Below are 286,239 nucleotides of genomic sequence, written 5' to 3'. Positions count from 1 at the left end.
TTTTTTTTTTCATCTAAGGTTGGATATTGCACTGCCTTCTATTTCAGAACAACCTCAAGATGAACACATAGCCCTAGAAAAGATCATTAACAGTAACGGCCTGCAGAGTCCAGGTGAAGGGTGCAGGACAGCTAGCCACTTACCTTGAACTGCCTGGCACACGTGGGCAATAATCTGGCACGAAGCTTTCTGGCAGTGAAAGCAAAAGCTAAACACATTAGCTTGCAGAGTTCCCATCTCCTGACAGTAAGAAGAATAAAATTCCACTGCAGACAACTCAAGTAGGAATTAATGTATGAGCCTTTAAATAAAAGGGATTAAATAACAACATGGAAAATAGCTAACCCTGGTTTTATGAGACACAGAAGATTCATTCAGAGTTGGTTGTCATATTGTTCTTAAGTCAGAGCAGATGCCCTCCCATACTAACCTGCTGCTTGTTAAAGCATCTCCACAGGCTGAGAAAAAAGTGATGCTGCGCTTCCCTCAGGGCTGGAATGACATGACTGGAACTCGGAGGCTCTCGGATGGGTGATTTAGATGCTTTGACTCCAGTACCAGACGCCTGAACAATTTCTGGGCGTGTGCTAAATAGCTACAAATAATGACCAAGTCCTCTAAACAATATAGATTTTTCTGAACTGTTCATTAAAATGAAGGCTATAAACATTCGATACAAGATGGGAAAGAAAGAAGGGTGTGATTCTCTATTAGGACGCTGAGAGCTGGGCAGGCTTCTCAGACAGGCTGCCCACTTCAGGAGAGGCGTGACTGTCCAAGGTGGGGCAGGGGGAGGGCGAGGCACAGTAGGCAGTTGAATGATGTGCCAGGCACTGTTCTAGATAACTCTAGGAGGGTGATATTATTATTATCTATGTCCTTCAGTTGAGGAAACTAAACTTCAGAGAAATCAAAGGTCATATATAAGCCTCTCTGACCCAAGACGCAAGTAGTCTGGGGCATATTGCCTAGGAATACAAGACCTTAGCTTGACAAGTGATCAGGCTGGATGTTACCATCTGTCTACACTTTCTCAAAGCAAAGTTCTCTATTATTATGTACTTTTTTCCTGAAGAAGTTGTCCATTGGCTGCCACGGATAATAAACAGTGTAAACAAGCAACTTAAATGGCAGGATGGTTCAACTTGACCAGGTAGAGAAGATTGTATAAAATTGCTCTTCTAAATTTTGATGAATGCTTACATTTATTTCTATGATCTAATGGTGATGTAATTAATATTAATGAATGTCTTTTTTCTGGCAATGATGAATGTACAAATTCAACCACTGCTGAAGATTTCTTTAGTGTCAAAGACAATAAAATAATGCCGCTGGTTCTGAGAAGAAACAGGAGAAGCATCTAACTCAGCCTTAGTGAGTCGGAGAAACCTGCCTGGAAGAGATGACATCCAAGTATAGACTAGGAAAAAAAAAAAAAACAAAAAACAGGGAGGAGAGAGCCAGGTGAGGAGGTGAGGTAGGGAGCTTCCAGGCAGAGCTGTGAGCAGGTCAACATGGTTGGAGCATAAAGGGTAAGATGAGGGGTGGTGGGAGTTGAGAAGGGAGAAGTGCATGGCTAGATCATGAGGCTCCTTGTGAATCTTATTCAAGAGTTTGGGCTGGATTCTAAGAGTAGTGAGATGCTATTACAAAGGGTTAGAGCGATCTCTTGGCCTGAAGTGGGAAGGATAGAGTGGGCTTGACGTAGAGCTTCCAAGAGTACTTTGTTGTCTTCCAATCACCGGTGAGGTGAGAGCCGAGAGCAGCAAGCCCTTCAGTTCCTGCCTCGGTGGGAACATCCTGGGAAATCAGGATTGAGGGTGGCAAGAGCTTCCGCCCCGGCACCGTTCCACACTCCGCTGTCTGATGTTCTCTACTTCCTGCTACCGCTTGAGTGGTGCTTAGCAAGGAATAATAAGGTCTATATTTTATATGCACTCTCTTTGAACCAGTCATGATGCGAGATCTTCACAGCTTCCTCCTAACAACCCAATCAGGTAGGGATCATTTTTATCTCCATTTTCCTGAAGAGGAAACTGAAGCTCAAAAATCTGAGTACCTTGCCCCAGATGGCAAAGGTAGTGACAGAGGCGGGATTTGAACGCAAGCACACTGACTCTAAATCCCACACTCATGACTGCAGAGGATATGAAAATGCTAGCAACATTCTCTTCTTTAATTTGGAGAGTCTGAGAGATTGAACTGCACTGTTTTGTTGGAAAATTATTAATATAGCATAAAATATGACATCGTAACCAGTTTTAAACATACAATTCAAATCAATTACATTCATACTGTTGTGCAACCATCACCACATTCTGTTTCCAAAAACATTTCTATCATTCCAAGTAGAAACTCGGTACCCATTAAGCACTAACTTCCCCTTCTCCCTTCCCCAGCCCATGGTAATCTCTACTTTCTGTCTCTATGAAATTTCCTATTCCATATATTTCATATAAATGGAATCTTAGAATATTTGTCCTTTTGTCTCTAGCTTATTTCACCTGCATAAAGTCATCAAGCTCCAACTATTTTGTAGTGTGTAGCAAACTTTATTCCTTTTCATGGCTGAAGAATAGTCCGTGGTATATACGTACCATGTGTTGTCAGTCCACCCATTTGCTGATGGACACCAGGTTCTTTCCACCTTTTGGCTACTGTAAGTAACACCATCATGAACATTGGTGTACTAGCATTTGTTTAAATCCCCACTTTCAATTCTCTTGAGTAATGTATACCTAGCAGTGGAATTGCTGAGTTGTATGATGATTCTACAGTTAGCTTTTTGAGTAACCGCCAAACTATTTTCCACAGCAACTTCACCATTTTACAGTAACACCAATAATGTACAAGGGTAGAACCACAAGACTGGAAGGGCGAAAAGGACCCTACAGGAGATGTTAGTAAAGATTAATAAGCATATTTGATCATTGACTGTATGCTAGCCATTGTATGTACATTATTCCACTTGGTCCTCTCCAAAACCCTATAAAGTGTTTATTATTTCAGTTGTATAGAGGCTAATTAATATTCTCAGCATCCCACAAATAATATACGGGAGAACTGAGCTTTGAGCTCAAGCCTGTACCTAATCTTAAATTAACTCAAGATCCTAAACATGGATCTTCTCTGTGGCATAGGGTTACCTGATCTTACTTCCTGGAATTGGTTCTCCATTTATCCTCTCTCTAGAACGAGTACAAAATTCTGTAGGCTTGCGAAAGCTTTTATGACTTTTGTAAATGTATCTGGCATTTACGTTTTTCATATTACCTGGGTTCGCATTTTAAAAACGCGGCTTCATTGTCAATGAACAATGGACACAGGCAGGAAACAGAACATGTTGCTGTAGTTGTTGGGTAAATATAGCATTGGTGCTGGTTTTCCTTTCCTAAAGTTTCTCCAAAGTATTTTATAGCCAGGGTCATCCGACCCTTAATAATCATTCTGCTAATTTGGAGACGGTGAGTAGTTGGAGAACTCATCCGTTTTTCACATCTGTCTTTTTGTTTTTCTTGAGTGTGCTTAGCACCCATCTCCTCCGATTTTCTTTGCCATGGATTGAATTTCCATATGCTGCTACCCAGGGCTTGCATAGCTTTGCTCTCCAACAATCTCTTTCCTGTGTGCACTTCACTCACCATTGTTAAGCACAGGCATGTTCTGTCTTTAACCCATGATAACATCTCCTCCAAGGAATTTCCTCCCGCTTCCCCTCTGCTTTATAGGTGTTCGGTTGCACTCATTTGTTCTGCTTAATGTCCTGTACATAAATATCCTGAGGCTTCCTTTTCTTCTTTGGCTCCCTAAGCAATTTAGTTGGCCCTTGTGGGGGTCCTATTACTTTTTTTTCCCACCTAGGATTTAAAATCTGGTTATTGGTGATTCTGAGAATTAGTCTGGCATGTTTCTCGGTCTGCTCTTCTGACTTGTGAATAAAAGCACACTCAAGAAGAGAAATAGCCCTCTCAGCTCCTTGCCAGAGCCTTCTCCAAAGGGCTCTTCCTGTTAATTTTCTCTTCTCTTTTAGGATTCTAGATTTTCAGGCTGAGACTTTCACCACTGGCTCATCTGGCTACCCCAGGTACCCTGCTGGTTGTTCTGGCTTCATAAAAATAGTAGCTTACATTTGTATACAGGATATTTTATAAAGCACACTGGAATACCTTATGTGACTTGAGTCTGACTTAAATGTGGTAAGTAAATATTATAATCCTTGTTTTATAGATGAGAAACTAAGACGTAGGAAGGTTAAGAAGTTTTCCCAAAGCCACACCAACTGAGTGGCAGAAGCAGAATGCAGACTTTATATTTTTCTTATATTTTATCAGCACTTAGGAATAATCAAATTCTTTTTGGTTCTCGGTGATCAGATTGTGACTTTAAAAAAACTATAAATAAGCTAATGGAAAACAAAAAGGAAATAAAGGTGGGAAGAACGAAAGGAAATAAGATGAAGATTGGCATCTTTCTGAGTCCTAAGTCTGGACCACATATTTCTTCATTGATCTGTATCAGTTTTCTATTGCTGCACAGAACTCATCACAGACTTAGTGGCTTAACACAACACCCACATTATCTCACAGTTCAGGCTTTGAAAGAAGTATGGAGTGGCTGGGTTCCCATTTAGGACATTACAAACCTCAAGTCAAGGTGTTGATGAGAGCCTGGGCTCCCATCTGGAGATGCAGGTGGGTATACTGGACTTGTGAGTGTTCTCACAGTGAGACAGGAGGGAAGCGGGCAGAGCACAACCAGTGAAGGCATGACGCAGCCATTGAGGACAGGGCAAACTGGTTAGAACCAAGATGGCAGAAGGTTCGACTTCCAGTAGACCTTGAGCCTCAGGCACACCCACAGGTGCCATGACAGTTCCTAGGCTGATCATGAAAGGTCAAAAAGTAGGCGAGCGGGGGCAATTCCTGGAAATCCTCACCCTTTCCCCAAAGTAGTAGGACTAATCCTCCTACCTGTTAGCTTATGAAATTACTGAGCCCAAAGAAACAGTCACCTCGTGGTCACTCTAGCTCTTGCCTTCTGAGGTGGCCCGCACTCTGTCTAGGGAGTGTGTGGCTACTTTTACTTTAAACTCAACACCCCCACACCTCGTCTTCATGGCCCCTCTCCTCTTGCCTCTTGAGATGGCCCACATTCTGTCTATGGAGCATGTATCTTTCTAAATACACTTACTTTCACTTTACTAAGCCTCGCCCTTGAATTCTTTCCTGTAAGAGACAAGAACCTGTATTCTCCAGTGACAAGAACCTGTATTCTCTGGTAATAAAGGGTCTAATGGACCTTTGCTGACTCTAGCCCCAAGAATTCCTAAATATCTTTCATCACTCCCCTAAAGGTCCTTTGGCTCCCAGATCCTGAGAATCCCACTGCCCCTGCCGACCCACGTCTCAGCACTGGGCGGCTTGCCTCAGCACCATTCACTGACTGACAACAGTGGCCTCTGCTCCCTGCTGAACCTGAGCCTCTTCCCCAAGGTCCCGGCCAGGATCGAGCCTGGGTTCTGCTTCCCGCTTCCCACGCAGCATCAAACTGCAGTCCCCTCATGGCCTCAAATGATGAATTACACCTGGGTTCAGCTCTGGACGCTACTGTGACTTCCTATCCGTTTCCTGGTCAGATTCACATAAACAAAAGTGCCTCCTTCCCAGTATTCCACCACCCACTTGGCACCTTCCAGCCATTTCTCATTTCTGATCTGATGACCAAACTGAATTCCAAGCTCATTTGTTGAGCTGGCTGACAGACATCACCGGACCCAGTCAATACCACGATCTGGAACTTCAGACTATGATTTCCTCAAAATAATTCACTTGCCCCAGTGAAGGGGTCTTTCAGAATCACAGCTTTAAAATGTTTCAATATTATGTGCTTAACATTTTCTCAGGTGCCTTACCATATGTAAAGATCCTGGCAATCCTACAAGCAGAGTATCATTAGACATATTTTACCAATGAAAACACTGAGGCTCAGAAAGTTCAAACAAATTGCCTAAGGATACAGAACTAACAAGTGACAGGAACACCTCCGTCTGCACCTCTTCCACGCTAGAGACTCCTTGCTCCTAAGGAAAGAATAACACACAGACTATCAGACTGCCACACACACAGTGGAGGCAGTGTCGCCCTCTCACACATGGGCTCCTAGTTGCTTAAATCCCATCTGCGTTTTTAAAGCTTGGATTCAGGAAACACTCTGCTGCCGTCACTTCTGCTCCCATTCCATCAGTGCCGCTGCTGCTCCCATATCCCAACGCACTGCTGTGTTGCGAAGGGGTTCACAGACGACCGAAGCAACAAAACAACTCTGACAACAGTTGCCACTAAGCGCCATATGGAAAAGTCATGTGTGGTTGTGCGTACTGGAAAACAGCAGTGTGTCTGCTTCCTGTGTGGATGCATGGGTGGGTGCATCTGGGGTGGAGATGTTTTTTTTGAGCAGTATGACTGGGTGTTTGGGGGCAGATCTAGGCATCTGGGCAAGGCATTCTGGCCGGACATCTCTTCCTCTTGAGTGTATAACAGATCAATGGCAGAGAGCGATTGCAGTAGGAGCGGATTCCTTTGCTCTGACCCCGGTTGGCTCACACTGTCATTTCATTGTTCCCCGTGAAGGCTGTGCTGGCAAGTCAGTCCCAGTACCTGCCAATAGCATTGTTTCCTTCTAAGGGAACCTTCCCAGCCCACGGCCTTGGCCTCAGGCTGGGTGGGGCTGGCCATGTTCTGCATCCATCCTCCTTTCCATGGCTGATGAGATAAGGGGTGGGATTCTAATTCAAGGACAGCCACAGACTGACCAGTGGCCCATGGGGTGGCCTGGCATGGAAAGCTCTTCCCTATCAGAAGCAATGGTAGTTAAGTAGGCCAACTGGGGCCTCATTCTTGGAAATTTGAACTGAAAATCATGGACAGTCCCAGCCAGATCGTAGAAAGGGAAAGCAGACACTAAAAGGGGCCAACAGCCGAAAAGTAACAGAGCTCCACGAGTAGGGGCACTGGTCACCCCCAAGACAGAGGTGGAAGACAAGACAATCCAATGCTTAGAGCTGCCAGAAGTCCTGAATGTCCTCCTGATAACGCCCTTTGACGTCCTATTGGACTTTTTTTCCTTCTTGTATATTCCAGTAAGATTCTAATCACATTAACAGTATCAGGATGATTTGGGTAGCAAGTAACAGAATACCCAACTAAAAATGGTCTGAATAAAAAACAAATTCATCTAATTTAATGAGAATATCTCAAGGCTTCTCCCCCGACACTCCACCCCTCCACCCCTGCCAACACCCAAAGTCAACTAATTTAGTGGCTCAACATGAAGATCCCAGGTGCCTCCTGACTTTCTCCCCCGTCACCTCAATACGCTGCTGTCCTTCTAGGCTAATTTCTTTCCTTGTCTAGGAAGACTATGGCAGTTCCAGGTAATGACGTCCACATACAAAAAAAGGGAATGTACTTTTCTTGTGTCCCTTTTAAGAAGGGAGGAAAATTCTTCATCAACTCCCTAGCAAGCTCTCTCCATATCTCATTGGCCAGAATCATACCTGGTGCCATTCCTAAGTCAATCACTGGGGCCAGCAGGGAGGAATGCAGCCTCCCCTGAAACCCCAGCTGGCTCTATACTCCTACCCAGCCAGCGCCACCTTTCTGCTAGCCAAGGGGAAGGGCACAGCAATGTCTGCTCCACTTACTACCTCATGCACCTAACAATGATGTTCCATTTCATGAAATGACCTGGTTGCACCTGTTTCAACTCTTAGAGTCAGCTAACATCCAGCTCATTCTTAACCAGTTCAGGGACTGGTCCAGAGCAGGTACACTTAGAGAGTGATTGGGAGTTGAGTGGGTTTGTAAATGCAATTTTGTACAATTTTGTACCTAAAAGTCTCCTTTCTTTCCAATATTTTATAGGGCTTCAAAGGTTTACACACACTCACACACTCACACACACACACACACACACAAACACAGAGTTAACAGAGATTCTGGGGAATGGAGCTATCACACTGCCACTTGACTTCCCAGTTCACTTCTTGCCTTCTTGGGCCTCCAGGCAGCGCGCCTTTTGGATGCAGGGTCTGCATCTAGCCGACACACAGGCTTCTCTAGAACAGTGGTTCTCCAAACTCCAGTGGGCATCACAGAATCGACTGGAGGGCTCCTTAAAGCCAAAACTGCTGACCTCCACCTCCAGAGCGTCTGAGTCAGTAGGTCCAGGATAATGTGCTTTTCTAACAAGCTCCCAGGCGATGTTCCTGCTGCTAGTCTGGGGACAAGACTTTCAGGATCGCTGCTCTAAGGCACAGATTACTGAACTTCCTTCCAGCTGGAGGCCACACGCAGAACTTCTTCTGCAATAAGGAGAACCTGCTTCCTTGTCACTTGCTGTCACCACCTCTCCAGGTGGCAGTGACTCTACGGCTTAATTCTCTGAGAAGTAGAGTTATCCCTGCATAGAAATGTTGGAGGTTGGAAATTTGGCCCCTATGCCAAGGGAGAAAAAGGAGAGGGGATTTCGACCTCTGTTAAGAGCCTAGCTGGGCAAACATGCACAGAACCTCGGCCTTTCCCACGCCGGTGCTTTCTTACCTGTGAGACGGATAGGTGCCAGTGCCCTGTCCGCTTCACAAGGTTGCTGCAAGGATAAAGAGGGATAAAGAGGAAATGCAAAAGCTCCTTGTGATTTGCAGTCTTACTAATCACAGTAAGGGGAAATAAGTCAGGGCTGTGGAAGGCACCCGGGGGTCGGGGGCGGGAGAGCTCAGCACAGGTGAGTTTCTGGGTTCCTCGAGTTTGTCATCCTCCTAAAGCAGGTGCTCACTTTCTGGAACTTTGTCCCCTCCTCCCCGTTGCGCACTCAGCCCTCGGTGGTTCTCCAAGGGCGCCTGACCTGCGTGTGCGCGGGTGGACTGCACAAGAGAATGAAGAACAGGGCCGCGTTTTCGTTCGTTCCACAGTCAACTCAGGGAGCCCCGAGGTGATGAGGCCGGGGAGGAAGCCCGTGTCTGCCGCCCTGCGGTGTCGCGGGGTCGCGGCGCAGGCCGCCCGGGGAGGGCCGGTCCAGCGCGGCTCCGCGGAGCCCCGGGGGCTGCGCCGGCTCGTCCCCACGTTACCCAGCTCCCCGCGGCAGCCTTGGCCGCAGCCCCGGGCGCGGGCCGCCGCGCTCTGGCCGCCTCGGCCCCGCCTGAACCCTGCGGGCCGCGCGCCAGGCCCCTCTCCCGGCGCTTCCCGGCCACCCCGGGCGGCTTCGCGGGGCCTCCTCCCCAGCCCGGCCCCGGCGCCGACCGTCCACGCGGGCAGAAGCGAGGGCTCGGCTTCAACGGTTTGCAGACGTGTGCGCGCCCGGGGGGTCCCTGCAAGCCTCGGTTGGAAGGGCCGGCTCCCCAAAGGGACACGCGCAAGAAGCTGCCCCACCGAGACCGTGCCAGGCCCCGGTCAGGGGTCCTCTGTGACCGCCGGCTCAGTGTTCCTCTGCGCCCCGGGCGGGAGCCGGGGGAGAGGGGGCAGCGGCAGGACGGAGGCGATGCTGGAGGCCGCTCTGGCATTTCCCAGGCGGCGCAGAGGTTTCGGGGCTCCAGCCGAGTGGGGTCCAGATGTGTGCAGCTGTGTGGCGCGCGGCTTCCTGCGGTTTCTGGGACGGGGCTGCGCTCATATGCAGCCCCTGGTTTTCTCTGGGTGAGCCCGGTGAGGAAGCTTTGCCTTGGATGGCCGGCGCCTGGCCGCAAAAGGTTCTGGGAAGTGACGGGCCTTTGGATAAGAAACTGAAGACTTGGGCTGAGGATGGGGTCTTGGGTCCACCATTTATTTACCAGCTGTCCAACCTTGAGAAATCCACTCCCTCTCTCTGTCTTCTTGACTATAAATAATATAGTTATCTTTGAGTGCTTTTTCTATTTCCAGGTATTTTACACATATTATTTTTATCTTCCCAAAGATATGCAGGGTAGGTGTTATCTATGTTCTGCAGATGACGTGGGATGGCATCCAGGTAAGATGACTTGCCAAGGTCACACCACTGGTAAGTGGGGACCTCTGACTTGAGACTGTCTCTAATGCCAGAGGCTGTGCTGCTTCTAAATGTGAATGTTGATGGGATACAGGGAACCTTTTAAATGGAAAACAGTCATAAATACCATTCTCTTCTGACCTGTCCTCAGGCCAGTTCCTCAAGTCCAGACTGGAAGCATGACCATTCCTACCCCTACCTCCACAGCAACACTTCCTTAGGACAGTGTCAGGGGAAGTGTCAGGGGCTCAGCGTGGGGACTGCTGACAGGCAGCCTTGCCTGCCTCCTGTGCCCGCAGCCAGAACCAGAGGGCGACTTTCCGTCCGCATCCTCCAAGTCTCTGAGTAGCAGGATGGCTTCATCTGCTGTGGAACTTCTTTCTCCACCACCAGTTGGGCAAAAGGATTTTCTCCTGTGTTTAAAGGAAAGAAAAAGCCCAAGGTGGTCCACAGAGTAGAGCTGGCCTCCCCCAGAGCCCAGTCTCAGGACCCCTGGCAGGCCGGGTGGGTCTCAGTCTTCTCATTTGTGGCCTAGCCTTCACTTTGCAGATAAAATGGATGGGATACTGGGGAGAGCAGGGCCTGGGTGTCAGAGAAATTTGGGTGCGAATCTTTAGGAAAACGAAAAATACTACCGGTCTTGCCTGACACCGCGAGAGTTGTGGTAAGACTCATAATGGATAATGGCCACACCAGGGCTTTTGGCAAGTGTGAAATGCCTCACAAATTCATACAAGGCACTGGATACAATGGGACCGTAAAGATGAATACCATCTGGGAAACTTCCAGGCTAGCAGGGGAAATAAAAATGGCTGTACAAACAGTTAAAACGTAAGTCAGTGCCTGCGAGTGCTGCACAAACGTATCTTCGCGGTACCAGCTTACGCTCTTTTTGGAATCACACAGAATCCACGTACATCTGGGTGGCCCCGCACATTCCTCCTTCAACTGCAGGAGCCTCTCTCCTCGAGTCTCCTGTTGTCTCCTGTTTCTAATTAATCCCCCTCTTTCCATTAAGGTGGGTCCACGGTGGGTATTTTTTTCCCTTGGGGGAGGTGGCATTAGTTTCCTTTTGCTGCTGTAATAAATTACCACAAATTTAGTGGCTTAAAATAACACAAACTTTTCTTAATGGTTCTGAAGGCCAGAAGTCCAAAATTGGTCTCATTGGGCTAAATTCAAGGTTTTAAAATCAAGCATTAGGTTCTTTCCGGAGACTCTAAGGGAGACTCCGTTTTCTCACCTTTCTCTACCTTTTGGAGGCCACCTGAATTCCGTGCCTATGTTCTGGTCCTCCATCTTCAAAGCCATCCGTGTGCAGCTGGGTCTTTCCTGCACTGCATTCACACCCACCCTCTGCTTCCACCAACACATCTCCTTCCCTGACTCTGACACTTCAACTGCCTACTTGTAAGTGACGCAGGAAAAGTGGGGCGTGCGAGGATGGCTGTGTCCCAGGTCTCCGGCGAGCCCCTGGGACGTGCCCCTCCAGCTGAGGGGCAAGAGTGAGCCATAGTAGAGTGAAGGTAGATTTATTCAGAGATGGTATTCCATAGACAGGGTGCAGACTGTCTCAGGAAGCCAGAGTGGCCATGGGGCAGGGGGGTTGTTAGTTTTTACGGGCTTAGTAACTTCATACGCTAACAAGTGGGAAGATTATTCCAACTGCCTTGGGGAAGGGGCTGGGATTCCCAGGAACTGGGCCATCACCCACTTTTTGACCTTTTATGGTCAGCCTCAGAACTGTCGTGGCGCCTCTGGGCGTGCCATTTGGTGGCTATTGTATTACAATGAGCGCATATTGAAGCTCAAAGTCGATGGGAGTTGAACCTTCCTTCATCTTGGTGCTAACTGCTGTGTTTAATGAAGCTGTGTTCTTTTAATGGTTTTGCTCTGCCCTCTTCCCTCCTGTCTCATAAGGACCCTTCTGATTACACTGGGCTCACATGGATAATCCAGGATAATCTGGTTAAGATTCTTAACATAATCGCACCAGTAAAGTTCCTCTAGCCCTGCAAGGTAGCTTATTCACAGGTTCCAGGGACAAGGACCTGAACATCTTTGGAGCCCGGCTACTTGCAGAAGAAAAAGAAAAAGTAGATAGGGCCCCAAACAACAATTTTTTAAAAAAGAGAAATATAAAATATTCAACTCTCTTCTGCAATGAAGAAGCAACATAACCTTTTTCAATAAATGTAACAAATTTTGAGAAAAGTACCTCTCATTTCCTTACTGTATCCATTAAGCATCAGGTTCCCTGCTATTAGGGAAGAAGAAATAATGACGAATAACAGGCAGACACCACATAAAAGGAAAGAAGACAGGCTCAGTAGGTTGGCAACTTGTCACATGCGCTTCACTGGGAAGTAGGCTCCAGTCCTTTGAAATGCTCAGCTGTTAACAATTGTTCACAGCTCCTCAGCTGCTCTACTCTGCAATCCTCTGGCGCTGAAGACTTCTAAACATTCTTAAAGCATTAATAGAAGCCTTGGCTCCTTTTCTTTTCCACAAGAAATACCTGAAAAGGGGGAAAAAAAAAAAGCGGCGCTGCTCCAATTGAAGAGGGCTCATGGGGCCCCTTGGGCACTCAGATTTCTCAAAACATGGTTTGAAGTCTGTCTTGTGAGGTCACTTTTCTGAGTGAAATCACAAGGATAGCAAGTCAGAAGTGGCCCCTCAGAGTACAGGGACAGGGAAAACACCAGTTGGAAATTACTCCCGTGGCTGCAGAAGTAAGGAACGTAACGTTCTTTGAAGAACTGGCTCTCATTCTGAGGCTTGGTTCCCCTACCTTTGCCGTATGGCACAGGCCCTTTCACGCCGTAAGTCTGATTTTAGTTACAAGAGTAAAAGGGCCAGTGGGCAATATGGTGAAAGGTACTGGGGCCTAGATGGCTGGCTCTGACCCATTCATCAATACGTCACATGTGTATGGAGTCCCTGTCCTGGGCCCAGGACTGGCTTAGATGCTGGTGGGAACTTTCATGGACTAGGGGGGAAAGGGGACTCCGGGGTGAACAAGCAGGGAGATTCTGCACGCGGTGCCTGGAACACTGTTGCATAGGGGTTCCGCGTGAGGAGTGCAGGTAAAACTGGAAAGGTTTCTAGAGAAAATGATGTGTGGACTAAGAACTGTAAGATGAGTTAGTCTGCAGAGACGGGCTGCGGGAGGCTGAGCTCATGGAGGTGAACAGGCAAAGGCAAGAGATGGAGAGGGGAGGGGATATGTGGGGGGAGTAAGCAGGGGCAGATGATGCTGTAGGGCCTTATGGCCTTTTTAAGGAGCACCGACTTTCTCCCAAGGTCTAGGGGAGCGATTACAGGGTCCCAAGTAGGGGACTGACATGGTTTGATGTGTTCCTCACTAGCAAACTTCGTGGCCTTGGACAATGTACTTCCCGTTTTCTCATTCACGCCTGGCTGACCCCTGAAGGCGTTTCCAGCTCTGGCCTTGAATCTCTTTAAGCTGTAAGAGCATTCGGCCCACAGGCCTGTCCCTGGGGCTCTTCCCCACGCCCCGGGCCTCCAGGACGGAGTGACTTCTGAAAATAAGAGATGGAAGCGATCTTTGCTCCGAGTGGAGGCAGACGGACGGCGGCGGGGCTGCCAGAGGCCGGCCGGGGAGGCGGCAGCGGCGGCCGGCGGTACCCGCCAGGGATTCGCGGCGCGGCGGTGGCGCTGCCTCCCAGCCGGCAGGCAGTTCTCCCCAGACCCCCGACGCGAAAGCAGCGCTCTGCCTCTCATCGCGTCTCCGGGGCCTCGGAGGAAGGCTGTCCGGCTCGGAGGGCTGAAACCCACCTACTGTTTCCTCCCGGGACAGCAGAACCACCGCTCCCGGCGGGCGGGCGGGCGGGCGGCCCACAGCAGCCCCCACCTCTGAGGCCGCCGGAAGCGCGGGCGGGGCGCGGGGCCCGCAGCGGCCTCGGGTCTGCGCAGGCGCACGCCGGGCCCACCCCGGGAAGACGGGTGCGGTCGGAGGTTCTGCGGCTCGCGGCTGCCCTCTCGTGGAACTTGGGCGCCATGGCATGGCCCCTTCCATCCAGCGGAGGCCGGCGCTGGCCGGGAGAGGACCGGCAAACCCGAGTCCGGGAGCCCAGCCAAGCGCTGTGTTTTTCCAGGTCCGCGCAGGGCCAGGGGAACCTGCGTTGTTTGTTTGGTGGAAATGGATTACTGGAAAACTAGACGGAAGGTACCTTGCAAATCGGCATGTATTGTATTGTTTGGGAGTCAACAGCCTGTAAAGTAAATGTCAGGTGACAGCAGTGCCGGGAACCGCCGCCCCCTCCTCCTGGCCTTGGCTGCGCCCTGACCTTGAGCAAGGCACCGCTGGCAAATCAGCGCTGCTGCTCAGGGGAGGAGGCGGCGGCAGGGAGGTAAAGGCTTAGAAGTAAGAAGTAACCCTGCCAACCCGCAAATTCCACCTCCTGGTTCTGTAAACTGGAGGATCCCACCCACCTCTTTGGCCACACCACAAAGACATATATACATAATATATATGGACCAGTAACAATTCCAGAGAGGCAGATTTTCTGCAAGGGGTGGGTGAGGACGGAGGGGTCGCTGGGGACTCACTCAGTCGTAGCAATGTCTGAAGGGCACCCAACAGCAGAGAGTTTAGCTGGAGAGAGCGAACCCTCACAGAGACTGAGAACTGTGTGCCCTCGTCCACCTAGGGAACCACACTGCATACAGTTCTCTTTAAATTCACCGTTGCTAGCTGGGCATGCGGAGTCCTTCCCTAATCCCTGATTCTGAGTTGTGCTGGATCTTCTGTGGTCCCACCCTGTTTTTGTCTCCCGCAGTCACTTTGGAATGTGTTTTCTCTCCTTGGAGATTTAAAGATTAGTCATAAAAAGCGTCACTGGCCTCTCCCCCTGCTCAATTCCACCTGTATTTCTAGGGCTACAGGCTGGCAAATGGCTTCTTTAGGGATTCCCTTGTGTTTTCCGCTGTCCCAGCTTCTAACTTTATCTCCTTGGTGGACACCATCCAGTGCCACCGGAGGGGCTTTTAGTGCCTGAATTTTGATGGGAGGAGAGTAACTTCCGGAATGAAAATATGAAGTCACAAAGGTTTTGCCATTTTTGCGGAAGTCAGGCATCCCATTCTTGAGCATTTTCTTTCTCTGGTCTCTGAACATTCATCCTGGCTGCAGATGCCTGTGTTTTACTGTATCACCCCATCACGCCTGCTTCTCCATAGGTTATCAGAGCACCTGGTGATGAGGTGTCCTGTAAAGATTTCCTGTGGAGGATGCTGCCAGGGACAGAATATGGGTCACAGCGTGACTCTGGTGACATCGATGTTCTGTGTTCTTCAAGGAGTGTCTAGCCTGGGTGACCTCCCGAGGGATCTAGCACAAAGCCCTCGTCACGCAGAGGAGCAAATTGAGACCCAGAGAGGGGAGGTGACTGGCAAGCTGGCGGCCGAGCTGGAATTAGTTCCCAGGTCTCCTGACCCCCAGTTCATTCATTTATTGCACACACTGGTTGAGGACCTACTATGTGTTGGGGATACAGCTGTAAACGAAAGGAAATGCCTGCATAGATCTTATAGCCTTGGGTGTGTAAGCATAGAGACTGTGGGTAAGCAAAGAAATTTATCCCCTAATGCCGTGTGGTTAGAAGTGCTCTTTGCTTCTTTTCTGTCTTTGGAGGAAATGGGTTTGAGATTTGGGAGGAACTCACTCATGCATTCACTTGTTGAGTAAACACCAGTGATGCCTCACTGTGTGCTGGCTGCTCTGGGGAACACACACCTAAGAGCAGGGCCTGCCTTCAAAAGCTGCCCAGGCAGCTGGGCAGATGAGATATGCCTCTTAGCATCTTTAACTGCACTTCTGTCATCCTTATGCTAATTTTAACCTCTCCCACTCTCTTCCCAAGAGGAAGCTTATCCAGTTTTTTTCAGAAGTAAAAAATATATAAAGACCCCCCCAACCCCACGTCCCATCATGGTGGTTCAGGAACCTCAATAATTATATCAGCTCATGGTCGGCCCCTTAATATCCCATCCAGTCTGTGTTCATGCTTAACCCAAGTGTCCTACACAGATTTGCACAGCTTACATCTGGATCCAAACAAGATCCATTGCGGTTGGTGAATGTTTCTTATTTCTTAAAAAGCAGAGAAAATGCTGGTTCTGAAATGGTGCAAACCCCTTCCCCAAAAGGCATCTCAAAGCCAGTCTCTGCTACTGATTTATTGATGGACATGACATGATCCAGTGGCCTTGGAGAGGCGGTGGGCAGCCCAGCCTGGCCTGTAATGAGGAGAGGCAACCCAGCATCCACTCTGCAGTGAATAATAGAACAAAAGGCTGCCGGTGTCGGCAAGATCAAAGCACAGGAGCGACAGTGTCCTGGGTTAAGCAGGTCAGCAGAGGGGGCGGGGCAGGTGGTGGGCACCTTGGACTTTCTGGGTGGGAAGTCTGGGCTGTGGAGACTTCATCATCCGGAGATGGGATTTCTCTGTTTCACGAGATTCTTTCCTGTGGTCCTTTTCTGTATCTTCCCTGGATGAGGGATCCTTCCCTCCACCCTCCCTCGCCAGCACCCCCATCCCCAAAGCCCAGTGAGATGGAGTCGGGGAGGCAGGAGGTGACGGGAAGAATTCTAGGAGGCAGAAGACAGTGGATCCCTGAGCTTAGGCAGTGCCGAATTCCTTCCCAGGCCTCAGCCTTCCTTAAAATGAAGAGGTTGGAGCGTGGTCTCGAACTTTCTTCTCACTTTCATAAACTGCATTTCTCTGAAAAGAGGCAGAGGGACTCTGTTGCCTCGGCCCCCTGCCCAGTTACTTCTAGACCAGGTGGAGTGGCTGCCGCAGCTTCCTACTGAACCCCCATTTCAAGGGGGGAGGCAGGCGGGAGAACTGGATAATTTCCTCCCTCACCCCATCTGTTCTCACTTGCCAGTGGAGAAGCCAGCAGAAGCCTTAGAGTAACTTGATGGGGGGATGAATTATTATTGGTATTTTTATCTTTAAAGGATATTTAAAGATATTAATGTTAGTGTTTGTGTCTGAAAACATTTATGCAGGTCTAGAATAGAAGACCATGATGGTGTGAGGCGGGTGAGGTGCTCCAGGGAATCTGCAGATGTTTATCTCAGTTGGGAAGAACCCCAGCGTCCCCACCACACTGTGAGAACCACACCTCATCCGCTCCCTGTGTGTATGTGTGCGCGCGCACGCACCCTGAGTCTCCCTGTGTCCCGGCCCTTTTGTCTTCCCTCCTCAGTAAGCTGATGGAGGAGATCAGTGTCTAATTAGAGGAGGAAATCTGCGAGTCAGGAAGTAACTCATTTTACGAGTGGAAAGTCACTAAAAACCCTTCCTTTTGTTTGTGAGCACAGGGGCCTGTGGGCAGGTGAGGAGTCCCAGGACAGAGTTGGGGAGAAAACCAGACTGTTATTAGAGACAGAGGCTCCCATGTTTGATATAAACCGAAGACTTGAACATGGAGCCCAATGCGTGGGTCCACTCAGCCAGGGCATGTAGGTGTGCACGCACACGCACGCACTCACACACGGCTACAATGGCCCTGCACAGACCTGTGTGATGATATGCCTGGCACGTGTGTGCACTGAACACACTAGCACCATAGATTAATTTGCCTGCTCTCCAACTTCATAGACATGGAAATAAAGACTATGTGCTTTTTTATGTATCTCTGATTCCTTTTACTCAGCAGAATGTTTCTGAGATTCATGCAGGTGGTTATATATGCCAGTAGTTCATTCTTTTCTTTTTCATTGCTGAGTAGTATTCCATTGTATGGAGGGACAACAATTTGCTTATCCATTCAACTGTTGATAGACATTTAGGTTGTTTACAGTCTCAGGCTATTACAAATAAAGTTGCTGTAAACATTTGTATGTAAGCTTTTGTGTGAACACGTGTTTTCATTTCCCTTGGGTAGATGCCTAACAGTTGAATGGCTGTTGTATGTTTAACTTTTTAAGAAACTGCAAAACTCTTTTCCAAGGAGGTTGTGCTATCTTGCACCCCCATTAGCCGTGTGTGAGAGTTCTGTCTGCTCCACATCATCACTGGTACTTGACATTGTTCTTCTTTTTAATATTTTAATTGTTCTATTGGGTATGAAGTGGTATTCATCATGGCTTTAATTTGTATTTTCTGAACAGCTATGGATGTTGGCCATCTTTTAATGTGCTTATTGGATATTTCTATACCTTCTTGAGTGAATTGTTTGTCTTTTTGGTTAAAAAAGATTTTTTTTTGGTGGTGTTGGTAATTAGGTTTATTTATTTTTTATTTATTTTTAATGGAGGTACTAGGGATTGAACCCAGGACCTTGTGCATGCTAGGCACACATTCTACCACTGAGCTGTACCTTCCCCACCTCTTTTTTACATTATTGAGTTGTAAAAATCCTTAAAAATTCTGGATATGGGTCTTATGTGAGACATACAAGTTGTGAATGTTCTTTCCCAGTCTGTGGCTTGTCTTTTCATTTTTAAAGGTAATTATTTTGAATTTCTTTGTCAGTCCGTTTGTGTGTGTCCATTTCTTTAGGGCCGGTTGCTGCAGCTTTATTTTGTTTCTTTGGTGGTGTCATGTTTCCCTGATCCTTCACGGTCCTCATAGCCTTGCATTCGTGCCTGCACATTTGAAGAAGCAGTCACCTCTTCCAGTCTTTACAGGTCGCCTTCAGTGGGAAAAGCCCTACGCTTATCAGCTTAGCCAGAGATTCTGGGCAGGCCAGATGGAGATGACCACAGTTGGCAGAGTGAGCCTACTCTTGGGGTCCTCGAGTGGGCCTGGTGCCAGAGAAGGACACACAATTAAGGAAGTGAACACCACATTTATGTCATCCTTGTCTGTATCTCAGCAACCATGGTTGGAAGTTCCCTTGGTCTTCTTTTGGTAGAAGATGGGATCTGAACAAGCCAGCTCAAGTTGCTGAGCAGAATCTCTCAGACTCTGCAAACTCAAGGAGTCCTCCTTTCTAAGATGTTTTTTCCCTCTCTTCCTCCAGTCTGCAGCATCCATGCATTTTGGTAGTCCCTCCAACTTCATTCTTACATATCCCCAAGACCACACTCATACACACACAAACACGTAGATACCCTCACACCTCCAGACTCCATAACAGGCACTTGAGAATCTTGGACCAGAAATTGATGGAGACAAGGAAGGAGCAGTTGATCTCCCTATCCCTAGGGAGTTTGTGATTATTGATGGGGACAAAGGTCATTAGGAAGAGTGTAGGAGAAGCTTTATAAACCAAAAGGAGGTCACCTGTCAGCACAGGTCAGCACAGGAATAATACTAGGGAAGTGTTGGTGGAGGGGTGGCCTGTAATAGAAGAGGAGCATCTGGGAACTGGAAGAGTCCCACAAAGTGGTACAACCTGACTCCGGCTGAGATGCAGGAGATCACCCCAGCTCCCAATCCTTCCTTTACAAACGCCTTAACTTTGTGCGATAAAGCTTGAGAAATGGGGAGGAGGTGCTAATTATAGCCTGTGTTAATGAGGTCTTGTATGACAGTAACACAACTCATACTGTCCAGCAAAAAGGGAATATTCTGACCCATGAAAAGTCTAGAGGGTATGTCTGCTTAGGCAAGGCTGGGTTCACGATTTCTGCAATGTCATCAGGGCTTTGCCTCTCCCAGGTGCTGTCCTCTTGGGGAGCATGGTGCCCACCAATAGCTGAAGGCTAGCATCCCGCCAGATTAGCAACTCGGGAAGAATAAAACGTCTTCTTCCCCAACAGCTTTGACAGAGAAGTCCTGTGGAAGGATCTGACTGCCTGGGTTTGGGTCAAGTGACCACCTGTGATTCAAGCTCTTTGGCCAAGAGCAAGAATTATTCTGATTGGCCAGGACAGGGTCTTGTGCACATCCCCGACGAAGGGCAGCGACAGTCCTATCCAAACCACTAAGGATGAGAGTTCTTTTACCGGAAGAAGTGGGGAGGTGGGTTCTGGACAGGCAACGCCCTAGAAGCCCCCTCTGTCCTCCAGATCCTAACTCCATGCATCACTAGATGCAGCGAACTACTTAACCTAATAATACATCCGTTTCTGAAAGTGGAATGAATTCTTGGTGTCTGTAGTGCTTTCACATGCGTGACATGGAGGCCGACGGTCAAGAACGCACTTTGAGATGTAAGGGGGTGCGTATCCCACCCAGCTGTGGCCCATGGCTCAACACCATTTTTATGGGAAGCCACAGGGACTCCGCTCCCAGAACTTCTTTATCTTGGTAACCAACTAAACTAACAGAAAGCTGTCCTTGGGAAGACAAAAGGCACAGAGATGGCCAGAAAGAGCAGGCAGTAAGGATTCCAGTCCCTCCTCTCCCCTCCCCTGGCCTGGGCACCCAGGGAATCACATGCTAGGACCCCAGAACACAAGACGGTGTCAGGTAGATGGGCCTTGAGGACACACACCATGTGGCCTTCCTTCCCCCACCCACTCCCTTCACCTCAGCACAAGCAGCAAATAAGATTACTGAAGCCACGGACGGCAGCACTTGGAAATTCAAAGGATAAACGTGCACTGGGTAATTGAATAGCATTCTGCTGAGAAATGAGCTCTCGGAGTACATAACCAAGACTGTGCTTCACCCGAGGGGCTCTGCCCAGCCTTGCTGTGAATGCAGGGGCTCTAGCCCTCCCGGAGGGCTTCCCGGGAGAGGCAGCCCTTGGCTGTAGGTGAGAATGAAGGTCTGAGCCACGCAGCGTGGGCAGGGAGCTGTGTGTTCCCGGCAGGGTTCAAGCAGGGGACTGGGCGGGGCGAGAGGTGAATCCTGAGATTGCTGAAGCCCTTATTAGCGCCGAGATTCTGATTCTACTGTGATGATTCTCCAGACCCAACCGTCCGGTATCTATTGAGAGTGTTCTATACCATCAGGACCGCGGGATACAAACACAAAGAAATAATAAAAATGCAAATAGTTCATACAGCACTTAGCATGCACCAAGCACTGTTTTAAAGTGCTTTCCAAATAAAATCTAATTTGATCCTGGCAACAACCATGGGAGGCAAGTGTTACTACTGTCTCGATTTTACCATTGAAGAAACTGAGGCACAGAGTTAAAATGAACTTACCCAAGCCCACATGTTAGTAAAGAGAGCCCGGGATTCAGAGCCAGGCGACAGGAGAAAGAATATAAGATACTTATTGATAACACAGTCTCCACTCAAGTGAATTCACTGTCGTGTTGTGGAGAGCAGGGAGTCTGAGTGCTTAAAAAGCAGGGTTGGGGTGGAGGATGAGACCAGGAGTTGAAGGCTATTCAGGTCCTTTTGTCAGTCCCCCTCTAAGGTGGCCTTTCTCCAGCCCCCCTCGGAGGGGCTGAGGATGGATGCTGACCTCCAGAACCATAAGTCACAGATGCATTGGCAGCCCCCCACCCCTGCCAACTCGCCTCCCTCTCTTCTTTTTCCCCCTTTCTCTGGTTATCGTAATTATTTGGGAATTTACAGAATAATCCGTCACCAAGTCCTCCAGAACAAATTGAATGTCAGGTTTATAAAACAACCTAATAAAGCAGATGGCATTACCCACTGGTAAATCTCTTCCCCACTTCCTGCCCACCCCCTCCCCACTTCAGTGTCTCGGAAAGCTGACAGATTATCCATTTATAGGCAGATTAATCCTGAACAGTATAAACATGGGGAGAAAATTACACTTTCTTGTCTCCATAATTGATAAGAAGGACGCATTAATCTGTAAAGCCCAGAGGAAGGGCCCATCTGTCTGCCCAGGCAGACGTGGGGGTGTCTGGGAAGGAAGGAGACCCGTCCATCTCTGTCTGTCTGTCTGCCTTTTCATCAGAAACCGCTTTCCCAGGGGCTGCTCACCCTCTCCCTGGCCCTGGCAGCTGGACACCTGCAACCTTAGCCCATGCCCACTCCCGTCCACGAGGCAGGCAGGGTTCAAGGTCAGACATTTCAAGACTCCAGGCCAGGGACTGGAGTCTCTGCCACCAGCTTTCGTCTTCTTTCTAGAAATTCCAACAGTGAGAAGTCTGTTGGCCTCTCTCTGTGGTAATTCCTTAGGTTTGCCTCAGATGCCCACTCTTGGCCCTTGAAGGGATTCCAAGAGGCATGTGTTCAATCAGGTTTCAATTCAATTCCCTCCCTGTTGTTTACTGTTGCTTTAAAACTTTTTGCAAATTTACACACTCCCCCCCCACCATTTCCTCCTCTTCCGGCACCTTTCCTGGTAGAGGCAGCTGTGAGGCATTAATTGTCTCCTTGAGGCCTGTCAGAGCTGTCAGGAAATGTCACGCTGGCCAGATCCTCTCTCTGTGGCGGGAGAGGGGTGGAGACAGGTACTCGGAGGAGACTCTGCTCCAGAAACAACTGTCCCCCTCCCCACTCAGAGGCAGACAGGGACATGGACAACAGACACCCCACCCCACCCCATCTGAAGCATTCAGGGCAGGATCCCCCTGTCACTGTGCCAGGGATTAAGGCTTTAGGTGGGTTTGGAGGGGTCGTGGCAGGTGGGGTGGATTTATCCAGAGTGGGAGACAGGGTCCCAGGAAGTCCTGGCAGATCCTCATCTGACCAGGATGACCCTGTTGGCCAGTAGGACTGCAAAAGAGAGAAGAAGGAGCTAAAAATCAGGATGGGAAGGGAGGCAGGCAGGCAGAGGAGACAGCCAGAAAACACCGCAGGACCAGGAGAAAGGGAAAATGGAATAGAGATGGAATCAAGAAGGAGTTTAGGGCAAGAGCTCACGATGTCTGCTCTCAGGATGGGCGGTCATCTCTCATGATTTGAGAATCTCTGTTCCCTTGGCCTCTGCTGCCCTGCTCCCCCTGGGCACAGCAAGGATGCTGGCCTCCAGGTAGGTGAGTACGTCCCTAGCTCATCCCCCAGCTTAGTGTGGAGGTGCGCCAGGTGCCCAGGGTCCGAACAGAGAACAGAAACTTCTCACATGTGTACTGGGCTTCACAAAACACTTCATAGCCCCCTAGACTGCAGACTAGCAGACTAGAGGGGGCTGTGGGAGAGGGACTGGTGGGAGGCTGAGGTGTGGTCACCAGGGCCACTTCTCTTGGCTGGGAACTGGTGGATGCTGAAGGACTCTCCACAAGCATTCTAAGTCTCGAGTCTAAACTCTTTGCACAAATGACACACACTACTCCTGGAGCGAGTTTGAAGATGGTTATAACCAGGGTTTCCTAGACTGTGTCCTTGGGAGCATTCACGGGGCTGGGGCTGCCCTTTGGCTTCCACAGGTAAATAAATTTGGAAGGTTCTGGGCTAACAAAGTTAAACAATGTCATTTCCTCTGCTTTGCTTTTTTTTTTTTTTTTTTTTTTTTGGCTTGCTTTCTCTTCTCTACTCTGGCTGGATTTTTCTCCATCCTTTGGTTTTTTTCTTCTCACCCTCTATATTACAAAGCATTGACTGTGGGTTTGATTCAACCCCAGTGAAATTATAAATACTAACTCATTTCAGTTTCATGCTTTTCTTTTTAAAATAAATGATTAAGTTCTACATATATATTTTTTAAATTGACAATTATACTTTTAAAGGAAAAAAATTTAGTGACTCTGACCCTAGGGTCCTGAAAGCTTGGAGGTAATATCATTCCATTTTCATTGACTAGTTTCAATAAAAACCACTGCAACATAAATTATAAAGTAATGATATGTAAATTATCTAGAGGAGCTAACAAAGCACTTAATTTTAGCCCCTTAAATGTCATAATTAATGCTGGATGAACATCTAAGGTTTGGAGGGTTAGTTTTAATAGGTACAAGTTTGGGTGATAAAATGAAATTCTTCACTTACTCTGTCTCTAAGAGTCTCAAACTGCTTCAACCAATTAACTTGTTACTGTCTAAAGAGGCAGATTTTGTGCCTTTTTGATCGGGAAAACTGTCCTTTCATTCTGGCACTGTATCTTCATAAACTGACAAACCAGGACAGTTCCCCACGTACTGTCCGAAGATCAGGATTCAATTCTTTTTTTCTTTAAGTTTTCAAAGCCCCACGTTAGCTATCTTCAGGAGGTGCCGGGAAAGAGGGGAATGTCACTCACCCTTGAAAAGACAGGACAGTATGAGAAGACATGTCCCTCCTAGACACGGCATTAAGAACTTTACAAAGTCAGCTGATTTTTTTTAGAGGCGATGAGAAGTGAAAGAGTGCTGGGAAACGAAGAGCTGGGTCTGGGTGTGTCGTGTCTCTCACAGTTTGCTCGCGGTGCCCCCTGTACCCAGACTGCCTCTCCCACACTCTGTACACCTGCGCAAGTCCCTTCCTGGTGTCTCCTTCCCTTCACCAGCTTGGTAGATTGACTCCTCTTCGGGGCCTTTCCTGTGTGTGCTCCATACTTCTACAAACACCTTAATTGAATTTTAATTTCATTTCCTGTTGGTGGATTCAAGAGTCAAGAAGCTTAACAAACCCTAAGCAGGATAAACTCAAAAGAAAACCACACCCAGACTCATCATAATAAAAATGGTGAAAATGAAAGCAAAGGAAAAACAAAACCTTTGAAAGCATTTAGAAGAAGAAATACACTCTGCCTATAGGGGAGGAAAAGTTCTAATGAGCTTTTGTCACTACCAACAGTACTGTTAGAAAAAGTTCAGTGTTATCTGTGTAGGTTTAATTGCCGTATCTCTTCTTCTGATCATCTTTTTAGTGTGTTCTCTCTCGTTCTCATTTTTTCTGTGTGTGTACGTGTGTGTGTTTTCATTAGTCTCTGGCTTCTTCCTTTTTATTTTTATGAGCTGTTTACCTACTAGGGTTATCAGCCCTTTACCTGTGATATGCACTCCAAGTATTTTTCTCAGTATAATATGTGCCTTTTGACTTTATGTTGATTATTTTAGCCATGCAAGATTTTTTTATATATAATTGAATTATCTTTTTTGATTTTGAGTTTAGAATTATAATGAGAAAGCCTTTTCCCAACCCCAAATTATAAGGTAAATCACTTGTTTTCCTCTAAACTTGTGTGGTTTCACTGATCTGCCATAAATTTCTAATATACTTCTGTTTATTTATTCTTGGGTAGGGTGTGGGGTATGAGTCCAATTATATCTTTTTCCAAATGGATATCCAGTTGTCTCAACACCATTTATTTAAAATTCTATCTTTTCTTCAGTGATCTGAGATGTCAGCTTTATCATATAATAAATTTCTTTGCGTACATGGGCCTATTTCTGTACCTACTAATTTATTTTAATTATCTGCCTACCTGTGCAGTAACACCACACTGTTCTAATTTTAGAGTGATCCTCAGTGTTTTAATCGGTGAGCTAAATTCCCTTATGTGTTGTAATGCAACCAAATAAGGAGTTATTTCCATATTACTTCATATTTTCCATTCACTCTACATTCCTTTTATTTTTTATTTTTTCTTATTTTATGCTTTCCATTGCATAGATAAACTTTCTTAAACTTATTTAAAAGTTATGTCTCCTATTTTTGTTGTGATGATGGTTGCTTTTAATTTAAGACCTAATCTTATGTTTATGTGTTTGACAGTGTCCAAAATCCTGGTTTTGAGGGTTATAAATATGTTTTTTCTTCTTAAATCTTTAGTTTGAGCCTTGCTTTTTTAGACAACATCAAGATTTGCTAAGGTATTTGATCACTCTTCCATCGAATGTCTTATGCAGTACTTTCCTGGATTTATTTCTCTTTTTCTTTGTGTGCTCTTCCAAGAGTTATCAAAATGGGATTTTGTGTTGTAAACCTCATATGCCTGAAAATCCCTTAATGACACTCTTGTACATAAATGATGATTTGGCTATATAAAACATCCTAGGTTCAGTGTTCTTTTCCCTTAATGCTTTGAAAATATTTCTCTGTGTTTTCCTATATCCAATGTACTGTTAAGAAATCTGACAAAGTCAGAGTCTTTACTTTTTAGATGATTTGCTTTTCTGTGAGAAAACTTTTAGAATTTTTTGTATCTTTGATTTCTAGATGTGAGTTTTTCTTTATTATCCTACTTGGCACTCTATAAATCCTTTCAATCTGAGGTCTCTCATCTTTTAAATTCTTCAAATATTTCCTACCCTCCGTTTTTTCCTTTCTTTCTTGGAATTCCATTATTTGAATTTTAGTACCTCTGTTTACTTACAACGTGTCTTCGTCTTTCTTTAAAATTTTCTTATTCATCTTCTGCCATCTCCCAGGAGAATCCCTCAATGTGATCTTCCTTCTTACGTATTCTGCCTTCAGGGTTACCCATCCAGCCACTTATCTCTTTTATTTATTTCAATTACTATTCATATACAGTATTTCTATTTGTTTATTTTTATGACTTTTCCTATTTCATATTTCAATTCTGTCTCTTTCGTTGAGGACATTTATTATGCTTATTTAAAAATCTTGATCCGTCTGCCCCAGTTATCCTGCTTCATGGGACACATGATGTTCAGTTTATTATCTTTCTTTTAAAGTGGTTTTTAGTTCTTGAGGTCAAAATATTTTGACCTGTAAATTTATGTTCCTTTGGGAATACAGTCGTTCTGCCTGTAACATGTAGTGGGGAGCGTCTAAAACCCGAGTTTGTTACCTCCTGGTGAATTTAAAAAAGGAGGGAGAAGATGAGCTCCAAGGCAGAGAAACTTTGTTTCTGCAGAAACCCTCTTGATTTGTTCCAGTAACCTGTGGCCCCTTCCCAATTTAGGGTCCCTTTTAGATGCTGTTCCCTTACTGGGCAGCTCCTCTGTCCGGCATTCGCCTTTGAAAGAAGCTGAACTTGAGAGGTAGCCATGTCCTTAGTGGATACACCAGCCTTGACCGCTGGGGGATGCGGAGGAAGCAGTGTTGGATGGATGAGTGAACACCAAGGGCAGCTGGAAGCACACTTCTGGTCCCACGAGCTCTTATCCCAGTAGAGGTTTAGGATTTCTCGAATACTCTTGGAGCCCTGGAGTCCTGGGTCGTGGTGCCGCTTGCTCTATGCAGACAGCGGTCATCTCAGGGTGGCTCTGTGGGTGGGGGGTTGGCGGCTGTTAGGGGACAGAAGGGCAGTACAAAACCAAAGCTTTAGAACCAACCTAATCTCCCACCAGGGCTTCTCCCCCTCAGTTCCCATTCACCCACCCACCCACCCTCTTCACACACACAACTGTTCTCAGCTTTCGGGAGCCTTCTGTCTCCCAGGGATTTCTCACAGTTTTATGTTTAGATCCTCAGATCCATGACTTTTTTCTTTGCTGTAGTTTCTCCAAAATTAATTTTGGGGGAAGGAGCCAGCAGCTTATGCTCATTTGCCATCTCGTCAGGATCCAGTGACTCATTCTTTTGGGGGAAATGCTCAATCCTGGGGACACCTTCTCCCCCTCTCTGGTCTCCTCCATCATGCTAGAGGGTCTACAAGACCTTGGGTGAAGGAGAAGGATGTCTTGGACTCACATAACACCATTTCAGATTGTCTGCTTTCTCCTACAGAGTGGCGGGTACATGGCCTGGAGGCCCCTGAGGTCCTGTCTGGCTGTGTGGGGGCAGCGTGTTAGCTCCCACCTTTAGTGTCTATGGTCCATTTCTGTGGCTCTGGGTGGGAAGCCCCTGCAGGCTTTTCATCAGATCTCAAGCCTCTTCTGGTCCCCAGGCCCACCAGACAGCGCTGAGTTTCTTCCCCAGGGCACGTGGAGGTCCTATGTCATCCCTGCAGGCCATCAGCAGACCCAGCAGGGACCCAAGGGCATGGCCTGGGGCTCATTGATGTAGCCGGCACCCTCCCCAATGGCTACTCGTATGTTCTCTGCCATGTTGGCTGCCTGTGTGCTGAGTACCCCTTAGATGGAAGCTTCCAGCCTTCCTGAACCTACTCTCTGGAGACGGTACTGCTGTCCTAATTTTCTTGATCTGCCCTCACCTATCTGGATGTTTCCATAGTGCTTCTCTTAACCATGGTATAGAATTTGTATAAACTTCTCTTACGACCTCTTTCCCTTTGCATCATCAGCATTTCCCCAGCGGGAGTGAGAGCTCCCTGAGGGCAGGGACTGTCTAGTATTTTTCCTTGCACTGTTTCGTGTCTGGTTTAGGGCCTGGCAGAAGATAAGCACTGGGTAAACGTGTGTTGAATCTAATTGAATAATACAAGTTAAAAAGAGATGTGTGCTTTAAAAGAGGTGCTTAGGGGAGAAAGACATTGTTTATGGTTGGGGGGTATGGAAAGTTTTCTTAAGAAGCTGACATCTGGGGGTTTTGATGATGGAAGAATAATCCGGGTACAGGAGGAAAGACACAAAGATGGAAAAGCTCAGGGTGTTTGTTCCTTTCCTTGAACATAAGTGGTGCTGAGAATAAACTGTGTTGAGTGGGAAAAAATCCCTGTCACCTCCTGCCCTCCTAGGAGGGTGAGCCAGGAGCTGGGGATGCCCAGTGGTCATAGAAGACGTCAGGTCAGAAAGAATAGGACTTACTTTGGTGCCAGCACATGCAAGATTACAGCATTTCACAGCCTGCGTCCATCAGTCAAGGTCCCGGCAGGAACTGAACGGCATGACTGAGGAGGACGGACAGGAGGAGCTGTTCACAAAGATGCGGGCTGTTAAAGGTGACCAACAAGGGGGGGAGGTCCAGCACCCCGGGGACAACAAAGACCATTCCGAGGGCTGAGGGACAACGGGAAGGGGACGTGCCCTGTGTAGGGTGCTGTCCAACAGCAGCTCTGCCTCCTCTAGAGGCACTGCCCAGCTCTGGGTGTGTACACGTGTGTACATGTCAGAGGGTGACAAGCCCTCCAACCTCTTTTTCCTCCTGCCCTCTGGCACCTCCCACCAGCGCCTTCCATTGGCCAAACCGAACTGGACGGCTCCAGGGCCACAGAGCAGGGTAGGGGAAGGTGAGAACGGGTCTGCAGATGGGGAATAGCTAATATCACCCATTGTCTCATTTAATCCTCACGACAGCCCCATTCAGATAATTTTAACTATTAACGTCTTAACGTCTGTGTTGAGGAAGACTTGGGTCTTTACTGTTTCTAGGAGCCGTTGTTCTGTGTGTGTGTGTGTGTGTGTGTGTGTGTGTGTGTGTGTTTGCGCGCGCGCACAGGGGTAGGTACTGAGGACACGGATCACATAGCAGGCTGGAGCCCTCACAGGCCATTCTCATGGAATTCCTGGAAGGGTCCGAGTTGTATTATGGATCTGGGGCCAACATGAATTAGGAACCACATCCTAGGGCTTGGCTGAAGAAGGGGCACCAGAACCTCAGGTCCGAGGAGAGGTGATGGGGACAGTGAGCCAGACAGGGATTCTCAAAATTTTGGTCTCAAGAATCCTTTACATTCATAGAAATGATTGAGGACTCCAAAGAGTATTTGTTTATGTGGGTTGGATTTCTAATACAAGATTCCTAGTGTTAGAAATTAAAATGGAAACTCAAAAATACTTACTTTCAATGTATTTGGAAATAATGGTAAGAAAATAAAAACAATAATAGAGCTCTTTCATGTTAATACAAATAATACATTTTTATAGAAAATATTTTCCCAAACAAACAAAATTGTGAGAAAAGTGGTTATGTTTTACATTAAAAAAAAAAAAAATCTCTGATGTCTGACTGGATCCCGTTTGCCTCTGCGATCAGTCTGTTGGGATATGTTGTTTTGGTTGAAATATGTGAAGAAAATCTCATCTAAATGTATAGTTAGAAAAGGTAGGAGTTTTAAATAGCTCCGTTAGATAATCATGGTTGTTCACCTTTGATCTTACACTAAAACTCAAAGCATGACAGTTTCTGAAAGTTTATTTGCAGTTTAGAATTTGAAACCATATCCATGAACCATTTATGCTCAATTGTATGTATTGTATGAAAATATGGCTGATTCTTTTACTTCCAGTGGCTCTGTTATCCATGCACGGTCTTGGAGAATCGTGCATAGGACATTTGGAAAATATTATTTCAGTGAGTTATGTAGACCTTCCAAATGTTGACACATTTCAGCACGGATGATTAAAAGAAAAAAATCCCCCAACCAGAAAACAGACTGGTTACTATCATCACTGACCTCATCAGGAAAGATTTTTAAGGATTGGGAAGCTATCAAGTTCATGTTAGTGAGCACAAATTTTCCAAAATTTCCACGTGAAAGTCAAATTTTATCCCTGGCCCCATATCTGGCAGTGGTTTTCCTTAAAGTGACAGGCTCACTTTGCCCATTTTTGAGAACGTTCTACCCAAAATGCAAGTGTAAACAGCCATAGCTTGTCAGTTGTTCTTTCAAATAAGGATGGCATTCCAGGAAAGGAGTCACTTGTTGTGTTCACAGGTCAGTCGCACGGCGGCTTTTTCCTGGGACTGAGGACTGGGTGTCAGTGTGCTGCACGAGGGCTCTGTGTGCACTTCTCATTCAAATAGATGTGTACTCAGGGGGGAGGGTGTAGCTCAAGTGGTAGAGCACATGCTTAGCATGCACGAGGTCCTGGGTTCAATCCCCAGTACCTCCATTAAAAAAAGTAATTAAATAAATAAACCTAATTACCGCCCCCACCCCCCCAAAAAACCCAAACAAAAAGCTGTGCACTCAGGGGTTCAGAGTTAATGAGATTAAGGATTTCTACTGCTTCACAAAGAACATTCAGAAGTAGAAGTGGCTTTTGAAACACTGTGAGTATGCGACGAGGAAAACACAAACGATTCAGTTCAGTTTGGCCCTGTTACTGTGGTTCGTGTGGGTGTCAGCCACTTTCCCACCACTGCCTTTGCGACCAGCGTGCAAATGTCAACACAGTGAAAAAAAGAAATAATGTCAATATTATTATAAAAATATTTGGACCTTGCGGATCCCTGAAAGTCTCTCCCGGAACCCCAGGGGTCTGTGGCCACACAGACTACAGCAGCCAGGGGCAGGAGAGGATGTCTGAGACGGGGGAGGTGTATGTGCCAGGGTTTGGGCCACTCCAATCTGAAGCTTCAGTTGCTTATCCGGGTTAGACTATGCAGGCTTCAGAGAGTGGGGACTGAAAATTAAGCAGAGGCTGCATGGGCTGCAGTTGCTAGAACAGGAAGACCCAGAAGAGCCATTGGCTGGGTCTTCTTTTTAGGAGATGCTCCAAGGGGACAGCTGGCTAGAAGTGCTGGGCTGGCTCTGGGCTCCTGCGCTGGTCCCTGCCCTCCCGGTCCCTCACCCCACATCCTCTGGGAGCCTTTTAGGCTCAATGTTCTTCTTCCTTTTGGTGCATAGAAGGGGAGCGTCTACAAATGGAGGGAAAAAAATATCTCCCAATCTGGGCTTATAGATCTGAAGAGGAATGAAGAATTTGTTTTAAGGATCTGGATTGAGTTCTATTTTCATTTAAAATCCTACACACATCTTACTTGTATAGAAGCAGAATCCTCATGTATGCAGCCCGAACCGGTTCTCGAGTCTGATGACTCACAGTTCCCACCTCCAAACCTATGTTTGGTCCATTCCTTTCCGCCTCCCACCAGAAATTCCTGACGCCCTCCCCCTCCACCCCTGTCCTCAGCCGACTCTTCCCCCAGTTTAAACTTGGCTCGAAATTCACCTCCTCCAAAAATCTCTCTTCATTGCTCCTGTCCTCCTCTGCAGAAACTTCACTTGAATTCATTTCTAATTCCTGCAGTGCTCAGAACACGTAAAGCTATAATCTTTGACCATCAGTATGTGCTGGGCACGATGCAACAAGATGGATATCTTGCTGTTTCTAATTCTTGTCACAAGAGTCACTCTCTTGTCCTCTTTCTTTCTTCTGGTTCTAACATCTGATCTACCAGCCAGTGCTGTGGATTTTACCCCTAGCACATAACTTGCATCCATTCCCCTGTCTCCAGCTCCACGCCACCGCCCTAACCCAAGGCACTGCTGTCTCCTGCCCGCGCTGCAGCACCGCCTCATTCTGGTCTCCATCCCAGACCCCACCCCACCAGGACAGAAGCTCCCTGAGCACAGAGCTTGCATGTCACATTGAGCACTTAATCTCCAGTACCGAGCACATTGCCTAACTTGGTCCAACTGTTTGATATTTACTTTCGAATAAATGAATGAATGGGAGGAGTGAATACATGAAGAAATGATAGCCGTTGACTGATGAAGATATTGAGGCTTATGAAGTAACGTGCCCCTGATTTCACTCAGGGAAGGGGCCACAGTGAGATTCCAGCCACGCGTGTGTGTCCCTAAGGCTTGTGCCCCCACCTGCCTCTATGAACTCATTTCACATTAGTGTTAGGTAGGCGCTGTCCCTTTTACCTATGTGCATTTTCAGTCAGCTTAAATTGCTTGTAAATTCCTTGGGGGAAGGGAATGATGGCAAACGTTCTCCTACGTCCCTGCACCGGAGAGTTTAGCCCTGATTTTGAGTTGAGACTCAGGTTCCTGAATAGGTTCCATCCAGGTGAATTTTGCCGTCCTTGTAACAAGTAATTCCACCATATGGAACCTCACTTCCTAATTGATTGGGGACAATAATACTTCTGTCACTTAGCGAAGCCGCAGGAACGCAGAGGGCCAGGCTTTGGACTGGGGTGGCAACAAAGGAGTTGGGAAGAAGCGAATGGGACCTGGACTTGTCCTGGAGGAGGAATCGGCAAGGCTCGCAGCACGAGGGATGTGTATCGCCGTTCCTGAGTTGGGGACAGTGGGCGGCACCGCAAGCCAGGCTGGGGGACGGAGGGCGGCACAGCAGGCCAGCTGAAAGGCCCCCTCTGTCATTGTTTCCTTCCTACCCGGCCATGCTCCTCTGCTGCGGGGGTTTGTGTCCCTGATACTGACACACTCCTGCTTTTCCATCACTAAAGCCCAAGCCCGCTTTCATCCTCACGGCTGTTCTCTCCTGCAGTGTATTCCCGAGAGCAGGGACTTCTGCCTGCGGGAGGCCCCGTCTCCTCTCATCCTCTGGTTCTCCCTATGTTTCCGTCCACCTGCACCTCCATCTGTCTTTTCAAGCCCCAGGGTCCCCACGCTACTCCCTGCTCAGTCCTACCAAGGGCCCCCATTTTCTCTAGCCATTCAAACTCCTCAGCTTGGCCTCAGGCGCCCCTGTCCTAGCCTCCTATCTCATCTTCATAGCTTCTTTCCTCCTGAGGCCCCTGCACTTCAGCCAGACTCATCAACCCGCCTGCATCTTCAGCAGGGGGTTTTTTGTCCTTGGAAATCTGAAAATCTTCACTCTGGAATCCAGAGAACTGAATGACACCTAATCCAACCTATTGCTCAATGCAAGCATCCTTTCTAGAACCATCTCTCATAAAACGGTTTCCTCTGCATTGAAGTGGCCTCCACAGGTCCCCTCCCCCAAGGGGACACCAATTTCTCGTGTGTATTTTGCCAGTTCTCACACCCTACCTCCTGCCATTAGAGTCCTCCTCCCCTTTCAGGGCCCCATCCACATCTCATTCCTCCATGCTGCTTGCTCTGGCCCCCAGCCCACAGTGATCTTTCTTCCTTCTCTGCTCCCTTGGTGTGGTGGTTAACACCACCAGTTGGTTTTGTTTTGTTTTTTTAAATTGTGGTAAAATGCACATAACATAAAACTTACCATCCTAACCATTTTTAAGTTCAGTGGCATTAAGTACGTTCACCCTGTTGTGCAACCATCACCACCATCCACTTCCAGAACTTTCTCATCTTCCTCAACTGAAATTCTGTATCCATTAAACACGGACTCTTCATTCTCCCCTCCCCCTGCCCCTGGAAACCACCATTCTATTTTTTGTCTGTATAAATTTTACTATTGTAAGTAACTCATATAAGAGTCATACAACACTTGTCCTTCTGTGACTGACTTATTTCACTCGGCACAATGTCCTCAAGATTGATCCATGTTGTAACATGTGTCATAGATCCCTTCCTTTTTAAGGCTGAATAGTATTCCATCGTATATATGTACATATACATACACACACAGTCCACATTTATCTGTTCATCGGTGGACCCACACTTGGATTGCTTATGCTTATGTCTTTTGCCTACTGCAAAGAGATCACATGAGCTGGACATCAGACAGAAGAATTTAAATCTCAGTTTTGTTAACCTTCTAACTGGGAAAGACACCTAACCTCCAGGAGTCTCAGAGTTCTTATATGTACAATGCAAGTGTGCTGTGTGACTTTTACGATTTTTATAGGCAGTGAATGAGATAAGGGATGCGAAGTGGCTGGTGAGTGTACCTGACAACTGGCACGTGCTCCGAGCATGCTAGGAAGCTCCTGGTATTTCGCGACTGTCACTTCCCAGTGACTGCTTTGTAGGGTTACTTCCGTTTTTCTGTTGCTTTTTTAAAATCTCCACTTGTTTTGTCTCCAAAGCTCCTGCTAGGATCTCAGGGAGAGGGCACTGGGACGTAACAGTCACTGGCTCTTTGCTGATCATTTGACTTGGGAATGTTGTGTGTGTGAGTGTGTGTGTGTGCACGTGGGCTCGCTGGGGGAGCACCGGAGAGGGTGTGAGGGTGTGTGTGTTGTGGTGGGCAGGTTTCAGCATATAAATATCGCCCCTGCCCAGGTGGGTATCAAAGTAGGAGAACAGCTCAGGAGTAGGTACCATGGCAGATTCTTTGTTCTGTCCAGTGAGCCCCCTACCCCCGCCCCATACGTACCCCAAAGAGCTGTTCTCAGTGCCAGCCTGGCCTGCCCATTCCCTCAGCCCAACAGAAGGACAGTCCCCGCTTGGCTTTTGCACACTCTGGCCTGGTGACAATGCGGTCGCCTTCCCAGCGCCTCCCCCTCCCCTGGCCACTTTGCTTTGGCAGGTGTGAAATATTAATTGCCTCACTGGGGACTGGGCTCTTTCTGTCTGTCGTGTCTGACCAGAATATCATTCCCTCCTGCAAATACAATTACCGGGGTGGGGGAGGGGCGGCGAGGCGGGGGAGGGGGGTGGTGCGTGTGGGAGGGGTGTTGAGAGGGGCTGCGGCTTTTTTTTCTTAATCGCCTCTCGCCTGTCTGTTAATTAGGAGCCGTGCTTGGCTACATGCTGAGATATTTTGGTTAATTATGAAAGAGAAAAGGACACATTTGTCACGTCTTTTGTTTTCGTTCCACCACGTCTGGTGGTGACAGCGGTGTGAAGGCTGATGGACTGCTCAGGAGGCAGCGCCAGATGCTACCCCCCGCCACCCCTCCACCTTCCTCTAGAGGTGGGGAGGGGTCCTCAGGGCCGGGAGGGAGGCGGGCAGGGGGCGACCGGGCAGACCTGGGCATGAGGGCTGCCGGGGTGGGTCCACGGGGGTCAAATGGAGAGAGTCACGGGCTTGGATGAGAACGTGAAGCCGATGCCTGGGAGGGGCGGGTGTTTCTGCAGGAGCCCAGCCCTCCTGGAAGAGGGGGAGGGGACGCACTCATTCCTGAGCCGTCCAGTCTGGGTTGTTGGCCTTAAGTGGAAACCCCGCGGACCGAGGCTGAACGCGCCGTTCGCAGTCAGAGCGACAGAAGGCCCGCAGCCCCTCTTAGGGTCTTGAGGAAGTGGGGGGCACGTGCACAGTGGAGAGTGGGGGTGTGCAGAGTACAGCGTAATACTCTATGGGCCTGTCATCGAGTAGACCACCCAGGGGCTGTGGAAGGATGTGCTGGTTCCCTCTGCCAAATGCTTGCCTGGCTAAGGCCTATTTCAGGTCTCAGCTTGTACCGTACTCTGCTAGACTCCGGCAGGAGCCCCACTTTTGGGCTCTACGGCTCACTGAGCTTTTACTGTGCTTTATGGTTAATTTTATGTGTCAACTCAGCTAGGCTATGGTGGCCAGTGGTTGGCTCAAACACCAGTCTAGACATTGCTGCAAAGATATATTTTAGATGTCATGAACCTTTACAACCAGTGGAGTTTTGAGTCGACTGCAGACTGCCTCCCATTATGTGGGAGGGCCTCATCCAGTCAGCTGACGGCCTTAAGAGCAGAGACGGGTTTCTTGAATAAGAAGAAATGCTGCCTCAAGACTGCAACAAAGAAATCTCCCTTGAGTTTCCTGCCTTCTAACTGCCCTACAAATTTCAGACTCAAGTCTGCATCAACTTATACCTGAATTTCTGGCCTGCCAGTGTGCCCTGCGGATTTCAGACTTGCCAGCCCCCACGATTACATAGCCAATTCCTTAAATCTTTCTTTTATCTTTCTCTCTTTAAATTATATATATATATATATTTATATATATGAAAAATCTATTGGCTCTGTTTGTCTGGTGAACCCTAAGTTACACATAATCTGTTGTTGCCTGTGTTACCACGTGGCCTTGGACTTGCCTGCTTCCCTGTCTGTCTCCTTCAGTGAGGGCAGAAACTAAACCAGGTCCTGTAGCATCCCCTGGACCTGGCATGGGGCTTGCCTGTCATAGGCCTTAATATGTATTTGTTGCACATTGAATGAGTTCATTTGGGAGACAAGAAAGACCTACACACTGCCCCCCCACCCCAAAACCAATCAAATAACCATCCTAGGAAGTCCAGGCCGTTCCCGACTTATAAATGGGTTGAGTTCCAAAAATTCATTTGAGTTAGTTGTCTGAAGCTTTTCCCATAACAAAAAGGATATCAGTGCTGGCAAGGCTCCTGGGCTGGCTGCCAAAAACCTATTTAAACCGTGGTATAGATTAAGTACTGTGCATTTGCCATGAAAAATAGTAGAAAACAAAACTCTTGCAAAGACAGTAATTAAAAAAGAAATATGATAGCATTGAATAAAAACAGGTAAAAAATGGTTTTCAATATTGGAGTTTGAGGAAAAATGATTAGAAAAGGAGGAGCCAGTAGAGAGAGACTGATGGAAAATTTAAATAGAATTTTGGGGTATTTTCAAGGGTTTTAGAAGTTGATGGGACTGTGAGTATTTGATCTAATTTCTGTGCAAAACTCAGGGTTATTCCTCCTCCTAACTGATTGTTAAATCATGAGGCCAGCTCTTATTGGTCTCAGTTAAGGTCATTAGTTTGTTCACAAATGTGATGGAATGAAGGAAGAAAGGAATCCTGGGGTGTTCCGGCAAGAATTGAGGAGGGAAAGAAAAAAACAGTATAGATTTGGGAAAGGGTGAATGCCTCCGTGGGAACGAGATTGCTTGTGCTGAAATTCCCCGATCCTTGATGGGTGATGAAAGAGAAAGAAGGCAGGCTGGAACAGTGGGGGCCCAGGCTCTGAAGGGTATGTTGGGATGTGGAGAAGAGGTGCCGAGTCAGCAGTTCCTCATGCCCGTCACCAGGAGGCACTGTTGCCCTGCTCTCTAGAGGGCTGGGGTACCAGCCTTAGGGAGTTAGTTGGTAGGGAAAGCAGGAGGGGAGGAATGCAGTGGACTTCTCCAAGGTGAGTGTTACTCTTACAAAGGCACTCTCAACTTATAAAGATGGAAACGAGTGATGTGGACCACAAATGCCCTAAGGTCCAAAGGCGGGAGGGTGGTGGTGGGAGAGCCGCAGAGAAGGTGACCCTGGGACTGGCTCGTCCAGGCTGGCAGGATGGGACCAGCAGGAAGAGAGAAGGAAGGCCAGCGTGCGGCGGGCTTATGAGGCAAAAGGGAGCCTGGTGGTTTCAGGGAAGGGTCATAACTCCAAGGTTATGACTTTGTGACATAAAGCAACACAAATGGGGATGTTAGGATAGAGAGGTTTTGGGGGGATGAGGAGGGAGCAAAATAATAAGTTTCTTTTTTCTTAAAGATTTTTTTCTAATTAATTATTTTTTTATTGGAGGTACTGGGGATTGAACCCAGGACCTCATACATGCTAAGCATGCACTTTACCACTGAGCTATACCCTCCCCGCTAAAGAGATGAGTTCTTTTTTAAAAAACAAAACCCTTTGGTTTTGAAATACTGTCAGATGTACAGAAGAGTGGCAGAGTCCTAAGTACCATGTCCCCGCTGCTCAGCGCCCCCTAATGTTAACATCTTACATAATTATCATATGTTTATCAAAACTAAGACATAATTAACATCAGTACAAGACTAATAAGTAAACCATAGACTTTATTCTAACTTCACCAATTTTCCCACTTAGGCTCTTTTTCTGTTCCAGGATCCCATCCCAGATACCATGTTACATTTAGTCATTCTTCACTCCAACCTGTGACAGTTTTTCAGCTTTCCCTTTACCTTTCACGACCATGGCAGCGCTGATGAGTACCAGGCAGGCATTTTTGCAGATTGTCCCCCTATTTGAGTTTTTCTGATACACTGATCCATTCTTCCGATTTGAGTGAGGCTATGGGCTTTTAGGAAGAATACCACTGAGGTGGAGTATCCATCTCATCGAATGATATCACACAACTCATGATCTCAGCGTGACTTCAACTGAGGCTGTAAGCACTTCTAAGTGCTCTCCAGGTGGGCGTCAGCCTAATTTTCCAGAATAGTCTGGCAATCCTGCCTACATGTACCTTATTATCCAGCTGAAGTAGAAAAGGATTCCAGAAGCTGCACACTTCACCCTCTCTGGGTAGATTACTCATCAGGATTCTCTACTGAAAAGTCTCTGTTTTCCCTTCCCGCACGCTCTTTGTTACAAGGGGCTCACTGAGTCCAGCCCACAGTCAAGGGGATGGAAACCATAAGCTCCACTTTCTGGAGGAAAGTGGCAAAGAATTGATGGAGATGTGCACAAACCACCAGGGAGTCAGTACACGTTTTGGGGGAGATGCTTGGGAGCTATGCAGATCCCCTCCTTCCATGAGTTCATTATCGGGTTAGTTGATTTTGCCATGACTATAGTGCAGAAGACGTAGGAGGGAGAGAGACACAGGATGGGATGGGGGGGGAGGGGGGTCTCAAGGACTAGGGATTTGGACGTGAGAGCCAGAGAGGTTCATTCTTTTGCCTGTGGTCAGTCACCCAGCAGCTTGTTGCCAGAGCTGGGACTAGTTGTGTGCTGAGAACCTGGCCAGGGCCTCTGCAGACGTGATCCCGGTGGTGGTGGAAGTGGTGGGGATGCAGATGTGGGAAGAGAAAGGTGCAGTTCGGGTGGGTTCCTAGCAATGAATTCTTGACCATCTTTTGCTAGGGAAAGCTCAGGGACTCAGCCAGCTGTAAGAATTTGGTCTGTCCTGTCCGCTGGCCCTCCCCGCTTGGCCCTGGGACTGAGAGAGTGGCAGAGATGCCCTCCTGCTTCTTTGAGGGTCTTACTTCTGGGCTGTGCCGGGAGGCTGCTTCCCAGCCTTCAGGAACTGGGGGCCGCCTCCTCCGTAGGGCTGCAGCCTGACACAGCCCAGCTCACAGTTTGGTGATCTGTTCTTCATCAACATCCTCGACCCCCTCCTTCTCCTCAGACTCGGGGAGTCAGTCTACAGCTGGGGCTCCTTTAGCTCTGCGGGGGTGCACGTGGCGGCAGTAACACACCGTTTAGGAGCCGATGTCCCAGCATCCAGGCCCTTGAGGTCTTGCCTCTTCTGTTTTCCCTCCACCTCTCAGCTTTAAAGACTGCTGTCTGAATTTGGGAGCTGTCTGTTTCTGCAGAGCTGGGGTCTGGTTGACTGCAGGGCTGCTCAGGACCTCCTGCCTCTACTCAGTCATCTCTGCCACCGTCCATCTTTTGAGAAACAGACCGACTTGATGGGAGTCAAAGGGCATTATCCCAAGTATCTCCTAGGATTGACCATGCCTGGCTCCTGACGTCCTGGCTTGAATCACTTGTTGCCTTAGATACCGAGCTGGTGCTTACTCTGTGTGCGTGTGTGTGTGTGCATGTGTGCGTGTGTGCGCGCATGTGTGTGACACAAATGAAATGAACTGTGCGTTTTCTCTTTTAGCATCTTCAGCCTGTCTTTGACTTATTTGATTCCATTGATCTAGAACCTGGCTCCATCTCACTTCTTGCAAAAAGCCTTCCTGGATTAACTTAATATCAACTGAATTTTACTGCAGCTCATTTCTCCTCAGCTCTGTGCTGTCTGTGATAATTGAGTAGTTTCAAATGTGAACATTCAGGCTTGTACTCCAGAGTGTAAACTCCTTGCAGGGATCTCTTGCCTCCGTAAGTCTGTATTACTGACAGGCAGACTGAAGGATGGAAATGAAAGGATTTAAAAAAAATCTTACATGGTCCCTAGTGACTTGTAACTCAATTTGTCCTTTGGACCGGTTGACGATCTGGATCAAAATTCCAAGAATCTAGGGATATCCTGCCTGTGTGTGTGTGTGAGACTGGCAGGCAGGTCAGGAAAAGTGCCTCTTATCTGAACTCTATGGTCAGACCTCTGTACTGCAGCTTCTCCATTTATCAAAAAAAAAAAAAAAAAAAAAAAAAAATAGCAGGAGGCAGAATTACTCTTCTTCAAAGAGGTTCAAAGACTCCTCCCTTCCCGGAGGCAACAGTCCCTCCTCCCCAGTCCCTGCAGGGAGAAAGCCTGGGGTCTAGGATAATGGTACTGCGGACCAACGTCTCCCATCTGTCAGGAAGGAAAGAAGTGCACTGGTTCTAGCCAGGCCTCTGATTTTTTTTCCCCTTGCCTCCTTATTTGCATTCAGTAAGGAGGTGACACATTCTAGAACATAACCTCCCTTTTCCATTCCAGGAATCTAATTGTTATTTCTGTGTTTGTGAAAGATAAAGGATTAGCAAGAATGCTTTGCATTAAGGCTCCATTTGTAAATGCTTTATAATTATTTATGAAATTATCCTGCATTTTATAGCATGGGAGATAATAACTTAAATTGATGTATTAAACATGCATAATCATTATTCTAACAGTATTAAAGGCACCTCGGTAGAATAATCATTTCATAAAGATGAAGAAAGCATTCAGAAGTGGCACCTGAATTTAAGACATGGCAGGATTCGTGACACCCAAATCCACGACCCTTTTTCTTGAAGACAGATGGAGTTTCTTATCTGGCTGCAGTGTTCCTCTTTCTTGAAGTGAAAATGAATACCTAAATTAAATATATATATATATTTTCGAGGTAATTTTGGCCATGTGATGAAGCAGTGGGAGGGGAGATAAGAAGCAGACTCTCCAGGGACCAGAGCAAATTGGACAAACCTTATCTTTGCTCACCTCGGTCCTCCCCATGCCCAGGGTACTGGGAGAGTCATCTGGTCTCCCGCAGGGCTCCAGGGAGGAGCTAAGAACTGGCTGATGGTGGAGGTGGAGGTGGGTACATTATTTCCCTCTAAAGCCAGGGCTTTGGGGCTGTTCGGAACAAGGGAAACTCCAAAACAGAGGATGCATTTTGCACAGCAGTAGGTCTCTTCAATGTCAGGGGAGAATCCGGGGGAAACGTGATATTTGGCAGAGGTGGGGAGAAAGAGGTTGGGGGAAAAACATAAATCCCAGTCTATTATTTATGTGAAGCTAGTTAATTTTGTTTATTTTTCCGCCGGGTTAGTGGATCCAAGGCAGAAAATGCCAGTCTCCCTAGCGGTGCAGCGCCGACATCCCCCTTCTTGTGGTGCCCTCTGCTGGTCACTGTCAGAAGTCCAGCACGGTTCCGAGTGCTCAGCACCTCCACCTGTAATGAAGCGCTTTCCAGGGACTCGACCATGTGTTATGCATTTTATTTAGCATCATTCTCACAGCAATCATTGGATGAGAAAACTGAGCCTCAGTTTAAGTGCAGACCCACCCTCTTAAGTGCTGGACTATGCTAAGTCAGTCAGCGGGCTAGAGAGCTGACCTCCGGTGGGTGGCCCTGTTATCCAGCCCTAGATCCAGAGATGAATGTAAATCTATTCTGCATTTAAAGGCCATACTCCAGAGTCTTAATGATTCTATTTGGAAGTGCATCTTAGTCTCTAACTTAAATCCAGCAATATCCCAAGTGCATTTTTTTTTGGGTAGAATGAGTCTTTGAAACATGTATTACCTGTTCTGAGATCTCCTACTGGCCCCTGTGAGTTCAAATATTGGAAGTCATGCTGATTCTTCTTTTGCTGTAATATCTCGTCAGGCAATCTATCCCCATCAGGAAAATCTATCAAAGTCATATCCAGAATCCAGCTTCTTTTGTCCGCATCCGCTATTACCATCTTGGCCTAAGGCACAGTCATTGCTTATTTGTGTTATGGGACAGCCTCTTAACTGGTCTTCTGTGGTCTTCCACAGCAGTCAGAGCAAGTCCATTAGAAGATAAATCAGATCATGTCCTTTCTCCATCTCCTCCAGGTAAAAGCCAAATGGTCTCACCATGATCTATAGAACCCTACAAAATCTGGCCTCTTGACCACCTTTGCCACACCTGTCTCCTTCCCTTACCCTTCACTCACTCTGCTCCGGCCCCAAGGGCCTCCATGGACTTCCTTGAATATGTAAGTCAAGCTCTGCCTCTGAACCTTTGCACTGGCCGTTCTCTCTGTCTGGAATGCCCTTCCCTGACATATCCTCATAACTTGCTCCCTCACCTCCCTCGAACTTTGGCTCAAATGCCACCTTCTTAATGAGTCCTGTCATCCTGTTTAAATGACAAGCCTCCACCCGTCATTGTCAATCTCCCTTCCCTGTGTTGTATTTCTCCATGGCAGGTACCATTTTCTGGTGCATCACATCATGTACTTACTGAGCGCGTTTACTGCTCCTCTCCTCCACTAGAATGTAAGCTCCCAGAACGTGCGTTCTTACTGGCTTTGTACAAGTGCTTGCTTCGCAGCAATCTGGAAAAGTGCCTGGCACCTGGTAGGGACTTAAAAATACTTGTTAAATGCATAATGCTGCTCCCTTGTCGCCAGATGATGGCATCTGGGCCTGACTGATCTGGTTTTGTCTCTAAAAGCCCAGCCTCTTGAAAAACCCCTTAGTCCTGGCAAATTGGGATAGATGGGCACTTGGGTGATGGACAAGAAGAACATCAAGGAGAGAGGACAGCCGTCCTTAGGAGCTACTCAGGCCTTTCCCCCGGCCTTCGAGTCTGGAGCGGCATCTGTCTTTACATCACTGGAGGAGGGAGAATGACTCCATCTCAGAAAAAGCCTTTTGAGTTATTGAAATTGCGGCTTATGATGAAGAAGGAAGTGAGTTTCTATTTCCCTATAAGTGGCACCAGAGTAGAAAAATGATAGTGTAATGATGTTCCAGTGGAACAATTATTTTCCTGAGATGGAGCAACATAAAGCAGCACTTTGATTACAGTCTGCCTGCTTATTCCACCCTCTCTGGCCGAGTTTAGTGGCTGATAAATCTTCCTCGAGCCTCCCTGACCTACGGTTACTACTTCCGCAGGGACACACTGGCAAGCCTGGTCCTCCCCTGCCCGGCTGACCCCTCTTCTCCTAACTGTGTTTCTGGATGATGCATCTGGACCAGAGCTGGGGGCAAAGGTGAAAGGAGATGGAAGCAGAGGGAGAGAGGGCATCTTGGCAGCTCAGGGGATGACCTTGAACCAGAAATGAAGGCCTGCATTGGGGCTGGGCAGGGGCTGTGATGGAGGAGCAGAGACAGGAGGAGGGATCAGAAAGAGATTTTAAAGGCCGTTCAGTAGGGTCGGTTGGGCGTGAAGGCAAAGGAGAAGGTGAGTTAGAAGGCGGGGATGGGTCTGAACGAGCAGAAGACTACAGATGGGGTACATGGAGATCTTTTTCTCTCTCTCTGATTAAATCTCCGTAAAGTTGTCTGCTTCCTGGGTCTGCCCATCTTAATCTGCTTGGGCTGTCATGACAAAACGCCGCAGGCTGGGCGGCTTAACCAATGAAATATATTTCTCACAGTTCTGGAGGCTGGAAGTCCAGATCAAGGTGCTGGCGCACACGGGCTCTGGGAAGGGCTCTCTTCCTGGCTTCCAGACGGCCTTCTTGCTGTGTGCTCCCAGGGAGGAGCGAGAGAGAGAGCTCTGGGGTCTCTTCCTCTTCCTACCAGGGCATCAGCTCTCTGGGATTTCAGGCCCCACTTCATGCCATCATTTCACCTTTATCGGGTTCTCACAGGCTGTATCTCCAAATACTTTGGGCTCCGACATATGGATTTGGGAGCGGGGAGCACAAACATTCATTCCGTAACATTGGCTAGTTGAAACTGGTGCTTCCTCTTGGCTCCTGGGATTCCCCCCCCCCTCCAGATGTCATCTGGGAAAACTACCTGGGGGATTATATCTTGTCCCCAGATACTTAAATCAGTGGTTCTCAAAGTGTGGTTCCTAGGTTGGCATCACCTAGCACCGAGTCACCCACCCCAGCCCCTGAGTCAGGGACTCCGGCCACCTGTGTTTCAGCGAGCCCTCCCAGCAACTCTGATGCAGGGAGAGTTAGAGAACGATTATGAATAAATAAAAATCTACCCCGAGAACTTTGCTTTGAGATTCTCATCCTTTAGAATCAGCATCACCAAAGAGCTTATCAAGACACAGATTGCCCAGCCCCACCTGTAGAGTTTTTGGTGCAGGGGCCTGAGGTGAGGCTTGAGAACTTGCATTTCTAACAAGTTCCCGTGGCGGTGGGTGGGGCACTGCTGGTGGTTCAGGAACCACTGCCTTCAGCGAGCTCTTCTGGGCGCTCTTCCAGAAAGCTGCTCACCATGGACTGAGGTCTGAAGTGTTCTCCGTCCCTGTCACCCTGGACCTGACTGGTCCTTGCTTTCCGAGGTTACGTTGTCTTGGATGGCTGCTCAGCGCCCCCGTGGTCTGGTGTTGGGGGCTGGGTGCCTGCCACTCCCAGGCCAGAGGTCCGCCGAAGCCCTGCTGCCTCTTACTTCAGGATCAAACCGGAGGTGGGGGATAGGTCCACCTAACAGATGTCAGCGAGCTGGTTCTCTGTCCCAGGCCTCTTTTGCCACCTCTATTTCAGGACCTAAGTGGGACCCTGATCAGGGCACCCGAGCCCAGCATCTGATCTCAGTCCTGTTCCCTTCACTGTTGGTGGAGTCTTGCCTGAACTGTGCTTTGATCTCTTTCCCTAACACCCAGCTCTGGTGCATCACTGGATCCTTGTTTTAATTTCTGCTCCTGAACCTGGATGCTGGAGCCAGAGCCCTCCTACTGACTGCCAGATTTTACCAGTCCCTTCCTCCTGCCTCCCCAGTTTTCTGAGTTTGGTCTGCTGGGAGGTGATTCCCAGCCACTGGGTTGTTCACTTGTGAAAACCCAGACCACCAACCGCTGCCATTTCCTCCACACACCCCTGTGTCCACACCAGCACTGGCATCAGCATCAGTCCTCACAAGGCTGGTCCACCCCCGTGGGCAGTCCTGGCCCCGAGTCCTCCCCCCTCTTAGCCTGTCCACCAGCTACAGTCCTTCTTCCAGGCTGGACCATATCCGAGGATATGACAGGCCCCCATTGTCATACTCCAGAACCTGGTCCAGCCTGGAAGAAGCAATGCTTGGAGATGCAGCATCTCTAAACTCCACTTTGCCGTGGCCTTCATGGGATGGGCCGTGCTGTTGGCTGGGCTCCCAAGTCCTTAAGATTAAGGACAGGTGGTGGGTTTTTATTGCATTGTTATCAATTACAGGGGTTTTGCAGCAATTGCTGGCTGGGAATGAGAGGAATGAAGAAGGCTGTGGTTTTTGTCCTAATTTGTTTGGTTTGGGGCTGGACCCCAAGCTCAGGAACCACAGTAATTAGCCCAGCTGCAGAACTGGGCAAACGTAGCACATGGCTGTCATTGCTCCAAGGGGCTGAGCTGGCTCCAGAGCCATTGGCTCTAACGAGGGCTTTTGTCAGCTGGAGGGGGGTGGTGGGTGGAATGTGACTGAAGCAGCAGATGTGGGGGGAGCCGGGGCTTTCAGTTCCCAGCCTCTCCTCCCTTCCCCACTCCCTTTCCCTCCCCTTTTGGCTTCAGGAGCTGCCCTGTTGCTGAGTCTGGGGACAGGGTGTGGGGAGGTTAGGGAGGGAGGGAGGAAGCCCTGGGATTAGGAGGGCAGAGGAGAGGGAGTGGCATGGAGGCTGAACTGACGGAGAGGCTGGGATCTGGTGCTCACCGAGCAGGGCAGAGCAGAGAGGAGCACTGCAGCCACGTGCAGATGGAAGTCGTACATCGGCCCGGAGCTCTCGGGACAGAGCATCTGCAATTTGCTAAGCCAACCAGAAAATTAAAAAGATGGCTCAACATGCACACTGGAGCTCTGGATGGGAGGACAAGAGTCAGAGAAGTGAGGGGCGCTGGGCTACTGAGAGGGGCTGTGTCAGCCGCTGACAGGGACGGGGCTTGGGGCATCGTCCCGTAGGGGGCGGGTCCGTTTCATCTGAAAGTGCTTCCCAAGGCCTGTCACTTGAGCTACAAGCTGTGTGAGAGGTGGGTGCTGGTCACAGCTTTTGGGGGGCTCTGTGGCCTCTGGGGGAGACTGCCCCCCTCCCCGGCTTTCCTTCTGTCCTCCAGCCCCTACATGAGATGCCCCGTCCTCGGCTCCCCTGTGTCAACAGCTAAAACCTTCGTGGACTTGACTTCTGTGTGCGGCCAAGGGTGCGGCCTAGGTGGCATTTTGCCGATTCCAGTTCTTTGCTTTGAATTGTAGAAGGAATTAACAGCAAGGGAGATTTAGGGCAGACATCAGGAAGAAACTCATAAAAGTAGGTGAGGAGTGGGAAAAAATGACTGAGGGTTGTCTCAACCTCAACATTTCAGAACTCTGACTAGAAAGTCAAAAGGGGTCAAGTTGACAGCCAGCCCCTGGAGGCCGGGGAGGAATCTACTGACTGCCGACATTCAGGGTTCTCTGAGCGGACTGAGGCCGGATGCACTCCTTGGGGCTAAGGCCTCACCAGCTCCGTTTCCTTCCTTAGCGGAACTGACTTCCGTGTGGTGTGCCCGCTTAGCACCACAAGGGGGCGCAGTGCCGTCCGAGCTGCGCAGGGTGAGAGGGATTCTGGGTCTGCCTCTTTTAGGCCAAGTGCCCCTTGACCTCTCCCATGTGGAGTCTGTGGACCTACTTCCTTCCTCCTCCTGTCAGCAAGACGGGAAGATGTGCCTGCATCCAAGCCCACGGCAAGCGGTGGCCGTTGGCTCTTTCCTCTTGCCTTGGCCAGTCCCAGTGAGCCCGAGGACAGATGCTGGGAGAGTCAGGGCAGGCGTCAGGCCAGTGCCATGGGAGGCCAAGAGAGCAGCGGCTGAGACAGTTGAACACTGGACTCCTGGGCTGGGGCTCAAAGCCAGGGCTGAGGTGTGGGAAGAGGAAAGTTTGGAGGGTCATTTCCCTCAGGCTGGGCGCAAACCAGGAGGACAGAGTCCGCTCTGCTGGCGGGGGGGGGGGGGGGTGGTGGCTTCAGTGTCTGTGTTCATCCAGGTTCATCTTCATAACCCGCCACTTCCCTTGTGAGCCTCACTGCTCTGCTTCATTTCTGTCCCCCTGTTTATAGGGAGCTGTAGGACTGAACGGCAGTAATGTCTGTTTTGTTCATCCTGTGTCCTCTGGGATTAGAACTTAGTAGGAACTCACTGAAGCTGGTTAAATGGATTTACTCAGCAGGGCGGTATCGCAGCTGGGCCTGGAGCCGGGCATGGGCGCTTCCCGCCCCTTCTACCGTGGGCTCTTCCATCTCCTTTCTTCCTCTTCTTGGATCCCCTCCTTTCTTCATATTCTGCAGCTGCCTTTTGTTCTTTCCTCATTTTCCCTATTTCCTCTCCATAGCCCTGGCCTGGTCCCTGGTTGTTCTCAACCACACAGGCACATACGTTTGTAGCATGTTTTCTCAGTGGGGACCTCCCCAAAGGTCCAATCCCTCTATGAAAATGTGCAGCCAGGGTCCCACTGTGCACTCCCTTTGCGGACCTTCCCAGACTCCACCTGCTCACAGCTCTCTCTGGACCAAAAGGACCGAGGCAGCCGGCATCCAGGCAGGCGGAGCTGGCCCAGAGTGCGACTTGGTCGTGTCACTCTGACCACACATCACCCCGTGCTCTCACTCCACCTGCTGATACTTGACATTCCTTTAAAAAAGTAGAGGCCTCTCAAACACCGTCACAAGAAAGAAGCCTTATTTTCCTCATGGGATTGACTAGATCTTGGATCTCTGCTCCCAGAAGATTTATCAATCGAGGTACCATTGTGAGAAAGTGCAGACAGTTAGAGTTTGGGTGCCTTTCATTTAAGAGACTAATTTGTAACACATTCAATAATTGTAGAGGAATTTCTGAGAGGGAGGGATCAGTGGAATGGAGGGAACAAGCGTCAGGATGTCACCAGTGATTTGGTCAAAAATTAGCTTCTAGAAAATATCTGAAAATCAATATATAGTTACCTGAGCCGTCTATGCCTTCTATTTCTACACCAGCTGCCATGGAAAATAATAACCAGTGAGCCAGAAATTCTGCAAGATTCTCATCCTTCAAAGAAATTTCTTTCCCACATACTGGTTTCTAGCTGTCAGGGCCCTTTAAATGAACCTGGCTTGCCCACACATGCAGTACCGCCTTTGGAACTAAAGAAACAACTCTAGTGTGGTAGGTAGCCTTAAGATGGCTTCCAGTGATTCCTACCCCTTGGTATCCACTCACCTGTGTAGTCCCTTCCCCTTTAGTGTGGGCTGGACTTACTGACTTGCTTCCAATGAACGGGATATCATAGAAGTGATGACATGTCACTTCCAAGATTGGGTTATAAAAAGACTGTGGCTTCCATCTTGGGTGCAGCGCTCTCAATTTCTCCCTCTCTTTCTATTCTCATCTCTCTGTCTTTCTCCATTTACCAGCTACCATGTTGTGAGGACCTTTAGACAGCCTACGGAGAGTCCCATGAGATGCCAGCAACCACGTGAGTAAACTTAGAAGTGGATCTTTCTTTCTGTCCTATCTCTGAGTGAAGCCTTAAGAGGCAGGCACAGCTCTGGCCTTCAGCTTGACTTTGACCTCATGAGAGACTGAACCAGAGGCATCCAGCTAAGACATGCTCCAATTCTTGATCCACAGACACTGTGAGATAGTAAATGTTTGTTGTTTTAGGCCATTAAGTTTTGAGATAATTTGTTACACAGCAACAGATAACTAATACACCCAGATATCACCAATTCTTGATTTCTGTGACTCCTTCCATTCACCACTGTCCCTGCTTACTGCTCTCTAGCTTCCTGATTCTATCTCCCAGCCCCTAATGCCTTGCTTTGACTCCATCTTTAGCTCCTTCTCCAGCTGCTTGGGTTGACAGTCAGGTCTTGGCCTTATCATGTGGCTTTGACCAGGGTACGTCTCCAGACACAATGTTGGGGGCCTGCCTTCTGACCTCACAGTATGTAAACTTGTATAAGAAACTGCTCCCTCCTGAATTCTCCCCTGGCAAGGCTTGCCTCCCACCTGCCCCAGGTCTACCCAGAAGCAGGATCTGAAAATCAGTTGACTTATTAGAGCAGGAAAGCTTAACCAGACCCTCTAGAAGGATATTCAATGGAAGCTGAAACAACCTCCTTATCTTGAGAAAACCCATTGCATCGAGGCCCTCACTATTCTCTAGCATTCCTATCAATCCGGACTTCCCTGCATTTGTCAGCTGACAGATGGAAAGTGGCTGGCCCATTACTTTGTAAAAACAAGATGTTGTTTTCAAACATTTTTCTTCCCTCCCTCTTGTCCCCACTCCCACCTCACTTAACAGCTTCCATTCTTTAAGTCTAGTCAGTATTTCATTTATTATTATCATTATTTTTGGAATCTAGACATTAAAACGATCGGGTCTGGGCTCCATCATGGGGCTCTGGTGACTTAGGATAAATATTCTCTGAGACTGAGACAGTATTTGGCCATTTTTTTTTCGGTTGCCCTGGTCTCATGATACTCCGGCCTCAGAGTAATCAGAGGCCAACTTAAGGTGGGGCAGAGAACTGGAATTTGGTTCCTGTTCACTGGATTGCCAACAGACTCTGATGACTCAAATGAAATCCAGTGTTCCTGTGTGGGTCTGGGGGAAATGGGACTTGGCATTCCTCATCTCTTGTCACCCAGGAAATAATATCCTAGTAGAAGAGATGCCTGGTGACGAGAGATGAGTGCTCTGCCTGTAGGAGACGTATGCTAAGGTTTTGGGGCAATAATGGGAACAAAATGGTGGAGGCCCACTGAGGACCTCCCTGGCCCCCAGCTGCTCCCCCTGGGTGAGCTCATCTGTGATCGTACCGCAGTCATCACTCACGACCCGGTAATTTCCAAAGCAGCATCTCTAGGCCATTCTCTCTCTTGAGCTCCAGACCCATGTGTCTAGCAGCTCCCTAGACGACTGCCCTTGAACTGAAAGCTCTTCAGGCCCCAAATGGAACTTCTTCTCTTTCACTTAAAGCTTCCCCTCATCCGTCCTCTCTTTCCCATCTTCTGGAATCCCTTCATTTTGCTCAAGCTAAAGACCTACGGTTAGATGTGACAGCTGATTCTCCCGCACACCGTGCTTGCGGCCAGTCACTGAGTTGGGTCGAGTCTATGTCTTGCACATCCCTTGAATGGGGCCACGTCTCTCCACCTCCACTGTCACCCTCTCGTCTCTCCTCCATTACTCCTAACTGGCCCCTTGCCCACAGGTGGCCTGTGGCCAGTTCACCCCCACATTTCTGCCAGAGAGACGAGCATAGCTTGCGGTTCTGTCCATGGCAGTCCTGTTTAAAACCCTTCGAAGACTCGTTCTCACCCTTGGGTAAGCTGCCCAAGCTATGAGCATAAGTGGCAGGGCCCTACCCCGATCTGGCTCTGCTGCCGTCTGTAGCCCTCTCATTTTTTCATAATGCAATTATGGAATTTTGTGTCTCAGGCATAGTGGACACTGTACAGCTGCTTGGGCCTTTACACACAGGATCTCCTTGCCTGGGAACCTCCTCCCCACCATTTTGGTTCACCTCTGGGCTTGGGTCTCTTCTCTTGGTCCTTCCAAACTCAGCTTAGCTGCCACCTCCCGGGAAAACCCTTCTCCACCCCCAGGCCTGGGTTGGCTATTTCCTGGTGTGCTCCGAGGGTGCCCTGTGCCTGTTCTGCTGTTATAAACACCTGCTCGCCCCTTGAAAGCAGGACCAGCCTGTGTCCGGTGCCTCAGCCAGTGCCTGCCCACTGGAGGGAATTCGTAAATAAGTCACCGGGGAGCAAAGGAGTGTGTCAAATCCACTGATGGGAGGAGTTTCCCACTTTCTAGGGACCCATACATAGGAAGCCCTCCCCCACCCCATCCCACCCATCCAGCAAGGAAGGTTTAGCAGGTATAATGTGATGAGTCTACACTTAGGGTCCCGAGGCTGCAGGTTTAAATCCCACTTTGCCTCTTGTTAGGGGAAATTCCTGGACGCGGAAGCCTCAGCTTGCTCCGCGGCGTAGCAGGAACACATGCCAGACGTGGCTGGCGTGAGGAACAGGCAAGGCGGGTGGACTAGGATGTCCATCTCCGTAAACGGCTGGCCAGGAGGGAGTCGTCCCCTCTGCTCCCACAGAAGCCTGGACCCAGGGCAATGAACTTGTGCTTTCAAGAGCAAGGCTGACAGAGCCGACTTGATAAGGGCCCTGGTTGTCGGATATGATAATAATAGTCTCATTTATTAATATAAAGGCCCACTAATAGAGGCGGCACTTTTAATTAGCCAACACGGCCACGATATTAATTTTTAGCCAGAGTTATTTAAGTCCGAGAGCCTTCCTCCCCTGTTGGGTTAGCACTTTGCTGGAGGGCGATGGAGAACATTTGTAATTGGATTTCTGTGCAGGACTTAATTATAAGGAGACAATAAAGCCCCTGAAATGCAACAGATTTTACCCTGCTCTCTATTATTTTCCAGAGACACGCTCAGGCCAATGAAGGCACAGATTTATCTAAATTATCATTTTTAGACTTAACAAAGCTTCCCCACCCTCGACCCCCAGGACTGAGAGGAATCTGCCCGGAGTGCACATTTGCAGGGAGGGGCACAGGCAGGCGGAGGCGACATTCCTGTAATCAAGTCTTGTCGCTCCACGGGCCACCGGGCAGCTTCCCCAGGCCCCTCGGGATCTCGGAAGAGTATATTCTTCCCTCGGCCAAATGGCTTATTAATAGAATCGGCTTATTTATATCTCACCCAGAAAATCCCAAAGTGATACAGCAGCAGGGAGGTATCGAGCCAATTAGTTGTTGGGCTTGTTGGCGTGGGGGGAAATCTAGTTATTAATTTACTGCCCTTCATCAGTGGCAGAATCGATCCAGAGGAAACCAAAAGGAAAAGAAGAAGGAGAGGAAGAAAGCCACGGGTTTCAGATCGTCTGGGAAAACTCAAAGAGACAAGGCTGAATCGTTTATACCTTCAGCGGAGCTGTCTAACTGTAGGGGGGCAGGGAGGCGAAGGCCACGGCGGTGGTCAGCTGGGTGTGGTGTCTAGGATGGGCCCGTTGGCATCCACTACTGCACGTGGTTCTCACAACCACTGAGTGGGCTTATTTCACCCACTTCGCAAAAGAAACGTTACCCATTCATTTATTCAATATTTGTTGAATCCCCTTTGGAAAGACGACGGTGGGTGAGATACAGCCTGCCCTCCTGCAGCGTATTTTTGGCTCAGATGGGGATCTGCCCCGGGTCACCAGCCAGCATCCAAACTTAGCCCAGCAGGATTAAGATAGGAACCCAGGTTGGCTGTGCCAAAGCCAAAGCCGGGGAAATCACTTTTCCTTCTCCTGGGCACAAGGTCCTGCGGGGGTGTGGCCACCACAATGTGTACCATGTGAGGGCCCACCTCCTTCCCAGCTGGGCAACCTCAGAGGAGTAAAGGACGCCACCAATGAAGACAGTTTAGTTTAGGACTGGGACGAAGAGGGGCTGATGACACAAAAGCATGGGAGAGTTCTTTGGCTACATCGCAGGAGTGATGATGAAAGACAGGTTCAGGAGTACAAGCATCTTTTTAAAAAGTATCATCATTATTACCTTGTAGAAATTGGGGGGTGGAGTGGGAAACAGAACCAGGAAGAAATAAAATAAAATTCACTCATGATCCCACTGTCTAGTTCAGAGCCCACTGTAGCATGTTATGAATATTTTTCCGAATCAATGAACATTCTAGTAAATCAACTATACTTCAATTTTAAAAAAAAATTTTAAAAAGAGTCTACGTGGGCATAATTTTAAATGATAGTATAAAATCCCATCTTGTGAATATACTATAATTTACTTAACTTTCCAAAACTCAGTGGATGTTGAAGTTATATCTACTTACCATTAAAAAGAAAAGAGGTGAATGTATGTGTTTGTCCTCAGTTTTACTTGCTCGAATTCAAAATGGAATTATTGCAACAAGGAGAATGAATATCTTAAGGACCCTTGAGGCGTATTGCCATGTTGCATTCTAGAAATACTGCACACATTTCTATCATGCCAGCAGCGTGTGAGAAGGCCCGTCACTGCGTTACACCTTCATCAATACTCTGCATTGACTTTTACAAGTATTTGCTAATTCAATAGGGGAAAAAATATATTTCCTTACTGTGTTGTCTTCACATATATTGATTGCCAGCATGGTTTAATAGTCTTTTGTATATTTAAACCATTATTTGTGTTTCTTCTGCAAATAGCCTATTCTTGTTCTTTGCACATTTTTCTTTTGCGTTAGTGGTTTCTGTTATGTGTAAACGCTATTTCATATTTTAAGAACATTAATTTTTTGATGTTTTTGTTGCAGACATTTTTCTCAGGTTGATTTTGCTGTTTATTTTTACTTTCTGTGATGTTTTTTATTGAGAGATGGTTCGAATTTTTATGCAGCTAAATATATCTATTTTTTTCCTTTGTGACTTCTCTGATTGCTTTTATGCTTAGAAATTCCAGCTCCACACTGAGATAGAAATAGCAATCTGTATTTTATTCTAAGTATTTTATGGTTTCTTTTTGTTTTTTACATTTAACTCTTTAATGCATCTGAAATTTATGTTATTCTATGTTGTATGACAAGGATTTAAATAGGTTTTCCCACTAAATAGTTAACATTCATCCCAGCATCATGTATTAAAGAATGTTTTTTTCTCCCATTGGCTTGGATGCCACCTTTATCACATGCTAAATTTTCTTTTAATATACAGTAGACTATTCTGAGCTTTCTTATTCTGTTCAGTTAGTTCTTCTATTATAATCACACTGTTTTAATTATTGTATCTTTATACATTCACATATTTTAAAATATGACATATTTTTATATGAAATGTAGCATTTTATTATCTAGTAGAACAAATCTCCCACAATGACTCTTTTTTTTTTTTTTTACATTGGCTATTCCTGCTCATTTTCCAGATGAATTTCAGAAGCATGCTGTTTAGCTTCAGAAAAAAAAAAAAAGTCCCATTTGGGACTTTGAAAGGGATTGGGTTCAACATATATCTTAATTCATGAGCCATTAGCATCTTTATACTATTCAGTCTTACCATTTGGGAAAAATGACATGTTCTAGTTTTTTTCCCCTTCCCTTTGTTTTTACAGGTTTAACCGTTTGATCTAAGTGAAGTTTTAGTCTATACCATGAGATGAAGATCAAAATTGATTCCTTTTAAAATGGCCGATTTTCCCCAATTGCAGCTTTTGCATAACTCACACGTTCTCTAATAATTTAGGATGGTCCTGTTATCATTTATTATGTCTTTAAATATATGTTAGGGTCTGTTTCTAGGCTGTCTAGTCCCCCTAATCCGTCTATACTTGTGTTAATCGCCCCACTGCTTGGATCATTGTCTGGCTTTTCCGAGTACTAGTTGGAGACGCCACCTCGTCCAGATGGCTCTTAGTCACTGCCTGCTTTCTCCCAAACTGGGACTCATTTCCTGAACGGAGTCAACCCCTTGGCCAGAGCCTCTGGTCAGAGCTTTGCAGCTTGATACCAGGTTTCAGTTTTCAGTTGAGAAAACATCATGCTCGGTGGAGCCCGAGACCTGATCCAGGCCCTTGCATCTCAGCACAGCCAGACTCCAGATGCCCCCAGGGAAGAGTGGGGAAGAAGAGGGGCCAGAACATTTCAGGGAGGTGGTGCAAGATAATAACACTAGACTAGACAGCTCCCCGCGTCTCGAGTGTCTGCTACATGCATGCCTCGCCTGTGCCAAGGGCTCCACAGACATTGGTCTGACTTTCACCAGAGACACCTGCACTGATACCACATTTTACACATCAGAAGGCCCACGCAGAGGAAGTAAGAAACACCTCATGTCACCCAGCTGCTAAGCGGCGGGACTGGTTCTTCTCCCCAGCTGTGTCTGATTCCAACTCCCATGATTATCACTTCTGTGCTGTGTTGGCTCAGCCAGAACGGGAGGAACTGCAGCCCCCAAGGATTCTCTGGACAGGGGAGTCTGTCATCTGCGGGAAGTGTTTTTGTCTCCTTGAGCTTTGAGGGGTCTCTAACTCCAGCTCTCATGGTAATAGAATGTTGTCGATGTGAGGTCCAGGGGTTTGAAACTGATCGCCTGAGCCAAGGCTGAGTGGTCCCCTCTGTGCCCAGGCTGGTGGGGTCACCTTAGGGTCCACACCATCCTCAGCCATGGTTGAGGCAGAGCTCTGCCAGCAGGTTCTGCCCCAACTCCCTCCCTCTCCCCAGCCTGCTGCTGCTCTGTCTTCCCAGCCAGCCAGGCAAGTTGGCCTTTTAGCTGCTGACTTCCAAGGTGGGGTGTGTGTGTGTGTGTGTGTGTGTCGCGGAGGCTGTGTGCCCAGTGAGGGTGGGAGCAAAGGTGTGGGGCTTGAAGGGAGAAGGAGGAGGGGGGAACCTACTGCTTGAAAAATGATTCTAGGGGGAGAGGAGGGTATACCTCAGTGCAAGAGCACATACTTCACATCACGAGGTCCTGGGTTCAGTCCCCAGTACCGCCAATAAAAATAAATAAATAAATAAGAACCAAATCCCCTCCCCTCCAAAAACAGAGAATTCTGTGGACCTGGTCATCTTGGTCACATTTTGTCCAAAACAGTGGCCCAGATGCCAAAGACAGCCAGAATTTTAAAATAATAAGAGTTCATTTATTTTATCTTTACTAATAGAAGAATACAACCTAAATTTGCCTCTCATCTTGGTCAGTAAACAATGAGCACGCGGTCACTTCCCACCCATGGGATCAGCGTGTCTTGTCCCCAAGGGGCCTCCTCCTTTCCAGGTGAAGTTAGTCTGCATTCACATATTCCGGTAGTGACCCAGTTCCCACGTTTAGTTTTTCATGGTCTATAGCATTCCATCTTGTCAATAATCCATAATTTAAGAAAATATATTTCAAATGCTGTCTAGAAGGAGCAAGGCGCGAGCAGACTGAAAACAAAGGATCGGGTCATGGGAGGACAAATACGCATCAGCTTTGTAGTGGGGATTTTACTTTTGGTGGGGCATAAAAAATGTAATAGTGCAAATTGTTATTCTGAAGATCTTCCTTTGATGAAGTAGAGCCTTGGGCTAGGAATCTTGGTACCTGGGTGCTGAGCTTGGCTTTCTCTTTTATTTGCTTTGTGCATCTCTGTAGAGGATACTTTCTTCCCCTGGTTGTCAGATTCTACTTGGTTCATTCTCACAGTCATAGAAATCATAAAGCCACAGAGATGGAGGGACATTAGGGTTGACTTCATCGAACCCTCTTATTTTATAGCTGAGAAAGAAATGAGTCCCATAGGTCAAATGACCTTCTGAAGGTCAAAGTCAGGCTTTGCCTATGCGGATGCCAAGTTCACCAGCCTCCTAGTTCTGGGAATTAAATCAGAGACGGAGAGCTTGGCATTCCCTTGAAGAAAGATGTGGTGAGACCTTCATTACTATGCGTGCCCAGCCCATCTAAGCTGCCGGCGTGCGCCTCCTGGACTTCCCGGCCTCTCGTGCTGGATGCCTAGTAGGGCTGACTTAACCTGCCTTTGCAGAAAGGAGGAGGAAGGGGCCACAAGGTTTCCACCTGAGCCCTGAGGCCATCTTGTTTTTTCCAGGACCCCTGCTGCACGTTTCTTGTCTTTTCCATCTGTATGAGCCATCTTTCAAGTTGCTCTTGGAACAGGCTAAGGCAGCCACAGGGCTGCTATTCTGCGTTGGCAGAGGCTGTGTGCTGTTTGGCTTGTCATAATCATCTTACCATCTTGCTAGATTTCTGTCTCGTTTCGCAGAAAGCTCCCAGTGAACAAAGACATAGGCGTGGGGGCTGGGATAACAGGGCAGGGTGGGGTTTTGAGCCCCCAGAGATCTGGTTTGACCAGAGAATCTACAGCTAGGAAGTCCTAGGTTCCAGTGGAACCTCCTATAAGGAAGTTGTCTTGCTGTGTGTTAGGAACTGGAACGAAACCTCGAGAGCAGGTTTTGTCCATTTAATGTTATCACAGAAAGAGAACAAGCCAGCGATGTTGCTGATACGGACATGGAGGAGATTCAGAAAGGAATGAGACCAGCTCAAAGGTCAGGAGGAGGGACACATGGCTGTCTGCAGTACATGCATCTGTGTCCTTCCCCCTCCCCTACAGGGACCAGGAGAAGGGGCCCTGAAAGGAGAGGTCAGCAGCCTGGGGGGAGTGGGGTGGAGCACAGAGTGAAGTGAGAGTCAGATCACAGTTCTCCAACCTCTGAATTTTCTAAAGGCAAAGATCAGAGAGACTCAGAGGAAGGTTCCTCAAAGCTGATGTTTTGGACCAGAGCTCTCTGAGCTGTGTGCTTTGCCCAGTGTCCCCCAGGCCCTTTCTTGTGTCTTTGATAAAATACAATTTTAATTCAGTGCAGAGACAACCAGAAGGAGGAATAGAATGATAATGGGAGTGCAGGCATAGGGAAGGGGCAGTGGCGGAAGGGCAGGCCGGCCTGGTGGGAGGACCTGTCCCCTCCAACCTCTCTAACATCTGGAGCCCGGGGCCCTGTTCTGAGTCACTCCTGTCCAGGGCTTTTTGTGACAGTGAAATGGAGTCATTGCCCCTGAAGGTTTCTCCATGACCGGGATGGACAGAGAGGAGGAAGGGGTAAAAAGAATAGGAAATGTGCGAAGTTCAGCCTCCCATGTCCACTGTCATCCCCCACAGGTCCTGTGTGTCTCTTTCCCTTTTCTTTCCCTCTTTGCTTTAGAGCAGGGGGCCGGTCTCCTCATCTCTCTCCTCATCAGCTGCCCTGGGTTCCTCCTCCGAGGTACTAACTTGGTTCTTGAGTCAGCACAATCCTTTTCCATTGTTAAGGCCTTCTCAACTTTTCATCACGTAAAAACAGATTTTGCAATATAACCAACCCTGGGGCAGGGCAAGGTAAGTACATCTCAAAACCATATGCAGTGGGTAATCCTGGTCTTTGTTCAAGTATAAAAAGGATGGGGTCCACCAGTCTCATATTGTAATTCTTTCCTTCTTCCTCCATAAGCGGTGCCTCGGAGTCTCTCCTGCTTCACTCTACCATCTTTCATCTGGGGGTGGGGCTTCCCCAGCCCCCCACCTCCCTCCACACCCAGAACCACTTCCAGGCCTCTCTCTCGTTCTGTCTCCTAGTCTAGCAGAAATCCTGTTGGCTCTGTAGGTAGGAAAGCCAAGACCTCAAGACTCAGGTGACTTTTGTTCTGTTCCTCAGGAACGCGTATGAAACTCTCTGCCCTCGTGCTCTAGAGATCACTTCCTGCTCCGAGAACACTAGTGGAGAACTTAGAGAAAAGGACTAAGGCTGGATCTTGGGGAATGGATGTTTTCCCATGGTGGCTCCTTAAAGGAACTCAGAATGGCCCTCGCGCAGGGCTGGACCTCTACAAAAAGCAGCTCATCTTCACTTTCAACTCTGGAAGTGCTCAGGCCCCTCATACTTTTGCCTCTTTGCCGGTCCCACTTCCCCCTTTTTGATTTCATTATCCTCATGTGGGATTGGACTCTGCTTTCTCCATAATTCCTTGTATCGGAAGCTGAGTTTTGAACTTGGATTTCAGCGTGACCTTTGGCACTTCTCTCCACCTGGTCTACACTGCGTCTGTGGGTTGGAGGAACCTGTCTGATAGGGACGTAGCTTCTAGGAGGGACCTTAGGGGACCATGGGTATTCCGTGGAGCCCCTAGTGGTGCTCAGAGGCACTTTAGGGTGCAGCACAGAAGAGTGGTGGGGGGAGAACTGGAGGGGAAAGAGAGGCCAGGTGGGTTGGGGCTTGGTTTCCTGTCTCTGTCTCCACTGGGGCAGCTTCACTTTGAAGTGGATTCTGCATGAGCCCTTCTTTGATAAGCTGAAAACGACTTATCTTTTCCAAGCCCCTTCAACTCATAAAGGATAAGCTGAAACTGACACAGAGAAAAGGTTTGTCGAGACCACCTAAGTGGTTTAGTGGCACGTTAGGGCTTTAGGAAGAGACAGTCCCAGTGGCTGCGACAGGTTCCTGAGGACACTGACCCAGCTGCACAGCCCACATCTCCAAGAGTCTTGTGGATTTCTGCGTCTCGCCCAAGCTCTGACTAGGAGGGGCCCGAGGGTCTGAAGCTTTAGTGCTGCTGTCGCAGGCTGGCTCTAGCCTCACTAGGCCCATCTACTCCTTCCACTTTGAGCACTGTGTCCTGAAACAGGAGAGGCTCCTTCCTTGAGCCCCAAAGAGCAATGGGTCACTGATGTCATAGCTTGTGACCCTGTGCAATATTGGATTTGTTATATAATAAGCCTGAGCCCCAGTTTCCTCCTTTCTAAAATGAGAGTGAATTATATTTGCTTCCTCAGGCTTTTATAGAAGCCAATGAGATCACCTATGTGTAGCCCCAATGACAGTAAGTGCACGATAGACACACAAAAATCATTGCTACCAGATAAACGTAACAGCCAGGGAAACTCGCAAGGTTAGGATGTCAGCTGCCAGGTCCTGGGCCTTTCCTGGTGCTTAGCACAGAGCAGAGCATAGAGATGGCTCCTAACAGATACTTGGTTAAGTAGACAAATGAACAGGGGTGGGCTGTCCTAGAAAGGAACCCCCGCACAGTCCCAGGTCTGCAGACTTTCCCTACACCCTAACCTCCTCCTGAAGGTTGAAAATAATTTGGGACTCTAGCATTTTGGGGGAAGTGGTCAAGAGTACTGACCACGCATGTTCCTGTTTCTCTCAGCATCCTCACTCTTCTAAGGAGGAAATGGAGTTGAAATGAAAACTAAGGGCTGCTTCTAATGCGGAGAGAGGAGGCGGGCTCCTGCAGTTCCCTAAGCTCAAGGTCCACGGCGGTCATCCAGGACTAGCTCTGAAGGTGGACTCGTGGACGTTAAATTCACCAAGGGCTGTCCAGGTGGAGGTGGAGTGAGGCTCTGTGAGGTTGGGGAGCTCCCTTCACGCCCTCCCGGGTCGGACATTTTGGGCTCTTCTCCTGAGTGGCTGGGGGCACTTTGGGACGCTGCATCAGAATTTCAGGCTGAGATTTTCCAAAATGCGTCATCAGAGTTAGAAATGGAGCCAAATGAAGATGGGAGAATAAAGGACAGATAAAACTGGGAAGATGGATTGGGAAGGTTGGCGTCCTGCGTGATTCTTGGGGATGAGGCAGCTCAACGTGTCTTGTTTGTTTTGATCAGTTTCGGGTGTATCTCCTTGGGTGCGGCTCCCATCAATGCGCTAGGACGGTACAGACATTCACAAGTTCAGGAGGAAAAACAAGAAGGAGACGGTCTCCAGTTTTTCCTACTCCCTATTATTCACGGCAAGTCTGAGAGTTGGCCCCTCTTCCCTGATCTGGAGCTGGAACCTTCCCCACCCCTCCCTCATTCCCAGCTTCAAGGGCTCCATATTTTGTTTTTTTCGCCTTTTTTCTGAGTGGGGGGCAGGGAATTAGGTTTGTTTGTTTGTGTGTTTGTTTACTTTTAGAGGATGTAATGGAGATTGAACCCAGGTTCTTGTACATACTAGGCATGCACTCTACCACTTGAGCTGTACCCACCCCCCTTAATTTTTATTTTATTTATTTTTATTTGTTTTGGGGGGGGGAGAGTAATTAGGTATTTATTTATTTATTTATTTATAATGGAGGCACTGGGAACTGAACCCAGGACCTTGTGCATGCTAAGCACGTGCTCTACCACTGAGCTATACCCTGCCCCCTACTCCATACCTTGTTAATGTCTGTCTCTTTTCTTCTTCGGTTAAATAGCAAAGGTTGAGATTTTTCAGAAGCATTTTCTACTGGGAAACTAAGGGTTTCTTGGTGGTTGCCAGGGGCTGGAGGGCGGAGAGAAAAGAGAGTTACTGTTTAATGGGTAGACAGTTTCAGTTTTATAAGATGGAAAGAGTTATGGAGATGGGTGATGGTGATGGTTGCACAGTAATGTGAATATATTGAATTCTGCTAAACTGCACCCTTAAAAATGGTTAAGATGGTAAATTTTATGTTATGTGTATTTTTACCACAATAAAAAAAGCATCAAAATGGATGGATTTACAAATCATATGTGCTGAATTTAGTTTCAGTGTTTGATAGCAGAGGACTTGTCTTTTTCTCTCTGTGATGCTTAATTTTCTGTGTCAACATAGCTAAGCGGTGGTGCCTAGTTGTTTGGTCAAACACCAGTCTAGATGTATTTTAGTTGCGGCTAACATTTACAATCGTAGATTCTGAGAAAGCAGGTTACCCTCCATGGTATTGGGTGGGCCCACCTAACAGCTGAAGGACCTAAGAGCAACACGGAGGTCTCCCAAAGAAGAAGAAATTCTGCCTCCAGATGCCTTCGGACCAAGACTGCACAACAGCTCTTGCTGGACTTGCGAGCCTGCCAGCCTGCCCTGCAGACTTCAGACTTGGCAGCCTCTGGAACTGAGTGAGATTTTCTTTAAACTCTGTCACTGTTTCTACCTCCCTATACACACACAGACACACACACACACACACCCATGCACACACACACACCCTATTGGTCTATGGTTCTGTTTCTCTGGAAAACCCTGACTAATGCACTCACCTGAACCCAGCTGGGGATGGAGGTGCCCAGACTTCTCCCAGAGAGGAGACAGGAGAGGCCCCTTCCAGGTCTGGTAAGCACTCTGTTCCCTCTGCTTCTCCGGCTTCTCTCTGGGACTTGGGCCCCTGGGGTCTGTGTCCTCTGCCTCCAGCCTACCTGTCCTTCTCTGTTGCTCCTGCCCTGGGCCTGAGGCCCTACCCTGTCCCCAGCTCTCTGGGTGAAGGGATATCTTTCCTATTAGGTGCCTGACACCTTTTGGGTCCTGATCCTGGTCAGGCTTTCAGGAATCATCTACTGACTGTGTGGCCAACCGGGCTCCATCCGTGGTTCTAGCACATGCAGATTTGGCTTCGCCTACTCCCCTCTGCTACTTACCATTTACCTGGAGCACATTTACTGGCTGGTTCATAGCTGATTCTGCCTTTGGGGAAAGCCTTGATTCGTCTCCTGTTTCCCTTGGTCAGCATCCCTGCCTCGTCTCCTAAGGGCTTAACTTTCAGGCACCAGCTTTTATTGCTGAAATCTACAAGGTTTAATTCGGCTTCAGACCCTCATCTGCTCCTGCCTATAGGTCCTACTGGACAGCCCGTAGGAGGGTGCCTGGTTAACTCTCTTTCTCACTTACCTATTGCAATATTTACGGAGGCCATGCTATACATTATCTTATTTAACCTGTACAAAACCCTTTATTGAATATATAGTATCCCCATTTTATAGATTTGAAAATTGGTATCCAGTGAGGTTATCTAACCTGCCCCAGACCATATAGCTTGGGAATGGAATTCAACCCCAGGCAATCTGAATCCAAAACCTGTGCCCTTAGCCAGGACCTACATGAAACCTCGCAATTAGAAAGGAGTGGGGAGTGAGGAATAAAGATAAAAAAAGCAGAGGCATAAAGTGAAGCCAGGTAGTGGTGGTGGGGCTACGGAATAGCTCAATGGTAGAGCGCATGCTTAACATGCACAAGGTCCTGGGTTCAATCCCCAATACCTCTATTAGAAAAATATAGAAAAAATAAAATAAGATAAAGCCAGGAGTCAGGTGAATATTCTAATAATATGCTGCATAGAAAACAAACTGTGGTTACCAGGGGGGAAGAGGGGAGGGATAGATTAGGAGTTTAGGATTAACAGATACATATTACTGTATATAAAATAGATAAACAGCAAGGACCTACTATATAGCACAGAGAACTATATTCAATTTCTTGTAATGAGCTGCAATGGAAAAGAATCTGAAAAAAAAGTATGTATATGTATAACTGAATTGCTTCACGGTACATCTGAAACTAACATTGTAAATTGACTACACTTCAATAAAAATTAAGAATTCAAAAAATAATATGCTGCAGACAGTCCTACACATGGGCTTCTGGTGGGCCACAGGTTTGGCTCCCAGCTTCGGCAGTCGTCACACACCTAGGTGGGAGTCAGCTCTGCCTTCGGCTCACCTGCTGAGCAGCGAGGTCTGACAGCTCCTGCCGTCACTGTGACCCAGCACAGATTTCCAGCTGCACCCACTTCCCTAAATTCTCTTGAGTGGATTATCATGCAAGTTTTCCCTTCAAACTGAGGAACCTAGTTCTCTGAGAATCCTATGGCTCCAGGTTGGCAAAATTATTTTGCTCTCGTAGTAAAAATGATTTATAATTCCCACGAAGAAAAGGGATGAGTCTTTCTCTCTTCGAATAATGATTTGGTGTTGATATTAGATTGTAAAATCGAGAAAGCTGCAACTTTATGCCTTAGCTTTTTTTTTCCCTTTCTGTGTCTAACTGTGCCGAGGCTAGTATCATTTCGCACTGCAAGTGATGGCCAGACCGTGATTGTGTTGAGCAAATTTGAATATTAATGGATGCTGAAGAGCGCTCTCATAGCCTGTGCTTGTTACAAGAGGAAAGATCGATTCCTGGGAAGACTTTGGAGTATTAAATGGTCCTAGGGCTCATAAAAGGCAGAGTCATGCTGTAGAAAGAGCATGAAATCTGAACTCTAGAGTAGCTGTGTGAACTTAAGCGAATCTCTTACCCTCTCTGAGCCTCAGACTAGAAAAATGGGACATGCCTATGGCAGCAGGCTTAAAAGAGATGTTCTAGTGTCTGCACTATGGAAGTGATTCACAACATCCATTCATTCGATCACTTATCCATTCAGAACTTTCTTATTGGGCATCTGCTATAGACTCACCCAGGGCTCAGTGCTCTGTCCTGGGACCACAACAGACAGTGGGACAGACAGATGCCTGGTAGACTCCCTCCTCCTCAATTTCTTCCTTCCCTTGAGGATGCTAGTTCCTGCAGCAGACATTTAATAATAGAGGTACCCCATTTAAAATGTTGAGGGGAGAGCTGTGTTGGAAAGAAGATTGGGGAAATTCTGGGGTGCAAATACCCTAGGCAGAGAAATGACCTCCTTCATCTAGTCCGTGTGGCCCTGTGTCCCATCCCAGCTCACCCCCGGGGCCCCAGCGGGCACTGGCAGAGGTTGGTCTCATCTAACTGCTCCTGCTCCACACTCCTGACAGTCCAGAAGCCCACCAGGGTCATGTGAGTGCTTTTGCTGAGAAATAATTATATCTTTGTCACTGTGGTGGAACACAGTGCCTCCAGTGCTCTGGGTCTGCATTTATAAGAGAAGCGGAAGATGGTTTAATGTTAGCATAACAGCCCGGTGCACTCACAACAAAACCCTCCTTGCAATTGAAAATGATGCACTAATTACACACAGGCTTCAGCGACATGCTCTTCTCTCGGCTCTTTGGGGTGTTGTGTTTGCATTTTTCTCACCCTCAGGACCAGCATTTGCATCTCTCCAGTCTCTCAGGGAACAAGCATGCGCGCGTGCGTGCGTGCGTGTGTGTGTGTGTGTAGGCACCAACACCAAGCTGCAGAGTAGGCACTGAAATATCTTCACAGGAAATATCTCTCTGAATCCACGGTAATTCTACAACTCTAGCACACACGAGATTTATCAACATGTACTCGTTTGTATGATTTTGCTTTTTGAGTCCCAGGCCCCCTTCTTACACGTGCCGGCTGTCCATGTAAGTCTGGGCCGACCTTGACAGCAGGGTCTCCTCAGACTGGAGGCACGCTGAAGGCAGAGGCTGTCCCTGCTGTGAGACTGGAGGCTGTCTGAGGGCGAGAGCGGCACCCCATCCTTCAGGAGCCTCTAGTCTCAGTGCTGGGTATGAGGCTGTGGGCCCAGAACACAGTTCTGACCTCATTATCCTGAAGGGAGACGGCTGGTTTTCTGGTGCACTCCACTGAGATGTCAGATCGACAGCTTATCCACACTGGCTCCTTTTAGCAGCTGAGAGTAGATGTGTCTCCCACACACTTTTGGGAAAAATAGACAAATGGAGGCACGGTGAGAGGAGGGGGCATGGCACCCTCAGGCCAAACCTCAATTCCCTGCCTCTAGGCCTCGTTGCCTCTGGATGCCAGGTCAGCCCCAAATTGCTTTTATTTTATTTTATCCAGGCCAGAGCCCACCCACCCCCTCCCCGGAGCTGGATCTAAAGGCGCACAGTATCTGGCATCTTCCCCTTGACTCACCCTTAACCCCTCAACTGAAAATAAAAGAAAAACAACCACAAAACCCTTCCATGGCATGTCTGAGACATTCCTTTTTCAGAATCCTTGTGATCTTCACAGCCTGAAAGGCTGAGAGCACCCTGCCTTTCTTATTTATTATTTCCTCCCCCAGCACTTAGGACAATGCCACGCCATGGTAGGTGCTTACAGTTTTTAATACAAATCAATGAATGTAATTTTGGGGAAAGTCTGGTGGTGGATCTCCTCCGTCTGAGACCTCAGTCACCCCTAAGAAAGCACCTCAACCCAAGGTTTTTGCACCATCAGCTTCTTGTTGGAGAAAAGCGATATTCTGGGTCTTGGGACTAGGGGGCAGTGTTCATCTATTGGTACAAGCCGGAGCGTGTGTGTGTGTGTGTGTGTGTGTGTGTGTGTGTGTGGTGCTGACTGGACATTATTAAGCTCTGGCTCCAGAGAGAATTTTAGAAGTCCCTCGGAACAACTTAGCTCAACTTCCTGTGAGTCCTCTGCTTCTTAAATACACCTGTGAAATGTTATTCTGCAGATATGCAACTGAACAATCAGGTTTATTTGAAGATTTATGTTTTTTTTAATCCAGTAAACTTTATTTATATATAACAACAGTACAAATTGTGTCCTTGGCTTGCAAAATAGGAGTGTTTCATATTTACAATAGGTACACAATAATATATTAGAATAACCAAAAAAACCCCATTTTATTGGAATATCTTAAATACGTAATTTTCTTACAGCTTTTAATCCACAACACCTGTAAAAACAACAAAACCAGACAACTATCATTCTATTTCCTTAAAAATAGATATAATACAGATTCCAGTGTGTCAAGAAGAGTGGGTTTGGGTAGGAGAAATTGAGGGGAGAGGCAGGTGGGCTCAGGCCCCTGGTCCCCTGGTACAGAGAGCTCGTCCCTCACTCCCTGACACATGCAGGAACATCGGCTCTGTGTGGGGCAGACTGTGTTCCGTTATGTTCTCCACCTGTGACGCCAACACGGAGAGCAAATGAAGCCAGAGTCAGAGCCTCGACTGGAGCTCAGACGATGCCTCCCGTCCCCCTTGAGGTGAGGACAGGAGGAGTGGGCCGCACGCGGCCAGGATAGAAGGTGGAACCCTGTGAGGTGAGGGGAACGAGACAGGGGTGTCCACGAAAGGCGGAGACTCTCCAGTTTGCTCATGGGACTGAGGCCCTGTCTCCCAGGACCTCCCGGCTACCAGGGGTGAAACCTGATCTGTCCGCCCTGGCGTCCCCGAGCCCCAGATGGTTAAATGTCGCTCTTAAGGAAACCAGATGAAAGGAAAGATGGAAGAGAGACTGGAGTGATGAAGAGGTTGCTGCCATCTTCTCCCAGCTTGTTCCTGAGACAAGGCACCAGAAGGCCCTCAGCGTCATCTCCCGAGTCTCTCCGTGGGATCTGCTTCCACAGTCCTGCGTCCACGGTGCCCCTTTGCATTTTCTCACCCACAGAGTCTGAGTTCTCTCCTGCTCCTGGCCAGGCCTCAGGAACCTCAGGCATGACACAGCGTGGCTGGGGACAGCGGCCTCCCCCGGAGCAGCCGCCGGCTCAGGACTGACTGGCTGCGGGTTACCGGGCGCAGCTGTGGCTGGAGGGATGCACGTGGAGACTGAGCAGCCAGAGGCTGTCAGACATCCTCTGTTTGTTCTGCTCAGACCCTTCCAGTCCGGCTCCCCATCCACTGCTTCTGCTTCATGCTCAGCAGAGCCAGGGACCTCGACAGCTATTTCTTGACCTCTTTTGGTGGAAATAAAGGAAGATCAGGAGCTCGGGCGGCAGGGATGTGCCACCAGAGGAGATGGTGGCAGTGGGAGCGAGAGAGGCTCTCATGGCTAGAGGACTGTCCCCAGAATGAGGTAAGGCAGCTGGGTTGTTCGGCTTTCTTCTTCTGGCTCCCTTTGCTACAGAACTTGGTGCCCTCTGCAGGTCCAGGAGGAGGGTTGTTGGGCTAAGTTGGTGGCAGGAACCAGCAGCCCGAAGGATGAGAATTTGCTGGAAGAAGGCCCTTCCTGGTCTGGTTCATTGCAGTTTCTCAGCACCTGGAGCAAGGCCTAGCAAATAGCGTTAGCTCACGAAGGTTCCCGGAAAGGATGGAGATAAGAAATCGCTTCCTCGCAAGAGAGAAGTTTATAGCTGATCTGTGCTCTTAATGACCGAACTTGTCATGGCAGGAGGGGAGCTCTCGGCCGGGAGGTGGATCAGGAGTGGTGCTGGGAGATGCGCCGTGGGGAGCGGCAGAGCCCAAGCACAGAAGCACCTGGCCCCGTGCCGAGGGTCGGAAGCAGCAGCAGCAGGCCAGCCGGAGGGACTCGCTCCACCACAGCGGACACGGCCATCTCCATCTTGTCCATGAATGCTCTGTCTGGCCGAGCACATCTCTGGGGTGATTTTCCTTGACCTTTTCCAGAGAACGGTCTCTTGTGCAGATCAGTGCAACAAAACAAAGTCAGATCAGCTTCGAGAGAGAATTCCCTCCCTGCCTCCTTCCAAGATGGATGACTTCACGTGGGGATGGGTTGCCAATTTACTGCCTTCCTTACACAGGGTCCAAATATCCTCAAATTGGATAATGGGGAGGAGAGAGGCCAGCTAACTCCCTCTCCTCTCAGCACAGGGCGCGGATTCTTGGTGACCCCCAGCCAAGAGTTGGTGGAGGAGGAACAGGTGAGAAGTCAGAGTTGAGTCCAGTCAAGTTTTCCTTTATCTAAATCCCCTCCTCAGGGAGGCCCCTGTGCCACGTCCTTTTCCAGCCCACACTTCCCAACTCTTTCATGGAATCTGGGAAATGTGGCCAAGCCTCTTACGCCTGCTGCCTCTCCCCTCCACTCTGCAAGCGGCCGTCCTCCCATCATTCTCCCACTCCCTAAAAAGCTTCGGGGAAGCATCCCCTGCTTCAAGGAGGCAGTGAATGGCCATTAAAAGTCTTTGCTGGAGACACCTAGGTAGATGTCTAGCGGTACGGGTTGGGAAGATGCAGCTGAGATGTCTAACTTGCTTTTGCTTCTTGGTGGAGCAAAACCCAGGTGCCAGTCTGAGCAGTGGTGTAATCAGAAAACCTTCATTCAGAGCTCAGAAGGAAAATGAGGGGGCTGCCCTCTTCTGTGGCTAGCACAAGTCCCCTGCTCACATTCCTTTTGTCTGTGTCTCCTCTCCTTTCATTGTCATACATCGTAGGCTCTGAGCTGATGAGCTTTGGGTGCTACGAAGGGCAAACACTTTGGCTTAGTGCAGAAGGCCAGTCATTAGCATTTCTTTCAGGCTATAAATAGGGCTGAGAGAAACTTTAACAGAAGTGGATTATCAGAAGAAAGTGGCGTTGGCATGGCTGGTTGTGAATTACAATGAAAACAGCGCATTTCCTGAGTATTTTGCTGAATGCTTTTCTCTTCCCATTTGTCAGCTGCATTCAGGCAAGAAACTGGAGCTGAGGCGACTGGGCGATGTCTGCTGTGTGGTGAGCACAGTGATCCAAAGCCACACGCCAGCGACAGAAGCCAGCCCTCAGAGCTCCCCTTCCCCTGGCCCTTTCCTGGGACTCCAATGTGGTCAGCAGAGGCTTTGGAAATAGGAATTGTTTGGAGGTAAATCAGGGCACAGAGAAGCTGCAGCCCCAAGTTAATTGCAGAGGAAATGACCCTGGTCTGGTCTCTCTGGGGTAGCTGGTCCAGTTTCCCAGCACGTTAGGCAGCCCCTTGTACAGCAGAAGGTGGGGATGGGAGGCTGGCCCTCCCCTGCTGCCCCGCCTCCCATCCCTTTGCCTTTCTCTTGTTCTCCTTCCCACTCACTCCGATGCTGCCTGCAGAGAGGTTGGGGCTGGCTGCTTGGATCCTGGCCAGCATGGGAGGCCTGGAATCTCTGGTGGCTGTCTGGTCACCAGGGTCCTGCACCAACGGAGGCTCCTCCCCCTGGTTGCCTCCCACGGGCTTCCATGGGGCCTCAGGACCAGGACGTGGAGCTTTGGTCTCTTGGTTTGGAAACTACGCTCAGGAGGGTTGGTCATCCATGGATTTAGATGTCAGCAGGAGAGAGAGACGCCCAGTGAGAAGCCGCCCACTTGTCCTTTAAATTCACAAGGACACGTGAGAGGCGGAAAGAGAGGCAGAAGAAGAGTCACGTGGGGATGCCACGGCCACTCCTACTGAGGCCAGTGCTCGGGTGATCAGGAGCTTCCACAGAGGAAAGAGCGAAGGGTGGTCCCTCCCCTCTAGGCACGAGAGAACAAAAGCACAACAACAAATACTGCAGCTTCTTGAACCTATGCTCTTCAAGTATTGCTGGCTGTAAACAGTGTTTGATTTTTGTTTCCTTTTTAATTGCAAGAAACCACTGGCGGATCGGATTGCAGTGGAAACCCAAGCCAGACACTCAGGTCTCCACATCAGCTCCTGGATGGAACCTCCTGGAGGCCTGGAGGCCCTTTCCCCAGGGTGCCTGCTGTCTGACAGTGATGGATGTGAGGCCTTGCTGCCCAGGGTCCTCAGGGAGGCCAGGCATCCAGCTTGGGAGAGGCCCCCCTCTTCCCCCACGTCCGGTAGTCACTTGAGGGAAACCAGAAGGAAAAGTACCAAAATCAATTCCTCATTCGTTGAGGTTTGGGATTAAATGAAACAAAAACAAACAAACAAAAAACAGTAGCAAAAAGTATTGGTACTCTGCAGACACATATTTTCCCTGGAGACGAGAATATACAGGTGTGTGTGTGTGTAAAGCTCGGTTTCCAGTCAGCCAGGTGGGGCGCTCGAGGACTTGGCCGTGTGTGCAAGCATCCGTCCTTCCCCAGCTCTTCTGGTTGCCAGCATCGTTCTGGGTCTCGCTGGCCTCTCTTCTGGTGAAATGTTTGGTGTCAACTTGTGCTCATTCTTCTCTCCTCACTTTTTTTTTTTTTTAAATTTCAAGGGAAAAGAAACAATCCGTTTCTCTCCAGTTTCTCTCAGCATCACTTTGCAGCTTTTTTCCATCACTGGGAAACAGGAGTTATAGGAGGAAGGAGGGATGATGGGAGGGGGTGGGGGGTGGAGAAGGAAGGGGGACAGAAACCAGAATTAAACAAAAGGTGGACGGGATGAACAGGGAGGCTTTTTGTTTTGTTTTATTTCCGGTTTTCCTTTTTCTTAAAAAAAATTAAATAAAGTTCTCATTATTTCCCCAATATACATCAAGTGAGTTTTCATGCAAAGCAGCAGTCACAGAGGCAGAACCATGCCAAGTCCGTGCCTCTCAGCTTGAAGAACCACCTTCTTCGCGCCCCTGCTTCCCTCTCGCTCTCGCCATCGGTGGGTGACGCCCGTGGTCTCTCCTGGCGGAACTGGCTGTGATGAAACTTGGCTGGCGTGGGGAGAGGGGCCCTACCCTCTCCCCAGGATGGGGTCTCAGGGGACAGCAAGCTTTGGGGCCTGGCCCCCTTCACTTGTCCTTCCGAGACGCCCGGTGTGACAGCATTCACGGGTCCCTCTTCCCAGGAACGGGAGGCTCCATCTCTCAGCTCTCAATGGACATGGCATTTATGAGCTGTTCCACCTTGTACGCCAGCCGCTGTCTCCGGGCCTGCTCGTCCTGCTCTAGTGCCCCGATGAGCTAAGGAACAAAAGCAAAGGAGGGGCCGGGTCAGGGCTCGGCAGAGAAGAGGCTGTTTTCCAGAATCCTATCTGCCTTTCCATTCTGCCCTAATGAACGTAACCTTAAATGATGTAAATGGTTAACTGAATATATGTACCTATGTATGTATGTTTGCATGCATGCTTGTAAGTGTACCTCTAAAGTCTTTAAAACATTTGGCAGATAGGAAGTGCTATGTAAGCATTTGATATTATTGTTACTGCTACTATTTTCAGGTACGATGCTAGTGCATGACTTGTGAATTCTTTCAAATTGTCCTCTTCAGGCTGTATTCATGTGAAGGTCCACCTGTCCATCTGAAATGTAACTGAGGCATCTGCCCAAGTGCAAAGAACAGTCTGATTCCTTGTTTAAGAAGGAATGAAATTAATCGTACACTTTGAACTGAAAAATACTATCATTAAAAGTGCAATTGATTGCACTAGCAAAGAGGGCAAGACAGCAGAAGGTGTAAGAAAGAACAGGATGAATCAGGAGAGGTTAGGCTGCCTCCTAAAGGAATGGTGATGATTTTTTGACTCCACAAATGCGTTTTCTGAATTACCCTACGTTGCTTTTATTTAAGGGTGGAGCTCCGCTTTCTGTGTAACCTCCTTGCTCCCTGCTTGCAGGTTTCTGTCCCTTCAGGGCCCTGTCTCACCTCTTCGCTGTACTTGCTGACGTAGGAGTAGATCTCATTGAGGGCACTCAGCATGTTGAACTCCACGGCGTGCAGGCGGGACTGCTCGGCGAGGTAGGCATTCATGTCTTGGTCACTGATGGCGGGGAGCTTGGCGATGTCTGCGTAGTATCTGCCACAGAGAGGACAGGCTCCCTTGGTGGGGACTCAGCAAATATTTGCCTGCACCTACCCTGGCCCCAAGCCCCTTGAGAGCATGAGTGTCCTCAGTTGCTCCTGTCTTTCTATTGTCTTCTGATGTGGTTTCCTCTGGCTTCTTGCCTCAGGCTGAGCTTGGAGTCTGGAGACTGGTTCTTCCTAAGGCCAGAGTTTCTTCAGGAGATTTCATCTAACTTTGAGCTCCCATCTGCAGTGATCCCCCAGTGTGGTTAAAAAAGCCCAGATTCTGACCAGACTCCTTGTATTCAAATTCCAGTTCTGCTATCTGCTAGCTGTGTCACCTTGGGTAAGTTACTTTGCCTCTCTGTGCTTCAGTTTCCTCATCAGTAAAATGGGGATGGTAATAATACCTACTTCACTACTCTGTTGGATATTTTAATGAGATGCTACATACATCATCTTTATCACAGTGCTGGGTACTTAGCCTGTGTTCCATAAATGGTCTAAATGGTAATTAGTTGGGAGAGGGTATAGCTCAGTGGCAGAGTGCATGCTTAGCAGGCACGAGGTCCTGGGTTCAATCCCCAGTACCTCCAGTAAAATAGATAAATAAAAACTGAATTACCTTCCCTCCTCCCAAAAAATTGAAAGAAAAATGGTAATTAGAATAAGGATCTGACTTCAAGGATATAAAACTCCCCTCCTTTCCCCAAGCAGGAACTTTGGATAAGGGAGAAAAAGTCAAGCAGGAGGTCCCGAAGGTACCGCAAACAAGGTTTTGAATCCTTGGTCAGTAAAGCCCAGAGGAGGGGAGGGAACAGGGCCACGGGCCTGTCCTGACGGTGCGACTGACCTCTCCACCCAGCTCTTGTAGCTGGGGATGTCCTTGGCATAGAGCAGCTTGTTGGAAGGGGAGTCCTTGCCCAGCCGGTGCTCAGAGGTTGAGCACGAGTCCATGAAGGTCTGGGCCACCACGGAGAGGCAGGCGTCCGTGATGCTGCCCTTGTGGATGTCAAACACGAACTGCGGGTTCTTGATCACGTTCACCCAGAAGCGCAGCGGGAGGCTGTGGGAAAGGCAGAGCAGACTCTGAGGATGGGCCTGGCTGTGCCCTGATGCTGTCCACTTGAATCCCCCCGACAAATGCGAAATTCTCCCTCCGAAGGGTGAGAGAGTGAAAGCACAGAGGAATGGTCCAGCCAGGGCTGCTGACCTAGCCTCAGCCGTTACCGACCCTGGGAGAAAAGGAGAGGTCCTGTTGCAGCCTATCGGGGTGCTGACCCCATTTCCTGACAACTGAGAGGTGGGCGTGGGGGCCTCGGGTCCCTCCTGGCGGTCTTTTCCCAAGGCCTCTGTGCCCCCAGGAAAGCCCAAGTACAGAAGGCTGCACAATTTTCTCAGGGCTTCCAACAAAGCCCCCAGAGCCCCTTGCCAGTGCCCAGGGCCGTTGTCCGGAAGGATGCAGTGGCCGCCCCAGCAGGCCTGAGAGCCGCACAAAGGCCGCCACCTGTGCTCCCCGCCCAGTCCGGCCGCCCCGCCGCTTCCCAGCGCTGGCCCGGCCCGGCTGGGCTGAGGCGCGGGCTCCCCTGGGGACAGAGCTTTCACGACTCTCCCCAGGGCTTTCTCGGCTCTGGGCAGGGGCAGAGGGAGAAGAGGGGGCCATTGTTGGCATACAGGAATGGCTCAGAGCTTTTCCCACCCCAAGAAGGACAGATCAGTCGTTAGGAGAGTTCTTTCTGCGACCCAGGAATTTATAATCAGAGCAGAATGCGTTTTCTCTGCTCCTTAGGCCGGGAGGATAAGCCCATTTGCTCCCCTTCAAAACCAGACCAGCTGCAGAATTCTGTTGCCTTTTCCAACTCAGCCTTCCCCTCCAGCTGCCTTCGGGGACTTAACTGTTTTGGTTCCTCTGCGGAGTGAGCTCTGTCCCCTGGCTTGTCCTTGGGGCTTGAGGTGTTAACCTCTCCTCTCCATTTCCTCATCTTCTCTTGACTCTCCTGGACCCCAAACTTTCCCAAATGTCTCAGTTCGTGCCAAGTCTTGGGAAAGGCCAGCTTTGCCCACTCCAAGCTTTTCCATTATGATTTCTGCTTGTCTTCCCAAGTGCAGTGGGACCTACTCACTTTCCTTAACCTGAGGGGAGCGGCCTGGGCTGAGAGGTAACCTTTCTCTTCCACCCTCCCCTTCCTCCTGCAGCTTTGGAAGTTTCTAATATTCTTTCATTGGACATGAGGTATTTGAGGTCTGGCTAAGGGGACTCTCCCCACAAATCCAAGGCAGGGCATTTCATGACTTGGGCCTGATCAGCAACAGAATGAACAGAGATGGGGACAGTCCAGAACTTTCTCGATTTCTTTGAAGTTGCCGCTCCCAGCGCTAGGTGGGGGATCCTCTGAAGTGAAGGGAACAGCCTCGGCCCTGGGAATGCAGACGAAGGGCCTGTGTCCCAGTGACGTGCACTGGGGGCTCCTCACCCCATGACCACCGGAGTCCCTCCATTTCCCTCCACTGTGATCAAAGCAGCAGGCTTTGGAGGGCTTGGCAACCACAACACCCCGGAAAGACAGGGCTATATGGGGTTTGGAGTTGGGTTTTTCTTAAGTGTTTTGCTGGTTGCTAGGATTTTTGATTCCCAAATAACAGCCGGGGCCCATCTGTGCCGGCACTGTTTTCTGAGGAGATCGCTGACTCCAGACAGCTGTGTGGGCTGCCTGCCCAACCCACATGCCTGGACCGCCTCTCTCCCCTCTCTGTGCTCTTTCCTGAAGGAAGGTTTTTGACTCCTGCTCCCGGCCAGGCCCTGTCTGATCTGAAAGCCAGTCTTTAGCTGGGTCTGTGGTCCAGGTTCAAAACCCAGGAGAGAGAAGCCTTGTGCGAGGAGCCTGCGGGAGCTGTTCCCCCCCTGCTGGGTCTGGCTGCCTTAGGGGAGGGAGCTGCGCCTGCAGGACATCCCGCCTGCTGCTTCCTGAAAGCCAAGGCGCCGGGGGTAATGACGTGGCCTTAAGGGATCAGGTTTGCAATGACATCCTTGTAGTTGGTGGGCTCAAGTCTATAGCAGGTGCAAGCTCTCTCCCAGCGCTGGCCCACCTCCCCAGGGGTCTAAGTTTAAGTCAGGGCTTCCCTGCGTCAGGAAGTGCCTTGGATTCTGCCCTGCTCAGATTGCCCCACGCTGCCTTGCTTTGAGGCTCTGCTGCTCGGTCTCAGAAGTGGCTCTTTGTGGAGGTTCCCCCAGCATCCTTTCCTGAGAACCAGAAGTCACAGTCAGGGAGGAGGCGCTTCTTGGGGAATGGCCTCAGCCTGAAAGTGTGTGTGCTTCCTGATGCCGGTCCTATGCCAGGCAGGCCCCACTTGGCGCTGGCAGCCTGGGGACCACGTTGGCTCCGTGGAGCATATGTGCGCTATTTATCTTAGGAGCCTTGGGTTACCCAGCCACAGCCGAGAAAGGGCTGCCCCCATCTCCCTGGTCCTTACTGGTCCCCACCCCCCACAGCTTGCGACCTCCCCAGGCTGCAGCTCCCCCTGGGCTCCCCGAGGGGGTTTACCAGTTGCTTTTCCAGGTGTGCCGCACATCTGTGTCATGAATGCTGTGTCTGTCTGCCTGCTCATCCAGGAAATCGAACATGTACTTGATGGCCAGGGGGAGAGCGCTGCCCCGGTGCACAGTGCTGAACAAGGTCTCAAACAAGTCGTCCACGAACTTCTGCAGGGTGCCCTGGGGGAGGGGAGAGTATGAGGTGGGGGCGGGGGGGGCAGGCAGCAGACGGGTGGACCAGATGGTGCCTTGGACCGATCCTGCCTTGGAAACGTGTCTGAGACGCCAGGCTGTACAGACGGCACGGTAGGGGTGGGGAGGGGACTGCCGGGGTGTTGGGGAGGTGGCAGGGACCAAATGGGATGCAGATTCCCCCAACCTGCAGCCATGGGCCACATTTCTGCCTGTGTCTGTGCCAGGTGTTTGACAGGAAGACAGCAAGTGCTCTGAGCCCAGGTCTCCTGAAGGGCTCAGGCTGGAAGCGAGGGTATCTGCAGAACAGCATGGAGGATGGAGACCCTCCTGGCAGAAGCAGGGCAGGACCTCGGAGGCTCAGACAGGAGGGTGTGAAAGGGCTTACCACATGAGTGTCCTGGGATCAGCTGTTTGGAGTGGGGACTGTGGGTGAAGGGTCCAGACCCAAGAATGTTCAGGTACTGCCTGACCACAGGGCCTTGGAGGCTACCTGGGGCAGGGACAAGGCTGGGCCTGGGGCCCACAGTTTGCAGGTTCAAGGAATACCTCTGAAGGTCAGGAAAATATCCAACCTTTTTGGTGTCTCTTTGTTGGACTCTTATTAGCATATTACTCAAAGCAAAATTGGAGACGTAATCTGATGGTGTATTTCTGTGGCACATCTGAGAGCTGAGCCTGAGATGTCACTGTCTTAGAATTTCAGTGGCATTTTTGTGGGGTCAGTGGGGGAGAGTCCTGGCAAATAAGGGCCGTAGGACTGTCACACTTACAGGTATATCTGTTCTCTGCTAGGGAAGCTAGAAGTTGGATTTAGATCACAGCTTCCAGCATTTGGGGGTAGATGACACAGGACAGGGAAGGGGAAGCCATCTCTGGGGTTACTGGAAGGACCAGGCCTTCATGCTTTTCCCATCGTGGCCAGAAAGTGGGTAGAAAAGGCAATGATGGGGAAGCTGGCATATCTGTCCATCTAAAACCAATTAAAACATCCCAGTATGTTCCTAAGGGGTATGAGACCCAGAGGCAAGAAAGCCAGTCCTCTGAGGAGCCATGGTGGTCCCGAGAAGTGGACGAGGGGGAAAGATATCACTGTGATTTTCGCCAAAGGGTAAGGCACAGCAGTGGTCTGGGCTAGGACCTAGACCTGCTTGTCCAAAAGGGTCTCCTTGAAGGACAGACTCCATGATGTCTTTCCTGTGGCGGGGGTTCAAGGGCCAGGACATACCCCTCCAAGGGGCCCTCCCTGGCTGGGCAGAGCAGGAATTACCTTGGTGGCCAGTAGCCGTGTCAGGTAGATCTCTGACACCATCTTACTGCCCCGGTCCCCCTCCTTCTGGTCGCCATGGTCGTGGTTCTTCACCAGATGCCACACCTTGACCCCGCTCTCTAGGTCCGGGGTGATCATGGGGGCCCGAGACCGCAGGCTGTCGGGACTGCCCGTGTACCTGAAGGAGGAGTCTGAGGAGAAGGGGGCGGTGGAGGCGTGTGAGCGACAAATGTCATCATCCTGGCTTGTAGAATCCTTCTAGAGTCCCTGCTGGCCTGGCCAGCTGCACTCACTGAATAAACCAGTCTCACTTGGAAGGGGACCCTTGGGGCTTCATATCTGGTGGGTTATTTTAGAGATCCTTGGTTGGCACCAGGACAGCCTGAAAATTTTTTGTAAAAAGAGGATTTAGAAATTCTGCGAACTGGAGTGGCCCTTGGGAATCTGGGAGTCCCTCATTCCCTGATGCTTCCAGCAAGAAACGGTCAGTAGGTTAAAATGCCAACCGGATATTCTCATCGGGGCTTTGATAAAAATCTGGACACTAAGGAGACGTGGGGGGTCATGTTCTTCTCGGGAGTTAATGGGTTCCTTCTTACTTGGGGCTTAGTATATGGAATTGCTCGAGCCCTTTTTAGAGATGCTGGCTTCAGTCCCAAGGGGTCCTTTAGCTGGACAGCCCAAAGCCTTAGTGCCTACACAGGACCAGAAAAAAACAAGTAAGAGAGAGTGAAGCACCACGACCTCATTGCCCAGAGGGCACTGGTGGCCCGAGCACTCCCAGGGGTGGAAAGGCCAGGATGGCCAGTTTATTGCCCAAGTTGGGACACTCCTGAGAGTAAACGGGGGCACTGTTAATAACTCAGCCAGGACTATAGGCATGAACTGGGACTGAGATATGCGAGCCCCCCATCCAGGAGCCTCCTTGGTTCTGGGCTCTTGAAACTCCCACATCAGACTTGAACTATCAAAGGGAGGGTTCATGGTGCCACCTGCTGCCACGGCCCTGAGTTGACAGGATGCTCCAGGGATGACTGGACTAGGGAGAAAGGGAAACGAATGAGCAAAGGCCCTTGACTGGAGGCTGGCAGCAGCGTGGGCCTCCGGCTGTGGGAAGGGACAGTGAGCAGTCCTCAGTAGTCACAGAGGATTCCACTCCAAGCCGCCCAGGCTGCCTTCCGGGTCCTCACCGTATCTGCTGATGGACGTCCGGGAGATGCTGGCGGAGGCAGGGATGTTGTAGGAGGAGGTCTGTTTGGGGACCAGAGCCACCACCGATCTGTCTGACACCTGAGAAGGGTACAAAAGGTCCAGTGTGGGTGAATGTAGTATCTTGGGAAATTAAGCAGTCAAGTACTTCTAGAAGGTTATTGAATAGGGGTGGGAAGAGCGTAAGGAGTTCAGGAATACTAGAAATAACAATTCCTGCTGTTCAACATGGTAGCAACTCACCACCGGTTGCTAATGTTGCAATGTGGTTAGTCCAGAGTGAGATCCACGCTAAGTGTCTGAACTCAGGTGTGGTGTAAATGTACAGTATACACTGGGTTTCAATGACTTAGTGTGCATAAACGTATACAAACTATCTCATTGATAGTTTTTATATTGATCACATGACTAAATAACAATTATTTTAGATCAGTTGTGTTAAAACGTTGTTAATATTACTCTCACCTGTTTATTTTTAACTTTTAAATGTGACTAGTGAAAAATCTCAAGTTATACGTATGGCTTGCGTTATATTTCTATTAGAGATGGGGTAGACTGGCCTGTCTTCAACCCTGTGAGTTACATACAATTATCCCCATTTTACAGATGAGCAAAGTGAAGCATCGACAGGCTAAGCGACATCTTCAAGGTCACCCACTAAACACACAGTAGAGCCGAAATTTGTCACCAGGTCTGTCAGGCTCCAGAGTGATGATGTCCTCAGTGCCTTTTAATCTGGGATTTTATTTCAAGACACACTGGTCTGAAGCCCATTTCCCCTCTTGGCTCTGATTTCTCTCTGGCCTAGGTCCTTGTAATGGCCGGGCCACCTAGAGGAGTTTCCCCACAGGGCAGCTGTTCTTGGGGAGTCAGAGAGGAAGATGGTATCTTGCTGATCCTCTGTGAGGGTGGCCGGGCTCAGGACCCAGACTGCAGGGAAAGGGCTGATAAATGAGGAGCCATACTGAAGACATTTGGGGCCATTTTGATTTAAGATTACCCTCCATCCAATAAAAACGGAGAATCCCCAGAATTGTGGCGATCCAATTAAACCCCTAACGCAGAGGGAATAAAACAGCTATAATAATGTTATGGGCCATAAAACATTCCTATTAAACCATTTTTTATTTTAACAATTTTTATGAACTTTATAAGTTTGATTTATAGCTGCACCAGTCGTAAAACCATCTTTCTGGGTCTTAAATTGTCAGTCCCTCTCTCCCACCAAAAAAGAATTAAATGTTGGGAAGTCCAACTATAAATGAACATTAGTGCTAACGAGATTCCCTGATAGCCAGTTTTTAGTAGTGGTGTTTAATTTCACCCTCCCCATAAATCTGTGGGAGCCCGGGAAGTTTTTAAAAATCTCTTTGTTAATTAAGACTATGCAGATTTTCTCCTGTCGGAGCTCCAGGGACCTTTGACTCCAGGGAGGGTAACAAGAGGGTGATGTTTTGACTTGATGGCATAAAGCTGCAGGGTCTGGTGCTCTTCACAATGTCTGGAATGTGCCAATGCACCGTGACTTTCCAGCTGGGGCAGCTCCCCGGCATGCAGGCCGTGTGCACCACCAGCACCAGGTCTGGAACGGAGCGGGGGCTCTCCTTGCAACTGACAGCCTAAAAATGATACCTGAAAGGCTGGCAGGGGCAGGGGTCTATTCTCCCGGGGAGAACAGATTGCATTATCATTTATGGTTTAGTGTCACTTCCAGGGAGATTCACAAGGTGACTGGAATGACCACAGTTCGGCTGAATTCCAGCTCTCGTCACTAAATCTCTCTTGTCCTCAGTCCCCAGTCTTTCTCTTGACCAAATCTGTGGTCAAGATGCCTGGCTGGGTCTGACCTTGCCTCTGCCACTTACTAGCTGTGTGACTTCGGGGAAGTCACTCAACCTCTCTGTGCCTCAGCTATCTCACTTGTCAGAGGGGATGATAATCACATCTAGGTCTGCTGTGAGGATTAAAGGAGTTAGGGCGCGTAACGGCTGGGCGCAGTGCCTGGTGCCGGGCGTCACGCAGTTAAGTGCCGTTATTACTGTTATGATCATCATCGTCATCATCACCGTCTCCCAAATGGAAGAATAATCCCTGCTGTCCCCTGTCACTCAGGGCTAGCGTGCGGGAAGCGCCTTGTACTCGGTGAAGCTCAGTAAATATTTGAAGAATGAGTGAATACATGAATGATAAATGACATGAGGGAATTGAAAGTGCTTTGTAGGATGAGCACTGTAAGAACAGAAGATTCCATTCTTCTGATTGGGAGTCATAGGACGGACAGCCCAGTAGCAAGCTTTTGGGCACCAAAGACAGAGGAGGGAGGCCCTATTCCTGCCCTGGAGATACTTCCGATTTGGGGGCGTAAGGCTATTCGCTTTTGCACTTTCTTCTTTGGTTCGAATTGGTTCATTACAACTATTCTACAGGATGCATTAAGCAAGGTGTGAAGAGGGGGTGGGGGTGGAATCAGCAGAGCATGATTACAGCTACTGTGGAGTGGAGGTGGTCTACATCCTGGGTGTCTCACCTGTGGGTCCTAATCCTTCCAACTACCTTCCAAAGTCCGGGTTATATCTCCATTTACTGATGAGGACCCCAAGGTTCAGGGTTCCAGTGACATCACCAGTGAGTAGGGAAGCAGGGGTTTACACACAGCTTGCAAAGCCTTTTCTCTTCCCACTATACCACACTCATTCCATTCAGGGTGGGGGTCCAGACAGGGTGTCAGCAGGGGAATGCAGGCCAGTAAGGGGGTGGAGCCTACAGAAGAGCGATCAGGGTTTCCTCAGTGCCCCTAACTTCCTCTGTGCCCCTGCTGGCAGTTAGGACCCCCAGCGTTCTGGTTGTTAGCAACTTGGTGCTTGAGAACCCAGCCTGCCAGCCCGTCTGCACCCTTCCCGCGTGACACAGGGACAGAGGGCGGCGTTATTAATCAGCCAATACCACAGAGTCCCGCAGCCCGAGGCGCTTCCTCTGGTTCGTTTAATTTCCCTCGGTGTCTCTCATTTGCAGCTTCTGTTTTAGTATTTTTCCTGAATTCCAACCAACCTACCTGTGCTTAATCTTACAGAGACCCCCAGCTATGAGTGGCTACATGGGAGGTGAGGGTGGGTGGGAACAGATTCCTCTTGGATCTTTTGTTCTTTTTCTGGTATTTTTTTCTGGACTGTTCATTCAATGTGTCTGCCAGTGTGCTAAATGCTCTACCTACTATATTCAATCTATTCCACACAACTTTATGGGACAGGGATTATTATTAACCCCATTTTACAGATGAGAAGAATGAGAACGTAAGTAACTTCCCCAAGGATACCAGCTAGTAAGTAACAGAACGCAAGACCCAATTCCCTGCTTCGTTGCAGGTGAGAAGTGTAAGCCAAAGCTGTGTTAGTAGGAAGTCGGAGAGAAAGAACAGACACCTATGCAGCTGTCCTTGAAAGATGCAATTTTTCTGCAGGTGTAGAGCTACACTCTGTACAGGGTAGGGATGTCTAGCCTTACCCCAGTTTCTCCGGGTGAGTCTGGACTGTTTTTGACAACATCCCCCAGTAATTCTAATTAGTAGCTGGGTCTGAGAATCACTGTCACTGAGCATCACTCAGGGAGGAGGAGGAGAGGGGAGATAAGGGCGCCCTTTTGGGGCTTTGAGGGCCTGAGAGTACACCTTGCGGGGAGGGACATTCTGCGGGGGCACAGGTCACCAGCACAAAGCCCTGCCCCACCTGGTAGTGCATCAGCGTGTTGAGCCTCTTCCAGTCGCCCTCGATCTTGGTGGTGATGTCCTCGTCCTGCAGCACGACCCGGGCAATCCGGCCTTGGCGCCACTCTGGGTGGACAGGGTGGTGCAGTAGCAGTGTGAGGGGTGGCGGCCACAAGCCAGGACCGCCCAGTAGTGCCTCCTCTAGGGGCCTGGTAACCCTGGCCCCCTCAAGTCTATCAGTGCAACCACAGTGCTTAAGACGTCCAGGGCTCCGTGGGGTCAAGCCAACTGCGAGAAGCACGGGCCTCCCTAGGAGCGGCCACATCTGAGCAGGCGGTGCCCTGGGAGAAGGATTTCACGTGGCCCCACCCCCAGGAGGGGCCGTCTGTGGGCGGGGCTTCACGACTTCCCATCCCACCCCGTCCCGTGGCGCAGACGCCCTCCTAGAGGGGCCGCTCCCACTCCAAGGCCAGGCCTCCTACCCAAGTCCATGTCCACAGCCCTCGGCCGCTGGGAGTAGGGCACGTTCTTGTAGACGGCGTCGAGGATCTTCTCCTTGACCTGAGTGATGGTGTCACAGTTTAACACCTTCACTGGGATCTCTGGACTGTTCTCGTTGTCGGGGTTGACGCAGTTCAGGATCTACAAGTGGCGACAGAGAGGGAGCCCTCAGACTGGCTTTGGGGTCAGAGGACGGAGCGCGGATCAGAGGCAGGAGACTGGTGTTGCCCCCGGGCTTCCGGCCCCTCACCAGCGTCTTGTACTCGATCTGCTGCCGGATGAGCTTGTCCTCGCTCAGGGAGTAGCGGGCCTCGCCCGTGATGGCATCGATGGGGCCCTTCTCCATCTGCTGCTTGATGGCGCAGTACAGCATGAAGAGCGGCTCCCCGGCGCACTCCTGCGGGCACAGGCAGGGCGTGGGCGGCGGGGCACCAGCCTCCTTCTCGCCCTCTCCTGACCCTGCTCCCAGGCCCGCTTGGCTTTGGAGCAGCTGGCCAGGTAGGTCCTTTTCCTGAGGAGGTCCCCATGCAGCCCTGATGGCCTGCCCCGCAACTGGCTCTCAGCTCCCGGCCCCCATCTCACTCCAATTCTCACCTTCAGAAACTTATGCAGGAGGAAGGCAAACCAATTGGTCAGCATCTTCTCAGCCACAGACTCTGTCCTGGGGAGGGGCAGAGGGATGAGGGGCAGTCCTTTATGGAGGAATCTCAGAGGCGGTGACTAGCTTGTGGCATGGGCTATGGCCCAAGAGAACGAGGGCAGGAAAGAATACACAGGGTTGGGAGCCAGGACACTGTGTCCTGGCCCAACTCTTATCAATCACCTGAAGTGAGACCTTGGACCAGAGGAGTATTCTTTCTGGGCCTCAGTTTCCTGTGAAAATGGAGTGGTACTATAGGTCTGCAGTTACAGGTGCCAAGTACCCCATCCCCCAGAACTATAAAGGATGGGTTCTCCCTACTCTCTGCTGGCTTCAGGCTGATACATAGCATTTCTCTGTCCCTCCGGGATTTCCTGCATGTCTGAACATGTCTGAATACTTTATGTAGCATATCCAGAAGGTCCCTGGTACCTGCCCTCCAAATACTCAGAGTCAGACTGCCTGGGTTCAAATCCTGGCTCTGCTGCATACTGGCTGTGTGATCTTGAGTGAGTCATTTCCCCTCTCTGGGTTCAGTTTCTCCATCTCTAAATGGGGATAATAGTAACAATCATCACCATCATCATCTACCCCACAGGGTAGTTGTCAGGGTTGAATGGGTTAATATACGTAAAGTGCTAAGAATAGCCCCTGATACGTGATAGCCAGTCACTATTGCTGTCCTGTGGGGTTGCGTATCCCAGTCCCTCAGGTGCAGAGTGGTGTGTGGAAGTGTTTGGCTGCTAGGGGATACGCTTCTGAAAGCACTGCCCCTTCCCCCAGCACCCCTCCACCCCGCGCCATCCCAGGCTGTAGATCTAGGGACTTGGAAAGGAACAAAGCGGCTGTGACAGACCCTCAGGGATGGGAATGCTGGGGGGGTATTTTAACTCCCTGCACGTGGTGCAAATTATACCCTCTGGTTGCAGTAAATTCCAGGCACTTGCCAGGGCTGCTCTGAGTCCGGGTTTGGGAGAGAGTGACAAAGGCAGAAGAAATTGTAGCTTTCTCCCCTGGCCCCTCCCAGCACCCTCTCCCTGCATTGTGCCTGCGATTAGCTCTAATTTAAATACAACAGCTCTTAATGAGAGTTTCTAATGCTCAGATTGGCAGAATTGGGGCTCAGTACTCATAAAACAAAGCCATTCTTCCTCCCATCTCACCCCACGTGGGGTCTGGAAGCCTGAGACCTTGCCAGGAGGAGGCTACGGAGAAGGCAATGGAATGGAGGTTGTGGGTTCCACTCCCCGAGGCCTCCGGAGAGGGAGGTCTGGGGGGTTGGATGCCAAGGTCTCTGACCCTCTTCCCTGCCAGGACAGTGGCAACTGGGGAGGGGGCATGTGGTAGATACTGGTGATTCAGATCCAGGAAGCTGGGCGCTGAAGGGAGAGGCTGTACCATATCTCTAGCCTGGCGCTGCCCAACGGAACCCCCACGATGGTGCAATGGTTTCTACCTGTGCTTCCAATATGGTGGCCACCACGAGGCAACTGAACACGTGGAGTGTCTAGTGCGATGGAGGAAATGAATTTTACACTTTATTTCATTGAATGAATAGCCAGAGGTGCTACCGTGTTGGACAGCACAGCTCTAAACGCAGCTCTAGACTGTGAGACAGGTGTTCCTGGTGTCATTCTTGTTCACGAGAAAACTAAACAGCAGAGAGGCCACACCACTGACCCAAGGTCACACGATCAGCTGGTGGCAGAGCTGGGGTTCCAGCTGAATTAGGTGCCGAGGGCTGTGCTCCTGCACCGCGCTCAGCACCTGCAGGCACTGCATGGCCGCCCGGGCTGAAGGAAGATGAGACTGTGGGAAGTGCGGGGATACAGGCCTCTCTGGCAAGGGATGCTCTCTCACGCTGCTCAGGGGACCCGCTCTAACTGGCTCCGTGTCCCTGTGCAGATGCCAGCCGCCTCCCCACCCCACCCCCGGTGTGGGACAGACCTCCGGAGAAGCAGCTTGGGGTGGTTCTTGTTCTCCAGGTTCTTGTCGATGAGGTCGGAGAGCAGCTGCTTGAGGACGTCGGTGGCGTACTCCAGGCGGCCCTGCAGGCCGGTCATGATGAGAGAGGCCACATTGCCGCGGTCGCGCATGGAGAAGCTGCGCTGCAGCTCCAGCGTGCGGATGAAGGTCAGCAGGAACACCTTGTTGTTGATGAGCTGGGCGAAGAGCTTCAGGGCCTTCTCCACGTGCTGCTGCCCGTTGCCCTGCACCTAGGGTGGGGGTGATGGGCGCAGCCTTAGAGGACAGGCCTCCAGCTCTCCCTGAGGGTCTTGGCTGGTGGCGATACCAGCTAGAGGACTCTCTCCAGGACACCTGTAACTGCCCCACCCCATCTCCCCAACCCACGGCGATGTAGCAATGGCTGGTCTCTGAGGTCTGCAGCCTGCTCTGACCTCCCATTCGGTAGAGAGTTTTGGGCTCCAGGTAGAGTCCTCAGAGAGGATGCGGGCCATCCATCTGATTTTCCCAAGGACACAGCACAATAGAAGATACCCCATCAGACTAGCTTGGTTTACAAGTTTCTTCTTAATCTCCTCTGCCTTGATTTATTATCTTTAGTAAAACAAACTGGGAAATGAACAAACAAACCTCACATAATCATACGTCTTTCCTTAAGCCACATTAAATCCATTTGGAAATGGGGCAGAATCTTAGTTAATTAATTCAATCATTAATTAAAAAATGACAAACAATCAGCTTTCCCCTGGAATCATCCCAAAAAGTCTAGGTGCGTCCCCCACCCCCGCCTTGGCTGTGGTCTTCCTGGTCAGAAATATCCCTGTTGCGGTGAGGTTGTTACAAGCTATTTCTCCTCCTCACTCTTGACCTTCCTCTGAGCTGCTGGGCCCCCCTGGCATTTACTAGGAAACCCAGGCCCTGAGTCTCCCCGGGGCAGCTGGGCAAAAAGAGGCAGGCGTTACCTCCAGCTCACGCAGGACGGGATGGTCCTCGATGCCAGGGAATAGGACACGCATGGCATAGGTCCGATAGTCAAGGTAGGGGATTCCTGAACGGTCCAGGTCGCTGGTCAGCTCATTGATGTCTGTCTGGAGCTCAGCAAAAGCTGTGAAAGTGCAGTGGAGCCAGGGAGGCTCAGAGGGGAACCCAGGCAGGGGAGGAGAAAGGCAAGAGGAGACCTAACCTCCAGACCCTGGGCCAGCAGGGCCTCCCCTTAGTGGCAGGCATTCCCACTCCTGATGCCCTCCCAGCTCGTCCCCAGCCCTGGCACAGGGAGGGGCTGTTGCCCACTTTTCCCCAGCCTGGCTCTTCCTTTCGTCCAGCAGAGGGCTTGTTCTGATCTCGAGGTTTGCAGCAAAAAGGAGCAATGTTTGGATTCCTAATTGAGATGTTTACTCAGAGAGTCCTCCGGGTCCTCAGCCCGAGGGGACACCAGGTACACTGGTCACCTGGCAGCGGTGGTTGCTTGGGAGATGGAAGGAAACAATCTCACTCCCTCTCATGCCCACAGCCCCGGATGCCAGCAAGTGGCCTTCAGAGCCTCAGCCTGCAGCGCTGGCGGAACACACCCTGGGGGGGGGGGGGGTTGGAGGGAGGGGAGGTGTTCTCCTGCCCTTCCTGCTGCTTCGAAGGCAGCCAGGTGACAGAAGCCAAACCTCCCACATGGGGATCTAGAATCTGAGGCAACAGGGCCAGGGAGGCTCGGACTGTGGGGAGTCTGAGGCCCCGAGAGGGAGAGGAGGCTGCCAGATTGTGGGATGAGTTAGGGCACAGGGGGACAGAATAATGGGATCAGGCCTGGGGATTCTTGTTAGGACTTCTCTGGCCCTGAGTGCAAAGGAAGCTTCCAGGAAAACAGAAGTCAAAGTGGAGCATAAGTGCTTGGAGTGGAAGAGATGGAGTAAAGGTGAGACCTGTTTAGGGAGGCGGGTAATACGGCTGGTGAGGAAGGGGGTGCCTGGAAGCCAGGGCGTGCCCCCGCTTACCTTCCTTACACTCCAGAGCCACCCGGGACTCCAGGTTGTCCATCTGCATTTGGAGCCGCTTGAGGGTGAGGTCGTTCTCGCGAGACTTGCGCTTGTAGGCGATGAGGACGATGATGACGATGATGAGCAGGAGGCTGCCGCCCGCCGCGATGCTGACGATGGCGGGCAGGGTCAGCAAGCTGTCTGAGATGACGCTCACCGAGCCGGGCGAGAACACCATCCCGCCCACGTGGACCTGTGCACGGCACACACACACACTGGAGAGCCCCGGCGTGCCGTCCCATCATGATCATTTCAGAACGGACGCGAGAGGCTACAACCGCACAGTGCAGCTTGGATTCAATACAACTTCCTGCTTACTACCCGCCTTTCTTGCCTGGAGTTCTTAACTTCTACCCATTTTACTATAGGACATGGGGAGGGGGAGATGTGGAGGAGGTGGAAGAGCCTTTCTTTACGACAGATCACACAGGTGTGGTAAGGAGGGAGGGAAGTAATGAGAAGAGGGTTCACTCACCATGACTTTGTGCTGCCCGGTGAGGTTAGGAGGCTCGCACAGGAGCTGTGTCTCGGACACGGTGACGGCGCACGGGGTCTCTCCAATCAGCACCGTGTAGTTGAGTTTGGCACCTCCAGAGGCAGGAGGGCAGAGGTTTTTGCCCTGTAGATAACAGCAATCTTAATAGAGCTAATTGACACATGGACACAGAAATTAACTGCCTATTTAAAGAGAGATTAAAGAGATGGCGTAAGGGCGGCAACGCAAAACCCGAGGCATGACTCCACGGTAGGTGTTTGGAGAGGAATTCTAACAGCCACAATGTAGAGGGAAAAAGAGAAAACATAAAAGAGGAGAGAATAAAAGGGAGGGAAAGAGTGGGAAAGAGAGGAAGGGGATATAAAACAGTAAACAAGCAACAGTTTGGGGGAGGACACAGGGGATATGAGCGATAGTGGAGTAGCACACACTTGGACAGATGGTACCTGGGGACCACGACCCCTTGACATTTGAGTACAATTTACTGTGGCTACGGATAGGTCAATAAAGGACACAAACCACTGCTGGACTTTTGGGTCCCAAAGCTCACAAGAACACATGGAAATACTCTACAGTGTTTCTTGAGAATCCCAAGATATGTCACTCGATGGGTCAATATCTATAACCAAGCCCCCTTCACAGGGAGATGACAGCTACTTGAGTCCACGTGAGTTGAAGGCAGGAGAGACCAGGCTGGGAGAGGGGTGCTCTCACCAGCCCCGTGCGTGGGACGCACTCTGTCCTGCGCTCCTACCTTTAGAATGATGGGGGATCCTGGCTTTTGATCCAAGACTCCGGTGGGGCTGAGCAGTTCAAAGGTTGGGTTGGGGTAGTAGATGAACTTAGTGTCGTTGTAAATCAGCAAGGACTGGACGTTGTTGAAGACAAATCCAAACTCATCCGGCCGTTCCACGGTGTCCAGGCCGGGCCGGTAGTCCGTGGTCAGGGAGGGTGCCAGGCAGGTCAGGGTGGTGGTGTTGACAACTTTACACACCTAAGAGGCCCAAAGCGCAGCAATCAAACCCTGAGCAGGTGATGCCCGGGGTCAGGCTGCTGCCCTCCCCGCCCTCCGCCTGCTTTGGCCGGTCCCCACTGGGCCACTTGCTGTCTCCGTTAGATATAAGCCCTCGAGGAAAAGGGCTGTGAAATTTGTTTTCATTATTGTTGTTGTTGTTGGGAAGGGGATGCATTTGAACTTCATTCATTCACCAACATTGAGTGAGCATCTACTCTGTGCCAGGCACTGTGCTAGGAATGGGGCCATCAGTGAAAGAGTTCCAGTCTAGGGGAGAGACAAACGATTCAGCAGGCATGACCGTGCAGTCCGGGCAGGGGGCCGGGAGCACAGTAGGGGCACTGGCGCTGGGAAACGCACCGGCGGGGGTGAGAAGCACCTGAGGGGAAAAGAGCCAGGGGCGGTGAGGGTGTCTGTGAGTGTGCACGAGTGTGTGTGTGAGCCTGCGTGGCCTGAAGCAGGGGGAGGGGGACTTGTGGGAGCCTTCCCTTGGAAGAGATGGATGAAGTTTAATCTGAAGAATGTGTGGGGCTTAACCTAGATGAGGGGGATGGTAGGGGATCAAGTCCCAGGCCAAGGAAACAGCAGCAAAGGCCTGGGCGTGAGGGAGCATGGATGTCTGAGCAAAAGGGACAGAAGCAGTGTCCTCTGTGTGTTTGTGTGTGTGTGTGTGTGGTGGGAAGAAGGAAGTTGTGCACGATGAGCACTTTGCCAGCACATAGTAGGTGTTTAGTTAATGTTTATTGAATACAGTGATGGATGAAAAGGGTCCTTCTCCTCCTTAAATGTTCTAGTCAGGACCTCCCTCTTCTCCAGCCAAGTGCCCCCTAACTCTACATGGGGTTATAACCTTGGTATTGACACTGAGTTCATGATGTCTTTTCTTCCTTGGTGGACCCTGGTCTCGTAACAAAAATCCTAGTTGAGCTGGCCCTGCTTGGCACACATTGTGCTATTCTCTCCTCCGGTGGTTTAGTTTTGGGGCTGCCCAAGGCAGCAGCCAGGCTGCAGAAACCGCTCCAGGACCGTGTATGGTCTGGGAAGAAAGCCTGGATGCCTGCCCCTCTCCTCCTGTCTCACTCTGCCCAGCTCAGCTTTGGTTTGGGAACCACCGTGTCCCAGCAACAGCCAAGGGCATCTGTGAGAACCCTGCTCAAGTACATGCTGTCCTGGCGGGTCCACAGATGTTGTGAGTCTGGCCAACACACACATGCTTGGGCTTCAGGATTGGAAAACAAGACCGCGTGTGAAATTGCAAAAAAAAGCTGACATCTGCGTAGAGATTATGTTGGAGCTCCAAGTCTTAACCCTCCCTTTTCAGAGGGAGTTTAAGAGTTTAAACCAAACAGCTCACTGAGGGGTTCATGCAGTGTCAGAGGTCAGAACCCATCCCCATCCTTTTCAGCTCCCCCTTCAGCAGCCCCTTATGAACCTAATGTCCCTTTCACATTCCATCTGGGGACACTTAGGCATAAGGAAAAAGGGGGTGTGGTCAGACTGGTAGAGCTGAGCCAGGGAGTCCCACCTTGAGCTCCACAGGGCAGACTCCCAGGCTGAGTGCCTCTTCCCCGCCCGCTCCACCTTCCTCCCTGCTCACTCCAGCGCCCTTGGACGAGACTCCTCTGGGAATGAGCAAATCGCCCCCAGACAAGCAGCCTCTGTTTGCTCCCTGCCTCGAGCTGCATCGGCACTTTGTCTGCCAAACATTCCTTTGGGTTTTGCGGCTTTCACTTTGGCCCTTCTCACTGGGGCTACTTCCAAACCCAAAGGCAGCGGGTAGCCCTGGGGCAGGGGGCTGAGGATGAGGTGGGGCCCTGAGCTGCAGGGCTGCGGGGGCAACAGGGTTCTTTCCCACCATTCCTGAAAGAGAAGGCATGGGGCAGAGTTTACAAACCGGACTTGATGGAAATCTGCACACCCAGGCTGCCAGCCTGCAGACTCCAGGCAGGTCACTGGGGGAGCTGAGGGCCCCCAACTCTCTAGAGAGAGGAGCTGCTTCTTAACTCCTTGAAGCACGGATGGAGGTGGTGGGAACCTGAGCTGCTGGGAACATTGAGCTTCAGTCTGGGAGTGGAGGGGGATTTAGGCTCTTTTATGCATGGATCAAAGTCTACATTTGGGTTAAGGAGGCACATGTTCTTTTAGTCCAAAGAACTGTGATGATGGTGGGCACTGAAGGTGTGATCCAGGTGTCCCCACGTCCTTGGCATGATGGAATGTCAAGCCCGCCAGCATCTCACGTGGTCTAGTGATGAAGAGTCCAGACGTTTGGCTTCTAGCTTGGCTCTGCCACCAGCCACCTTCATAACTGGGGGCAAGTCATTAATCCTTTCTAGCCTTAGTTTTCTAAGCTATACAATGAGAAGGTTGGACCAGATGATCCCTGAGACATCTCCAGATCTAGCCTTAAGCAGCCTGTCATTTCCTGGGGGAGCCTAAAGCATGCTGGGAAGGTGTCAGAAATAAGAGGGCAGAGGCAGTACCATCTTCCCCATCTCCATCTCAGCCTGCTCCATCCCCATAAGGTCTAAGCAGTAATAATAGTAATTCATATGAAAAATCATGGCCATAATAGCATCTCCTGGACTATAATTATGAATACACTCATGTTTCAGAAAATGTTGGCTGAAAAGAGTGAGATGGAGCTAGTAGAACAAACTGAAAAATTTATAACAACACAGCAGACATTCTGCTCTTACCCTAGAGAACTTTTTTTTTTAACATCACAAAAATCCATAGTGGAAAAAACTAAATTACATGGCTCTGCACAGAGGAGTCAAGTAAAATGTTCAACTTGATCATCTTAGCAACGGGGATGGAGTTATCCGCACGCATTGACTAACGTTTATCAGGTGCCCACCTAGGGCCAGCCAACGGCTACAAGTTACAAATCCACGAGGCGAGTCTTATCACCACCATTTACAGCCGGGGAATGGAGGATCAGAGAGGTTAAATGAAATGATCGTGGTTGTACAGCTAATAGATGGCAGTGTCCTGCCTCCGATTTGGAAATGTCTGAATCCTCAGCCAGAATTTCTTCATCTTCTCACATTGCCTCTTATCAGACCTCAAGGTAAACATATGGCATTAAACAGGAGCCCTTTGCACCATATCTTAAGCTCAGAGGCCAGTACGTTTATACACTCATTATGTTGTCTTCTGACAAGAAATGATTATACTGCAATTATAAAAATCATTGTAAGGCTCAGGTGTTTGGGGCTGCGATTCCGGACTCAGTGTCCTGAGCTAACACTTTTCTCTAGCAGTGCCGGACACAGACCTCATCACATCTCAAAACACAGACACTGCCGTGTTTCCTGGGGACCAGGTGGACCCATGGTTACTCACATTGACAGATTCTTTGCCATTAAACTTGACTCGGATCCTTGGCTCCTGAATGACATCCAGGTTGAAGCCTGTGATGGTCAGGGGTGTGTGGCCACTGGGAACAAGCAGAGGCTGGGTTAGATAGAAACCCTCTCAAGCTGCTGCCTCTTCTCGCCCTGGGATCTGCACCGAGGTGCACTTGGGCGTGGCAGCGGAGTGCGTTCCTGCCCGCCCCCCTCACCTGGCAATGCTCCACTCGGGCTCTATGCGCTGCACCCGGGGGTCATCTATGTACTCGAACTGCAGGTTGTTGTCCACGCGGGCTCGGTCGACACTCACGGAAACTGGGACAGGCCCCAGCCCGTTGGATGACGGGGGTGAGACACACACGATCTCATTCATCGACCGCCTACAGGGAGACAGCGGGAGGGCTGTGAGGGAAGGTGTAGGCAAGAGGGGTGCCCTCCGGCCTGAGAATGCGTTTTCCCAGTCTGAGGGTTCGGCCCAGGAATGTTCTTGTCCTTTTATTCTCTAGACTGCGGAACGTCCCTTAGCAGTTTCAGTGCCTCTTTCTACCTGAGCTCCAACTCCGGGTGGATTAGAGAGGGAGCCAACTGGAGAAGAGGATTAGAGAATGCGGGGCAGGGGCAGGGCTCCAGGGGCTTTGGGGGAACTCCTGTTTTCTGGATCTTTCTAGAATGACGGTTTAGCCAGTGCCTCAAGTCTGGTCAGTCAGTTAATAAACTGAACACCTGCTATGCAGGGAAGTGAACATACAGTCCTTGCCTTCTGGGAGCTTGTGGTCCGAGGAGGAGATGATCAGATAGTACTGAGCAAGTCAAGTTCTCATCCATGGACCCTTTCAGAATTCTCTCTGGATGCTCTCCTTCTCCAGGGCTTCATCAGAACATCTGACAAATAGTAGGTGTGTTCGTACTTTCATGCATGAGAGATGCTCTGAGGATAAGGCTGTGTGCTTGTGGAGGACTGAGGCCATGCAATCTCCATGTTTCTCTGGTCCGCATTTGCCACTCACTAGTGATGGGCTCAGAAGCAAGTTTCTGGATCACTCCGGGGTCTTGTGTCACCATGGTGGGTACACAATGAATGCTGGATGCTGACAGTGACTGAAAACCCCTGGGAGCCTTCTTCATCAGCAGTTCTCACGGTTCTCACTTCTGATCATTTTTACAAGTACTTAGACCCTACGATACTCATGATACAGATTGACTAGTGGTATGTATTTCTCACAGTGACCGGAATGGTATTCGGGCCCGGGATGGGACACATAACATGGAGGTGATGGGGCAGCATATAAGTGAACACGCACAGGAACACGAGGGCCCAGGCCTCACACGTACAGCCTCCTAGCGCTCCTTCGAGCCCTTCTCACCCATAGAACTCGCAGGTCTGGTTGCCCAGGTAAACAGCCACACTGCTCCCAGCCCCGAGGTAATGGCCCGTGATGGTCACCATGGTGCCTCCAGACTCCGGCCCTCGGATGGGGTTGAGTGACAGCACAGAAGGGTTCTTTGGGAGGAAACAGAGAAGTGATCACAGCTCAGGTTTTGCCCGAAGGGAGAAACCCAGACTAGACTTAGAGGCAGAAGGAGGCACTGCATCTGAGCTCAGAGTGGAGGCGCTTCTCCTGCCCTTTCTAATCCCGCACACTCTCTCTGCCTACCCCAGAGTTGAGACCTTTTCAAAGAAGAGGCTCTGGGCATATCCAGGGAAGGCAGAAGGGCCCAGCTTTGGAATTAATTAACTCCCCTGGGAGTCTCATGCTCATAATACTGAAGGGAAGGCAGAGATGACACTGACTAATCTATCAATTAGTTTACAAATTGAGAACAATTTGAAAATGCTTCTCTATCTGGAGTGTGTACTGATTTTTTTGGCACAAAATCAATAGAGCTGAATAGAGCATCCCTGCCTGGATTGGGCCACCGAGAGGCTCCATTAATGGCCAGACACACGTCCTTCCGTCCCTCCCTAAGCACATGAAGGGCACGGCAGCGTGCCTGGTGCAGAGAGCTGCCAATAAATGTTAGACGTGGCTTTCCTGACCTTCATCCGAAGGATAGCCATCATTGACTGGGATTTTCTAGTAAGCTCACTAAATTGTAAAATTATGCTTAAGCTTAAAAGCTAAGCATAATTAGCCTAAATGCATCAGGCAGTCAACCTAAATAAGAAAGGAATGGCTTCTGCCTAGCGGGAGTGGAAGTACATTTAACTGAGCAACTACATATGCATGAACTCTAGTCTGCATTTGCCACTCACTAGTGATGGAGTCAGAAGCAAGTTTCTGGATCACTCCGGGCTTTTGCTTGCTCCTCTGCCAAGAGAGGAAGGTGAGCTGCAAGATCTTTAAAGCCCTCCCAGCTCTGACACTCTACAGCTCTCTCTCCATCTAGTCTTCCTGGGTTTGCTTCTCACACAAGACCCTGTCTGTCCTGCATAGGAGATGGGGTAGGTGAGCAGCAGATATAGGCCCTGGTACCCTCCAATCTGAGAGGAGACCAATACCAGATAAGGCAGAGTCAGGGAAACCTAAAATAAGCAGTAAAATACTTCAGAGAGAATAAGATTTGGTGGTCTAATAATTTTTCGTTCCTCTTAGCAAGGGCTGGTTTGATCCCCTCTGCTGGTGTTAATACTTTTCAATGCCAAGTTTAATGGCACATCAACCCAACTTGGCAGTGTAGGTTAAGTGTCAGAAAAGGGCCTTTGGGGCCCCAGAAGTGAGTTCTTCAGTAGGAATAAAGAAAGCCTTTGGGGCCCTACCACCTGCTGTCTGAGTGTGCAGAAGCGTTTTCAGGTACGAGTGTGTGCACGTGCGTGTAACTGCACAGGCACACGGAGCAACTTGCTTGTACAGCTCACTCCTGTGGTCCTGAACACAGACACACATCCCTGCAGGATTTCAAATGACTCCTCTGAACTCCCACTTAGAATATCCTTGGTAGAAAACAAAGCATGTGGATAAATATAGACCTTTTTAATTAGGTCCCTCCGGTGATCTGCCCTCATTAGGCTGGAGTTAGACTAAGATATCACATTGGTGGGACAAAGGCAGCCCCTCCCCACTCTGTGTCTAGGATCCACTTTCTAAGAAAAACCTGATTTTGCTCATTTAGAACTCTGACCTGTGGCTCTCTGTGCCTCCCAAGTCTCCAAAGCATTAGTTGGTCATGCACTCAGCCCACCCGGGGAAGACAGGCTTTCCCACTTCTGGTCTCCTGCTCCATCCTTGAGAAGCCTGGAGATGCCGGCTTGGGAGGGGGAGCGTGGGGCTTTCCTGGGCAAAGTCTGGAGCAGAAGTGTGCCCTTGCAGGGAGCACGTAGCCCAGCACCAGACCCAGGACTCACCACAAAGGTGTACTGTTGATGGGATTTGGTCATGAACTCTGGCTTACACTCGCCAATGCACAGGCGCACGGGCCCAGAGGTGGTTCCCACAACGGCGTGGCCCATCTCACAGACGATCCTGAGGAGAGAGCAAACCTTCCCATGAGAGGCTTGGCGAGAGCTGGCATCCCTGCCCCTGCTGGCTCACCCCGACACAGTGAATGATTCATCGCTGTCTTGTAATAGTGCTGGCCCAAGACTCAGCTTGCTTGCTTCTGTGGCTGTGTGACCTTGGGTAAAGTACTTGCCCTCTCTGGGCCTCAGTTGCTCATTGGTGCAGTGAGAGGTTGGATGAGATCATCTCTAAAGCCCCGCGTGCCTCAGCAAGGCTATGCTGCCCATTTCTATGAGCAAGCCTGTCGTCCCCAGTGCCTAGTGCAGTGCCTAGCACTGGTAGCTACCCAATATTGGAATATTGGAATGAACCTAGCGTCCAACAGAGAGATCTAGGGGCAGTCATTTAGCATTCTTTCCTGTGCCACAAGCCAACACTGCAACTCTCCCAGAAAGAGGGATTGAGGGCTGATTGGCAAAGCTGATTCAATTGTGGTTTGTTTCCTGCGGTGAGTTTAAAAAAAGGTAGCAGATAATCTGGCAAGATAGTAGGTACCTAAAACAGGAGCTTCCTGCTACATGACAGGAGGGGAGTCTTGAGGCCAGGGGTGAGGGCGAAGGGCTGGGAGGTGAATGAGTTCATTAGGATGGCAGTCGACCCTGGATTCCCACTTCATCAAGGGCTGAGCGCACTAAACTGGTGGGCGGGGCTCTGAGCCAGCCCCAGGGTTGGAAGGCATGTCTCCCCTTACCAGGAGGCCTGGAGGGGAGGTGGGGTGTGGTGCTCTCTCTCACTGAAGTGCAGATCAACACCCCCGGGGTTGGCTTCCCTGGAGCCTGAGATAAGTTACAACAAGCACATTTACAGACTGGTTGCTTTAGTCACAGCCGCCTTCTAGAAAGAGTGGGCAGCCGGAGGACGCGGGAGGAACAGAAGCAATCGGATTCTTGGTGGGGGGACCTCTTGCCTGGAATTCTAAGGCACGGGGTGGGTGGGAAGGGCCCTCACCAGGTTCAGCAAAAAGGAACCAGGGCACAGATGGAAGGATTTCCCTTTCCTTCTGACACCATTTAACAGTTCAGAGCAGTCTGGTGCCCTTGGTAGGCTGGCTTAGTGGGGAGTCAGAAAAACAGACCCCTCTCCACTAATCCCCAGTGGTATCCTGGCACGGTGGGGGAGGTCCGTGTTTAACCGAGCGATGCTTATCTCCACGGCTTATCTAGGAAGGAAGGTAACTAAACAGAGATTTCATTTCGATGTAATAAAACTTGCATTAAACAAATACACCGCGTGCTCACACACCCGGCGTGCCACGGACCTCCATCTCCTTCATAACAGTTAATCCCAAATAAGTACTTTCACTCCTGGCGAATATTTACTTAACATGCAATAACTGTCTTATTACGTTTAGCATATTAGGTTCAACAAGAAAGTACCGAGGGCGCTTGGAAGGATGTTCTCCCTTCCCTTGCTCTGTGAACAAATAAATTAATTATGAACCCACAGTGAAGATGATAGTGATGCATCAATTAGTATTTTACACGTAACTGTCTCCTTCAACCTCATTAGCGGAGCATTCGAGAAGCTTAATTGAAGGTATTGCGTGGGGTTATTTCCGTGCTGCGACCTGCCTGGAGTAGCGACTCACCCCTCCTGCTTCCTGGGCACCTGCTCCCGCTCCTGTTTGGGGTCCCTGCCATCCTGTAAACTCTCAAGGAGCTTCAGAGGATTATCTGCTGTCTACTTGGGGAGCATGGGGAGAGGGGAGGGCCAAGAGGAAGAGGGAGCAGATAAGTCTTTTCCCCTCTCTTCTCATCAGGGCTTTCTTGTCCATTGCTCACCCCACCTTGGCCACTGTGCTGGAGCCCTCCTCGAGGAGAAAAGGAGGAAGAAATCAGGGCAGGCTTGGAGTCTCGGAAAGAAGAACACAGTAGGGTCACGGGCATATTTGTTCCTCTTGGGGCCTATCTAGGAGAGAAGGCCTAGAATGGCTGTTCAGCTGTCCCTGCAAGGAGTTAACAATGAGCTGGGGCCTCGAGGCACATTGTCTTTTCTAGAACATTCTCCTGCTCAGGGTTCATGTCCCAAAAGATGAGATTTGCTGTCAAGCACCTGGGAGAAGAGGGATGGCTGGGAGATGGGCACTGCCCAGGTGTCCAAGGCTGAGTGCCTGCAGTTGGCTCTGAATGTCCTGCCTGGAAAGGCATGATGCGAGAGACCAGGGGCTGGGCTGCAGGGAGGGTCCGGAGCTGGACCACAGGTTCCCTTCCATGGCACTGCAGCTGACTCCTCTCCCTGCTGCTGGAACGGGTTTCTAGTTCATCAAATGAGTGGGGAGAGGGGCAGCAGTCAGCAGGGGGCTGCAGAAGGTCTGGCTTCTAGTCCTAGATGGATCTAAGAACAGGGTGAGACCCCTAAGGACCCAGGCAGCACTGTAGGACTCCAATGACCTCTAATCCTTCTTCCTTTTTATTCCTGGGACCCAGTGCTTACAGTGAAGGATGCAGAGGCATCCCTGAGTGTATTTCTTATAGACATTTGAGCTCGGGGAGAGACGGAGTTAAAGGAAGAAGCAAGGGCCCCTGCAGGGAGTGGAGAGAGTTATAACTGAGGAATGAGGGTCAGGCTAAAGCAGTTTGTGAACCTTAATAATAATAAAAAAAAAAGAGCTACAATTTACCGAGCTTTGGTGGCAGGCACTGAACCAGACAGGACCTTGTGCCATCCTCAGGTTCTGCTACAGGGCAGGTCTTACTGTCTCCATTTTTAGAGACAAGGAAACCAAGGCCCAGAGACACCAAGTGACTCATCTACAGCCATAGTTCTGGTACGTGGCAGAGACACGATTCAAGTCCAAGTCAGCCTGGCTCCAAAGCTCATGCCTTTGGCGACCCCCCTCTACTGCCCCGGAATTAACGGCATGCTCTCTCTGTCTTTTTCGGAAGGGACAGGATGGACGTGGTAGCAATGCTGGGGTGGAGTTGAGGTTGTTGTTGGTGTGTGGAGGGGGTGGGGGTGGGGGCAGGGATAGGGAAGGAGGAGAGGGGAGGGAGGCAGGGAAGACCCGGCTGGGTTCCTAAGGCTCTGAGAGGTAACCACCTGAGCCCCTGCGCCCCCTCCCTTCCTGGCTGGAGATGCCCACAGGCAGAGGTGTGTGCACAATTTCTTCCTCCAGGCATTACAGGTCAGTAAAATTCCTATGATTTGACTTCTGGGGCCTCCTGCCTCCCTGCCTCCCTGCCTCCCTGGGTGACCCCGGTAGCCCCAGGCTCCCTGTGCCTTTTCAGGAGACGGCAGCTGGGGATGCCTAGAGTTCCTTTTTGGAAAATAAGGAGTTGTACTAAACAACTGTCTAACAGTTACTTAGCTTCACCATTGGAAGGCTTGACTCCTCCTGGTAGACAGGGGGCTTCTGGATTCACATTAGTGCCACTGATACACTTCCTGTTGGTGGGAGCTGCAGATTCTATGGGGCATAGAGGTCATTGCCCCTGACACCCTAAGGACCTTAGACGTGACTGTAGAGATCTACTTCTCCGTACCCATTCTCCAGATGAGGCATTTGAGGATCAGAGAGCAAAGTGACCAAAGTCATACAGCACATCAAAAGCTAAGCTCCTGGCACCCAGTCCAGTGCCCTCGCCCCACACCACACCACCTCCCACAGACTGGCACAGATGGTGCCTTTCTCCCCACGAGTGTGCATCCCTGGGGTGGGGAGGACTGGCATCTAACATCCATCTGGACACGGCTGAGTTCACAGGTGCAGCAGGTGAGAAGGAGGAGGTCTCAGGATGCAAGCTGAGTCCGTCTCACACAGAGCCCCTGTCCCAGGAGGGGCAGAGCTGCAGCCTCAACCTGGGAAATGTCCTGTGATGGAGTCGCTGGGCCCTCCACAGATCTGTAGGGTGCTGACTGCAGGACTAAACAGGGCCCTTTAACGAACATTAACCTAATTGCCGAGTGATAGATGGCACGGCACAAGCATATGGCGAGTCATTACCCTGCCCGCGAATCCTGCCCGTGCCCGGGACTCTGCGCCGGGCCCATTTAGCCAAATTCATCTCTTGCAGACATCTGTAATGATTGCGCCTGCTGCTCACTGCCCGGGATGGAGGCTTTAATGATGTTAACAAACTCTGAAACCTCGAGAGCAGTAATGAGCCTGGCACGGCTGGAAACCAGGGCGCCTGCAGCCAAGGTGCAGAGTGTGCCCGCCGCCTCCTGCCTGCTCTGCACCCGAGGAGACCACGCGGGTGGTTTTCTAGGGTGACCACCGGCCTGGGCAGGGACCCCTGGCAACCATTACCTCCCCTTTCCTATCCTCACTTCCGGTTTGTCTCGGCACTTTCCTCCCCGGGGCCCTGGGTGAGTTCGGTGCATTTGATTTCAAAGATAGATCAATATTTCCTTACGTTCCTGTGGCATGTTTCAGTCTCCAAGTTCTCATCTTACTGAATTCTCCCCCAGGCCTGTGCAGCAGGAATCATGGTTCCCATTAGGCCAATGAAGGCCAGAGAGACTGAACAACAGTTGCTAAGGCCTCAGGGCCGGTCAGTAGAGGAGGCAGGACTCAGGACACCTTTGAATTTCAAATCTCATGCAATTTCCATGTCTGGCTGCCCACGAATTTCCATTTCTCAATTCAAACCTTTCAGTCCCCCCGAAACCCTTTCGTTTGAAGTCCTGAGGCATCGCACTAAGCTGGAGACTCAGCCTGGGTCCCGAGGCCCAAGGCAGGTCCTTGAGGCCAAGGTGGATTTGGGGTCAGTGAGACTCAGTGCCTAGCTGGGTCTGGCAGGACACTGGGCTCTGTAAAGACTGCCTGACTGTGAGGACCTCTGAGGGCTCCTGTCCAAAAGCTTTCACCTCCTCTTCTGGCTCAGAAGCACCACTTACATCATTTCTCCTTTCCCTCTTCCTCATCTGTTTCCTGTAGGCCCAGCCAGGCTTCCCTCTAAGATTCCCCCCTTGCAGGGACAAGGCTGTCAGTGAAGGGTCAGGTCTGCACAATCTGAAGCTCCTTCCTCTCCCCTGTGGGGCCAGGAGGCACCACCCCAGTCCCCAAAGTCGAGGAGTTCACCCCTCCAACTCGGACCCCTCCCCAGCCACACTGGTGTCATGGCCCCTGACCCCGAAAGCCACACGCTGATGGGCCATGGAATTTGCAGGCCACTCTTATCCAGGAGTCCTCCCCCATCACTGTTAGGAAATGGAAAAAGACCTGGACTGCAAGTTAGGAGACTCGAGTTCCAACTCTGCCATGGCCACTTACACACTCAGTGAAGGGGGAAGTCTTTTGCTCTCTCTGGCTTTGTGAAATGGCGATAACAACGTCGACCTCTCAGAGTCCTCACCAATTAAAAGCGAGAGAATGGATGAGAAAGTGCAAGTGCTAATGAAAGATAAGTGACATCATTTTTACCGGCGCTAATGCTGTTTTCCTGGTTGTCGCTGCAGGCTGGCTCTGCGGAGGCTGCAGCAGGGGGAGTGAAGGGAGACAAGCCATCCTCCACGCCCTGCTCTCGGTCCTGCTCCCAGGGCCCCCTGCAGAGCTGTGTTCTCATTGGAACCAGGGTGACTTGACCCAACTTTACGCGACAAATGATGCAGAAGGATCTGGCTGCTCCCTTCCCTTTCTCCATAGGAGGAGCATCACTCCTCCTACCCTCCCGCCCTCAGCTTCGTGCCCACCTCCTGCCCACCAACTCCACAGCGGCCGCCACTGCCAAATGAACACCCCAGATTGGAACATATGTCACTCCCGGAGCCCCGATCGCCTGTCCGCCACTACATGCCTATTTTCTAATTTCCAGCTGACATTTCCCTTAGTGAAATAAATGAATTTGCTCCGGCAGAGGCCCTGCTCGGATTAAGCTGCTGTCAGAGCCCCGTGAGCCAAACAAATTGTTGCCCGCAGCCCACGGAGCAGGATGCATTCCAGTGGGGGCTGGCGGGGAAGGGGCCGGGGGAGGCCGAGGAGGAGGAGCCTGGACTGGCTGGGAAAGTGGCCCAGTTAGCCAATGGGCAGGTGAAGACTAATGCCAGGCAGTGTTGCACCAGGAGCCCTGATGCCAGAGGAGCCAGGGAACCAAGCATCAAACAGAATAGGATGCTCTAAGAGTGGCGGTGAGATAGGAGAAAGCCCTAGGAAGGCTTCTGGGATCAGAGTCCATAGGGGGACAGAGATGGGAGGTGAATCCTGGGGAAGTCCCAGAGAAGGGAGATGGTTGAGCCCCTGCCCTTAGTTGCCCGGGGAAGAAGCGGACTGGACTCACTGCTCAGCGATGATGTAATCCCCCGGCAGGGGAGTGCAGGGCACCCCAGCCACCTGCACGTGGTGGGCGATCTCGGAGAAGTCCAGACCCAGGTTCACGCCATGGATGGTCACTCGAGTGCCCCCTTCAGGAGGTCCAGACACCGTCAAAATCTGCGGGAGGGAAACGGGATGAGCAATCCTGGCCCGCCACAGAAGCAGAAGTAGCAGAGCCATTTTCCCTCCCCAGGAAGGCTTAGGGACTCTGATGGACATCGGGAATCTGGGGCAACTGAGTGTGTTTTCTCCACTTTCAGCTTATCTAGGGTCCCAGCATCATCGTGACTTCATCGATTCTTTAGGACATCCATTCATTCCTTCATTCATCCATTTATTAAAAAGAAATTATCAGAAAGTACTGGACTCGGGGCAGAAAATCATTGTTTGAGACGTGTCTCTAATGCACTGGTTGCCTGACTTTGATCAAGTTACTTAATCTCCCTGAACCTCAGTTCTTCTTAGTCGGGAAGGAAGATAATCATCTCTACCAACCTTCACGTAGAAGCTTGCAAATAGAGGGTGCTTGGGAACATTCTGTAAACCCGAAAGGACTTTGTGATTGTGATGTCCTATTGTTTCCACTGCTGTGTAGAGTTTACAATGATGACTACAACAGGAAATTTGCTTTCGAGGAACTTAGTGGTCAAGGAGGAGGAGATAAGGAGGCCATAAATAAGGCTAGCGCAGGGTACACAATGATAAGGTAGATCTGGAGGGAGCTCAGAGGAGTCCAAGACTAAGTACTGCTGTGGGTGATGACCAAAGACAGAAAGTATATTTAACATTGTTATGCAAAAATTTAAAAAAAATCCTGTGACACACACATGCTAGGATGAAAAAGAAATAGAAAAGAAATAGATCTGGGCTTTCCAAATTTTGCTAGCTTCCCATTTAGCAAGGATCATTTATTTATTCATTTCTTAATGCAGTCACCAAATGCTATCTGTCTCTTTTTGTTTTGACCCAACAGGGAAGGGAACTGCAGGATCAGGCTCTCCTAAGTTGTCACCTTCTGCCTGGGAACGGATCAGCATCTAGGAAAAATGCAGCTCTTTTGGGAGATCCAACAGATCCCTGGGCATAAGTTCATACTTTGTGGTCCACAGTTATCCAAAGCAGGAGGAACTTAGATGTGAACTCAACCCTAGGCAGGAACATAGAATTTCAGAACTGGAAGGAGACTTGGGGGAGCGTATTCTAAGATCGTCACACAACCTGTATACACAGTTGTAAAACAGCCCGGAGCACTTTTTTTAAAATTTGCATATCATTTTTTTTAAATACCTTTATTGTGGTATGGTTCCTGTACAGCCAACTACACCTCTTTCAGATGTGCACTTTGATGAATTTTGATAGATGTGCACACCCATGAAACCACCACCACAATCAAGATAGCTGGGGCCCTTTTCACCACATCATTAGAAAGGCAAGACAGGGAGGGAGGGTTGATCAAGGCCAAGAGTCCAGAATTTTTTAGATGGGACCTGGGGGCAGAGAGGATAAGTATGTACAGACGAAAATGCCATCGAAGGTTTGGGGACTCTTCCCCCACCCTGTTTCCCACAAAGGGGCACTGCTCTCTTCCTGTGATGCTGAGTGCCCTGTGTTCTGCCACCAACTCACCCGACCACGAGTCCCCAAGTGATAGCGACAGGGAAGAGAAAATGGTGGGGATGAGGATGAAGGGGACGGGCCTCCTCCCTCACCGCCCGCTGACTCCCCGGCTCTCGTGCGTTCCCTGCACAGCCAGGACTCCTCATGAGGCCTCCTGCCCTCCCACCCTCTTCTGCAAGCCTTCGATGGGTCAGCTTCCTTCCTCCTCCCAGCCCTGACCGTGAACTCTCATCTAGGGGCTCATTTCACCCCAGTCACCTTGTCTGTGGCTCTGACTCCCTTCTCTGGGAATAAAACATCCCACCTTATGAATAAAAATAAAAAAGATTCATGAGATGAATCAAGAGAGGGACAGCAGAGGGGGTTCCGAGGCATCCCTGTGTGCTGGACATGTATGTGACTGTAGGGGTGGCAGACAAGGCAGGGCAATTTGGAAAGAAAGCTGGCCTGGGGAACCATGGCTTTTCTGTCCCTGGAGATTCTAAAAATAACCAAATACTAGATCTTGGCTGTTCCATTCTCCCCTGGTGTCACTTCTTCTGGTCCCTGGGCCTCCTGGGCTCTGGGAGATGGATAATGAGGAATAGGGAAGGGGCAGCCCTCATGCCCCTGCAGGAGAGCATCAGGAGGAAGGAAGTAGCTTTGAGCGACTCTGAGCACCTGGTTCTCCTCTGATCTTGGAATGAGCATCACCGGCCCCCTCACTCCTCCCCCAGCCACCTGGATGCCAGGAACCCACCAACCGAAAACCTGACAGAACTGTGGGGATTGGTTCTGCTCTCTTCCACCCTACTTTTATTTTTAAAAATACATTCTTTTGCCTCGCTGTGGTTAATTACAACCTTTCAGAAAAAAATGAAATGAAATCTTTCTGCAGAGCCTAAAAATATTTCCGTCTTGCAGGTAGCATGTGGGGATTGCATTGTGGGTATTTGGCGGTGTTGGCAGGTCCCACGGGGCAGCCTCCTCCTGCCGGGAAGTCACTGCAGCGTCCCCTTCTGATATTCGAGGGTCAGGGCAGGGACATGATCATGGCACTGGGAGGGCTGTAGGGTCCAGAAGCATAAGCCAACTTATACTGTTTAGAGAAGGAAGACTTAGAAAATCTTAGCGAGCATTATGATCTTGGCGTGAAGGCCCATGTTAAAGAGATAGGTAGTCTGGGGTGTGGAGACACCAGGCTGATCCCTTCTAACCCAGCTGACAGCTGCTGGGATCCAAGCTGGGAGAATCAGTGTCCTCATGGGTCATTGCAGCACACTTACTCACTTCTTGCAGCACAGGCTGTGTGCGGTGCCGCCGGCACCCGGGGAGGTGGTGAAGGAGTTTGGTGGGGGCAGGGGGTCAAAGCGCTCAGCAGTCACTGCACCCTGGGGTTTACAAGGGACGTAGTGTCCTCTTACAAAACTGATGTAGAGAAGTCTGGATTTCCAAAACATAGATATGGTGGTGAGCTTTTGATTTGCAAGAGGATTCCCAAGGCCTCCATTACGGATGACTTCCAAATCTATATCGTTGGCTCAGACCTCTCTCCTGAGCTCCATATCCATATATCCTATCGCTACTGGACATCTCGACTTCCACCCGCATGTCCCTCGGGCACCTCAAATTTTGCCAAATCTAAAAATGAACTCTTAATTTTTCCTCCTTCCACCCCCAACCTGATTAGCCTCCCAGATCCTCTTTCAAGGTTAATGGAATCCCTGTGTAGCCAGCCAGGAGTCTTGCAAGCACCTTCGTCTGTTTCCTTCTCCTCACCTACCATGTATAATAAATACAGGTACCATCAGCTCTTTATTCCCAGATGTCTTTTGAGTCTGTGCCCAGCTCTGGGTTCCAGAGCAGGTGATAAGCAGAGCTGCACCCCCCTCACCCACATTAACTGTCTCCGTCCACGAGATCTGACTTCCTCATGCTGCCAGGTGACCTTCATGAACACATACTGGTGACTGGTCGCTTGCTCGAAAAACCTTCAGTGACTCTGAAGGGACTGTCCAGGCAAAGTCCCTAATTCCTGGCTTGGCCCTCCACGTTCTGATCTTTGTGACTTCCTCAGCCACATCTGCCATCTTATCCTATGTCCTCCCTGTGCTTCTCAGATCCCAGCCATCCCCGTACACAAAATGCACTTTAAAAATCTCTGTGCCTTTGCACCTGTCATTTGCTTCCCCATCAGCTTAAAAATCAGAGAGTCAAGGTGAGGTCTGGGCTCAGTGTGCAAAGGAACAGAGGAAGGTGTCCTGTAGGACACACCCCCTGCCACCTGAGGGCTTCCAGGTGACTCTGAGAATGAGTCTCAGGGCTTTGGTGTCTGGGTGGTGGCCTGGGATGGTAAAAACCTGGCCATCCTGCTCCCCTCATCTCCCCCCAGGACCAAGAATGGAGGAGAGGCTCTAGAGGGGACGCTTGAAGGGAGAGGACCTATCCCCCAGAGAAGGAGCGAGCAGGACTCTTCAGGACATCGCTTCAGACCAGGAAGTGCTCCCTCCTAGAGACCGCCTCCAAGGCTCTCTCCTAGGAGCTGTGTTAGGTTTCAGGGCACCCAGCATGGCCCCTGGACGGCTTGGTTCTCTCAGGAGGCAAGTCTGGCCTCTCCATGTGGCTCTATAAAGAGGCAAGTTAGTGGAGTCCCCGGCTGCTGCAGAACTCCAAGGAAGGTCTTCCAGATCTGGAAGAAGCTGTAGGGAGGTGGGAGGGGAGAGCTCAACTCCTGCAGAGGTGAGGGCACGAGGGCAGGGTGGAGTCATAGCGATTCCCCGACTGACAGAGGGGAAACCAAGATATGGCCAGGATGGTGACCAGATTCGCACGTCTTGGCTCCTAGTTTCAGATGCTCTTGGGCAGCTGGCTACTCCAGGGTTTGGAAGAGAGATCTGCGGATGCTCGGGCAGTGTCTGCTGCAGGAAGGGAGTAACCTCTGGAGTGAGACAGACTTGAATTTGAATTCCAGCTCTGATACTCACAAGCTATGTGACCTTCAGTCTCAGTGTCCTTATCAGAAAACAGACAACCATGCTTGCTTCACAGGGATGTTGTGAAGGTGAAGGGAGGCGACATTTGGAAAGTCCCTAATGTGATGGCGGTTGGTTTAGAGAGCAGGTCTTGATAATTGGCCATTTCCTTCCTTGCGTTCCCCGGGCACCTGTGCCTTCCTGGATCACAAAAACAGGGGATGGTGGTGTTGGAGGGCACTTAGAGATGATGAGAATCTTCCTATTTATCTGGAGGAAGGACACATGGTCCACAGAACTCATAACTTAGAAGGGGTCAAGTGACCCACAGTAGGCACCTACTCACGGGCTGACTGGCAAACTTGGCCAGGACGTGGCCACGCTGCCCAGGGCAGGGCTTTGGCTTCGGTGGACTCTGGGCTCTGCATGAAGCGTATTCTGAGCCAGGCATCACCCTTTCACCCAGAATAAATCTGGGAGGATGCCGGCCCTGTCTGAAATGGTCTTCCTGCTTCCCTCCCTCCCTTTTCGCCACTTCTGTCCCCTGGCTATTAGCCATTGCAGGGTAGGCGCAGTGCTTCCCAACGAACTCAATGAATCCTTTCAGGAAAGGGATTCTGAATGGGACACTCACGTAAACAAGTGGTTTGACGGTTTGGGATGTGTGTGAGTGTGCGCCGTGGGGGTGTGGAGAGTGGGGAAAGGGAGCTGAAATCCTGCGAGATCAGCTGGGAAGATCTTTAGATATTGACTAATTTCAGTCTCATGCTTCCCAACACATATTGCACTGTAGACCAGAAATCTATCTAAATTCTCTTCTGTGGACCTCAGAAGGGAGAGTTAGGAGCTGGGGATGAGGGAGTGAAGAGCCCAGAAGCTGAAGGGTGCAGGGGGTGATTGGGGTACCTCTCCTATGTTCTGTGCTGGCTCTTGCTTTGTACTCCTCCCCGGCCCCCCTTCTAGAGCTCGGGTTCAGCTCTCTGATGTATTATGTACATGTGCTCCCGAGGCGAGCTAGGGGTCCCCATGGTTTTAGGCTCTAAGGCCCACGTGCACTTGGCATGTGGTTCCCCCTGCCGATCAAGCATGATGTTGACAAATGCCTACCCCTCTTGCAAGGCTCTGCCAAAGGAAGCCTCCTCAGTGAGGCTCTCTCTGACCCCCTTTTGCAGATTTAGTAGCCCCTTTGCCTGCACCCCTACACCTTCATTGGTGGACACCCCCAAGATAACAATGGCCAACCTGGACTGAAACTGTGTCTTTCCTCAGTAAGACAATAACTGTCTTGGGGCAGAAATTACCTCGTTTTTCTTAGCAACTGAATCCTTAGTACACTGCCTGGGACAGAGCAGCTGGCAGTAAATATCCCCAGTTCTTTATTCCTGGGAAACGTTGGTCTCAAGCAGACTCTAGTAGAAACCATGTTCTTCAAGGACCACTGGGAGAACAGAGGTAGCTACGTGTTGCTTGGGAGTGAAGCAGCATTTCCACATCGGAAGCATCAAAAAGTTCTTCCCGCGGCCTCTCTTACTTTAATTGAAGACAGTTTCTGCTGTGATGCGTCATTGAATGGAGGACTGAACAGCTGCTTCTTCATCAAACATCCTTCAGATGCTGAAGACAGCAATTATGTCGCCCCAGTCTGTGCTTCGGCAGTTCTGTTAGCCTTTTGTTGGAAGATTTTGTTTTCCAGACCCTTTGATCATTTCAGACGCTTTTCTTTGGACCCTGGGATATCCGTGCATCCTCTGAGAGTGTAAGGACCCCACGCAGGCTTGTGGCTTGAGCAAAGGCCTGCTGGTGTCCAGCAAGGGGGGCCTGTGCCAATGACTTCCCTTAGCGCATCGCACAGGCCATGAGCCAGGCTGGCCCTGGGCAGATCCCGAGGGAGAATAAACCCTTATCTTTTCCATGTGCGTTTTTTACGCCCAGAAGTTTCTTCCCCCATTTTAGTCACCTCTCACCCTACGATTCCCTCTTCCCTAAAGAACCCTTTATTTGCATCTTAATGGGACGCTGTGTTACTACCTTGCCTTAAGAGTACTGTCTTTTTAACTGGCCATAGAATTAAAAGTTTGTCTATTTGCAGGATTCAGAAGGAAAATGTGGGAAATATGCTAAAGCAGAGGGCTCAGTCCAGTAGCCCTAAGTCCTGCCCCAGAAGCAGTCGTGGACCATGCCTGGGATGTAAAGGTGGGGCTGGTCCACTTCATCTACTCATCTTAGGCCAGGATGAATAGGCCAGTAGATGTGGGATGAGGCTGGCACGTGCTGATGGGAGGGGACTAGCCGGGAGACTCCCGACTCCACTCAAATTCTCCTGGAACCCCTGATTTGGAGAGCCACTTCCCCACCGCCTCAGACCCCACCTGCCAGCAGCACAGCCGGACGCAGCCTGCCGCACGCCTGAGCACCCCGGCCAAATCTGTATTCCTGCCAGACTGTGTCATGTTTGTTTTCCACCGTGGGTGCCGTGACCTGGAAAACAGCCGCCGCGATGCTGCACTCGCCCTGATTCTGCAGCCGCTAATTGAACAGTTCGGAGGGAACTATGCCACAAAGCCGCCCAAGGGCGAGAGCAGATGCAGCCGATTAATTACAGCTGGGGAGCTCCGAAGGGCTGCACCGGGGAGCAGAGCGGGAGGCGCTGGAGGCCCAGGGGCTCGGCAGCCCAGGGAGGCCAGGTGGGCCATTCCTGGACTCCGGTAGAGCCATGGACAGATGGAGCTGGGTCCTCTTACAGGATAGATGTTTAAGGGGTCACAGGAGAACCCCTTTATGGTGGGAGCCTCACAAGGTCCGGCTCCCATGCTAGAGGCCCCGTCTTCCTCTGCTTATATCTCCTGCCTGATAGACATGGTGGGAGAGAAGACGGAAACGGGCATCGGCTCCAGGTTATTGAAGAGTCCAATGCTGATGACTACCATTTTTTTTTTCATTTATTAAGTACTTATCATGAGCCAGGAATTGTGCCAAGGACTTTGTATATTTTATCCCACTTAGGGCTCATAACAAGTTATGAGGGAGGTACTATTTTCATTCTCATTTTACAGATGGGGAATGGTGACCCAGAGAGGTTAAGCAACTTACTCAAGGTTACACAGTGAGTGGCAGAGCCCTGCCAGGTCTATCCAACCTGTGCTTTCAGCCTCCACACCACACTGCCTGAGTCACCATCCTCCTGCCTCGGGAGAGACTCCTAGGTCATAGCCACAAGAACTCGTACACCAGTCTGCTCGTGGGTCCCTCTGTGCAGGTTCCCCCGCCCCTCTTCCATGGCCAAGGCCATACTGGCTACTTTCTAAGGAGCTCTGGCCTTGGCTTTGCTAGGACCAGCACCCCTCTGACCTTTTCAGCTTCCATCCCCCATCGTCTCTGGCCCTGCCTCTGCAAAGGTCCACATTACCCCCCGAAGCCTTGCCCCTTTGTCATCTCTCCCTGTGCATTCCAGTCTCCCTGAATGATGCTGGGAGTGGGGACTGCGGGCCTCCTTCCCATCTCTGCAGCAGGCTTGATGAAGAGCTTGGTGTCTGCATCATTCCCTCCTCCAGCACTGTGGATGGAGAGTTCTATTTGTCTAAGTGAGCCCCAGAAAGAGATGAAGGATGCTATACTGGTCTAGAGTCAAGGAGCTAAGGCTTAATTCCTAGTTCTAAAGCTTACTAGCAGTGTGACTTTAAAAAGCATATCACACCTCACAGTGCCTTGGTTTCCTCATCTGTAAAACGGGGCTAATGGTAGTAGCTTCTGCCCCATAAAAGTTGTCGTAAGGTCCAACTGAGATAACATAGGTAAGGTGCTAAGTTAGCAGGACTATGTGCCAGGGAAGCATTCAGTGAGTATTAGCTATTATTTTTCTCATTGCTATTTTATGATTAAGAAATTGGGGCAGAAGCCAGGCTAGCTGAGGTCCGGAGAAACAATGGTTTCATTTTTATAAGCATCCTATGCAGGTCGAGCCCCTGGGTATAGTTCTCGGTGGGGCTCAAGGGAGAGGCAGGGAGCCTACTTGCAGAGGGGAAGTGCCGGTGTGGAGATCGTCCAGCACGGGCCTTGGCCGCCTCTCTGATTAGCTGGTACAGCTCTCGCCATGACTCTAGCAGGCTGTCAGCACCCTAGACTGCATTCTTAAGAGCAGATGGGAGAGACTGGCATCAGAGCCTCCCAGAGCAGCCAAGGGAGGGGCTCCCAGAGGAGTCGCCCCAGGGTGGGGCATCTCTAGCTGATGGTCAGGCTTAGTATGAGAAGCTCTTGTGCCTGAGATTGGGATCAGGAGGGTTCTGCCAGGAGCAACCCCTAATCAGGACAAGCCAGTGAGGACAATGGCGGGTGGGCAGCCAGCTAATCCTCTCCTGACTAATCCACTTACTCCTTTCCTGTTGCTTAGAGTTTTCCTGACTTCAGAGGGCAGCGATGCCAACTTTGTGCCTGCAAATTTTGATCCCAGCCTGGCTCCCCAGAAACACCTGGGTACTGGATCCAAGATGGCAAACTGTCACATTCTTTTCCAACTTGGCACGTGTGTGTGAGTGTGTGTGTGTGAGTATGCGTGTACACGTGGGTGTGCACACTCTTCACGGTAGGCTAGAGCCCGGCTGACGAGCTCTGCAGGACTCTATGGCATCGGCGACACCAGCTCTCCTACCCGGCGTGAATCCTTGCTGGCTGTCTGAGCTGATAGTACATTCACAACCTAATTGTTATCTCAGCAGAGTAACTCCATTATTCATCCTGACACCATATCCCGTTAGCTGTTTGTTGCAGTGATGTTATATTAATGAGGCCTGCAAATAAATGAACGAGAGATCAGAGGGCCGACTTGTTTCTCAGGAAAGCTGACTGACTTATTTATTTATTTGTTGGGAACTTTGCAGCCAGTTGCTCTGGCCCTGGGCAGAAGGCTCTTGGCCTTTCCTGCCGAGATGCGGTGCAGCCTTCTAGATAAAGACTTGTAGGTGTCCAGTTCCCCCAGACAGTTTCACAAATGCACTTGCATCTGAGAGAATCCAGCAAAAGAATCTCCCTGAAAATATCTGGGCAAGCAGAGAGCAGGAGGAAGCGAGAACAATGGACCATCTCAAACCATTATCCCATCAACAATTACTTATGCTTGGTTTTGGAAGGCAGCGTTGACAGTTTCCTACAATGGGTTTTCTTTCCCTATTACATGGACCTAAGATAATGTTAAACAGACTCCACGTTCCCTAACTGTGGACTAGTGAGGTGTGGGAGGAGTTACTGAAGTTCACAAACTTATACAGTCAAAGCTATGAGGTGGGTGAGGGAGAGACCTACCGGCAGCAGTGTGGCCTTACTGGGCGATGCGGCAGGTGATTTCAGAAACACACAGGAACATTCCTTGGTACCCAAATGGTGTAGGTTCCTGGTCACTCCCTGAGACCCCAATACCAGGGATTTGTCCCTTGCATCCCAAGCTTCCTTTGCCTTTACTTCACCCTGATCTCTGTTCTCACGTGGGCTTTATCCTCTGGGCTCTCCCATCAGGCTGGAATGTTCGAGAAGTCAGAGCCATCAGAGCAACCTTCACTGTAACCACCATCCCATTGATAGACACAATCAGAAACTGACCAAACCGAGTCTGAGAGCTTTACAAAGCACACAATTAAAGTAACAGCTCCTCTGCACATGCAAGAGGTGATCGCCTCAAGCTTAAAAGTGCCCCCAAGTGCTTTTCCCTTTTGCTCCCTTACTCATAGGAATAAGTGTGGAACTAAGTATCTTTAGGAAGACAGGTGAAGGCTTAAAAGGGTAGCTAATGTTCCCAGTTTGTCTGGCATCTCCTGAGACCTTCCAAGAGGAGTCAGGTCCTGGGCACAGGTGTTTTTAGGATGGGGTGAGGTGGGAAAATGCATAGCCAGGGAAAACTTCTCCACCCCTCTGAGCAACAGAGGTCGCGTGGAGTGGTGGAGCAGATCAGCATTCTGCAGTCAGAAGGCCCTAGTCTTGAATTTGTTCTGACACTAACCAGATGTGCAACTTTGGGCAAATTATTTACTCCCCTAAGCACTGTTCCCCCAGCTCTTAAATGGAGATGATTCTAGCCATCTCGCAGGGTGGTAAGGAGGAGTAGGTGTGCGGATCACATGGTTCTGGACATAGTAGTGTCTTGTTAAAGAAAAGTTATTATGATTAAGGCTCCCAGAACTAGAATGTGCCTCATCTTATTCATGTCCTTGGCCTGAGGTTGGTGTCCTCGTTAGGAGTGGAGACCTAGGTTCCTTTTGCAGTTCTCTTTCCAAATAGAAGCCAACTGCAAAGGATGTAGAGTAGAAATCTCTGTCTGAGGCCCTTTGGAAGGAGCAGGGCAGTCGGCAGGGCAAGCAGCTTCCAGCCTCCTCCAGGTGGCCCATGTTCAGGGATAGGCTGGCTGCATCCCACTGCCTCCACCCCAGGACTAATTTATCCTTGTGCGAACTGCCAGTCCTAGCACAGTGCCTGGCATATGGCAGCCACTCATTAAATGAACAATTAATGGGTGAATTAATTCCTTAGAACTGTGGCGTGTCCTCCTTTTGTTCAGAATGTTCTGTTGTGGGTTGAATTTTATCTCCCACAAATTCATATGTTGACTTCCTATTTGCAGAGAAGGTCTTTATAGCAGTAATCGTGTTAAAATGAGGCCGTTGGTGTGGGCCTTAATCGAATGTGACTGGGATCCTTATTTAAAAAAAAAAATTGGTGACAGACATGCACGCAGGGAGAACACCGTGTGGACACAAGGCAGAGGTTGGGCTGTCACTTCTACAAGTCAGCGAACGCCAAAGATTGCTGCAAACTACCCGAAGCCAAGAGAAAGGCGTGGAACAGATGCTTCTCTCAGCCCTCAGAAGGAGTTAACCCTACTGATGCCTGAATGTCAGACTTCTGGCCTCCAAAGCAGTAAGAAAGCAGACTGCTGTTCTTTAACCCCTCCAGTTTGTGATGCTTTGTAACTGCAGCCCCAGTGGACCGATACACACCCACTGTGAGTAGAGACCTCTGTCCCATGAGTTCCAAAGCCCCTTGGCCCTTCCTAAATTTCTCTTCTCAAGAATGTGTCTGATCTCTTTTCCTCTCCTGCTGCAGGCTATCCACTCACGGTTTCTTGGGAAATGTTGTCTCTGGGCTTTCCTTCCTTTCTACGGGATGGTCCTGATCTCCTTCTCTGTGACGTCCCAGTAGGTCCTGAAGCACATGCTGGGAAGAACAGACACGTGGCGGGCTCGGCGCCTCACGGGCTTTCCAAACCTCTGCACGTCTCCTGTTTGGGGGGCTGAACAGGTGACACGGGCACAGACGCCCGGGATGACGGCTGGAATGGGAGCAGCCTGGGCTGCCTCCCACGGGGGACAGCGTCATTATCACACCAAGGACTGGCTGAGAAGAAGCAGACGGTGAGTCCTGAGGGGGTCCTAACCTGAAGTTGATGCAAACTGGGAAATTCAATCAGCTGTTAAGGCTTGTCCTACATGGAGCTGCCATAAAAGATGGGTCTCCAGGGGAGGGCTTGGTTGCCATGGAGACAGTGGGTAAGGAGGGGTTCAGGGAAGAACACAGCTGTTCATTCAACTAAGCTTGAGCTCACTCCTTTTCCTAAAGTAGGAAAAGGCTCCTTCGTGGTCAGCTCATCGATTTCCCTGCCCCTGGGCAGGACAGCACCAGTCTGGTCCCCGCTTGTTTCCAGCACTGGAAATGCTGCCGCTCCCGGCAGCCATCTGGGGCCCTCAGAGAATCCCTCTCTTTTCTCCCTCAGGAAAAATCTTAGTAGTAAATGGCTTCTGTTTGCATGTGGGGTTGTGCTGAGGGGCTACACATTTTGAAGATAGGGAAGGGCCAGAGACAAGAGGGAGGTACGTATAAAAGGGCACGGGGCTCATAGAATTCCGATTATTAAGAAAAAGATCTATGCCAACACCAAGGAATTAGCCAAGAAAGCTGAGGTAAAGAAAATGGGTTAATTCTTCTTAAAAGTTACCTTTAACAAATTATACATTTTTGGTAATAAATGCCATAGAAGTGAGGCTGTTTCCTCAGGGCATCTTACAGAGAGGTGTCTAAAGTTGATTCTTTCCATTACTGGTGATGTTAACTTGGTTAAGGTTCTGTCTACCAGGTTCCCTCACTGTAAAGGGTTTATGAAAGTTCTTTGTACTATTTGTCTTGTTGTATAATCCATATCTTACAGGGAGATAGCTTGAGACTATGTAAATATCCTATTTCTCATTATACTTTATTCACTAATTTAAGTGAATTCCTGCCTGAAATAATTAGTACTGTGAATTTGGCCAAATGGTGATTTTCTTATTTCCCTAAGTCCTTCTACATTTATGAGTTGGAATTCCAGTATAAAGAACTTCCTCTCTCTCACATTAATTATTTGTTTGTCTATTTATTTATACCAATAAGGGTCATAGATTCTTATTTTATTCTCTTGCATATAGTCCATTAGTATAATTATGTATTTTCTTGCTCACATTGTCCCAGATTTGGCCACTAGGGCCAAATCAAGTTGGCTCCTGTGCCCTTTTAAAAGCCCATTTGGCTTTTAGTGTTCTTTGCCCAAAATATATAACCTGAATTTAATCATGAGGAAATATCAGACAAATCCAAATTGAGGGACATTCTGCAAAATATGGTCCTATGCTCTTCACCAGTGTCAAGGTCATGAAAGATGAAGACTGAGGATTATAGCTCAGAGGACCCCTGACGGTGGACTGTCACACGTGATTGTGGACTGGATCCTGGACCAGAAATCCTGGCAAATGTGACTAGGACATGTGTATTAGATGGCTTTATTCTATCATTGTTAATTTCCTGATTTTGATAATTGTACTGTGGTTATGTAAGATGTTAATTTGGGAGAATCTGGGTGAAGGGTATAAAAAAGTTCTTTGTACTATTTTCGCACCGTTTTAAAAGTCTGAAATTATTTCAAACGTGAAAAGTTAAAAAAAAATTCAGTATGACTTTTACAGGGAGCAGAGGATAGGCTGGGGGTGGGAGATGCAGAATGAAAGCGAATAAAACATTCCAGCCCTGGCTCCTCCCTCCACATGTCCTGTCCAGAATGCTGTCCCGAGTGTGGCTGGAGACCCAGCGTGGGTTTGTCTCTCCCCCAAGGTGCTCTTCCTTCCTCCATAGCCTCTACTTGAAAAACCCCAACAGGAGACCCCACTGCTCAGGGCCTCCGACTCCTGCTGCTACATTCCCTGGGAAAATCAGTTACAGTCTAATTACCTCAGGGGGTTAATTAGCATCGTGTGCCTGGGTGTCCTCTGTGAACAGAGCAGCCTGTCAGTCCCCGGTCAGCGAGCAGGGCCGGCTGAGGCAGAGCAGGGAAGCCTGCCCCTGGGCTGGGCTGGGGGCCTCCTGCCAGTCTGGGACTGGATGGGGCTGGGGCAGCAGCCAGGGCTGGGGGAGCTGAGGGGAGCTGACGGAAATCATTCCCTGCCTAATTTAGGCTCCCCTAAACCACAGGTGCAGAGGACAGAGAGGTGGACAACTGCGGCAGCAAGAAGAATTACAGAACAGAGCAAGTTCTCAGGCCAGTTGTTGCTGGAAATTACTAGAATCAGGGAGAAGGCATGGAGCTCTGAGCAGCTCGGGGAGCTAGCTGTCTGAGGGCAGAGGCTGGGGCACCACCAGCAGTCCTGGCAAACACTTTCCCTGTGAGACAGACACAGGAGAGAGTCAGTCGGTACCATCGCTAGCCATGGCCGAGAGAAAAATGGGATGGAGGAAGCCCAGTCTTTGAGGTGCAGTGTCTGCACCCTCCTAACATCTTCCCACCTGGGTGGCGGGAAACTCTCCTATAGCGCCGCGCTGTCCCTGGGAGATGCTGTCCTGTGGATGGAGGCATGTATCTGGTCCGCATCCTCTAGAAGGTCCGATGTCAAGGAAAGAAAAGCACCACTTCTTGTTTTATGTCACTTGGGCAAATCATAGAGACTTTAAAAATGGTTTTATGATTAAATAAACCTGAGCTGAAATACCAACTCTGCCACTTAATAGCTGTGTGAATTTGGAGAATTTGGAGCCTCGTTCTCTTCCTCTGTAAAACGGAGGTAAGAATATTTACTTCTTGTGGTGGTTGCGAGGATTAAATGAGACTGTGCCCAGCACACTAAACAAAGATCTGCTCCCTTGTCAAACAGCCCGAGTTATTGGAGGCTAACAACGCTCGTTCAGTCGCGAGACTTTTCCCTTTTTACTGAGCTGAAGCTTCAAGAACGATCATAGGGATGTCCTGCAAGTTTCCCAACCCTCGGTAACAGAGGTGAGGGTTGGGTGAGCTTTCTCTGGCCAGCAGGGAAAATGAGGTTGGGAAAGGGACACCGCAGCAGCTCAGAGAAGAGGCAGAGAAGGAGCAGTCCTTCTTGCTTCCTTAAACGTGCAGATCACAGTGGTACCTGCCCTGGCCCCTATTTCTAGTCACCGAAAGGAATGTGCAATTAATTTCAACACACAAGCGACGGTCGTTCGGTGAATAGGGAGCAGTGAAGAGTGATGAGTGCATAATGCGACCGAAGTTAAATACAACTATTCCTGTCCCCAGCCATTCAAATCCCAAGCAGCTGCAAGTTCATTCACATCATCTATTCATCTTCCTTTGCAATTTACTATTCAGGAAACATCATTTTTTCCAGGATAATTAATTACCTATTTCTTTCCATTAAAATGCACAAACAAATTGGGACAGAGAGTGAACCTGGGGAAATGGCACGGTGGCTAATGGAGTGCCTGCCTTCACTCTCCCCTTCCGCTTTCAACTTTGCAACTCTGAGCTAATTGCAGCTCCTGACATCATGTTTCTGTGAGAAAAGCTAAACCTGTTTTCTGAAATGTTCACCCACCATGCCGCCAATTTCTTGTCCACACCTGCCTCAGCCAGCCTGGCAGGGAGGCTGGGCTGGTTCTGCCTCTCTCGTGTGCCCGTGCACACAGATGTGCTCACGCCTTTGTGCGCGAGCAGGAGGATACACTTCCATACTTTTGTCACTTACGCCTGGACACAGGCCATTGAGAAACCCATGGGAGGCTTTATACATCCCCACGTTAAACTCACTCTATGCCAAGAATTCTTCCACAAACATTCAACTTTTACACTCCTCTCCCGCTGCCCTGGGGTCAGCTCCTGGCTCTCCCGTCCCACTCTGGGAACTTGGGGGACTCACCTCGGTGATTTGGGGATTGGAGCACTTAACGTTGTGGCTGGACCAGTCGAGCCAGGGGCTGGAGGGGCTGGTACAGTGCTGCTGGAGGGTGCACCTGCGCTCACCGCTGCACCAGCCACACTCAAACTTCCGGTCGGCCTTGAGGCAGAGGCCACAGCTCTCCCGCTGGGCCGCACACTTATACAGATGAACTGCAATGAGAAGGGTGGGGGGAGCAGTCACAGCTGGGATTGCAGAGAACGTCTCACAATTTACCCTCTTCTTGCAGGCGTGATGGAAACCGCCCCCAACCACGGATAACACCAATGATCATCATTATCATTGCAAGAATAATTGATGGGGAATTAATAATAAATTGAGCCTCTCAGCAGTCTTTTAAAGGCGCTACAGAAAATACTATTATTTAAGAGTTCTGGCTCCAGATTCATTGGATCAGGGCTTTAATTGTGGCGTCACCACTTGCTAGCAACGTGACAAAGAATTTAATTTCTTTGAACCTTCTGTACCTCATCTATAACCTGGTGATAATCATCGTTTTTGGTGACGTTTGAATGCGATGTATATTCAGTGCTTAGCACAGTGCCTGTAACATATCGCATATTTGATACACACTTATTATCGTTTCCTTCGAACTCAAACTACATTCTTATCCTGCTGCTTCTCTTCCTCTCACATGTGGCCCTCGTCGGAAGAGGTAAGGGTTGACTGTCCCATTTGAAGCACAAATGAAGCTCAAAGAGCGACATAATGACTCTTGGGATTTACTGAGGTTAGTGTCCCAAGCTGGGATGCTGCAATTCCGACTCGCTGTGATGCCACAGTGCAGGTCCTGAGAGGAGAGAGGCATCTCGCCTGGCACATTGGGGACTGGGTGAGGCTGGGAGAGGAGTCAGCTGGGGCTTCAAGGAAGACTAGGTGCCTGGCAGAGTGGAGGAAAGAGGGTTGACGGAGTCCTGTTCACGGCTCTGTAGGTGGAAAGGATGTCCCCAGAGAGGACAAACTGGCTCCTTAACAGCCGCTTTTGGAGCCTGCAAACGCTTTGCTGTTGTCTCTTACTGATGTGGAAGCCCTAGACAGGCCGGCCAGCAGAACTGCGTTTTGTGAGCTTGAGGTTTATTTGTTGTCTACTGGTGTTCTGAATTCAGAGTCCCAAGTGGAATTCTCCAGATGCAGAAAACTCGGAAAGCCATTTTTCAACTCTTCTGGTCAAGCAGACATAAGCTCTCAGGCCTGGGCGGCCTGCCTCTGGGGTCAGGGGCATACCCCAGGGGAGGGGTAATTTTTAATTCTTCCATGGGTCCTCATCCTGTTCCTCTGCTCTGCCACGCAGGGACTGTATTTAAACATCCTCATGCCTATGGCTTCTTATGGCAGAGGGCAGGAAATGGGAATCTTAAAATGAGTAAGTCCACGTTGTGCATTTATTAATATCCACAAATGGTCCACATCTAACTTCTCGTTTGACCCTCTTGATGCCCCTGAGAGGTGCGCATCCTTCCCCCCACTTCCCAGATTGGGAAGCTGGGATGTAGAGAGTAGGCACCGTGATTCGTCTGAGTTCTCACGGCCATCAGTGAAAGAGCCCGGATTTGGACCCTGGCATGTTGGGTTCTAGAATCCGAGTCCTTAAGCTCTGTGGCCTTCTCTCTATATCACACAGTGCACAGCCTCCAGGAACAGCTGGGCTCTGGGATGGTGGCGCATGTGAGGATGCTGCCGCCTGTGTGCTCAGGAGCTGCTTAAAAGTTGTCGGGCACCACAAGGGAGGGTTCTGACGTGACAGCTTGGATGTGGCCGTTTTTCCTCCAGGCTCCAGATGCAAAGGCCACCTCTGGGAACTAAGCCCAGATCCTCAGCAGGGGAAATGTCTCTCTCTTAGTGCTGAGAATATCTGGCCTGGGTAGGAGGGGAAGTAGAAAAACCAAACCAAACCAAACCAAACCTCTCCTAGCCTAAGCAGAATCGATTTTCACGGCAGCATCGGGGACAGGCAAAGTGACATCAGGGATAGGTGCTGAAACACTTGCAGGTCCTACTGTGGCCTTGGTCCCTCTCTCTGCGCCCATGGGGTGACCCTTAGGCTGAGGCTGAATCTTGTGACAACCCTAGCTACTTGGAATGTGGTGAGATGTGGCTTATGGTGAGGGGGGTGGGGTCGGTGGGGAATAGGGTTCTGGGGGAGGAAGTTTCACATCCCACAGTGGTCTGAGCCTCTGGGAGAGACAGTGATGTGCTTAAGCACATGAACTCTAAATTAGACTGTCTTGGTTCAAATCCTGGCTCTTACTATCTGACTCTGGGTCTGTTTCTTTCTTTTTTTTTTTTTTTAAGTTTCACTGAGATAAAATTGACAAAAAAATATACAATGTTTAAAGTGTATACCGTGATGATTTGCTATACATACAAAGAGTGAAGGATTCCTCCCATTTAGTTAATAAACACATCCATCACCATACACACACATGTACATTAAGAACATGTAGGTTCTACTCTCTTAGCAAATGTCTATTATACAACACAGCGTTATCAACTATAGCCACCACGTTAGACATTAGATCCTCAGACTTAATCCATCTCATAGCTGAAAGTCTGTACCCATAACAGCCTCTCCCTACTCCCCCTACCCACCAGCCCCTGGCAGCCTCTTTTCCACTATTTCTGTGAGTTGGACTTCTTTTTCTCAGATTCCACATATAAGTGAGACTATGCGGTCTTTGTCTTAAAAATGTGGAAAGCTTCGTGAATTTGCCTGTCATCCTTGAGCAAGGGTCATGCTGATCCTCTGCTTTGTTCCAATTTTAGTGTGTATTTTGCCGAAGTGTGCACTCTTGGTCCAGCTCTTAACTTCTTTGGGTCTCAGTTTCCTTATCTACAAAATGAGGATAAGACTAGTACCTGCCTCTCAGAGTTGTGATGGTCAGGGAGATAATCTCAAATTAGTCACTTGGTGGGTGCCTAGCCAGAGTGAGGGGTCATCAGACCGGAGTCCCTTTTGTCATTCCCAAGAGCTAGGAGGAATGCCGGACCAAGGCAGCTTGCCTGGCACCCAGGAGGACTTCCACATGAATTTGCAGGAATGAATGAGGGGGTTTCAGGAACGCCCCTCCTGCATCAGCCCAGCTCCTCCCTGAGCTTCCTTGAAGCAGCTGTTCTCTCGAGTCGGCATGCTGGACGCTTCCGCCCACCTCAGGACCAGGGGAGCAGCCTTACAAACCTCCTTTGTGTGGTGACCGGGGCCAAGGACAGGGAACCAGAACCTGATTGGAAACAATGTCTCCATTTCCAGGGAAACTGGCAGGACGTTCCTGCCTGCTGCTCTCCTGGTCAGGTTCCACAGACACTTCAAAGTCTCCGGGAGCCAAAGGAAAATGTGATGAGGATGAGCCGGCAGCCGCCAGGCGGATGCTCTGGTTGTAATAAAACAGGGTTCCCAACAGGGCGCCTTTGATGGCGCCAAATGTTGCTTTAGGATCCTCTGAAGAGCTCCGCTGACAAAGGGAGTGTATTATTCACGGCACAGCAGCCAGCCGGCTCTGATCCCTCCAGCCCTGGTCTTTTCCGGGGTTGCCGAGAGATCAAAACTCTACCTGGAATCAGCTGCTCACCTTTCAGGTCCTGAGGGTTGTCAATGATGAAGTTGCCATTCCACACCACGGCGAAGTCCACAGCCAGGTTGCTGATGTCCATCCCGTCGTACTGGTACTGTGGGGAGAGGGGCAGGGACACACGCTTGTGAGGCTTTTAATCACGGGTGTCAGGGCTGCAGCTGGCACCTCAGGCGACTAGGAAAGAAACCAGGGACTCTGATTCCTCCCTGGCTGAGAGAGAAGAAGAGGGAGAAACAGAAACCACAGACATCCATCCAATTATCCCAACAGTGCCATCCCCCTGACTCCCAGTCACTAATGCCAACAGGATCCATCTCAAACTCCTTAGTTGGCAAGGAATGCCTCCTAAATCCAATCCAAGCTTAAATCTCCGATCTTCTCTTCCAGTGCTCACCTCCAGAAATCTGTGAAGCCACCTGTCTCCGAGCAAACTTGCCTAAGCTCCTCTCTGTGTGCCTGTTCAGTACACATTTCAGAACGAATGCCTCCCTCTCCCGACAGCCTCCATCCTCCAACCCACCTTCACTCTTCTAGTCTAACGCGGGGCACTTCCTGGGAGCTGCTTCGCATCCTTTCACACGCATGCCTCGTCGCTCTAGGAAGTTCACGTCCTGCTCTGTAAACCCCACAGAGCCCTGAGCACAGCATGTGCCTGACAAGCAGTGGTGTCTTGCTTAGTTGGCCCTGTGGTGGCCCTTTCTTCCTGCACGTGTGTTTCACTTGGTCAAGAGTCCACTAGGGAAAGTGCCCAGAACTTTCTGGGCGGAGATCTGATCCGCCGTACCATTTAAGGCCCCAAGCTGTGGCCAGGAGTGGACTCTCTCCCATGCTGATCCCACCGAGGACTCTTAAGCCCTCAGATACTCAGAGGCCCCAGCCCCTGCGCCTTCGTGAAGGAGACCCCTGGGAATCCCCTCCGTGGGGACTGCCCAGCCGGCCACGTAGCTGCAGGGCCTGTCACTGTCAGCCCTCCTGCCCCCAGCCCTTCCTGCCGCCTTCCTCCCTTTGTTGTGCTCCATTGCTTTCTCATCCCACCTTCCCCGGGTGCTTGGCGGCCTTCCACCGATTACAAATTCTATCAAGCGCCCGTGAACTGGGAATCTGACAGCTCCCTGATAAGGGGCCCAGATCCTCTTTATCTCTCCCAGGCGAATTACCTTCCCTCCGCACCTTTGTCACATCACCCCCGGCCCCCATCTCCCAGCTGACCCCCCACAGTCGGAGACAGGGAGTTGGCAGATGAAAAGATCTTCTCCGGGCTAGCATTATAATTAAACGCCTCGCACTCTCTGTCTGGCACTCGGGATTGGTTTAACCCTTGCTGCTCCTGAAGTTTATCACTCCCTCCTCCTCCCTCCCCACCTCCCTGGTGCCGTTGTCCTTCTGCTGGCCTCCCTCTCCTGCAGCTTTCCCCCCGTGTGACGCCCACCCGCTGGTGTATCTACTCCCTAAATGGGGCAGGGTTTGCGGCTGAGTTGACTGGTGTTGGCCGGAGTTTCACCAAAAAGGCCAAGAGGCGCTCTTTCAACGTAGGAAGGGCAGGAAGCTCTCAGCTTATGCCGTGAGGGTGAGGGTCCTCACAGCCCTCCACCTCCTCCATCACCGTCAGCCTGCTCTGGTCTGTGGAGGCACCCTGGGCTCCTGCACACTCCTCTGTCCCTGGGGATGCGGGATGCCAGCCAGCCTGTGGACCTGGAAGTTTCCAGAAGCCGGGGCAGGCCAGACTGAGGCCCTGGCTCGGGTACGAGAGAAAGCCCTGCTCCAGGCAAGGCTGGAGCTCGTGCCCACTTACCGAGCTGTTCTGGCACTGGACGCTGGAGCTATTGAAGCGCAGGGCGGGGACCCGGTGGACGGCGCCCTGGATGTTGAAGACGCACTCATAGCCTCGCTGGCCGGACTGAGGCTGGGGCAGGTTTCGAGCCTTGAGGGTGATCGGCTTTACCTCCCCGACTGGTATCAGGATCTCCTCCGTGGGCACCAGCTGGGGACAGTCCTACGGAGCAAGCAGAGAGCCTCTGTCTGCCCTGGCTCACAGCTTCGTCCCCTCCTGAGCCTGGCCGGGGGACAGACCCTGGATGCATCCAGGTGGGCCGCCCACAGGGACGTACCTCACTGAAGGGGCAGGTGGGGTCAGCAGGGAGAATGGAGCCTTTTAGCCCCCGGGGTCTGACAGCCTCATCCCCAGCCCACATGTTGTCCTGCAGCTGCTGTGCATGTTACAATTTAGGAATTAATTTTCAAGCGCCGGTATGGCAGGCTGTGGATTTTACCTTCTGAAGCACAAGATAAAAGGCTCCACACGTCTCCGTTCCCAGCCTGGGACCCCCACCTTTCGGTTTCATCTGGTCCCCTCCACACCCGCTCCAGCCCCCGCCCCCCCGCACTGTCCGTGCCCGAGGCCTTCTGTTCTGTTATCAGCGGCCTCAGCTTCCCGGCCCCGACTGAGCGGGCCTTTCCAGGAGGTGGACCAAGCCCTCCCAGCAATGCTCTAAACACTTGCTCTGGCTTTTTATCTCATTTCATTACCAGGCCCTGCGTGAATACCATGTTGCTTTGGAAAACAAAACAGAAAAAAGAAAGTCTTGGAGGGGAGGGGTTGGGAAGGGCCAGGGCAGAGAGGAAGGGAGAGAGGAGGCTGATTTCTCTCAGTTCTTCTCCTAGATGCTGCTTCTCCAGAGGTCAAATGACCACCTCCCCACCGCTCCAACCCTTGCCCAATTTTCCTCTCTCCCTCTGGGGAAAGACAGTGCCTGATGTTCTCTGGGAATGAGGACAGTCAGCCTCCTCGATGTGCAATCGTTTCCTGTCTCCAGGTATCCATGGGGTAAAGTCTTGAAGGGAGCGCCTCTCTCCCTGTCCCCTTCCCCTCCGTAGTGGTGGTGGTGGGTCTCAGAGGGAGCTTTTGGGAAGGTGTGGGGGTTGATATGTTGCTAACCTGCAGGGGGCGCTACTGGCACTTAGTGCTGGAGCGGGGCAGGATGCTGAACTTCCTCAAGATGTAGGACGGTCAGGAACAAGAAACTGTCCCTCCCCTAATGCCAGAGGCGAGCCCTGGTAAGAAGCCTTCGGTACCACGGATGTTGAACGATGGACGGCCTTAGCCGGTGGGCATCTCACTCAGTGTGGGGCTAGGCGGTGGCTTCTTTTCTCTGGGCCTCAGGAGCCAGTCCTTCACGATCTGGGCCCTGCCTCCCTCTTACCCTGAGGTTCTCCTGCATCCTGGTCCAGCCAGACGGAATTTAAGATTAGACCTGAAGGGCGGTCTTCCTCACCCATCAACCTCTGGTCTTTTGAAGACGCTTTTCTCTCCACAGAAACACTCACCTTCCACCCACTGCCCCAGTCTTCCTCCTGGCCCCTGACTCAGCACCTCTTTAGCTGATTTTGTCTTAACCTTCGAACTCCACTCTGCAGCTCTTTCTTTGTGAAGTTATCCCTGCGCCTTTCCCTGCACTGACCCTCGGATGCCGTAGAAGTATTCCCCCACGATCCTGTGTAGCCCGCAGAACTATGGTTTCTCATTGACTTGTCTTCCTCACTGGGCTGTGAGCCCTGAGAATTAAGCTGCCTCTTTCTTATTCACCTCTGTATCCCCAGGCTTTATGCCTGTTCCTGACAGGTAGTGGACACGTGGTCATTGCTTGTGGAAAAGAAGAAAATAAAGCAACAGGCAAAGAGATCCCAAACTTTCCTTCTAGCTCCAACTTCCTGGATTCTTTAGAGATGAGGTTAATGCCCTGCCTTCTGCACATCAAGAGACTTGACACAGGACTTGAACTCCCAAAGCTGGAGTTGGAAATAGTCACTGTTTCCGGAGTCATAGGATTACTAAATTGGCATGTCCGTATCTATTAAGGAATCATGAGGATTTATAAAAAGCTGGGTCCAGGGGAAATTTCCCACAGAAACCTAATCTAGGAGAGCCTGGCGGAACCTCCGGGGTCATGGTGCCATCCCTTGGTGATTGCACGCGAGGACCCCAAGCAGGCAAGTCTTCCACAAGAGACAGGATCATAAGGCAGCCCCAGAACAGATGGGTCCCTGTTTAGAAGCCAGTCACTCAAGCCGCCAACTCATAAATTTGCTCTTTGCTGCACTTTTACTTTTGTTCCCTGAGGGCACTCTTGACAGCATCTTTCATATATTTATAGCCAAGAAAAAAAAAAAAAAACACCACTTCAGGGAAACCCAGGCATCCCATGGAAAAGGAGACACTATTTCCTGTCAGTGGCTAAAAAATCCCCACCGAGTCTAATAAATTAGAATTTTAATTTAGACTAGAAATAAGGCTGAGGTATAATGAGGGGTGTGTGTGTGTGTGTGTGTGTACCTGTAAGAGAGAGAGGGAGGGAGGAGGAGAGGGAGGGAGAGAAAAGAATAGATTTCTAGAATCAGAACTGGTTGATTGACTATAAAAGATGACCAGTTGTTTTTCATCTCTAGTGAGCTCGGAGGACAGATTCAGATTTCAGAAGCAGAGTCTTAAAGATGTGCTTTGGGGAGTATGATGTCTTGGATTAGTAAATAAGATTGTAGAATCCTTTTAATGATGACAAAAATAAATATGTGTGTGTATGTATGTACACAAACACACAAATACACACCTACACACCCCCTCATCCTTTGGGCTGGGCTAAGTCAGGTCCAGCCTGGAGGTTGGGAGAATCATAAGTAGGCTTTGTAAATACCTTTGTAAGTTTTTTCAAGGGATTCTAAAATTTTAGAAAAAATTCCCATGGTCTGCTGTTTCAGACCTTTCAGGACTAAACTGAAGGACAATGACTAGGGACTTTCCAAATGCCTAAATAGGGCCCCAAGACAGCCCCAGGAGAAAAAGAATGTCTTAGGTTTTGCTTGTTTATTTGGGTGTTTCTCGCAGGCCAGATGGAGTAGCATTCCTCCTTCTATTCTCTAGGGCAAATGAAAGAAGTGGCTGGTGCCCAGGTATACGCTCTTCTTCCTTGGAAACAGAGGAATATCCAGCCCCTTTGGGATGTGAGATGGTTCTGGTTGACTATCTCGAGGGAGCAGGGAGTCTTGGGTGGAAATGGCAGTGATGAGGGCTGAAGGCAGGTGCAGGAGAGCTGGCAGCCCAGAACGTTGCCACGTTTTTGGAACTTCAGTACCTCTGGGGCTTGTGGAAGGTGATGGGTTTCATCAGATGCAAAAGGCCACTTCCAACCTGTTTGCTTCTATAAGAACACACTCCCCTCTCGACCCCAACACACACATACTTTCCTGTCCTAAGAAAAAAAGAGCAAATTATCACACTATCCTTTTTTTCTGAAGAATGTTAAGACTGCTGTGAACCTTGTTAAGATACCCATTGTTACTGCACATCCCCTGAATGACCTCTGTAGGTCATCTGACTGCTCCCTCTGTCTCTAGGTCAGCTGGCAGTGGGAGTCCCTCCTTAGCAGCAACCCGAGCTTCTGTTAAGATGAGGGGATGTCCTGTTTGGGAACATCCCAGGGGAGGGTCAGGCTGGAGAGGAGGAGACAGGACCACAGGGAGGGCAGGCCCCCGGCACTGAAGCCTGACGTAGGATTCTGGGCCGCAGGGCCCGCTCTGTTTAGCTGTGCTCCAGCAGGTTTTGGCGCTGGGGAACCTTCAGCCCTCTGAAACGACTTCTCCCATGTGGAAATGACATTATCTTCACCCACTGGACTTCAAAGAGAGAGAGCAGCCAGCATCCTGGGAAGCTAATCGGATTTATTTGGTTCTATCTTTCCCCTGGGACAGGGCGTAAAGAAGATATTCGTGTATCTACATCTCGCTAGGCCTGGTTTAGCCATGGAGGGAGATGAGCTTTTAAAGCTGAAAGCCATACATACTCCCGCGCACACCCACTTGCTAACACCATGTCAAGCGTGATCTGGCCCAGGGAAGCCGCGATTTCTGGGGCCCCATCAGGGATTCTGAGTCGGGGAAAGGTCTGGCTTATTACCTTAAAAGAGCTCAAGGGACGGTTCAATTGAAATTCAGCTTCCTCATCTATAAAGTGGGACCAGTAATACCTAACCACTCTAGACTGCTTGCAAGAGGGACATGGGAGTCTGTCGTAAGGGGTAATCAACTGGATGAACAATGTTAGTATCACTACTGCGTCTTTCTCATGTGTGTGTGTGAATGCAGGCTCGGAGGATTTCAAGCCAGCTTGGGAACACTGAACCAAGATTTCTGCATTTACTTGGTGATCACAGGGTAATTGTGTATATTATCTAAACCTCAGTTTATTTATCTATGATAGAATCCACTTTATAGAGTAGTTAAGATTAAATGAGATAAAATATATGTGTAATGTTGTATATATAATAAACACTCAATAAATGTTAACTACTCATCTTTTTATTTTTGAATTGCATCCATTCTAGCATAGTGGTACTTCTTTTTGGGACTAAGCTTGGAAGTGGTCCATCAGCCCTCTGGAAAGAAGTAGGCAGACTGACCTCATGCGTGGCCGCCTTTGTATCTGGAAATGGCACTACTGACTTGTCCTCCATGGACAGTTTCTCCATCTGTGGGGATGGGTTTGTGTGGGTCCCCTGACACCTGGAACCCTCACGACCAACAGCATAGGGCCGGGTTGGGGTCAGGCCGGCAAGTGTGGCTGCGGCCATGGGGACAGACAAGCTACCCAGCCCTGATTTTCTGGAGCAAGCATCCTGTACTCAGCCTTTTTGGATGCCTGAGTTCTCTGTAGCCTTGGGCAAAAATTCTAAATTTTTAGCATCTTGGTTACTACATCTGTCAAATATGAATTATGAGAAACTGCAGGTCTGCTGCGAGAATCAATTGAGATGCCATATGTCAGTGGTTCTTAATCTTCAGCCTAATCTGGGACGCGGCCCAAGAATTTGAATTTCTAACAAGTTTCTAAGTGATGCTGATGCTACTAGCCCCCTCCCCCCCTCGAGAACTCCTGTCACAAGTGAGAGAATTGCAAATGTGTGATACATTAACGCTGCTATACACATCAATGGAGCTAATCGGTTATACATTGTTTCTAGGAAGTAGACAGATGTAAAATTTTGATCCAAAGTTGGGGGGAGGCTTACTGGAAGTGTAGAAGAGATATTCCAGGAACCCCAAAGCGGCAGCTGAGGGCCTTCCAGTCCCCAGAAGAACCTGAGGGCATCAGAGTAAGGGGAACCACTCTCAAACTGGACACGTGCACCTTTGCTGTTACCCACATTTTCAGGAGCAGGGTTTCCCCAAAGCAGAGCTCTGATGGGAGAGAGCAGGACCTGGGAGCTGTTTGCTGGGAGTGGCTGTGGCCCTGGCAACCCCTGGGGGAACCCGCACCCTATTTTCCTTCCTGGGCAAAGTCAGGACTGATGGAGTCTGGGCTTCCTAAAGTGAGAACCAATCCCTGGGGCCACGCAGGCCAGTGACAATCAGTAAGAGGGTAGCAATCCACCTCATTCCCACTCCGGGCGATGGAGACAAAGGCATCTTTCCCACCCCAAGGAACGGACATTAAGGAGAGGAAATGAAAAAGGAGATGCGACGCCTCTGGGTGTCCCCCCAGGGCTCTTTCAGTATTAATTTAATCCTGACTTCAGGATGGCAGCAGCTTCTCCCAGGCCCAGCTCTCTGGAATGCTTGGGTCTCAGTGACTGAGAGGGAACTGTGTTCCAGTGATTTCTAAAGGGCGTGAGGGAGGCGGCATGGTTCCAATTAGCCCTCTGGGCCCCAGGCCTCCAGCCTCCACATGGGGCAGAGTTCGTTTGTCTTGCTCTGTCTGACACTCCTGCCCTCACTCCAGCTGCCCCTCCGGTCCTTTCGGGCTCGGCTTCGGGTTTCTCTTTGCCCGAGGGGAGCACTGAGCTGGGAGAAAATGAAGCAGCTGCTCCTTCTTGTCTGCATCTGCAATCATTCTCTCTCTCTGCATTCTGTGGTCCTCCTGGATTTAGTTTATTAGCAGACTGAGAAAGTTGGAAGTGGCCAGTGTGAAGGTCAGTTTCTGAGGCCATTTATCATGATCCTACATTGCCCAGCACGTGGCTTCTTTTCTTCCTGGCTGCCTTGCCTCCCCCGGCCGTTCTTCTGTTGATGTCCAAGTGGGTTTCCCCTCCTCTCCCACCTACACCCTATGCTCATGAGTCCTTTCCTCTGGGAGAGAAGGTTGGCCTGAAAGCAGTCTCATTCTACTCTTTCAGAATCCCAAGGCTGGGATTAATTTCCGGTGTCCACTAGGCGCTTTCAGGTCAGATACATCAAAACATACCAACTGGCTAGAGGAAAAGCCTTCCGTGAAAGGTCTTCAGGGCACTAGATAACCGGTTCCATCCTGCTGAGGCACCTGGGGACGGGTCTGCCTTAAACGCTGCCTGTGGGCACCATGTGTGTTTCTCTCTTTCAAGACAGGCAGATACCATTTTTTTCTAGCTAAACATAACACAGATTGTTTCAGAAGCTAAGAATTCAAGACTGTGTGTGAGTGTGCGCGCGCAGGGATGCACGCATGCACACATATGCACGCATGTGTGCATACGTGGGAAAACTTTCAAGGCCTACTTTCTTCTTAAATTTTTTTTTTAAATTAGCTTTATTGAGGTACAACTGACAAATTGTAAGATATTTAAGGTGTACGTCATGATGATTTGACAGATGTACATCCAGTACTTTCTCGTGTTTATCCACAGACGCAACCAGCATGTTGACCCAGATTAGGAAGCAAAAGAGACCCTATTTCTGGAAATCTTAGACAAGCAGATCCAAGGGACACTTCCCATCAAATGGCATTTGGGTGTAGTCGTCATTGGGTCATCTATTCTTTCACGCATGCGCTCTACAGACCTTCACCGAAGAAGGCGCTGAGGATTTAAAGGTAAGATGCAGCCCTCGCCTGTAAGGCGCGTGCGGTCTAGTGCCAGAGGGAGATGGATAACGCTACAGCAGTGTCTGCAAAAGCTGCACTGTCACTCATTTACACTTGTGGACTTCCTAAAAGGTGGAACAAGCAGGGAATGTGTGTTTATGCACACGTGCATTTGTGGGGGTACAAAGGATCTCTGTAGTTGTTCAAACCCAACCAGTAGCCACCCTGAGGCATGAAAAACATTAGAGCCAAAAAAGGGACATGGACCCAGCAGGCTTCGTTGTCCTAAGGGATGCTGTGAATTTGTAACCTCCATGAAAACCCATTGTGGGGGACATTCATTGGAAAGACAAGCAATTTGGTATTTCACCATGTTGATAACAAAGGTGGGTCCAGCCTCAGGGATGGAGCGTGGGCCATTTCATAAAAATGGAACTTTTAGCAAGGCCTGGTTCTTTTCACCAGCTGAATGTCTCTCTCCTTCTATAAAGCCACCCACCCAGTAGTACATCAGAGTCAAAGAATCATTGAATTTTAGACTAGGATGGGAGGTTGGCATGAAAGAGTGGTTGAGAGTGAATGTCCTATTGAACTAGACTATCTCTGCAGCCAAGCAAAGGGTTTAGACTCAAAGAATAAACGCCATTCACTACACTCTTCTAGACCACGGAGTCTATTTGGTTGGATATGTTTCCTCTAAGCTTTCAGTCCTAACCCTCAGTTCCCCTCAAGCTTTTGAATGCACAGAGTCTTCTTTTCTAGGGTATCTGCTGCCCCTTTTTTTGGCTTTATGATACCAGGGCTTTCTAACATGTAGAATCTCTGGGAAGAAGACCAACATGGGCCAGGACAAGGAGATGGCCAAGCCACTGGACAGACCCATCTGAAAAGGGAGGGCCACTCAAGTTCCCTGGGGACCTTGCCCTGCCAGGCTGAGCCCTGCTTACCTCTGAAATGTTGATCCGGCCCTCCTGGAAGGAGCAGGTGGTGGGGTCATGAGTACAGAGGTTTCGATACTTGCACCAATGGCAGCGGAAGGCGCTGTTGACACAAGACAGGCACCTGCAAGGACAGGGACAGTAAGAGGCAAAGAGCAGGGAGCAGAGAGGGAAGGAGAGGGCACCAGGGAGCCCATGTGTCATGATGGAGGTCTGTTGTCCTCGACTCACTCCCCGGAGGATAGATTAATCCCAAGCACTGAGAACTATGGATTCTCCCTCCAAGATGTTCATGGGGCCAGATAATTGAGAAAAAAAATGTGCCCAGAATGGGAATAATGTAACTTGGAAAGCAGAGGTGTGCTAGAGCAGGTCTATAGCAACTTATGACAGCCAATTACTTATATTTTAAGGAATTTTGCAAGTGGGTTGGCATCATGAAAGCAGCTGGAAATCAGCCATGGAGAGATTATTTACACCATAGAAATTGGCAAACGCTACCTGATGGGTTTTCTCCTTGGTTTCTGGTAGTTAAACGATTGCCAGCATACCACCACTTACAAGACAGAGTAGCCCAAAGAGTGCCAGGAGATCTGGTCCCAGTTCCTCCTCTGCCACCGCCACTGGGATTACTTTACCTTTTGAACTGAAATTTCTTTACCTGTCTGTAATAAAACTCTCCTCTCTACTCCACAGGGCTGTTTAACATCAAATGAGATGATGTAGAAGACATGGTTTTGAAAAGTACAATGCTAAATGTATTATTTTTAAGTGCATAAATCACCTGTTAATTCAAGCTCTTAAACCACATTTGAATGTTAATGACTGGCTCATATCATCTGTGTTACTGAGTTTTGGAGCAGTAAATGGTAGCAAATGGTAACTTTTTGTCCCTCTCTCTAAGTAGCCAAGCACAGGTAGCAACAGGCTACGTGTGTGGCTCCTGCTTTTCTTGCCACGGTAAGCGTGTCTTTCCCTCCAGTGTCACCTGAGTTCTATGTGTATTATCTTGGTTCTCTGTGTGCGATCAGACTACTGTAAGGGAAATGAGTTTTGCAGGTGGGGTTGTTCCTCCTGCTCCTTGCCAGCTCCCCTAGTCTAGCCTTTCACAGCTAGACCAACCTGGAAGAGACACGGCCAGGTCTGCAATCTGGCGCCACCTGGTGGGGGCTCTGATGGCATTTGGGTGGATGGGACTTGATCCAGGGGTCACTGGCTAATACGCCACAGTGTACTGGGTACATCAGCTGGTCTACACTTCTTCTCCATGCCCATCATTTTTATCCCTTTCTAGACATGCCCGTTGTTATGTCATTCCTGAGCTCAGGCCAGACTGACTGGCTTTTGGTAACATCTTATGACTCAACAAGTAAATAATGAAAATGGACCAAGAACAATGAGATCAGGGTTCTAGAACTGGCTCTTACACTAGTTAATTCTGTGACCTTCCTGGCAACACTTATCCCCTGTGGGCCTCAGTTTACCACAGTCAAAGGAGAGGCCTGACCTTGATTCTGTGATAAAATTTGAACTATGAATGCTAGGAGTAGAGAAGGGAAGACAGATGGTGTTTGGCAATAAAATGAAATCTTTGCTTTCAAGAAAACCTGATTTTGATTTTTTTTTTTTTTTTTGGCTAAAACTTGCTGTGTGTCCACTGCCATATGGCAATCCATGGTTGAAAGTGGTGACGTCACACTGGATTTCCATGGAGATGAGGATGTGCTCACAAACGATGGATTCCATCACTGCTGTGTTAGATTCTGAGAAGGAGGTTGGGAAGTTCTCCCTCCAAGGCACTTGCATTTCCCAAAACAGCATTAGCTGGATTGGAGAGCAGTGGTTAGGGGGGCAATCTTATCCATTTCAGCTTCAGCCCCGTCCTGCCCTGCCCTGGCTCCCCCCAGGCCATTTTTACCACTTGTTCTGTCTTTCTCAGCACATCTGTCGCTTTAGTCCAATGGGGCTCAGCTGTGTCTCTTTCCTTAGCTGCTATGGAGATCCTAGAACTCCAGCAGATGATTCTAATTGTGAAAATCAAGATCAGAGAAGGGGAGACTGAGGACTGACTCATTCGTCTACTTTAATGGCTAGAAATTTTTTGAGGGCTTAGCTGCAAACAGCCCCTCTCCCCACATGGACTGTGGGCGCCCATCGTGCCCACAGCCTGGATTCTACAGACTTGAATCCGCTGGAGTCCTGCCTATTATGTAGACCTCACGTGGTTCCTGTCTTGGGTAACAAGAAGGATGAATCCATAGACCAGTCCCAGTTACAACTCCCTCTGGCATCAAGCTGTTGCTTAATTTCTCTCCTCGCTGAACGTTCAGGGTCCTGTGGCCCTTGTATGACCCTATTATAGAGACCCATGTTTCTCTCTCTCTAAATCAAATGGTGCATGAGTTTCCAGGTGGTGTGGCAAGAGTCTGTTTCATTTCCAGGGATGACCGGCAGAAACTAAGTACGGGTCTCTGTCTCCTCCACTCCTGGCTCTGCTTTTTACTTATGAAGTGTGCCCAGCTTCCTGCACAGCTGTGAAATCACCCAGCCATTGGCGCCCATTGTCAGCCATCCTGCTGCTGGAGATGGCTGGTGAGGTCAGCTGGGCTGCACTTAAGCCCCTCTGAGGGCTCCTGGTTTGGTCTGGTTTCCCCTCCTCTCTGAAAAGCTGAAGGCTCGGTTTGGACCACAGTGGAGTTTAAAGCCTCCTCTCCCCCTCCCAGCCTGGGTCCTTTTACTGAGTGCGGAGTGAGGCTACTTTATGCCCCCCCCCCACAACCCCCGCCTTTCTTCGGCGGGTGTTATCTCTGAGTCCCTCTTCATGTGGTCAGGATGATGTGCCCAAACTCCACCGGTTATCAATCTCCATGTTCAAAGCCACCACCAATCGGTCTCAAATGGAGAACTTGCCTTATGATTCCTGGGCCATGACCTTTGCTTTTACTTCAAACCCTCTTAACTCTTAAGAGTTGAGGGCAGGTGTGTTGCAAGGGAGACAGTGAGATCAGAGGCCATGGAGAGTGAATGCCATTCAGTTTAATTTAACTGAGTAAATAAATATATGGCTGAAAAGTTAACGTTTCTGGAGATTACTCTGCTCCTGACAACATGCCAGGTCTGGCGGGGAGACTGGGAGGTGAATACGCCATGATGTGTGTCCCCAGGAAACTTAGAGAAGCCCCACACCGGTATCCAGACCCACATCCTTCTGGCCTGGCCCTGCCGCTACTCTCTTGCTCACTCATCCCCCCCGACCCCGCCTGTAAAGAAGGGCGCTGGCCGAGGTGGCCTTCGGGCTCCGGTGCTGAGCCACCCTGAGCGCTGTGAGGGGCGTGCTTACAGCTGGTGGGCGCTGCAGTTGTAGAACTTGAACTCGGTGCTCACGAACATTCTCCCTGTCTCCTTGGATCTCAGTTGCAGCTCTAGCCCAAACCAGTCTGGGGAAAAGGAAAAGGAAAGGGAAGGGTTACAAGCAGGGCTGCCCAGGGGAGAGGCTGAGGGCAAACCGGTAAGCCACTCCAGGGCTCCCTGGGGGCACAGGCGGTAGGTGGTACCTGCCTGAATCTCCTCCTTCCAGGAGAGTCCCTTCCCTCCTGACGACCAGCGTTTCTGAGACCCGGACACCCCCACACCCCGTCTGAGGAAGGGAGTGACGGATCCGATCCCACAGAGCCCTTGGCCTTGGCTGGATATGTTCAGTTACTAAAAGACTTTCAGAAATATCAGGTCAAGACCCCTCAGAGTCCCCAGTTCTGTGGACGGAACCTGCTAAAAACCACTGGCTGAGGCCACCGCTATTCCTAGAAGGGGAAAGAAGTCTGGAAAAAACCCTTTGTACATTAGGCAGGCTTAAGCCAAATGGGAGCCAGAGAGTTCTTTCTTCTTGAATTTTGCTTTGGGGCATGGCAGTTTGTTTTCAAACTTGAACAAGTTTATAAGCCATAGTAGTGTCTGGCAGAAGCAGACTTGGTCAGGCAACTTCTGTGCTGGTCCTTGCCACCCTATGCCCCGAGTCTCCTTGTCCTGGCCACCTTGGTCGGACAGCCCCTCACACACGACTCTCACAGAAGGTACGTCTTACCTTGATCCAGAGGGATGACAGGGACATCCTTGGGCCCCGGAGAGATGCAGATGACCTGGCTCCCGGATACCTGTCCCTCCACTTCTGTCAGGTTCCCAAAGGCACAGGAGATGCCCGCAGACAGATCAGGAGCATCACTCACAGTCAGGCTGAGCTGTGGAAGGAGCAAAGAGATGATGCCGTAGGGAGAGCCCGCGGGGCTCAGGAGACCTGGGCTCCAGGCCTGGCCCTGCCATTGCCCAGCTGCTCACTCATCTCCCCTGACCTCACCTATAAAGAGGGTGTTGGCCTTCATGATCGTCTAGCTTTAACACTGAACAAGGGCAGTAGTACCACCAGGGCTGTGCAGGGCCAGTGGCCTTTATTATCAATATTATTAACTTTTCAGTCTTGTCCAGCATCAGAAAGCGCCAGGGGGAGGAGGAGGGATGCTGGGGGAAAGGTCCCCAGATCCATCTAGGATCCAGCACATTTGGCCGTGAAACCATGCGAACTTGAAAGCAAGTCGTGCGCTGAACCCTTCACAGGCAAGCCTTAGCCTTGGCTCTTGGAGAATGCGTATCGCCAGTCTGGAGGAAGACGAGGCACTCTCCAGGTTGGTGGGGGACAGCTGGCTGCACACTGGCTGTCATTCAGGGCTACTGACCAAGCTGGTGGGTTTCCTAGAGTTTCTAGTCTCTGTCCCTCTCTGCCCCCTGACAGCTCCCCTAGAGTAGGGTGATCACCTCCCAAGGAGTTTGGGAGATCCGAGAAAGGCAAGAAGTGGACCTCGATGGCTCAGGTGATGTCTGCTGTTACTTAGGGCTCCAGTGATCTAGGTCAGTGGTTTCCAGGCTTTTCAAATTTGTACACCCTCCTTCACATGGTAGAAATATAACAGGCTATCAGAAGAGTCTGTTGGTTGAGAAACTATTTCATGGCAAAATGCGGCTCCAGATTCAGTGTCTGTGGAAGTGGGTTTGTACTAAATTACAATATAATGTCTACGTGGGATTTGAAACAACAGGTTAGAAATGTGACTCCCACTGGGGAGCACCCATGAGGGTTCATGGTGACAACACCCTGTGGCTTCCAAGTGGGGAGGGCTCCCTTTGTCTCCCCATCACACCCGGAGGGGATTTCTCCGTCACAACGGGTGCCACCTAGCCTTGCCATACATTTGTTTGCTGCTGAGTCTCTGCCCCAGTTTCGTTTCCATGGGGCCGGGGGACTGAGGTACAAACTCTGCAGTTTGTTCCTTTGGCTCCATGGGAGCCAAAACCTCCCGGTGGGGATGAATGAACGCAAGTCTTGGAAGGTTCATTAACTAATTAACATTCTTGAATGCTCGTAAAGCCCTCAGAATGAAATAATCGTGCAGGGCCTGAGGACACGAAGGATTCTGGGTTGCACCTCGACAGGTGGTTGAGAGTTATTGTATCCTCTTTAATATTCTCTTTAAGCACACACTGTGAATTAAGTCTCAGTCTCTCCGTGTCTGTCCGTCTGTCTCTCCCTTACACACACACACACACACACACACACACACACACAAAGGCAACTCTCAGGTTTCTGTGAGATACTGTACTAACAGGACAATCGAAATACAGCACATACCGAGGAATGTATTGGATTGCATTGTGCTGCAGATGTATGTTGCAAAATGCAAAATCTACATTTACAAAACAGATCAATGGGTAATGAATCCTTGAGGAGTAGGGAGAACACTGTGCCCTTCACAATAGGAGTCAGCATCCTTTTTTCTCCAAATACAAAGTTACTTTGACGCATATAAGTAGGATCTATTTACATCGTGCAAGTCTTAAAGGAACACACCCGGGCTTGTGCGAGCTGGGCGCCGCCTCAGCCCCAGAACCTCCTGGTGGGTTACTTACCAGCCGGCTGTGCTCAGACACTGAGATGCTGCTGGGATGCACCTCCAGGCGCATGCACTGGCTGATGCTGGCAGCAAATCGATTAGGTTCCCTTGCTCGCTGGCACTTGTCCCTGCGGGAGCACCTGCCACAGACACAGATTCACAAGAAGTCAGGCCTCTGAGAACCATCTGTTTAGCTCCATTGTCCCCTTGAAGGTAAGTAAGAGGGTTTCACTGCTCTGAGTCCTGTGTCTGTCTTCTCATTACAGCTTTCACTTATCTCAGAGGCCTTGGCTGACTCCCGATGGTCTCCACTGCAGTTAAAGACAGACTAAGAGGAAGCAGGATCAACCCCCGACATGGGAGAGATGCGGTTTAGACGCAGAGAGCAGCTCCTCGTGGACAGCAGCTTTACGCGGAGCTCAGTGAGTGAGGGAGGGAAGTCTGGGGAACGTGAAGAGCAGCAGGCAAGAGGCCAAGAATATAAACTTCAGAGCCAGGCTGCCTGGGTTCGAACCCCAGATCTATCGCCTACTAGCTGTGGCCCCTTGAGCAAGTTACTTAATCTCTCCATGCCTTAGTTCCCCCATCATTGGCTGAGGCCAATGATAATACTCTAACTCACAGGGCTGGTGTGAGGATTAAATGAGCTAGTGTTTAGAAAAGGGCCTATTAGCCCCTCTCAGAACAATATTAATGACGATGATTCTTAATATGATTATTCTCCTCCAGGGGTCTTTAAAGGTCTTTGCTGTGTGGGACAGTGGGCAGGTGATCTTGTGGCTGGATGGATTCATGGTTCTTTGAAGGCAAGGACCATGTTTTATTCATTGAGCGAGTCTACCTGTCACATGGTATATTTTCAATAAATGTTTGTGGTGTGAAATAATGCCTGGAGACAGAGAGACAGACAGGCAGGGCCGCCAGGGTTGCCTCTGTCAGAAAGCTTGGGTGGCTGCTTCTCTCAGCATCTTCATTTCTGGCTCTAGGCTCCTCTGCCCCCAGCGGTAGGTGGCCACAGTGACACCAGCACGCAGGGACATCTGGTTGTCACGTAAGTCACGTGGGAACACGCTCCAGGGTTGGTGCTCCTCCAACCGAATAGCCACCGAGACATTACAAGATGCCACAATCCGGCGGAGATTCCCACTCGAACTCCCCCCAAAGTCCCTCCCCCTCTTCCTTTCCAGGCACATAATGGATCTAAATATGAATGCTGTCAAAGAAAAGAATTATTGAGGTTTAAGTGAATCCTTAAGATAGCTCTAAAGTGAGCTCTTGACTGGAGCCTTTATCTCATTGACTCACTGAAATGGCTCTTTTTTTTTCATCATACTATTTATGGCCACAGCCCTAACAGAGATAAATGGCCTTCGAGACAATAACACACTTGCAAGAGCAAGGCATACAGAAGAGACAGGAAGGGTTCAAATCCCCCCGGACCCAGAGGCTCTTTAGCAATATCCCTTAGCCCTCAGCCTCCAATAAAAATCCAGGAGCTGGAGGTGCCCATTGCCCAGGCAGGCTGACGGCGGCAGGCGTGAGGGCACCGTGGGAGGGGCTGGTGAAGATGAGAGTGACCAGAAGAAGAGACACTTCTGGGTATAACCAGGAAAAAGCTCCTCCCCCCCTGCCCCGGGTTCTGCCCAGGGCAGTGTGGCTGGAAGGAGAGGGGTGCCCTGGTAGGTAGGCGGGACTTGGATGTTCAGAGGGCAGAGGAACTCTGAGACTGTCCTGATGTAGGCCTGTCATTCTAGGAGCCCCAGCTGACCTGGACCAGGAGGATGACAGGGTGGTCTGGGGCTGCCGGGAGACTCAGACATCGTGGCTAGGTTTGCAGGGAGGAGGAGGAGGGAGTGGATGGTACAGCCGGACGTGCCCACTGCACAATAAGAGGGTGGGTAGTCCAGGACACTGACTGGGGCTGGGGATGGCTGGCAGCTTCTTTGGAGGAAGAAATCCTCCTGAGGAGAGAGCCTGCTGGCTGTCAGGCCAGCCTCCCTGAAGGGAACCCGATTTTATCCACCTTTGCCATTTCTGGGGCACAAGCCGTGGGTGGCGTCAGTATCTTTACCACTTGTCTGACCTAAATGGTGATTCACAGTCTGGGTTCCGGTGAGAGCATTTTTGGCAGAACTTTTTGAGGCGTTTCTTCCCTCCCAATCTGAGCATGGAACCCAGGATTTGTGGGCTCAAATCCAGTCCAGATTTTGCATCTGAGGCGCCTGCTTCCCTCCCTCCCTCCATAGCCCTCCCAACACCTGCTGCAGAGGCTGGAAGCCAAGAGCTATTGTGCAGGACCCTGAACTCTGGCCCTCCGCCTCCGCCTCCACCCTCACCCCGGCACATTTCATGGGGATGCTTTACTGGCTGGCACGGATCCATGGAGTTTCCAACTCCACTGGGGAACAGAATTCCTAGGCAGCTCCTGCCTTGGAGTGGAGTTTGCACCCTCTTCTCTCCCTCTGGGGCTCTTGACTTAGGAAGTTTAAGCGTGATTTTGCATTTCTATTGAGTTGGTATTCAATGGCAGGGGGTGTATCTGAATAGCGATGTGAGACAATTGGAGTGAGATGCAGACTTCTTGGAATCATGAATTAAAGAGACCAGAAGGGTTCTCCCAAGGGGTCAGGGTCCAAAACAATTCTTTGGGTTTGTGGAGCTTATCCTGAGCTTCCTGATTGCCAAAGCATGAACTATTTCATTTAATCTTCACCGTCCACCTGCGAGAGAGCCATTATCCCTAGTTAGCCATGGGCAAATGGAGGCCCAGAGTAGTCAGTGGACCCGCTCGGGTCACACAGCAGCTAACTGGCGTCCAAGCCAGCTCTAGTGCCCCCTCACGGCAGGAGGCACCTCGTTCAGGCCACGCTGAGGAGGTTCCTGGGAAATCTAGAGATTCTACAGAGTCTCTTGCGAGGACTTCCAACAGGATTAACCACCCTGCAGACAAGGTACAGACTTCAGAGTGGCTGAGGGAGGGGCAGACTTCAGAGGTGGCACGAAAAGCAGGCAGAAACGATGCACTTGGAGGGAAAGCACACCCATGGCCCCTCTTCCCCTTCCTGCTCTCAGCACTCCAAGCACATGGAGAATTCCTGCTCAGAAGAGGGAAATTCCTCTCTCCCTGCAAACTGATGTCACATCCCTCACCGACACTCCCAGGAAAGTACCTGGTCTTCTGCATTCCAGGCTTTTTTTTTTTTCCCCCAGAATGTGCCAAACTTACATGTTGTGCAGGGCGCACCAGCCACAGTGAGGGTCCCCCGAGCTCAGGCACTCCCCACAGGTCGTGTACTGTTCACAGGATTCCACGGGGACCCGGGTGATCTGGCGGAGAGGGAGAAGAATACATGGTTAGAACAGGTAGTGACGCCTGGCAGAGGTGCGTTCAGACTCCATCGCTCGTACCCACACTTGCCCTGCCATCACCCCTACAGAAGTGGCGGTGTGGGGGGGGTGTCAATCGGCGGCCCCAGTGTTTTCACTTGCCCTGCACCAGGCAGGTACAGCCAACAGGCCCTGGGCTTCCTGCCTTCACCGGAGGCGGAAGCAAGCCCTCCAGTCTCTCTCCCTGCCTGCACTAAAGTCCCCTGGAGAGCGGGGCCTGCTTGTGGCAAAGGCTGAAAATGGTTAAAACTCCGTTGAAAGGCTATTTATTGAGTGCCACCAACTCATCTCTGAAGAGCTTTCAGCTGGGCCCGGGCTGAGACATCCTGCCTACACAGAAAACATTTCAAAAGGGAGAGAAGGAGAAAGTTTTCTTATCAAATAATATTCATCGAATGGTACAGTCTTTTTTTTACAGCCAACGAAACATACCACCTGGATCCAATTATCCCATTCTCTGATGCCTGCATTCAGTTTCTCCAGTAAATCTCCCAACCTTTGGAAAGTCTGGCTAAATGGGAACAGAGATGAGCTGCCTGTCTGATTCTGCCTTGCTGGGGAAAGGGGGAGTTTGCAGATCAAACCCCTGCCCCCTAGAGGGTACAGCCTCCTCTTGCCTTCCAGGGGGACCCTGCAGGGACACGAGCCGGGCCTGTTTGATTACTCACCCCTACCTGCCCAGCGGGTGCGACATTAAGGCCAGGCAAAGGGTCAGAAGACTGACGTCTTGCATTTGGTGCATCCTAGGCATCGGTCGCGGGCTGGGGCAGGAGGGGCTGGGCTGGGAAAACATTTGCTGGGCTGGGAATGGGATCTCATTTGTTAGGGCAGAGAGGTCCCCCACCTACTGGATGTGTGAACTCAAGTGGAAACACAACCTGTGGTCCGGCAGCCCAGTCTTCTGCCTCTGGCAGGGGGAACAAAAGATCTGACGGAGATGCCTTCACAGCATCCTCCTGAGAGGCTCAGGATGGGGTCTGACACGGCTCACCCAGCAAATGTTTATCAGATGTCACTACACGGAGGCTTAGGTGCTATGTGATCGAGAAACAGCAGCAAACAGGACACAGACCCTGCCCCGCAGAACACACAGTCCAGTGGGAGTTGGTAATTACACACCGAGAACGGCTCTACACTGTGCTGAACGTTCTCTGCCTGTGATAGGTGTGCGCCCGGGGAGCCTTGGGGGCTTAGAGAAGGACTGCCCGGCACAATCTGTCTGGAAGAAGCGGTCAGTGGAATAAGGGTGAGGCAAGGTAAGAGGGGGCTGGATGCAGACACCTGGACGGGCGTTCCTAGCTGAGAGATTACCATGAGCAAAAGTGTCATGAGTAAGTTCAGGGTAACCCAAGTGCGGAGTGTGCGCTGGATGGAGCGGGGCGAGAGATGAGGCTGGTGGGATGTAAGCAAGGTCAAGGTAACCAAGGTCTTGGGTACCGGCCCCAGGAGCCTCCCTCTGTTAGGTGTCCCTCACCTCCTTCTTACCACATCATAACACTTGACATTCTGAATTACAAACCTTTTCTGTAAGTGAGTGACGTGATCAGCTTTTTAAATCTCCCTAACTTTCCTTTAATAATAAAAATATAAAATGCAGAAAGCATAAGTAAATAAAAGAAATAAGTACAATCCTGCAAATTCAGTTTAAAAAAACTGATATTCTAAGTGGAGGTTGGGGGACAGCTGGTTTGAAAGTCTGTGTGCCATAGGTCTGAGAGCTTGAGTTGACTCTGTGTCCCATATGACCTGACAACATGCTAAGGGGGCTGATTTGATCATGAACTGTATACGCAGACATGGTGTCAGGATGAAAGGAGGCCGCCCCTCACTGGGGAGTTCCCAGCTCAGGTCTCTGCAACCTGCCCCAAGAAAAGTGTTGCTCAGCCAGAGAGCCTTTCCAGAATGGTGGTCACCATGGGGTGGGACCCAGATGTGGCATCTGAGGTACACCTGATAGATCTGGGATGTTTATTTGGCTCAAATAAGATGAATCTTGAGATGTTTCCCAGTGTTTGAAAGGCGGCCGTGTGGCTTCAGTTAAGATTCATGGGTGAAAAGTTTCAGGAAAGCTCGACAGAAGAAAGTCAAGGCTGCCCAATAACCCAACAGACCTCGCTTCCAGCAGGAACCGCCATCCGTGGGACGCGTATGCAGATTCAAAGTGACAAGTGTCTGGGAGGCTGTAGGAGGTATTTTTGCCTTCGGAGGAGGTTGGCCCTTGTCCTTCCAATTCTGACAGTCAGGATTCTATTCCCTAAAGTTTCCCTGAGACTGTTAATGAGCTCTGTCCCAAATGACTCGGGCAGTTAAAAGTTAACATCCAGCCAGGCACACACCATCTTAAGGAGCAACCGTTGACCCCTGACTCACGGCCTGCGATTCCTTCCAGGAGCACCTTTCCGACAGGTGCCTGCCAGCCCTCTCCCAGCGTGCCTGTCCCGGGGCCCGGGGCTCTCAGTCCTTCAGGATATCTGTGACCCCAGCCAGCCAGGGGTGGGGGGCTTCCGCTGGCCCCCTCCAACTCGCCCTCTGAGGCCTGAGAGCCGCAGCCCAGTGCCCGGCCTCCCTTTCCTGGAGCCCGAAACGGGCTCCGTGTGAGTGATGTCTGCATCTGGCTGGAAATTAAAACAACTGTCTGCATTGCATTCGGCCCGTCTGTCAAAACACAGCCCGGCTCTCAGCAGCTGGGGCAGGGGGCCCTGAATGGGAGCAGTGTCTCCCACAACAAAGCCCACTGTCACGCCAAGTGCTGCGGAGATAGTGAGAAGCCTGTTCTTCTCCAAACATGAAACCAACAGCACAACTATTTTTCCTGTTTCCTGGGCCCTCCTGGTGGGAATTTTTTTTTTTTTCTTAATACACTGAGTTGAAGAGCAAAGTGAAACAGGAAACTTACAAGGGGGAGGGGTCTCAAAACTTGAATGATTCTCTCCTCACAGATCTAGCAGCCACATACAAACCAGAGGAAAGAAATGTCACAGGGGCTGGACGGAGGCTCTTAAGGTCAGGTGTTTCCACGGGCGCTCGATCTTTCCTGTATTCACCTGTTTCTATATTCATTTATCAACCCATATTCATCAGTCACGTCCCACAGACAGGCCACGGCTGGGCACTTTAGGGGAATAAAATAAAATCAACAGCAGTGTTAAAACACAGCCATCGCCTTCAAGTTGCAAACAGACGAACAATAAAAGCAAGAAAGGGATGTGTGTTCTAAGAGAGGTATTGAAAGAGGGCTGAGGGAATTCGGAGCAAAGGAAATACGACTTCTATGTCTGTGCCGTCCAATGCTTGAGCCCGGGTGGCTCTGAGCACCTGGGATGGGGTTAGTTCAAACTGAGATGGGCTCTAAGATATAGCGTGGAAAATAAGAATGTAAAATATCACATGAAGAATTTCTTATTGACACAGGCTGAAAAGATAAAAAATGTTGCAAATGTTGGGTTAAATAAAATCTACCATTCATTCCAATGGTCTCTTCCTACTTTTAAAAATACGGCTGCTAGAAAAGTTAAAATTCTGTGCGTAGCTCACATGGGTAGCTGGCGCTTTGCTCGTGTGGGAGAGCGCTGCTCTGGGTGGGCCTTGGGAGGGACGTGGCCAGGGTCTGGGTCTTCAAGGATGAATAATATTTATACAGATGAGGAGCGTCCCAGGTGGGAAGAACCATGTGAGCAAACACAGGGAAGCAGAGCTTCATCAGAAAACCTTGCATGAGGGTGAAGAGGGGTGGGTAAACCTGGAAAGGCCGGTTTGGGTTAACTTGGGAAGGACAGAGAAGACCACAGAGCTGGAACACATGAAGTCTGTAAGCTCTCCAGCCTGTCATTCTTTGGCCAAAAGAATGTCTTTCATGAAAAGGTGGCCTGGATTCTTGAATCAACATCCTTGGTATTACCTGTGAGCTTAAGAGGCATGAAAATCCAGCGTCCACTGCATCAGAAGCTCTGGGTTGGGTCCTGGGAAATGGTTCCAACCAGTTCCCCAGCTGAGAGAACTACTGGTAAACTAATCTTGGGTCTTGGGAAGTCTTTTTATTTTTTAAAAATTACTTATTTATTTTGAGGGGAGGGAATTAGGTTTTAATTAATGAATTTATGTCCAGTGGAGGTACTGGGGATTGAACCCAGGACTTTGTGCATGTTAAGCACACACTCTACCACTGAGCTATTTCCTCCCCTCCTTGGAAAATCTCCTTATTTGTCAGGCCCTGAGGCCAGGAAGAAACAGAATCAAATTCTGCCTTGGGGCTGCGGAAGGAATTAGACTGACTGAGGGGAGGAGAGATGGGGGTTAGTCTGGGGACTGCTTTATGCCCAGGGAGAATTGGGTTCTAATAACTCTGAGTCTATGGAGGCCATAAAGGATCAAGTTGAAACTTCGGGGGTCAGGGGCCACTTCCCTCTGCACCAGGTGACAGGTGGGCACATGCTCTAGGGCCTGGTGGGTGGGGTAGGGTGGGGTGGGGACGGGAGTGGGCTCAGGGAGCTCAAGGACAGGGAGCTTCTGCTGGCGAGTGTCCACCGCGTCAGGCGGTGCTTTGTCAGGGATGACTCAGAGTTTAATGGGACACTCGATGACACTCTAATTAGTGTTTGTTTATTATGATTGCGTTTTAATGATGCTGGAGGCTCCCCACCCCCTCCACTCTGAGTGCTGGGATCTGAGGGTGTGGCTGGGTTGGCAAACCAGTGCGGCCGTGAGCAGCCTCCAGCCGAGGACCCCCTTCTCCACCGCCTTCTCCCCGGGACCCCGGGGCCGCTTACACTGGATCCAACTCGCACACTGTGCATCCTCCTCTGCTTGATCTTATGTCTTGTAATTACACCTTTAATGAATATAACTGTCTTATTAAGTCATTTATTTAAGAAATACACTTTATTAAGGGTGACTCATACTGTATTCTTGGCTCCTCTGGCCCCGGGGCCCCACGTCTCTAGTGCCTCCATTGGCCTGACTCCGTGGAGCTGATGTACGTGGGAAGGGTTCAGCAGGGGGACAGAGTTCAGAGTAGGTCTCTCTCCCCCCCTGCCCCGCCCACCTCTCTCCTTTCAGCACACGGGGCAGCCCACAGGGTATGGGGCCAGCGCAGCAAGGGACGTGATCTCAGATCATCATCGGCCTTGCATACGTCACTGAGGGAACTGCTGAAGCCAGGCTCATTCCTGAGGATCTGGAAGAACACGGCAGACCTGTAGGGTCTGGACCATCCAGGGTGAGGGCAGGAAGTTCTCCCTGGCCCTAGAAGTTACTATGACCCCAAAGAGTCACTTCTATCGGGTGCAAACCCATCACTCTTCAGAGAAGAGTTTTCCCAATGATGGAGCAAGAGACAGGAGCCCTTCTGTGAGTGAACTTGGGGAAAGAGAATCAAGGCTGCATCTCTCCCACCCTGTGTGGACGCACGGAAGGAGCCACACGGCTTAGAGAACCTGGATCGGAGAAACACCTGAGCTGAAACAGAGCAACACAGAGGATGCTGACCATGGGTGTGCCTGGCGCCCAAGTGGTCCTTCTTAATTACAGAGCATTTATGTTGTGTTAAGCTCTCAGTAAGGCATTGGGGCCACATTCTCCTGCCCTCCCGTGGTTTGGTTGAGGCAAAACCAAGGAACAGGATCTTCTTAGTACAGTAGGATAGATGTCACAGGAGAGCAATGATCAAGACGCAGTCCTGGCTTTGACATGGAGGACTCTGGCACAGGCACTCTGTTCTAGACAGAGTCGGAGCGAGGGAAAGCTCTTCCCCAGGCTGGTGGGGCCCCTCGGGGGCTGAGCATTTAATCCCCTGCTTCCCTGGAATCTGCTCCCCACGGCCAGATGGTACACCTGTCCCCACACGTGTCCCTTGTCTCCTGACACAAGCAAAGAAACAGAGGCCTTGTCAGCGGCTGAGAGCCAGGTGGCCGGGGTGGGAGGGGACACACACAGCTTGGCTGGAGCGGGCAGTTGGCTGGAGCTGTGGCCTCCTGGTCCCCAGGGCCTGGGGCAAAGTCCACAGCAGCTGAAACACAACGGGCTCCCCGAAACTCCCCCCTGTCCTCCGTATCTTCTCTTGGTGGTCCCTCCCCACCAGCCCATCTTCTCTCCCCTTGGAATTTGTAGGGTCTCGGCCCCACATTCTCCTCTTGTCCCCAGTCCAAACCCGACGCTCATTCACACACACGGTTTGGGGCAGACCGCAGGGAGGGCCGCAGGCACAGTCACCACGATGCGGGGGGAGGGTTTTAGCACTTTCCAAATGCTCTCACACTTGTTATCTCATTTGATCTGCACAGCAGCCCGGGGAGGAAGAGAGGCTAGATACTGTTACGTAGGATGAGTTCCATTTGCTCCACCAGGAAATAGGGGGCCCCGCAGGGCTGGCTTAGCCCTGGGACCGATCTCACAGTGAGTGGGGGCGGCCAGCTGGAAGGGGGTGTCTTCCGTGGCCCGTGGTGGTGACACACTGTAAGGGCTCCCTTTGAGGAGAGGAGGGCGAGGAGGTTCAGAAGTCAGTCCCAGGAGATGGAGGCTGAGGCCGGAGCAGGATGTAGGAGGCGGGAAGCACCCAGAGGGCAAGGAAGGCTTCGGTTTCTCTGACTCCACTGTCTTAGGAGCTTGCTGGTGCCCAGCGATTGTTTCTTGCTGGAATGGATGGGAGGGAGGAGTCTCCCTTCACAAGCTGGCCCCAGATCTCGTCAGCCCCTTGGGAACAGGTGGGATTGGCACCGGGAGGCCCAAGAGCTCAGGGCTCTGTCCTTCCCTGTGCACCCAATGGGGCCAGGGTTCAGTGTCCTCACAGGGAGAGCAACACGGGCAGATGGCCAGGGAGGCCTAGCCCAGCCCCCAGCCCTGGCTGGACTCTCTCGGGCCCCTAAAGTGGACCCTCCGGGAACAGCACAGGCTCCTTTGGCTTCTGCCTTACCTCATACTATAGCCTCTTTGGCTCAGCCAGACCCCATGGAAACATACCCGCGTTCTCTCTCCCGTCCTTTACAGGCAAAGAACTGATGGTCCACTGGATGCTAGAAACAGCATTTTAAACTAAATCTCCCCTGTTGGGCGTGAGTAGGGGAAGCAGTGTGACCTCCCCCTTGGATCTGCTCCTTGGGGACCGGGGGAGGAAGTGATGGGGACTGAGGTACCACTTTCCTCTGAGCTGGGCAGGTGACTGAGTTGGTGGAACGGAATGAAGCAGCTGGAACGATAATAATGGTGGCTGTTCATCCAGCACCTACTGCGTGCCCGGCATTTCCCTCACGTCGTCTCACTTAATCCCGACACCAGCCTTGCAGGTGAAGGATTAGGCCCACTGGACTTATTAGAAAACTAAGTCTCGGTTAAGTAACCTGCCCAAGGTTGCACGCCTTGCAGGAGAACCAGAAGTTTGCCTGACTCCCAGGCCGAGGAGGTGAGGCGGAAGCAGAGGCAGGACTCCTGTAAAGGAAGGGCCCTCTCCTGGGGCTGCCCCCAAGGGCTGGCGGTCAGTGTCCCCCTTCACCTGGACATGGACCGCCATACTTGGTGCCCTTCCAGCTGTTGGCCACTAATTACACTCACCCGCCTGACCACTGTCTGTCTCTTGCCCACTGTACTCTTCTCTGCTGACAGTGATTCAGATGGTGAATCCAGAGCCAGACGATACAGGGTGATACTGGGGGATGAGGAGGGAGATGGGTTGGTGGGGATGAGGATGACCTAATTTTTTTTAAGCCTGCCTGGACCAGAACAGTCAGGGAAATAGCCCTGAATAGTTTTCTAAGCCTCCTCGGAAAGTCCCGGGTCTTCAGTCAGCAGAGCGTGGGACAGTGGAGGTGGCAGGGGCCTCTCTGTGCTGGCCTTGCTGGCTGTTCGCTGTGAGGCCTCAGGCAAGCTGCCTAACCTCTTCAAGCCTCCATTTCCTTATCTTTAAAACGGAGACAGCAATCCCTGTCTCACCCACCTTGCCTGCTCATCAGGGAACGAAGACCTCTGAGCTCACACTTGCAGCTTCAGCCTCTCCTACAAATCAGCCCCAGTAACGAACGTGAAACGTTCATGATCGTTTGTTCCCAGGGTTAGATCCAGTTCTTTAAAAATCAGTACTCGTGTGTGAGATCCCCTTAAATCCTCAGGAAGTAAACACCGACCCAGCCCCCTGCCCGTCCTCTGAGCTGCGAAAGTCACATGGTCAGTATCATAACGAGAAAAGAGGCAAAACCCCCAGAACCAGCTTGAGGTTCTGGAACCTGGGACTGCACCCGAAGCAGCACGCAACCTTCTGACCAGAAACGGGCCCTGGGGCTCTCTCCTAAGAACTCCTGATGATCGGGAGACCCGAGGGCGGAGCGGAGTTCAAAGAGAAAATCTATTTTTAATGACTTGGGGGAGAAGACTGGAGTGGCTGAGTAATTCGGAGTAATTAAACCTATCTATCACTCCGAGAGTGGGAGCCAAAGTTGGTTGAAATTTTCAATGATATTTTTTTCCTCCTCATTCATAAAACCCAGCCAAGGGTCATGCAGGAGTCAAAGGGGAAAGGATGATGGGGAAAGAAATTTCTGGCCCCAAACAATGGAATTCCTCCTATTGATAAGCACTGGTGTGGTGGTCCCTCCTAGATCTTTTTGGCAGAGGTCATGTTTTGCTCTGGTTAAGAAGGTGTACTGGAAGGAGACAGAGCTCATTTTCAAATCCAGCTGCTACGATTACCAACTGTATGACATTAATAAGTTGTCCTCCCTGCCCTCCTTGAGCCTCAGTTTCCTCCTCTGGAAAATGGTGACAATAATGATACGAACTTCACAAGGTTGTTTTGATGTTTAAGTGACTTCTATACACAAAGAGCCTTGCACACAGTAGGTGCCCAATAGCGGTAGTTGTCATTCTCAGTCTCTCCATGCGGGCCCGCTGAAGGTGGTGGGCTTTGCACGGGGAGCTGCAGAGGGCCCTGGCCCAGGCTCTGTTCTCCTGCGCGGGGTGACCTTGAGCAAGCCGCCTGGCCTCTTTGGGCTGCGACTGCTGATCTATGATTCGGGGGGAATTATGTCCCCCCTTGGCATGAACAGCAGCACAGCCGCTCAAACCGTTGTCCTTACTAATAACATAATCCCTCCTGGAGGCTGAAGAGCACTGAAACTCAGGATCCTTGGCTGAAAAAAACCGAACTTAGTCTCCTAAGGAAGAAGGTGAAACTTGGGCAAGAAAGGAGGCAGAAAAGCAAGTGGGACAAGCAGATATTCCAAATACCACATGGGACTTTCTCAGACAGGACTCCTGTGCCGGAAACACCAGGGCGGTGGGAGTGGGGCCCTTTCTAGTTCTGTTGTTTGGAAGGAACTACAGAGAAGCGGAGATGCTAATGCTACGTTGTCTCCATGACAACCATGGATTTATTCAGTTAGGGAAAGCAGGTGGCGTAGGAAATAGGGGATGAGAGGATTTGGGAAACAGGGCCTAAGCTATAACTAAAACAGATCTCTCACCTGGACACCAGATGCCTGGGATTAGCCAGGTCCCACCAGACTCCCTGTAGGGCCAACATCAATGCACCTACCCCGGAGGGGAACAGTGATGATGGCCAGAGGAACGATGCAGTGATGCCCCTTCACCTGCCCGTTCCCATTCGTTCATTCATGCTTCCATTTGTCCAGATGTTCCCAGTGGGGCCCCTGGATGCACAGAGCCCAGGGGTCACCTCACATGCAGCTTGATTTATCTAGGAGCTGGCCATCTACCTAACACACTCTGGTTTCTGGGCCCCACGCCCTCAACTTCTGGCCCCCCTCCCTTCCAGTCACCAGGAGAGTAAGACAAGAGGGTGTGGAGCTGCTGTTAATCCCAAATTCTCTCTGAAGCATCACTGGCCCATAAACTTGGGAAGGAGAGGTTGGGGGGTGTGGAATCATCAAGCCATGAAGAGGCCGAGCAGAGAGCTGGGGTGGGAACACCTTTGCTGTTGTCTAGGGAGGAGGTGGGGCTCACTTCAGTGCTCTTTGAGACGAGGACTCAGGGAATCCTCCAGGGGCCTTTAGGGCACAACTGCTCCTCAAACTTCCTTTGGCAGAGTTCCTGGTGTCGCCCCCCCAGCCAAGCTCCGGCTTCTGACCATACTTCCACCTGTGATGCTGGCACTCAGAATTATGGATGCGAGCTGGTAGGGTCTCAGGGGCTCCTCGTGGGCTCGTTTTCCATCCTTGATGCCTTCCCTGGACTCTGAGTCTGGGATTACGAAGGAACCCCAGACTGGAGTCCCCATCAAGGTAGTCTTGATGTAGGGAGAGAAATCCTACCACTTGCCGAAAGATGGACTTGGATCTGGGCAAGTCCAACTGCTCAGGCCCTCTGCGGTATACCCCCGTGCACGTAAGAATGAACGGAGCTGGCTCAGCCTACCCACAGGCGCTGGCTCTGGGGCGGGCCTCCACCTCTCTGCATTCGCTGCTGTACAATTCTGATCAGGCAAGAAGCTACTAGATCTTCGTGCTGTGAAACAAAATTCTAGTCTCTGGTGGGCCCAGGGAGCAATCCTTCTCCACCATCTACGTCTCCACCATCCCTCCTTCCTAACCACCTGAGATGTCCTCCCTGACACATTGGATCTGCAAATCCGCTCTCTGATTTTTCGTAGTATGCTAAGTGACTAGCTCCCCTGGGAAGGACAGAACAGTTGCTTGTCACTCACAGCTTTCTAGGGGAAGTTAGTAGGTGAGTGGATGAATGTGTGTGCATGTATGTGTGTGCGTAAAAGACAGAGACAAAGATGGAGAATAAGAGTATATGTTAAATCTCCGCCTACAGAAAAAAAAAGTCTCCTACACTTATATTACAAATAATTAATCTCCTTTCTGTATAGAGCTCACTTATTCATTCATGCCATTCATTCATTTAACCTTGGCAAGGAGGTATGAGGTAGGGGGGCTCCCATGCTCTGCTGAATCCCACGCCCCTGTGCTGCTTTGGGAACCTGTGCAGACTGGCCAATTGGATAAAGACCATTCCACTGAAGCAGCAACGCCTACAGATCCACAGTGTCTGCCCCTCGGGGACTGGCCTGGCCTTGGGCAGCTACCTTCGTGCAGAATTGCTTCATAACTGGGTAGACCCGCCTGTGGTGGAAATACACATGGTGCTTCTAATTGGTTCATTTGTTAATTCAGTCATTCACTCATTCATTAGTCTCTCCGGGTATGAATCCTTCCTTCCTTCATCTATTCATTCATTCGACAGGCCAGGTATTGAGTCTTGTGCTGTGGTGTGACAGATCCGAGTGCGTCCTGGCTTTCCAGTGCCCTCCAGAAGCATCCCCTCAGGTGGGGAAGCTAGAAAGTGAAAGATTCCCACAAGAGGTTCCCCCTGGAAGTGATCACTTTGGGCTGACGGGGCCAGGAAGGTGTCATCATGTTAGCAGGCCTCGAAAACTTGGTGCCGTTTTGATAGGGCAGGAATGGAGGAAGGACCTTCTGTGAGGAGAGAAAAGCAGGAGCAGAGAACAAACCCGAGAAGGTCCAGGGAGAAGTCCAGGAGCGGGCGGGCATCAGCGTGGCACCTCTGGTCAGAAAAGTGATTCGAGGGATGGTCCCGGGAGGCCAGGGTGGTGGAAACAAAATAGAATGGAGGGAAAGGAGAAGCTTTGCTTTTCTCCTCTAACAATACATCCCATGTCTGTCCCTGCCATCGTGTTCCTCTGCCTCCCTCCGCCTGCCCCAGCCAGAGACCCGCGTCCTCACGGCGGGACAGGGGCTGATGGCCTCATCTGTCTCCTCCCTCTCCTTGCCACCCTAGGTGTGTTCTGCATACCCTCATTTTTTCTTCTCTTCTAAAAGGTGTAGAGGTTGAGGGCCCTAGAATCGAGCTGCCCGGGTCCAGATCCCAGCCCCTTTGCTTATTAGCCCTGTGGTCTTTCGGCACATTCCCCAGCTCTGAGCCTCTCTGCTGATTTACAAAATGGTGCTAATACTGGCACACACTTATACAAGACTTGCTATCTGCATATGAGGAAGAAACCAAGGCACAGGGAGTCTTGGTGAATTTGTTTACAGTCATACAGCCAGTACGTGGTAGAGCTGGGGTTCGAACCCACGCAGGACGCCTGCAGAACTCACATCACATTTTCAACTTCCATGATAAATTGCCTCTTAGGCATAAAAGACAGCATGGGTTAGAAAACACTTAGCCCAGTGTACTGGCTATAGCTGTTAGTTATTATCAATAAATTAAGGACCTGCTATATATTCCGTATATTTTTGAACATAAAGTTCAAAAAAAGAACAGACATGGCCCTGATGCTGAAGTATTCATAAGGTTATCAGGAAGATAGGCAAACCCCCAAATGAAATATTAATGCCATGACTGAGATGTGGTAAAGGTACAAGAGCAAAGAGGAAGGGTAAATCAGGGAAGGCTTCCCAGAGGCAGTGTTTTGTAATGATGGCTTCAGCTAACACCAGCAACAACAGCAACAACAACAAAACAATACAATCCCCCATCAAAAAAAAAAAAAAAAAAAATTGAAAACAAGGAAAAACTGCATCTTGGATGAAGTGTATAATCCAAACACTCCAGCCTGATGTTTCAGCCTTTTAATTTCTGCTCACATTCCCACTCTAGACTCTTCTGCCAGCGTGAACCCAGCCCCCCGCAGGCTGGCCTCCTCTCCTCCTCTGAGTGGTCCTCCTCCTTAACTTGCTTTGCGTGCACATTCCTGCTAATCAGGACATCCTCCCCTCTCCCGCACGTGCGAATCCCTGCTCCACGCTGCCTTCCTCCCTCACCCTCTGTGACCCCTCTCTCTGAGCCTAGAATCTGACTCCCTGCCCAATTGGCAGGACTTTAACATAATTTTTAAACTCTTCTTAGGGCTCTATCTTTTTTAGGTTATTCACAGGGCTCTGCTTTTTATTTCTTCATATGAGATATCCCTGTATGTTCCAACTCCAGTTTCTTACATAAAATAGGTCTATAAATACCTGCTGAGAAGCTAATCACACTTACTCAGTGATCCAGGTTTTATTTTAAGCTCCTTAAGTAAATGTACTAAGAACTATGCAAAGACTCTCTAGGTGTGGCTGAGGCCCCTGGCATTCTGCTGGGATCCATTAGGTCATGTGAAGGCTTTTTAAAATTTTTTTTAAGATTTAATGTTTATAACCCGGCAGAGGTGCATGGTGTCATGGAAAGGACACGACTGTTACTCAGAAGAACCTGGCTCAGCCACACCATGTACTTAGCTGTGTTGGGTAAGCCACTTAACCTCTCTGAGCTCCAGTTTCCACATCTGTCAATATTATTGGATGTCAAAAGGAAAGCATCACCAAGGCACCGAGATACAATGAACGCTGCTTGCTAAAGTCTGGTGGCCGACTGTCCTGCAAGTTGACAGAGGAGATGCTTAAGACCCCAGTTTATGATTCTTCCACTCTTTACTCTGGGTCCCCTGACCCTGATCAATGCAATGGAAAGGTCAGAAGACTGACAAAAGGATTTTGTGAGATGTTCGGAGGAGGGCCTTGGAATGCTATGACCCAACCACCCTTCAATAGGAAGGGCAGCTTGGGCTGCATGCTCTGGACCGTAGGGGATGGAGTGGATGGGGAAAGCCGGAAGGCAGGAAATTCAGAGGGTAGAGTGGCTCCTAGGAGACAGAGTGGAGGCAGGACCTTGGGAGGTCACTGAGCTCCCTGGAGATGGTGGCAGGCCGAGGATATGCAAAAGCTTCCTTGCACCAGATCTGGATGAGGGCACCTCAGGAGGGATGGCCGGCCTGGCAGCATTTTACCAGCTGTCCAAGAGGACTCCTGGAGGTGGGGCTAAGAAGCTAGTGTGAGCATCTTCGTGCAGAGGGAATTGTTGGAAAGTCGGGGCCGAGGGGAGAGGGCTGGGACGAGGAAGCACCGCCCACGTGATGGGAGCTACAGCCAGAGAAGCTCAGCAGAGGGGTGCCCGGGGGCCCCTGTGAAGGACTCAGCTCCAAAAGAGTCAGAAACTTCAGCCTGCCCATAGAGCACGAAGCTATCTTGTGACAATTCCAGTTCAAGTGAGAAGGACCCCCCCAACATTTACCTTCTTTTTCCTCTGAAACAGACAGTAGCAACAGCTGGAGTCAGGGAAGTTGAGTGAGAGAAAGAGAAGAAACATGCCTCCCCACCTCCCATCCCTGCAAGCGGGGAGCATACTGCAGGCCCAGGCTGGTCGGGGGGAGGATGGGACAAAGATCTGGGCATCAGTTAAGTCCAGAGTTGTACTTCTGGAGATGGGCGTTATAATTCTGAATTGAGATTGTATTTAAGACTTAAAGGACTTTTTATTATCCAAGAGTGAGCCAATGAGCTATGCTGCCTGCCCCAGTCCTAGGCAGAAGGGATAGTGGGAGACAAAACAAAGCTGCGTTTTGGTTCTACCTCCCACATGCTGGTTGGGCGTGAGGATGCTGACAACTGCCCTTCCTAACTCTCAGGCTGTCATGAGGCTGCAGCAGTGCATCATTCAGGGTCAAGTTTACCGCACAAGGGCAGGGGAATTATTGGTCTTATTTCTGGGGGTCAATTGATAACTTACTGATAACATCATTTTTTTTTTTTTAAGAGAAAAGAGAACTCTGTAAGTCAACTCGCGATGATTCAGCAAACCATTTTGCCTGAAATGCTGGGGTCCTTCCAGAGAGTGAAGAGGTGTGTGGTCTTTTTTAACTCAAGTGGCTCACAGGTCAAAAGAATTCGTGAACAGCCACCATGGGAAGCCTCTCAACTCATTTGCCTCTGCCCTCCTGGAGATGCAAGACTAATAAACAAGGCATCCAAAACTAGTCCCAAGAAGACAGGGATGTGGTGAGGAGCTGGCTCCTGGTTAGAAGCCCTCTGGGGGCTCCACTTTCCCCCACGCTGGCGCCCGGCCCTGCCCTGCCTGTCTGTGCACATTGGAGCTCTGCAGCCTCCCCTTGCCTGGAAGGTGGTGGCCGGGACTGTTCAAATCTTTACCTCCCTCACTGCTTTCCACAGGCCTCTTTCATTGGCAGCCTCAAATGTAACCAATATCACAGAGCCTCTGGGGATAAAGTGGGGGGAAGGGGATATGGGGAGATGGAAGAGAGACAAAAGATTCTTTTCCTTTTTTTTTTTTTTTAAACAGGTGCTTAGGAAATTAATTAGAACAAATAATCACCGAGTTGTCTGAGTCTCTATTTTATTTGGTGCATGCCGGGTCTGGTGGAAAAAAAGAGGAATTTTAAATAATTTTGGAGTTATAACTGATGTAATTAGGTGCTCAGTGAACACTTAGCATCGAGCTGCGCTTATTAAAATTACTGTTTTAATCAGAACATTGCCGGAGAATCATTAATAATACAATGGCTTGATTCCCTGGAACTCTAATTAGACCTGGACTTTTAACCACCTGAGCGTAATCTGGCTCCGTCTGGATTCGCACCACGGGTGATGCATTATTATTTCAGGGCACGCGGGGACGGAGCATCAATACTGCTATTTAGTGACTGCCTGAATGCTTTATTTTGGAGTATGAGCATGTGCTGAGGGGGCACTGGTGGAGATGGAGGTGGAGGGGTTCAGGCAGGGGCCCGGGGTTGGAGGTATGAGGAAGAAAAGGCAGTAGATACTTTACTCGCTGCTGCAGGCTAGATACATCTCACGCATGTTCTGCAGGGGAGCGACCACATCGCATCATAGACTCAGCTGAAGGCCGTTTTTCGGGATTCTCTGCTGTCAGGGGGCCCTGCCCCTCATCTAAACCAAACACGTACCCCGAGGGGTGCAGTTTTAGACCCTGCCAAGCCACCATGTATCAGAAATCTAACGGATGGTTTACTAAGTGATAAATAAAGGCTGATCTGGTGAAGGGCTGGGGCCACTTCTTAATTCTCCTGTCCAGCACTTTGTGTCACCCTGGAGAGAGATCATGAGATGGCCTGAGATTCCCCAGAACTTTCTAATCCTTGGGGACGTCCTGCAGGTAACCAGGGCCAGAGCGGGAGGCAGGCTGAGCGGACGGGGCATGTCCCCCGAGACGTCTGGCTGAGCCAGTGTTTCGGGGGAGGGGCAGGCGCCCCGACTCCTGGCTCTGAGCGCAGAACGTTGGCTGCTCTGCTCTTGCAGCTGTTGCGACAACGATGGTGACTTTTGGCCCCACTGGGGCCGAGTCCTTGGATAGATGTCACAGGGGTGGCGGAAAGCAAAGGAAATGGAAGCAGGCTCTCCTGGTAACTTAGAGCTTGCTAAGTAGCTGGAAGGACATGGCAAAGGTATGGAAAAAAGATTCAGGACACTTCAAAGGCTGATGGTGAGAAATGAAAATTAAGCTGCAGCCAGCTGAGGGCACGCGGAGCGAAGTGGCGATCAGAGTGCGATGAGTACTGAGTGGGGGAAGGCCCTCTGAAGGGGCCTGGGGGGTCAGCTTCACCCGCTGAGGCACAGGGAAGGGGAGGCAGCGTTCTTTGTGACCCTCCTCAAGCATTCTTTTGGGCGCTACTGGAGGCCTTGAGACAACAGGACTGAATGCTCTGAGGCTCCCTTTCCCAGCCACCTCTAGTCAATATCACCCTTTTGTGCAATTTGGAAAAGGCACCCCCTCGAGGTGCATGGCTTGGTAGGATGAGTGAAGACTCTGTTTCAGTCCCTGCTTGTCCCTCAGCCAGGTGCCCTTGTGCAGTACGCAACCTGAACCATCATACCTGGCGTCCCTGATGCCTAAACTCTCTACAGAAATAGGGAAATGTGTAGTGTGGGTGGACCGGAGTTTTACCCAGATAACTCAGAGACAGAATATTTTTAGGTGCTAAACATCGTGCCTCTTATAAGCCCTTTGTGGGGTACAGAGAAGGTGGGAGTCAAGTGTGGGTTCAGGAGCACAGAAGGCTCCCTGGAGGAGGTGGGACTGGAGGAGGGACAGGGTGAAGCATCCTGGGCAGGAGAACATTATAAGCCGAAGCAGAGAGACTGAGCTTTGGGGTGTGCTCTGGGGACAGCAAAGGACACAATGTCCCCATTTAGGTTTCTTTTCTTATTGATTCCTTGGGAGTAGACATTTTACATAAGAATGAAAAAAAAAGTGAAACAATTCTAGGCCTCTCTCAAAGAACAGTCTACTGGAAGAATTTTTCTATCAATCGTCAACGCTGGGAGGAAGGGAGATTTCCATCACCGGGGAGCTCCAAGCAGGAGCTCAAGGCCCAAGCTGCAGACCCCTCTCCAGCTCCAAGCTTGTCTTAGTGGGAGAGAGGCTGGCAGGCAGGGGTTGGGGGCGAGCAGGGAGGTGAGAACAAGGCCTCTGCCTCCCCGAGCTTTGGAAACAAACGGTTAGGCCTCAATTTAAGATTGTGTGTGTTCCTGAAGAAAAGAATACAGTGAGTGACAGCCCCTTGACACACTCATTTCCACCCACTCTACAAACGCAGAATCTTCTGCAAACACACACTTGTAAACGCAAGCACACATTCATATCACCCGCTCACACTCCACACCGACGCACCGACAGCACACACACTTCACCCACACTCCCATTATATGCTCACACACACCCATAACACACAGGCGTCCCCCCGCCACTCATCGCCCCCTCCCACCCCCACCTGCACGCAAGGGCGGGAAGAAAAGTGCCATCAGAAGTTCTCTCTCTCTGGTTCGTAGTGAAGCAGGATTAGGGCTGCCCGAGATTAAACAGAGGAGTTAAAAATGACAAACAGACTTCTAAACAGGATGTGAGTCTTAATGAAAATCATAATGAATGGAAGAGGCACACAGCTATCACCCATAAATGGCCATAAATATCAGACCAACAGATGAGATCTTAGATACTGCAGTTCGGAACCCCATCAAATTACTTCTATTATAATTCATCAATAAATAACCAAGTCCAGACTCACATTTAAGGTCTTTTGATGCTTTGGAGAACAGGCTCTGAGGCCAGACAGACCTGGGCTTGGATTCCAGTTTTGTCCCTGACAAGCCTGGGTACGTGACTCTGATTGTTTGAGTCTCAGTTTCTTCATCTATAAAATGTGAGTAATTATCCCCTTAATGGGGATGTGGCACAGATTAAATTAAGTCCTGGACGGCTATAATCATTTATAATAATACAAATAATTGATTATTATGGTTAGAAGTAATTTTCACTGTTGTCTCTCGTTCCCTCCCCCTTCAGCTCCCTGGGGGTCAAGGAAAGCCCATTGGCTGGTGGGGTGGGTGCGGAGAGAAGGAAAAAAGGAGACGGGAAACAGGAGGAACAGGCAAGAGCAGGGGACCAAGGTGGGAGAAGAGCAGGGAGAAGGAGGGAAAGGAAGGAGAAACGAGAAGGACAGCAGACCCCGTGGATGATCCCCTGAGCATCACCTGTGAAGGGGCACCCATGCCTTCTCGGGTGTTGGTGACCAGGAGAAGGAGAGGTCATGGAGGAGCCAACGATTATGGCCAAGACTTCTTAAGATTTTCCTTTAAGTAGCAGCTTTATCAAGATATAATTCACCTACCATAAAATTCACCCACTTAAAGTGTACAACAGCTTTCAGTACACTCACAGAATTGTGTTGCCATGACCACAGTCAATTTTAGGACATTTTCCTCAACCCTCAGAGAAACCCCACACCCATTAGCAGTCACCGTCCATTCTGCCTGCCCCTGAACCTCTCCAGCCCTGGGCAACAACCCATTGACCCTCTGTCTCCATGGATTTAGCTACCCTGGACACGTCATATAAATGGAAGCAAACAATATGTGGTCTTTTGTGGCTGGTTTTTTTCACTCAGTATCAACGTTTCCAAGGTGCATCCATGTTGTAGCATGTATTAGTAACTTCCAAAATTTCTTAACTCAAAGCTAAGAAGGTGGAGAAGCAGAACTTCATATCCACACACACATATAAGCAAGTGTCATAAATGAAAATGTTCAAGTGTTCGCCCCAAGAAATCTCACTGAATCAAGGTTCGTCACTAAGTTATGGGCTTAGAGTTCAGGCAGTTGCAGTCTTATTTTACCACTGGGGAGACCAAAATGTGGTGAAAAGATACATTTTTTTGAGTGTGTGTTTTTTGCACCCACCATACACCTCTTACAAAGAAAGGAAAACAGAATAGGCTCCAAATGTAAGAGTCTCTTGTCTGTGGTTTTACGATTTAGATTTAATGTTAAGAGACAAATGAGAGTCTCTTGGTATTCTGTCCATATGTCTCTCTCTTACGTCTTGAAAGTGACAATTCCCAACTCTATTTTTACAATGTAAAAGAATGACTCTCCTCTAATGGTTATCTGTCATTGTTTATGTTTAAAGTAATTTCATATGTTAAGACTGTAGCCTTAGGATGTGGGAAAGCGACGCCTCTGGGCCAAAGGCGTCCCTGAAGTAGGAGGGGCTTATCATCTGGATTGCAAAGGACGTGGCTATTCATTGGATGCATGAAACGCCAATCACTTTTGTTCTATAACTGAAGTGAGGGGTGTCACTGAGGGGAGTATCCTGAGAGATACAGGGTATCTGTTCTGTCCAGTTGACCCCAGAGACAGGAAATATTTAGACACTAAATAGTGTGTCCAGCTTCACTCTCTGTGCTGATGCCTACCATCATTACGCGATGGCCACTAGATGTTACTCTAGGGCCACAGGTAAAGAAATTGAACTTCATGCAAAATAGAAACAGACATACCACAGACTAATATTTATGCTTCAGGCAAGCCCAACTAAAGAGGGATATGTGAGGCTTTCTTTCTTCCCTATACTTTCCGAAATTGATTGAGCTTGAATTACAGGGAGAAGAAATTGTCCACATCTAGGCCAAGATACAGGATGCCATGTCCTTAGATGACAGTTGTGGTGGCCGTGGTAGCTGTCACAGCCAGAAAAGCAGGGAAGAACTCAGATATCGTTATCTGAGTGACTGTGAAGTTCAGGTAGGATTACTGGTCATGTCCTTTCTGGGCTATTCAGTGACCAGTATCTCTGGCGATCTCAATGGATAGTGAGAGTTGCAGAACCAAATTCATTTTTAGAATTACATTCATTTGAAAATGGAACCATAAGTATACCAAATGTTGTATAGGGCCCTATTTCACAAAATACAATGATCCAATGTTACCACTCTAAAAAGGTCAAGCATTGTTTATTAATAATGCCTAGAGAATCTCATTAAATCTGGGAGCATGAGGACAGTACAAACTAATACCATACATGTGAAGGGATTTGCACAAAGTAAGGACTGCCCCGGGGCCAGATTCACAGTTCAGGTCTCCTGTGGTTGCTCCGCAGAAGCCTCTGGGCTCCTTGGAGGGCTGCTGTCCAGGGCGCAGTCTCTTCATTGCATCTAGCATAGAGGAGGCACTGGTCACATTTACTCAGCCCTAGAGTTCCTTCCAGTATCAGAATCCTTAGTGCACCCTTGGCAAACAAATAGGTGATCCCAGGCAAGGGAAATAGGATTCTGGAAAAAGTGAGGGGACTAGAATATTCTCCGTTAATTTGGACATGCTCCAATTTGCACTATGAGCATACATTTGGATGTTGGATTCCAGAGGCCCTAACTGTAAGAATATTAGGTAAAATAAAATTAATTATTGTAATCCCCTGTGATCACATTCAAACCCAATATTCTCAGCCTGGCACACAGAATAGTTTTACCTGCTTGCTTCTCTTTGTGTTTTCCTATAAAATTATTTTCTCAAACGCTGATTGAATTCTGGTTGTATGACCAGCACTGGAAGGGAACTGGGTACCTCTGACCCGCATGAGGTCCCTTGGAGCTTAGAGCCTAATACAGGAGGCACCAAATAGATAGTCCCCAGATACGTGGTTTTTACCTGAAAGTTAGAGAAGTTCAGAAATTCATTCTGAGCTGGGTGAATTGGAACGGTCTTGAGTTCTGTTGGGGGCATGAAGATCAAGGTGGCAGTAAGCAGATACTCTTGTCTTTCTACAGGTGCAAAATACCTGCATGGTTCTTTAGTCTACACTCTGCTTCCCCTCCTCCTAGGGAGGTTGTTCATGAATGAGACAGCTCCTTGAGATGAGATGGCTGGAGACCAAACCCTTCAGGCCTCTGAGACTTAGGAAAGGCCTATGACTATGGGTAATCGCTGGGTGGGCCTGAGATGGGGCGTGTGGCCAGGCCACCACAGCCAGCAAGATGCCAGCTTAGCCTGACTCCCTACAGAAATCTACAGGCCTGGGCAAGCAATCTTGACACCAAGTGATGGTTTGGGTCCTTCTGGCTTCTCCGTGAGCTGAGGTTTTTCTTGTGGTTCTGGGGATGGGATCAGTCATAGAATATATGATATGGACTGCCTCTTCTTGGAGAAGTCAGACAGACTCCCTGCGTACCAATTCTAGTGGTTAGAGAGCTGATGACTGCCCAGCACCGCCAGGGCTTACCCAGGACAATTCAAGATCTTTTTAAAAAGCTACTGCTTATTGACTGCTTGCTGTGTGCCGGACACTGTGTTCAGTGCTGTACATACAGCCCCTTGTTTAACCCCTGCAATACCTGACAAAGTAAAGTTGATCATTATAGACCATTTATCTAAGAGGAAACTGAAGATTTCATAAGATTAGATAATTTGGTGGCAGTCAATATCGTAAGAGGCAGAGCCAGAATTTCGGATGTGCTTAACGTGGAGTCTGCCCTTTCCCCACGCGGCTCAGCCTTTCAACAGCAAGCAGGGAGCAGGGAGCCTGTTCAGAGGCTGCGGCATCCACTTGCCTGCCTAGCCTTCCTGGGGAGCCAGGAGCTCTGCTTTGACTCTGTCCCCAGCTACTCCCCTCCCTTCTCCACCGCCAGAGCCCTCCTGGAAGGCAGCTCACGAGAAGAGAAGCAGGCACACTGTGTCCTGGGCCCAGGGACAGGTGACCTTTCCAATTCAGCACCTTTATAAATCTTACCTAATGAAGTTAAGGGGGAAAAAAAGAATTAATGAATAAATGAAGGTTAAATCACTCCCTGCAGAAAATTGATGCTGACAGCGAGGGCCAAGTAGAGAGCTTGGAAAGCAGGGAGCTGACTTGCACAAGAGGCTTTTAAAATTCCTTTCCCCGAATTCCAGGGAGCGGTAAGGCTGGCCAGTTCTGAGATGGGCATTGAAGGCTTTGGGAAGTCCAAGGCAGATGGCATGAAGGGGATGGAGTCAGAAAGCCATATTCTACCTTGGATCATTTTTTCCAATACACTTATTGTGCTTACAATACACATATGGTGCAAGCGCGAACGCACTCGCGCGCGCACACACACACACACATCCCCCACACAGGGGTGCTGTATACACAATTAACTCCTGCAGCCCAGCCCATCAAGACATGGGGAGTTTGAGTCCTTCTGGCTCATTCCTGGCCTCCTGGAACCTCGATGGTATGCCTTCTTGTCAGCACCCACTTGTTAGCCATCCAGGTCTCCTTGTCATCTCTACAGTTGTCACCACCCCCAACCGTTACCCCCACATGCACTGGGAATGCACACCTCAGCCCAGTGGGCTCAGAGGGGCCATAGATGAATGCATATCTGGCCTCAGGGAGGAAAGAGAAAGAAAAGCAGAAATAGCTGCTGGCCACAGCAATCCAGCCAGGGTCGCACTTAGGGGCAGGGAGTGGGAGAGGTTATGAGGAAGTGGATGAAAAACAGGAGATACCTGGTAAAGCTCAAAGGGCGGAATCTGGGATGAGACACTGGGAGAAACCTAGGTGCCTCTAGGCAGTGCTGTTGACCTTCAGGTGCCCCTGGGGCAGGTCACCTGCCAGCTGAGATCTCAGTTTTAGCTCCACAGTGAGACAGGGTTGGAAGAGGGGGTGTGCAGAAGAGAATCGGCAGCAGAGATCCTCCCTGGTGGGAGCACGGAGCAGGAAGATCAATAATTCTGGTTCTTCCTCCTCTCTGTGCCCAGAGGTTTTTAAGACTCTGATCATGAAGACAAGGAGGCTCAGAGGGCCCAGCACAGCTTGCCCGTGCTATGTGTGACGGGGCACGGGAGGCAGGATGCCAGCGCCGGGCTGATGGCGGGGTGGGGATGTTGAGGGTGGGCTGCGGCAGGGAGGCGGGAGGCAGAGACACCCAGAGCCAAGAGCTGACTAGATCAACCAGTAAATAAAAGGTCACAATGATTTTTCCAGGCACCCAGGGAGAAGCAGACAGAGCTCTGCTGACGGCACGAGCTGACAATTGGCAAATGAGCCTCTGCAGTTATCTGTTTCCCTTCCTTATTCTTGTCTCATAAGACAGAGGCTAGAAATAGATGCAACTGGCAGATGACTTAAGGATGAAAAATGAGCAACATGTGGGGAGAGGGGTGGAGGGGGGCTCAGTGGCAGCGAAACGGGAAGCTCCTGAGTGAACCAGAGGGAAGGAACAGGGCTTAGCTGGAACCGCTTCTGGGGTCTGGCTCTTGCCCCGTCCCAGGCACTTTGCAGGGATGAGTCATTTAATCTTCTCAGCCACGCTGCCAGGCAGGTATTATTGTTCTCCCCACTTCTCAGGAGAGAAAACTGAGGCTGAGAGAGGAAAAGCCAGGCCCTACTGAAGAGTGGTGGAGCCAAGAACACAGGCCCAAGTGCTTCTAAAGATGAGCTGTTTTCACCACCCTACAATGTCTCCTTTCCCTACGCTTTGGTCTCTCTTTTCTTGTCCCCTTTCTGCCCTTTCCTCTCTTCCAGACCCTCAGCGAGTGAGTGAGGGCCAAACGCTATAATCTCTCTCTGGGAGACAGAAGTACCCAGACGGGCCAGGTCTCTGCCATCAAGAAATGTTGGAATGATGGACCGAATGAATGGAACGGATAATCTGTCTTTTCCTTTCCCATGAACTTGAGATGAGCAGAGGTTTTCCTTGCCATACGGTGGGAGAAGTGGCTGGCCGGAGGGGGACTGGACTGGCCTGATCACAAAGGGCTTCAGCATTGGGCTCTGCCCAGGGCTGGCACCTTTTTCCTTGACTGTGCCGCGTAGCTCTGTGTCCTGTCCGGGGCCGGGCTGGTGAAGGAGGGACACCGAGCAGTGGGCACAGGCTTGTTTCCTCCCAGGTTCTGTGCTGCAGCGGCAGGGCTGGGGGAGCCTTTGGCGCCTTGTCTTTGGGCGGAGGCTCCTTTCTTTTGGTGAGGGTAGGTGGGCTGAATCCACTCAGAGGCTGACTGCCTGTGTGCTGTGGATATTCCGCGAGGACGGATGCCTCCTAATCACTGACTTCAGCTCCAACAATATCACATTTGGGGGAACAGTTCTGAATACGCTGAACCCTTCCAAGCCTCCATGCTTTCCTTCACTTGAGAAATGTTTCTTTACTCTTTACTCGACTCAGTGAACCCCTCTTCCTGATTCACCTAGAGCATCACCTCCTCCAGGAAGCCTTCCTTGGCTCTTTTGGAAAGCACCCTCTCACACATTCCCAGTGCTCTGCATGCTGTGCTGTAAGTTTGTTGTCCTATAGATGTGTATGTGTCCTGCATCTGCATGTGTGATTTTGTGAGGACAGCTCTGTGCACACAATAGGTCCTCAAAGGTTGTTGATAAATTACTCGGTGGCTGAGTGGTTAACATTGTTCTCGGCCCTGCCCATTCTTCCCTTTCCAAACTTCCTTCCGCCTGACTCTCAACTCTGTCCATCTCCCTCTTCTCATCATTAAACATTACTTGAGGGACAGAGACTGAACCCAGACTGTTTGCTAAGCCACCGACAGCTGATGCCATGGCCAGTTCTCCTCGACCTGGTGCAAATTTCCAGCCCCAACCTGATGGCAGAGGTGGGAAGGGGGAATAACCAGGAGCAGGAGTGAGGCAGGTTACTCCAGGCAGAGTGGCAAAGGCTTGGGGAATTTAAGTATGTGGCATGCAAAGCATGAAGTAGAGACCACTGGGTCCCCGAGCTGGGCAGGCTACAGAAAGATCAAAGGGCCAGCTGGAAAAATGCAGCCAAGTGGGGCTCTGAAAACAGCACGCCCCGAGGAGAAGCACAGACCGCTTCTCCCCCAGTGAGCATAGACCTTCCCTGCGGCACAAAAGAGCCACGATATCTTTCCACATCCCTGGAACACACAGCGATTCTTGTTCTCACCTCACTCACCCCCATGCACCCCTGTCTCACAGGCACACGCACACCCAGACCCAGGTCAGCCTCCAAGGGCGTGCACACAGAAACTGCGTGACATACATTCACGGCTACAAAGGATGTATCAAGTGTCATGGCCGCGGGGGGCTTTCAAATACATTTTCTCGATGGGGAAACTGAGGCTCTGGTTGACCTTAACTCAGATGCACTCGTGAGATGCTTCTGCTGATTAACTGAAAGCAGGATCCTAACTTAGCACTCCCCCATCACTCACCAATCACCCCACCACCCTTCCACTTCCTTCATCTCCACCAACTCCCTGGCAGCTCAAAGTTGGGTTCTAAGTTCTGTCCCTCAGACCAGCCCCAGAGAGAAAGCTTGTCTGACAGGCAGCATGTGTGAGCAGCTGGTCAGAACTCACAGGCAGTGAGGAAACCCCTCTGCACCCCCAATATTTCTGTAAACCAGCATGGCAGTCACTTCTGGCTGAGCAGCTCAGAGTCCTTTCTTGGGAGAAATTGACCAGCGGTCAGTTTCCCACATCGTGGGAACCCTGTGTTCAAGGAACCTCTCCTGGATAAAAGGCCCTCCTGCATGGGTACCAGAACCACCCCTCACGGAGGAAAGAGCCTCCTCAAGTCACCCAATGCCCAACACCCACCTCCCCAGGCTCTCTGGGAGGTGGGGGCGTGTGGTATGGGCCATGTGCCTCAGAACTTAAAATCCCACTTCACTCCAAGGGCCCACTGACTCCCTGCTTCTCCCTCCCCTGACACCCAGTGCATCTCTCGACACCTCTGAAATGGAATCTTCATATCACAGCAACGGTCCTAGTCATCAGTGGATGGAAATAACTTTTCACGACGGCTTCTCTGATGTTGCCATCTTTGGTGCTGATCAAAACAACAAAACGAATCAGACTCTTGGCATCTGATTGAAGCCTAATTGGAAATCCAAAGTGGCACTAAATGTTATAGTCTAAATAAAACACATTCAATTACAGAAACTCAGCACGGGAGCCTGAGGGAGAGCTCTGGTAAGGAGCTAAAACACAGGCTGCAGGGTTCTGGGGTGTCACTCTGGGAGCTCCCCATTTGGCTGGAGAAGACTCAAGATGGCAACACAGATGGCCTTCTAGAGCCCCAGAACCCCTGGGTAGGGCCAGTGAGTGAGCGGATACCTGGATTCCAGATTGCCTGGTTCACACTGGGAGTCGCATCTAAGAGGCTGAATCACATGCATTGCCTCTCACAGGTCCTGTACCTGCCCTCCTTGCAAAGGTGGTCCTTTGCAAGACAGGCCAAGCTGTGGGTGGTGGTAGAGAGAGGAGAGTCCTGACCTCACCCACTGGGTGCTCTGAACGGGCCTCCTTGATGGTGGGGGGAGGGCAGGTGGAGCAGGAGCTCTGCAAACACAGGGACCTTCAATTCAGCCAGGCTCTGCCTCCTAGGAGTCCTGTGAATGGCCTTGCTCTGGTTGATGAACCTTGTCACCCTTGACTTCCTCTGGTATCACATGTTGGGTGATAATACCTGTCTTTCAAGGTTGCTGTAAGGAGCTGAGATCACACTGTACAGGATAAAGAGCAGCTTCCTGGGACGCGGGGCCCTCCCTCCCTCCGCTCTGACCACCAGACACTTCCTGCAACTGGACAGGTCAGGCCTGGGCAGGGCTCACTTTTTTTTTTATTGTTTTTTTAAAGAAAACAGTGCACAATTTTGATGTCCTTGAGGGTGTGAAGTGAGGAGTAGGGAGTCTGAGCGGGTCTGGAGCCTTGAGAGCTGTGGGTGGAGAGGGAACAGGAGGAGCCAGCCTTCTGCACCCTCGCAGCAGCCAGGGGGCGCCGTCTCAGGAAGCGGGACCCGGCTTCCGTTTTCTAAGTGTGTTTCCTAGTGGGGAATCCTAGCCCCTGCTGAAGGCCAGCTTGGTGACCCTGGGCAAATTACTTAGATTGAGTTTCAGTTTTCTGATCTGTAAAAAAAGGCAAGGACAATACTGCTTATCCCAGGAGATTGTTGTCTTAGCTGAGGTCATGCTTGTAAACTAAAGTAAGAAAAACACGACCTAAATGTTCGCTTTCAGCACATCTTAAATTAGGTAGAGCTGAGAGGCATAGCAGGGTAGTTAAGTTTCTTTTTTAGGTGTGGCTCTAAGTGCTGCATGATCGGCAGGGTGTGGCCTGATGATTATGCATAGGGGCACAACCGTAAAAATATAATTACTACTACTAACATTTACTAAGCAGGTTAATATATACCAGGTACTTTTCAGAGTGCTTTTTATGTATTAAGTCACTTAATTTAATCCTCAAGCAGATACCATAATTGTTCTTATTTTATACATGAGGCAACTGAAGCACAGAGAGGTAAAGCAACTTGCGAAAGGTCACACAGCAGCAAGTGATGGAAACAGGACTTGAACCTAGGCAGGCAGGCAGACAGGCAGCCTCCAGAGCCCACCCTTCATGGTGGCCAGGAGACTGCCCATCATCAATTACTATCTGCTTCTTCACACTCTGGCTTGGTAGATACGATACTCCTGTCTCTAGGTCTCAAGTGTTACTCCCCTCTCAGGTCTCCTGTCCTCATCTATAAATGGAAGGATTGCTCTTCACTAGATAGTCTCTGAAGCTCCACCAGCTCTGGATTGCTGGGTCAGGGAGAGGGTGAGTCCTTGAGTGACCCCAAGTATGGAGGGACAAGGACAGGGCCCTCCCTGGTTGGTGTGAGTTACTTCAGTCATTAAGCACATTGTGTATCTCTGCCATAGCACTGCTCCCTTTATCCTGTAATTGATCAATACATCATTCTTCCTCACCAGAATGGGGCCTCCCTGAGGGCAGGGCTTATATTTTATTTATCTCTACACAAAAGCACACTTAACAGTGCTGTTATTGCATTGTAAAGAGCAGAAAGAAATCAAGAAGGTACCTATCTTCAGGGCAGCCCTAGCTATAAGATCTTTGCCAGAATATTAGAGAGACTGCCCTGTCTATATCTGCATATGCAAATGACTTGTCAGTGGACAGCTCTATGCATTATACATGGTAGACACTGAACGGTCTGTTGAATGAATGAGTCTGTATGCAAATGACATGCAAATTCCCCCCTATTTTAATTTGACCCTTGGGAACATCTTCAGGGACTCCCTTGGGCCCCAGGGTTGTTTTAATTTTTTTTTTTTTTTAATTGAAAGTCTTTTAACACAACCAGTTTTCTATCTTGCCTGTGCTGAGTGAAGCTGTTGTCAAGTTGAGAAAAGAATGCTGGGCTGGACCAGGTTAATTAGGATTAATTCTGGTTCTTCTGGTGATTCAGAGGGTGTTCTAGGAAGTGACTTTTCTCTCTGGGCATCATTTTCCTCATCTTTATAAAGGGGAGTGGGTTCCTTCTGGTATTGAGGTACACTGATTTCCCATCTCTTAGTCATAGAATGTCATTCTGGGCAGTCAGAATGTCAGAGTCCAGCAATCCTACCTAGAAAAAGAAATTGAATCCTTTGACAAGGATTAGAGAAAGAGTCTCCAGCCCCCCTGCTCATTTAGAGAAATGAGGTTTTTTGGCACCAGTTCTCCCAGCCTGGGCATTGTATTCAATCATTTCTTTCCAAACCAAAGGATTTTAAAATAAGAGGCTGGAGTTTTCTCTTTTAAATACAACAAGCCAAGCGTCTGATTAATAGGGTGGGTTTGCATTTCCTTTCCCTCATGTGAAAATATTTATAAAAAATGCTCCAATGAGAACATTAATAGCCAGGGAATCAGCTCCGTGTCAGCCTCTTTGTTCCCTGACATTTGAAATGGGGGGAAAGAAAGCGGGGAAAACCAAAACCCTGGCTTGGAGTGGTCCCCGCGCCCCCTCCCCCAGGAGGCAGGACCCCACCCCTCCTTTGGGAAAGATGCTGAGATGAGCCCTCAGCTCCTGGGCCACACTGGGGTCCCGCCTCCTTAACCAGAAACACATGTGCATCAAAGGCTTGGATTGAAAGTGACACATTTGAAAACAAAAGTGCAGCAGAAATTCACTTATCCTCACTTTCCTAATCCACAAAGTCTGTAATTCTCCCCAAGTCCCTCAGGCTCTGCTCCAGCCCCTGTCTCCTCACGTTCTCTCTCCTCCCCGTGGCCCAGCCCAGGCCTCCCAGCCCTGGCAGAAGGGAGGGCTCCTGTTACTGGGACTTCCAACCGCCTTGTAAAAATACACCTTGGCACGCTCTGCCTGCAACCTGGGAAGCCTTATCGCCTGGACTAAACAAATGTGCACAATCAAAATAATAGTCTGAGATGTCAAAATAAATGAGCAGGGGACATCTGGAAGTACGGTTCCCGGCATTTTTTTCTTTCCCTTCCCCAAGACTTTAGATGCCTAGGGGCTTGGCAGTTCGGTGGCCTTGGCCACAGGTAGGAGACTTACTACCCTTACATCACAATAGGCCCTTTGAAAAGGCTTCTTATTTTTGGCCCCAGGTCCAGGCTTGTAGTTGACAGGCCCTCCCCCAAACCAAAGAAGATTAGCTCTCTGGTGAAACCAGCTGGACACTGCTGGGGTGGCATGCTGGAGGCGCCTGGTCTGTCCTTCCATCCCTCTCCCCACCCTGCAGAGGGCCTTAAACCAGTTCAAGGAGCTGGGGGGACTGGGGTGTCTCTCCTGTACTTGAGACCTTCGGATAGGGGTGTTTTCATAATCTTTCTAAGTAATTTTGATTTCTGATAACTCTGGACCAAAGTTCTTCTTGCCCCAACTCTCTGAAATTACTTAAGGCCGGGGTGGTTAAAAAGTCAATTTCCTGTCACCCATGGGGGTGAAGTCCCATTGCCCTGCTTGTGAAGGTGGACCATCCGGGAGGACTGTGCTCTGAGTGAGTTGATGCAGCGTTGTCACAGGAAGACTGCCCGGGACAGCGCTCGAAGATCACATGCCACCGTCTGGACAGCTTGCAGGCAGTGTGACTCTCTTCCTGATGGATTCCTTCAACGGCTTCCCAGAAGCACTTTCAGACCAATGTTTGATGTGGGTCTCATTCAGGACTTAACGATCAACAGCAAGCTTTAGCGCTACTGGCACTTCCCCATGAGTTTAGGGAAATCAAACCCATTCTGGCGACTCTGGACTTGGGTGTTGGGTGTTGCACAATGTTGAAAGGACAGCCAGCCCGCTCCAGGCCCTGCGGGCCTCATACTTCCCATCTGGGATCAGGATGGGTGATCTTTGAAGTCCTTACCAGCTCTGATGCTCTGTGGTTCATGACCCTGGGAGACAGGAAGCTACTGTTTCTCAAAGTGTGGTCATGGGCTACATGTACCAGGGGTGATGGGCAGTGGAGAGGTGAAGAGGCAGGTAGGGGGGAGAACCACATGACTTCTAAGGCTAAGTCATGGAAAACACTTCTGCCTGATTTGTGGGAACACTCACTGTCAGAGTCCTGAGGAACCATGTCAGCCAAGAGCTATCATGCTCAAGAAGTCTGACCATCTTGAAGCCATCATGCTGTGAGGAAGCTCAAGGTACCCTGGCCGACAGTCCCAGCTGATCCCAGCCTTCTAGTTCCCAGCTGCCACACATGTGAGAGGAGAAGCTTCCAGGTCATTCCAGCCCTGGTGGTTCTAGTCACCCCAAGCCATTCATGCCATCCCAGCAGAGATGCCAAATATTGCAAGGAAGAGAAAAGCCCTCTTCGGTGCGCCCTGTCTGAACTCCTGACTCACACAGTTTGTGAGCATATGAAAGTGGTTTTTTACGCCCTTCAGTTTTGATGTGGTTTGCTACATAGCAATAAATAACCAGAAAATATGTTGACAACTGACACACATACAGGCATCGGAACTGGTGTCTGAGCATCCACTACTCGGAGAAGGGCAGTCCCACCTTTTACAATGCGCGTGAGACTTGGTTTACTTACTTGGAGAAGCCAAAAATGGAAAGCCCCAGGGGTAGCCCCTTTCTGGCCCAGCGTCCACACATGCAGCCAGTCAGGGGCCTGAAGTCGCTGGGGGGTGACCAGGGCTCAGAGTCCCCCTCCCCTTTCACCACAGATGCCTGGAATACTGGCCTCACACATGAGCCCAGGGCTGCCTCCGCCTGTATCAAGGGGAGTGGGACTGTTTAGTCTGCTGGGCACATTCCTGGATTTTTAAAAATAAATAGCAGATTATGAGTGACTTAGCCGAAGCCTGTCATTCGGCCAGGCCAGAAGCTTTCTGAGGTATCCCTGGGGAGGGAGAAGCAGGAATATTAGGTTGGAGGTGTTTGCCTGAGACTGGGATCTCTGCCCCAGCCATGATTTATAGTGGAGATGCTTCGAGCTCTCTCTGGGCTCCCAGAAGTTCTAATGCTACTACTAGCAGCAACATGATAATGATAATAATCATTACCACTGATTGAAAGCACTGACTGCGTCTTGACACAGTGCTAGGTAATTTATATGTAGTCTCTCAGTCCTCATGACAGTTACCATTACTAGGCCCATCATACAGATGAAGAAACTGAGGCGGAGAGAAGTGAGTAACTTTCTCAAAGCCATATGCCTAGAACGTGGCGATGGATTGAGTGGAGGTCGGTCTGCCTCCTGTGCTCCAGCTCTTAACCACTGTGCTATTTGCCTCTCCAGGCCTCGAAATAGACAGCAGCATCCTGGGCCCTCACCCACCCCAAACACACACACACGTCCCCATCGCCAGCCTTTCTGTGGTTCCCAACATCCTTTCCAGCCTGCATGGAGCTGTTCTCCACCGTGACTCCCTTTTTCCATTTCACCCTTCGCTGGATCATTTTATGCCTCTATTCCCTCTGCTAATTCAAACTAATTAAAGTATAAAATAGAATAATTGCTTCCATCCCCATACTCTTTTCCCATCCACCACGAGTACAGAGTTATATTCCCTTTCTGGGAGTGGCCAGTCTGACAAGTTGGGTGGAAACTGGGGCTATCAAGTTTCTTTTCATCTTGTGGCTCAGTTTCTCATTTGGCTCGTAGCCTGAGTTTCCCTGGACTCGCTGTCTGACTTCCATTAGATGCTGAGGATGTGGTAGCGACCTGTATTCCCTCCTGTAACATCTGCTGGTCGATTTGCTGTTGAGGAAGGTGGGGTGGATTTTCTAGGGAAGAAACGCATCCTATCCATGGAGCATCTGGGCAAATTAGTAGGATTGGGGAATCAGTTCCCAAATGTTCCCCTGAGACTGACCGGCCTTCGATCTATTAACAGTACATTAACATCGACTTGTTAGGCAGTGGCACGAACGACCCAACACTTCTTACTAGTCCTATTTCTTAATTACATTTAATTAACTGAGAAAGAGAGAGAGAGAGAGAGAGAGCATGCTCCTATGAGCTCTACTGGCTTGTTCTAGCTCTGTGGGGCTGAAAACCTCTCCAGGCAAAACGTGAGACCAGAGACTTGGTTCCACCTTCACGTGGCACTGAGGATACAACAGGTACCATGATTTGGGAAAGGGGGAGGAGGACAGAGAGACAGGATCTGGGGACACGGTGAAGGCAGGGATGAGAGCCCAGAGATTTGCTGTAAAGTGAAGTGATGGGAAACCCCATTTCCACGATGCTTTATAAGGTCTTAGGTCATTTTAGAGAACTTCAAAGTCTTCAACCACTGCCCCAACACAGGAATACGCTTCTCCACAACCAGCCAGCATTTCTAGCCTCGCTGCAGTGTTCACCCTTCAGGGAAGAAGTTCATAAGAGCGCACATGGCTTCATAAATCTCCCGTTCAGAAAGTTCCTCTTTTGATCTAACCTCAAGGCTGTTTACTGTGCTTTCGGTGTCGTCTTAGGGGGTTGGAGAAGAGCCCCAACCCCAAGACTGCAGACAAGTCTCTTTAAGGTCTGATAGAGCCTCCAGAGTTAGATTTATTATCTCCATCTTTCAAGCTGAGGAAACTGAGTTCCTGAGAAGGTAAGGGTCTAAGTCACCAGCTGGTTAAGGCTGGCCCCAGACTAGAACACAGGCCCCCAACTCGGCCCGGGGCTGCTGACAGTGCTGTGCTGGCATTTCTTTCTTCCTGAATTACCGCCCTCCTGAGTGCTGGGACCACAAGGCTGAGAGCTGGAAGAGGCCCTACGGAACTCAACGGTGAGTATTTGTGGTGTGGGAGGCAGTGTAACTGAAATCCCTTGTGTGCTGTTTCAGCCGAGCCCCTGGGAGACACACTGAGTTGGAGTGACTTGTCTAAGGCCACCAGCTCTAAAATGTTGAGATGGGCTCTAAATCAGAGCCCTGGACCTTGGAGACAATCCTATTATGAGAAGCAACTCCTTGATTGTAGAAGGGAGAAAACTGAAGCTGGGAGGGGTCAGAGGTCTGGTTACAGCAAAAGCTGGACTTGAACCCATGTCGTCTAACTTCATTTTCATTGATTACTCTCCTTCTACACATTGAACTGTTTCCTTGAAGAGGTCCGAGCTGCCTGTGATAACTCTGTACTCACAGCTGCTTGGCCTCAGACGGATGGCCCTCATCCCTGGACCCAGCCCGCGGTGAAGTCACCAGGACCGACTCTACTCAGTGTGCGGCTCTCCAGTTCTCAGGCGTCCGAGAGCTGTACCACCAAGGCCCCTGACTCTGCCCGCGGATCGCAGCTCCACCTGGCACAGGGAGCTCCCTTGACGAATCTCTCAGCTGAGATAGCTGCATGGCAGTAAACCCAGATTATTCCTACATCTGCTCAGCATGCCTGGCTACTACTGGGCAGCGGAGGCAGAAGGTAAGAACAAAGGAGGGGATATTTAGAAATAAGCTATGTGGACACTTGGTTTAGCCTGAGCTGATGCTCTCAGAGACGACATCAGATACGGTTTCGAGAGGTCATTATATTCCCCGAAGGCTATTTATCAGCTTCCAGCCCTCTCTCCTTTGGTCACATTTTGAATGCAATTTCAGAAGGCATCTCATTTGAGTAAAAGATATGCAGTCCAGATAGGTGCCTTGGCATCTCCTCAGTTCCACTGAGGTCTCACTGGTCACTTCAATCTGCTGTTTCTGCTTTCCCACTTCATAGGATTCAGAGAGCCCAAGAAAGAGCATTTACCCAGCGTTACCAGCCCGGTCCTCAGCCACACAGAATGTCTTCGGAAAATATCATGGATACTGTGGGTCGGTTTGATCCCTCTGGCCAGCCTTTTATGCACCTGTCTAGGGGACCATCCATTCACCTAGCCTTCTATCTGTATATATATTCCTGCAGAAGCATCTGGAATGGTATTCACCCAGTGTTACCCTGGTGTTACCATCTTGGGGTGTGGGGGTTGGGGAACTGTTACTTCCTTTTCTGTATGTATTGTTTGAATTTGTATGGTGCTCATCTCCCATTTTTGTATAAGAAAAAACCTTTCGTCTATAAACAAAGAAGAAACAGAAGAAAAGGCAGAACATTTATAGCCACCAATCTGATGATACAGACATCTGGGTACATGTCTCACTCCCTTGTTACACGTAAGTAACTTAAGAGTAGTGACCAAGCGCCATTCATTTTGATATTTTTTCCAGTACGTTCTTCCCCCAAAAAATCTATGCCCAGTAATTTTTTTTAGGGTTCCAAGTTCCTATCTGGGCCGTATTTTAGTCTCAACCACAGCATCTACATGAAAGAAGGTAAAAAGACAGGTGGGTTCAAGAGGAGCCGGGTGTAATTTACATATAATTAGCATAAACTATTCTCAAGAAGTAATTTTCAAGTTCGAGTTGCATCCCTGCTTCCCTCATGCTGTCATGTGCCCATTCACCTCCTCCTTCCTCCCTCTGCTCATCCCTTGTCCTCAGATTCAGAATCCATACATACAAAAAGTAAGGAGGGAAAGAGAATTCTGGGAGGGCGAAGTTGATGGAGGACACCCGGAATCTTTGCAGGGTATTTTGAGAATGACATCCTAGCGGGGAGGCACCTTGAGAAAGCTGGTCTTCCAGCGCAGCATCTTTGTCTGGCCTAAGTCACTGTCCTCAGTGCCAAGACAAATTCACAGTCCTTTCCCCCTCTTGGGGCCTTTATCTTAAGTTACCATGTTCAAGTCAATGCCAAGACCACCGCTCCTGCTGACCAATTGTCAACCCACTGACTAAATGAATGGAAAGAGCCATCCTTTCCTAAGGTCTAAGCTTTGCTTTCTGACCTCCATTAATTTGGTGAATCCCCTGTCTTCCCCCTTCTCTTGCCCTTCACCATGGCTCTCCCTGCATTTGCTTTCTCTCTGCCCCCAAGTATGCAGAGCAAATATAACTCCAGGGGAATAACGTTCCACCCAAGAGGGTGGGGAACCCACTCAGGTGTTGCCCAGCAGAGGGTAGAAGTCTGTTTCTCAGGGCTCCCCATCTCTGCAGGCAGAGCTGCAGCTGCCCAGAGCTGGCCTGCTTCTACTCTGTGTTAGTCTAAGATTCAGGCCAAGATTTTTATCTCCTTCTGGGGCCCTATCTCGGGTCTGTCTCTCCCAGGACTGAGCCCAGCCTGGAGGCCTGGATTATTTACACCTCTTTGGCTCCCTTGAGCAGCAGACTCTGTGGGCCCGGGAGCAGTAAATCTACCTCCTAATCACACCGAGCTGCTCCGTGCAGTCTGGCCCATTCCTGCAGGGCTGTTCATCACGCACTGAGACAGGGGCTGTGGTCCAGAGAGAGGCTCCGGGAAGTGGCTGGCCCCAGATGCTCCTCTCTGTCTCCCTGCAAAAGCTTGCTAAGACCCCTGAGCAGCCAGCCCAGGGGTCTCTCTTATTCGATGGAACAGCTTCTAAAACAAGGGTCACGGGTTATCTGCTCCTCCTGGGCTTTGGAAAGGAGTGAGAGGTGCTGGCACTTACCTGCCTCTCAGACATGATGTACAGGTAGCGCTGGTCGATGGAGAAGGCCATGTCCCGGAGGATGGGGCTCCCGTCTTTGAGCACAGAAACCATCTCATATTGGACCCCGCCATGGGGGGGACCATCAGCTCGAATCTGCAAAAGAAACAAGGGCATCGTCAGCACCTGTGCTCAGTCCCCTGTGGGTTACCTAGAGTAGGTAGTAGGTAGTTTATAGAAGCTAATCTCCACATCCTGCCCCTAAATGCTACCCTCAGCCAGGCTAGGTTACAGGGAAGACAGGTGGGCTTCTGTTTCATTTTTATTTTATTTTATTAAAAACATTTTTTTCCAGGGGTGCCTCTTAATTCCAATAGCCCAGTTTCCACCAAGAGGAATCCTTTCCCAAGCCATCTGAGTGTGCTGGGTCTGGGGTTTCTGTGGTGGGTTTATTTGTGTGTGCATGTGTGTCCTCAGGTGTAATGTGAATATCCCCATTGGGTTATTCTTGTGTGTGTCTACATATATTTGAAGCACTGTGTGATCAGGGTGTGTGCAATTAAGTGTATGCTTGTGCACACAGTGTTTCTGTCTCGGCAAGTAAGGGAGGGTGGTGGGACCAGCCTTCAAAAAGTCAAAAAGCTGGTCATGAAGAGATTCAAGATTTTAGGATCTCAGAAAGCTCCTTCTGCCCTCCGGCATATCCCTCGAACGTGTGCAAATCCACCCGGTGATTTTGGTGAGCCAGGAATCCCGGCTCAGTATCTCAGAACCCATCCCAGGATAAGAAATCAGAAAGGGCTTGGACGTCTTCCAGTCTGGTGCTTCTCAGCCCTGGCCTCACATTAGAATCATCCTGGGAGTTTCCAAACACATGGCTGGATCCAGGCATCAGAATCTCTGTGCGTGGGGCCTTGGCATCTTATTTGGGTTTCTAAGCTCCCCAGGTGACCCTAGTGAGCGGCCCGGGTCTGAGAGCACTGATGTGGTCCAGCGGTTTTCAAACCAGCGTGCCCTGAGACCCACCTGGAGGGCCTGGGAAACTGCACCACCCCGAGGTTTCTGACTCAGTGGCAGTGAGGCCTGAGAATTTCCATCTGTAACAAATTCCCAGCTGACGTGGGGAGGCTGCTGGTCTGGGGGTTTGAGAAGTGCTCCTCCAGTCTAAATTCTTCAGAGAATTCGGAGACTCACTGGAGAGAGGTCCCTACCATCATACAAAAAGGTGATGAGAGGGAGTCCTTAGTTTGAATGTGCTCCCAACGGCTTGGTTTCTTGTTCCCAAGATAGCAGCTGACTGTTGACCAGTATCGCTGATTCCGTCTCGTTTCTTGGTCCTCTGCCCATCTAAACCCCCTCGAGCTCAAGCCCACTTCCCCCAGGAAGCTTTTCCCAATCTCTCCACCACACTAATTCCTCCTCACCCTGATGGCTTTTTTTTTTCCACCAGACATTTTGTCCCAAGATTATAATCAATTGACTCGTTCATTGTACATATACTAGCTAACGCGTATTGACTACCTACTTAAATTGTTCTGTAATTGCCTTACGTGTGCGTTAAGTCCGCCAACATTTTGAAGGCAGGCATGTTTTCTATTTCTCTGAGGACTAACCTCTGAGGACTAGAATGGGGCTGGGAACATAGCTGGTGATGGATAAAAGGGAATGCTTGAGAAATGCTTGTCGAAAGGACACGAACCATGAACCAACTGATAAAGGACAGTGGACTCTTTAGTGCTAAATCAAAGAGAGGTCAAAAGACAATTTTCTCTGGACGATTTGAAGATGAAGCCTTCTCCTCCTATTCCCTTTGATTTCTCCCTTGTACTTCTAACCAGCTCCTTCCCTCTGCCCATTTCTCCCACCGCACAGAGAGCTTCTGAGAGCAAGGACCATGACTTATTCATCGCGAGGGCCAAACGTGGTGCCTGATGCCACAGTAAACATGGAAGGATGGATGGATGCCTTTTCAGTTTTTATTGGCTGAGCGGGGAGGACCAAGAGCATTACTGATTGCAGAGTTGGGAGAGCAGGACCAGTGCTTCCGTTCAAATTTTTCTACCCTCCTGAGAATCTGCGTACTTGAGGGGCCTGAGCCAGGCCTGATCTGTGCCTGTTGGGTTGGGCTGGACTGGAATGGGTGAGGAGCAGACCTCGGGCCCAGTGTGGGGTGGGGCACAGTGGTTCTGGAGTTCCTACTGGCAGAAACAGCAGATTCCTGCCTAAGGCCCTGTGCCTATACCCCAGAGGTGGGAACACTGGAGCAGAGGGAGAGTCAGAGGTACCAGGTTCTCCTTATCTGTTGTGCTGGGTGACATGGGAGCTCTGGGCTTGAAGATGAGGAGGAAACCTCAGTGGGATCAAAAAAAAAACTCTGCTCTCAGCCATTCATACCCTAGTAACTCCCCTGTGGGTTGGACTCTCCTTTTCCCCAAGCTCCTCTTTTGACCTTTTCCTGCCTAGCTAGTGGCTTCCTGCTGTCCCAAGACGTTGCCTTGGCAACTGTAACTAAATCCCCTCCTTCCAGGGGAGGGGTCAGGAGGCCATTTAATTCATTCTCATAGGGTGGAGGGAGACGCTGGGGTCAGCAAGAACGGTGTGGGGCTGAGGCTACTGCCCTCCGCCTGGGAGCAGATCTCATGATGGACTCAAGCAGAGAGGACAGCAAGGGTCTCAGTCTGGGAAAACGCCCCACAATTAAAATGCTCCCCTTAACCTTCTGACATTCTCTCTTAGATGGACAGATCCGAAATTTCTATGAAACCCTTCTAGAAGCGTAGCAGCCTTTAGCCACAAAAGTTCCCAGGCTATTGCAAAACCTAGAGGGGATATGACAGTCATGACTTCTGGTTGGCTTGACCTCAGTATTCTGTTTCCATAAGATGGGGCGTTCAGGCTCTGCTTTCTCTTCGGAAGGAGAAATGTCCCAGTGTCTCTTGCCACCCTTCCTGTGACAGCTGCTCCTCTCTAGGGATGTTTAAGTCTCCTCCAGACACTGGCTCAGCCCCAAGAGCTGCAGAACCACCCTCCCACCCCAGGGCCGGCCCAGGATCTCCCTGCCTGGGGAAGCCAGTTAACCCTCTGCCAGGCCAAGCAGTTTCCTCCCCAAGATCCTTGACACTTGCTTGGATCTCCGGCAAACCCTGACACAGTCAGAAGGAGCAGAGCCATGCCTGACCCTCACTTTGTGGTCCCCAGGAGTAGGTGGTACCTATGGCCAGGATGGAGCTGTACTGAACGGAAGACAATTTATCATCACACACTCTGCTACATCCCAGTTAGGACTAATCCCAACCATTAACTGTTTTTTGAATAAGAGACCTAAACATTTTTTTTTTTCTGTCTGCAATCCCAGTCTTTTAAGAAACCAGTTGAAACCAGAATCAAACCTGCATAACTCTCAAACGTCAGAGCTCAAACTAAACCAGAACAGAAAATCTTCTTGGTGCTGAACCCGAACTAAGCTATCCTATTTCATTCAGTCTAAATCCCTGGAGAGAAGAGCAGTATTTCCCGAGGAACCTGCGCCTCCCCGCTTACTCCCTCACTCTGCGCTATCTGCCCCGAGCTGGTGGAACTGCCCACGATCCTGACGGGGGTACAGAGAAGATGGAGAAGGGGGCCAGGAGGCCAGGGGCTCAAAGGGGATGCTGTGGGGCAGGGCTGGCAGGCAGAAGGCAGGGGCGGCCATCTGGATGGCAGAGATCTTTCTTTTCCCTAATTCCCTCTGCTCCGTCCAGGTAACACCCCAAAGCGGGACTCAGGGTTCCCGAGTTTCTGCTCTGACTCTGTTCTTGTCTGGGCTTGATTTCTGCCTAACGGTATACTTTTACGTCAGTTACCACATCTCCCTGAGCCTCAGTTTTCCTCTCTGAATAACAGGAAGAAGTAATCTGCTCCGTCCCATCACAGGAGGATCATAGACTTATGAAAGCTGCTGGGGCTGCAGGGCTTAGGAGCCCATCTCATCCGAGCTCTTCTGTTTTTGGACACAGCCGGCCAGGGGCGGACCCGGGGCCCCCACCAACCCCAGCCGGTGTGGTCCAGAGGAAAGCACACAGCTGATGATGAGAATGCCCGTGACTGAGGAGGGAGAAGGGACCTACTGCCATTCAAGTGCACGAGTCCCCATCTTTCTCTGTCTTGTTGGGAAGTTTGGAGTTTCAGGGTTGGCCCCCTTGCCAGACACAGGTTAGAGGCAGTGGGGGATTGTCACGGAGTCCCAGACAAAAGCAGGTTTTTAAAATCCAGCAGATTGAGTCTATTCTGTGGTGTCCCACAAAGTGAGCTCTCTTCAGCTTTTAGGCTTGTGTCCCCAGGGCCAGGTGACAATGACCACAAGGACAACAATACACTGAAATAAGCCATGAATACAATCCAAGAGAAGGGCATTATCAGACCAAGTGGCAGGGGCTCCAGCCAGGCATCCAACCAGGCAGAGGAGGAGCCTGGAGATGGGGCAGAGCGGGGAGGTGATGTGGACAGAAGGAAGCCAGTCACTTCAGCGTGGAAGGGGTTGACCTCAGGGGATGTGCAGAAGGGAGTGAAGCCATTTTGCTTGGTCAAGGCTCGGCAGGTGGAATAAGACTGACAGTATGCTACAACGGAGGGTGACAGTCTTTACAGAGACAGGCAAAGGACAACATGTGTCTAAACCATTGCACAAGGAGAGTTAGGCTAGCTCGAGTAAGAATTTCTGTTGTGAGGAGTCCCGACTCTCAGGCGGGTAACTGCAGGAGACTGTAACCTCCTTCTCAGGAGGGTTTTGAACACAGGATGACTTCTTTTGCTTCGTGGTTAAATGTGGCCCTATCTGAAGGATGGACTTGATGGGTTTTCAAAAGACCCTATCTGCCTCAAGAATTTAATAATAGCTACCACTTCCACTGCTTTTATAAAGTGCTAGGTGTGGTTGAAAGTACGTAACAGAAATGAACTCATTTGAGCCTTACAAAAACCGCTGAGGTAAATATTATTATGATCCCATTGTACAGATTGGAAATTTGAGGCACACAGAGTTAGGTGACTTTCCCACCATCACACAGCTAAAGGGTGGCAGAGCTGGACTTCCCACATAGAGCCCGATTTCTCTGCCACTCCGTGGCTCTCTTATGAGAGGATGGTAGTGGGCCAACATAGCTGTTCCCTGCAGCCGAGAACAGAGTAGATGGTTAGATGAGGGTCCAAATCCTCTTCTTAGCTACTCTTCCTCTTTCAGACCCCAAGGCCATCATGCGACAATCACCTATTTCCTAGAGCCAACAAAAAACTCAGAATCTAATTTGTGGGGACCATGCTGGGAGGCTAAAAGTCAGTGTATAAGGGCTGGCTCTGGGGCAGGAGGATGTGAGGTGACACCCAGGGGAGATTTACTGTCTGGTCCTCCGGGTGGGAGGGGCCTCTCTGAAATGAGAATGACACAGTAATCCTATTAGTAGCTTTCCTTGAAATCACAGCTAGGTCTGTACAGAAATTAATGACAGCCTCTCCACTTGACTATCCAATTCAAATCAGCAAATCCAATTAACTAGCTTACCTGCAGGTCCCTCCAAACTCTTTTCCTTATGCATCAATTTCTTCTCTAGGTGCCCTTAAATTATCGGAGCTTTTGCTTGGCGTTTGACACTCTAGTATCACTTAATTATTAGTATTGTTGGTAGTAATAGTATTAGTAGTGGTAATAGTACTAGTAGGATTTTTTGCAGGAGCTGCTAAAGACCAGTAGAATTGGGGATCTCAGGAATCTTCTTCTTGAGCCTCTCAGTAGGAAACAGATTGGTTTTAGTGGCATCACCACCCAGAGGGAGGCACTGGTTTGTGTCTGCAGGGCTGGGATCTAATCCCGGCTTTCTCATTAACTGGCTATGTGACTTCAGGCAAGTCGCTTCACTTGTTTGTGTAATAGTTTCCGTAGCCGCCAAATAAGAGCGGTAACTTCTGTCCTTAGAGCTCAAACAGGATGTTGTGAGAATGCAGCGAATTATTAGCTATGAATTTCAGTACTGTCCAAAATTCATTCAGGACACGCCTCCTGTGAGCCAGGCCTGTGCTAAGAGTCGGGGACACAGCGAGAAAGAAGCCCCAGCAAAGCAGAAATAAACACACGGGCTACCCCCAGCGACAGGAGGTTTGCATGGGAATCCCAGGCAGGCCGACATGCAGGGCAGAGCAGCGCCTCATCTGGACTGAGGGGAGGGCTTCCTGGAGGGGGTGATACCGAAACTGAAAAACAGGAGTGTAACCGTGAGTTCTTCAGAAATCTTACTATATTCAATAACCTATAGTAACTTATAATGAAAAAGAATATGAATATATATGACTGAAACATTATGCTGTACACCAGAAATTGACACCAGAAATTGACACAACATTGTAAACTGACTTCAATTTTTTAAAAAAAAGTGCAATGTAATATAAAAGGGTTATTGTTATGTACAAGCCCAGATTTCTCGGAAAGTTGGTTTGTCAGACCTGAGTATTTGGAGGCGGTGAGGCTTTTGAGATGTCATCACTGAGGGCTCAACAATAATTTCAGCAGGTCTTGTCAACTTATGTCCTAAAATTCATTATGGAGGAGGCCTTTTTAATTTGATTTTATCTCTGCCTCAGGACACTGGGCTTGCATGGTGTATGAGTATGTGTGTGTGCACAGGTGTGTGTGTGTGCGCGCGCGCGCGCCGGGAGACCTTTAAAGGGGGGAAAGGTGGAGGAAGCCTGGTACTGCTCAGACTGAACTTGGAAGTGAGTTAATGAGGAGTGTATCTGCAGCTGTGCATTTAGCCAGGGCGAGGATTCAGGCTGAAGTTTATTTTTGTAGCGCTTCATGACCCGAATTATTTATAGATTGAAGTCTTTGGTAAATTCTGTCTCTGAGAGTCTCCCTCCCTCTATCCTGTACACACTACACGGCGTGCATACACACACACACTACACACACCGAAGCAGCAGCAACTTCCAGAGTGCCTCTGGCTCACAGCCCTGCCCACCCTTCCTCCAACCCTGAGCTGGGCCGATGTTACCTAACCACGCAGTCACAGTCCAGAGGGCCGAGGCTCCCTGGAGGAGGGCTGGGAGCCTGCCCCTAAGTGCTTGAATAATTGGAGAGGGACACAGGAGCCTGGAAAACTTGGCCTGTGGGTTGTATTGAGTCAGGGGAGAAGAGGGAAACCAAAGCAAAGGGCCCTTCCTGTCCATGAGAAGGAAGGCAGTCACCATGATGTACTGAACTTTGAGCCCCCTTGCATGCGCGCACGCACACACATACACACATCCTCCCACACACATGCAGATGCCTCCAGAGCTGGTCCCCAGTGAGTTGTCGGTCAATCATGGGGGCTCTGACCCTGGAGATTGACATTTCCATGTACAATTATTTCTATTTCTGTGCATGTTAGGAATCTGCCCTAGATATTAAGTTGGGGGCGGATGGGCTAGCAGCAGGGAACATGGGGCTAGAGGCTCCTGGATTTCAGAAGGCCAGGCCGTGGAGAAGTGCTTTCTCCTGGAATGTGGGGAGGGGATCCCAAGAGGAACCACTCGTCTCAGGACTTCTGCATCTTGGGACAGCCTGAGAATTCTGGCGTACGAGGACAGGGGATAGAGTGTATATTCACTGTGCACGCACTCCGAGCGAGGTAAGTGTTTAGGGAGGGTGGGCTGGGGAGGCTGGCTGGAGTGGCAGTCTCTTCTAAATCATGGCTTCATTGACTATTTTTTTTTAATCTGTTTTTTTTTTTTTTTTTTTAAGGGAGGTACTGGGGATTGAACCCAGGACCTCGTGTATGCTAAGCATGTGCTCTACTGCTCCGCTATACACATCCCCCATAAATCGTGGTTTTTTTGTTCCTCATCAGCCAGGGGTAGACAGCAAGGCAATCACGAGCCAGTGGCCCACAGATTGGCCAGGAGCAGCCTCTCTTCACACCTTCCTGTGGTTAAGGACAAACTGTGTTTCACAAGGGCACCAGCTCCTGTCCCGGGGGCCTCTCCCTTTATGCCTCCGGGGAGGATGACATCAAGGCCTAGAGGCACCAGAATACAATCTCCTGGTTCTCACTCGGCCAGGGAGGGCTTGGAGCTCCAAGGCCTGGGAAGGGACAAGAGCTCCAAGGCCTGGGAAGGGACAAGAGCTTATGGAGGTGAATTACGCTGGGCAGTTCCAGGGCTTGGGGCTCTGGCCCCAGACCAGCCCCACCTTTCAAGCCTGCTCCAGCCCAAGACTTGGGCAGGTCAGGAGGCCCCGGGAACGAGATGAAGCTGCCAGGGGTGGAGGAAGCACTTGATTGTTCTGGGAAACAATAAGATAAACACAGGGAGGGACAGCAGAAGCATTAAGCAGCCTCAGATGAAATCAAATCACGCAGCGGCAAAGCAATAATTCACAGGGAGCACACCGAGTTGGGGAGAGGGAGGGGGGAGCGTAGAGGGGTGGCAGGAGGAATTCATAAAGAATAATGAGCATCTTCTGCCAAATCTGAATCTCTGTTTACCCAAAGCTTTAGCAATGGTGGACTCTCAGAATCTCTATCCCAGGCATTGCACCCAGGTTACCGGCCCAGGGATGCCCTGGCTGTTTGAGAATGGAATTAAACCTCTTAGCCTTTTTGAACTGGGGATGATTTAGAATCAACCTTTAGGGTCCATGTGGAGGTGATGCAGCCTTTTTCACCTCTGAAATAGGACGTGGTGAGGATTAGGCATATTAACATATGCCCAAGGTTAGCTTGGAAATGCCCCATTTCTGGGGAGTGGGGAGGGTGGGGGTGGGACAAAGGAAACTAGCACTTCCTGAAAATGGATATACACCGGGCTTCTGAATCGTTGATCTCCTTTTATCAATTACTTCAATATATTTATAGAACAGCTATGGAACACGACAACTAGTGTGCAGAAGGTTGGAGATGCACACGTGAATAACCTTGAAAGCTCTAAGTGGTGGCTTCCCCATTTCACAGAATAAGAAACGTGAAGTTTCCAGAGCAGGATCACACAGCTGGCAAGGTGGCCGAGCAGAACTCCAAGCTGAGGCTGCTTGACTGCAAAGCCTGGGCTCTGTCTCTTTCACTGGGCCTCCCTCAGGGGCCTTGGTTTTCCCCAAGTCAAACAAGAGGACAATGCCTGCATTGGGACTAGAAATTACATCTAAAAAGTGCTGGGTGTCCCTGGAGATAAGTCCTGGGGTACAAAATAGGTCATATAGCTGTCTCCTCCAGTGTGACAAAGAAGGCCACCTGCAGTTGGAAAAAGAGCAAAGGGCGGGGCGTTTGAGAGGGTTATTACCCTCTTTAATTAACTCATTCTTTTCAATGGGCTAAAATTGCGCCACATTTTATAATCTGAAACAGTAATCTCTCGCTTTCATTAACACTGAGGATGGCATTTTGGGCTGTAAGGAGGGGAAGGGAGGTCTGGATTTGTGAACACAGCTATCTGACACTGGGCTTGTGCCTGAAAGCAGAAGACTCCCGGAGATTTTAAAAGGAAAAGTCATTTAAAAAAACACACGTGGCATGTGTACACCACGGTGCAGAAAATGCGTGGTAGCTGAGAGAAACGGAGACCACATCGACGTCGCTGTATTTTTCTTCCCATCGCTCATGGACGAGGTCTGAGTCTTTATTGCCTCTTATCTGTGTTACTGCAATAACCTGAAAAATCTCCCTGCCTCCAGCATATTCCTGCTCTAATCTGTTCCACCAAACACTGCCAGATTAATCTTCTTAAAACACTTATTTGATCCTGCCTTTTCTGTATGCAAAATCCTTCAATTTCAGGTGTTTGTAATTTTCTTCCTCTCACTTATCTCAGTCTCCTATTTTTTTTTTATGATGAACATACACTACTTTTGGAATATGAAAAAAAGGAAAGCGTTGCATGCAGCCACGTGCACGCACACACGCACACACACGCACACATACACACAATACCTTTAGGTGTCTCTATTGATAATTTAGAATTTCATGTGTCATTCAGGGGTCTAGCTAACCTGGCCTTCTTGCCATTTTCCAATTAGGTCCCTAGGTTCTTGGTCCTCATGCCTTTGCTCGACAATTTATTCTACCTCCTAGATCCTAACCATCCTTCAAGGCCCAACCCAAGTGCCACCTCCTCCACGAAGCCTGTGTTGACCCCTCCTTTGAACCCCCACAGTACCTCGTGTGTCTCTTGACACGGTTACTTGTGAACACACGCAGCTGTCTTTCCTAAGACTGTAAGTTCCTAGAAAGCAGACACTGTTTCTTACAGCTTCGTGTGCCTCCCTGTACTTGGTACTACTGTTTACAGTCGGACTTCAGTGACACATGCTGATGGGATGGATGCATTCCTGTTGCTGAAACCGGGCAGGAGTGGAACATGAGTCACAGCTCACGTTTACTTCATCCCCATTATTGCTAGACATCAGGCCACGGACTTTACACACATTTTCTCATTTAATCCTCACAATGACCCCACTATTCCCATGTTATTGATGTGGAAACTGAGGCACAAAGGGGTGAGGGAACTTCCTCAAGGTCACAGAGCTGGTAGACGGAAGAGCCACAACTCAACTCTGTTGGGCCTCTGTTTTCTCATCTCTAGAAAAGAAGGGCAGAGAAGGAGAGAATCTTGTTCCACACATACCCCTTCCCCTGACCCGTGCAACCAAATCTTCTAGAGCCTTGGCACACAAACACGCTATACACATTGCATCTGTTGAAATGATCTTTTCCACTTCTACTGGACTGGTAACAGCGCTTAGGAAGAAAGTACCATAAATATTCAAGGTGCTGCTAGGAAAGGAACTCCAGGGCCACACAGCTGGACGTCTGATGGCTCAAAGGCAGATGGAGCGCAAGGGTGAAGTTTACAAAGATGGGGTCAGAGTTGGGGTCTGAGAAACAGTGTCAGAGGAGGGAAGGGAAGGGAGGCCAGGAACACTCCAGCCCCAGGAATCGGGGCAGCCAGAGCAGTGCAGGGGTGCCCTGTGGGCTTTGGCCTGTCTGACTTCCTGGCAGAGCCCAAGGGCAGAACAGACAGCTAAGGGAGGGTCTAGCTCTTTTAAAAGATTCTGTTTGAATAGCTGTCGTCTTCACACCTTTCCCCATCTCCCCTCCCGGGAGAGGGACTTTAATAATGAGCTGCTTCATGACAACAGACCCTTAATCAATTCATTGCTGTTCTTCTGGGGCCAGATCAGTCTAATCAAGGTGGGATGGGGCGGGGGTGGTGAGCCAGGATTGTCTGATCTGCTCCATCTGACATGGACTCTAGCTGCACGCCCTGGCATTGCTGCTCAGAGACCCTTCCTGGTCACCTCTTTCTCTCGGGCTGGACACCTGCTTCTCCTCGGTGTCCGCCCCCTCCTGTGCTGACGCCCCACAGCTGCCAGGCACAGTGCCAGCACGCAGCCCCTGCTGGTGGCTGGGTACAGCAGCAGGTGCCAGGAGTTCGCTGGGGCGGGGTGGGGGGGAGGTTAGGGGGGTGAAGGAGGGAAGCCGGGCTTGGCCTTGTGCGGAGCAATCCTCGTACTGCCTTTTCTCTGAGCTTTAGCAGGACATCCAGTGGGCTCAACCATCAGCAAAATGCAGCCCCCACTCTTCTTTTCCTGCCCCCGCCCATCCTCCGGACCCTGAGAGGCTCCCACCACCCAGGAGGCTACGTGCTCCAGGACTCTGGGCAGCCACACACCACGGCACCCAAGGAGTGGCTGCATTTCTGCATCCGATGGGATTCTTTGCATGAGGATGTGAGCAGACAACAGGGATCAAGAAGCAGGGAACTGTTCTAGGGATAAGAGGAAACAAAATAACTTTAAAAAGTCCCCCCTAAAGGCAGATCACACTTGGAGGGATGACGGAAATTAAAGAGCCCATCAGGCTCGCCTCTGTGAAAACGGCAGCCTCCTCATAGGATTTTCGGTTTCCTTTCTAGATCTTTCGGGCCCCACCCTTTCAGTCTTCCCTTCTGATAGGTGGTGACCATCCAGTCGGGGCTGATGTCTTAACTGGCTGGCGTGGAGGCCACGCAAGGGAGGTAATTCTCGCTTTCTTCATCTGCAAAACTTGTAAAAGACAGCACTGCCTACATGACAAGGCTGTGCTGGAAGCAAATGACATACGGAACGTGAAAGCACTTGGAATGCTCCCTGGGAAGGGCTGCGTGGAGGTGAAGCGTTTTTGACTGATTTGCTCTTGGGTGGGACCAGACTGAGGAGGAAAACCAGGCTGGGAGGGAATTCCTCAGGGGTCCACTGGGGCTGTCAGTCGCCCCCACTCTAGGGCCCTTTCTGAGGGAGCAGCTGGGGAAGGGGGAGCAGCAGGAGCGCTCTGCTTTGTGGGAGTCTGCAGCCTCCTTTTGAGGGCAACCTCTCTGAGCACGAAGGAATGGTGGTGCCCGGGTCTCCACAGGGCCTGTGCTGGGGACACGGAGGGCTGAGGCCACTGGGGCCAAGAGGATGGCAGCCTTCTGATTCAGACCCTTTTTACTTTGTGAAGAAGACATGAGGGAGGGGGCGGCTCCAGGCTTTTCCCCGCAGAGAGAAGGCCACTCGGGGCAAACCTCCCCTCTTCTAATCTGCTCCTTAAAAAGAGCTAGAAGGAGCTACAGCTTAGCTTTTGTGTAAAGCACTAAAGCAGCCCCCTCTCCTGCCCCTCCCACACCCCCACTCCTCTCTATTTTTTTTTTCTCTTAAAAGAGCGCGCCACCTCTCCAGGGACTGGGATCATTAACTGAACAGCACTTTGCCTCTCATAGCTTTTGACAATCTGGCAGTGAGCTGGAAAGTACCAGAGAAGCGGCAAAAAAGCGGGGTCGGGGAGGCTGGGCAAAAGGGGTGTGTCTTAAGGCCCCACCTGGCGCCTGCCTGGCCACCGGCCCAACATTGGGCTGCTCCGGTCCTGCCTCTCTCTTCCCGCCCAGCTCTGCAGCTCAGGGGAGCTCTGGGTACCCGGTTGTCAGGGAGGTGCGGTGGGGTGGGCAGGGCAGCATCACTGGCTTCCCGCCCTCACCCACCTTGCTGTTATCTAGAGCTGCCTAGGGCTGAGTGGCATCCAATCTGGACAAGGATGACTCGAGGAGATGTAAGAGGTATTGACCCTCATCCTACCTGACACCTGAACCTCATCGTGATGAGCAGAGGGGGGCCCCTGAGGGTCGAGGTATGGTGAGACCACCACGGGGCTGGCCAGGGAAAGGTGGGCCTTCCTTACATGGGAAGGGGGACCTTCCTTTGCTGACTTAGCAGGAGAGCAAACTCCAAGTCTGGGGTGTTTCCAAAGAGGACAGAAAACAGGTGAGGGAAAGGGGAGAGGGGTAGTCATGGATCTCCGAGTCACATTGTGACAGAAACAGAGCAGAGAGAGAGAATTCTGGGACCGCCTGAGAGAGAGAGGAGGTTGGAGCATCTGCAGAATTGCTTCAGATGGTCCCAACCGTTAGGAAACTGATGGCTTGGAGAGGATTTCTCAGGAGGGGCTATGGGTCCCTAGCCACCCTGGCGAGGATCAGAGAACGGCTCAGTCTTCTCACCTTACGTGTGGCTCCCCTCCCCTCCCTAAGAGTGGCACCTTCTTTAGCAATGCTGGAACAGAGCACCATTGCTATTAACTGAGCACATATGGTGTGTTGGATGGGGCACCAGGCGCTTACACAAAATATCTATTTCAATCCCCCAGACTCATTTCACTGATGAAGAAACTGCAGCTCAGAGAGGTCAGGTAACTTGCCTGAGGTCACAGAGCCAGTAAGTGGTAGAGAGAGATTGGACCCTGGGTCAGTTTGATGAATACAATCTTTTATTAAGCCACATGCCTCCCCAAAATGCACGCACTTTCACCTTGTGTATGACGTTCACATCTCACTGCCTATCATTTTAATGCTCTTTTCTGCTGTCTGAGTCCCTATAGAAGTGCCAACAAAAATTATAAATTCCCAGATGTAGAAGCTAAATCTATTTTATTCAACTTCTAACAGCACCAAGCACAAAGGGTGCTTGCAATAATGCATTCTATCTTTGAATCACGTTAGAGCTCCAGAAAGCCATGGACTTGGACCACAAAAGCTTCACCAGTAAGCTTCCCTTTCCTTAACAGCCTTATCTACTTGCTTATTATTGTTGATTACTACATGAGAGTAACTCGTGGAATGATGATTGTTACATGGACATTACAGCCTTGGCATTTTAGTGGAAGTTAATATAAGAAATTGTCATACAAAAGATGCTTCTGATTTTGATGTCAAACTTTTGTCCTAATTTCTGTACAAGGGCTCACATGATAAATCACTTCTAGAATGTAATGTCTGGGAACTGTCTCTCTTAAAGAAATAGGTATAATTCTATCGGAGACTAAGGATTTCTAGTTCATCTCATTTCCCTTTTTGATTTGGCTGCCAGGATACTCAGGCCAAATTTGATGCTGGGTGCTGGTGCCTCTATTGGTTTTATTCTTAGCATATTATTCCCACTCCTCCCTTGTGGGTTGAATTTTCTAGTTCCATGCTGGTTTTCATTATATATGTTTGCCATATCTTTTATACATCACCTAATTCTTTATTTGGAAAGAAGTGGGATAGAAATACATATAAATAACTATGCTCATGCACTCATATACTCTGCACTGCACAAATTTGCCTTCCGTTGTATGCTACCTTGACGTATTCTCAGGTCTTTGAACTGTGTGCTCAGATCCTTTGTCTCTGTCAGCAGGAGCTGGCTGGGGTGGGGGTGGGGGTGTTTCTGGATTACTCCCAGTATGGTTTAAGTGTATGTGAGGTGTTGGAAAAGAGGGAAGAAGTGGGGATATATCACTCATAACATAAGAGGCAGAGTTCAATTTGCATTCTACTGGGCTAATGAAAGTCCATAGATCAGCTATAGGTCTGGCCCCTAATACTGCTCTCTAACTATTTGTAAAACAGAAAAATGAATAAGTAAGTTAATGAATGAATGCTTCTTTGAGCCAGGAGATTCCTCTCCTAAGAGACGAGGCAAGCACTGGCAAGAAGCCCCATCTTTGGACCACAAAAGAGACTCCAGATCACTAGGAGCCCAGTGGAGTCCACGCTCCCACCCCATCCTTGTCCCCCGACCAGGCTGAATGCATTCGTCACCTGCGCTGTGTGTGGCAAAACTGGGTCGGTGTTTCGGCACCAGAAGGAGGAGAGAGGGAAGAGGGAAAGGAAGAAGGCAGGAAGGACGCCTGCTTCTGCTGCCTTTCTGTTTTTTCTCCCCTTGAAAGGGAAAGTGACAGAAATCCAAGCCCATAGGAACTGGGACAGAAATGGTCTCTAAAATGTGTCCCTCAGTCCACTTTCACCAGCAATCTCCTTTTACTTCCCACTTGCCCATCTCTTTCTCCCTCCTTTCCTTGTGTTTCTCCTGTCAATTCCCGTTTCTCTGTGTGTCTATTACCTCTCTGTGTTTTTCTCTGTGCTGTGTCTCTGCCTCTCCCCTTGCTTCTCTCTAACACACATCTCTCTCCCAGATCCCCAGGAGAGAAGCTCCTTGAGCCGTCCTGTCCTGCTACCCTCATCTCAGGGACTCCAGAGACAGCCAAGAGCAGAAGACACTAGGTGGGAGCACTGGGCGCTCCCACCTTCCAAACTGACTGGCTTTCAAACCTGGACTTCAGTTCTAATCCCAGCGGCCTTGCCAACATCAGCTGGGTTAATTTTTTCCTGTAATTAAATGGGAGCCCCCCATCCCATCTCTAATCCCAGATAATTAGCTCTCTGATTGCCAGTGCTGGGCAGGAAACCTCGTGTTTGGAGAGGGATTTTGGACAGACGGATTCTGCAAACACTATACAGGAAGCTGCCCTGGGAAAACAGGCTGTTCTCAAAGTTTGTTGTTAAAAGAGATTTGTAGTGGGCAAGAGGGTCTGGTTCCCTCCAGGTGGTCTGAGCTTCCTCCGACCTCGTCAGGCTCTCCAACAAATGGGTAATTTTTCTTAGATTTCAGGATCTTTTCTATGGTGAGCTCTACCTCCAGTTCACCAGGCTGAGGGCATTCCCGGTGGGCGGGGGTTTCGGTGGGGGAGCTATTCCTCCTTCTTGCTCATGCAGGGGAGTATGGGTCTCTGCATGTGAGAAGGGGAGAGCCCCACAGGTGTCCACCCCCCCATGCTGGCTGGATGTTGGTCAAAGGTTAATCGAATACAGTGGGTGACAACAAAGCCACCATGACGCCTACTGACCCAGGGAGTCGGGAAGATGCCAGGAAAACAAGGAAATAAATTCTCCCTCCTACAGGCTTTGGGAGGGTGCCTCAGAGAGGCAGAGGACGAGGCGCCCTGGGGGCCCGAGCCTCCCAGTCAAGCCTGGTACTTGTTGCTGTGAGTGGCACTGTGTTATCAACTGCTCTGAAGAGCATGTGCTTGGGCAGTATGGTACTTCGTTTTGGATTCTGTTATCCAAATTTTCCTGTATGATCATCCAGCAGGGGCAGGTGTCCTATTATAGAAGAGGAAACTGAGTCCCTGAGAAAGCCAGTGACTCCCTGAAGGTCAAAAGCAAACCACCACAGCAGAGCCGAGGATAAAATCCCAGGCTGCAGGCGACTGGTTGTCCTTGTTCTTTGCACAATGCCAGGTCTTCCCACTCTGGATCTGTCTGCTGTGAGAGTCTGGGCATGAAGGATATTGGAGTGATGGGAAGTTTGGGACACCAGACATCCGAGGAGATTTGAGATCCTGACAGTCAACGGCTGTGAGGATTCTGAAAGCCCAGAGCTGCCTTGATGCCCATCTGGGCTTCTTCCTGATGTGGAACGGGGCTCGCGCTCCCAGGCCAGAAGAACCTGGATCTGGTCAGCACGCTGAGGCGCCTCCTCCTGTCTTCTGTGCTCCTTGGAGCCACGAGGTCAGCTCATTCTGGTTCTAAGAGGAAGGGGCAGGAGCTGACTGTGGGGGCTGGTGTGCGTGGGGGACCTATGCTTTCAGAGCTGGGAGGGAGCAACAGGGGCCTGCAGGCTGGCACCTGTGGGATTCGCCTAGCCTGCCCATTAGGGCGCTTGGCCCGGCTTCCCCGGTGGCTCCTCCAGTGAGCTCACGGCATGGGGGAGGGAGGGAGGCAGGCCATGGATGGATTCCATATGGGCTGTCGGGTTTGCCCACAGTCGGCTCTGAGGCTCCTCTGGTCCGCAGCTCCCTCAGCTCTGATTCCACTGCACAGCAAAAGCCTGCTATGGAATGCCGCTGAAACCCAACCTGCCTTTCCGCCAGCCTCCCCCTCCCTCCCTCGGCACCAGAGATAGCGTGTTTCTTCTCCGCCCCTCCTCTCCTTCGTTAGCACAAAACCCTCTAGAAGCAGAAAGGGTTAGAGCTAGGAATCTGGCTGATGGCTGGGCCTCTAGCTCTGGACCTTTGACCCATGTCCCCCTGGGAAGAAGTAGCTGTATACGGTTCTGGGTTAAGTTCTAGGTATTTAAGAGCAAGGTGCTTGCAAGGAGCCTGGGGGTAGAGGGCAGAAACTCCTTGTGTCTCTCTGGTTGCCTGATCAGTCTAGCTGGCTCTGACCCAGGCGTGGGGGGAAGAACGGAGAACCAGAACCAGGCGGGACAAGGCAGCCAGATAGCATTGTGCTGTTGCCTGGCTCCCAGACTAACAACGGCTTCTCATTCAATCCACTCAGCAGCCTGGAGGAAAGGCAAGCTCTCTTTATCCCCATCCTACAGGCGAATATACTGAGGCTCTGGGAGGTTATGGAGCAAAGACTTGACCATAAACGTTTTTCATGACTTACAAAAATGGCTACAAACATTTTTGAACGTCTTCTACATGCCAAGAGTAGTGCTTATGCTTTGGGGATACAGAAACAAATGCAATACAGGTCATGCCATAGAAGCCAGTGAATTTTCCTTATGTCACATAATTAATGATTAATTATTCTCACAGAGGGCCTTCAGGGTCCCATAGGATAATAGACTTCCACACGCCCTCACCCATTCACTGGTGTTTAAACAAGAAGGTCAAGTTCATTTCTGCCTGGTAGCGAGAGGAAGGAAGTGTTGTAAGAGAGGAGGAGATTCCATTGGGACTTCCTGCCTGCCTCAGTTTCCCGTTTGATGTCAAGGTTCTGCTCAATGGTGATTTCAATTTTGAAGTTTCCAGAAACTTCCATGGAGGTCTCCTCTGCCTGGGGCTGGCACTCCTCATCTCTCAGGTCTGCCTTGGGTCGTTTGTCAATGACTGGCAGGCTCGAGGTGATGCTACCCCGTCAGGGTTGATTAGTTGGGCTGAAATTTGCATTTTGCTTCAGAAACCTGGCTTGGGATGGGCTGGCAGAGAGCAGAGGGGCTCCAGCTTCAGTCGAGACAGCCCCCAAGGCCAGGCATTTGAATTAACCACAGAAGCCTTTCCTCCCCTTTCCCTCTGCTTCTTCAAGCCCCTTCCTCACCTCTCGCCTCACACCACAAGGCTGGTGAACTGCAGCAAAGGGCTCTCTGAACATGCTGGCAGAAGAAAAGGCCTTTTTTTTTTTCCTTCTTCAAAGAAGATACAAAGCTCCCTCCAGCTTCTCTGGAGAATCGGCGAGGGAACAGGCTGTCTCAAAACGCCATTAAAACATTTCTCAAATTAAAAACAGCCCTGGAATGTGCAGGCTGTGGCTTGGTGATACAGGAAAGGTGGACTTCTACCTGAGCGCAGACAAGTGTCAGAGGTGCTGGCGCAGGCTCAGGTCCCTGACTCTGTCCTGGGACACGCAAGTGTCCCAGGCAAGACATTTCGCCTCTCTGAGCCCAGGTCTCACCCTTATTAATAAAAATATATAATCGTTATCTTTCTCCTCCCTCCCTAATTTCATAGAGAAGTGACCCTGTTATCCGCAGAGATAATGGTTTTGGTCCTAGTCACATGACATCCTTCTGAGCCTCTCTCCCCCCGCCTTGCTCCCCCCACAGCCACGGTGCTATTTTAAGTTGAGGCTTCCAGCCAAAATCTGTACTTTATTAATTACGCGTCAACTACTCTGTGTAATGTTTAATGCGTTTTCCAGATTGTATCAAACTGCACAGTGAAGAGAGGAGTCTGAGTGCGGCCTGGGTGCCTGGCAGGGTGGGTGTGGGGATGGGGTGGGATCGGGGGCCGGCCTGGGTCTGCCTTGACCTGGTCCTGCTCTCCTCTCTGCCCCCAAAGTCTTTGTTAAGGGCAAGTCCAAACCAGCCCACAGCTCCCTATTTAAATCACTCGTACTACCCGGACTGCCAGGTAGGAAAACCTGTCACATAAGGAAGGGCCAAAGAGCTCAGGACGACAGATCCATCAGCGGGGAGGGTGGAAGGCTGAGGGGCCATCTGAAAGTGTGGCTCAGTGACATGCCAAGAGAAGGCTGGAGATGACACTGACCATCTGTTCTCCAAAGAGGAGACAGAAATAGCGTTTGTGTTGGCGCAGGGAACCTGAGTTAGACTCGGGTCTCACACTCCTGACCGCTAGGATCCTTCAGCAGCTGCTAACTTGTTGTGTGATTTAAGCAAATCCTTCAGTTTACCTGGGCCTCAGTTTATGGATACGGAAAACGAGCATTTACTCCAGGTGACCCCTGAGGCTCTTTCTAGCTTGAACCTTTTGTGCGTCTTTCTGGGAGAGGTTACGAGAGACCACAGGGAGAAACACAATCTCTTTGGGGAAAGACAAAGATGAATTCTGCGTGCTTCCTGACCTCCAGGGGTTCACAATCAGGTGACAAAGGCAGGCAACAATAATAGAGGAAATAAAAATAATAGCAAGCAGGCCCCCTCTCTGTGTACTTTACCCATAACAGCAACATGCCCACAATAGCTCGGGGAGATAGGTACCACTGTTAGCCTGCATTTCCGGTGAGAAAAGTAAGGAACAGAGAAGTCAAGTGACTTGTCCAAAGTCACACTGCTAACAAATGGGTAGACCAAGTTTTGAAACCAATTAATCCCAACCCAAAGCCTGTGATTCCCACCAGTGTGCACACTGCCTCAGAGAAAGGAATATAAATAACTCACATAGAAAGCCAGCTCTGCTAAGTGTTGTCACCAATAGTAAGGATGCAACTGACTGAATGGGCAAATCTAGGAAGGCTTCATGGAGGAGGCAATATCTGAATGGTGGAGAGAACGGGCACTGAGGAAAGAGCAAGGGGACTGGCAAAACTGCAACCAAGGGGCATAAGTGAGTATGGCAGAGGGGGTGTGGGGGAAGGATATAGGGAGAGAGGAAGTGTTCCTGGAGGCCCTGGATGCCAGGGTCTGGCTCGGGAGTCTGAGTTACATCCTAAAAGCTGTAGGGAACCATTCAAAGAGTGAAAGAATGTGACCACTAACTCAAGGGAGGGGTCACAGGAGCCAGTACAAGTTCAGCAACAGATGAGAAAAGCCTCAGCTGAGATGGGGCAGGGACGGGGAGAGGAGGGCAGGAGAGGCACCTGGAGAAGACAGACGGACTAACTGAATGTGGGCAGCGAGGGAGAGCGAGGAGCGAAGGAGTCAAGGGGGAGCACGAGGATCGCGCCTATGGCTGGAATGGTTGGTGAGGAACGTGGCCGGCGTGGAGCCGGGGCTTTAAACTGTGCATCCGCACAGGGCGAAGCAGAGAAGCTGATGTAGCACCACAATTCAGCTGACATCTCGCTTTCCCAGGGAAGCCTCTTCTGACCCCCACCCCCACCCCACCCCCAATAGCTCTGGTTCCCTAGTAACAGGTTCTCACTTGCTTATGGGACCTTGTACATCCCTTTAAAACTGCTCACCACCGTAACAAGCCATAACTCCTGCAGATACTTGCTGGTGTCCTTGTCCCCATCGGCCCTGCTTTGTTCAGTCCTGTGCCCCAGTGCTGGACGCAGCACCAGGCATGGTGATACTCAGTAAATACTAGCTCAACGAATTGAGCTCTGCTTTCTGGGCTGGCTGTCCTTCTCCCACCCTTGGACGTCAGCATCGCAGCGCGCCTCCCGTGGAGTGAAGAGATGGGGATGTATTCATGTGTTCACCTGTCCACTCTCCCCACGCTGATGGGTTCTGACACTTCCGTACAGGGTTGCTGGGTGGCCATAATGAACAGTTTAGCATGGAAATTGGCCTTAGCAGGAGGAGCTGGTGTGCGTGTGTGCGATTAGACCCACTTGGCTAGGGGACACCTTCAGCCTCGCAAGCTCCTGTTGGAGAGGACTTTCCTTCCCAGGCCAGCCTCTCCCAGCCATCTGCCTCTGCCTCTTCTGTGCTCCCCCAAACTCCTCTGCTCCATCACTACCAAGTTCTACCTGAGGACCGTCAGAGGGAGGAGCCAAGAGTTTTGCTCTCCTCTCCTCTGAATACTTTTCCAGACTCGAGTGAGTTCCGAATTCCCCTGCCCCATCCAAAGGTAAAGAGTAAGCGGCTCTCCCTCCACTTCCCCCATAGGTTTACCCCCAGTACCCCTCGGTGGAGTCTTCTTTTGAGGGCCCATTCTAGACATTTTCTAAAAAGTACTATCTTCCCAAATCCCCATGGGGTTTTGAGGGGGAAAGGAAGACAAGGCATCTGATCCTTACTCTTAAAAGTGGGATTATTTGGCTTCTCAACACACAAGGGTAGGACCAGCCCCAAAAACTCCTAAGAAGGGGGGAATATAAACTCCTTCTAAGGCCCTGCTGAAGCTTCCTTTCCCTGGGCCGGCCCGGAGCCAGCCCGCCCTGCCTGCCCTCGGAGTGTCCGTCATTTGGCAGCGGCCCCGCGGGGGTGGCTGGGGAGGGCGTCGCTCAGGACATACTTAGCAGGCACTGCCTGACGCTAGCGGCACTAATGGATTCTGTTATCTCGCCGGGACCCTTGTCTGCAGATCGGCAAAGCGGAAGGAGGTGACAGGTTAAAAATACTCTGTTAGCAAAGAGGCTTAGGTGGGGGCCAGCCATGGGAATTACAGTCAGGAGAGGTCTCTGGGACAGGAAGTCGGGAATGGAACCAGATGTGCTGGACCCTTGGCCTCTCTTCTGCCTTTAATTTGAATCTGCAAAGGAGCGTGGAGGGATTCATTTTGCCTTTTCTATGAGGTCTGGACAACCCTGTTGCAGCTACCTGGTCCTCTCTGCTTGGGGTGATGGGTGCCCAGGCTCTGAGTCATTTTATAGGGTGTTTTGTCTTACGCAGGAGAAGTGACCACGTTCAGGATGGGAGGGCATAATAATACCCTGCATTTATAGAACGTTTTTATTGCTTCTGAAGTGTCTCCATACACAGCACCTCACTGCAGCCTCGCACCATGCCTGTGAGGTGAGAATTATGATCCCGATTTTATATACGGGGAAACAAGGCTCTGTGAGTTTATGATACTTGCCCAAGGTCACATATCTGGGAAGTGGCAGCATGTAGACTTGAATGAGGGTTTCTCTGATTTCCCGTCCAGGGCTCATCTTGTATCCTCTACTCTCGCAACTGTTTTGCACCCGTCATCCTCCCATCAGGGAAAAACCTATGGGGCTCTTCCCATCCATTCAGGGCAAACCCTCATTTAATTTCATTTGCCGAAAAAGCCCACAGGCCCAGGGCAGGTCGAGGACTAGGCTGATCTTGAGGTCATTTTTCTCACTCCCATGGGACCCGGAGGCAAGCCTGCAGCTGCATCCCTTCCTCAGCTCAGGGCTGCAGAGTCCCAGCTCTGAGAGGAGCCCCGAGCTTCCAGGTGAGACTTCATTCTCTACATGGACCAGGGCATGTGGGCCTCAGCGTTTGACCAAAGAGGATAAAAATTCCACAACTTCCACTGGTAAACTTACTCAGTGCTTAGTCTACTCCACCCTTCTGCTCAGAAACTTCCCCCAAGGGTTCGCTTCCTGCTACAGCTGAGGGCTGTTTATTCTGTACAGGTAAAGTGCAGGTCACTTCCCATGGGAGGGCGGGGCCCACCTCCAGTGGCCCAAGGAGAGAGGACCCCGTCTCCACCACCCCAGGGAAGAGCAGATTACTTGTCTCACATTTAACACTTGGTGTAGAAAGAAATCAACCCTAAATAGCAAGATTTTGAAAAAGAAAGAAAAGAAATCCTAAATGATTGAGAACTCCCACGGAAATGCCAGCAGCTGGTCACCTGAGTTCCACTCCCAAGTTGCACCTTCTCTGGGTGAGGTCTCCCTAAGAGTTGATACTAGGTTGATTGGAAGTAAAGCCACCAGCTGGTCCCCAGGCTCTTTCCACTGAGGTGGGAGCAGAGATTCTAAGGACAAAGAAGCCAGGATCACACAACTGCTGGGACTTCCTGAAGATCTGATGAGGACAAAATGCATCACTTCAAATATTGCTCAAATGACTGGTGTGCAAAGTACAGTGTTAGTTGACTGTTATCTGGGCCTGGCCCCCAGCAGTGTGTACCAGGAGGGAGTGATAGCGATAACATTGAAGCTTAATGACAAATGCAGGTGGGTGCTTTGGAAAATGTCCCCAAAGTTCAAAAGAATAAGAGAGCAAGTCCATATGGGTAGAGGGGAAGGAAAGAGGAATCAACAAATGGGCATTGCGGTACAGTAATGAGATTTGCAAAGAATAGAAAATGAGGACTTTATGCATTGACGTAATAATTCACCAAAGGTAGGAAGGGGGCATAGATTTGGAGGAGGGTGAGGGACATGCACTGGCAGGCAGTTAGGAGAAAGGGTCTCTCTGCTTTCAGTTTCTAAGTGGATGGATTCTCAACCTCTGGCTTCACTTCCTTGCACTTTGTCTCACTCACTCACAGAGCGCTCCCTCCTCACCCCCAAATCACTCCATTCCCAGCGCAATGGGATTCTGTGCAGCTCAGCACCTGAGTGAGTCTGCACCTGGGGCTACAGAATGGGAGAGGGAGTTCCCAAAATAGAGAGCAGAGCTTGGGGCTACGCTGGGATGTCAGTTCGCTAATTCCCCGAGTCTCTAGGTCGCTGGGGACTGGCATGAACTAGACAAAGGAAATCCACACACAATTTTCAAGCTTCACTTACTTATGTCAATGCCAAGTTTTAACCCTCTTTGCTCTCTAACTCTTTGACCAGAGCCCCTGATGGAAGCTGCCCTGACTTTTGAGAGTTTCCTAGAGCTTCTGGAAGTAAAGGGCTCAGAGGAAGAAAGAGAACAAGAAAGGAGAGGAAGACACCAGAAAATAGCTGTTGTCCACCCCCCACTCCAGAAAAGTGAGCGGCTAATGCATTAATTAACTAAGTAGTTTTGAATGGACTCCACTGCACCTCGTTGCCTGCAGCTGCCATTCCCTGGAGGAGTCATAATATACTCAGTGCACACTATATAATTAAATATCAACACATGTGTCCCATGCCCAGAGCTCGGATGCGTATTTACTTGTGTTAATGAGAACCAGAATGGCCCTACTGATGAGAGGCCCATAGAGGGCAGAGGGGGAGAGGCACATGTCGCTTGGTGTGTTGAGGGGCATACGGCCCCATCCCCCTCTCTTTCCATTTCCCCACCACCTGCTCCCCACATCCTGCCCCAAGAAGAGCATCTTGGGTCCCCTGGTGGAAACTTCTCGCCAGACCACAGGCCAAAGTGCCATCAGCTTCCCGCTTCTCCAGTGCAAGGCAGCCGCAGCAGCCCTGCACGTGGTACATAATGACTGTGTTTTTGCTTAATACAAATTGTGGTTATTTAGCGGCCCAAATACCAATTCCCTATTGAGATCCCTGTCGTTGACACCCCACACACATACACAGACTTGGCAGATATAAACACCAGCACCTGCGAGCTGCCCCGGCCTCCCCTGCCCCCCTCAATCCATTGCAGAATTACTCTCTGGCTTTGGGGACCCAGCAAAATTAGTACTAATTCAGGTGACAGAGGGTACTTGCAATGAGGATGCAGCTTGGTGGAGCCGAAAGGGCAGGGCTTTCGAGTCAGAAGGCCTGGGTTCAAATCCTGATGTTGCTAACCTTGAGCAAGTGACCTAAACCTTTGGAGCCTTGGTTTTCTTATCTGGAAAGTGGGCACAGTGACACCTACATTGGAGGTAAGGATGAAAAGGCAGAATTTACGAGAAAGGTTCATGTTTCTCTCTCTCTCCTTTCCCCTCTTCACCCAGTAGGTGCTCAGGAAATACTGAATACATAAATGAATGACACGCTTTCTCTTATTTAACTCTCATAACAACCCCATGTGACGGATTATATTGTCACAATTCGGCAGAGGAATAAATAGGCTCGGAGGCTGAGTGCCTTGTCCCAGGCAGCCAGCCGGGAATGGAAACTCAGGTGTCTGATTCAAGTGCTCTCTCTGGTGCTTTCAGCAGGCTCTAAATGGTTGGGGCTTTCTCTTTTATGAAAAAGAGAAAATAAAGGAAGAAAGAAGATAAAGTGTATGTGGTTTTTAAAAATGACAGGCATTGCTCCTGAGAGGCCAGCGGGCCCCAACGCAGTTCCTAATTGGCCATTCGTGTCCAGGTTATGGCATCCTAGTAAGTGTCAGTTTCAATCAGGACATGGGACCAGGGAGGGAGGACCTCTCAGCAGGCACAAAAGGCGGGATGTCTGCAAAGCAGAAGGCTGAACTCCTCCAGGCTCCTGGACCCTAGGCTCCACCCCTATATTCATTCCTAAAGTTACTAAGCTCCTTGAGCAGTTTTCTATTGGGCTGAACTGATCATCAACCCATCTTGCTCTCTTTAGAGTGAACTCCCTAGGGAGGGTCCTGATTGTCCTCACTGAGGCCAAATTATTAGACGTGGAACAGCTGGGCTGGGGAGAGGCGCCCCCTCCCCCGCCGGCCCTGCACTGCGCCCCTCGGGTGCTGTAGAGAGAATCAGAGGAAAGAAGAGCCTGACCTTCGGGAGTCATGGGCAGACGGGAGTGACAGGCCACACGCTCCAGACCCAGACATGACACATACTCAGAAACCGATAAACAAGTGCAGATTAATGGAGTGATGACAAGACCCAGGGAGAGTTCAGATGGGTGATACATGATCAGCAAAATCTTGGACCCTCAGCCTTGTGTGCTTGTAAGATTTAAACTCATCATGCATATTTCTCTGTCACCTAGAGTGGACTGGATACTGCACAGCTCCAGCCCGAAGGCAGATTGGTGCTCCATCCAAAAGGATATTTTGGGAACATCTGGCCCTGTCTGGAAATAAGCCAGAGCCCCTCTTCTAGATAATTTGCTCGAGAGTGACCCCTGCCTTGTGGGCAAGTGGGCAAGGGGCTGGGGGGAACCAAGAAGTCAGAGAGACTTGAACTTGGTGATAACATTGGGGTTCACAGGGGCAGAATCTGGAGAAGCCAGGGGAATGGAAGCCAGATGAGGGGCAGGGTGTGGGGTGGGAAGGAAGAAAAACAGAAAGAGCACGTTCAACAGGTGAGAAAGGGGACCTAGGTCAGCAGAGGAGGGAAGAAAACGCACAATGCTGAGGGAACTGGATTCCAGTCTTGGTTTCAAAATTTGCTTTGAGCAAATCACCTCCCTTTTATAGCCTTGAGTTTCTTTACCACCTCCCCCAAATGAAGGGCCTAGGCTGGATAAACTCTAAAATCTTTACTGTTAAAAAAAAAAATTCTAAAATTTCAGACTTATTACAGCTTCCCCAAATGTCTGGATGTTTCTGGTCACGGCCAACCACGGAAACCAGGATGTGGAAAGACTTCTCCAGCTAGGTGTGAGGTAACCCTGTGCATCCTTCATTAGCCATTCACCACCTCTTCTCACTCCCAGCCCCCCTTCATTTCCCCATATGCAGATGGCTTTGTTTTCCAAACCTGATAGATGCTGACAGGTATATTGTCTCAGCATCACCAGACTGCCAGAGGCTGCTGAAGTCAAATGATTTTCTTTCCCCTAATAACTTAGAGGAGTTTTTTTTTCTCTTAAGAGGCAAAAAAATAGGTTTTTTTTTTTAATGCCTCTTTTTTTTTTTAACCTTAAAGAGACAGAATGCCATTTGTCTTCCTCTATAGCCCAAAGTCAAATGAAAGGAATGTTAAACAAAGACCAGCCTGCCTTGGAGCAGTCATTTGTGACTGGAGGCTGGGGAGGAGGAAGGTGGGCCTTGGGGACCATCTCCAGAGAGTGGTGACTCACAGGCCGAGGGGAAGCAGCGGCGGGTGGAATCTGAACAGCAGCCAGGAGAAGCGCAGACACCCACAGAGGCAGGGGAGCGGGAGGCCCGTGGGGTTGGATGTCTGCCAGATGGGGGGTAAGGGGCTGGCTAGCAGGCAGCAGCTATCTGTGCGAGTGCTCATAACGGGCCAGCTGAGCCCAGGGCAGGGAGATGGAACAAATCCGATATGGTCAATGTCCAATTGGACACTCACGATATGATTCTGTGACCCCAAAATTATTTTGGCCTTCGGAATAGGCTTAGCTACTGATGAAAATTACCTACAATTTGTATTGTTTCTGATGAACCATTAACCATGATTGGGTGATCCACCAACCATCAAGTTCTTGAAGCTCCTCCTGAGTGGTAGATACCCTGGCAGTACACAGATACAATAAAATAGAGTCCTTGCTCTCAAGCATCCCAGAAGCTAATGAAGAGGACAAGACAGGGAAAGAAAAATAACAAGGAGCAATGTCAATGAGCCCATGCCTGACACAGACGACAGTCATGCCAGGAATTCAGGGATGAGTTGGGGCTGAGGAGGGAAGGCTTCCTGGAGGGGGTGTAATGGGTGGTACTGTCTCATTATGGGGAACGATCTGACTGCAAGATGGGACAAAGGGACAGAGATTAAAGGTAAGTAATTAAGTCTGCTTCATACTTGACAAACTTGGAAAAAGGCAATTGTCCACATCAAAGAAGAGTGGTGGTGATGGTGGAAGTGGGGAGACTGCCATGCACTGGCTTTGCCACCGTTTGAGCCTGAAGGGCTATTAACATTTAAAGATGCTGGGAATGGGATGGAGTGCTTTCCATCAGACTTGATGGTAATCATAATCATAATCAGAGCTCACTTTTATTGAATGCTTACTATGGCCGAACACTATTCTAAATGTTTTATAGGCACTATCTCATTGAATCTTCAAAATAAAATTAGGAAGTAGTTCCCCATTGTAGGGGTAAGAAAACTGAGGCACTGAGTTTAAGAAACTTGCCTAAGTTGCTTAACCTACTCTCAAAAGTTTAACTACTTAGATTATTATATGATGATAATAATAGCTCCCACCTAGAAGCTGGACAACCACATGTCAATCAATGAGGTTAGAACACTCCCTCACACCATACACAAAGATAAACTTGAAATGGCTTAAAGACTTAAACATAAGACGGGTTACCGTAAATCTCCTAGAAGAGAACGTAGGCAAAACATTCTCTGACATAAATTGTAGCAAGTTTTTCCTAGGGCAGTCTACCCAGGCGATAGAAGTAAAAGCAAAAATAAACAAATGGGACCTCATTAAATTTATCAGCTTTTGTACAACAAAGGAAACCATAAACAACTTACATACATTTGGGAGAAAATACTTGCAAATGTCGGGACTGACAAGGGCTTAATTTCGAGAATACACAAACAGCTCATACAACTCAATAGGGAAAAAAAAAAAAAAGATCAAAAAATGGGCAAAAGACCTAAAGTGACATTGTCTCCAGTGAAGACATACAGATGGCCAACAGGCACACGAAGAGGTGCTCAATATCACTAATTATCAGAGAAATGCAAATCAAAACTGCAATGAGGTATCACCTCACACCAGTCAGAATGACCATCATTAAAATGTCTACAAACAAGTAAAGCTGGAGAGGGTGTGGAGAAAAGGGAGCTCTCTTACACTGTTGGTGGGAATGTAGTTTAATGCAGCCACTATGGAAAACAGTATGGGGACTCCTTAAAAAAAAAAAAATAGAGTTACCATATCATCCAGCAATCCCGCTCCTGGGCAAATAACTGGAGAAAACTAATTTGAAAAGATACACGCACCCAATATTTATAGCAGCACTGTTTACAATAGCCAAGACATGGAAGCAACCTAAGGTCCATCAACAGATGATTATATAAAGAAGATGTGAGATACACACACACACACACACAAACACACAAAATGGAATACTACTCAGCCATAAAAAAGAATGAAATAATGCCATTTGCAGCAACATGGGTGGACCTGGAGATTATCATACTAAGTGAAGTAAGTAAGACAGAGAAAGGCAAATATCATATTACTTATATATAGAATCTAAAAAAATGACACCAATGATCTTATTTACAAAGCAGAAACAGACTCACAGACACAAAAAACAAACTTACGGTTACCAAAGGGGAAAGGGTAGGGAGGAATAAGTTGGGAGTTTGGGATTAGCAGATACAAACTACTACATATAAAATAGACAAACAGCAAGGTCCTACTGTATGGCACAGAGGACTGTACTAATATCTCACAAAATGAGTATAATGAAAAGGTATATATGTATATATATATAAAATGTATCACTGAATCACTATGCTGTACACCAGAAACTAACACAACATTGTAAAACAATGATACTTCAATAAAAAAAAGTACAGCTCCCACCTAATAGGATTATGTTGTGAGGATGAAATAAAAAATGCCTGGGCAGCACTAAGCACAGTGCCTGGCCCAGAGCAGGTACTCAGTAAATGTCTACACTAGCATTATGGCCATGCCTCTGAGCAAGAGATGCATATTGTGTTCACAGACCTATGTGGAAGCCACTGTTTTGGGCCTCTGTTAGCTCATGGAATAATATTTTTTAGCTGGGGGAACGATAATTAGAAAGGTAGGTGGGATCATATTATGAAGGGCCTGGGATGCCTTTGTGAAAGGGTGCGTTCTGTTCTCCTCTCTCTTTCCAGTGCTCTAGTTTGCCACTACCTTGAAAAAAGCTAAGTACCTGTAGCTTGTGGCTACCCCCTCTCTCCTTACTTTTCTGCGGCCTCTGCCGCAAGATGCCCACAGCACTGCCCACATCTGCAGGTGACACCCAGGGCTCACAGGGTCTGATCTCAGCCTGGGCAGGGGTTTTGAGCTCTTGGGTGGCAACTATCCCAAAGAAGCTGCCTTCTTTTTTTAAAAGCTCCTGGAGGGAGAGGACGCAGATCTCACTGTGTCCTCCAGGAGTACTGAGTCTGTTGCCTGTCCACACAGCAGGGAGGGCTGGGTGGGCTCTGGCCTCCCCAGGGCCCCCTTAGGACCTGGATAAAACTACTCTCTGTGTTCCGCGGAGAAGCGGAGGAGTAAGGGGTAACTGAATTTCTCTGGGGCTGTCTGGCCAGAACCTCCTAAAAACTGTGGCCAATCAGCTCGAGGCCATGGAAGAGCCCAGGCCTAGGAGGGAGTAGACTGACCGCTGGATGGCCCTGAGCAAGTCCCTGCCCTCTCTGGGCTAGAGCTGCCTCCCTGGCACCTCTGAGGGCAGTGGAGGGCAGTGGTTGAGAGTGAAACTGGGAGCCCCTGTCACTCGGTTTGACTCCAGGCTGTACCACGAAGGTGCTGCAAGACCTGTGGCAAGGAACTTAACTCTGATGGGCAGGATCTCTTCATTTGTAAAATGCGTTGTTGCCGGATTATAAATGAATACATCCCCAGCACTGAGAACACGACCTGGCACAGGAAACATCAGAGATGCTTACTAGGACTGCTGCTGTCCCTGCTGCTGCACTAAGGCTGTTGGATTCGTGAACCTTTTTAAGGGCTTGAAAAAGTCTGTGGTTCCATCTCCCTGCACCGGGAGCACCATTTAGATTCAGGCTTCAGTAGCATTTGCTTAGCGCTTACTACATGTGAATATATTATCGTACTTAATCCTCCCAACAAGTCCCGTGAGTCCCGGGTTATTATGCTCATTAAGCAATGGGAAAACCAAAGCTCAGAGAACTTAAGTGATGTTCTCAGGGTCACACAGCTAGCACATAGCAGAGCCAGGATTCACATGTGGCCCTACCCAGTCCTTTATCTGCTGTGGGACAAAGGATCCGTCCTTTGGTACCAAGCTGTCTCATCTGGCCAAGATTTGGGGCCAAGGTTCTGGTTCCAGACAGATCCAGTTCCAGGCCTAAGTGTGTCTACTGAGCCTGTCTCGAGGGTGAGTAGGGGATTTGCCAATGAGAATGTTATCAGCTGGACTAGCATTAGACAGCCATACTGGGGCTGAGATGGAGGGAAAATACAATTAATCCTCTCATTACAGGCCTGACCTGCAGAGGGATGGAGAGCCCTGAGCCAGGAAGAAGAACTCTCAGCAGCGCCTGCTGCCATGGTCTGGACTTTCATTTCCTCTGTCCCACCTGGGAATGCTACCCGAGACTGGGCTGGGATGCCAAGATGTGGTGTGTGTACGCACACACACACACATAGGTACATGCTTACACAAGGGGCAGAATGAGTCTGAGGATGCAGATCCTGGGGGAGGAGAGAAGTCAGTGGAATGTGTGGGTCTTCTACCTCGTGCCAAGCCCTCTCTGAGAAGAGTATTGGGGTCATAAGCCAGAGTCTTGGAGTCATGATGAGCTTGGTCTCTGCAGATACATCCAGGGCTTGCCTGGTAATGAAGAGGCCCTGCCCGCTGACTGGCCTCTACTCCCGTCACTGAGAGGGGCTCCCGAATGCAGGAAGGAGAGGGGTGGGGGACTTGATAAGACCTGGCGGCCTAGGGTTGTGTAAGAGGCTGGGAGCTGGGGAGAGATGGGCTCACTCTTTAGAGAGCCTTGTTCTATTCTTATTCTATTCTTGCGGGGCACCTAGGGAGGCAGAGAGGAACACAGAAGGTAGAGTCATAAGGAGACTCAGCGGGTTGGGGTGGGAGGAGGTAAGGGATGCTGAGGGAGGGAGGAGGGCACCGTCAAACCCTCTGGTTGGTCATCAGCCAGATGTGGAGACCATATGGAAGAGATGGGCTGGAGGTGGGCAGGGGAATGGAGAAGAGGACGGAACGTGCGGAGGATGGCTGGGAAGGGCAGAGGAGGCAGGTAAAGAAGGCGGCTCACCCCGATCGCCCGCCCAGGGATGCCATCAGAGTGAGAAGTGGGGGGCGTTGCCACGCCGCCCGTTAAGCTGGTTGGTATGCCAGGACCACAGTGACTGCCAGGCATCCCTGCTGCCTGCTCTGCCTGCTTCCTCTGCTGTAAGTTTCCACCCTGACTTGCAACCCACAGGACACCCCTACCCTGAACTAGCCCCTATGTCTGCTCTCCTTTTTCACACTCTCAAGTTCACTGCTGCCAAGTGACTACATTATCAAGACCACAGTGGTGGACATGGGAGAAACCCCCTCATGGAAATGAATGGGTGTTTCCTGATCTCCCTCAACATACCTGGGATGCAAGGGGAATTGGATTTGGCCCCTGTTGATATGAAACCTCCCTGATGCGAAAACTCTCTGGCCAGGCCTGGCCAATGGCTGTTTCGCGGGGAGCTGGGTCAGCTAGGAGGCAGCCGTGGCTGGAACTTTGCATACTGGCAACTCAGTGGGAGCTCCCAGAACCCTTAGAAAATAGAGCTCAACAGCACATCCATGGGCCCTCCAGCAGCGAGCAGCCCAGCTGAGCCTGCAGTAATCTTTGGGAGGAGGTGTAGGATGGGCGAGTGGAACACCTGGAGACCCTGGACCTGGAGAGGATTCAGAAACTAGCTGAGGGACAATGGGAAAGATGGCTGAGGGGAGAGTGTTGGGGGAAGACGGGGACGTACCAGGTCAAGAACAAAGTGTGGGTCTTCCATCCAGGTCCGCTCATCCCAGCACAGCATCCGACAGTGAGCACGGACTCAAGTATGGAATACGGCCAGTCGCTGGGCAAGTGGGACTATTTCTTCTCAGGGGGAAGAGCCTCCTTCCTCCCCCAGCTAGTGTCCCCAGGACTGGTGTGTCTGCCACCCTGAAGTCCTCTGAATGGGAGATGCAGAGGCTCCCACATCCAAGCAGGAAAGGACAGAGGCCACCTGGCCTGAGGGAAGAGAAAGAGGTAAAATCACCTCTGATGGGTCCTATCATGGTGACAAGGCTTAACTTGGCTTGGGTCCCTTAAAACTCCAGGCAGCCTGGAGAGGACTATATCCTCTTGCTTAATTCTGTTCTCTGCTGAGAGGTCTGGGGCTAGCTGGCTCCACCCCAGTCGTCACTGCTCTCCTGGGAAACGTACTGGAAATCTGGAAAGGTTATCCACCGTCCCAGTGGGGGACGGGAGCTACAATTTGAAGCTCTGGGGAGCAGAGGTCAGGCCAGAGAAAAGGTATAGGAAAAGCAGTCTTCCTAAGAAAGAGCCTAAGAAAACCTGACAGCCTGAGACAGAAGGCCTACAGTTCAAAAGACAGTTAAAATGTACCGAGGGACTCATCGGGATGGTTACAGGGTTGGACACGGGTTGGCCTCCCACTGCATGGTATCTTGGGGTTTTGTTTGAAGTGAATTGATGGATGACTCAATTCTGTTCCTGTCTGAAGCAACCAGCCTTATGTCCCTACCTTCTATCTCCTATTTATCTGGTGCTTTACAGTTTACAAAATGCTTCCAAAGTTAGGTTTAATATCACAACGACTCTGTTGAATAAATAGATAAGGAATTATTGCTATTCCACAGGTGAGAAAAGGGAGGTTGAAGGATGTTGCTTCTCATATTAGTCCCCATCAGCATTTCCAATCAGATGATAAGAGCTGGATTAGGTAGACCTCATAAAGCCATTTAAATGCAGTGGAGGTGAGCACTGCAGAGGGAGTCCAGATGACCTGTAATTAACTCTGGGGCCCATCTATTTCCACGGGCGTGAGTAGGAGGGAGGGCGGTGACCTCTGTAGTCCTTGAATGACATATGTATACAAGTATACTCTTACCTGCCAGAGCAAAAGCCTTGGGCTTTGAGGCCATCTAACAGCATGACTTGGGGTCACGGAGAATAAGACCCAAGGATGATGCGGGACAAGGTCACAGTCAGGTTGATACCAGTTGGAACAGCAACGAGAAGAATGGAAAAGACCAACTAGGAAAAACCCCAAAGTGTGAAATAGACAAAGGACGCTGTCCAGGTAAATAAAAAGTGCTCGGGAAAGTGACCTGTGACTGAGGAAGTAGGAGGAGCTTAGCTCTTGGTGTGTCTGGAATGTAGCCTGTGTGGGGTCACAGGCTGAAACCTGGAGATGTAGGAGATACTGTTCACAGTAATACATCTGACTATGCTGCTGACTTCTCAAAGACCTTGAATGGCTCCTCTTTCGTTACGGGAGCCCAACCCGAGCGTGCCATTCAAGATGGCGCACCACCTGGCCCCAGCCGGCTCCCGCACCGGCTCCCCCTCTCCTCCTCCCCCTTCCTCCTTGAGCCCTGGGCCCCTAGAGCCCTGAGCCACTCACAGTCCCTGGCCTTGCTGTGCTCCAGCACATGGTGTCTTTGCACAGACTGTCCTGGCTGCTACTGAGAAGTGACCTTTAGACTCTTCTCCCACTCAAAACTCCTTCTTTTTTTTAATATTTAAAATATTTTCCAATTAAAGTAAACAGAGTAAACCTGCTGTTGAATCCAACATTGTATTTATTATTATACTTATCTTTTAATTTATTTAGTCCTTTTTTATTGAAGTATAGTAGATTTATAATATGTTAATTTCTAGTATACAGTATAGGGATTCATTTATAGATACATATATATTCCTTTTCATGTTCTTTTTCATTATTGGTCATTACAAGGCATTGAATATAGTTCCCTGTGCGATACAGTAGGACCTTGTTGTTTATCTATTTTTTATATAGTAGTTAGTGTCTATAAATCCCAGACCCCCAATTTATCCCTCCCTATCCCCTGTCCCCGCTGGTAACCATAAATTTGTTTTCTATGTCTGTCAGTCTTTCTCTGTTTTGTAAATACGTTCATTTTGTGTCCTTTTTTAAAAAAAAAAGATTCCATATATAAGTGATATCATATGGTATTTTTCTTTCTCTCTCTGGCTTACTTCATTTAGTATGACAATCTTCAGGCCCATTCACGCTGTTGCAAATGGCATTATTTTATTCAAAATTCCTTCTTACATTTATAATCCCAGTTGAAAAGCCCACTCTTCTTTGATGCCTTTCCCAGGCCAAGTCATTGACTCTGCTTTAGGCCCTCAGAAATACTTGGTACGTATTTCTGGCTTAGTACTATCCTATGGCATTCCTTCCACCTGTTAATACAAGGCAAAATGCATCATTCATCTTTGTAATCTTCCTGCCTAACCCGTTCAGAGCCCAGCACGGCACCCACCTAATAACAGATACTCAGGAGTTGAAGATTGGTTAGGAGTTCAGATTCTAGAACCGTATCATCTGGTTTGAATCTCTCCTCTGCCTCTGATGAACCTTAACTTATACCCTTACCTCCTCTGTGCCTCAGTTCCTCACCTGTAAAATGGGGATAATAATTAGAGGTATCTCACAGGACCACGATGAGGATTAAAAGAGTCAATATATGCACAGCTCTAGGACAGTAACACTTAGTAAGTACTCTGTGAGTGTGTGGATTATAATGACTATTATCCTTTGAATGAAGGAAGAAACAGCATGGAATTAGCAAGCTGGTCACATTTTTCCTTAGTGACCTCAGAAGAACTCAGAAAGAGTATAATCTAATGTGGGGGTGGGAATAAAATTCTGATGAAGTGAAACATGGAATTACAGTCAGCAAAAGCCTAACCAATGAGCTGCAGACCTGGGCCAGTGGAATTCAAAGCGTTGTCCCCAGAGCAGCAGTGGCAACCCCACCTGGAACTTGTTAGAAATGCAAATTCTCAGGCCCCACCTTAGCCCAGAGCATCTGAATCAGGGACCTTGGGGGTAGGGTACAGCAGTATGTGTTTTAATGAGCTCTCAGGGGATTCTGATGCCCAAGTTTTGAGAACCACTGGGCTACATTTTGCCCACCTCTTGTTATCCAGGTATAGCGCGTGCCCTGAGACTTCAAACCTGCTGTTGCAAAACAAGTTTGGGGCCTCATCCTGAGGACTGGAGCAAGTACCAGGGAGCAAACCCTCCTGCTGACAGACCATGTGCAATGAATCTAGTGTGGTCTCTGCCAGGCAGGAGGAGCCCACTGAGTGTCAGCTCCTGTCCTCTTTCCTTACAGAGAAGTGGTACGAAAGAGAAACAGCCACGCTCCCAGGGCACTGCTGCTGGAGAATCCCTGAGCTCTGCAGTGGCGGGGAGAGGACTACAGCACAGAACTGTGGGAGCCTTGCTTTGAGAATTTGTGCAGACAATGTGCACCCTGGGTGCCCGTTTCTCAAGGGTGTGGGGACAGTGTGCACAGGGATGCTGTCACTCTCTGCTGAGCCTGAAGCTCAGTTAGAGGAACAGGTGGGAAAGGATGAGGGAGGAGAGCTTGGCTGAGGCCCAGCGTTCCTAGCAAAGGTTTACGCAGTGAGTCAGGCTGGCCCCGGCCTCCCCCTGAGGAAGGCCTCAAATGCCAAAGGAAGGGATGCATCTTCAGGAGGTGGGGAGGGGGTGTTGTCTGCCTCTGCCTTCTCTCCAAGGGGTCCTGACGTGTGAGCGTTAGCAGCACTCCCTCACCTCGCGCTGCACCTGGGCCCTCGCTCCCAGTCCCTGGCAGGGAACCCAGTTTTGAGGGTATTGAATGAGGCACCACCTGTATCCATGGGGACGGGAGGAGAAAAGAGTTCAAGTGACCCACCCGAATTTAGGATGATTTAGGGCTACGGTTTGCAGAATGTGGTCCCCAGAAGACCAAGGGCATCAGCATGGTCTGAGAACTTGTCAAAACCAGTTTCTGGAAAATGCCCGTTCCCAGGCCCCATACCCTATACATATAAAATTCGAAACTCTAAGGACGAGGCTCAGCTGGTTGTAGTCTGACATACTCTCCAGGTGATTGCGATGTATGCTCAAGTCTGAGAACCATGGTTTAGGGCCCGGATTGAATCTTGTTCTTGTTTGGGAGAAGAGGGCATCCTGGCATCTCACGAGGATGAAGGCGTGTGGAGCCAGGGCCAGGCAGAATCTCCGGTGACGGGACAGGAGAGCGGCCCAGTGGGTGGAAAGGAGGGAGGGGAGAGGAGCGGAGGCTGCCACAACTCACTTTCTCTTAACATGAAAGCCCAGAGGAGGTTTAAGCCTCCCTGCCATTGAAACTGGTAAATTACAGGATGATGATGGTGATATTAGCAATAATGATGATAATAGCACCAATAACGTGAGGTCAGCCCGCACTTTCCCGTCTTCAGTCAAGGGGTAAGGTTGCAGCATTGTTGCATTTGCTTCTGATTTAGAGGAAAACCTGGATTCCAGCCAGTTCCATTTCCATGCCAGGGGGCACAGCCAGGGCACTCTTCTGTGACTTCCCTCCTTTCTGCTGGGTCCTCCCTCCTGCTGGTCAACTCTCCCTCCTGGCACAGGAGTCTGCCCCATGTAGGTAGGTGACGGGCTGGGGAGACGACCAAGAGGCAGGCAGGACCCACCTTCCACTCTCTGCAGACTAGATGATGGCCCAGAGGTCAGGAGACAGCCCTGAGGATGGTGGCAGGAGACGTTTACCCTGGACACTTCCTGCATTGGAAAGATGAGGGCCCTGGGCTCTGCTGACCTCCATGCCTCTCTCAGGCAAGCCACAAAGACATTGGAGGCAGAAACCGTACATGTTGGGGTAGGAGGCTTTAGCAAAGCCATAAATACTTTGAGCTGGAGTCTCCCCTTAGAGATGCTCTCCTCCCTCCCTGGTCCGGAGAAACAAGACGGCAGAGATTCAGAATCTCAAGGAGAGGAAAGGTCATCTGGTAGCAATCTCCTTCCGTAATAGTCCCCGACACCCGCCCAACCCATCTTTCTTATTCTTCAAGATTTCTCAGGATGAAATATTTCCCTAAACGCTACAGCATTTCTGGAAGGATCAAAGGAATAACAAAATGCCCCAGCCCTCCAGCTCTTCCCTCTGGCCGCCTGCTGCCCCGCCCCCCGCTCTGGCTTCAAACACAAGAGGAAATTAGCGCGAGGCCCCCTGTCATCGCACGCAGTGACTTGTGAACATGTGCTTGGGTTATTTCTCCTCCCCTACAAGGGGTCTGGGGCAGCTCACTGGGGGCTTGTATTTTTTTTTTTTTTTAGAACTGTGTGTATGTTAAAGTCATTAAGGTTTGAAAAGGGGTGGTGGGTAGGGGAGTAAAGACCATTATGTGGGAAGAGAAGAAAAATGACCTGTCTTCAGGCTGTCAGTGGAGGAAACGCCTCTGCTTCAGGGAGGGGGAGAGAAGTTTGGTTCGGAGGTCTGAGTGGGCACCTCTGCCTGGATGGCTGGGAGCAGAATGAGGCAGCAGAAAAAAGGGGTCATTGCTCAGTCCACGCCTTGGCCGTGGCAGTGGCCATGGCTGTCTGGGAGTGGACTGTCGCCATATAGGTGATTAAGAGCCACCTACAGAGAAGGGAGTGGGGAGACAAGACAGACCCAGAAAAGCTGACACTGGCCCAGCACCCCCCATGCATCAGGCCTGCACCGTGCACCCTGTACCTCCTCCCACAGGGCATCCACATGCACACCAGGAGGAACTCTTAATATCTCCATTTCACAGATGAGGAACCAGAGGGTCACAGTGGTTAGGGACCCGCCCCAAAGGCACACAGTCAGCAAGTGGCGGACAAAGCAGTGAAGACCCAGGCCACGTGACACCATGGCTCAGTCTCTGGAGACTTGGTTCCAGTTAACACCAGCTTGGGGTATGGCGTTCCTGCCCTTCAGGAGTATTTGCTGCCACTGCCCCCAACTCACAAGCAGCCAAAGGGAGCTTGGCTAGAAGACATCTAAGCTGGCAGGGCTGGTGGTGGTAAAGAGAGTGGGGGCATCTGGGAATGAGTTGTAATGGCTACAGTCATGGTCATGTCTCCCTTCTGCCCGTGTCTGAGGAGGGATGTAGGGGGCTTGCTCCTCTGGACTCAGCCCTCCAAGTCCTCCCGGAACTCATCCAGCAGGAAAACTCTAGCCTCCAGACCCACAGTCTGCCACCTCTTCCTCCTTTTCAGACCTTACTTTGCCTGCACAGGAGACAGATTTGCAGGGTGGTTCTCGGGAGCAACATGTTGAAAGCTACGCGGAGCATCGCAGAAGCAGCATCCTGGCTGGGGCTCTGAGGACCCACCCAACCACCTGTCCCTTCACGGAGAGGCTGTGGCCTTCCCAGGCACTTTTGTCACCTCCCCAGGCTGAGAAGAATGGGGGTGGGAGGGGGACAGGGCAAGGCTGTGGCTGTTATCTAATCCTTCCCCCAGGTTGCCGCCCCGAGGGGTGAGTCCTGGTTCCCCAGAGCACAGCACTCAAGTGACAGCTTTTGTTTTCCTTGTGAGGGAAGTTCTGGGAGGATGAAAGCCCCATCCCACTGGTTGCTCCGCAGGCCTCCCTTTGCCAAAACATACTGTGAAACGCCCCCTGACCTCCCCCTCATACTTTCTCCTTTCTACCTCCCGGCAGCCCCGTTTGCTTCTCTCCTCCCCAGGGAGCGCTAGACAGCTCAGTAATTTAGGGATCACTAGCAAGAAAGGTGCAGAGGTCAGAAGTCAGTGAGGGGCTTGGAGGGGAATGTCACCCCTGCTCTCTGGCCAGACCCCCTTCTCCTGGACCACCTCTTCCCACCATCTGCAGACCCGCCCCCATGGACCGGGCAGGAAGGGACAGGGTCTGGGCAGGGGAGATGGTGGTGTACAGATAGAAAGGAGGAGAACGTATATTTTTAAATCATGCCCTGAAAAATAACTTTCAAGATGCAAATGTACCCCTCCAACTTTCTTATCTGGAAACTTAGCTAGGAGAGAACTGCTCCATTCCCCTGGGAACGTGGCTGATTTAGAAGATTCTGTTACCTCACTAGGACTCCTCCCTGCTCGAGCTGCTACACAAACAAAAATGAATGTACTAATATCTGTCCTCTCTCCCCCACCAAGGCCTGTTCAGTCTAGCTCAGCGCTCAGCTCGGCTCCAAAGCGCAGAACCCGAGAGGCAGGGAGTGACTCAAACTCATTCAGGCAAATGAGGACCTGGCTCATCTGTCTCCCTTGAGACATCAGAACCACCAAAAAACCCCACCAGATAATGACTGCAATTCTCACAGCTACTAAAAGCTCCTTGCTTGGCCCACAGGAGTGGAGATTTTTGGAAACTACATTTGTGGAGTGTTAGCACAAGAAGGGTCTTCCCCTGCAAACATCTCCCTGTTTTGCAGATGGGGAGACTGAGGTGTATCGGCCATCATTCTGCTGGTTTGTAGCAAAGTGAGGGTTCTTCTGCTGTCCTCTGCAGGCAGGAGAAAGGAGAGGGGCTGGGAGGGCTGCCTTCCAGCTGAGCAGAGCTGTGCAGGGGGTGAGGGTTTGCATCCTGGACTCCTGGGGTACCACACCTCCTCCTTGGGAGGAGCCCACTACCCTCCGTGGAGCATCTGCTGCTGGGCGGTGAATAAACACGACTTCACAGGGTGGGCAGCTCCCTGGCTGGGCTGGGGGCGCTGGCAGAGGCCAGGGGGCTGGGGTTGGAAGAAGGGACACTTTCCTCCTGTGGGGCTTTTCCACCTGGAGTCCAGCCAGGGCTGCCAAGCTCCTGGCCCGGAAAGCGGGCTTTGCCCCTCTGCCCGGTGTGCACCCGGAGGAAGTGGGAAGGCTGAAGGCAGGGAGTGAACTGGAATTTCTTTAGTCTGGGATAGGGAGGGAGAGCCCTTCTGGGGCTTCCTCCCCCACCCGCCAGGGGCGAGGTCCGGAGAACAAAGGTCACAGGTGGACCTGCCACGTGTGTTCCTGTGTGCATGGGAGGGAGGAGGGGTCTGACGACTCAGACAGGGGAGAAGTCACCAATGGCTTATAAACCAGACAGGGTTCATCCTGAATCCGGAGGGAGGGCAGTGGGAGCCCCATGAAGTCACTCTCTTGAATGTCACCAACATTTCATTTCACCCACGCTTGGCCTTCCTGTCTCTTTCTTCCTCCTCCCCTCTTAACCTTCCTCAGCAGGGGACGGGGAGCAGAGGGAGCCGGGAAAGAGGTCTGCAGGGCCTCTCGGTCTCTGCTGACCATCAGTGGCCGTGAGCTGCTGCTGACAGAAAAGAAATGAAGGGGCCGAGATGGAGGGTGAGCAGCTGTCTGCAGCTGCAGCTCCGCTCTGCGTGGTGCCCCCACCTTGGCTGCCTCCAGGGGTCCCACGCTGTGGATGCAAAGCCGGGGCCAGGTGCAGTGGGGGGCCAGGGTGGTTCTGGGGGGAGGGCTGGACCCACCCGGCTTACCCCACCACCCAGCCTTTTTTGTCTGGGGAGCAGATCATAGAAAGACGCATATCTGGTGCTTTAGGCTGAAAACATGGCTCACTGTGGGGCAGAGCGGACAGGAACCGCACTGCGGTGTCTTACAAAACTGCCCCTTTTCAGTTGGGACTGAGAGATGGAGGATTCTCTTTTAGGCTTTAACAGTGTACCAGACTTCTCACTTGTTTCTATTCCATCTTCTGAAACTGCTCCATCTGGCAGAAAAGCCACCAGCCACATGTAGCTATTTAAATGTAAGTTCACTAAAATTAAGTAAAACCAGACGTTCAGTTTTTCAGGTGCACTGACACATTTCAGTCTCTCAATAGCTGCTTGTGGCTAGTGGCTCCTGTCCTGGACAACAGAGATATAAAACTGTCCATTACCCCAGAAAGTTATTTTGCGCTGGTGCTATTCTAGAAAGTTCCTTCCTTGAGTCTAACTTTCATTTCTTAATTTCTCCAGATGTTCACATGCGTGCCTGCTCCTGAGGAATGTGGAATGACCGGCCTTGAAAATGGGTGTGGGGTGGGGTAAGACGGGGAGGAGGAAAGAGAGGGGTACGAATGTCACAAGTATTATGTTCATTTTGCCAACCTGTACGCTTTCTTTAGGCCTCCAGCCTCTTTGCTGGCAGTAGGCTGCTCAGTTTTTCTGGGGAGGAGTGGCGGCTGTCTGCAGCAGAGGACAAATTCAGGTGGCAGCTACAGCCAAACGGGTTTTGCAATAATATCTTGCCTCCCATCCCCACCCACTGCTTCAGAAACTTCAAGGAAGGTATACCAAGGGCAATCCTAGATAGGGCGGGTGTAGTGTCATTAGCCTGTCTTACTCATCACACCTCCGGGGTAAAGGGGCGGGTATAGGCAGGGATGAGGACGGGGGACACAGGCTGGGGATGAGGCAGTGGTTACACGCCAGTCAGTTTTGAAAGTTGTTGACATGATAGAGATGGGATGAGAGATGCAGAGATAGATACTGGGCACGCCCTGCTACCCCTCCCACCCAACTCACTCCCAGCCCTGGCTGCGTACCCACTACGAGAGGTCCTGTGATGGAGAGTCCAGGAGAGCACATGTGAGTGTGCACACACATACATACAGACACACACACACACACCTCACGATGCATGCATGGGCACACACATACATACCATATATGCACATGCTTACATACACAAATAAATATACACACCACACACACATAAACACATACATGCAGACACATGCACACACACCACACACATCATACATATACCACACATATGTCATGTAGTTCCAGGGAGATTCTGGAAAGAATCTTTAGTCCACCTTCTCAGTAAGCCTCAGCTGTTTCTCCAGTCTCCAAGGGGGCCAGCAGATGGTCCCAACTAAGCAGGCAATCCTCTCAATGCCCCTAAAATCAGAGTCTGGGCCTCTTTAAGGCCAACAGTCCAATTAAGCTTTGTTCCCACAAGTGGAAAGCAGGTGAATTTGGGGCATTCCTTCCCTTCACAGGGGCATCGAGCCCTCGGACCTCCAGTCCCTCCTTTCTCAGCACCCCTGCACCTCCCCATATGGCCTGCTTGCCTCTAACACTCTGCTCTGAAAATTAGGTTACTCAGGGATCACAGAACTCAGACAGACCTCCTACAGACCTCCTTCCGAGATGTCCTCTTGAGGGCAGGGACCTGCCTGAATAGGTCAAAGGAAAACTCTGGGCTCAGAGGCTTCACCTCCATCAGGGAGCCTGTCTCTGTCCAGGAGGTGGGCCCCTGGGGACTAAGCCTCAAGATCCCTGTACCTTCCACGATGCTCGTGTTCCCTTCCTGAGGGCCCGGAAGAGCTCCTTCAGAGGCACCCCCTCCTTCCTGCAGAGCTAATTGGCATGGCTGGCATAAATATATCCACACATCTCTATAAATACAGCTCTTTAGCTATATATATCTTTTCTTCTAAAGACTTGGCAAGAATTCCCTAGAAGCCTTTTCCATGACACGATAGAAAACCAGCAAAGTCATCAATTTGATGGTTCCCACAAATACAGCTTCAAGTTGACCTTTGCAGAGCTCCCTGGAACCCTGTTTCCAGTAACTCAGCCGCCCCAGCCCTCACCAGTCCCCAACACCCTGGTGACCACAAATGACAACTCAGTTTCCCGAAGCTACCACTTTGCTCTTTGTTGGCCTCTGTCTGAAAACAAAAACATCCATTGCTTTTGACCTATCATCTTAATAAAAATAAGAATAGGCTTTGTGTCTGAGCCACAGTTGGTGGCAGAAAGAAATTAGCCAGCCAGCAGGATCTCGTGGTAAACTTAGGGACAATGTGGTTAAGAACAGGGTGCTGGTGGCTTCTGAGTGGGCGAGCCCCCTGGGAGCAGGATGCTGGGGCCCTCTGAGTAATCATCTACCAAGGCTTAACAACCGCTGGGGCAGTAAGCAAAGATGTGGCTGGTCTCCCTGTGATGGCTCCTTGGATAAACAGGAGCAACTCCAGGGCAGAAGCGCAGAGTTGGAAAAGCCACCCAGGTAATGACTTTCTGAGGGAGTTATCATTAGGCACGGGTTCTGAGAGCCCTATCTTCAACACCTTGCAACAGCATTTGCTGGAAGGAGACCCAGGACAGGAGGAGGGAGCAGTTGGTTTTTCCATCTTTTTTTTTTTTTTTTTTTTAATCCCCTCTGCTGTTAAAGGCTTTGGTGGGTGGAGGCAGCCAGCCCTGGTGACTTTTCTTTGAGGTATTAAGATCCCTACCCACATGTTGACACCATAATTAATCCTGAAACACATTTTCTTTTCTTGATTTTCAAAGTGGGGGTTGGAAGAAGAAATTCTTAAGTAGAGAGTAGAAAATGCCAAGGAATAGGAGAATCAATAGAGAAATGCAGAAAGGGTAATTTGAAAAAAAGCCAAAAAAAAAAAAAAACCCAAACCAAAAACCTAAAAGCTCCAAACCTACAATGACACCTCCCAGAGCCTTTCTTATTTAGTATTCTTTCTTTTTAAAGTTGGGTTGTTATCCTTGCAACAGAGAATGCCAGCAGGTGTTGCTGGCAGCTGTGTAATGACAGTGTCAAGAATGTCTTTCAGGAAGGTAGGCTGGGAGGCAGGAGGCAGTGATGGAGAAAATGGGATGGGGGGGAGGAGTAGGTGGCCCCACAACTGCGGAGAGGTAGCTAAGCGATGGAGCACTGCTCTGGGAATTGCAATGTTATTTTGTACAAAATTCTTCCTGGAGGAAGTCAGGGGGAGGGATAAGAGACATATTTCAGTGTCTCGCAGACCTAAGAATTTTGAGCTGGAGTTATGAGCAGCTCACCGTGTCTTTAGACAAGTATCTTAGCTCCTCTCCTCTCCATCTCCCACCTTCTTCTTTATTGTTAGTGACTATCGTGAGGATTAAACAAAAGGACCTGGAGTCCCTTGGAGAGGGAGCCCAGCAACCCCCAGGGGCGATTAGCCCTGCAATTATTCCACATCTGGAAAAGGTAAGGGCTTCCATACTGGGAGGGGCGTGTCGCAGACCAGCAAGAGGAAGATGTTTCTGTTCCCTGGCTGATCTCAGTTCTGGGGTGAGCCAGACGGGCTGGGGGAGGCTGGATTTGGAAGCAAGCCGAGCAACAGCGACAGAGCTCTGGTAACAAATGCACTCCTTGTGAACGCTCGAAATCTGAAATTCTTTCCTGCTTTGCCCTCTGAAGCTTAGTTCCCTACAGCTGACCTCGTGAAGGCAAACCTGAAACCCTCTCAAGTCAAAACTCCTCCTTGGAGAGACCAGGACAGCCAGCGCTATGGGAACATGTCCTTAGAGTACATGGCCCTCCTGGAACTGTTGCTCCCATTCCTGCTGCGACAGTGACCAAGATCTGCTCAAAGATTCTGGCATTTTTTTCCCTCTACCTGCATGGCATTACCAGGCCACATATTCCTGGGATATAAGCTGCAGATGTCAGCTTCTCTCTCTAGGGCCCTGCTCTTTCTTTCTTTCTTCTTCTTCTTCTTTTTTTTTTTTTTTTAAATGGGGAGGGGTGGTAGTTAACCTCCCATCACATATGTAACATATGTAGTCGATGGGGAGGAGGGCATGGCTCTGGGGCAGCAGTTAAAGCACAATGTAAGTGGAACTGCCCTGGTCACCAGACATATGGTCAGGCTACAGTGATGACTAGCAACAGAAATATCTCAGTGTGTCTGAGGCTGCTAATAAGAAGCTTGTGGTGGGGGTGGGGGTGGGGGAGGGAGTGGGGAGAAAGGAGCGCTGACCCTAACATTTGCTTTCCAAATGCTTTCACACATATGATCTCACTAAAGCTCCCCCTTAGTCCTTCACAGTAGGATCCAGAATTATCAGTGTCTCTATTTTAGTACAAGGGAACACAGTGACTTCCCCCAGGTCAAGGGCTGTAGAGCCAGCGCTGGAGCCCAGACCACTTAATTTCTGGGCTCCTTTCCCCCAGCTCCACACTGCTCCCTGCCTGGGATGCCCAGCCAGCACCTTGTGAGAGGGCCCAGAGCATCCTGTCTTTAGGGGAAGCGAGAAACAGGAAAACACATCTCATGCCTTCAAATAGACTGTCGGTACCTGAGGAAAGGACTCTTGTTGTGGTGTCTTTTCCATCCCCCATGGCCCATGACTTACAGTGTTCTGAGATTATATTTTAAATGGTCACTTTTGGTAGGATATCAGGAAGAACACAACTGGGGAACTGAGGCATCGTGGTGGTTATGACATTTGAACCCCCAAAGTAGGATGTATGTCAAGGCTCCAGGGCTCACTGACTGAATAATCTATTGGGACCTCTGTTTATCCCATCTTCTAAATGGAGATAAGACCGTCCACCTCTAGAGCTGCTGTCAGAACTAAGTGAGACGGGAAGGGAGAAAATACACTGCGTATTGGAACACGTATCATTGGATCTTCCTGACTCTGCAGTTCAGGACGTCCCCGAAGATGAGACAGAAGAGAGATCGGGGGATCCTCTTCTGAGGGTCCTCAGAGCAGCGCTCATGCCCTCCTGCCCCAGGTGGGCTGGGTGTAGTGTGCCCAGGAGGGGAGGGTGGGCTACATTTGGGTGGCTGTAAGTCTAGTGCATGGTAGATGCTCAATGAATGGGTTCCCTTCCGTCACTGTCCATTCTAGTAAATCCTCTGTTGGAAGGAGCTGGAGGAAACGGGCAAAAGGCTGGTGGTGAGGACAGTCATTGGGACGAGACGTCTGGAGTGTTCTCCTAGCATCGAGGTCGGACACGATTTCAGGATACATCTTTCAAAAGGGTCAACTGGCACCACTGCTCACTCTTCCATTCTTTGGCCCTCTGCTGAGTTGAGGGGTAAATGTGAAAACTGGATGACTCTCACTCACATGACTGTGTCAGGGGAGGTGGTGGCAGCTGAGGTCTACGTCACCTGACTCCCTGCAGATGTAGGGCAAGATGGCGGTCTTGTGATCCATTTGGGGGCCTGGGCTGACCTATGCACATGAGCCTCAGAGAAGACCCACAGCAGGTTAGGAGGCCCACCAAGAGGGTGCACTGGCCACACCTTCCTTCTGTTTGAGTCCCTGGAAAAAGCCAACCTGGGGCTGAGTTGGAGGATGCAAGTACAACGAGCATCTCCTGAGTACTCACTCTTCGCCAAGCACCCTGCTAAAAGCTGAACATGCCTGACCTCGTTTAATTTTGAAAGCACTCTTCAAGGTAGCTATCATCATGATCATTTTGCAGATGAAGAAACCAAAGCTCAGTCAGGCTAAGTGATTTTCCCAGTAGCGTCTACCTAGTAGGTGGCAAAGATAGGCTTGGAACCAAGATGGTCTGATTCCAAAGCCCATGTTCTTCCCACTACACATGCTGCCCCTGTCCAAACAGCCCACTCGTCAGCAGCTACAGATAAAATACCATACCTCCTACAGTATGCATTAAATCAGCACAAGGAGAAGCTGGAGGCTGGCAGAGAGCAGATCTTTATCAAGACACTTCAGGAGCAGGAGAAATATTTCCGCCCTTCTCCCAGCCAGAGGGTTGGCTGTGTTTGTAAGATGAGACACATTTGCAGGAGAGGAGAAGGAGGGTGTAATCTCCAGCTAAAATCACCTCCCACATCAAAATAAACCTCAAGGATTTTGTTCAATTGCTTATGTGTGTGTCAGTGAGTACGTGAGTATGTGCGCGGGAGAGGGGCAGAAGGAGGCAGGTAAGAGAAAGCAGTATCTTTGTCACACCCAGTGGTGTTTATCAACCCCACCTTCCTCCCCAAACTTACACGTCTCCCTCACTTATTTCCTGTTTTCTCTTTCTTGGCCTGGTGCAGAGAGATAGCATGGTTTAGTGAACGAGCACGAACTTTAGGGCCAGTAGACCTGGCTTTGCACTTCAAATCCACCACCTGCTGAGTTGTCCAATAAATACATATGACACGAATGAATGGGAAAATGATTTCCCCTTCCCGAGCCTTGGTTTTCTCATCTGGAAAGATAAATAGTTATAGTCCCTGTGTTGCAGGGCTGTTAGGAGGATTAAATGAAGCAAAGTGCTTAGCACAGTGGCTGGCACTTACTTGATGTCCAATAAATGTTTGCTGCTTTGGTCAGTTTCTCAGCCTCAGCATTATGATGACATTTAGGGGAGGACCATTCCTCGTCGCGGGAGTGCTGTTCTGTGCATTACAGGACGTTCAGCAGCATCCCTGGCCTTTATGCACTAGATGCCAGTAGCACCTCCTGCCCCAGACGTAACAATCAAAAATGTCTCCGGACTTTGCCAAATGTGCACAGAATCTTCCCAGTTGAGATATCGGCTTGGTGTAATTAATGGTGATCTTGGCAACAAGTAATATACTTGAAAGCACATAGTAGGCACTGATAGCAACATTCAGGTTTTTGAATAAATGAGAGTAAATGCATGAATGATCACATTCAGTAAAAATGGGTGTAGTTCTGCATCTTCAAACCCTCCGTGGCAGGAGGAGCACAGTCTACTAAGTTCTGGACTCCAGAAGGTTGATAGAATGAAAGAGGGGACTGGGAAGGGCACCACCCAGCCCCCCCCGGCATCTCTGCCACCAGCAGACAACTGACAGTTGAGTGTGACTTGAGCTAAGTGAAGCTGAAAGAATTTTTCCCTCTGGGAAAAGGCAGTCCCTAAGGGATTTGCCTGCAGTAATTGATGGCTTGAATTTCTGTATATGACGTGTGATTGCTTGAATCATGTGCACTCCCCTAAGATCCCCTTCTCCTTTGCCTCTGTGAGGCCACAGATGTTGGTAGGAACTCCCAAAGTCCCACCTTACCTGGAGGCACAGCACATACCTGCAAGTCCCTTTGGACCCCCATCAAGAAGATGCTTTATGATTGGAGCAGAGATGACTCCTGTCTTAGGAGTTCTTCCTCCCCCCGCCACTTCCCCCCTCTCCTCTCTTTCTTTTTAACCATTTATCGAATGTCTGCTACATTAGTTGGTCCTATAGACACAGAGATGAAAAACGCAGCCCCATCCCTAAATTGCTGAGTATATGGAAGGGTGGAGAAAAGAACAAGGGCAAAGAATTCATACAATGATAACAGGTGACATTTACTGAGCCCTCATCCTATTTTGGATATTGACGTATGTGCTTTACATGTATTAGCTCATTTACACGGACCTCACAACTAGCCTGTGAGACAGAAACTCATTATATCTAGTTTGCAGACGAGGAAACAGGCACAGAGAGGTGAAGTGACACTTACTGTCACTTAGTAAGTGGCAGAGTCAGGAGGGGAGCCCAGGATACCCTAGCTTTTGGGCCTGGACTCTTCTTAACCACTGGGCTCTCTGCTCTGACAGCCACGTAGTGGGGAGCTATGAAGCACACAGAGGGGGGTTTCCTGGAGGAGGTGACGCTGTAGCATCTTGAAGAGGCAAGGCGTTAGGTGGGCAAGGGAAAGGAAGTGTTTCTATGAGAAGACGACACGTGCCAAGTCCCGAGGTGAGATGGCCATGGAGACACACCAAGGTTCTAGGGACAATTCTTACCCTCCCCGTGTGCACCCCTACCCCGGCCTCTTGGCAGGGTGAGAGCCATGAACTCGGCCATCAAGACTCCTGCCACTGGCCTGGTCTGGTTCTCCGGACATTCACTCAGAGCCACCTGTTTGGCCTCTTTTCCTAGCCTGTGCTGTCTGATTTGGTTTTACAACCAAGACCGGGACCTATCCCCTGTCTCCTGCCTGTGCAGAAGGTCCTACACAATCCACCCCTCCCATAGGCCCGGCCTAATCTCCATGCTTCCGCCCTCACTCACCTCGAGGCCCTGACCTGAGTTCTTTGTTTCACCTTGGTCTGCTGCCACTCGCACCAGTTTTGGGAGTGGGAGTTTGTGTGTATGTGTGTGTGTGCCTGTGCACTCGTCCATGCGTGCATGTGTGCAGGTGTGTACGTATGTATATGTATAATGTGTGCATGTGTGTGTGCATGGTAGGTGGTGAGATAGGTGTATGCATGCCTGTTACAAGGGGTACACACCATGCAATGGTCCGACAGGCCCAACATTTCATCATCTGTCATTTGAACCTCTTTTTTTTAAACCACAAAGAAATCATACTCATAACCCTGATATATATAAAAGAGATGAGCGCAAGATGCTTTGATTGAAGAAGGATAGAATTAGGGGATTGGGGTGGTCACCCCAGAGTTCAAAAGCACACTGTCTAAAAAACCATGAGACCAAGAGTCAACCTTTTGGGGTCATAGACAGCTTTGAGAATCTGAGGAAAGCAATGGGCCCTCTACACACACACAAAATGATAAACATACAAATGTTTGCATGACATTTTTTGAGGTAGATCATGAACCTCCTGAATCCTGGAACACTGGTTAGAAATCCTGTGCACTGCACTTCTGCCATATCCTCCCACTGGGTCTCCCTGCCCCTCTGACTTTGCAAGGGAGAGTTACAAGATGCTGGCAGCTGCAGCACAGTGAATGATGAAACCTAGACAAGCCCTGGCATTGCTTCGTTTGCTCAAGGAGAGGAGAGGCCCAGGATTGGGAAAGCACAGCCTCTTGTGCTCAAAGGCCTATGACAAGGGCATTGGTGTTAACGCTGTTCCCGCATGGCCAGCCTTAGGGGGCCTGGGCATCAGAGATGAATGTTGCCTCAGTTTCCACACTAGCTTAATGCTAGTGAGCTCCCAGATCTAAGGTATGATTAGACTGGACAAAGGATGGGCATCCAGGTTCCACAATTAGTGTCATTGCTGGGTGATGCCAGGCAGATCACTTGACCTCTCTGGGCTGGTCTCCTCATCCAAAAGATCACAGCTCATGGAGTTGTTAGAATGACTAGATGAGCTCAAAATAGGCCCTATATGTATATGAAAGTTCTTGATATACAATCAAACCACTAAACGAGTTTGAGGGAGTGCTTATGATCTTGGCATTCAGAGAATGACGAGGAGATTTATACCAAAAGAGGTGCCTTCTTTGACTGGGAAACAGGAGGATAATGGATATCACTTTTACTTAAAAGGGGCAAATTGAAGCCCAAGATATAAAATGATTTGTCCAAGGTCACCTATGTGTAAGTCCCGGGGTGGTGGGGGGTGGGGGTGCTTATAGCTTAGGGCCCTTAGCTCTGGACAGTCCTAGGGACATCCAGCGGTCCTGGAGTCATCTGCTCCCTCTTCCCAGGCTCCTCCCTCAGCCATGGAAAGAGATGCTAGGAACAGCCTCTCATCACAGCTCCCCTGGTTCCTGGTGCTCAGGTTGGGGCTCTCGCCTACTATGAGATGCAAATCAACTTCCAAGTTCGCAGTAGAGGAGTATGAGAAGGTTCTTTGGCTCTGCCTGCTGTTAATGAGCTGATCTGGGGGAAGAGACAGAGTGAAAATGAACAATCACTGCCCAGAGTTGCCGGAATGCTCCGTGCAGCAGGACCGATGTATCTGTTTTATGCAGCGCTCAGGCTGCCGGTGCCTGGGGCCCGCAGGCAGGTTTATGAGATTAAAGCCCAGTGCCCAATAAATAATTTAGCAGCTTACTGCAAAAAAACACACACGCAGTATAATAGCTACTATCTCCAGCAGTCTGATGTGTACAGACGTTTTAAACGCACATCACTTTCATCTACATGTTTCCATTCAATGTGGAGTCCAAAACCAAAGAGGGAGGAGAGAAGGAACATCACCTCCAGCCTCTGCCTGTGTCCAGCCACTAAGATGGGGTTGATGGGAAAGAAAACTCTTCAATGCACTAATTATTCAGGGCTTTGCTGGCTGCCCTTCCCCGCCACCCACCTCCCTCTATCTTTGCTCTAGTCTTTGCGTTCGGTGGCTGTTTGTGTGTGCAGGAAGAATCTGAAATCTCCACTAGACCGATTATTCATTCCGAATTTGGTTTTCTTCTCCCAGGGGAGCCATTCATGGAGCAAAGCTGGCTCCAGGTGCTGTCTCCTGCAGCGGCACAAGTGACTCGCACGTGGGTGGAGCTCAAAGCTGAAATAAATCAATATCACCGCCAGGACCACCAGTGTTCTGACTGAAGTTCTAATGAGGCGGAAGGAGTGGTGGTTGATGGACGAGACTTGGTCTCGGGCACAAGGGAAGGCAAGACGATTGGAGAGGGGAGAAGGAAGAGGCTGGGATGGGTGTCTCAGGGACAGAGGGTAGGAGAAGGCAGAGAAACTTGCAGGAAGTTACTCCAAGATCTAGAAGCATCCATGGGAAATGAGTGGCACATAGTAATCTATGTAGCAACATGAGCTGGCAGCAGAAAACAATGCCAAAGGGAACCATCCTCTCCTTACTGGTTCTGATCACAGTTCAGGGACAAGTGGCTTCCACATGGGAGATGACAAGAGGGAGAGTGACAGCTTCTGTGGAAATCTGGGAGGGTGGTGTTCACTTCCACACCAGCCCCTTGAATCTCCTTCTGTGGGTAGCATCTACCCCAGACCCGCTGGCCACTGAGCTTGTACAGATGCCACCAAGTTTACCCCCGCCCCCCTACTTTGGATGCCTCCTTGGCCTTGGATGCATTTATTGCCGGTGGCTGTGGTTTATCTCCCGTTGTTTATGGCCTGGGACAGGCGGCCTACAAATGGCTCCCCAAAGAGTGGGGAAATGCAGGCATCTGCCATTCTGTGAAGCTCTTTCCAGAAATGAAAAGGACAGTCATAAAATGGTGCGTGGGAGGGGGGTATGGAGGGGGGGTAACACGCATCATAAAAAGTGTAATGGACTAATGCTAATACGCAGGCCGGTGCAGCCCAGGGGTGTCTGCTGAGCTCAGACATAAGTACTGGGGAGGCACCAAGGAGACGGATTTTTTATTTCTTTGATTTGATGGTGGGGGGAGGTGGGGCATATTTTTTTCCTTTATTTCTCTGACTGTGGCCATTCCTCTGGGGATACCACCAATCTGTCTGAGACTGAAGCTACTCAGTGCTTTACGGCTTCCAGAGCAGCTAGACCCTTGGAAAGGCTGGAGGTGCGGGAACATTTGTGGGTGCATTAACACTGCCTCATTGGGTGAGTTTAGGGGGTTTTGTCTGCATTATCCAAGATCTTGCAAGTGACAGGGGGACAGAATGGGTAAGTGTAACTGGGTTGGATGTGTGCGTGAATGCAAATATGAGTCGCTAGTTCAACATCAGGCTCATTTCCAAAATTAAAGGGACAGATTTATGTTCACCCCTTAGTGGGAACCCAAAACAACAGCAACCCCAACAGTAACCCAACATGAAGCTCCGTCCTCTCGCAACTTTAGGCAGAAAGAATAAAATACTTGTTTGTAAATTAGTGAAAAATTTAGGTAGTTGGAGACTCAACCAGGCACATTGTTTTCTAGGGTTTTATATGAAAAATACCTACATTCTCTGTCTATTGGGCACTGGACACCTGCTATCTATTCACACATCTGCCCTGCAGTCTGCCTGTACACAGAATGGGTAAATATATGGTGTAAGTGTGGGGCAGAAGGCAGACCTGAATAAGAATCCTGTCTAAAAGGAGCCTCCATTCCAGGTGATGCTAGAGATCTCTCGCCTTATTCTTCATACCCTTGAAGTGCTCAGCACCTAATAGTGCTGGAGTTCTCGGCCCTGAACTGAAGGAGGCATTCAGTCCACCCGGGACCCTGGAATACTTGAGAATAAAGAGAAGCAGCAGAAATGTGGTGCCTACACTGGGGCAAGGAGCCCCTGCTCAGTCTTTTAAAGCATGGTGAGAAAAAGATTGCAGGTGTTTGGAGTTCATGTTTCAGCTCATCATTTGTTTGGAAGAATTAATTTTCCATGTGCTGTCCCTGCATATAGGTGGGAAATAAAGTGGCATTATTCTGAATGCCACAGGTACCAAGAACTATCACCTCTTGCCCTCTGCATCTGGGGATATGTGAGTGGAGAAAGAGGAAGGAGAGTGGGGAATCTAATTAGGTGTAGAAGCCTGGCGATAGGCAATTTAGATACTTCTTCAACCTTATTATAATCTTTATGAAGTAGGTATCATTACTCCTGTTTTAAAGATGAGAACTCTCAACTCTTGAGTTTCTTAAAGGTTACATAACTTAGCTAAAGTCACATAATTAATAAATAGTAGGGTCAGGACTTGAACTCAAACCACTATCTTCTCACAATGACTTAAAAATATGAAAGGAAAAAAATCAATAAATAATGATTCAAAGGAAAATTTATTTTCAGTCTGAAGATCAAAAGAGCAGAGACTAATGTATCCCTAATGCCAAATGGTCCATATTATTTTTAATCCCAGTGACGGGGGTGGGGGGTGTCATCACATGTGGTATTACTGGAAAAAGGTTAGAGGACCCTTCTGTGCTTGAGGACACACAATTACTCAGAGGGTGAAGAGGGCAGCAGGAGTCCCCAGTGCTGACCTGGGGCCTGATGATAACAAAAGACTGAGCTCCCTGGTACATAAATATGCTGCAAGTTTACCTGGAAAAGCATCTCATCACAGAGAGCTCAGCCTTTCCCACCAGGTGCTGCAGTGGCTCCTTTACGTGTGAGGTTATCTGGTGCTCTGCGGCCCATGGAGCACCCTGGATGGGATCCCTTGGAATTCACTGTGAGAGGGGGTCTTGCCCAATCATCTACCTAGAAATGAGGCCAGCTGGGCCTATCAATAAGGGTTGGGCTCAGCCCCTTTCAACCAGGCTTAGGGCGTACCAAGATGTTCCTCTTCCCTTGATTGGCTCATAGCCACCTTAAAGGCCGAGAAAGAAATCACCAGAGTATCTAGTCTCTTAGCCCAAGCTGACTAGAATTAGGTTAGACTTTAAGAAGACCTTCCTAACTGTGAGTATCTGAGGTTGGACCATGAACAACGAACACTGGCTCTGGAATATCCTTTCCTCAAGGATTTACAGAGCGGGAGAGATACCTAATTGCAACCCACAGCACTGGGCAGGGAAGGCTCTCCCCTCCAGCCTCACCTTTGTTTGCTGGTATTTCCGTAAAGGTCCAATACAAATATAGAATGTATAGTTTTCACATCGTTCTTGGCAAATCCCAGGTGTGCCCCATTAGCAGAGTTCCAAGGATGCCATTTTCTATCAAGAAAAAGACATGCCACATCGGAGTGCTTAGCTCGGGGCCCTATTAATAGCAATCCTAATTATATGGCTGCAAATTTAATTCCTAGCAATGATTAGTGTCAGAATCAAAGGCATCAGGCATCAATATTGATGGAATTGCGTAAGTTCCATAAACAGAGAACAAGCATTCGGGCCCATCCCCCCCAGCAGTGGTTTGCCGTTAACGATTGCATTAATGTCTCTTCCAATTTTGCCAGATCAAAATGACTCCGTTGCTCAGTGTCCTCCTCCCCCCACCCCGAAACCTTTGCCCGGCCAGCTCTGAATGGGTATGACTGGCACACAAAAGATCCCAGACAGCGTCTCTGAAGGAGAGCCTGGGGGCTCCAAGGGATGCTCGGGTGATGGGCTCAGGCCCCACACTTTACACAGCGGCTCTTGGCCTTGTCAGTAACACTCCTTTGTCTCCCCTTCAGAAAGCTCACGGCAAACAATGATGCCTGGAGAAAGAAGAGTCAGCTGGGGACTGTGTGTGGCACAAAAGGCTGCCACCCCGTCCATTGTGGCCTGGGCTGAGATGGGTGGGAAGGGGAGGAGGAGGCCTGAGGGGAGTGACACAAGGCAGTGTGTGCCGAGGTGACAGCTGGCATGTCCCGGCTTTCCAGGGCATCTTCGCTGGAACGAGTGCAAAGTTAATCTCCCCTCTTCTCTCCTACATCTTCCGGCAGCTCTCTGTAGGGCAGGTGGTGGGTTACAGAGGGACAAACAGGATCTCAGACAGGGACCATCAAGGGCTAAAAGCTAGCAGTTCACAAAACCCAGGCCTGGAGTCAGAGAGATCTGAATTTAAATCCCAGCTCCCCACTTAGTAGCAGAGAGACTCTGGCAAGTTACCTAACTTTGTCGAGCTTCAGTTTGCTCAAGTGGAAAATGTACCCAGGAGTGGGACTGATGGATCACATGGCAACTCTATTGCAGTTTTTTAAGGAATCTCCGTACAGTTCTACATATTGACTGCACCCAATTATATTCCCACCAACACTGTAAGAGGGTTCCCTTTTCTCCACACCCTCTCCAGCATTTATTATTTGCTGACTTTTTAATAATGGCCATTCTGACCGGTGTGAAGCGATACCTCATTGTAGTTTTGATTTGCATTTCTCTAATAACTAGCGATCTTGAGCATCTTTTCACGTGCCTATTGGCCAACTGTATGTCTTCATTGGAGAAATATCCATTGAGGTCTTCTGCCCATTTTTTGATTGGGAGGAATGGACATAATGTTAATCCTTACCTTAGAGAGGTATTGTGAGGCTTAAGTAAGAGCCTCAGGGCTTAACACACAGTAGGTGCTTAATTTATAATAGATCTACCCCCTGGGAAAAAAAAAAGGCAGCATGCCTAGGAAGAGGACGAACATGTAAGACTTGAAATTCCCAGTTCAGTGTTCTGCTTTGTCAGAACTTCTTAACCTCAAGGCAAGCATTCTGCAGTTACGTTGGCCTCCTTGCTGGCCAGGCTCTAGTAAGATCCTCAAGACATGCATAGTGAGTGTTCAGGGATGCTGGTCACCCCAGAGCAAGGCTGCATGGTCAGGCCTGGGATAGGAGGCTCAGCTGGACTCTTGCCCTGGGGAGAGGGACCCTATGACCAATTTTAGGTTCTGCTTAGGGACTGCTTACATGCTAGGGAGAGGCAGCCGTCAATCTGAGGTTTTGTGCAGAGGGAACATTTTTCTGTCTGAGACAGAGAAAAAGGGCCTCAAAATTGAAATCTAAAACCCTGGATTTTAGTCTTGCCTCTGTTGCTAAGAATCTGGGGGATTTTGTGCAGATCACTTAACCTTTCTAGGCCTCATCTGTCTTAACCAACAAATAGAACAATAAACGTCTCACCTGCCTGAAGTCTGTTGTCTGAGGTCCTTTTGGCTATAAAATCATGGGAAATTTCTTGACCTTGTGTAATGGAGGCCACCTTCCCCCTGGGGGCCCTGACCCTTCCGCAGGGTCCCAACTCCACGGCCTTTCCTCCTTCCTTGGCTGAACTTTCAGCCAGCCCTGAGCAGTGAAGTGTGAGAAGTCCTGATTTGCTACGAAAAGCCTATTGATGCCACTGCCCCTTCCAGGTTAGGTGCAGACACCCAGCTGCTGGCAGGAGCCTTTGAAATCAAAAACTAGAATGTGGCATGGGAGAGTGATGGCCGATTGGGACAATCCCAGAGGCCTTGGCTCCTAAACTTGTGCCCCATCTTGAAATCTTTCTGGAATCTGAGGCCAGGAGAGGGACAGAATCCCAGGAGGAGACTCAAAGTACAGAACCTCAGGGTGACCTTCATCACCTTGCGTCTCCATATATGTCCTGCTTCCCCGGACAGAAGGACACATGATAACAGGAAGGAAAGAGAAGTTCAAGTGGCTGCAAGTTTTTAGCTTCATCATTGTTGGACCACACAGGTGACCTAGGAGTGCGCTGCTCCCATCTCCTCCCAAAATACTTGCAGATCGGGTTTCCAATCTTCCCTTGATTTACCCTGTGACCCTGAGCAATCCATTATAATCCATTACCTCTCTGAATTTTTGTTTCCCCATCTGCAACAGAGCAGAGAAATACCTCAGTCCTTCCTGTTTATCCTAAACTGTTATGGGATCAATGAGCTAATAGAGACCAAGCTAATCCGGGTCCTTGGAAGAAAAGCATGGTAATGGTGTAGGAGTGGGAGCAGTAATACTAGTGAGAGTCACGCTTGTGGTTCTAGTGGTAATAACAGCAATGACTACCACTTACTAAGCACCTACTATGCACCTGGCTCTGTACTTTGCATCCCCCGTGTCTGACATGCATAGCAATCTTGCAAGGTAGCATCATTAGAGGACCAGCGGAGGAGACTGAGGTCTGCTCAAGACCACACAGTTCATCGAAGGCAGAGCTCCACAGCCCTAAGACGTGGTGATCGGCTGGGGAGCATGCAAAGGGCAGAGAATGGCCCTGTTTTTAGCTAATTCTGCGAAGCTGCAAGAGTAGAACGGCCACTTCCCCCAGCCCCACCCGGAGGAGGGGTCAGTACATATTGTTTGGTGATACGGGACTCAGAAAGCTCCCACTGATGACTAATGTAACTGGATGCCAGGGTCCAGCAGGATTAGATTAGTTCGGCTCAGCTGGTCTCGTCTCCTAAGTAACTTTTCCCATGACTCAGGGCTGGGGGCAGGGGGCAGGATTCTCTTCCTCCTTCTGACCTTGCTAACATGTCGCTAAAAAGGAGGCTGATCCGACAGCTCCACTCCCTTGGGGAGCCAGAGAAGAAGTGGGCTCTGGAGGAAGCCTCAAAGATGTTGGTAATAATAATAGAAAGCACTTTTGTTGCCAAGCACCATAGTAAGTACTTTTCATACATGAATTCACTTAGTCCTTACAACTATGCAAAGTGTTTATTACTACCCCCTTGACAGAAGAAAAAAAAAAACAGAGGCTCACAAATTAAGTAAACAAAGTAGTGATGTTTAAATGCGTATCAGCTCAAGCTCAGCACCCTGCTTTACATAAATTATTTCATTATGTTCTATTTTTTTCCATGAGCACTTTTTATCTTCTCGTTTCTTTTTTTCTAAGGGAGGTACTGGGGATTGAACCTAGGACCTCGTGCATGCTAAGCATGCGGTCTGCCCCTGGGCTACACCCACCCCCGAGTACTTATTACCTCCTAAACACACTGCATATTGTGCTTTCTTATTTTCTTATCTGTCTTCCCACATTAAGATATAATCTTCATTAGAGTGGGCAATTCTGACAGTTTTGTCCCCTACTGTATACCCAGCAAATGGTGCGTAGTAGGTATTCAAAAATTTTGGATCAGTAATGAATTATCTCACTGAATCCTCATTACAATCTCATGAGGCAGGCATTATAACGGTCCTCATTTTACACACGAGGAAATGGAAGCTCAGAGGTCACATGGCTAATAGGGTGGAGCCAGGATGGCATCCATTCGCTCATATGCTCTGTTATGCAAATCAGTTCCTACCTGGAGGCCAGAGGACAGGACCAGCTGGTCTCTGGAGATCCTGCCCAAGCCTGAGATATATGACCATGCTCTGTATCCACAAGCAGGCAAGGCTCAACGGCCCAACAGGATATGGGTCTATGCAGATTGTGTTTTCCTGAAGATGAGAGCTCTGTCGACATTAGCACCTTGGCCTCTTGAAAATTCTGCCTGGCCTATCTGGGTCACCTGGATTCTGTGAGCTTGAATCATGACCCCTGCGCTTCACCTGCCCTGTGATAAAGCCTGGAGCTCCGAAGGGCTCGCTCCTGGCCTGTGAAGCAGCCTGCCAAGCGCACAGCCTGATGCTTTTACAGGACTGTCTGAGATCGAAGCACATAAGTAGCCACACGAACGGTGCAAAAGAAATAAATGGATCTTTAGTTTCTCCCCTTCAGAATGGCTCTGGGAGATCAAGGCCTCCTCCCTGGGGGTCAGCTGGGGCTCTGGTAGAAACCTACACCCCCTCTCTACACCTGTCACGGTCAAGCAGGGGGATGTGGTGGCTGGGGGGGGAGGGCGGGGGGGTTCTGTAAATGTGCCTCCTTCCCTGTGCCAGCCAAATGCTGTCTTTCCCAGCTTCCAGAAGACCAGTTCTTGGGACCCAAGAGGCCTATAAAACAACAAAACAAACAGCGAGTTTGGCGGCAGGAGCCTGGGCAGGGAGCCAAACTCATTACTAGGGATGTGGTGGTGAGCTCCGAGCCACCACCCCACCTCCTCCTCGCAGGCTCTGGGGCAGGGGGACAGGGCGTCTGCTCCCCACTCCCCCAGCCCCCAGTGCTGCCTAGATGCCTCCGGGAGTCAGAGCATCGGATCGACAGTCACCGTCCCAGGAAAGCTGCTAAGTCTCCTAGAATTAGACCCACAGCCCTGGCTGTTTACTCGATCCAGGGTTCCCACTGAGAGACGAGTGAATCATTTCCACTCCGAGGAATGAGTGGCCATTGTTCGGTAGGGTTGGCACAGAGAGAGAGGCATGTTTCTCAGCCTTTCATCCAACTTGGCTTTCTGTCCGCCAGGACAACTCCACCCCATGAGGGAGCCAAGTAACAGGTTAGGGACTTCTGTGTGTGTCTTGGGAGCAAGTACAAATGCCAATGCCAGTTTTGCCAGCAGAGGGGCCGTATAATCTTGGGCAAGATATTTAATTTAACATCTCTGTGGCTCAGTTTTCCACGTCGGTAAAATGGAGTGGAGATGCAGGGGCCACCACCATACTTAGCTGAAGTATTTGTGGAGGATGGAAAGGACCATGGAGAGGTGTCTGGTAAGTAATCAGTGTTATCAAGTAACTGAGCTTATTAATAACCTCAGGGCCTGGGAGAGTTAACACTCTGGTGCTCCTGACGGATGCTGTCCAGCGCCTGAGCTGCTACTGCGAGAAGCTTCCAGTTTTCCTGGCTTGGCTGAGTAAATCGTGTGTGAGCTTACAGAGAAGAATAGGAGCAGGGCGGACGGCAGGGTTTCCTGTGGGCTGCGGACCAGAGACCTTGCCTTGGTATGTCCCAGAGGGAAAGGCAGAAAGAATTTTCCTCAGGAATTTCACAGGCATTTCAGTGACTGCCGTTAGCTAATGGGAAAGAAAGTGATGCCCAAATTGGCCATGGGCCTCCCCAGACTTTGAAAAGGCAAAGACTGTGGATTTGCAAAAATGTCTGGGAGCGCTATAAACAGAGGATGGGCTGGTGTGGCGGGAGAGTGGTTACCTGGGCCTTGGTACCTGCCTCCCTGCTGGAGGCAAAGCTACATCTGATGCAGGCGAGGCGGATGTGATCTTCTGGGGTTCTGCAGGCAACAGTGTCAGTGAGGGTCCCTTCTTCCCCCAGGTTGACGTTTCTGAGAGCACCACCCCACCCTCTTTCAAAGGCGCTTAACCGGAAAACAAATTCTTCCCCGTCACAGCAGTTATCTTGTTCCCTAGACTCCTCATCCTAGCACCACCCCCATCCCCCACACCTCCTCAGACTTATCCAATGAGTCCTAACTTCCTTCCTTTGCAAACTAGGAGTCACTCTTGGTGTCTGGTTCTATTCCAATCCAGTGTGCAAATAGGTGTCTGGCCTGGAGTAGGTACCCAATACATTTGAGATGAATTTAATGAACACCTAATGTGCAAGAGATGTTGACTCTGGCAGTGGGGATGGGTGACATAGCATGGAAAAGAGGGTCCCTGTCCTCCAGGACTTGTGACTCTCAAGAGAAGTGGACATGTGAGCAGCTACTCCCACATCAGATGCTGTCAGAGCAAAACCGTGGGGGGTCTGATGAAGGTGCTACTCACTCAGGATGCTCAAGGGGACAGGATGAAGGGTGTGTGGCCAGGCTCTGAGTGAGCAGCAGGTGAGGTTTTTAGGGGAGGTGGGGATAGAAGCAGAGAGCCAGCACCTCCCGTTGCTGTGAGGCCCCAGGGCCGAGGGGATGGAGGAGGCCTGCAGGGAGGGGAAGTCAGGGCTGAGGCAGTGGTTTTAGCAGCTGCAAATGGAGGCAAGGAAACATACGGACTTTTCCCTGATCCCGGGAGTGTCCTGCCTCCCCATCCAGGTGTCTTCTGAGGCCATCTCAGCTCGGCCCCTTCCCTTCTATGTTCCACAACCTGCCTCCTGGACCCCTCCCTTCAACCTGGGAAGCTGTATTAAATGAGTTTGCAATCCCTGTCACCACGACTCTCCCTCGTCTGCTTTAGCTCCCGGCATCTCTTACCTGGACTCCCGCTGCCTGCTTTAGGCCGGAGGGATGTGGTCACAGCCCACAGTGCCCAGTCCCAGAATGCCCTGCTTTTCCCTCCCCTACCTCTTGCCCCAGGCCTGCCTGCCCTCTTCGTCTGGGCCATACCTTGTCCTGTCCGAGCCAAGCACCTCCTCGTTGACCCTGAGGGGCTTTCTGCTACATTCAGAAGGCAAGCACCAACCCAGCCGTGACTTCCCAGCCCACACCCAGGGCTCCTTGGCCTCCCTGCCTTGCTCCTTTCCTCTGCCACAGCCTGCCCTCCCATATCTGCCACTCACACCAAAGGCGTCAGACAAACAATGGCGGCATCACTGCCAAGGTCATGTGCTCCTTGCAGGAGCCCCTCCACGGCTTCCTGACCTGTGACCACTGCATCTCTGCTTAAATATTTCCACTGACTGGGAACTCATTCCCTCCTGAGTCAACGCTTTCCATCATGGGACAGTTTGGCTGCAAGAAACTTCTTCCTTCTGTTAAGACGAAAGCTATTACCCTGGAACTCCTACCTGCTGGCCATCATCTGCCCTCTGGGGCCACATCGAATAAGTCTAATTTATCTTCCACAGCTTAATGGCCAAGCATGCCGATTGTGAAACCTGACGATCAAGGTGCAATCCTGGCTCTGCCACTTGCTTGCTGTGTGGCCTTGGACACATCTCCGCTCTTCCTGGCCTCTATTTCCTCATAAGTAAAGTGGAGGTGATACAAGTGCCCACCCCATCCACTTACATAAATGTTAGATGAGTCAACAGATATAAAGCTCCTAGAATAACATTTGGCACGTAGTAAGTGCTCAGCAAATTGTATTATCTGAAAAAAAGATGTTTGGTCTTCTCCTTGACTCTTCTTCTCTTGAGTCAACATCCTTTTAAAAATATTCTCCGTAGAGCGTAAGCCCCACAGCCTTTCAGCCCCGGCCGATCTCATGCTTTGGTTGGCTTAAGCCCTCTATCAATGTTACCTCCAGTGTAAAGTGGAGTCACCACTTCTCGTGATCTGGAGACGGTTCTTCTGTTAGTGTGGTGAAGACCAGTTAACTTTGCTACTGCTGGACCGCACAACTGGCTCACGCTGAAAACCCCGAGGCCCTTTCTCACTTGATCCTCTTAGGGCTTGAAGCCTCGTGGCCTTCTGCCTCTTGGCTTTCATTTGGCCGAATCCTCCAAGCCCCTCTGTGCACTCCAGGCCTTCCTTGCGCAGGCCTTGCATCTTCTCAATATGGTCCCCAAGGTCTAAAAGGGCCTTCTCAAGTGATGTATATATACAACGAAATACTACTCAGCCATAAAAAAGAATGATGTAATGCCATTGGCAGCAACATGGATGGACCTAGAGATCATCATACTAAGTGAAGTAAGTCAGAAAGAAAAAGACAGATATCATATGATATCACTTATACGTGGAATTTCAAAAATGATATAAATGAACTTACCTATGAAAGAGAAACAGACTCACAGACATAGAAAACAAACTTAGGGTTACCAGAGGGGAAAGAGAAGTAGAGGAGGGATAAATTAAGAGTTTGGGATTAGCAGACACAACCTACTATATGTAAAATAGATAAACAACAAGATTCTAATGTATAGCACAGGGAACTATATTCAACAACTTGTAATAACCTATAAAGAGAAGAACATGAAAAATAATATATATATATATATATATGTATGATGGAATCACTATGCTATACACCAGAAACTAACACAACATTGTAAATCAACTATACTTCAGTTAAAAAAAAAATAGAAGGTCTTTCTCTCCCACTCTCAATTCATCACCATCTATCTCCATCAGTCTCAAAGCAAATCCTGGTAAGCTTCCTCCTCCATAAAGCCCTCCAGGCTGATCACACCTCTGCAGCTGTTTTTTCTGGAATCATTCCATCCCTGTGGCCAATCTTGGCCTGTCTTCTTATCACCTCTGATGCACCAACCCTGAGCCCCTGCAAGTATTACGCATCTTGGTTTTGAGATTTTGTCCTTATTCTGCCTGTTCTTTCGGCATGTTTGAGGCTCAGAAGGCGGTGGCCTCATCTGCCCTGTTCTCAACGCATCTAGTAGAGAACAGCATATGAGCAAGCGTGTGACCCAGCACCTAACGGCACCTCATGGTCACGCCTCTTCTAGGGAGTCTCCGCTTCCTCTGCACTTCCCTCTCCAGGGACATCCTGTTCCTCTGGGCTGCACTGGCTGAAGGCTGGGCAGTCTGATAGACCCCTGGTCAGGCAGGGGAGAAGTGAGCAGTTCTGACGCACCCTGCTTTCCTCCCTTCTCCAAACTCTTGACTGTTTTTTTTTTCTCTCTCTCTTTATTTTCCTTCCTGTGTTGAAAGAGCTATGGGGCCTGGACCATGGTAACATTTCCTGGGGACATTCCATAAATTCCTCCTGGGCTGTTTCCCTGGATAAATGGGAGGCCGGTGGGAGTTCGGCGTCAGTATCAGGTGCCTCAAAGGCGTGTGGGTGGAAAGGAAGGGTGAGTTGCACAGAGGAGAAGGAGGGGTATTATGAGCTCACAGGAACAGCCAAGAACAGCTAAGTGAAGAGTGAGAAGGAGCAGCCAATTTGCGGGTTGGAACAAGCTGTGGGCAGCCACGCCCCCCGCCTTGCCCTTGAACCCACTGACTCGCCTTCATAGCGACTTGTCTGCTAGCAGAGAGGGGCGGTGCGGTTCAGACCGGGCTAGGAGAGCTTGGCTACCCTGAGTGTGTGGCTTGGAAAGATGCCCTGAGCAGCCCCTCGTGTGTGTGCACAAAATGCACAGAGATGTGGAAAGGTCAGCACAGGGCCCTCTGAACTTGGACGGGTAGTTCTTCCCCTATTCAGTCCTCATCTATCCATTCCAAAAACTTCCATTTGCTAACTCAGGTCCAGGGCTGAGGAGAGCGAAGGCGCTAGCCCCTGGCTGAACCCTGTAGCACGCCGGGACCCGAAGATTGTTCTCAGCCTACACTTCCGGGTTCACTGGAGGCTTCTTTAAGTAAAAAAAAGGTGCCAAGTTGGGTGTCAGGGCAAGAAGCAACTTGTCTTCATCTCTAAGCTTGGACAAGTCACTTTTCTTCTTGGGGCCTCAGTTTTCCTGCCAAATAACACGCGTATTGGGCCAGACAATCTTGAAGTTTCCTTAGAGATTGGTTCTATTTTTCAAGACAGTTTTGGGGCTTATCCCAGATGGGGCCACTTGGCGAAAGGATTAGGCAGGAAGAAAGAAATAAATATGAAGAAAGCATGACCCCCTGCCTTTAATAGAACTTTCAAGAGAATGAAGGAGACAGGGTCACTGGAATGATCCAGAACATTGACCGAAAGTGCATGATGGATAAGGAAGGTACTGAGCACAGCCTCACTGTGGCTGCTGCTGGCCTGAGAAAACCTTCGTGCAATCTAGAAAAAGGTGGTCTCTCTGGGCAGATGAATTAGAAGGGGGACCCCTCGAGGGGGGGATGTTTATACTCTAGGGTACAGGGCTTAATAAGGAGACTTCAGGCTGGATTTCAACTCCCACAAGCCCCTTGGCCCAAAGTTCCTGGGCAAGTCACAAACTACCCAGCTGTGTAGATAACCCTACAGGGAAGTAGCCAGCCTCGGGTGTCCAAGTTTGAACCCTGTCCTGGTAGAATATGCCACTTTTTTAAAAAATTGAAGTAGAGTTGATTTACAATGCTGTGTCAGTTGCAGGTGTACAGTAAATTGATTCGGATATATACATACATACATATATATATATATACACACACATATATATATATACCCTCTTTTTCAGATTCTTTTCCAGAAAGTATGACTTTTCAATTTTAGTGGAATCTTAGAAGGCATCTACTTCCCTCCCCACTTTTGGGAAAGCAAATGCAGGGACCACCCTCATTCTCACTCTCCTGTACCTAAAACCAAGCCAAGGTCCACTGTCCCAGCCGAGTAGAGGGCACAGGACAGGGATAGATAGGAACCTCTCCAGAGAGCAAGGAAAGGGTTAAAGGGCTTTGGTATCATGAGAGAGAAGAGGTCTGGAAGGTTCAGCACCTCCACATCAACCCAGACCAGTTTTTCTCACCTCTCCTGGCAGTAACTCAGAACAAGCAGAACAGAGGAAATTCTTCCTCAGGCTCCCTCCCTGCTGCCCTCCCTCCACATCCCCAAACAACATGTCTCCCCGAGGCTCTAAATGGATTAGAAGGAAAGAGCGACAGGGGTGATGTCAACATCAAAGGGTGAGACGTGGTGCGGTCTTGCCTATGCCTTGATCCTCAGGTGGTGGGTCTAGGGAAAGGTGGCAGGAGGGTAAGCTTGGGGAAAAGGATTAGCAGGGACCGGAAAGAATGTGGCTTCTGTAATCCCACATAATGAACCAGATTGTGCTCCGTCTCCACACCCTAAGCCCTTGACAAGCAGGTACAAGCCGCTGGCTTCAGCCCGCCACACAAGAGGCTTCCCGCCCTGACAGCCCCAGATGGCCTGTGCCCTGCAGCTGGCCGAGGTGCCCAGGATGGGCGCAGGATAAGACGTCTGCTTCCTCCTGGCAGCTCAGGTCTTGGGGATGGGGTGGGGGAGGGGCGGGGAAGAGCCCGTGATGGCAGGAAGAGGAAAGACAGGAGGATGACCGGATGACCTCTTACAGAGGCACCGTCTCCCATCAGAGAGCTGCATCACCATTGGCTGAGAACATGCCACCACCATTTGTCCTCAGAACTGGGACCCATAATCTGCTTCAAGCAGCTGCTCTGGATTCAACAAAAGCTTTTGATAAGTATAATCAACTTTATAGGCTAAGGGGAGGGCATTGGGATGTGGGTGACTCATAATATAGATAACCAAAAAAATCCATTCTCCTTGATTTGGAGATAGTGATTTTTTTTTTTCCTCCTTTAGGCAGATGCACCTTCCTGGTTTCTTGGAGTTTGGACCATATTGAAATATGTTTGTGTTCCCTAGACACTCATTGACGAATGGTGAGAGGAAGCAGCTAGAAGATAAGCCACAAAATTAACCCCTACCTACCCTGCCCATTCTAACTACCCCCACCCCAAGAAAACTGAGTTGCCTCGAGTTAAATCTCCATCAACAGCTACCTTCCAGAAGGGGCTCTCAGCCCAGATGCTGAACATCACAGGGGCGTCTGGGCTCACAGACTCTTACCTTTTTCAGCTTGCCACTCTTTGTCCCCACAAACACCACGCTGTAGCCGTTGTAAACATAGGAGGCCACTGAGGTCATGCGGTCCCGGCTGGTGGTGTACAGGGTCAGGCCCTCCACTGGAGTTGAGCCTCCAAGTGGCTGGTTGATGTCCAGTCCACAGAAGTTGTCATCGATGGGGACCGGCTGGAGAGAAGGGGAAGGAACTGAGGTGAGTAGCGGTGGAGGCAGGGCAGAGTTGTTCCACACTAGCCCGCCCTCAATGGCCAACTCTGGGACAGCAGGCTTCGGAGACGTACAGGCCTGGGGGTCAGGGGCGTAATACACACTGCCCACAAAGGCATCTCACAACTGACCCATGAACCCCACACCGGGTCCTGTGAAACCAGAGAGAGGAACCAGCAGTTTCTACTCCATCACCTGCAGTCACCCACTCACTTTTCTGCCAAGAGAACCAGTGGCAACTTGCAAAGCTGACTGCCTGAACTCATTCTCTGGTCATTTTAATGTCCCCATGGACCAGCCATTCTGCGGGGCTCTTTGTATTGAGACCGTGGAGATTCAGTACAGAGGCAACATCGCAGGATTCCTACCAGCCTGGAGGGGGTTTCTTGTTTGTTTCTCATTCTGCAATGTCTGCCTTTGGGTGTAAGGAATTTTAAGTTATTGCATTATTCACCACATCCTTTACTGGGGATAGACTGAAAAGGGCTACCATAATCTTGAACAGTGCCTTATACTTTGGAAAAGTCACTTAATCTACATAAATCTCAGTTTCTTCATTTGTCATACTACCTGCCCACCTTTGCGAGGGAACCACTGGGGAGAGGACATAAAGCAACCAGGAGGGATTCATTAAGTTATGCACGGACTTTCACCACTGTCCGTTAGAGTCTTCCATGATGTTTGGGTAGATTCTGGGTGGGACGGCTGTCCTGTCTCCCACCTTTTGCAGGCAGTGGTGGTGTGCTTGTATAAAGAGTATCCATCAGGAAAGACTGGGGCAGCGGGGAAGATCATTTTGAGCAGGTGCAAAAATAGCTGGACAGAAAGAATTCTAGCCTCTGTTCTCCCTCTCTGTGGCTATGTGAACTTGGACCAGTAGCATACTCTTTTGGGGCTGTTAAATTGATTATTTTTAAGATCTCATTCAGTTTAAAATAAAAAAAAGACTGCATGCTTCCTGAGGGCAGGGGCTGCCAAGGGGGTTGCAGTCTCTGCACACTGTCTAGCCTGAGGCTGGGCCAAGATGGATCCTTTGAAACACCATTGTTGATTGCACAACATGGAAACCTGCGGGCCAAGGTTACAGACCCCAGGCTAGACGGAGCCCTGAGCCCTTGGCAACTGTTCCTTCTGGGTCTGGAAAAGCATCCCCTAGGAAGAAGGAAATGACTGTCGTGGGAATCACAGAAAGAATTAGGGAGAGCCCTGCAGTCTGTCCCCTCAGTCCCTTCCTCTCAACCGCAACAGGGAAGAGCAGGCTGACGCATCGCTCCCTGACAGCCTCGTTTCCTTGGAAGAACTGTCCTAGAAACTACATGTGATTTTTTTTTTTTTTTTGGTAAACCAGGGACTTCCCTTTCCATCCCTTTTTTAGATCCAAAGGGAATAGAGACTCGTATCTTGTGATGCCTTGGCGGTTTGCAGAGAACTGCTGCTCCTGCAGCCGAATGGAGGTGCTACCCTTGTGTTCATGTGTGTATGTGTGTGGGTGCATATTCTTTAGGAAAGGAAACTAGCTTTTATGTTAAGCATGACTTTGAACTCTGGATTATATGGAGTTCCACACAGTAGAAAGGATATGCTTCTCAGGAAGGGAGTGAAGCAATGGTATGCTAGAGCCAGCTCATGAGGGATGCAGGATATCCATCTTTGCATTCAGTGACATTACACTGGTGGCTTGAAATCATCCATGGTGGGAGTATTTACAGCGAGAAAACTGGCAAATGCTTCTAATCAAGGTCTCCCCACCTCCATCCTTCCCTACTGCTACCATTGCCTGCGTTAGTCATTTGTCTAATACCAGCATATTCCTGGAGCCAGTGATGGAAATTTCAGCTGTCCTAGAAATGTCAGTGAGAAATCAGCTACTAATTTTTAAATTTTCTACTTCTCTTTCTCATCCCTACACGGTAGGCACAAGTGCCCTGATAAGTCTCAGGAAATCTAGGTTGTAATCCTGTCTCTACCACTGGCCAGCCACGTGACCTTGACATAGCACACAGGCTCTTTGAATGTTCTCATCTACAAAGGGAAAGATGGGACCAGGTAACCGTCAAGCATCCTTCCGGCTCTGAAAGGCCTAGGTTTCAGAGCTTCAGTCTCTTTCCCACTGTCTCCAGGGACTGGTAAGGTTGCAGAGTCTGGGCACAGGTCTAACCCAAGCCAAATTCTGAGAAATGGCAGCAGAAGCCAAAAACTTGCTGGTGATTTTGAATTTCTCTCTCTCCCTCCTGACTCTAGAATTGCCGGACTGTAAGGGAAATGGTTTGCTCTGAGCCTAAGCCCCTGGGATTGGCCAGCCTTTCTTTCTCTCTTCTTTAAATTGTCAGCTATTCCCAAACATCTGCTGCCCCTTTACTTTTGCTCCAAAAGGGAGAGCCCAGAGTGCGGCCTCTCCTTAGAAGCAGCACAGCTAAATGGAAAGCGCTTGGACTAAGAAGTCATATCGGCTGAACTGAGCTCAAATCCCTGCTTTGGCATTTATGGTTGTGCGGATTTAAGTGATTTACTTAGTTTTCATGAGTCTTTGTTTTTCCATCTGTCAAATGGATAATCCTCGCTTTATAGGGTCATACTGAGGATCAAGTGAGATAACCCTCGAATTGGCCAGCACAGCCTTTGGGACAGAGCTGCTGCTCAAAGAGTGAGTCCTGGTCCTCATTCCTTTTCTGGGAACGGAGCTCAAATCTTTATCTGAGAGTTCCATGTGAGTCCAGAGATGACGTTAAAATTAAGCCCTGGGATCTCAGCTTCTTTCAGGCATTCTTAACCCCCTCTAAGGCCACCAAAAGGTCTCTGCATCCCCTGGTCTGGGAGTCCTTGGATTATAGAGATTTTAAGGGGCCCTACCTGTTGTGACCCCCTCACTCCCACACCTGCTATCAAGGCTGCACCAGAAGAATGTGATGATCAAGGGTGGGGGTGATGAGTTAGGGGCTGTTCTCTCCAAGGTCCTGATCCCACCTGCTGTCACCTCTCCCCCACTGCCTTCGCTGCCCTTTTGTTACTAGCCTGGGCTTGTCCCTCTGCAAGCCACTGGAGCCACAGAAGGGTGTCGGCTTCCTCTTCCCTCTGGCTCAGAAGCAGGCAGGAATCAGCAGTTTCCTCCTGACAAGGCCCCCTCTGGGCAGTGGGAACCAGGCCTGACTCTCCAAAGGGATTAACCCTTTCATTTCCTCTCCACTTCTCCCTACTGGTTGGGGCCATTGCCATGCTGTAAAGAACTTTAGAGAATAACTAGTTCAGCCTCCTCATTTTACAAAAGGAAAATTAGAGCAAATAACTGGTTCTTTAATTAATTAATATGGATAATTATGGCTGTCATGTTTTAAATGCTTATTATGTTCCAGGTATTGTGTGAAGTATTTTATATACTTTTTTCTCTTTGATCCTCATAATAACCATAAATAGAGACTACTTATTTCTATTTGAAGAATGAAAAAAAAATTACAGCTCAGATCAGCTATATAACTTGCTCAAAGCCACACAGTTTTAAGTGGTAGGACTGATTTTTAAATACAAATCTGTTGGAATTCAAAGCTCATGGCCTTAACAACTGTCCTATTGTACCAAGCAAATGACAGCAGGAACAGGAGCACAGCCTAGGTATGATTTGTTTTCTTGCCTTAAGAAGTGGTTTTGGGTCCTAAAAGCAGATACCCTCCACTTAGGATGCTCAGAAGGCAGCTGTATGGATCGCTCGCTTGGTCTCAGATGGTTCCCCAGACTGCAGATCCAGTGCCCTCAACACTTTGCACAGAACTCTCTCTTAGCCCTTGTCACGATCCATAACAGTTAGCTAATAATGGTAAATCTGGCAGGTTAATCTTGTTGCATATTCTCTCATCTGATCATCCCACAACACAGGCATTACAATCCCCATTTCACAGATGATAATGGAGAGATGTTGTTATTTCCGAAGCCCGGAAGCAGCACAGATGGAATCTGAGCTCTGAATCCCAAACTCTTAGGCATTACATTATACTGTCGGCTGTTTTTATCTCTTACTCTCTCCCATTAGATTAGGAGATATCTGAGAGTACTGATTATGTCTTTTTATATTTGCATCCTCAGTGCCCAGTACAGTGCTGGGCACTCAGGGGATCTCCAATACCCTCTTGTGAAGTGGATGGATGAATGGTGGGATGAATGGATGGATGGAGGGTTGTGTAGATGGATGGATGATGGACAGAGAGATGGATGGCTGGGTGAATGTGTGGATCACGGTGACCACTTACATGGCAGCATCCTGACCCTCTGACAAGACAGCACTCACCACTGACTTTCTTGTCTCTGCCATGCTCAAGTCTGGATCCCGAGTTCCCTTTCCTCCCCTCTCTCCCTCTGCCCAGACTCCTGATTCTTCTTCCCCAGGTTTCAATCTGTCAGTCGGGCTCGACTCCCTTCCCTCTCCTCCAACTTACATATCCACCTGCCTACTTTACTCCCTCACTTGGCTTCACAGTGGCCTAAGGAACTCTACACGCACAGGATCTGGTCGCTGCTACCTCTGACCAGCCTCATCCCCAGCTGCTCTTTCTCCCACACGCCCTGATCCATCCGCAGTGGCCTCCTTGCTCTTCCTCACACACTCCAGGCATGTCCTGAATTCTCTGCACATGCTGCCCCCTCCCTCTCCCTGGAATGCTTTCCCTAGATACCCATGTGGCTTACTTTCCTCAGCCTTTGCTCAAATGCCACTTTCTCAAAGGATCAGCCCTCTTGGGGACGGCCTCTTCGGCTCCCGGGCTTTATTTTTCCCTCCCGCAGTTGCCACCCCTTGAGAGACTACACGTTTTGTGTGTTCATTTGTCTTCCCTCACTAAGGAAAGCTCCATGAGGGCAGGTAGCTCTGTTGTCAGTTTCACCGCTGAGGCTGGAAGTGCATACTATAGTGGCTAGTGGGGAGGAGGAACTGGATTATTTATTTGGAATGACTCGTGGGTCAGCAAACATGCCTCATGTGTCTGGTATTATCAGACTCTGTGTTACTGGGGACCACCAGGTGACAGGAGCCTGAACACCGCTCATTTCAGGCGGTGGTGGTCTGGGGGCAGGGTGGGCGATGGGGCACCGGCAGGAAGACCAGCGGCTGGATGCCGCATCCGGGATGGACCAGGTGAGGCCTCCTTACCGCCTTGGTGCACTGCACGTCCTTCCCCAGCAGCCAGTTGAGTTCCAGGTTGCCCTCCCCCTGGTAGCAGGACTGCAGGCGCTCCTTGATCTGCAGGTTGATGGCCCGGATGGGGAAGGCACAGAGGGCAGAGTCATCGGGCGGGTGATGATACTGCTTCTGCCCTTTGGAGAAGATGGCGAAGAGCACGTCATCCTGGCTGCTGATGTTGAAGGCCTGGGCCAGGGAGTCCCCGGGTTTGGCCAGGTAAGCGGCCTGCAGGAGGCGGTATTCCACCCCCGCCCGAGTGCAGCCGAAGGGCAGGGACACGTAGGAGTGGAACTTGGGGTCGTCCTTGCAGAGCCGCACGATGCGAGACGTGTAGAACAGGTCGCCGGCGGAGTTGATGGCCACGCCCTCCGGGGTCTCGGGCTGAACCGTGAGGAAGTAGACGAAGCCCCCGCTGGCGAAGCCGTAGATGTAGAAGATGTCAAAGTGGGCGACCAGGGCCAGGGTGTCGGACGGGATCTTGATGAGGGAGGAGACGAAGTCGCTGTGGAGCTCGTAGTCGAGCATCGCGGAGGACTCGGGGTCGCGGGGCAGCTTGCGGCTGGACAGGGTCGGGAAGTAGTCCTGCTTGCCGTCCACGGCCGTGCCGATGAAGAGCTTGCCGTCCTCGCCCTCGGAGCGCACGATCACGCCGTACATCGTCCCCGTCTTGTTGACGCTGGACAGGTAGTGCTCCTTCTTGTGGGACGGCTCCACCAGGATGAAGAGGTCGTCCAGCCGCAGCAGCTTGCAGACCCCCTGGTACAGGCTGCCGCAGGCCAGCAGCCGGTTCTCCGAGTAGTCGATGATCAGCAGCTTGTTGACGTTGTTGGTGAGCGTGAGCACCTCGCTGCAGGGCTGCACGATCAGCGGCGGGTAGCAGGACTTGTTGTCCTCCTCCGGCCCGGTCTTGTGAGCCACCTGGATGGTCAGGTTGCCGGTCAGCTTGTACACGCGGTTGATGGCCCCCACGTACACCGCCCCGGTCCCCCGGTGCACCGTCAGGTGGTTGAAGGTCCAGTCCCGGTTCTCGGAGTGGAAGGTGCTGAACTGGGGCATGCCGGCGGTGGGCGGGGCCAGCAGCACGCAGACCGCGGAGAGCAGGACCACTGGCCAGCCGTCCCCCTCTGCGGCCCGTGGCCAGGGCCTCCTCTGTTCCATTCTGAGCGGGGCGCGGACCAGGAGACAGAGCCTCTGAGCTCTCCTGGACTCCACTTTCCCGGGAGGGCCCTCACATGGTTCTGGAAAACACAAGGCAGAGTGGTGAGATGGAGAATCACTCCTGGGAGAAGTGCACAGGGTTGCTTGACCCAGGTCCCAGTCCTGTCTAGCTCTGAGCCTCTTCCTTCTGTACTTCGGTTTTTCTATTTTTAACAGACTTTTTCCCTCTTCGGGATGCTCAGGGAATCCTATTATCTATTTTGGTCTCCAGCCTTTATGCTGTAAAATACTTCTTTTTTTTTTCTTCTTTACAAAGCATCTCTATTTCTGTCCTCTGCAGACATGGTTTTTATCTGTCAGAGAGGTTAAAAGACAGTTCACCCAGTCAGATGATGCGGGTGTGGGGACCAAAGCCAGTCTCCCCACCCAGTCGCTAGTGTCCTCTGCCTGTCCAGGGGAGATCTCTCGTCTCCCCAGCTCTTCCAGTCAGCTGTTGGGTCTGATATTGCCAATGAAATTCCTTCTTACTTCAGACTTCCATCCCCTCGCACTGCTGGTTTCTTTACTCTTTCATGCTCTGCCCCCCACAGGGAAGGAGAAGAGCTGGTCATCGTGAATAAGTAACTGCCTCTCGCTGCCCCTCAGCCTTGTCCTCTCTAGAAAGAATCATCTCTGACTGTTAGCCCTTCAAACGTGTTCAGAGAGTGGGATACGCTGTGACCAATAGGACTGGGATTGCCAGAGGTGCTATTCAGGAGCCTGAAGAGTCCCAGGGAGAAAGGGAGGACAACCCCCCCCACCACCACCATTCTCTGGGACAGGAGGACATCAGCCAGAGCCTCCCCAGTAAGTGGGCTGCCAGGCCCCGGAGGAAATTGCTTCCACTTCTGTGTCTCTGCGGGTGGAGCTGGCTTCCTTGCTCACGGGGACCGGATAGGTGAGTTCAGCTCCAACCACTGGGCCAGAGTTCTGTGTTTGGGAGATGTGAGAGGAGTTGAGGGTCAGTCTCACAGCAGCCACTGATGGGGCCTTGTGACTGTTCCAGCCTCCCACGCACCAACCTCAGGCTGTCAGCCTGCAGTCCCGTGATGAGGACTTTGCTCCCTGCCTGCCCTCCCAACCCCGAGGCGCTAGAGGTTTTCCTCCTTATTCCAAGGAAGTTGCCCAGAGGGGCAAGGTGGGGGGCTCTTGAGAGAGCTTCTAGGGACTCCTGGGTAGGGTGTGCAGAGTGGAGCCTGTCCCATCACTCTGCCAGCCCTGCTCCTGACTTTTATGGCGAGGGAGGGACTGTGGTTGCAGGTAGCAGCAGCAGGGGGCAGCGAGCCCTCTAGCAGAGAAAGCTTTTCTCCAGCTGGACAGATAGTCCGGCATCCTTCTCAGACAAGTCCAGACAGAACTCTGGGCGGGTGAGGCAGCACGAATGGAAACACCCAAGCCAAGGATGCAGAATTTGCTCCAGTGGGGTTTAAGAGAGTCCCCGTCCCTGCACCCTCCCCGTCTGGCTTAACTGGGTTGGAATGAGAACAGATGCCACCTTGGGAATCCGCGTGGTTTTTGGCTCGATATCTTTAGAAACTCTCCCTTGTCCTCCTCAACTGTACATCCCACGCCTGACCCTGGTGCCAGAGGTAGATCCCACCTGACTGCTCTCCTCCAACCAGGCTCCACCGGGGTGTTCTGGGTGACTCATTGGGCCCCAGGCTTCCTTGGAAAGCGGAAGGCAATGGCGGCATGAGGCCCAGGCTGACCTCAGCGACTCTGACACAGCCCTTCCGGCCCCACGCGCTCACCGGCAAAGCCTCCTGACAGACAGGGCTTTCGGTTTGAAAATCAGAGGTTATTTTTAGCTATGTCCTGGGGCCGGTAGCAGGACGTGAATTCCTCAAGAGGAGCTGCGGAAAGGAAATAACAGAATCCTCACATTCTCCAGCTGGGGACAGGGAGCTGCAGGAGGCTGCGCTGTCTGTGCCCCTGTCCCTGGGCAGGAAGGCTCCTTTGCCGACAGGTGGAGGGAGGGCAGCCAGAGGATTATAGTCATCACCACCCTGCACTTGGGGTTTGGCCTTTTAGAAAGTGTTCTCTGAGCTCTGGCGTTGAGTTGGTGGGCGGCACACTCCAGCCTCCCCTGTAACGTACAGGCTCATGTATGCTTAGCCCCGGGGTGGAGGAAGGAGGTTCCAGTAGGTAGCAGAGAGTAACACCAAAGGACACGGTGTGAGGTTAAGGTCAACTGTCTCACCTCCCTGCCCAGTATCCTCCAGAGACCCAGTTTGAATACAGAGTGGCTTCTGTTGTTAGGCAGAATTTGGGACCTTGGGCAAGTCAGGTCTCATCTCCCATTCCAGTAGAATAGGGTAATTACGGTACTGACCTGTCAGGGTGTCATGGGAGTGAATGAGATAATGTGGGCAAACCTCTTAGCATGGTAGCTGGCACTCAGTGAATGCTCAGCTTATCCTAGTTGTTATTATTATCATGGAAACCTCCCCAGGAGACTGAATTTCAGGAATCCCGCCAGAGCTCCTGACTTCTCTTTTTGCTCGTATTCATCCTTTCCATGGGAATGAACGCTGTGGATAGACCTTTGATTCCCCTGCCTTCCCTGTTCCAGTGAAGGGGCTCAAACTGGCAAGCATGTGTCAGAGGAAAGAGGCTAGAGCCAAGGTGATCATCCCTACCAACCTACTGCACAGGTCCTAACATAGCCTCTCTGCATCCTGCAGGGAGGCTTGTAGAGGCGCAGGATCTGGAGAGTTGAACTCTGAATGGGAAAATTGGCCTGGCGGCCAGAAGGCATGAAGTCATAGGGTAGGAGGCAGAGTGGGGAACTCAGGGAGCCCTGGATTCAAATCCTGCCTGTGTCACTCATGGATTGTATGGCTTAGCATCAACCTGAGCCTATTTCTTGATCTAGAAATAAAGGGTATTGGAATTAACCAGTTTGTAAGATTTCCTTCTTCAGACAAAATGATACCCTGAAGCTTGCTTGCTTCTAGAGCCCATGACTGGAATACAGCTGAAGTCCTTCTGTCCAGCCGGGTAAAGCTGGTGAAGTCAGGAGTTCTCAATAGGCCACTAGTTGGGTTGCTTTCCTCTCACCCCTAGATCGGCATCCACTCTGTGACAAACTGCTCCTGGTGAATTCCAGGCACATTCAGTCCGTGGGGCTTTAGGGTCACCCTTTTGGGAACAGCAGGCACCGGAGCACCGGGGTTAAGAGGAGACATGGTCTCCTGCAGTGCAGGGGTGGCAGGCGAGGTTTGCGTTCTACCTGAGTGTGGCTTTCACAAGGACCACTGACTTCAACAGCAAGTTGAGAGCCTCTGTCTTTCCATGCCAAGGCTGATGTTACCAGGTCATGCAAGGATCAAGCCTCCTGTCTGAATTCAGACTAAGGGAGAAGGGCACCCACCTGTGTACCTCTCTGATGAGAGGCGGTGTGGTGGGATGGTCAGATGCATGAGCTCTGAACTTAGATGCTTGGATTCAAACAGAGGCAACAACTGTGTAAACCTGGCCAAGGTACTGAGCTGTTCCGTGATACTATCTCACTATTTCTATAAGATGAGCTTAGCACTAGTATCTACCTCATAGGATTGTTATGATGAAGTCAGTACATATAAAGCACTTAGAACAATGCCCAGCCCATTAGAAGTGTTCGAGATTCATTAGCCTTTACTGGTAGTAATTTATTGGTCAATATTCCCAACTCTTCATTTCCATCCATTTTCTGGTCTTAGAATGAATTTTCCATCCTCAGTTTGGTAGAAGCCAGGGAACACGGGCTATGACTTTGCATACCTAGCATTTCCTAACCCCAATTTTCCACTAGTGTCAGCCTCAGGGGTTTTTTCAGTGCCTCCTTCTTCCTGTCCCTTCTCCTCATGAAGTCACTGTGTCACATGCATTCTCGAGAGCCAAACTTGCCTAGTCTCTGTTCTCCCACCAGTTTCCCTCTCCCCAGGTCTCAAAGCAGGACGTGTGCCCTGGGAGATTCACTTGCCCTATCAGTAAAGCACACAGAGCGCTCCTGATGCTGAGGAGAGGACGCACTTGGCTCTCGGGGAAGCAAGTGTCACTAAATATTTTATCTGGAGGGCCTGGTGACGCCTTCTCCCCGATCGGGATTCAGGAGGCAGGTGTGGGTGACAGCTAGTGAAGGCATCTCTACCTCCCTGATCAGCTGCTGCAGGTGGCAGGGGCCACACAGGGAGGAAAGACAATCAGGCACTTCCAGCTCAGCTCAGGGCAGGATTCTCTCCTCCCTGCGACCCCCTCTGTTGCCTTTTTCAGGAGAGCTGAGTGCATGTACCTCTATGTTTACTTGGCCTCCTTTATGGCAAAAGAAAGGAGGAAGATGAGGAGGTAGGAAGGGTTGGGATGGAATTTTGCCAGACTGAGTCAGAGTTCATAATGGTAGAGCTCCCAAGCGTGGACCCATCCATAGCTTCACTGTCACCACTGTCTGCATCACCACCGTCACCACCACCACCTGCCCCAGCCTGGCTGTGACATTTCTCATAACAATAGCAGTAAAAGGGGCCTATTATTATGACTGCACCTACCAGGTGGCTCACAGCCAGCACCCCGAGGAGCCAGATAGTGACAGAGAAAAGGAAATTCTTAGAAGAAGGGCTGTCCTGGCATTCACCCCAACCTCACTCCCCTCCCAGGGCAGAGAGAAGTCTGTCCTCTCCCTCAGCTCTCCCTTCTAATTAGCGACACCTTTAAAGCAGGAATTCAAAGCCATCGCTAGAGGAGACTAAAAGATCACTCCAATCCACCTCTCTTTTTTAAAATGAAGAAACAGAGGCCCATGGAAAGAAAACAAATTTTCCAAGGTGGCCCAAAATGACTCAGGGACAGGCTGCGATCAGAACATAGACCTTGTGACCAAAGGCCGTACTTCCTCTGCAAAAGCGTCCTGGGTGGGTCAGTCATGTCCTGCCTCCTCCAGGCTGCCCTGTTTCAGGAAAAGAAGGTGCCTTTTGATGGTGGTGGCCCCAGGATGAGCAGAAGTGAGCCTGGTGCTGAGCAGGGACAGTGAGGTGGTGTGCAGAGCAGACCCGAGGAGGCGCGGGATTAAGGAGAATGAAGGGGAGATCAGACTGGCTCCCCTCTGCGTTGGGGGACGGGGAGTGACCTCCTCCAGGCCCCGGCAGGCTCAGGCAGTCCTCACACACAGGAGTGGCACCTACATTGTCACCTGGGGGCTTGGGGGTCCCGTGCCATTATCCCTCTGGGTTGTGGACAACCTCATAGACAGGTCAGATGTAATATCTAAGCGTAGGCAGCTTCTTTTTCTCAAAGAGTTAGAAATGGAGCAGAAAGGACTAAAGTAAGATGTCAAGGAGGACATCCTGTCTAGAGAAGTTCCCTGGGGCATGTGGCCCAGAAGGCTATGAAATATTCTGCGTTGGATTTTCCCGACAGCTGTTTCAGAATGCGTTTACCCAACGGCAGGGGACTGGTCCCAATGACCTGAGGAGGCTGCCTCGGGTGTAAAATTTCCATGGATTGAAGTCTATGAGGATAAAATGTTGAAATGAAATGTGCGATTCTGGGGCCCCATCGCGCCCCTTGTGGGTGGAACAATCCTGAAGGCCCCGTCCTAATGTCATTAGCGCGCTTGTACATGCAAACATTCCCAGTGTCACTCTGTCTAACAGCGACCTCGGAGGTAGTTCAGGCACGTTGGGTAGCACAAGGTGAGCGAGAGGGTGAGCGCAGAGGCCCCGGGTAATGCCGACAGCTGAAAGGCCTCAATTAGAGTGAAAGGAGTTATCTGGTATTTAAATAATTATTAGATGGAAGGAATAATCATGGGTTTGAGCTGATTTTTTCCCCACTGTCACCCTGATGGTGTCTATAATATTATTATTCAAATGCCCATGCTTCTCATTGAGAAGAGACCACGAGAGAGTGGGGGAGGGGGGTGGGCAGGGAGGGGGTGGGAGAGAGACTCATTTAATCTCCATGTGACAGGGCTGCAGGAGGCACGATTAGTCTTTTTCTTATTTCAGCTGTCACTCAGGCACAGTCGCCCGAGATTGTTATTAGCGTATTTTATGCACACGATTTAAAGGCAAAAGGGGAGGGGGTGCGGGGAGAGCGACAATTTTCTACAGAAAATAGCACGACCAAAGGAACAATTTAGATGTCACTGCTATACCAGCTGCGTTTGCTTCATTAATCAAATGTCATTTTTGCCCCAGACTCTGTGCTGTTACGTGAAGCCAAGTGGCTACACCTCACCCCGGAGCGAGAGAGAAGGAAGGTGAGGAGAGACCGAGGAGCAACATGGACCTCTGCCCACATTTGGCATCTTTTCTGAGAAGGTCAAATAGGTGATGCTGTGTCCCCCTCCCCCCCAGGGTGGGTCAAGACAACTTTGGGTAATAATGTCGACCCTGTCACTTTTTCTCACTATGGGAAGGGACAGCCCCTACTTGTCCTTATGTGCATTTTTTTTTTTTTTTTGCAGGTGGATAAATCAGATCCAATCTCCAATAACCAAGGAGGAAGGGAAGGAAATTCGAGGAGGCCTTGACATTGATCAGCAGTAAGGGAAGAACCCATATTCCAGGTGCTGAGGCGTGAGGGGCTGCTGCCCAGAGCAGAGTGTGGCTCTCAGCTCCAGCAAAGGGAGGGAGCAAGGCCTCGCATCCCACATGAGTGCATGCCAGCAGTGGGCTCTCTGCCTCCCAGATGGCACAGTGGGCAAGTCGGGGGACAGGGGACGTGAGGGGCTGGGCCTTGGCATGAAAGGCAGGCTAGCAAATGTTATGGATTGAATCGTGTACCTCTAAAATTCATGTATTGAAGCCTTCACCTACACTACCTCAGAATGTGGCTGCATTCAAGACCGGGCCTTTACAGAGGTAATTAAATCAAAATGAGATAATTAGGGTGGGCCCTAATCCAAATGCACTGGGGTCCTGATAAAAAGGGGACATTTGGACACAGAGACAGGCACAGAGGGAAGAGACACAGGGAGAAGACAGCCATCTGCAAGCCCAGGAGAGAGGCCCGGAATCCTGTCCCTCCTCGCAACCCTCAGAAGGAGCCAGCCCTGCTGGCATCTTGACTTCTGGCCCCCAGAACTGTGAGGCCATTAACTTCTGGTGTTGAAGCCACCCGGGAGGGGGTACTTAGTGACAGCAGCCCGAGCAAACTAATGTGGCTGGGAGGAGCGCTGCCCTCCACCACGTGGGCTTAGGAAGTGTGCTTTTGAAGAAAGCGTGTGTGCATACGTGTGTGAGCACGTGTGTTTGTGGCGAGGGGTTGAAGCCATCACAGGGCCAACACGCTTCGGGATGCAGACCTCTTAACACCCCTGTGAGCCCCGAAGGCAGCAGACAGGCTTCCTCCTTCACCCAGCTAGAAGCCGTGGCCCCGGGAATGCACTTGCGCTGCCTCTCGCAGCTCTGGGCCCGGGGGGGCTTAGGCCTGGGGTTTGCCAGTCTCTCAGCTCTCTTGCTTCTTGCCCTGTGGAAAGTTCCTGTCCATTTTGCCTCCCCTGCCTGCTTCTGCTCTGGCCCAGAAGAGTCAATGTGTCACTTGCAAGACCCCAAGAACATCAGGGGATATTTTGTGACTCCCCCCATTCCCACCCCGGCTCCTGCTCTGGCCTGTCCGGGGGCCACTGCCCTTTCATGCCAGGAAGGGCTTTCTGCTGGTTTTTTTTTTCCCAGGTCTCCCAGTGGGCTCTGCTCGAGCCCTGGAAACCGCACCAGCTCTCTCAGGGCCTTAGCAAAACATGCAATGTTTGTCCTGTCCGCTCACAGGCTATAAAAGTTTGGAGTTGTCTCCCTGAATTATGAAGGGTTCCAAAGACAGGCGCTCATTTGAGGGGTTGCAGAGGGGAGGGGCTGGGCTCCTTTCTGGGGTGCTGGCTGGGCTGGCCTGGTCAAGTCAAAACAAGATTCATTACCCTGGGGCCGGGAGCAGGGAGATACACCGCCTGACCCTGCGGACCTGCCCCATATGTCACGGGCCTGTCAGAAATCTCCCAGAATTCCTTTTATTATCTAAAGGTCGCCACCCGGGCAGCGCGGAGAGGGCCCGTGGTATAAACTAAACTACAAGAGCAATCAATTTCAAGCAGCTGCCGCCCGCCACTCCTCCCCCTCTTCCCCCTCCGTGGGCTCTGCCCGCTTCAACCCCCTCTGGGGCACGGCTGCCTTGCCATGGCCACCTCACCCCTGGGGCAGAAAGAATTTCTGCAGATTAGCAGGGCTCTGAGGCATCAAGCAGCAAGCCCCAGGATCGTGCCTGTCCTTTGCACTATGGGGCTCCTGGAAAGGTCACCCCACTGCTCCCCTGACTCTAGAGGGACCCTGCCTACAACCATCCTAGTAGTGGGGTTGCTTTGCTGGTAGACTCTATGGAATTACAGGACAGGAAGAGGAATTCTCACGCTCCTTCCAAAGTCTGGCAAAGGAATAAAAGTGGGGCTATGGCTTTGCTAAGTCAAGTCCAAGTTCATGTTAGGAGATCTCATGCCGTAAGGGCCACAAGTAGCATCATTACAGCAACTACCATTCGTTTTCTACCACAAAAATTACAAAGATGAGCCGCTATTACTATTGTTATTCATTAACCACCTGCCACATGGCACACTGGGCTGTATTCTTTGCATATGTAATGGATAATTTTAAGGTTATTCTGCAAGTATTATTCTGTCTATTTCGCAGGTGAATAAATGGACAGTCAGGAAGGTTGAGTACCTAGACTTGCATCATTCCACAGGGAAGCAGAATTTTCTGACACCTATGCTTTCCCCATATTCCACATTGCCTAGATACTTAGAATTTAGTTTTCAAACCAACCCCCTTGTCCTTGGTCTGGGAAGATCATGAGAATGTTAAGCAAGACTTGGCAAGTACTTTACTTTAGAGGTCAAAACTCAAGGCTCCCATTTTATTTTGGTAAAGGAGCAGGGCTTGGGGGTTGGGGGTGGCAAGGGCTGAGTTATCCATTACAAGGTGGAATCCAGGGATGTTTTGTGGCAAGAGGTTTGCTGTCTGTCTGTTACTTTTCAGAGAAATTCCAAATGATCTTTCCAAGGAGCCTGGAAGTGTCTGTCTTGCCTTCTCACTGATCCTGACCTTGCAAGGAAGAACCAGGGACTCTGAGGGAGGGAACACAGCAGGAGAGCAAGACACGGGGTAGAAAATGCCCAACTAAGTGGTTAAATAAATTACAGTCACTCCACATAATGGCATATTATGCTGCCATTAACTGGAATGTTTTCAAAGACTCGTGACACAGCTCCAATTCTCAGCAGTGGGAGGGAAAGGGAGGAAAAAGAGGGGAGGGTAGAAAAAACAAAGCCCCAGACCTTCATCTCAGCTCTCAGGCAGTGGACTGGCCCTAAACACCACTTACTTTCTGGGAAGGGAAGCTGTCCTGTCTTTTTCCTCTTGAAGAAGCATTTTAATGGCCCCGAGGGGTCCCCGGGTGAGAGAACTTCCTGTTTCTCTTGCAGATCCTCCTGCCTTTCTGCCCTGGGGGCTCCCATGGTGACCACTGAAGGGCTCCAGGAACAAGGAGGCTCCCCATCGCTGCTGCCTTGTCCTCACATCAGGAAAAGTGGCCATTAGTGCCAGATCAAGGTGCATTTTTTTTTAATTTCCCAGAAGTCTGGATTCCCCAAAGTTCAAAAGAGTAGTCCTCTTTACCAGCAAGTCTGGTGCTGCCTCCCTGAAAATGCACATGAAAGACAGTCACAGAGGCACCATCCAGATGTTCCACCGAGACGGACCCCGGGGAAGGTCACTGGCAGCTAAGATTCAGCAGTAGATTTCCTGCAAAGTGTGCTTTGTACTCCTTCATTTCTTGTGCATCAGACCCCTTGACTAACTTTGCCAGGCACGTGGCCAGAGTACGAGATCCACCCACAGAAACATCTTCCGTGGTTCCCTGCTGCTGCCCACATAGACTTGGGACTGCTAAGTGCCCCGAGTTCAAGTCTCCCCAAGCTGGCTCTTCTGTCTTTCTCTAGCCTCCCTTCCTACCTGGTCCAGAGTGACTCCACTCCCAACAAACTGAGTCATTCACCGAGTGTCCAAAACACCCTGCATGGTTTTAATTCTGTGGTCCCCTCTCCGTGGAATGCCCACTTTCTTCTTTGCCCATCCAAACCCCATCCATCCTTCAAAGCCTCGCAAAACCTCTAGGACCTCCCTGCCCCAACCACCTGCTTCTCCTCCTAAGTCAGTTAAAAATGGCCTTGCAGCATTAGCCCTCTTTTTTATGTGACTATGTCCTCTCTCCCCATTGAATTAGAGGCTCTCTGAGGGCACCTTTGGCATCCTGTGCAGGGGTATCACGCAGCCTTTCACTCAGGACCTCACTCAGGCTGAATGATGGAGAGGAGGGCGTAGGGGGAGTGTTCATGTGTTTCCCCACCTGCTTGGCTACCTACCCTAAGACAGGGCTTGAACCAACACTTTGGCTCAACGATTTGTCATAACTGATCTGTGGGAGGCAGTGAAGAAGGGAGTGCACCACTTGGGAAGGATCCTGGCTGTTGTTCATCTTGAGCACTGGGTGAAGAGCAGATGTCACTGGCTGGGTGGATAAGGTGGGGAGAAGGATGGAGAAGAGTGGGAAGATGCCAGCTCTCCCTTGAAGAAAGCCCAGTGCGGACAAGGCTCGTGCAGGAAAAGTCTTGGCAAGAGAGATCCAAAGCCACGAATCATATACTCTCACCCATCACATAAAAAGCATGTAATAATAAAGGGCCAACTGACAACAGAAAGTGATCCAGAGTGGAGTGGGTGGGGTGAGAGTCCCCTGGGAAGGTTTCAGAGCAGGACTCCTCCGTGAGGAGGTCAGATGCACTGGGACACATCTTGCTGAGCAGCAGGTGCAGAGGAAAGGCTATGGGCTTTGGAAACGGACCCGAGTGCATGCAAGTCTCGCTCCACCACTCACTACTTCATTGACCTTGAACGTGTTATTTAACCTTTCGGAGCCTTAGTTTCCTCAACTGTAAAAGGACACCTCGCAGTGTTGTGGTGAGAATCATTGAGAAAATGAATGTGAACGTGTTTTGTAAACACCACAGCTTTGGATAAACACCAGTTATTCTTGTTTCTGTTTTTGGAGAAACACTGCACAAGGGCATCATCTCCTTGGCAGCAAAGGTTGCCCTGGATGGTGGCGATGACGGCTGAGGGCCCTGTTTCAGCCAGAAGATGAGGTGATTCTTGAGTGTGGAGCGTGGAGATCTAGCTCCCAGCTCTCCAGTCCCAGGCCTTTGGGGAGGAACTGGGTGCTGCTGGTCCCTAGTGGCCGTCCCCCCAACCCCCTCAGCCCCAGCTGCCAAGGGCACCACCTTCTCCTCAGAGCCCTGAGGGTGACTGAAGGCTGCTTCTGCCACTCCAGGTGATTCAGCCTGGTGCCCTTGGCAGGAAAGAGGATGGACAGGAGGAAAGAGGAAAGCTGGCCCAGGGGAGGAGGAAGAGATGCTCAGAACCGTTTGCATGGGCTGAGTGCCGCATTCTGGGGGCTCTTCCCATACTGGGTCTAGTCAGCACATGGGATGGAATGCCCCTCCTGTATCTTCTCTGTCTCTCCTTCTTTCTCTGCGGGGATTTTCTGAACCAACAGCCAGCCTTGGAATAAAAAGCTGTAACTCCTTTTTATGAGGAAGCTTCTTAAGGAGGCTGTCTCCACCCTGTACCTTCCCACCTTCCTTTTCTGTTATTTTTTTCTCTTTGTCTGAGACTCTGAGCTCCTGCAGGAAAGATCCCTGAGCTGTCACACAGCCTTTCTTAAGCAACAGGCGTGTTCACACTGGTGCACACGGAGTGAGGGAACTGCAGTGGCACCGGATAAAAGGGACATGTGGGGACTCCAGGCCAAGGTCTGTCTGCTTATGGTGCTTGTCTGGGCCAAAACCCACATGTACACCGCCTCGAGGACCCTTAGAACCTGGGCAAGTGGGGAGGGAGAAGAGACTTTTGAGGTCCTTGTGGCCCTCCAGCGAGGGAAAGTGGAGGGTACGACTATGAGAGAGGCTGACCGGGGAGAAGAATGTGCTGGAGGGAAAGCTGGGGGCACGCAGACCGGTGCAGCGTGGGGCCACCTGGGCGGGAGATGAGAGGGACTCCTGAGTGAGGATCTGGCCCCTGATGATGAATGGGGTGTGAGAGAGGAGCCTGGAAAAGGGTAAACAGCCAGGAGGGAAGCAGGAGGGAGGGAGGCGGGAGGAGAAAGAATGCTGAGGTCAAAGAGCAAAGAAAACGCTCCTGGAGTGATTGATTCAAGATCCAACATGTTGCACAGCCCAGCGAGCGAGCGGGAGCACGTGTGCTCAGGGACAGCCGTGCTCGGACACCGCCTCCCCTCCCACGGCCCCCGCCAGGCAAGCAAGTCTGTTTCCCCAGACCCCTGCTGTGCCCTCTGGAAAACCTTTCTTCTGATGTTTTGTTCTGAGTCTCCAAGGGACCCCTGCTGTAGTATCAACTAGTGTTTCTGCAGGGATCTTAGCGTTTACTAAGAATTTCACACACGTTGTCCCATGAAGGGACCCCTCACGCCAGCCTGTGAGGGAGGGGACATCACCACTTCACAGGTGAGAAGACTTGGGTAGATGGGAGGTGAAATATTTTGGCCAAGGGTACCTGATGCGGAAGTGGGCCTGGGGCTGGGGGCTCTGGGAGTTCCACGTGTCCCCCTGCTACTCTGCAGCCTGGAGTTGTAGGGGCCACTGAGTGATATCACTGAGGACAGACCACTTACTCTGGAGACCGCTGTCCCTGCAGGCCGGCCAGGCTCTGGCCATCCCCGGGATATTGTCACCACTCTTTTGGAATGAGGGTGTAAGGAGCTCAACACAGACTTGAGTTCTCAAGGATGCCCTGCGAGGGAGGAAGAGGCCTGGCTGGAACCTTGCGGCCCTCCGTGCAATGCCATGCGGCTTCTGCTCAGCCCTGGGGAGGGGCTGAGGACTGGAGACAGTCCAAGGGCTGGCGCAGGTGGTGGCAGATGGAAAGAGCCCAGGAGCATGGCTTCCTAGGGAGAGAGGCTGGGGTGCAAAGTCCCCTCCGCACCCATCCTGATCTTACCTCCTCCAGGCAGAAAACTATTTGTCAACTCCCCTTCGGAAGACCTTGTTTCCAGTCCCTGCAGTGGCTGCAGGAGAGCGCAGGCAGCTCCTCCCTGACTCTGACTTGCTCTCTGCCCTGACTCTGTGGCGCTCCAAGCCCCAGCCCTGGCAGATCACTGATTAATTCAGAGCTGTTTAATAACCCTTCTATTTCGATGAAACAAGCTGTCTCGTTTTCTTTATTTTTAACACCGACTTTCGTTTCTCTGCTAAGCATCTTACTGTCATTTAAATTTCTCTGTCTCCAACCAAGCTGATAATAGACTGGAGGGAGCAGCTGCTTCCGTCCTGTTTATGACAATGATTAGAAGTTAGAGCGTGCAGGCAGAGCTGCCCAGGCCCCGTTCACACGGGGACTGCCCCTGCTTGTAGCGGGAGAGCTCATTTCAACGTGATGAGGGCAATCCCAGCTCCGGGGGAGCCCAGGGCTTACCCCGGCCCAGCCTTCCTGGCACCCCGCTCCGAGGAGAGCCCTTGTCGGGGAAGCTGTGAGAACCAGTTCTATTTACTATGGAATTAAGGCTGGCGGCTGCGGGTCATTCTCTGGGACCTGACACTCAATGTCGGTTCTCGATAGAGCCTTTTTCCACCATTGAATTCACTGAGCAGCAGCCGGAAAGACTCCAGGGGATGTGGGTGGGGGTCTCAGCCATCCCCTATGATGCCTTTCTGCTCCACACGGGAATCCCTTCTGGACATCTGGTCATCATCTTCCAACCTCTGCTTGAATTCGCCAAATGCTGGAGAGCTCATTCGCTCCCTAGGTCGCCCCTTCCAGGCTACATGGCTCTGGTTAATCTCTCTTTCCTGGGCTCCTGCATTCCTTATATTTAACGTATATGACCATTGCTTGTGTGCCGTTTTTCCCTGCCACACTGCAAGCTCCTCGAGAGCCAGGACAGCCACTTGTCTCCCTCCCATAACACCTGGCACATAGTAGATATTCAGTAAACATTTGTTCACTCAGAGTAAATTATGTTGCACCAACTTCACTCTCCTTGCAAGTAATGTACCTCTCTTCTGCCTGGGCGGGCTCCCGGGGAAGCACCTTGGTTTTCTCTACCTGGACAAGTGTTTCAGGAGCCAGGGCCTGACTTTTTCTACCAGGCCCAGAGTGACTACACAGCTGGTGGAAACCTTGGCCAAGGAGGCTGGGAAGCAGGCAGCGGAAGCCAATCAGGTGGCCTGGACCAGGTCCCCTGGATCCTAGTCCTGCCTCCCGTTGCCTCTGGGTGGGCCGCGGCTGCTTCAGAAGGCTCACAGGTGCAGGGGGGCAAACCCTGGCCGGCCCCTGCTGCCGCCTCCCGCGCCGGCAGCCTCCCAGCCAGCAGTCCGCAGGCAGCTGCTCGGGTCATTGTCTCACCCTCTTCAAATGGTGAATGCCGAGTGTACAGAGACCGACACGCAAACAGTGCCCACACTGCCTCCGGGGAGGGAGGGGCGGCCAGGCCTTGCCAGGGCCATTGACTCTGCAAATAGCAAGGCCTGCTGTGGATGAAGGAAAGCTGGTTGGAGCTATTTGTTGTGCGGGGGGGGGGGTGCTTTCTACATACACTGCCATGGAAAGGCATTGGGGTGTCCTAGGGCCTGCAGACTGGCAGCGCAGGGGAGGGGTCAGTTCTCAAAACCACCTGCTCAAATCCAAGGGAGAGAGATGAGAGAGATGGGGACATCCCAGGGCACAGGGTCGGGGAGCCAGAGACGGGACAGAGAAGGTAGCCACGAGGGCAGAGGACGGAGTGCACTGGGCCAGGCTGGGGCAGACAGACCTCCTCACCAGCGGACAGCGTGACTAGCCACTCGCTGTGTGACAGAGGGCAATCCACTCTCCCAGGCTGGACTGTGCTTTTGCATCTATTATGTGGGCCTGGGTAAAAGCTGCTATCAAATACTCTGAAACAGTTCTCAGGTATGCTACACAGAACACCTATTCTTCTGTAATTCAAATTGTTTTCTTAATACTGTTTTCGAGAAGAAAATCAAGGCACCTTGTCACACTCACTGTCCACAGCTGGCTCTTGGACAGGGCTATTGAAGGCAAGGCACAGGGCTCCCTCCTCCCACAGCCGCCTTCCCAGGCCCTGCACTCCCAACAGGGGACAAGGCTTTTGTGCTGCAGCTGGGAGGGCCATGGAGGAGCTTCTTGGACCAGCAGAAGACAGTTGAGGTCTCCCCAGACCTCCTGCTCTGCTCTGCCCAAGGATCAGTGTGGCCAAGGATCTAATCCCTGAGCCCCAGGGTCCAGCATGGGCTCTGGGCCCCAGCTCCAGCTGTGTCTGTCCCCTTCATAGGCATGTTCCTAGGAGCTCTCTCTGCAGAGAGACGTAAGCTGACTGCAGGCAGGCAGCTGGGGGCTCATGAGCTCTGCTTCTTGCCCTGCCATGGGAGGCTGACTTGAGAAAAATGTCAACCTACTAGTCTAGAATGGTATCATTCATTTCTACTCTTGAGGCCTCCAAAACCCCAAGGGTAGCAAATTCAGAATTCAAATTTCAGCATCACTTGTTAGTGCTAACCGCGAGCCTTGCAGGTGGTCCCAATGCCACGATCACCACTGGTTTTCCTCTCCGTTTCCAGTCTCCACTGAGTCTTCAGCCCTTCATCTATTTTTTACATATAAAAACCTTTAGCACATAGATTTTCTTTAATTAAAATATTATTTTTCTCAGAAAATTCCAAACAAATTTGAGGAGAGAGAGAGAGAGGAGAAAAACATCCCTAGCTGGGCTCTATTCCTGCCCTAAATTTTAAAATAATTTTGCACGTTTGCAACAATTGTCATTTTTCCAAATCTCCTAGCACCATCTTTCCGTGCCTGGCTCCAGAAACAACGGCAAGCGAGGTCCCTTGGGGAGTCACGAGAAGCCTTCATTCCCACCGTACAGATGAAGAAACTTGAGGTGCTGGGTAAGGGGCAGGAGGCCATTCTCCCAGAGTGTCTGGTGGTTCCCTCTTATCTCCCTCCAGGACCCGGCAGCAAATGGAGGCTGAGCCCTGGTCCACAGGTGAGAAATCTCTTCGGGAGAGAGAGAGCTACAAGTGTGAAGGGAAGCCCTTTGTTCCCAGGCATCAGGACCCTAATCTGACACCAGGCTCTTCCTGACCATCTGTTCCCACCCCTCCTGGTCAGAAGGAGCCTCCTGCGGGAGGATGCCAGGTGTGACTTCCCAGCTTCACAAGTGGTCCAGACAGTTTTCTCTAAGTCTCTCACGGCTGGGTCCTTGGGCCCAGAATCTGAAGGGCTTCACACACCCCTGCCCCTGGGGGTGGGGAGTGGGGTCACTCAGAGTGGGGCGTTAGTCTTGAATTTTGTTAATTTCCGGATAAACCTCAGGGGGTGCTGGCCTAGCAGAAACCCTGGTGGTGTGGGTTTTAATTTCACAGACAGTCAAGGGACTAGCCAGAAGGGTCTAGGCGGCTGGGGTGAGGGTGGAGGGCCAGTCTTGTCAGGGTATTGTGAAACCCTGACTGCCTCTCTCCTGGAAAACATCACCGCCCACCCACATGGAGCAGGGACCCAGACACGCAGCGCTGGCGGACCCGGAGGGCTCTCATTCTGGGCACAGGGGTCGAGCCTGGTCCTCCCATCTGGCTTTGGCCAGGCTCTTCTCCCTCAGGTATCTCTGTTGCTCAGGGGGAAGAAAATGGGAAGCCTGGGGAGCAGTCGGGGGAGGTGGGAGGTCAGAGGCCAACGTAATATTTACCCAGCCCAGCTGAGGCCTTTCGCTTTCCTGATGCAGGAAACCACTTCAAGGCGGCTACATCCCCTCTCACCACTTGTCTGCTCTCCGGTTTTCCTGCATCTCCAGGGCAGGCAGGGCTCGCTCACCCACCCATTCCTCTCCTCCAGAACCTTCCACCCTCCATCCCTTAAAGGGAGGAGGCCTCCACCCTGCCTCCTGCTCAGAGAGGGTCTATGACTTGTCCATCACTGCACAGCAATGACGACACGTGGGTTCCCCTGACATCCTGAGCTGCCTTGTCCCTGAATTCCTCTAGTTTACCCTGAGAGCCAGTCATCTACCACTTGGGGACGTGGGGGAGGCACTGGGGTTACAGTTCGTTCTCCGATGCCTCCATTCCACAACCAGAGCAGAGGGCAGAAGCTGAGACTAAGAAAAGGTCCTCGAGACTAGAGTCTAGTGGCTTTTTACATTTTGGGGGTGGGGTGTGAACTTCAGGGATACACACACACCCTACACATATTTCTTAAAAGCACAGACTTTCAAAAGTTTCAAAGGTTCCTTAAAGCCCAAGCATGCCCCCTAGTTCCGTCCACCCCAGAGCAGGGAGTTCCCCACTCTGCCCTCAATTTGATCTGAACTTTTCAAGGTGCACGTAGACCATCATCTTCCATTAGAGGATTAGAGAAAGTTTTAAAATTGAGGAGAAATTTGTCTCCTTTTCACTTCCCTCTGTTACTGCTCCTCTGCCTTCTCTATGGACAGAACCTTTAAAAGAGAGTCCTTCTCCAGGAAGCAGACATATGGCTCGGTTGGCTCGCGGAGGGGAGCTCCTCTGTTCAGCCTGAGTGCAGGGGGAAGTTTAGCATATTTTTCTCTCGAGTCTGTTCCACGTAATAGATTCCTTCAGATAAAAGTGGGTGCACTAGCAGCAGGATTCTGGACACTTCAATGTGAATACAAATGAGTAATAACATTTCCTGATGAACCATGCTGCTGGCTCTAAGGGGCCGGAAAGGGATGCAATTTACATAGAATACAACGTGGAAACCTCTTGGGAGGGTGGGACGGGGAGATCTTGCTGTAGGATGTTGACTAATAGAAAAAAACCCACTGCCCTCACAGAGGAAGATGAAGGAAAAGCAATGGTTAGGGGTGGTTCTGAGAGGCTGAGGAATGGGACAGCATTAGATAGTCACTGTCGACAGGAAACTGTGAAGTTCTCGGGCACTGGAGTCTCCCTCCTGGAAACCTACACCTTCCATTGACTAGAGCAAAAGCTTTCGGGAGCTTCTGTGCCTCCACTTCCTCTGACCGCCCAGTCCACTGTTCATGCCATTCTGCCTTATATGAAAGTTCTGTGAGGTCAGCTGGCTTACATAATTCTCCCAACCACCACCCCCCCACCCCCAAGATACTGGAAGCATCACTAAGGTGGGATCTGTTATCTTTTCATCTTGGTACTAAGCCTTACACACTCCCAGCACTGTGCAAGCGATCAGTTTCCACTTGTTTTAACTGAAATGGATTCCAATTCCTGCTTTCAGTGTCTTCCTGGTTTGGCTCAGTACAAGGGCAGCAATTCAAATATGAAGAGCAAAGTTGGAGGATTTGTTTAGCTGCTCCCCACTTCTTCTGTCTCTCCAGACCCAGAAAAGAAGCTCAGGTGGGAAGGGAGGCTGTGTAAATATAACTCCCCAGACAGCGCAGAGAAACTGCAAGTGTTTCAGGAAGAGCCTCCATCCCCTCTCTTTAAGCTTCAGAGAGCAGGAGTGTTGAGGGGCACCAAGGAGAGGATGTGAGGGGCTCACTCAGGCTACTCACTCGGAGCCCCAGGACCCCTCCTCCTCTTCCTTCTCCAAGACAAGCTGAACTTTGCAAGGGCAACTCCACTGCCTTTTATCTCTCACACCCAAAGTAATTTTAGCCAAGGAAAAGCCGGATTAGACTTTTATAACATGATACATTTATCTTGTTTTTCTTTTTTCTTTTCTCTCTCCTCCCTCCCCTCCTCCCATGACCTCAGGTAAATTTGAGCCAAAGGGAAACTGAGATTAAACAGCAAAGGACAGTGTCAGATCTGAAGAGATGCTACTTTCCAGCCCGCTGCCCATCCCAAAACTTCAATATTTTTCCCTACCCCTGTTAGACAGTTATTATCTCCTCAGATGAGGAACGCCCCTGGACTCTGCTATCTCTCCAGATTGTCCTCCGCTGAAATGAAAGGGGATTATAATTCAGAGAAAGGCTCCCACAGAGAGTATGAAGACAAAGATTAAATCAGTGACACAACGTTGACATACGTTCAGTTCCTGAAAAGTCTCCTTTAAAAAGTCTCCTCTGGATCGGTCTTGTCACCACCTGAGAGTGTTTTGAAAATTCGCATGGAGGGAGCTGGAAGAAGGGAAGGCGTGTGAAGGCGGGTGGACCTTGGGGCTGGGCCAAAAACTTGGATCGCTGATAAAGGCAAGAACCTCTTGGCGGGACAGCCCGCCTGGCCTGGCCGGCAGGACTGCCTGCTCTCTTGAGAATGCTTGCCCTCCTCCTGCCTTCCACCCCCAGACGCATCCTGGCCGGCCTTTCCCAGAGATGCTCACATGCTGGGCCCCACCGCTTAATGCTGCAGGCGCCTCTCCTGCTCCCCTGCTCCCCTGTCCAGCCAGACAGGGCCCAGAGCTCCCTCTGGCAATAGGACCCTACCAGTTGTGGTCTCTGCGGAGTGACAGCTGAGAGTTTCTAATATATCTCAACTATTTTTTTCCTTCCCCCCACCCCCCCAAAAAAAACCCCCAAAAAAGCCCCCAAAAAGCACAAAAGGCACTGTTTAGGGCCAAGCCTGGCTTTCAAGAGTCCCCTCTAGTGGAGATAATCTGCTACTTCAGCTTCCCAATTCAGCCCAGAGGGGTCTCCCCTTTAGAGCCAGGGAGGACTGGAGAAGAGTCCACTTGTGCCTGGACCATTCTTTCCCACTTGCCTTCTGTGTTTTCTCTCCACTCTTCCTGCCCCATTCATGCTGTCAGTCTCCCGTCTTTATCTTCCTCTCCTGTCACCCTGCCTCTCTCTCTCCATCTATCTGTGACTGCTTCTGCATCTCCAAGTGAGTCTTCTAGCGTGCACCTTCGCTCCTGCATCTTGGTCTGCTTCTCTGGTCCGTCTTTATTTTTTTTTTTCCCCTGAAGTTCATGGGTCTGGGCCCGACGAATCAGAAATGCTTTGACCAGGCCTTGGACCAGCTGGCCTATCTCAGAGGGCCAAGTCAGGGACCCTCAAGCCAGCTCTACTATGAGAGACACTAGGAAAATCAGGCATTCCTGGAGGAGCGGGAACTTTGGCAAACTCCCTCCCCACCCCCATCACCCAAGCAAACTTGGACCTCGTGGGGCTGATGTATAGGTTTCAAGCAGTCTATAACCTGAGGTCGGAGCTCCAGCTTTGGGCTTTGGGAGTCCTGAGTCAACACAGCCTGCCCCCTCCATCGATTCTCCCTGCCATCCGGCCTGTTTCCCCATCAGACACGCATGCTGTCATGTAAACAACTGGCAAAGAGCCTGGGTGAAGGGACAGCTGGCAGGGGGTGGGAGAAGAGTGCAGGTGCCAGGAGAGAGGGAGAGAAAAGGGTGAGTGGGGCCAGGACTGAGCAGGGATGGGGGCAGGCAAAGAGGAGAGGGGAGGCAGAGCCAATGTCCCGCAGGGGCGAGGGGGGCATGGGGAACACGTGCTGATCCTCTGGGTTCCCGAGAGATATCTTCCCACCCGAGCAGGAGACAGGACCAGGCCGGGGCAGGAGGTTAACGGTTAACCTACTGTGGGATCAGAAGCCTGAGCTCTGCTGGGGCCTTTCCTTTCCGCTCTCCCCCTCCCTCCTTCTTTCCCTTTACACTTTTCCGGTAGGGACTCTGCTCCCCAACGAAGAACTTTCTCGCCTCTATTTCTGCCCTTGAATTCCAGATGGAACAGTAGAGGTCCCATATGCCCAAAGGCCAGGGAATGAGGCCCCAGAGAGCCTGCGGGCTAAGCTGAGGAGAAAGGGGGTATCCTGTTCTCACCATCCACTCCTCCAGGCCCTTGGGACCAGCTGTTTGACCCCCAGAAGAATTGCCTTTCTCTGTCTCCACGGGGCTCACCTTTAGAAAAGATCAGACCAGAAGGGGACGTACACCCACCCCTCAATTACACTAATCAGGCGTGAAATCTTTGTAACTAAGTGAAAAAAAACTGTTTCTCATAAGGGAATCGGTTCCATTCATCATTGTTGGAACTGAGCATCTGTGAAGGGGAGAAACTGCATATTCACATATAATGAATTGATAACAGACTGCCTCTGGCTGAGGGTGGCAGTGCTGGGGGACAGGGTGTGTGCCCTGAGTTGTAAACTACAGCATCTCAAAGCCCGCGTCTGCCGGTTCCCCTGCCGGTTCCCCTGCCGGTTCCCCTGCGGACAGTCCCGAATTATTTGTAGTTAACAGACTGTAGTAACACAATGCTCTGGTCTCTTTATGATCGGAATGGGGGTGGGGTGGGGGGCTTGGCTTGGAGTTCTTGCCTCTCCGTGTGCCATGATGGACAGAGTATGCTGGGCCCCCGTCTGCGTGTGTGGAGACAGCTGTGTGGCAATGCAGGGAGACAGCTGGGGAGTGGCGGGGAGTGTCGCCTCCCCCCACACCAAAACCCATATCTTGGAGAGGCAGCCCTAGCAAAGGACGCAGGATAGAGACTATAAAACCCCAAACAGTGACAATTCCAGCGCCGTAAATATTTCATGGTACCTGAACTGGCGAGTTTAGGCTGCTGCCAGCTGCTGCCTCGTACAGTAGTTAACTGTGTCCCTGGTTTCCCTTCCTGCTCATGTGTTTCCTTGTAACGTGCCCAAGAAATAAAGATGAACGAAATCACCATAAGTATTTGGCAATGGGAAGGGGGCCCAGGCGAGAAGTAGCGGTTCTTCGAGGGTTTTCTTTTGAACCTCATTTTAAGTGCGGACTCCACTGCAGCCGAGGGTGAACTTTTACATTCACTACACCTGCAGCTTTTAATGATCAAGAGGTTGGTGTGTGTGTGTGTGGGGGGGTGGTTCCCTGGAGCTTTGGGGACAGGGGTAGTTATTCAGGCCTGCTCTGAAAGGGGAGGAGCTGCTAACCTGGTAAAAACATGATTTCTTTGCAATGATGGACATGGGACACCACCATTTACTCTTCACTGAGACTTAGGCTGAAAGGCCAACCAGCACTCTAGGCTATGAGGGACTCCGGTCCTCCGGTCCTGTCAGAGAGAAGGGCCAGGTGGGATCCCCTCGCCAGACTCATGGTCCTGGGCAGAGGGGACCCTCCCTCTCTCGGCCACTCCCCATCCTGCAGCTCCTAGGCAGCATCTCCACTGCACAGCACTCCAAATGTCATTTCCATTTACCTGCTTTGCAAGCCAATTTGCCCCATCCTAATGCAATTTGCTGAGGACAGTGAGGGAGCAGAGAGGGCAGACTGCACTACCCTCCCTTTATCAGCGGGTCCCTGAAGAGGGACGGTGGGAGGCAGGAGCGCTGAGGGGAACTGCTCTTTTAGGTAATGCTGGCAGTGAGGGTAAGTTCTGGAATGAAGAAGGGTCAGGGTGAAAACAGAGGTGCCGGGGGAAGAAGGGGAAAGCAAAACAAGCTGGCTAGGGTATCTGGACAGATGGCTCTCAGTTTCCCTGGTTCCCTATCCTCCCTCCTGACCCTCCTCCATTCCCTAGGCCAAGGAGGGGAGATCATTGGTAATTAGTTCAAAAGGTGCTAGGTGAGGTCAGGGGGAAGTTAATGCATTCTGCTCTCTTCTTGCCCGGGAGGTCAATGGAGAGCAGGCTGCTAGCAACTCCAGGAGCATTCTGGGGTGACTGCACAAAAGTTGTGCATTTCAATTAGGAAGAGCTGAATTCTTCCAGCCAGAGCTATCTCTTCCCTGGGCTCTATCGCTCTGTTGAAGGCCCCAGTATCCAAAGCCTGCCCAGAGGGAAGAGTGAAGTTTCAAGATCTGGGAAAGGAGCCCAGCAAGACAGGAGCCTGCTATTGTATGGGGAGGGGGAGAGTTGAACCTGACTCCTGCTCCCAGGATGTCCAGCCCAGTGCAGCCCAGAGACTCATCGTAATCTGCTGCTCATGAACCTTGTCCACTGTGCTCATGAATAGAAGGAAGAGGATGAATGGACCCCAAATTTCTGTGGGCCCATCCAGGCTGCTGGGCCCCCAAGCCACTGCCTCAAACAGGTCCTGTCTTATGTCCCTCATATACCCGCTACTAGGATGTGCCACTGGTACCCTGGGACCTTAGATCCCTACAGGAGACCTGATCATATTTCCATTGCCGACTCCATTGGGCTTTCATTCCTGACACAACTGACCTGGAACCCCAAGTCTTTTACCAGCTCCCTCCTCCCCCCAGTTATCTCTATTCCTCTGAGCTAAGTCTGAGTGTGCAGATCCTCCTAGAGCAAGGGCCATGCCAAACAGATGGACATTTGTCAGGGACCTGGAACGACAGTTTGTGATGACTCTCAGGTCGTCCAGACCGTGATTAACATATTTATAGAGACTACCTGTGGGATGGATTAAAAAAGGGCTAGAATTTTCTAAGATCCCTGCAACACTTGTGGGGTGGGGCAAGAAGAAACATCAGGAGGGAAATATTCAAAAATAGTTGACAAGGAGCCTCTCGGAGCCTGGATCAGCTCCTACTTCAGCCTCCAACGGTCTCTTGCTGCTCACACCAGCGGATGGTGCTGATGGGTCATCACCACGAGGGAGCACGAAGCGGGGCATGGAGCACCTATCCCACTCGGTGCCTTGGAATCGCTCCCGAGCCTCTGGAAGCCCGCTAATGAGGCATTCCCCTTTGATTCCCGAGTCCCTGATCTGAAGGAACAGCCAGCGGCCTCCAGGGACTGGGCACCAGAGTGAACGCCCCCAAATCGAGCGCCAGCCCCAGTGGCCTTGGGCTCTCCTGCCCGTGCAGTGCCACCGAGACCGGCTTTGGGTGGCTGCTCTCGGGACAGCCCCGCCGCCCCCGCGCTCCCGAAGCCGCAGCGTGCCGGCAGGTGCGCGGTGGAGGCGCGCCGCGGAGCGCCGCCCGCCAGCAGCCCAGCCGGGAAGCCCAGGGCCGGCGGGGAAGCCCGGGCGGGAGGCGGCGGCGGCGGCGAGTCCGCGAAAGTGGCAGACCCGCGCGGGGACTCGCCGGCCGCAACCGAGCCCCGGCGCTCGGGGCCCGGACCCCGCGGAGGCGGGCGCCGGGGAGCCGCGGCCGGGCGAGCGCGCTTCGGCGGACAGGGCGGAGGGCGCCGCGGACTCGGAGCGCCCGGCCCCGGGGCGCCGCTTACCCGGCTCGGCGACGTCGGTCTGTTCTTCCGTCCCCGGTCCGGCCGCTTCGGCCACCGGCTGCCGAGGCCGGCGCGCTGCCCCTGTCGCTGCCAGCCGCTCGCGATCACGGGGACGACAAAATCCACATGGAGTCCAAATTCATTAAAATCCGCGTCAAGCCACCAGCCACTTATCTGTATTCCTGAAGTGGCCCCTCGGTCTCCGGTCCGCGCGCCCCTCCGTCCTCCACCGCCCCGCAGCCGCCCCGCCGGGCGCTGTCGCCGGCTCCCGGGGGGGAATCGGGAGGCGCCGAGGGGGCGTGGGGGGGTGGCTGGCGGTGTCTCTCCTTGGGAAGCGGCGGAGCCCCGGCTGTCTTCAGATTTTTCCAGCGCGACTTTCCGGGCTCCTCTGACATCAGCAATCGCGGCGCTTCCTTCCCTTCTCGCTCCCCGGTTCGTTCACAGTCCCATTTCCTCCGGGAACCTGGCTCTCCAGATCTATTTCGAGGTTTGCTCAGCTCGCTCCGGCGCCCGCGCTCCCCACCGCTCCCGAGCTCGCGGGGTCTCTCTCTGGATCTCCTGCCTTCCCGGCCGAAAAATTCCCAGCAAATGCGCTCAGCCGCCCTCCCGCTCCAGTCTGGCGCGGACGCCTCTCCGCCCGGCAGCTCTGGCTCCCGCGGTGGCGGCGGCGGCGGCGGCGGCGGCGGCGGCGCCCTCAGCGCCGGCCTCCCTATATTACCATGCAGCTCATTATCATAGAGGCCGCGCGCGTTAACCCCCTCCCTGCCGGCCGCGCCCGCCGGGGCTGGGGCCGCTCCCGCTGCTGACACCGCCCGCCTCAGCCAGCCCCCTGCCCCCTCCCCCGCCCGCCCGGACTTCCTCCTCCGCCAGCTGTCAACAAAGGAGAATCAGGTTGGGCATTGGGAGGCCGCCTCGCTGCTTGCTTTTGCCGGGCTCAGCCTGGACCTACTGGCCACCTTAAGTGGTCAAGCGGGCAACGAAAATCCTCCTGGAGCCCGGGGATTTGGGTGGAGACCTGGCGAGGCCAGCAGACTTAGCCACGGGTGCGGGGAGCCCAGGACGCCCGCAGAGTGGGTGAGGGCAGTGGGGACGTGGGTTTCCCCTCCCTGAGCATCACCTGTCACCGCGCACACCCTGCACACCTCCTGCTTCATCTTTAATTTGAGGGGTGAGTGAGGAGGAACCGGCCTTGGCTGATGAGGTTAAGAAGGGGTTCTCGGAATTTGCACAAGCAAATTTCCTCTGCTCTTGAATCTCAAAAAGCCAACAAGCTGTCAAATAAGGTTTGAAGTTGTTGTTATTAATTACAATTTTTATAATACAGAGAGGAACCTTGCTCTGAATCGCAAGCTTCCAGCTCTGTTAGGAATCCTGGGCACCTGGCAAGTGTGGGGCGGTTGGGACCAGTGGGGAGTTTTCTATATCCAGACCCAGGGAGCCTGCCTGGCAGGGGAATCAGAGAGGAGGCGGTAAAATAACTTATTTTAGTAACCTAAGGTGAGAGGTGTCTGGATTTCGGATGGCAGTGCCCAGGTACCTTTACGACCATTGCTTCCGTGCCATGTAGAGTCTAAGTATTCTCGCAGGCCCTGGACACGGTTTTGAGAAAAAGGCCTGCAAGCTAGACCCCGGCGAGTTCGTAGGATCTACGTAATCCCTGCTCGCGATTAGAGCACACGCGAGTTTACTCAACACGTCCAAGTATTCCGATAAACTCCCTCTACTGCCCTCTCGTGGCCACAGTCCTCAGTGGTATTAAAAAAAAAATCACTCCGGAAACCCTAAAGGGAGTCGCACGTAATTCCCATAGCAGCAGGGACTTTAAAAAAAAATGTAGACTCACCGGTTGTCTTGCACAATCACCCATTCAATACAGTATAGGGGGAAAATGTAAGATTTACTTTACCCACAGAAATTGGCTAATTCTTCGAAAGTTCTTTCTTCATTGTTAATTAGCTGAAATTTATCTTCTTGTGACTTTCACGGGTTATTCCTGGTTGTGTCCTGTGCAGCCACAAAGAATCTGTCCAAACTGTCTTTCCTAATCCAAACCTCGTCTTTTCTTTGAACTTCTTTAGCATTTATTGTTGGCCCCACTCCAGGACATTAGCATAAGTCATCCTATATTATTATTTATTTCTCTTTATAAGTTGATCTTGTCTCCCCATCCAGACAGTCTTATCTGCCCTCTTATCTTTGGTTAGACCGACTATAAACCACAGTTTATTAAGTAATATGATTTGAAGGTGTTAGAAGATTTTGGAATATTTCTCCCATTTGCTTGATACAGGGAGCACGGATCTGGTCATTTATACCCAAGACAAGCAGTGGTAGGGTTGGAAATACCTAGCTGGTAAAGCTTGAAGCTGAAGATTAGGACCTTCTGGTTCTCAATCAAGTGCTGTGTGACCCTGGAAGAGGTCACATCCCTTCCCCATGCCTCAGTTTGATCACATCTTGGGAAGATTATCATATAATTTAAATAATTTTCTCATACCACCTCCCCCATATTTGGTCCAGAAATAAACCCTAGAATGAAGAGCAAGGAAGGATAAAATGAAATAGACTCCTTCACTCACCACATCCTTCACCCTAGCCTCTCCTCTTCTTCCCGAATAAATAAAGAGGAAGAGAGAGAGAAGACAGGTAGGAGACCATGTTGCAGGCAGCACGACAATGTCACCCAGTTTGCACACAGCCGCTGACCTTGGCCTGAGATCTGAGTGCTGTGAGGCCATGGGAGTGCCTGTGGTCAGCATAACAGTGGCAAGAATACTACTGGGTTTACTGGAGGACCCTGTTAAGTATCCTTGGCATGTCTGGGCTTCAGTTTGTCCATCTGTAAAATGAGCATTTCTACCTTCAACCTTCAGACAGTTGGGGGAGTTAAAATAGAAATATGTAAAGGCATAAGGAGAATTAATATTTATTTAAAGTGGAAAGATTTGTTCAGACTTTAAGTCCTAATAGGCTAAGACAAATAAGATCTTATTAGTTAAGCACATAATTATAACACTATATCTTGGGAATTTAAAAAAAGGAACAACTCACGTTCATGGTGTGTATTTAGATAAAATGTCTTCAGAGGCAATGGAAATATACATGAGCCTTTGATCTTCAAAGGTGCTCCAATAACCACATCCTTTTGATCACTGGGTATCCATTCATTCATTCATTCATTCCACAAATACTATTTCCTAAGAGCAAGTTGATTAGATTTATTTTTAAAATGGAATTGTACATAGCACACGATTCTCTCTTCCACACATAGTTTTAGAGGAGCCATGCTAATAGTCAGGCTCCAAACCCTCAGACCCATCTACGTCTTTCTGGGACTCAAGTTCTCCAGCACCTATCTGGTCCTTGATGTCTGCTTCCTCATTCTGTCCAGCTGATATCAAACTCACAGATGCCGGGGACTCAGTGAGCTTCTGCCAGCGCCCTGTAGTCCATCTTCATGTCCCTCAGGAGGGATGGATGGCCACAATCCAGCACGGTTTGGGGCAAGTGGTGGGTATTTAGTAAATATTTATCAAATGAGTGAATGGATGGATGGATGGATGGGGGGGGGGGAGGAGCATGTTTGTCTTATGCCAATCCTCATCTTTGGAAAATTGTAGCAAGCCTAACAGGGTTCTCCTCCATCCCAACCCACCCTCCTCCACTGGTCACGGTACTCCTGGGAACTCACACCTGCAAAGTCACCTGTGGCTGTTGCATTGTTCCCCTTGTCACTAGATGGGTGACTCAGGGAAGAGGATAAAAGAAGTGGGAGAGAACAGGGCAAAAGCCCTCTAGAATGGAGCTGAACTTTTCCTGGAAGAAATGAGACAGGAAAGAGACAGAGGCAAGTCTGGCTGAGCAGGCCTCCTCAGGCCTTTGAAAGCAAGCCTGAGACTTTGAGGAGAAGAGGCCCAGATGGGCAACCAGCCGATGCACAGGGGAAGTCCCCTCTGTCACAGCAGCAGCTCCAGCCCCACAAATGGATGCCAGTACGGTAGCCCCTCGGATCATGGGAGGTATTTTTGGTGCTGGAAGGCAGCCACACTTTGGCAGACTTTCAGCATTAAGTCTGTTCCCTTTCAGAGGTTGGGAGGGTGGCAAGCTGGCAGTGTTTAGCATGGGAACCCTGCCTGTGAGTGTGCCCATGCATATATTTAAGGTGCCTTGAGTGGCACGGGGGCTGGACTGGGGAGGGCAGTCTGTGTGCTTGGAGCTGCGGGCAGGAGGCCAGTGCCAGCGGGTGATCTTGGGGTGGTGCGTGGTCTGTTCCCAGACTTGCATTTGCTTCCAAAACTGGGACCCCTGATGCTACCACCAACTCCATCCACCTCTGCTCTAAGGGGCACGTCCTCTCTCATTTTTCCCTGACCCTGAGCCTTCCACACTTCAAGGCAGGGACATAATCCCCTGTGGGTGGGCCCTTTCATCTCCCATCCCCTGGGTCACCTTTACCCAGCAGACGCTGTCAGGCAGCCACAGGGCCCCCTGCATCAGGGTAACAAAGGGATTGGCTGGATAGCCCAGATTGGAGCATGTGAGCCAAGTCCCATGAATGGAAGGAAAGGCTGCCGAGTGGCCAGGGAGGCGGTCTTCTGGCTGGGTGGTGGGACCAGGGTGCCAGGACACAGCCAACGGGGCACCTGCTCCAGGATTCTCAGCAGCGTTCAGGAAGATGTCACCCTGCTGGCTCCTCCCCTCTGGTCCCTTAGCAAATCCCACATTCCCGGGCACGTTAAACAGTAGCAGGCCTGTTAAGGCTTCAGATCAAACAAGGCAGGATTTCACTCCTTTCTCTCTAAACCTCCCACAAGCGGAGCTTACGAGCCTGAACACCCCACTTTCTTTCTTGGCCCTTCCTCCCTCTCCCCATCCACAACTTCTTTATTTTTTTTACCACCTTTATTTTTAAAATTTATTTTCGTTGTTTAAAGCATTTAATTTACACCAGAACAATGATCATCTCTGCAATACAGAAAGCATCAAGATTATGAAATACAGAGCAGGTAATAATAATTTTCATTCTAATAGTTAAATAGCATTAATTGAGCTCTTGCTGTTTGGGACTGTGAAGTCCCCCACAGTGGTTCTCTGAGTACACCGCAACGTCTTCACCCAGTCTCCTGTCGATGGACATTCAGGCCGCTGCCATGTCTTGGCTGTTGTACGTAGTGCTGCTGTGAGCACTGGGGTGCAGGTGTCTTTTGGAGTCACAGTCCTCTCTGGATATTTAAGGCTCATGACTTTTGCTGCTGCTCTGTGCCTGGCACTGAAGGTCTGAGAAAGGGCCTTCCTCCCTTATTTGTCCTAAGAGATCCCAAAAAGGGAGACCCACTACCCACTTGGTCACGTAACCCCTGGCTGAGCCTCTCAGCGCCTCTGTCTCCTCCTCTGTAGCACCGTAAATAATATCCCTGGCCCGCACACTCTGCTGCACAAGATGCTGGCCGTGAGTTGGAAAGCATTATACATCCGTACAATGGGGGTGTCGCCTTCAGATCTAGAAGTTCTTTCCAGTTCTTTCCAGAGCTGAACCTTCTCAACTGCTGTAACTACAGTTCCTTCTCATGGTCGGTTTTCACGGGAAATAGCTGGGCTCCTTAGAGATACCCCTCTGCTAGTGGGGAGGCTGCATCGTCTTCCTGTCACCTTGGGGTCCCTCCCCTCCCACCCCTCTGCCGGGGAGTGCTGCAGACCGAAAGAGATTCGGCTCAGTTGCCTTCCCACGTGGAACCACAAGGCACGTGGCTGCTGGAGGTGGCCATCGTGGCTGGGCAGTCCCCCTACACACCCACTCCTCCCTGGCAGACAGAGAGGAGCAGGTGACTGAGGGGCCTCGGAGAACACCCCCAAATGTACAGGAATCAGAATGGCACAGAGGATCCCCACTGCCTGAGATGCATTATGAAGACGCACTTTGGGGCTCCTTCTCCACTCAGCAGCCCTGACCAGCCACAAACTCCACTCTGACCTCCCTGGCTCCGACAGTCCAGCCTGGTTCAGATGACAGTAGCTCTCAGAGCTTCAGCCGGAGCCGGGCTGCCTGGCTTTCCGATGCGATGTCTCATGGACAGGCTCGCCCAAGGCCGTCTGGGGTCGGGGGAAGACAGACTGGACAAAGCCAGTGCAGTTTGTTCCTTTGAGATCAAAACCTCTCAGAACTGATGGGAAACAGCCACTTTGTCCAGGTTTCTTCATTTGGACAAAAATGATACTTTGCCTTCAGTTGTTTATAATTAGCATCATATAACTGTGAGCGCTAGCACGTATTGGGTGCCCTCCATGCTTCAGTCACAGGGCTTGGCGTTGTGTCTACACGACACGGAATCCTCACAAGTCCAGCCCTAGAAGGTACTGTCACCCAGTTTTACAGGTGCAGAAACTGATGATCAGAAAGTCCAGAGACTGGTCCCAAGGTCATCCAGGCACAGTCAGAATTTGAACATAGCTTTATCTGCCATTTTTTTTTCTCTAGTTTTATTCTCTTCTGGGGAGGAAAAAGTGATAAAAGTGTGGGAGTCCATTCTTCATGTTCCAGGACATGGGAGGCACCGGGCCTCTTCTGTCTTCTTAACTCTGAACCAGCCAGTGACCCAGAGACCCTGCAGCAGGAGGTCCCAGCAGACTCCTTATGAATCTGGCAAAGCATCCCCGAGCTCAGCTCTATGGAAGGTCAGGGGTGCCATTTTCTCTTACAGAGGAGGGCATGTTGCATTTGTTGTCATGATTATTATAAAACAATGTTACTAATGAGCTCAATTCTCCCCTAGTTTGCAGGGTGGGTGTGTTTACCAATGAAAGGAAGTTGCCCACACACGCACATCTCCACTAGCTTATGTCACCTCTGCTCTGCACAACACCACACACGCGGCCACGCCCACCTTCCAAAATAATGGGATAATTGGGTGCAACGGGCGTCACCCCCACCCCTCAGAGCGAGCTTGCCAGTCGGCCTTGGTGGAAGCCCCGGGGAGCAGGGCGGGCAGAGCACCGGTGTCTGCCTTCTCCTTGATTGCATCTGTGCCCTACAAACCCCAACAGAATTGAACTTAGATCTCCTCCTAATTAGGGGAGAAAGGAAGACAAGAATGAGCAGAAGAATTTCCTCCTGCCTCTGACTGCAGGCTCTTCAGGGAAAGAACATTATGCTCTCCCTCTGTCTGTCCCCAGCCTCCGACTTCTCTTTCCTGACTGATAACCCGGAGTACCCAACATGGTGCTAGGTCCTCCCTGGGACTGGAGCCGTGTGTGATGGGAGTGATGAACAGGGGCTGGTTGGAAAAGCTAAAGCCCCCCACCCGGGGCCTGTCTCCGGTCTGCCGTGAGGCAGTGCAGAGCAGTGGCTGGGGGATGTGTGTGCGGGGGGGAGTCTGGGATGCCTCTAGCCAGACACACTGGGGAGTGGGGTGGCGGGTGGAGCTTGCCCAGGGAGGCTGGTGGGAAGTAAAGTCCATGGCTCATGCTGCTTCAATAAATCAAATACCCTCGCATCCAGATGCAAACCCCAGTGTCTGCTTCAGGGCTGTAAATTGAGGGCAGGGTGTGAACTACTGGGGTCTAAAAGAAAAATCCAGAAATGGCACGCGTCTTGGCAGGCAGGAGTCAACGGCATTGGCACCAGCATCGTGAAACAATTAATAGCCACCGGAGGAAAAAAAAACACTTTAAAATTGTTTTTTTTATATTCTGAGTTTTGAGTTCCTAGAAAGAAAGGTCTACACTTTCCCCTCATAGTCAGTTTAATATTAAGTTCATTTCTGTTCCTTTTGTAAAATATTCTCTTGCTGGGTATGCTGGGTGGTGTATGAGATGGAAAAAAAAAAAGACCAAGAACAAGAGAGATTCCATTTCCATCCTTCTCTTCTGACTTCCTCTTTCTCTCTGGGGTCACAGCGCTGATTTATTATTTTATTTTATTTTATTTTATTTTATTTTATTTTATTTTATTTTATTCTATTTTATTCTATTTTATTTTATTTTATTTTATTTTATTTTATTTTATTTTATTTTATTTTATTTATTTCACTTGTTTTGTTTTTTGAAATGAATGGCTGCTAGTCATTGAGAATCAATATTTAAATAAAAAGACTGCTATTTCCATCAAAACACAGAACTTGGACCTCCCCCGCCCCTTAAGTGACAGGAGACCTGGGTTCTAATTCTGCCTCCGCTAGTCCCTGGCGTTATACTGCTCTCCTCCCTCCTTTTGGCCCTGGTTTCCCGTCTGTGAGAAGCATGCCCCTTTTTCCATGCACTGAGGTCCTGTCAGCACTCCAGCTCTTTTCTTGGAGGATGGAGGAAGGACATCAGACACCAAAAAGCCTTCTCTAAAGGCTAAGAATGCCCAGTGTCCAAAAAAAAAAAAAAAAAAAAAAAAAAAAAAAAAAAAAAATCACCGAGGTTGTGACAATATAGGAACAGGGCTGAGAAATAGGATTTTGCCTTTGAATTGTCTCGAGTTGGATGATTTTTCTCTCACTACCCGCCTTTGCTAAAACTCTTCTGTTCCGGGCTCTGCTATTATCAATTCTTCTGAGTCATGAGTGGCTCCAGCCCCTTGGATCCATTCAGCTGACAGTGTTTCCAAGGCCAAGAGTATGGGACGATCAGGTATCACAGAGTTACCTCCTCTCCCTGTACCCTGCCCAACTCTCTCTCCGGCACCCCCACCCCTCCTTGTGGAATCCCTATTTCGTCTGGTTCCCTGAGGTCCTGGGATGAGAGCAAATCCCAGCCCAGGCCTCCTGGGGAAGCCAGAGAGCCAAAGGCCTTGTGTGGTCTCTCGGGGACATCACTCCCCCTGGTGGAGGGACGGGGAACTTTCCTGGCTTCGGAAAAGCCGGGCAGCCTGGCAGCCCTACCCAGCTCTACAGTTCGCTGTGGGGCTAATAATTATTACCCTGTGTTAATCACGACAATGGAAGAATTGCAGGCCGTTATTTTGAAATGATCGGCTCCAGTCAATGACTACTTATGACAGCAAAGGGGAAACATCAGCTCCGGGGAGCCCCCATGTAAACGGGGAGTTGAATGAAAGCTCAGGAATAATGGAACGTGTATTTAGTTCCATTTTCCTCCCTAAAAGGGCCCTGTCAGAGTAATTTCCCCTTCTGTGCACTATACCTCGCCATTATTTACAATATCTTCTTGGGGGAATAAAACAACACCGGACTCCCCCCCCCCCCCGACCCGTCGTCTCCCACCCCCTGCCTCGCCCCACCCCTCCCCGCTCCCCATCAATTGTGTCTCTTTCTGGAGTTTGGCAAACACAGCCACTTCCTCCTGCTGTGCTTTCAGAGGAGCTGAAATGAATGTGGCTCTGGTTATTTTTTTTTTCCCCTTAATCATTCTTTTTCTTTTTTGCTGGAGAGCATTTTCATGAAGCACAATCGCAGAGGAACAGAATGTCCTGATGTTTGGGTGAGCGCCTGCATTGCTTTGCTTCTCCTTTCCCTTGAATAAAAATAACACTCCATAACCATAACACCAGAGGACTTACAGGCCATCTTCCAAGGCTCCTCATCACCAGGCCCTCCCCTCTGTGCTCCATCTCTCATTTCTAATAGCCCCTGCCCACCCACCCAAGCAGACAGGTTCCCTCTCAGTCCCATGAAATCCCTAACCTCATCTTCTCTGCACACGTCTGCCCAAGTTATCTCTGCCCTCTGGGATGTGTCATTCCCCTTCCTCACTTCCCGGAGCCTGAACGATCTTTAGGACCTTCCCGAGACCCATCTCTTTAAAGGTATCTTTTCCAGCCTCTGCTAAGGGCACTTGGTGCTCACACAGCGTTAAGAGTTTGTAAACTGGTTTCTGTCCATTGTGAGCTTGGCCTAGAGAAGTCACTGAATAAATACTTGCTGAGTTACCGTCACTAATGATGTTTGTTATTTTTACCCACTTCAGAGATGACAAAGATAAAGATGTTCAGAAAGCTTAAGTAACTTGTAGATCACATGTCCAGGAAGATACTGGAACTTGGGGGTTTTAACTCCAAGTCCAGGGTCCTTTCCATTCAGTTCTGCTCTGTTCCTCCTCCTGCAATCTGCTCTGACCCCTCCCACTACTAACCAGGGTGCTTACCCTCAGCCCTTAATTTTTCTCATCAGATTGCAAATTCCTTATGGTCAGGGGCCATGCCTTATGCTTCTTTTGTACCTTACCTTGGAAGGGAAAGTTTTTTTTTTTTTTAAATCAATCTCTTGTAACCACTTGACTCCAACTTATCTCTAGTCAAAACTGGCTAAATAAACATCATAGAGCTAAACTTTGGAAGGTCTTTGTTCTGAAGTGGGGGTCTTCTGTGAACCATGGGTATTGGTAAATACCCATGATCTATGTTCCTCTCTGAGGCTGACACCAAAAACTCTGCTCCACTGGTCTGGGTCTGTCTTTCGTGCATGGGACATGTCAACGCAGGGGATGTCGGCAGGCCAAATGTCTCCTCTGAGACATTAGAGATGCTTCAGCTTCGCGGCTACCAGATCTACCAGCAGGGACAGCCACCAACACCTCTGTTGAAAGAAAGTACTATCTTCTCTACCCTGTTGACTGATGAGCTCAGAAAAGACCCTTTGACAGAACGTGCCAAATTGCTTTGTAATTTCTACCTCATCCCAGGACCTGGGAATCACCTCTGTGCTTTTGATGAGCTTCAAAGTCAAACTAACGCTCACTTCTCTTAATGTAATAATATTTAACAGTTAATATTAATAATTAATGTGGTAATGCGTACAGCAAGTCACCATTGGCAAAGTTTTCATGTGCATTAGAAGCAGGTAGATATATACTAGGAAGATGGCTGGGTCCAACCACAGTTGCTGAGAGCTTAAGTTTCGGAGTGGGTTTGGCTCCCCGCTCTGCTGCCAATTCCCCTGTGGTCTCAGCAGAGTGACTTACCCTCTTGCTAACTTCAATCGCCTCAGTGGTAAAACTTGAAAAGAGTGTGGACATCATAGAGTTATGATGAGAATGAAATGAGTCTTGTAAACCGCAGTGCCTGGCACAAGGGAAACTGCTTACCGGACAGTGATGTTGTGTCAGCCCTTGTCTGTCACCAGCTGGTGGTGTGGCCGTGGAGAAGCCAGGTAGCCTCTTTCCTCCTCTGTAATATGAGAAGCATTGGATCCCGATACATTTTGGGCTTCAGAACAGCAAAGAATGATAGGAAGGAGGTTGAGTAATTGTCCATGTTTTCCAATGAGGCGACTGAGGTTTAGATCACATGCGTTGCCCAAAGTGTTGCAGGTGATAAATGGAGAAGCCAGGATCAAAGCCAGGACTCTGAGTCCAGCTCCGTGTGCTGTGCATGGGGACTTGAGGTCTGTCTTACAAGTCTCTGGAAGATTCCCTCTCCTTTCCGCATATGCCATCTTTGCTTACGGCCATGATTTCCCTAGAGGAGGACACTGGTGTCTGCCTCTAACAGCACTGGTGTTGCTTCAGAACCATCTGTCCACCAGATAACTCAGTCTAGGAGATGACAGTGACCTTGAGGCTGAGCCCACTCTGCTTTGTCTCTGCTTCTCCTCCTCCCCCAGCAGCCCGGGGAGATTTTGCCTCTAATGGCATTAGTCTGCGCCGTCTGTGATGTTGATTGGATTATCGTAATTGTTTGGGATTGAATGCCTCCTGAGTCAGGAATCCCACTTGCCAGCCCTGGGCACCGGGGTCTGGTTCCTGTCCCCAAGAACGAGCACAAAGTGTGCAGCTGCTATTCATGGGAGGGGCGGGAGGGAGCGCATGTGTGAGAGAATGTCAGAATGACAAACCCCAACCCTTTCTTGAGGAAACAGGAGTCTGAGTGAGACTCTCTTGACCGAATCTACAAGGGCTTTCCCCTTTCCTTCCTTCTCATTTACAGCTGTGCTTCCCTCGAGCTTGTAATAAGACTGTGCGGCCATCAGTGCAGAAAAATGCTTCGGTATCACTCCCAACAACGAGACCCCCACACCTTCAGGACTAGGGCCTATTGCAGTGGGGAGAGACCCTGCAGGGATTTAGTCGTACCTGTATTAGCTTCCTAAGGCTGCTGTAACAAAGGACCCCAAACTGGATGGTTTAAAACAGCAATTTCTCTCTCTCACGGTGGCTGGAGTCCAGCAGTTGGAAGTCAAGGTGTCAGCAGGGCCAGGGCTCCCTCTGAGGGCTCTGGGGAAGAACCCTTCCTTGCCTCTTCCAGCTTCCGGTTTTCATCTACAATCCTTGGTATCCCTTCCTTTGTATCTGCATCACTCCAATCTCTGCCTCTGTCTTCACTTGGCCATCTTCCCTCTCCGTGTGTGTGTGTGTGTGTTCACATGGCCTTCTAATAAGGACACCAGTCATTGGGTTTGAGCCCATCTTAACCCACTACGACCTCATCCTAACTTGAACGTGTCTGCAATAAGCCTATTTCTAAATAAGGTCATATTTAGAGGTACTAGGGGTTAAGACGTGAACATGTCTCTTTGGGGGACACAATTAAGCCCCACGACACCCTCTATACAAACAGCTCAGTAAGCTGTCGTTCTTTATCTCTTTGTATCCATCCAGTGAGGAGGCATTTACCACCATACAACTTTTAAGAGGCCTAGAATATATTACCAATACTCTTGGTACCTGTTAAGAGTTTTACAGTACTTTTAGCCTGGAAGATTCTTAAATTCTAGTCTAAGTTTTCCTTTTGAACTTTAATCCAGTGAAAGCAGTGCCGTTTCCAGAAGCCTTGGGCTTTTCTCTGCCACTGACCTCTGTTCCAGTGGCACCACAGGGAGCAGCCGGGAGGCTCCCGTCCCACAGCACAGTTTTGTGTGCATCCCAGTGACGGAAGAGACCCAGAATTATCACAATGAGACACCCACGACTAGCATCCCTATAGGACTGTTGCCTTCAAAGCCCCTCCCCTGGCACACATCCAAGTTCACCGGCACGCTTGCCCACCCCCTCTGGTTTCCTTCATCTCCCATAACCTCAACCTTGTGACCTGAATAGATTTTTTTTTTTTTTTTTGCCTTGCCTCGCACTGTGGGAAGCCAGGGAGGCCAGAGTGAGCCCTGGAGAGAACACTGAGACAGGCGATTGTGTTTGTGTGTATGCGTGTGCATGCACGTGTGTGTGCATGTGTGTGCGTGTGTGCTGCCTGTGATTGAAAAGGATCTGTTGGGTTTAATTGATGCATTCGATTACTGTGATGACTCCCTCCCTGGAGTTTTCCAAAATGGCCAGATGTACCAAGTGGACCACCTCCAGTTTCCCCCTTTGGTTCAAACTGCAGGCGGGGAACGGGGGATGGTGAGGATTATGTAGCCTGGCACAATGGAAGAGAAACCTAAGCCCTGTTTCTATAGTGCTCAGCCGCCATCTCTTTCCACCAGGACACCAATTAGACTATCTCTGGTCTATAGAGCCCTGGGGATGAAAGTGAAAAGGCAGACTTGAAGGAAATCAACTGTCCTGCTCCTTCTGGGGGCCCCCTGCCCCAGCCATCCCACCCAGCCACCGCCTCTTTTCACTGCTAGGTGACAAAGGAAAATCAAATGAGAGAGCTCATTTAAAGCTATTGTAAGAAGAGGAGATAATCCTTTCTCAACCTGCTCCCTCTCTTCCTCTTAGCTCAAGTTGGGTGTGACTTCCTGGACGCAGGTCT

The 286,239-nt window shown here is 50.2% G+C and overlaps 1 protein-coding gene and 1 pseudogene across 2 annotated transcripts; both read right to left on the bottom strand.

Annotated features, from left to right (window-relative positions):
- Positions 1-70,245: 70,245 nt before the first annotated feature.
- Positions 70,246-273,307, bottom strand: PLXNA2 (plexin A2). Of its 2 annotated transcripts, XM_074351903.1 has the most exons (32): positions 272,613-273,306; positions 247,278-248,545; positions 241,922-242,104; positions 175,434-175,568; positions 139,497-139,597; positions 136,287-136,410; positions 134,413-134,566; positions 133,672-133,768; positions 130,341-130,455; positions 122,362-122,562; positions 120,567-120,663; positions 116,962-117,152; positions 101,185-101,336; positions 94,813-94,930; positions 92,834-92,970; positions 91,682-91,849; positions 91,462-91,555; positions 87,853-88,092; positions 87,078-87,221; positions 86,561-86,795; positions 85,538-85,680; positions 84,558-84,826; positions 82,565-82,631; positions 82,221-82,367; positions 81,952-82,111; positions 81,492-81,595; positions 77,751-77,850; positions 76,561-76,751; positions 75,109-75,278; positions 72,420-72,632; positions 71,429-71,579; positions 70,246-70,746 (listed from the first exon to the last, which is right to left on the bottom strand). In XM_074351903.1, the coding sequence occupies exons 2-32, from the start codon at positions 248,463-248,465 to the stop codon at positions 70,651-70,653; spliced, it is 5,685 nt and encodes a 1,894-aa protein (XP_074208004.1). In that variant the 5' UTR covers positions 248,466-248,545; positions 272,613-273,306; the 3' UTR covers positions 70,246-70,650. The 2 variants fall into 2 exon arrangements, with proteins under 2 accessions (XP_074208004.1, XP_074208005.1); XM_074351904.1 differs by lacking the exons at positions 70,246-70,746; positions 71,429-71,579; positions 72,420-72,632; positions 75,109-75,278; positions 76,561-76,751 and adding an exon at positions 76,770-77,255 and having other exon boundaries at positions 272,613-273,307.
- On the bottom strand, positions 119,683-119,781 carry LOC123611926 (U6 spliceosomal RNA; annotated as a pseudogene).
- Positions 273,308-286,239: the final 12,932 nt, after the last annotated feature.

The sequence above is a fragment of the Camelus bactrianus genome, chromosome 23 (assembly GCF_048773025.1).
Source record: "Camelus bactrianus isolate YW-2024 breed Bactrian camel chromosome 23, ASM4877302v1, whole genome shotgun sequence".
Taxonomy (NCBI): Eukaryota; Metazoa; Chordata; class Mammalia; order Artiodactyla; family Camelidae; genus Camelus; species Camelus bactrianus.
Note: the sequence above shows the minus strand (reverse complement) of the source record. Positions and strands in the feature narration are given on the sequence as shown.

Excerpts from the sequence above, each read along its gene's own strand:
- PLXNA2 (XM_074351903.1), bottom strand. The coding sequence starts at position 248,465 with ATGGAACAGAGGAGGCCCTGGCCACGGGCCGCAGAGGGGGACGGCTGG. Across the intron at positions 130,456-133,671 it reads AACTGCAGCGCCCACCAGCT|GTGCCTGTCTTGTGTCAACA; the intron begins GTAAGCACGCCC and ends CTGTCCTTGCAG. Across the intron at positions 91,556-91,681 it reads CCCGAGTGGAGCATTGCCAG|TGGCCACACACCCCTGACCA; the intron begins GTGAGGGGGGCG and ends GCTTGTTCCCAG.